The following is a 288358-nucleotide window of genomic DNA, read 5'->3' on the forward strand; positions in this document are numbered from 1 at the left end:
TGGCTCACTTTTTAAAATTGAAATCTACAACTCCTGTTTACTGAAGGAGAAAAAAAAATTGTGTAGGCTCTGTTTCACCTCTTTTCCTTATTTTAGAAAGTCAGCAGGGGATTGCAGCCGTGAGCTGGAGAGTTTGGAGAAGGAGCTCCAGACTGGACAGGATACCCAGACGTAGCCGTCCAATTTTGGCAAACCATTATGTCTCTAGCCTGCAGTCTTTCCATCTGCAAAGTGGTGATAACGTACATGCCCCTTCCTGATTCACAAGGATGTTGTGAGATTAAAACCATGCCCATGGGGGCAGCCAGGTGGCGTAATGGATAAAGCACCAGCCCTGGAATCAGGAGGACCTGAATTCAACTCTGGCCTCAGACATTTGACACTTACTAGCTGTATGACCCTAGGCTAGTCACTTAACCCTCATTGCCCTGCAAAAAACAAAACAAAACAAAAACTATGACCAAGCCTTCATAGAAAGAAGATATTTGGGGCAGCTAGGTGGCGCAGTGGATAGAGCACTGGCCCTGGAGTCAGGAGGACCTGAGTTCAAATCCAGCCTCAGACACTTAACACTTACTAGCTGTGTGACCCTGGGCAAGTCACATAACCCCAATTGCCTCACTAAAAAAAAAAAAAGAGAGAGAGAAGATATTTGCTTTGGGAAAATGAATGTGCCATTTAAGTATAAGCTATCATTTTCATAGGCCTTCCTTAGCCCTCTGCAGTTTGCAAATGGCTTTCCATGCAAGGAAGAGGAGGTAGATGCTGCCATGTTATCTATATTTTACAGATGAGAAAACTGAGGCTTAGAGCAATTTATACATGATTATATTGCTCATGAGTAATGAAGGTAGAATCCCTAACATATGGTCCCTGGTTCATCCCACTAGTCCACGCTGCTTTTCTACTATTACCATTAACAACAGTGTCCCCAGTCAGCTCTGCCCTTGGCATGTAGCTGTACAGTGGGATGAGCTCACATAGTCTGTGTTAATGACATTCTGGCTAGCCCCACCATATGTCCAAGAGGACTTCCTTAAGGTTAGTTCTGTAGGAGACCAAGTGGTGGTCACCTATGACAGTGGTGGCAAAAGTCAAATAGAAACAGGGACCACTAATCATACAAAACCACATATGATCATTACCCAGATTCTCTTGTATTTGTATTTGTTTTATTAATTTATTAATTTAAAAAATTAAATTAATTTTAAAATTTATTTTCTTAATTTATTTGTTTTGTTACTTCTCAACTACTTGGGGGTGGGGGGGCAGGGCAATGAGGGTTAAGTTACTTGCCCAGGGTCACAGAGCTAGTAAGTGTCAAGTGTCTGAGATAAAATTTGAACTTAGGTTCTCCTGAATTCAGGGCCAGTGCTTTCTCCACTGTGCCACCTAGCTGCCCCCTTCTCAACTACTTTTTAAGATGGTTTGGGCACATGGCCTGCAGGCCAAGAATTTGACACCTCTGACCTACAGCCCTTTCTCCCAGACCTGCTTTTGAGGGTATTGTTTCTCTCCTCAAAAATAGAGAAACAGGATGGTTTAGTAAGAAGAGCACTGGATATGGCTTTAGCATCTGAGTTTAAGTCTTGGCTCTGCTGCTTTGTGAGCCCAAGAAAATGATTTCACATCTCTGGGTTTGTCATCTGCAAAGTGTTAGGATTGCCTAAGAACTGTGAACCTATGCATGTTTTCCATAATTTGAGTTACTGCTGTGGCGAATGAATAAGTGAGGGTTTTATATCTCATCACAAACCTGGTTGTTGAATTAATTGACAATTTCAGTGGCCTTTGGTGTATTACCTAACCTGTGAAGGACCATCAGATTGAATTGAATTAAGAACATGTCTTAATCCGGGCATCTGGGTGATACAGTGGATAAAGCACCCGCCCTGGAGTCAGGAGGACCTGAGTTCAAATTTGGCCTTAGACATTTGACACTTACTAGCTATTTGACCCTGGGCAAGTCACTTAACCCTTACTGCCCCGCAAATAATAAAGAAATAAGTGGATTAAAAAGAGAGAGAGAGAGAGAGAGAGAGAACATATCTTATTCCTTGATGGGGCATACCTATTTTTCTTTCTAACAGATCCTTGCAAACTGATACTTTGGGGAATGTTCCCTAACACTAAGATTGGACATCCCTCACTAAATAGAAAATGATCAAGACTCTCCACTCTCCTCTTCCTCTTGCACAAATTCCCCATGACATCAAAGAACTCTGGGTATAGGAGAAACATGGGAATGAAGTGGAAGTTAAGTACACAGCTCTTAAGGAGAACTGTGCCTAGATAATCCAGAGCTTGTAGTTCTGAGTTCCATCTAATACTTAGCCCCTCATCCTTTCTCCTTAGTCCTCACTCCCAAGGTGGAAATTAAAATTATCTTTACTGGCCATTGGAAGGTTCAAAAAAATCTTTGTATTCCTGTTAATAATCAACTTTCCTTGAAGCTGTTTTATGCTTTTATTCCCCACATCCTAGCCATACAAATGATATTCCTTCACTCCAAGAGAAAAAAAAAATCACACAACTTCAGAATGCCGTGCTCAGAACTTCTACTAGTGGCATTGTAAAGAGCCACATAAAGAGATGTATACCCAGACTGCTGATGTCTATTCCATTTTAAACATTTTGGATGATCACTGTGAACTTCTCAAGGCTATACTTGCCACTATAGAAAACACAACAAAATGAAAAATATGCTTTCATTTTTTATAAATCTAGAATCCTGGGGTTTGAAGAGTTCAGAGAAAACTTTTTCATTGAACTTTTAAATGCATGGGTAATTTATCATACAGTGGACTTTAAATAAAGTATATAAATTGAGACCACAGCCCCCATCATCCTATCACTGATTAAATTTTACATGTGTTAATGAGAAAGAGATAACTAATTCTTTGTTAAGATGGCATTAGGGAACATGTTGATTTGTTTCATTTGATTGTATTTGTTGCAAGAGAAAGTGGAGGGTGTGACAGTAGAAAAGGAAAAAAGCATCAATAAAATATTTAAATTCTTTACTCTCCTAAGGCTGATGACTTGTCTAGTAGATGAATCATCGCTTATGCTCTTTTGCATTATTATGCAGAAGTACAACATCTGGACTGAAAAGATGCTTTTTCCTTACTCATTTACCAGGTAATGATCAATCACAGATTTAGTTCTCACTCTGTGTAGATAACACCATGCTAGGCTACGCTGCACTGAGCATTCACCTAAAGGTTCTCAACCATTGCCACATACCCAAAATGAAATTACCCAGAGATCAAGTCTATTGGCCTGGAAAAAAAAATGTTCCTTTATTTGCTCCTAGCTACAAAACAGAATCAGTTTGCTGCTAATATTTTGGTCAGATTGGGATGTTGTTTTGTTTTGTTTTGTTTTTTTTACTTGTAGTTTGTATCTGGCATTTTTGAAAAGATGTTTTTCTCTTTAGGCAAAAGTGCTTTTTTCTTTTTCAAAGTTTATTTTGGTGGAAACAGCGAGGGAGAATAAAGTTCAGAAGCACAATGTAGCTCAATCTATTGTTCTGTTCCCTTAGTTGTGTTTTAAAACTTGCCAATAAGGGAGGGTCTCTGTATTTTAATAATTCACATGCAGCTAATTTTTAGATTATTGATTGAATAAGTTTTTCCTAGTGTGATTTTTAATGTTAAACTTTGTGGGAAAAAATGCAAGCAAGTATGTAACAGGAAACATCCTTAAATCTCATTTTTGACTGTGTACACACAAGCCCATTTATGTAAATTCTCATTTTTGTTCTGTGTGTGTGTGTGTGTGTGTGTGTGTGTGTGTGTGAATAACTGTATCAGTGTCTGCTTTCCAGAAAATTGGATTTGTATATGCAGTTAATAAACATTCAGTTTTAACAATAGCATTTCCTATTTCTGTTCGGGGACTGGTTTCTGTTTGTTTCTTCAGTTGGATTATCTTTTTTTCCCATTTATATTTTTTATTAGGTACTAATTCTAATGTATGTGTCATTACCTCATGGGATTTAGAAGTGTACTTGCCAAATGTCAGAGTTGATGAGTGATCTCCCCAAGTTCTCTTTCACCTTCCTGTTACTTAGCCAGTCTCTTCCAGTAGAAAAAGGGTATGTGTATGTCTCGATGATTGGCTTTTTTCAACCCCAGACTATTTAAAAATGAATTTTTTGGTGATTTTTTTATTATTAAAAATTTCCCTGGTATCTTTCCTTTCTACCCCTCTCAGAGAGCCATACATATAACAAATAACATTTGTGTAGAAAAAGAAGAGGAAAAAATGTTCAAAGGTGATCAGTACTTCCAAAAAAGTCTGGAAAAATGAGCAGCACCCTTGCAAACCTCCTGCCTCTACGCAGGCTTAAGGTGGAGGTGGATATTCTTACATCTCTTCTTTGGAGTCATACTGTTCTTTGTAATTTTGCAACATTTCAGGAATTTGCAACACTTTTGATTTTTTTATGGTCCTTCTTTCTGTTTACCCTGTGGGTAGTCATTGTGGATGTTGTTTTCTTGACTTGCCTCACTTCACTCAGCATCACTTTATGTAAATCTTGCCATGCTTCTCATATTCATGATCAAATGTCTCATTTGATCGTCACAACCACCCTGAGAAGTTGGTGCTATTATCTCCATTTTACAGTTGAGAAAACTGAGGCCAGCAGAGGTTAAGTGACTTGCCCAGGGTCATATAGCTAGGAAGTGTCTGAGGTCACATTTGAGCTCAAGTCTTCCTGATTCAGGCCTAGTGCTCCATTTACTGTGCCACCTAGTTGCCTCTGGCGAATATTATGCCACAGTAATTAATAGTCCTGAAGTCAGGAAGACTCATCTTCCTGAGTTCAAATCCAACCTCAGGTACTTACTATCTCTGTGAGCCTGGGCAAGTCACTTAACCCTGTTTGCCTCAGTTTCCTCATCTGTAAAATGAGCCGGAGAAGGAAATGGCAAAGCACTGTAGTATCTCTGCCAAGAAAACCCCAAATGGGGTCATGAAGAGTCAGACATGACTGAAACGACTGAACAACAAGAAAATTAATATTCCTTCCATTTACATTCCAGTTTGTTTAGCTATTCTCAGATGATGAGTTTTTCCCACAGAATTTAAATTTATTTCATGTAACCTCATGGTACCTTGAATTAATTCAATTCTAAAGGCTCTGAGGCCAAGAACCATCTATTCTCATGGGGAATAAGAGGAGAGGGTCTTGTTTTATTCATTTCTTTCTTCCCCACATATATTACTGGATGCACTTTTTACAATTATTTTTTAACTTGTCCTGTGATTTCATTGGTTTAGGCCACTCCCTGGTGAGGAAATCCCCTGTCAGTACAGCTCCACCACATGCTCATGATCTTAGTTGCCTGGAGTCTTGAGGGTAAATGATTTATACAAGTTACTGTGTCAGAGATAGGATTGGAATCCAGCTCTTTCTGATTTTGTTGTTGGTGCTTTATCCACTGTCATACTGCCTTTTGTACATTTAAAAATAATATTTTCAAAACTTAGTTATGGAATTCTTTAAATTATTTTTAAGCAGGATAAATTTGACTGTTATATTATTCCAAATATAGATTTTTTTTTTTTTACTCCTGGTCTGAGCTTAGCCTGATTCAGATTAGTTCTCTTATAGTTTATATTCAATATTAGAATGAAATGAGATACCTGTTTGTCATTCAGCAGTTTTTTTGTAGTTATTCAGTCATGTGCTACTCTTTGTGACCCCATTTGGGGATTTCTTAGCAGAGGTACTGGAGTAGTTTGCTATTTCCTTTAGCTCATTTTACAGATTAGGAAAATAAGGCAAACAGGGTTAAGTGACTTGCCCAGGCTCACACAGCTAGTAAGTTTCTGAGGCTAAATTGGAACTCAGGTCTTCCTGATCAGGCCCAGCACTCCATCCACCTTGCCTCCTGGCTGTCCACATTTCATACTCAGATGACCAGAAGGTGGCATCAATCAGTCAGAAAGCATTTATTAAACACTTGCTACATGCCAGGCACTATGCTAAGTACTGGATATCAACACCCTGAGCTAATTAAGTCTTTATGATGTGGTTTCAATACTTCTTAAGGGAAAATTAGCCTAACTTGCATGGGGCTGAGGTAGATGGGGTGTGTGTATGGTATATCTTCCAGCACAAACCCCAAAATGAGAATTGTAAGGAAGAAACTTAGCTTTGCATTGAAAAATGATGGCCCCAATTTACTGTATAAGACAAATTTTGGGGAGAAACATTTTTCCTGAATGTAAACATAAAACTGTTGCCATTCAAAGATACAAAGCATCATAACAAAATAGAGAACGCAGAAAAGTGAGGAAATACAGAAAGACACACTTGGCCTGAGGAGGCTAACACCAAGGAGGCCTCTTCTTCGTGTGTATATATATATGTGTGTGTGTGTGTGTGTGTGTGTGTGTGTGTGTGTGTATTTTGTGAGGGGCAATGAGGGTTAAGTGACTTGCCCAGGGTCACACAGCTAGTTAAGTGTCAAGTGTCTGAGGTCAGATTTGAACTTGGGTCCTCCTGAATCCAGGGCCAGTGCTTTATCCACTGTGCCACCTAGCTGCCCCCAGGAGGCCTCTTCTAATTGCCCTTTGCCACTTACTCTTTCAAAGCTTGAAAATCCCACTTTTTGAGGGGAGACCACCTCCCCTGTCAACATTTCTGTACTGTGACATTGAGCTCTGCGTCGCCCAGGGAAGCAAGTCCTCAAATGGGAAGGGAAGTGTGAACAACAGGGGAAATCATGAAAATGCTTTGGAGGGGGAGGAGCTGCTCTCCATAACCTATCGGCCCCCCACTTTCTAGCCTCATCATCGAATAGAAAGGAAAATTTGATAAGAGTTTAAAGTGAGATCCTTATCTCTAGGACCTCGGGGTAAGTATGCAGCTGTAGTCTGTGCCTCTCCTAATTGATAGAACCAGAAATAGGGGATGTCCAGCCACAGACCCTTCCAGCCTGTGTGTAAGTGGATGGGGTGGCTGTTACTACTGCCTCTGCTCCTTCTGGGCTGACCAGGAAGGCTTAAACTGTCATACTAAAATGTCTACTCGGACACTGTGGTAGTTCTCTGGAGCTGGTGTCAGATCCTGTTGGTTGTAGTTTGTTGTAGCACCACAGAATCGGACGGGACCGCACTGGTTATGCAGTCTGTCCTGTACAGCTTACCCAATAAGTGGTCAGCCAGCCTATGCTTGAAGGCCTCCAGAGAGGAGGAAACCCACTACTTCCCAGAGTAGCCTATACTAGCCCTCTTGGGTAGCTTTGATTTTTAGCAAGTTTATCCTTAAGTTTTTAATCTGCCTTTCTGCAGCTTTACCTGTTCCTTTTAGTTCTGGCCTTTGCCAAACTGAGCATAATCTGATCTCTCTTCCACATAACAGACCTTCAGCTTAAGTTATTAAAAACACATGCAATGGGGGCGGGGGGGGGGGCAGCTAGGTGGTGTAGTGGATAAAGCACCGGCCCTGGATTCAAGAGGACCTGAATTCAAATCCAACCTCAGAGACTTTACACTAGCTGCATGACCTTGGGCATGTCACTTAACCCTCGTTGTCCCACACACACACACACAAAAGCAACACATGCATACCATGCGCAAGGCACTGAGTTAGGAGACAGGACACAAACAAAATCATCCTTTTTCTCAGGGAGCTGATATCCTCCTGGAGTGACACCACATGTATACTGGTAAGTACATGCAAAGTTTATTATTTCAGGAGGAGGGGCAAATACCTGGGCAGGAGTGGGGTGAGGGCTGGAACCCAAAAAGGCTTCCTGGAGTAGGCGGCCCATTAAGTACTCTTGAAGAAAGCTGGCTCTTTTCAGGGGCAATTGCAAGAAAGGCTCGTGCTCCTCTCTGAAGGATAGCCTGTGCCATGGTGGACTTGCAGCTAGCACTCCAGTTTGGACCAAAGTGTGTGAAGGGGATTAAACATGGCACAGCTGGGAAAGGTCAGTGGCAGCCATATGACAAAGCCAGGTGGAACTTTGTATTTTATCCAATAGAAAACAGGGAACCACCGGTTTCTTTTGGGTAGAAGAAAGAGTCACATCTGTTTACTTGAATACAACTATCATGTGCCAGAAGTCATAGCTTCTCTGGGATAAACATTTCCAGTGCCTTTGGCGATTCCTCATGTGGCTCTTCTCTCTGGATAGTCTCTAGTTTATCCAAGGCTTTTTAAAAATGTGGTATCAGGGCAGCTAGATGGCGCAGTGGATAGAGCACCGGCCCTGGGTTCAGGAGTACCTGAGTTCAAATCCGACCTCAGACACTTAACACTTACTAGCTGTGTGACCCTGGGCAAGTCACTTAACCCTCCTCGCCCCACCAAAAAAAAAAAAAAATGTTAGCATGATGGGCTCTTGCCCAAGGATGGAGTGCACTTAATAAGGGACATCTGATGCTCAGCCAGGGCCAGTGTTTTCAACCAGATTTATGCTCTTCTTCCTACTGCTTTAACTTTTTACTTTTTTAGATTTATCTTTCAACAAACTGGACAGCAGACCAGGGCACAGAGGATGGTTTGGGTTTTTTGTTTGTTTTTTGCGGGGCAATGAGGTTTAAGTGACTTGCCCAGGGCCACACAGGAGGATGGTTTCTTAAATGAATTCTATCAGAGGAAAGAATGTCATTAAAGCTATTAATTTTTTTTAGTGTAACAATGAAAATCTATAGAAGGATTTCTCACTCTTGATGCCATAATCTTAAAAGGGTTTTTGAAGAGTTTACAAACGTAATCCATAATGCATTGTTCTTGTGACATACAACTAATAAAGGAGCTCAACCCTAACTATATTGCCAGGTAACTTTGCTTTAACACTCATTTATCAGCTCTCTGGTATTTTCAATTTTAATATATTTCCATGAATTATTTCTGGTTGTTATTATTTTTTTTTTTTTTGCGGAACACTGAGAGTTAAGTGACCTTGCCCAGGTTCACACAGTTAGTGTCAAGGTTAAGATAGAGTTAAGGATTTGCAGTTTCTTCTGGTGCTTATGTCAGTCTTGAAACCTTATGACCAACCTAGCTCCTACAAAAGAGGTACTGGTATAGTCACAACATACATTGCAAAAAATCTTTCAAATTTCAGCGTAATCAGAAGAGATTCCATGGCTTAATTAGTTGGAGAAACATTGATGGGGGTTTCTAATGATTCCCAGTTAAGTATAAGAAAAGTTTAGTTGCCTTGATGCACTTATAAGTTTGAGGGATGAAATCTGATATAACATGTAAAGCACTTTGCAAATCACTGTTATTATTAATGGGGGGGAAGGAGGTAGACTATGAAATCACTGTCCAGAAATGTTAGGATTTAATGACATTTGATTTGCCCTAAAAGATCAATGCTGTGATGCTTTGACTGTGATACTTCACTGCCAGAGCTTGGACTGACCTGGTAACCTCAGTCACATCTCTCATAATTATGTTGGTTAGCTGGACACTTAAACATTTTACCTTCTATTATTTTCAGCACTGGAAGAATCTCATTTTCTTAAAGATGCTTAAAGATTTGAATCAAATAGTATAGTACTATTAGTAGCAACTGGTGGAGAAAGCTGAACCTACTAAGTTATGCCATAAATGTTTTTTGTTTTAACCTCCATTTTAGAAATCCATGCTTTTATTTATTAGCATCCTGAACAGTGTGAATAGCTTTTCTCCTAGTTTGGGTATGATAAAGGAATTTATTCCCCATGGAGAAAGTTTCATAGATGTAGTTATAAAACCCTAAGTCTTTTAAGTAATCTGGTCTCTCTTACCACCAGCCATTTCTAAACAACACCTTATCTGTCATATCTACCAAAGCCTTGGTAGACCTTCAGATGTATAAGAATAAATAGGGGTTACATGAGAAAAAGAGTTTTATTAAGATGAATACATATATTTGATACTGTTATTTCAGAAATGGTCTAGTACAATGTCAATGCATGAAATAAATAACATTTTCCCACAAATAATCCTGGGACATGTTCACATTCAGGGGGGAGGGTGCTTCCTAGGCTCCGTCCACCAAGGCAACATCGACATAGAGGTATTTAATAACCCTTTGTCACATCATTGCTTTTTATACAGCTGGGTTGTTTTAGCCTTTAGTACATGCAAAACTCCCAACTGTGAGTGTGGGCTGTCATAACAGACACATTGGCAAATTGATTCTTCCTCAATTACAGCTGGACTTGCAACTAAGATTTTTGTAAGAGAACCCCAGAATTCACTCTCCTACGTGTTAGGTTCAGTATGTACTCCCTACCACCCCAGAGTACTTATCCAAAATCCCAAGTCTTAACTTTCCAAAGATTCTTAATTGTCAGTGAAACTGTAGGATAAATGGCATGAGGAAAAAAGTTCCTGACATGTCATTCTACTTCCTATTCATAGAGAAATTCTCACTTTGACTGTTCTATCCTTGACTAACCTACAGACGATTACACAGTGGGAATAGGGTGGTTAGGTTTCCCCAGTGCCTGACCACTCACCTAGTACGTTTTTGATTCCCAAGATGAAATAGGTGGCTAAGTTGGCTACCCCAGGAAGATGGACTTAAAAAATAATTTGGCAGGGAGGTGAAGAGGAGGAGAATCAGATGATGCTGAAGAAGGGAGTTGGAGCAACTAAAAGAGTGTGGCAAAGAAGGGAAAAAACCCCCAACAGGAGAGAGGGCTCATTGTCCAGTGAACCTTCCCTAGACTCTTATTATCTTCAAACCTTTTAGTAATGCCTTTATCATTCATCTTGGAAATAAGAATTCCAGATCATCCCATGAAAGATCCAACCACAACTTGTTGGTCAGCAGCCAGTTGTCATCTTTCTTAAAACATAGAAATGAACATCAACAGTAACAGAGAGATCTGCTAACTGGCTCTTGGTTCCATGACCATTCGTTATATTTGCACATGCATTATAGCTTATTGATCCACTATTATAATCTCAGGTATATCCCAAAATACCCTACCTTGTTTTTTGTTTTGTTTTTGGTGAGGCAATTGTGGTTAAGTGACTTGCCCAGGGTCACACAGCTAGTAAGTGTTAAGTGTCTGAGGCTAGATTTGAACTCAGGTCCTCCTGACTCCAGGGCTGGTGCTCTATCTGCTGCGCCACCTAGCTGCCCCCCCCCAACCTTGTTTTTTTATTTATCTCTTTGCTTTTTTGTATCCTCCAGTAGGGGTGAGCAAAAGGGCAGGGGACTATTTTTCACACCTGTTTTTCTGTCCCCAGAGCTCAGCACCGTGCCTTACACATGGTAAGCACTTAATAAATGCTTATTGAATTAATTTGAATTCTAGCTTTACCTGCCTACCGAGGGGTCAGCATTATGAGTTCAGGCTGCTGAAGCAGCACGTGCTCCATCTGATCCTGAATGATTTTTAATTGGCAATTTTTCTGAAAAGCAGATGTGGAATCGGGGACATGTGTTTTCAATTATAGTCTCATTATTGCTCTCCCATTCACCAACAAAATAAAGCAATTAAGGATATTCTGTTCATATGAATATTAGGAGGAGGGAGCAGGGAGACGATGCTGGCCTGTTTTTCTCATCTGCCTGCTCTAATGACATTTTCTCTCTCGTGCGCACACTCTGGTAGTTTAACTGCTGTATTTGTGCTTTTATTAACACAAGGCAGGTCCACTTCTTTCCAGATAGTACAGCAGAGAGTTATTTAATACAATGCCCTTACAATAAAGGCATGCTTGAGGCTATAAAGTGGTTTTCATATATAATCAGCCCAACCCTCCAGCCTAAATCTCTCTCAAAAAAATAAATAAATAAAAATACTGACTTAGGACCACCCCAACAGCTTGTACTCAGTGTGGGTAATGGGGTGAAAACAGAACAATGATTAAGTCAACTTGATTTCATACAATTAAATCCCAATATAAGTAGGTGTTGGCAGGGATGAACTTACTTTGTTACTTTTTCCCTTTTCCCCTGTTGCTGATGAAGGCCACATTCAGTCACAGAATCATAGGGGAAGGGGGATCCCTGAGGTTATCTAATGTAACTCATCCAATATCTTAACAAAAATCCCTACAACATAACCAGCAAGTGGGCATCCGTCCTTTGTTTGACTACTTCCAATGAGGAGTATCCTAAAGCAACCCATTTCCCTTCTGGATAACTAATTGTTAGAAAGTTTTTTCTTTTATCAAGACAAAATTGTTCTCATGAAATAATCTATTATTTGCAGCTTTTTGAGATGCTTTTTAATGACTCTCTCAGTCTGAAAGTGTAGAAAATCATGTAGGAAATGGAAACTGCATCAAGATCTAAAGCAGATATACTTTTTCCCTCCCTGAACTGTGACATTCTAAGTTTCCAACCAACAAGATTTAAATTCCATCTCCCTTCCCACTAATCTATTATTTGCAGCTTTTTGAGATGCTTTTTAATGACTCTCTCAGTCTGAAAGTGTAGAAAATCATGTAGGAAATGGAAACTGCATCAAGATCTAAAGCAGATATACTTTTTCCCTCCCTGAACTGTGACATTCTAAGTTTCCAACCAACAAGATTTAAATTCCATCTCCCTTCCCACTCCTCTCTATTCATTGATATCTTGCTTTGTTTATACTATTAATCAGGCCTCAAAAATAATTTAGGGGCACATAAAAATATCAGTGTGGTTGGGGGCAGGGAGAATGTTGCTTCTCTCTGGGGCCTGGAAATCCTCAGATGGGGTAATGCCTTAGTCTGCCTTTGGCCTTACAATCAAATCTAATATGTGCTACCATAGACAACATATTGCCAAGTTAAAAAAAAAAAAAGAAAGAAAGAAAGTCTGCTTTACACTGCTTGCTTTTATTTAACTTGAAAAAGCTATACTTCTGAAGATGGCGCCTATAATCACGTGTTAAGCTTTATGGGCTATTTTATATAAAGCCTTAAAACACTGTTGTAGCAACTTTGTATAGAGCTCCTTTTAATAACGGAAAACCAACTGTGAAGCACAAATTGTATATACCTTACAGCTTAATGTTATCCTTCTTCCTATTAATAACCACCCTAAGTAGTGATTTTTGGTATCAAAATTCCCAACCAATAAGTCTTTAAAATGTGGAACTATATACTCAGCACAATGTAGGAAGAGTTATATGTGCTAGATAGAATTCCTGTTCCTATTTTAACAAGAGTTAGTTTTTTGTTCTAACCTCCTCTGAACTATGATGGACAAACTTATCTCTGTCTCCTATTGTACAAGAAGATTTTGCTTTTGAAAACAAAAAAAATGTTGGGGGAAGTTTCAACTCATTGTTTTTGTGGCAACTTAGTATTTCCTCTCACTTGAAAACAGCTTAACTATCTGTCCTTGGAGGAATAACTGAAGGTAATTCCATTTTTGATGGATCCAAACACAGAGTTCTTCGAATTTTCCATTCCAAGCTCTCGGCTGAAGATTGTGTCTTGGTCACTCTCAAATTCAGACTCTGATACCATCAGACTGGAGTTCTGGTCTATGCTCCGGTGTTTAATTCCTGAGGATGAGCAAACAAAAGAATCAGGACAGAAATTCTGTACTTTACCCTTGGTTCTCTATTTGTCATTTCAGGTAAAGAAACTTTCGGTACATTCTTTAGGTTAAAAATAAATACTATAATACTAATATTACTATGTAATACTAACATAACATATTACTATATGTTAATGTATAATTAATATATAATACTGGGCAGCTAGATGACCCAGTGGATAGAGTTCTAGGCCTGGAGTCAGGAAGACTCATCTTTGTGAGTTCAAATCTGGTTTCAGACACTTACTAGCTGTGTGACCCTGGACAAGTCACTTAACCCTTTTTGTCTCAGTTCTTCATCTGTAAAAATGAGCTGAACTACAGTATCTTTGCCAAGAAAATTGCAAATGGGGTCACGAAGAGTTGGACGTGAATGAAAGGCCCGAACAACAACAATATATAATACATACTATTTAAATTACACATTTCATTCAGACTTTATATACATTGTAAAATGAGATTGGACAAAGTGATTTCTAATTTCCTATTAACCTTTAAAATCTTATGATTCTATTGTACAACAGGGTTCTTCAGGGTGAAATTTTGTGTAGATAAAGCTGGATAAGTTGGCTATAAGCAGGCTGTAGGAGGCTTTGTATGCCTGGCTAGGAAGTTTGGATTTTAACCTGTGAGCAGCAGGGAGCAGCTACTGAAGATCTGGTGATCCGTGTTGTGTAGGGGAAGGAAAAAACGAAAGTGGGAGAGCCTACAGTCAAAGAGATCAGTTAAGAAACTATTGTAGTAGCTCAGGTGTGAGGTGATAAGATGGAACTAGGGGGGTACTAGTAGGAAAGAAGCAGATGCTGGAGACATTGTGAAGAAAGGATGGACTTGGTGATAGGGTGTGGGAGTCAAGGGAGAAGAGTCATAAATGACTACTCTTGAGATTGGATGGATGAAAAAAAGAAACATTTATTAAGCTCCTGCTGTGTGTAAAGCACTATGCCAAGTGCTAGGGATACAGTCAGAAAATCACTTAAATGGGGATAGCAAATGGGGAGGGTTCACATGCAAAGTGGTGCTTCCTTTAAAAGTAGGGAGGCTAGTTTTGGGAAAAGGTAGAATAAAGCAGAGTGATATATATGAGGAAATGTTCTGAGTATTTGAACAAAGATGCTACATAAATCCAAGGTAGCACCAATATCTTTTGTCCTCCCAGGACTTCAGCCATGATTGCACACAGCTGCAATAATTAATTCTGTTGTGAATCAAGAGTTGTCAGTTTGGAAAAGTCATACTGTTGTACTCCTCTGGATGGGAACTCAGGTAGCATCACAGAATCAGAACTCATTTATTAAATGCTGCTTGAATTAGTACCCAGTAGTCAAAAAGATACTAAAAGTATACTTTCTCATCATCAGTCTGTCTCCAAAGCATAGGTGTCTCCCAAGGCTCAGCCCTAGGCCTTGTCTTCTCTCTCTTACAGTCTCTCCCTTAATGATCATAGCAGATGCTATGGGTTTAATTAGCATGTCCATTAGGCTACCTAGTTAGCCCTACCCTCTTTTGAGCTCCCTTCCCACATCAACAACTGCATACTGGGACATTTCCCAAACTACATCATGTCCTAAACAGAACTCTCTCCACCCCTAACCTAACCCTGCTTCTCCAGACTTCCCTATTTCTCTTGCAGGTACCACCATCTTTCTAGTCACCCATGTTCACAATCCTGGGTTTGTAACTTGACTCTATCCTCTTTCTTGTCCCTCATATGCACTTTGTTGCCAAGTTTGTGATTCTACTTTCAAAACAGCCTTTTGACATCTTTTTTCTCTACTCACATGGGCATTATCTTAGGCCCTTTTCACCCCTCTCCTGGACCATCGCAATAAGCTTCTAATTGGTGTCACTTTGTTCCAGATTTTCCTTTCTCCAATTCATCTTCCACATTACTGCAAAAATAATTTTCTCCTATGAGATATAATTCTGTGCCATTCTCTTGCTCAAAAAATCTTCACTGGCTCCCTATTACCTCTAAAATAATATATAGACTACTGAGTCTGGCGTTTAAAGTACTGCATAATTTCCCTGCAACTTTTCTAGACTTAATTATTTTATTCATATTATATTATCATATTAATCATATACATTCCACATTTAGCCAAATTGGCCTATTAAAAGTGCCCTAAAGTCAATGTTCCTTCTCTTGTCTCTGTATCTTCTCACAGCATGACACCTAAATCTCTCTACAGTTTTCCCTTATAGATTATTTTATGTTATTCCCCTTAAATATGTTCCAGCCAAGCTGGTTTATTAGCTATTTCAGGAACTTGGGGTTCCATCTCTCCTCTCTATGCCTTTGCCCAGGCTGTCCCTCATGCCTGGAATGCACTCCTTCCTCTCTTCTGCCTCTTAGAATCTGGCTTTCTTCAACTCAGATGCCACCTCCTACCAAAGGCTTTCTTGACCAAAACACACACACACACACACATACCCATACACCCCTCAACTGTTTATGTATTCTCCCTCCTCAAATTAACTTGTATTTACTTATCTGAATATACATGTGCCTCCATGGAATATAATTTCCTTGAGAACAAGGATAATTGTAACCCCAATGCTTAGCACATTGTTCGTGCAGAATTTTGAATCATTTTTAAGGCAGGCATGGGATGATTTTAAAGTAGAAGTAAGCTGCCCGGGCTTAAATGCATTATGCACAAACCCATCTTGGAAAAGTCCCTGCTTCTGTATTTATATGAACAATAGCTACTGAAAATGAGTTAGTATGGTTTTTGAAGTGCATTTGTTAATTCTAAAGCATTCATATGATTCATAGAATTTAATATAATTCTCTCAATTTTACAAAATAGGAAACAGAGGTTCATGAAGTACCCAAAGTAACATAGTAAACAGTTGGGATTTGAACCCAGGGCTTCTGGCTTCAAGTCATGAGAGACATGGAAGAAAATGCTTTCAGAAATAGATTGGAGTGCACCAGAACATTACATTTCTTTGTACTTATTCATCAGGTCCCAAATCCAGGGAAAATAAGTGTTTTGAGATATATCTGCTTTTGTAGTTAAGTGTTAATGCAAAATAGTTTTCCTTTTCTTATTTTTTGTTTATACATATAGTGTATTCTGTGATACACCATATAGTGAAGACCCCCCAAAATAGTTTTAGTATTTCTTTTCCCCAAATATTCTTATAGTTCTTCATCAACTTTTAATTAAATTTTATAAGATATGGCTTTCCTTTACTCCATCAGTCCTGAATAATGTCGACTGTTATTCTCTCCAGATGTCCAAAGGGGCATGATCCTGGCAGTGTTACACAATGAGCCTTTGATAGAACTGACATCAAACCGAGTCTCCTGACAAGGATCTGTTGCCCTCAAATTCACCCATGATAACTCTGAGACAAATGTCTGAATTAAATCATGTATTAATAGTATGAAATCATCTTGTTAAATGCCTTACCAAATTTTGGTCTTAGCTCCAGTCTTTCTTGATCATCGATATTATCCAGGATGGTATATTTTGTTTTTTTTCTTATTTTAGTCCTTTTCTGTCTGAAATGAAAAAATAGTAAGCACAAATCAAATTCTCAGAAAGGTAAACTCTCTAAGGTAATAAAGATGCACAAAAATATGTGGCTAGACCTAAAGGAGATGTTTTACCTTTAAAATGTAAATGAACCTTTGGGTAGGCCTCAGTGGAAGGACAGGATTCCACAGGCTGGGCCAAAGGCATGAAGACACGCTTACCTTGACACCCTAGATGACCCTCCTACTTTTTGACTTAAAGGAACAGAAAACCTAGAAAGTAGAAGCAGAGGAGCTGCCACCATGAGGAATGTTTAGGGGGTCAGCAGTAGCCAGGACCCCTGATGATAGGGCAGTGAAGCAGAGGTTGCATGACCTCTGTTGGGGTAGGACCTGTGTGCTGCTAGGATCTGGGCTGGAGAAAACCCTGCATTTCCCTTCCTCTTTCCCTCTCTCTCCAGTATGCTTTCTTTAAACCTGTTGTTTCCCTTGGGGCCTGGTGGACACCCACCCTAGTGTATTTAAAGGTTTATTTTGTTTCTGAAACCTGAAAATGTGTAAAGCTGTTGATTAACTAAATAGATAAACTGTGTTGTAATTGCTTGACTGCAGTGTGTATGGGGTGAGGAGAAAGAGGTGAGATGATTTGTGATGTGGCTGTCAGAGTGAGATTTCTCACTGGAGGCTCAAAGTCTCTTAGAAAATTATTGATTTCTTTTTAACAACTTCCCAGTGCACAAAGAATATATTCACCAGGGTTTCTCTGGGCTTTAAAACTAGTCAGGCTCGGAGCAAGAAGCTAACTGGCTGGGTAAGGCCTGGCCATGCTGCCTGGTTTAAAAGGAAACCATTCTCACAGAGGGGAGCAGAACTGAGGGAATGGTGAGAGATAGAGTGAGAGAAACAGAGTTCTGGGGACCAGCATGCCAATTGTATGAATTAGGAAAGTTCTGTAAAGTTGGAAGTTATTTAATTTTTGTTTTTGTATCCACAGAACCTATCATGATGTCACTTAAGCAAAGTTTGCTCACTTGCCAACTGGCCCAGTTCAAAAGAGAACATTTAGGAATGTTTAATAGCAAATATCATTAACTTCATTAATTTGCTTGACTTAATAACAATAATGACAAAAACAAGAGCCTGGCCAAATAAAACTACCATTGTCTTAAGTTTTCAAGTCACAAATCTGGCAAAAGAATAGTATTAAAAACATAGGAATAAGTGAATCTGCCTTTAGCATCCATCGAAATCCAAAAGCAAACATTTTATGTAATGAGGACAAACCAGAGGCCTTTCCAGTAACATCAGGGGTAAAACAAGGATCTTTATTATCACCACAACTATTTGATTTAGTGCTAGAAATGTTATGTATATAGCAAGAAAAAGAAGTTGAGAGAATAAACAGTCAAAGAAGAAAAAAATTATCAATTTTTGTACAAGATTTAACCTTGGGAGATGTAGCTTGTCTATAAGGGAGTTGGGACTAATATCTTTACACCACCAAGCTATCCTTCAAGGATGTCTGGTTTACTGTCTAAAGAAGTATGGACCTTTATCTCTGGCTTTGCAGGCAGACTCAAACAGTGAAAACTTAGTCAAAGGAGGAAGAGGACTAGCCCCTTGTTATCAACTTCCAACCAATCATATTGTTCCCCATGCTTCAGCTATATAACCAATCATGTTGCCCTCAACCCCATGATGTCACCTACCCCATTCTGTTCTCTGTTCTCTTTTCCCAGAACCTAACAAAGGGGATCTTATCCTTTTGTTTAGGGTCTTTAGCTGGAAACTGATGTAGCCATTGACCCATCAGATTACTGGCCCCAGTAATAAAATAGCATCTTGTCCAGAGAAGCATGTCTCAATTTACCTTTTTGTTAAATTTCACTCATAACCGAAAAAAAAAATGTCTCTAAAGACTTTCATCAATAAAAGAGAATAAATCAATGAATTGGGTATTCAACCAAAAACAAACCTAGAAAACCAACAAGTTAAAAAAACCCAAATTAAGTACTAAAATAGAAATCTTGAAATCAAAGAGGAGATTGAAACAACTGAAAGCAAAAAAAAAAATATTAAAACTAGGAGCTGTTTTTTAAAGTAATAAGAAGTCAACCAATAGACAATTTGTTTAAAAGAAAAGAAAAAGCAAATTAGCAGTATCAAAAAGTAAAAACAATTCATAACAAAGAATAAATGAAGTCGTTATAAACATTTACCTAATTACATGCCAATAAATCCAACAACCTAAATGAAATGGATGAAAATTTAGAAAAATATAAAATATCTAGATGAACAGAACAAGAAATAAGTCAAATAGCACAATCTTAGAACAAATTGCAGAAACCATAATTGAACTCCAAAAGGAAAGAAACAAACACAGGACCAGATAGATTCATAAGCAAATTCTATCAAGCATTCAAAAACTGATTAATTGTATTGCACAAATTGTTTGCAAAAATAGCAAAAAGAAAAACCCTACCAAATTCCTTGATACCTAAACCAGGGAGAGACAAAACAGAGAAAGAAAATTATAGACCAAAACTCCTGATGAAGACTGAGGAAAAAAATTAAGTAAAATATTTTAAAAGAGCAACATATCACAAAGATTATGGAATATGGCCAGGATAGATTTATACCAATAATTTAGGGTTGGTTAGGGAGTATTAGTAAACTATAAGCAAAAATTATATGACTATATTAATAGATGAAGTAAAAGCTTTAGACAAAATACATGACCCTTTTCTGTTAAAACACACACACTAGGAAACCTGAGAATAAATAACCCTTTTTAAAATATGTATAGTATATATCTAAAATTAATGTAGATAAACTAGAGGCCTTTCCAGTACAATAAGGGGTGAAGGAAGATTGTCCATTGTCACCATTACTATTTAACATAATCCTAGATTTAAATAACAATAAGAAAAAGAAATTGACACAAAGAAACTAAATTATGGCTTTTTGAAGATGATATGATGGTATACTTAACCCTAGAAGTCAACTAAAAATTTAATTGAAACAATAAATTAAGCAAAATTGTAAGAGATAAAATTTATTGTCATTGTTTTGTTGATTAGTCATGTCTGACTCTTCATGACCCCATTTGGGTTTTTTTTTGACAAAGACATTTGAGTAGTTTGCCATTTCCTTCTCCAGTTCATTTACAGATAAGGAAACTGACACAAAGCGGGTTAAGTGACTTGGCAGAGTTACACAGCTAGTATGTGGATGAAGCTGGATTCAAATTTAGGTCTTCCTAACTCCAGGCCCAGTGCTTTATTCACTGTGCCACCTAGCTGCCCTGGAGAAAATAGTGTGTTGTAGTAATCCTTGAAATCATTTTCATTTTCTTCTGTTTGTTGTCCTCTTTCCATTTTTTTCACCCTGAAGATGGCAGAGAGAAGGCAGGAAGTTGCCTGGCCTCTCCCAAATTTCCCTCTGAAACAACAGTACTTTAAGCCTCTAAACAGATATTGGAGCTACAGAACCTACAAAAGACAGAGTGAAACCATCTTCTAGATTAAGGTAAACTAGAAGGACTTCAGGAAAGGTCTGTCTCACCTAGGTAAAAGGGGAACGCAGCTCAGTGCAGATGGTGTCTGGGCAAGTCAGCAAAAGGCTCTTAGCCACAGCATAGATCAGCAGCTGAAGACCCTTGGTCTTAGCTCAGCAAGCTAGTGGCACAGCAGGCCAGTTGTAAGGCCCCCAGCCTCAGCTCAGAAGGCAATCTGCCAACTGGGGTATCCACTACCCAATAGGCACAATTAGGATGGGCCAACCCAGTGTAGTGAGCAAGCTGCAAGCTGCTGAGACCTCAGAGTAGAAAGCCAATGACTGAGCCCCTGACCTCCAGCAAAAGAAACTTGGGAAAGTTTGCCCTGTATCTCAGGAGCAGAGCTCAACTTTAAAAGGCCCAAAATAGGCCAAAATATGAATAAGAAATAGAAAAGAACCCTCACCATAGAAAGTTACTATGGTGACAAGGACCACCAAAAACTCAGAAAAGGTCAACAATGTCAATATGCCTATATGTGAAGCCTTAAAAGGTCCCAAGACCAAAAAGCCCTCTTGGAAAAGCTCAAAAAAGATTTTACTTTTTTTGGGGGGGGGTGGGCAATGAGGGTTAAGTGACTTGTCCAGGGTCACACAGCTAGTGTCAAGTGTCTGAGGCTGGATTTGAACTCAGGTCCTCCTGAATCCAGGACCAGTGCTTTATCCACTGCGCCACCTAGCTGCCCCCATCAAAAAGGATTTTACAAACCAAATAAGAGAGGTAGAAGAAAAATTGGGAAATGAGAGTTATAGCTTGGAAAAAGAAAATAACACCTTAAAAATACAATTGGGCAAATAAAGAAGGAGGTGCAAAAGTTTACTGGGGAAAATAATTCCTTAAGAATCAGAATTGGGGGGCAGCTAGATGGTGCAGTGGATAGAGCACCGGCCCTGGATTCAGGAGGACCTGAGTTCAAATCCAGCCTCAGACCCTTGACACTTACTAGCTGTGTGGCCCTGGGCAAGTCACTTAATCCCAATTGCCTCACCAAAAACTAACAAACAAACAAAAAGAATCAGAACTGGGCAGGTGGAAGCTAATGACTCAATAAGTCATCAGGAAGAAGTAAAGCAAAATCAAAAGAATGTAAAAGTAGCAGAAAATGTGAAATACCTCTTCAGAAAAATAACAGACCTACAAAATAGATCCAGGAAGGACAATTTAAAAATTATTGGACTACCTAAGCGCCATGAACAAAAAAGAAAGCCTGGACAGCATATTTCAGGAAATTATCAAGAATTTCCCCAAAGTCTTAGAACCAGAGGGGGAAAAAAGTTGCCATTTTTTTTTGCCCTTAAATACCCTAGGAATGATTTTGCTTAATTGAATCTTATTCCAAGGTTTCTTTAAAGTGGATTTACCCTCTACTGCTCACCTCTGTTTTCTGAAAGAATACTACTCAAAACTTTTCATCATTCTTTGAAAGATTTTACATATGAATTTTATTCAAAACCAGTTACTTTTAGTTGTCATTGTGGTAAAAAGCCAGAAGTACGCAAATATTTTCTGACTCAATGTCCAGATTGGAGGAGCTTAACAGCTGATAGACTTAAGGAACTTGCAAATTATGTCTTTGACTCACGTGAGGAAGGTCCAGATCTCCCTAAACAGAGCATTCTGGCACCAGCGATTCCTAGTCAGCCATGTGAACACCAGAACAAGGGCACTAAGGTGTGTTGTTCCTGTCAGCCATGCGAACACCGGAACAAGGACACTAAGGTGTGTTGTTACTGTCGTAAGAAGGGGCATGAATTGAGGGAATGTAATGGAATTTATTAATTTGATCATTGACAATGCTATGCTAAGGTTTAGTAAAAATGCAGCAATTCAAACAGTTAAAGAAGAGAATCCAGTTTTTTCCATACCAGAATCCAGACCAGAGTCCAGAATCCAGTTTTCCAGACCAGAATCCAGTTTCCTCCTGATGACATCTTACCACTTCAAGAAGACAAGAGAACTCAGAGACTTTATATGAACTGTTTTGTTTTGTTAGTTTTTACTATCTCCTTTCTGTTATAATATACACTATCTGTAACATGTACTCTCTGCAGAGGCTCTCCCTTTGCAAGACTAATGTCAATGCGTCGGTTCATGAGGACAAAAAAAACCTCCCCTCTGGACAAAACTTTTCTCTCTTCCTTTTCTATATTGTTGTTCACATATTATTAGTTAGCAATAGTTATTATATTCTTTTTACTGTTCCGTCAAGGAAATATTTTGTTTCTTGAGGAACAAAAGGGGGGAATGTGGTAAAAAGTTTTAACAGTCGGTTAGCAATAATGGAGAGACGCCAGTTTTTTTAAGGACCACCCTTTCGGGGAGGAGACCAATGGTATGAGCTACACATGCCAGACTGCCTGCTGAGCACTCGACTTCCAGGGTGCGAGCTTAAAAGGCAAGGAGAGAATGGAAGTGGGATCTCTTTCCTGCTCTGCTGGTCTCCTGACTGCGCTGCACAGACAGACACTGACTGGAGTGCGACTCGGCCCAGCTCGTGGTTAGCAGCATGCGCTTGACTCGGTCTCTCTCTCTCCCCAAAGGTGGCCTTGGGCTTTTGGTGAGTTTTATATGGAATATAGACTAAGCTTAGACTTAAGACGATTTGCTCTGTATTTCTACTTTCCCATCCCTCTAATCAACATCACCTGGTAACTACCACACAATAAAGCTCTAACTAGAAAACCAGAAGCTTCTTCCATTTTCTAGTCTGGGAGATAAAATAAGGGAAAGGTTAAAGAGGGGAGATTTATGATCCAATATCCAATTTTAAATCTCACACCATCTCTCCTCTGCCTAGTAAATAAAGTTAGATGTTTGATGAATCCTATACATTATGCTTTTCTTAATAGAGCCCAAGATTGCATTAGCTTTTTGGAATGCCATATTATACTGATGACTCATAATGAGCTTCCAGTCACCTAAAGGCCCCATTTAAGAAACCTCTGTCCAGCCACACTTCTCCCATCATTATACCTGTGAAGTAGATTTTTTAACTCAAAGATCAGATTTCACATTTGCAATTCTTAAATTTCATCTTACTAGATTCATCAACACATTTTAACCTGACAAGAATTTTTTGGATGCTGAATCTGTCAACTAGAATGTTAGCTATGTATCACTTGCAGATTTGATAAACATGCCATCTATGTTTTCATCTTAGTCACTAATACAAATCTCTTCTCATCTCTTCCTCTCAGAATCTTTATCTCTTTCAAGTCTTAACTCACCTTAAGTCACCTTCTCCTTGAAGACCTCCCTGATCTACTCAGCCAAAAATAATCTCTCATTGTTCAAATATTCCTAGAGCACCTTATCTGGATCTTGACTCCATCACACACTCCTCATATTATAGTAATTTTTATACATGTTACATCCCTTCTACCTCCAGGTACAACATAAGCACCTGGGGGCAAGGATTATATCATTTTAAAAAAATCTTTATATACCCAATGCCTTGTACCAAGTAGGTGCTTAAATAAATTCTTGTTAGGGGCTAACGAAAGTTCCCCTTTCACTGTTTGAGCAAAGCTCACAGACAGGGCCCCCCCTTCCAGAAAATATGTGCTGATTCTTAGTTAGCCCTTGATAAGAGGGCTGTAAACCACAATGATCCTTTCTGGATGCAGATGCATTTGCATAGCCGCCAAGGAAACTTCAAAGGACAGAAACATACTCCTCATCATAGATAAGGCCAACATGGCCCAAGGTCTATGAACCAATCCCCTCATCCTGTTCTTTTGGTGCGAACTTCACACAAAGACATTCCTTTTGCTCACCTCAAGTATAAATATGTCATATTGTCTGAATAAACTTTGCCTTTTGCCTCCACCTGAGTGCATGGGGCCCTTCCAATCCCATCCTATGTCTCTGTGTCTTTTTTCCTTAACATCTTACCTATAGCAGTACCGAACCTGTTCTAGCAGCCCCCCCATCCAAAACTGTTAAATTCTTATTAAATTCAGTTTGTTGAATTGAATAACATTTTGTCAATCTGTCCATTCATTCAACCACCATTTGTCATTCATCTACCGTGACTGTGCTAGACATTGAGGATATACAAAATTAATTAAGACAAGGTCTCTCTCTGCTCTCAATAGAGTATATGTAGACTGTGTATTTAAACATATAATTATTTGCATACCTGCTTCATTTCCCCTACTGGGTTATAAGCTCCTTGATAGGAGGGACTCTACATTTTTCACCTTTTCAGCTCCAGAATTTAGTCCATAATAGGCATCTAATAAACGCTCATTGAGGTAATCAATGAACAGTAAGGAATTGGGAAGATAGTTCTAGGATAAGAAATATGATTAATCAATAGGTTTAACTGACACTAGTCATTCTTTTCCTAAGCATACACACCAACTGAACTGCCCTATGTGGCTCTTCCCATGTTTTGAGGAATTATTTTCCAAACACACAACAAAACCATGCTAAATGGATGCTAAACAGGAACAAAGAGCACTTTCACATCATGTTGCTTCCTACAGTAAAAACAAAACACTAACTTCGTCACTTTCTCATCAACTTGTATAACATAAAGCCGTAGCATTTTCAGAACAATCCAGATCATGGCAACCATATCAGCAGGTGTTTCTGGGATCCAGTTCAGGGAACACTTGACCTGTGGCTGAGTGACTGTTCTGATCTTCTTTTACCGGCCTTTCCTTTCAGAAAGTGTGAGAGCCTAGTCATAGTCTAGGTCGAGATTATTTAGTGGTATGATATAGACTGGCACCACACTTGTTGTACTGCCACCTTTGTAGCAGCATAATTTCAAAAAAAAAAATTTCTTTAAGGTAAAGCCCTTCATTTTGGCCACATACGTCTGGCACAAGCACTTATGCTGTCTCATATGGAGAAATGCCTTACACTCTCTGTTCTCAGGGGCATTCAGAGTCATCCTGTGATGGTTTGATCTCCTCACAATAGGCCTGACAAAGAATTCTGAAATTAGCCTGCTGTCATGACAACCTCAGGAGCTTTTCAGGGGCCCCCTTCAGAAAACAGGACACAAGGTAAAACAGTAGGCATGATTTTTCCCTTGGCTCAGTGATCTCTCTTAAAACTTTACCTTTATTGAAAGGAATAAAGGTAAGTCATAATTCAATCAGAAATATTAAAAATCATCAAAATCTTCAACCCATCATGATTTCTAGCATCCTACCCTGAAGAATGCCTTAGTTTAGCAAAGCCCTAAAGAACACCAAGAAGTGGGAGATTTCAGGGGAGGAGGGGGGACAAAAAATAAGAGAAAATAGGATTTGATCTAGAACAAAAGTTTTTATCTTTTTTTGTGTCATGGACCTATTTGGAAGTCTGGTGAAGTTTATGGACTTCTCAGAATAATGTTTTTAAATACACAAAAGAAACCAATTATATTGAAATCAGAATGTTTTTAAAAGCATAACTTCAGGGGCAGCTAGGTGGCGCAGTGAATAAAGCACTGGATAAAGCACTGGCCCTGGATTCAGGAGGACCTGAGTTCAAATTTCACCTCAGATACTTGATGCTTACTAGCTGTGTGACCCTGGGCAAGTGACTTAACCCTTATTGCCCCACCAAAAACCAAACAAACAAACTTCATTTTCCCCAAGTTAAAAACTCCCAATACAGAGTAGCTTAGCAAGCCTCATGTAAGGTGTGAGGCCTTTATAAAAGACAGTTTTATATGGGGGCGGGGTGTTAATTTATTAAGACACCTCAAGGGAGTAGTTTATAAAGTATTTTATCATGTCTCTTTTATCAAGCAGTTCAATGCTTTATAAAATCTAAGCAGAAGACTATAGGGGCTGTTATCTCACATTCAATATGTCTTTTGTTAAAAATAAATATGTTGGGGGGCAGCTAGGTGGCGCAGTGGATAAAGCACCAGCCTTGGATTCAGGAGAACCTGAGTTCAAATCCGACCTCAGACACGACATTTACTAGCTATGTGACCCTGGGCAAGTCACAACCCCCATTGCCCTGCAAAAAAAATTAGATAAATAGATAGATAGATAGGTAAACAAACAAATAAATAAATAAATATGGCAGGGCAGCTAGGTGGTGTAGTAGATAAAGCACCAGCCCTGGATTCAGGAGAACCTGAGTTCAAATTCAGCCACAGACATTTGACATTTACTAGCTGTGTGACCCTGGGCAAGTCACTTAACTCTCATTGCCCCACAAAAAATAAATTGAATGAATGAATGAATATGCCAACCAGGTACCTTTTGCAGCAGCAGATACAGAGCCAAGTGAAACCCACCACTATCACGATCAGAGTAAAAGCCAGCAGGGTCACGTAGAATATACTCCATTCTGAAAACCAAAAAAACCAAAATGCTATTTCACACTGAATAAATATTGTTAAGGCTCTACAAGCAGAGATTTATGCTGTTAATTCCACCTGCCTGCCTAACAGAACCAAGAGAGGTGGGTGGCAAGTCTGAGGAGAGCTGAAGGTCACACAATTAAAATTGAAGCTGTGCTTCCATATGTTGAGGATTCTTGTGCCAAGCAGAACAGAGGACACCAGAATGACTGCAATTCAGCCATGACTCCAGAAGGGCCCTGCCTCTGCTGATAGGTTGTCCATCCAGGTATCTCACAGAGAACACTTGTTCAAAAGGCATAAGAAAGTCCAAAATTGCCTCGTCTGGAACATTTATGAAGTCCTTGAAGTCCTAAGGAAACTCCTGGGTCTAGCTGAAAGAAAAATGTGGCCATCCTGTAGGTCTGTCTGTGGCATGGTGCACTTAACACTGAGTCAGGCAACAGATTAGAATCTACCTGATTCCCATTCCTTCCACATCTGTGCATGGAGTAAGCTCCAGGCAAAAAGAAACTATATAGGGGAACCAAAACACAACCTGCCTGTACTGCTTGGGAGATGGATGAATTCAACTCACCTTTCTCTCCAGTCTTAATATTTTCAACAGGGTCATGGAGGAATATAATTTGAAATTTAAAAATTTAAAATTTAAAATTGTCATTTCCTTCCTTTATCGTGTCTCCTCTAGTTCTGTGGTGTGCTGGTAAACAACAAGCACTCCAAAAATGCAGTCACACTTTTAGGTTTAATCTGCCTTATTAACAACATTTTATGCTATCACCTTCTTTTGTCTACAATTATTCTACAATAAGTAGAATAATAAATTAGACCCTAATTTGTATCTTGACTATTCCCAAGGTATAAATAAATGCTAATCTGAAAATTAAACAATCAGCTCTGTGGGTCAGTTTGAGCTAGCTCCTACATTATGCCCATCTCTTTATCTGATCCCCATATGGACTTTCCAAGGCATATATCTGCCCAACTCCTTTTAAGATCATTTCAGAAAGAAAGAAAGAAAGAAAGAAAGAAAGAAAGAAAGAAAGAAAGAAAGAAAGAAAGAAAGAAAGAAAGAAAGAAAGAAAGAAAGAAAGAAAGAAAGAAAGAAAGAAAGAAAGAAAGAAAGAAAGAAAGAAAGAAAGAAAGAAAGAAAGAAAGAAAGAAAGAAAGAAAGAAAGAAAGAAAGAAAGAAAGAAAGAAAGAAAGAAAGAAAGAAAGAAAGAAAGAAAGAAAGAAAGGAAAAGAAAAGAAAGAAAGAAAGTTCCCTAGACCACTGGACTGCTCTGCTGCTACCAGCTTCATACCACCCTTGGTGTGGACTGACTTCTCTTCTTACTCTGATGTCAACATGGAACTCAGCTGAGATCAGTCTGTCAGACTGGCATGTTGGTCCATCTAAACCCTGGAAATGGGTCTCTTCTGAAATCACCTATGTAAATGAGCCACCCATAAAACCAAAAGAATTTATAGCATGGAAATAACAACTTTTCTGCCAAAGTAAATAACTGACCATTAGCAAAAATGACAACAGCTAGGTGGCACAGTGGATATAGCGCTGGTCCTGGAGCCAGGAAGACCTGAGTCCAAATTTGGCACCAGACACTAACTGTATGACCCTGAGCATGTCACTTAACCCTTTTTGCCTTAGTTTGTTTCCTCATCTGTAAAATGATCTGGAGAAGGAAATGACAAACCACCCCAGTATCTTTGCCAAGAAAACCTCAAATGGGGTCATGTAGAATCAGACACAACTGAAATTACTAACAACAAAGTAGATGTGAGGAAAGGGAAAAGACTCAACATTTCACAAAATCCCAAAATTTTAGTGTTGGAAGGGACTTTAATCCAACCCATTACATACCCCCACCCCCACCCCCATAAAAGAACTTGAAGCAGTGCTCTTTTCAGCCTATTTTCTGCCTCTGATTAACTCTGAGTAGTAGGGCCTCACTTAGGGTGACAGCTCTGGCTGGTGTTAAAGCCTTATGGCTGACAGACATATATGATCAACTAAAGGAATATGACTATCTTTCTGCACTCCCCTTCGCCCAAACCTTCACATTGTCCTTCAGCGACTTCTCTTCTGGTTCCAAGGCTACAGAATAGGAGATAACGGACTAAGATACTGGGTTCTGGAAAAATTCCAAAGCAGAATCAGCTTGGGGGAGGTTGTGGGCAGGGTTAGTGATGGCCTTGGGCATTTGGGTTTTTCCATTTAGAGCCTAGAAGCAATTCTGTTTGAGGTCCCAGTGCCCCAAGCCCTGGGGAACAACATCGGATGAAGAAATGGTGCCAGGACATCTGTCAGCAGTGGCAAGATGTAAGTGAGCTCTATGTTTTGGAGCCAAAGCAGGGCCCGGGAAGTACTTTTCAAACCACTGTGGGTTGTTAGAAAGTTCTAACTGGCTGAATTCACAGGCTGGTTTTCTCAATTAGCTTCAGGCTGGGAAAAAGAGCTGAGTTCATTTGCAAATCCAGAAGACGATTTCCCAGCAGGAAACCAGAACTATCTTGGCAAAGCTCCTCCATCTGAACTTACCACAGTTGCTTTCTCCATCACTGAAGTAGCGATGGATCAAGTTTTCCATCCACAACTGGTAGCAGATGCAGCGCTTGGTAATGGGATCGCAGTGACCATGGCCAGAACATTTCAAATGGCAAACTGGGAGCAGAATGGGAGAGGTAGTAGTTACCACAGGAGAGATGGATCTGGAGTTCCTCGGGGGCAAAAGACCTCATAGTTTACTTTTTTTGCAGCAGTCCCTAAATATTCAATCATTTGATATTCTTCTGGTATATGTCCTGTGATGCTGGAGGTATGCCCTCAACTCTCAAGTATCTCCACTACTAGCAATCAGTTAATAATCACTAAGCAACTACTATGCCCAAGGCACTCTGCTAGGTGCAGTTTATACAAAGCCAAAAAAGGAGCTTACATTCCATCAGGCAGAGAAAGGTTGCTGAACATTACCACTGAAAAGCTCACACACTGGTTTACGTATCAGGAAAAAAATGAAATTGTAAAATCAATATCATATTATCAAAATTGTACGTCCAGTACCAAGTGCTATCTTTACATCATGAGTATTATATTCAAAGGACAAAGTGGTCCGAGGAATGTTACTTGTGCTAGGGATTGGCAAGGACATTTATTGATACAAACACCAGCATATCTGGAGATACATATATCAGTAGAAGGTAACTTCCTTGAATGCAGGAACAGTTTGATTTGTTACTTCCTCCACCTATAGCATATTGCCCACAAACATAGTACTTAATAAATGTTTGCTGAATTGATTTAAACTAAATCCAAGTCAATTTTTTGCCCAGAAAGGGATCAGGTGAGGGTACTTATGATTTTAAAACATGCAAGCGGTGGGGCAGCTGGGTGGCACAGTGGATACTTTACTTTAAATGATCCATGAATAAATAGTGTCTGTGGTTGAAAAGTCTGACACCACAAGGAGAAAAAAGATGTTCAGATAGGAGACCTACCTTCTGTGTCGACTCGCAGAACCTTAAAAAGTAAGAAGTCTGCTTTTTCCTTTAAGAGCTGAGCATGCAAAGTCCGGGCCACCTCGACAGCCTGGATGACTCTGAGAGGCTGCCCATTCTGCACATAGAATATGATCACAGTGCTTCGGAGAAGACAAGGAGAAAGACATTATCACTGTCAAACAAGTAGTCTTGTCCCTTGAACTTACTGATAGGCTTTAAAAGTTGGAGTTTTAAAACTTTGCTGTTTTGCAGACCATATCCCCTCCCATTCAGTACCCAAGTGAATTTACATGAACAAAGCAACTGAAAAATTCAGCACACATTTTATTTAAAAACAGTTACATATGGAAAGGTAGTACACTGATGCACTGTTGGCGGAGCTGTGAATTAGTATAGCTATTCTGGAAAGAAGTTTGGAATTATGCAAATGTTCGTAACCTTTAGCCCAGAGATTCTACTGTTATATTTACACACACACACACACACACACACACACACACAGAGTGTGTGTGTGTGACAGATCAATCCCAAAGAGGTCATTGACAAAAAAGAAAGGCATATACATGAAGAAATAAAAACAAAGTAGATACCTGTTGATTGGGGAATAAACTATAATGCCTGAATGTAATGGAATATTACTCTGCTGTAAAAAACAATGGCCTAAAGAATACAGAGAAGTATGGAAAGACATGAACTGATGAAAGAAAAGTAAGATGAGCAAAGACTATAGAACTATACACAATGATTATACTATGGTAAGGAACAACAACCACAAAAACAATTTAAAAAATGAATGTTGCAAAATAGAAGGAACAATCTTGAACCCAAAGAAGATGTGAAAATAGTCAAGAGATATGAGAAAACACTTCACCCCCTGAAAAGGAGTAGGGGTAGGCAGATGAATGGAAAAGTTTATGGATATAAGACATGCATGTGTTGTCAGATTTTTTTCATTGTATTTCTCAATTTTGCTAGTTTTTTTTCCTCTTCCTCTTGATTTGCTTTCTAAAACAAAATTCTTTATTATAAGGGATCCTCACAGGGAGTGGGGAAAAGAAGGATACGGGAAATGTCAATGATGTAAAAGCAAAAGATATCAATGAAAATTTGTTTTAAAATAATTAAAGAATCATTTATCTAACAATCTCAGCTATCTAGAATGCTGTCCAAAAATAGGAAGAAGCTTTCAAAGGTCTCTGAGCTATTAAACCAGATGTGAAAAAAGTCACTGTACTTGTAACAAGATACTGATGATACTGTTATTGCGCTTACTTTTTTATTCATCAAAGAGCCCTTTGGGGGCTATTTATTCTTTTTTAATAATACCATTTTTTTTTGTAGGGCAACAGGGGTTAAGTGACTTGCCCAGGGTCACACAGCTAGTAAGCGTCAATTGTCTGAGGCCAGATTTGAACTCAGATCCTCCTGAATCCAAGGCCAGTACTTTACCCACTGCACCATCTAGCTGCCCCCATATTCTTTTTAGCAATACCATTCTAACATGTTTGGGTGGGGGGGGGGTGACACATACAAATAGGCCTATGGGAGATAAGATGAAGCAGGTTGGAACGAGAAGAGAACTTGATGGAGGTAGTAAGTAGTGACAGCCAACAGACTGATTAGGAAAAAAGAAGAATGAATAACAGTGATTAGAAAGAAGAATTCTATATAGGATAACACTTTTGGAGAGAATTGAGTGTGAGGGAAAAGGAGGATAGACTCCAAGGGCAGTAATCTAGGAAACAATTTTTAAAGCCAGTATTTCTGATAAAGGCCTCATTTCTAAAATATAGAGGGAACTAAATCAAATTTATAAAAATATAAGTCATTCCCCAATTGAGAAATGGTCAAAGAATATGAACAGGCAGTTTTCTGATGAAGAAATCAAAGGTATCTATTGCCATGTGAAAAAATGTTCTACATCACTATTTATTAGAGAAATGCAAATTAAAACAACTCTGAGGTACCACCTCACACCTATCAGATTGGCTAATATGACAAAAAAAGGAAAATAATAAATGTTGGAGAAGCTGTAGAAAAATTGGAACATTAATGCATTGTTGGTGGACCTGTGAACTGATCCAACCATTCTGGAGAGCAATTTGGAATTATGCCTATCAGAATGTTCATACCCTTTGACCCAGTGGTACCACTGCTAGGTCTGTATCCCAAAGAGATCACAGAAGAGGGAAAAGGACCCATGCGTGCAAAAATATTTATAGCAGTTCTCTTTGTGGTATCAACAAATTAGAAATCATGGGAATGCCCATCAATTGGGAAATAACTAAACAAGTTGTGGTATACGAATTTAATGGAATACTATTGTGCTGTAAGAAACAATGAGCAGGAGGATTTCAGAGAAACCTGGAAGGACTTACATGGACTGATGCTGACTGAGAGGAACAGAACCAGGAGAACATTGTACATAGTAACATCAACATAGTGTGATGAACAACTGTGATAGACTTGGCTCTTCTCAGCAGTGCAATGATCCAAAACAATTTCAAAGAACTCATGATAGAAAATGTTCTCAACATCCAGAAAAAAGAACTGTGGATTATGAATGCAGATTGAACCATACAGTTTCTACTTTTTGGGTGTTTTTCCCCCTTCTTTTTTGAGGTTTTTCCCTTGTGCTCTGACTCTTCTTTTACAATATGACTAATGCAGAAATATATTTAATGTGATTGTACATATATAACCTATATCAGATTGCTTTCCATCTTGGGGAGGAGGGAGAAAAAATTGACACTAAAAATCCTATGAAAACAACTGTTGAAAACTATCCTTATATGTAACTGGAAAAATAATAAAATACTTTTATTAAAAAATATTTTGTCATTTAAACATTCCTACGTATGGAAAATTCAGAATGTGGATGAGCACTTCCTGAGATATTACTCAATGTAAATAGAAGTAATAGTAATAAAAAATAAGAAGAATAGAGAAAGGCCACTGAAAATGACAATGAAAAGATTACTCATGGGCTGATGTCAGAAAATATTTAATTTGTATAATAGAAAATTTATATATTTAAAAGTTTTATTTCTATATAGAACCTAGAATAGAATCAAAAGTCCCTCCCAGAGTGCCATCTACATGAACTCAGCCAAAAATATGTGGACAAAGAAGTATCAAACATATAACCAAAAACCGCAGATTTGTTTGTGGCAATGTATGAATTTATGGTGGCCATTCAGCATCAGGCCATTGTTATCCTTATGTGGTCTAGAATTAGTGATCCATGTAGATCATGGAAGGAAACTTTGGAACCTGCACAACACTGCATTGTGATAGATTATTATCATACTATTAACCAATTATTAAATTGGGATCCAGGCTTTTCTCCTCTTTCCTCATTAAGACCCAGATCTTGTTGAAGTCACTCTTTGAAGGATGTGACTGATTGATGAAATTATTTTTAGCCCTCAAGGAACATGCTCTTAGATCTTGAGCAGGATTCCACCCCACTAGGAGACCTAACTTCTGTTTAGAGTATAAACAGAATCTAGTCTGGGTAAATCCTTACCCTGGGGAAAGGAATCCCTATCCTTGTACCCCTCCATCAGAGTTTAGGGTGACCCAGCTCATGAAGGAGAAAGCCAACCAGAGTGGTCTGCATAGAGATGGATTCTACCATCCAGATTGCTGAAGAAAGCTAGTCTCACAATCAAGTCATGTTCCCAGCAGGAGGAGCTGAAGATTTATAGCCCACTCTTTCATTAAATATCTACCAATCAGGGTTGATTTTCACTTGTCAAAGGAATTCTCTTTCAGAAAGATTATTTAAGATTTTGGAATCTCCATTGGGTATCTTTGGTTACCAAGAGAAACCACTGACCATCAATTTATTGAATGCCAGCTAGCCTAATTAATAAATGATTATTAATTACCCAGAAACTCTGTCTCTTAGGGTTTTTCATTCATCATAGTTACATGCAGCAATTATTTAGCACCTTTTGTATACCTAGCTAGACATGACCTAGTGCCTAGAATTATACAGCAAAAAGGTCATTCTCTTTCATGATCTGACAGATGACAAATCCCCAAACTACAAATGCAGACCTCAAAATATACTAAAGAACTGAATTAATAAATGGCAAAGGAACTGGATCATTATCACACTAATATGGTACCCACATCCTCCCAGATAAAAACACTAATACATAAAAATTGAAGAAAAATATTTTAAATGTTGTTATGCCAGATATTCATAATCTCCAAGTTACATGGAGGGAAAAGATTTCTAAATGCACAAAGGTGCTTTCAAACAAATGAGAGAATCTTTTAAAATCATGCATTAACAGGATAAGGTACATACTATCCTTCCTCTCCATCTGCTTCTAGAGTTGTACCAGAGATGCTTTTAATGAGCCTAAAGAGGATGAACTTACATCCTAATGATTTTATTCAACTACAAAAGGCAGGTATTTTAGCCACCTTTGCAATAGTCTATAGGAGATTAAATATGAAATCACAGCAGGAAAATGACTTGTCTCCAAATCATTTCTATTGAAACCACATCAAAAAAGGTAAGAAAAATGAGATGATGATAATAACAATCCAAATTCTTATATCATTTTGAGTCATATAACCTACTATTAGAGTTATAAGGGAGATTATCTTATCTAAAATTCATCTTCAAGACTGAGTGTGGTTTGGAGCCTGAATGAATTGACTCATAATTTTCCCAACAGAACCTGTCCCTCCTGTCAGATTTGTTAAATGTATCATTGCTTCCAGTCTCACCCAGGATCCAAACCTCAGAGTTATCTTTCACTTTTCCCTCTTCTCTTCATTGCAGGCATCTCATGAAGTGCCAGATTCCGTCAGATCTGTCTCTGTAATGTCTTTCATACCTCTCTCCTTATTGCTAATCACATTGCCACAATCTTGGCCTTCATCATCATTCACCTACACTATTAGGAGGACTTCATAACTGGGCTCCACGCCTCGAGTCAGCCCCTCCCTCTCTTGAATCCATCTTTCATGTAGCTACAAAATTAATCTCCCTAATCTAGCATTATTGTACATTATTTTCCTTCAAGAATTCCACATCCCCCCAAAATAAATAAATAAATGAAATTTTTAAAGACATAAATAATTTGTTAAAAAAAATTCCACATTCCAAACAAAATGGAATACTATCTTCCCTGATTCCAAACCCTGCTTCCAAGACTCTGTGCATTCATTCAGGTTGTCGTTGTTGTTCATCCTTTGTTCTCAAAAAGGACCATGACATCAGGGTGATTTCATGACTTGCAGTGAATTTAAGTGAGGGAGGGCTGTGCAAAGTCATCAATCCCACTCTCTCCTCCAGAGCCATCTGGGTCCGGTGGCAAGATAGCTACCAGGACAACTAGAGATGGCCCTGAATGTTTAAGGCAACTGGGGTTAAGTGACTTGCCCAGGGTCACACAACTAGTAAGTGTCTGACATGAGATTTGAACTCAGGTCCTCTTGACTCCAGGGCCAGTGTTCTATCCACTGTGCCAACTCCATTCAGGTTGTACTCCGTACCCAGACCAATCACACTTCTCCTATCTCTTCCTCTATTGAAATGTTTCTTTTCTTTTCAAGGCCAAGTTTCTCCAAAAAGTCTATCCTGTTGGGGCAGCTAGGTGGCACAGTGGAAAAAACACAGACCTTGGATTCAGGAAAACCTGAGTTCAATTCTGCCCTCAGATACTTGACACTTACTAGCTGTGTGACCCTGGGCAAGTCACTTAATCCTCACCACCCCACAAAAAAACAAAAACAAAAAACTATCCTGTTATGCCCTCTGTCTTGTTTGTTTATATGCTTGTTCACTTCTCCACTGGATTATAAATAGAGGGTAGAGATTATATCATTTTTCATCTTTGTATCTCCAGCAGTTAGTACAACATTTTATACATAGAACTTTGGATTTGACACCAAAGGATCTGAATTCAAATCTTGGCCCCATCACTTACCACATGACTCCATACAAGTCCCTTCACTTCCCTGGGGCTCAGTATCCTCATCTTTAAAATGAGAGGGTAGGACCAGGTGGCCAGATGATACAAAAAAGGTTAAGAGCCCTTTCCCTAAAGAAATATCCATGAAGCTTCATGCCAGGGCACCATGTGGGCACCATGGAGGTTGGCCAGGCACCCTGTGCAGGTGCCTACCTCGGGATGCCACTTCATACCTGATATCAGAATGAGCCTGGATCTTCTGTATCTTGATATCAGAGTCCAGTACATTGAGCAGCACTGCCAGCTGCCTCACAAGCATGTCCTTCTGCAGCTCAGTCAGTTGTCCAACTTCCACCTGCAATATTAGCTCTACTAGGCCTGTCTTTTTAGGGTCTGGGAAAAGAAAAGGCATAGAATTTCCATTTGGAAAATGTATAGGTATATTTGGGAAAATGTGGATACTTCAGGTGTAGCAGAAGTTTGGAATCTGTTGCATGCATGTTGTGGAGTGAGGACTCAAAGAAACAAGGTCTTCACCCTCTCTTCCCCACTGATCCCTCTTATTCCTGCGATTTTGACCATCAAAAGCACTGCTTATGAATCCTTTCTATTATGGTTCTATATCAGAACATAATACATAAATCCACTTGAATCCACCCCAAAGGCCCATTAGATTTCTGCCTTACGGCCTCTGACCCAGCACATAGTCCTTGTGCTTTTCCAGAGGAGAAACAGTGATTTGACTCGCTTAGCAGCTCTGCCTAATGACTTGGCATTGTGAGAACATGCTGGTCTACTTAAGAAGGTCATGCAACCTGGCCTTTAGTTCTTTAAAAGGAATGAAACATAAACTGCACTGTATCATTCTGATAAGCACTTATACAGCTACATCCATTTGTAATCAGCTTTCTATTTCACTGTGGTCTCCCATTGCTTCTGAGCAGTAATATAAAAAAAAAGAGGGAAACTACTTTCTTGCTGTCAGGGAAGGGCATTCTTGAGTAGGGCTGCTAAAATGCTGTAGAACTCAGGCTATTTTCCCTTAACAGCTTTGTTAAAAAGGAGAACCCTTCCCAACTGATAAGAGATCAAAGGAAATGAATAAGCAATTTTCAGAGGAAATACGAGCTATCAACAAAATCATATTAAAAAGTACTCCAAAACAATAATAACTAGAGAAATGCAAATTGAAGCAACTCTGAAATTCTACCTCACACCCATTTGATTAGCAAAGATGACCCCACAAAATAACCAACATTGGAGTAGCCGGAGGAAAACAAGCACATTAATGCATTGTTGGTGGAACTGAGTTGGTATAGTCATTCTGGAAAGCAATTTGGGATTATGCTCCCAAAGTCACTAAACTGCACACCCTTTGACCTGACAATACCACTACCAGGCCTACACTGCAAAGAGATCAGAGAAAAGGGAAAAGAATACATATGGACAAAAATGGAAGCCCATAAATTGGAGGATGGCTGAACAAATGATGTTATATGAGATTAAAGGTTCATTTTTGAGACATAAGAAATGATGAAAGAAAAGAATCTGGGAAAATCTTGTATGAACTGATACAAAGTGAAGTGAGAAGTAGGAAAACTATCAATACAATAACAAAAATGGACAAACAACTTTGAAATACTTAGGAACTGTGATCAACACAATGACAAATCACAATTCCAGAGGACTGGAGATGAAACATGATGGCCACCTCCAGATAGCAAAGTAATGGACTCAGAGTGTAAAATGAAGTGTGTGAGTGTGTGTTTATGTGTGTGTGAGTGTGTATGTGAGAGAGACAGAGAGACGGGGGGGGGGGCAGAAAGAGAGGGAGAAAGAGAAGTAGAGAGAGACAGAAAGAGGGGGAGGGGGCATAAAGAGAGGGAGAAAGAGAAGTAGAGAGAGACAGAAAGAGGGGGAGGGGGGCTAAGGTGGGAATTTGTTTTGCTTGATTATACATATTTATAATAGGTTTTGTTTTTCTTGTTTTCTCAATGGGTGGGTGGTGGAGGTGTGAGAGATAGAGTTTAGAACCTAAAATAAAATAAAATTGAATTTTTTAAAAAGAACTCTTATGAGTGCATTAACCAACCACAATTCCAGAATACCCATGATGAAAAATGCTGCCCACCTCCTGACAGAGAAGTGATATTCTCAAGCTGAAGAATGACTTCATTTTTTTTTTCTTTTTCGGTGGGGCAGTGAGGGTTAAGTGACTTGCCCAGGTTCACACAGCTAGTACATGTCAAATGTCTGAGGCCGATTTTGAACTCAGGTCCTTCTGAATCCAGGGCCGGTGCTTTATCCACTGCGCCACCTAGCTGCCCCCAATGACTTCATTTTTATATGGTGAGTGGGAAATTTTTTTTTTTTTTTTGCTTAGGTATATTTCTTACAAGGGTTTTGTTTCTCTTTTTTCCCAATGGTGGAGGTGAGAAGAGAAAATAAATGAAAAGGAGAACCCACTCTTTCAAAACTAGTAATTTCCCAATTAGAAATTGCTAACAGAGGCAGTATCAACCCTAGGAGTCGGGAAGACCTGGGTTCATGGCCTGCCAATAACAAACACTCTCATACCCTTAGACAAGACTTAACCTCTCAATGCTCCAGGCAACTTTCTAAGACTATACAGAGCAAGTTGTAGGCCTACATTGTTGGTGGAAGTTCCCTCACAAATGAAATCACAAATCCAGACCAAAACAACAACAAAATTGGTTGCTAAATTGGAAATAAACCCAAAGGTGGAGCACATAAATTATAAATGAACATAATGGACCCCAAAGAAACAGGCAACTTCAGGGTGGTGGTCATACCAGGCCTCACTTCCACTGTAGCAGTGTCAATGTCAGAGTCTCCTTGGAGGTCTGTGACTTTCAAATGGAAAGTATAGATTCCTTCCACTAGATTGATGAGCTGCAGAGATGCACTGTGGTCAGAGCTGTGGATTACATCCTAAAAAAACACATGAAATTCAGTGTATTATTTATTAATAGTAATTCCTGACTAATTAGGGTCTCCTTATCAAGGCTTTGGCTCCTCATCCTTTCCTATACTACTTTCATGTTCAAAGGGCCACTCTTTTTAAAGAAATATCTGGGTCCTTATTTCTTTTCTTTTTTTTTTTTTTTTTTGGTGAGGCAATTGGGGTTAAGTGACTTGCCCAGGGTCACACAGCTAGTAAGTGTCAAGTGTCTGAGGCTGGATTTGAACTTAGGTCCTCCTGAACCCAAGGCCAGTGCTCTATCCACTGCACCACCTAGCTGCCCCATAGGTCTTTATTTCTAATATGATTCTAGAGGCCTCTCCTGGAATCAAATGTGCAGAGACACTCTTCTCTGTCAGGCATTAAAGGTCCTGAGGAGTGAGGATAGAATCCCAGTGGCACCCTAGCAGGCAAGCAGACACAATAACCATAGCAGCTTACATTTGGAAAGCATTTTCCTTATGAATGCTTTTGCTTAAAGAAAGAACTACCTTCTCAAAGGTCACACAGTTGGCAAGGGTTGGAGCCAAGGCTTGTACCCAGGTCTTTTGATTGCAAGATCAGTGCTCAGTTAGCTTTTGCTCTCAAATAGAAAGTACCCATTTGTAAGGAGCCAGTCACATTACATTCAGAAGCAAATAGGCACCCCATTGAGCATGAGTTCAGCAACCCTTTGAAAGGTTTAAAGAACTAAACAAATGCATAGCATCATTATTCAAAAACCCTTTACTATTATAATCCTCCTTTAAGTAACATTCAGAGGACTTAACTATGAGTCTCTCAAGCCCCAAGTTGGAACAAAAGTCATGATCTAATTAAATCTAAAGCCCCAGAGATGGGATCTCTCATAGAATGGGTTTGTTCAACTGAGAGGCAAAAGACCTATATTCTAATGCTGGCCTTGCCTATGACTGACACTTCAGACAAATTGTTCCCTCCCATCTGGGAAAACAGAATGATAATTCCTTTTTTATTTGTCTTTTCAAGTAGGATGTGATGATAAATAGACAACACACACACACACACACCCTAGGAGTTCAATCAATCAATCAATATTTATTAAGTACTTACTATGTTTTAGGTACTGTGCTAAGCAGTAGGGATACAAAAAAGGGGTAAAAAAAACCCACCTCATTCTCAAAGAGTTCACAATCTAATGGATGACGAGTTAGAAAAATTGAAGAGCATGATGCCAATTTTATATCCTCTGCCTGGGCTGCAAAGTTAGCATTCTGAAGTTCCTACATCACGCAAAGTCTTGCCAGGGAAGAAAGAAAGGCAGGATTCCAATGTTTTTAAATTAGGAGTGGTGAGAAAAATATCTCCCTCTAAAGTCTGCTAAAACAGCAGGATGTAGCTCCTACCATGCTGAAAAGGCTTCAGGTGTGATTCCAATGCTGAACTGCATCAGTCAGCTGAAGACCAGCCTAGCAAAGGTTCATCCACCTGGAAGTGTAACTAGGAATTTTTGTATCTGAAGCAAAAAGCAAAAAAGTTGCTCTTAGTGACAGCAGTGGGGGAAAAGGAGAAGACAGATCCTGAGCCCTTGCATGAGGTTGGGAACAGAGATCACTCCTTTGGATCATCCAGCAATTTATAGTCGACTATAATCCAAGCAATAAACATTTATTAAGTGTCTAATATGTGTAAGGTACTCTGTAGTAAGGTACTCTTCTAGGCCCTGGGAAAATGGTCCTTCCCCTCAAAGAACTTACCACTTTAAAATCAGCCTTGACTCTTCCTCATCCCTCACCTGATATATCTGATGAACTGCCAAGTCTTGAAGATTGTTTCCACAACATCTCTCACATCTTTACCCTTCTAATCCAGATCATTGCCACTTTTCACTGGGAATAGGGAAGTAAACTACTAATTGAAGTCCCAGCTTCCAGTCTCTCATCTCTGCTTTCTGTTCAAAAAATGTCCCTAAAGTCTGAGTCTGACCATGTGATCCTCCTGCTCAAGAATCTTTGATGGTGGGGCAGCTAGGTGGCACAGTAGATAAAGCACAGGCCCTAGATTCAGGAGGATCTGAGTTCAAGTCTGTCCTCAGACACTTGACACTAGCTGTGTGACCCTAGGCAAGTCACTTAACCCCCATTGCCCCACCAAAAAAAAAAAAAAAGAATCTTTGATGGTCATATTTGGTCCATGTTTACAACATGTAAACAGAATATTTTGTTGTTGTTGTCATTGTTTAGTCATTTTTCAGTTGTATCTGACTCTTCATGATCCCATTTGGGGTTTTCTTGGCAGAGATACTGGAGTGGTTTGCCATTTCCTTCTCCAGCTCATTTTATAGGTGAGAAAACTGAGGCAAATATGGTTAAAGTGACTTGCCCAGGGCAACATAGCTAGTAAGTCTTTGAGGTTGAATTTGAACTCGGGATGATGAGTCTTCCCGATTTCAGGCTATTTTTCTATCCATATGTAAATATATAACACACACACACACACACACACACACACACACACTATAGAAAGAGCACCAATCCAATGACCAGGGGCTTATGAGATGAGCCTTGAAGGAAGCTAAATATTACAAGAGATTAAAGTTGGGGAGAAACCACCTATTCAAGGCCATGGAATGTCAAGTGTGGGAAAAAGCAATTAGGCCAATTTGGTATAGAACATAAAGTGCATGAAGGAGAATATTGTGAAATAACACCTCCCTGGAACTATTGCCAGAGGGCTATAAAATTGTGCATAACCTTTGACCAAGCACTATTAGGTCCATATCCCAAAGAGATTTTTTAAAAAGGGGGGGGGGGGAGAAGGACCTATTTGTACAAAAAAAAATTTATAACAGCTCTTTTTTTTTTTGGTGAGGCAATTGGAGTTAAGCCCAGGGTCACACAGCTAGTAAGCATCAAGTGTCCTCCTGACTACAGGGCCAGTGCTTTATCCACTGCTCCATTTAGCTTCCCCAACAGCTCTTTTTATGGCAGCAAAGAATTAAAAATTGAGGGAATGTTCATCAATTGAGGAATGATTGAAGGAAAAATTCCAAAGGACCTATGATGAAAAATACTATCCACCTTAAGAGAGAAAATTGATGAACTCAGTACAGATTGAAGAAGGAGTAAGAGAAGGAAAAGGAGAGGAAGAAGAATGGCCTTGAGGCACTGAGAGTTTCAATGACTTGGCCAGTGGTCAGAATTTATCAATAAATGGATCGTTGAGAATACCAACAATATGTATCAACAGCAAAACTATAGAAATTCCATAGGCACTATAATTATTAGAAATAGTAGAATTTTTGCATGGTGTTTTGCATGATCATACATGTATAACCTAGATCGGATTGTTTGCCGCCTCAGGAAGGGGAGAGGGGAAGGAGGGAAGGAGGGGTAGAGATTGGAACAGAAAAATATAAATAAAAATATTTAACCTGAAAAAAAAATAGTAAAATTATGCTCCATTAAAAAAAAAGAAATAACACCTCAACTCCCTCAGTCATCTCTCTGATTGAAAATTGTGAAGGTGGAGTACTAAACTCCTCCCCCAACCTCAATTTATATTTGGCTGGAATCTGAGCTTCCCAGGTCACTCTCCACTTTCCATCAGCAGCTCTGCTTAGTTTCAACTCCATGGAACATCATGGCCCCATGCCAGGCACTCTCCTTTTCATTTTCATTTTCATTTTCTGTGTTGTCTTCCCCCATTAGATTGTAAATTCCTTGAGGATAGGGACTGTCTTTCTTTTTCCTATTCGCATCCCTAGCACTTAGCACACTTGCCTGGTAGACAGTTAATAAATGTTTATTGACTGAATTGAATGCACCTAGAAAGCTTGTGAGGGGCTTTAAATGCCAAGCTTATTCAGAGAAACCATAAAATTTAAGTGAATTAATGCAGTGTAATGATTGGAATGATGCCACCTACTGGAGACTTGCTGTGGGAAAGCTCCACCATGAGGAAAATGCCTCAGGGGCATTGTGGCTTTTCCTTGGCGTCAGGAAATGATGTTTGCTCATGGGTGCTGTCTATCAAGGCTACCAGCCAATCAACTTGAGGAGCCTCCTATTTTCTGGGAGGAGACAGGAAGGAGGAAAGGGAGCCTGCGCGGAGAGCACTTGGGCTTTTGGGTTCCTGACTTGGTGGTGGCGGCAGAGGACTTCACAGGAAATTTGAGGAAAGATAGGAATGCCAGACTGTTGGAATTCTGTTCTCAATCTTTTTCTTTCTATTTTCCAATAAACCCTTAAAAACCTAAACTCGTTTTATCAGTGATTTTAGTCAGTTTCCCCCAGAACTGGGAGAACAGATTAGAATCCACATTTAGAATCTTAAATTACACAGCAGAATGAAGTAAGCAAAACCAGGAAATAATATGTAATGACTATAACAATGCCAGTCAAAATAGCAATAAAAGCAAAACTAAATGTTGGGTAATGATAATAACCATTCTCTGCCCCGGAGAAGAGATGAAGAATTATATACCTCTCTCCTTTTGTTGGAGAGCTACGGACTTATGGATATGGAACACTGCATATGATGTCAGATGCAGGTAATGTGTTGGCTGATTTGGCTTTACTATTATTTTTTCATTGTTGCAAGAGAAGGCTTAGTGGTCATGGTAGAGAAGGGGAGGGGCATAATAATAATAATTAACACACATAGCACATAAGGTTTGCAAAGCAATATATATGTGTGTGTCTGTGTCTCTGTGTACGTGGCTATATATGTGTATATACATTTTACACATGAGGAAGCTGAAGCTAAGAGAGTTTAAGTAACTTTCCCAAGACCATACAGCTGTTAAGTGGCTGAAGGAAGACTTAAATTTAGGTATTCCTGACTCCAAATCTAACACTCTCTCCAGTAGGTCACCAAAACAGAAAGCATAAATAACTTTGTTCTAAATGCTAAGCTTAAGAGCTTTATTTTAATCCATGGGGCAATATAAAGCCACTAAAGATTCTTGAGCAGGAGAGTCACACGGTCAGATCCAGACTCTAGGGAAATTATTTTGACAGATTGAGGAGAAAAGAGACTGGAAGCTGGGAATCCAATCAGCAGTTTACTTCAATAGTCCTGATGAGAGGTGACAATGTCATGAACCAGAGTGGTGGCCATTTTGTGGTGAGAATGGGATAGATGAAGACCCAGGCCAAGCCAACACAGATCTAGCCCCAGGCTGGCCATTCAGACCCAGGTCACACAGACACAGATCCAGCCCCAGGCAGGTAGTGCCAGAGAAATTTACCCCCTGAGCCTCTGAATTGGCTGCAGCACCAGCATCTTCTGGAACTAAGCTCATGGTCTGGTGAGAGGGTCAAGCATATGGTCAGCAGGGGAGATAACAGGGGTCTCTGTTACAGCTGAGGCAGAATTTGGTTGCCCTACCCCATCTGAGAACCAGGAAGCAATCTTGAGTGGTGACTGCCCAGGTTGGGGGGAGAGGCTGCAGGCTTGATGGAGCTAGCAACCACAGCAAACAAAATTTTGTTGCCTAGTTGAATAGCAAGTAGGCTTGGAGTTATTTACAGACCAGAACACAGGCCAAGTGAGTAAAGAACCTGCTCTTCCTTAAATCGTACCACCTTGGACCTTCTGAAGCCTGGGACAGTGCATCCTGGAAGCAGTGCCCCACTTTAAGAAGGAGTTAAAACTCAATAAATAGGCAGGCAAGATGAGCAGACAGAAAGATGAAGACCATATAAAGTTTCTTTAATGACAGGGAAGATCAAGGTGTACCCTCAGAAGAAGATAGCAACATCAGGGCTACTACATCCAAAGCTTCCAAGAAAAATATGAATTGGTCTCAGGCCATAGAAGTGCTCAAAAAGGATTTTAAAGTTAAAGTAAGAGTGGTAGAGGAGGGGCAGCTAGGTGGCGCAGTGGATAGAGCACCAGCCCTGGATTCAGGAGTACCTGAGTTCAAATCCAACCTCAGACACTTAACACTTACTAGCTGTGTGACCCTGGGCAAGTCACTTAACCCCAATTGCCTCACTAAAAAAACAACAACAAAAAACCAAAGAGTGGTAGAGGAAAAAATGAGAATGATGCAGGAAAGTCATGAGAGAAAAAAAGTCAACAGCTTGAAAAGCCAAATGGAAAAGCTCTCTGAAGAAAATAATTGCCTAAGATGGCGGAGGAAAGGCAGTGAGCTCCCAAACTCATGACATGATCGCTCCAAAAAACATCCAAATAAGGTCATAGAAAAATGCCCAAAGCAGCAAAACTCACAGAAGAATGTGCTGAAATCATCTTCTAACCAAGAATGGCTTAGAAGGTCAGAAGGAGGGAGCTGCTGTGCTGATGCAGGAGTCAGGCCCAACCCCACAGTCACCCTGACACAGATCCAGTCTCAGGAAGTCCTCACCAGAGAAGGAGACCCCCAGAGCTGCTGAATCAGCTAAAGCACCAGTGTCATCTGGAACTAAGCTCACAGTCTGGTGAGTGGGCTGAGCCCTGGGCAGGGGAGAGACTACAGGGGTCTATGCTGGTGCTAAGGCAGAATTTGGATTTTACACCCCTACTGAGAACCAGGTGGTAGGCTTGAGTAGAAGTGGCCCAAGTTGGGGAGGGGCACAGGCTCGTCAGAGCTAACAACCACAACACACAAAGCTGGTTGATTGGCAAGTTGGTCTGGGGTCATCTAGGACCAGGAAACAGGCCGGGAGAGGGAAGAACCTGATTCTCTTTAAATCATACCACCTGGGACTTCTTAAGCTTGGGATACTGCAGCCTGGAAACAGTGCCCCACTTTAAGGAGTTAAAAGTCTAGTAAAAGAAAGGCAAGATGAGCCGACAGAGAAAGGTGAGGACCATAGAAAGTTTCTTCAGCAACAAGGAAGACCAAGGGGCACCCTCAGAGCAAGATGTCAACATCAGGGCCCCTATATTTAAAGCTTCCAAGAAAAATACGAATTGGTCTCAGGCCATAGAGGTGCTCAAAAAGGACTTTGAAGATAAAATTAGAGAGGTAGAGGAAAAAATGGAAAGAGAAATGAGGATGATGCAGGAAAGACAGGAGAAAAAAGTCAACAGCTTGAAAAGTCAAATGGAAAAGGAGGTACAAAAGCTCTCTGATGAAAATAATTGCCTAAGAATTAGGATTGAACAAGTGGAAGCCAATGACTTTATGAGAAACCAAGACACAATAAAGCAAATCCAAATGAGTAAAAAAATAGAGGGCAATGTGAAATATCTTCTGGGAAAAACTGCCAAACTGGAAAATAGGTCCAGGAGAGGTCATCTGAAAATTATTGGTCTACCTGAAAACCATGATCAAGGAAAGAGCTTAGACACCATCTTCCAAGATATTCTCAGGGAAAATTGCCCTGAAATTCTAGAAGAAGAAGCTAAAATAGAAATTGAAAGAATCCACTGATCACCTCCAGAAGGAGATCCCCAAAAGAAAACTCCTAGGAATATTATAGCCAAATTCCAGAGCTCCCAGGTCAAGGAGAAAATATTACAAGCTGCCAAAAAGAAAGAATTCAAGTACTGTGGAGCCCCAGTCAGGTTAGCACAATATCTAGCAACTTCTACATTAAAGGACTGGAGGGCATGGAATATGATATTCCAAAGGGCAAAGGAAATGGGATTACAACCAAGAATCACCTACCCAGCAAAACTCAGCATTATCTTTCAGCAGAAAAAATGGGACTTTAATGAAAAAGAAGACTTTCAGATATTTGTGATGAAAAGTCCTGAACTGAATGGCAAATTTGACTTTCAAATACAAGACCCTAGAGAACCATAAAAAAAAAAAAATTGGAGCTGGGGGACATACCTGGGGTCATACTGTGGGCAACTGTCTTGTGTCTGAGGCCAGGTTTTGGCTGGGATGCCCCTGGGTCCAGGAGTGATGATTTGTCCACTGTGTCACTTAGCTAGATGATAACATCTTTAGAGTTAAATTGAGGGGTGAAGGGAATTCATTGGGGGAGGGGGAAGGGCAGAAGCGAAATCCTACATGAAAGTAACAGGGAAAGACTTATGGAGTGGGGGAAGAGATGGGAGAGGAGCAGGGCAGTAAATGAATTTTACACTCTTCAGAAAAGGCTCAAAGATCTTAAACTCATCAGAGCTGCCTCAAGGAGGGACTAATAGACACACCCCAACTGGGTGGAATAATCGATTTAATCTGGGCAGTAAATGAGCCTAACACTCATTAAAATTGGCTCAAAGACCTCAATCTCATTAGAATTGGCTCAAGGAAGGACTAATGTACACACTGAATTGGATAGAGTAATCTCTATAACCCTGCAGGAAAATAGGAGGGAAAGGGGATAAAGAGAGAGGGGCAAAAGAAGGAAGGGCAGAGTGGGGGAGGGGACAGACAGAAGCAAATCCCTTTTGAAGAGTGATAGGATGAAAGAAGATGGATCATAGAATAAATATCATGGGGAAGGGAATAGGATGGAAGGGAAACAGTTAACAATAGTAATCATGAAAAAGAGAAAAGGGGGGAAAATTGTACAAAAAATATTTATAGCAACTCTTGGTGGAGGCTAAGAATTGAGAATCAAGGGAATGTCCATCAATTGAGGAATGATGGAAAAGGCTGTGTTATATGATTGTAGTGGAATGGACTTGTGCTACAGGAAATGACAAACAGAATGATCCTCGAAAAACCTTGAAAGACTAATGAACATTGATGTACGGTGAAGTGAGCAGAGCTGAGAGGACATTGTGCGTAGTGACAGCACAATGAGTAATTGTGAATGACTTAGCTACTCTCAGCAGTACAATGATCCAGGACAATCCCAAGGAACTAATGAGGAAGCATACTATGCATCCCTATAGAAAGAACTGATAAAAAGAACACTTGTGGATTGTACATATATAACCTGATTGTGATCTTGTGGAGGGGGGAGGAAAGGGAGGGAGGGAGGGAGAAAAATTTGGAACTCTAAATCTTGAATAAATGTTTGTTGAAAATAATTGCCTAAGAATTAGGATTGAACAAATGAAAACAAGTGACTTTATGAGAAACCAAGACACAATAAAGCAAATCCAAATGAATAAAAAAAAATAGAAGGCAATATGAAATATCTCCTTGGAAAAACAGCTGACCTGGAAAATAGATCCAGGAGAATAGGATGCATGAGAGATGTTATGAAATGTTATGAAAACAAAATCTTCAGGAAGATTGTGGATTATCTGCCATAATTTCAGGCAAAGAAGGAAGAGTCAAAGATGACTTTTTGTGACTTTGTGAGCCTCAGTGACTATGAGGGAAGTTCCCTCAAAAGAAATAATTTAAAATAATTGTTCTTGCTAACTGTGTGCTAATTAGGCCATGCAAGGCCAATCCAGATGTCAGGCATGAGAGTGGACAAAATCCTTTGCTCACCACCCTTTTCTCCAATCTACTACCACCATTCCTATGTACCTACAGGCTAGACCATAGCCATCTATCTCTCTATATTCATACTGATGCTGGATGAATCCAAGCCCTAGAAAGGGGCTGGCAAATGATTGAGACCCTCCACTATGACATAAAGGCAGGGGGACCAGGAGAAAATTGGCTGATCTGACAAAGGTCAAATAGAGGAGAACCTAAGCAGACTTACCCTGCTCCCCAACACGTGTGATAGTTTTGGGGACAGGAAGAGAGTAAAAAGTCTTGGGCAATAGGGTATGCCCCTATTGTCCATAACAAGCACAGTATCTATCACTTGTTCCAAGTGATCTGGAAGCAAAAGAGAAGGCTCTAGGACCTCTAGGCAAGAAGGATAGTAGTTTGTAGAATACCAAGGATCCACAGGTATGCTGGCCCTAAATTCCCACTGTGGCTGGGAGGGAGGCCAGCATGCAGAGTGGCAGAACTTGCTAGAGGCCACTGCTTTGAGTGCCCCACACTTTCCCTACTTTACCACGCCCAGATACCCAGATGCCCAGTGTTGGAGGCAGTGTATAGCTAAAGGAAGAAGAAATGTCTTGTCATGACTTCCCCAGACCCTAGTGGAGGAGCAGAGCTTAGTGTGTTATCTGTCCTACCCTTTCCCCTTCACCTTCCTAAGGATGACTCCCAACTTCTTGGCCTGTGCCTATGGGGTCAAGTTGGTACCATCCAACATTATGCTGTGCTTAAGGAGGAGTCCTATGTACCCCAATATGGTCATAGCTTTCTGTGATCACCAAACTACTGGCCACCAAGTAAAAACTTCTCCTTTTTCATCATTAGTAACTTGTGAAACCATCTACTAAGGTATAGAAAGTTGTGATCTGTATCCATGGGAGGAATACTCACAGTGACAGAATCCTAGGTCTTTTGAGGCAATAACTCACATATAGCACTTAGTTTAATAAGCACTCATAACATTCCTGGGAAGTCGGTGGCATAATATTAGATCTTCATTCTACTAATGAGGAATTTTAGGCTCAGAAAGATTAAACTTCTTGCCCAATGTCAGATCCAGTATTCAAATTCAAATCTTCTGATTCTAATGGCAATGCTATTTCTATTATACATCATCTCTCTCTTTAACTTAACAATCCTTCCACCTGCATTTGCCAGGCTATTCATGTTCAATACGTCTGGCTGCCCTCACGGCAGCAAATTCACAAAGACTCTGCCATGCCAAGCATTTCATTTGTCATTTGTCAAAGGATGACCCAAATACTTACTCCAGCTGCTGGACTTTGACCATCCCGGATCCACAGATAAGATATGATCCCTTGGTCATCGGTAGACCTTGAACCATCCAGAGTAATGGAGTTATTGGGAAGAATAAGAACATGTCTGCCACCGGCCCGGGCTCTAGGAGGACTGTTGTTTTCTAAGCCACGTGGAATAAAATAGAAGCAAAAAAGTTTTTTATTCAAAACACTGTGATGGAAATGATGACCATCTAGTGCATATTGAAAATCCATGGTTAGTTTATATTTCAGTTCTGTAAATATAAAATGTACAAAAGCTATACAGTGTACAAGAATCCCCTCTGTGACCTATCAAGTGGTTACCCAGTCTCCACAGAAGACCTTCAGCAATAAGGAGCCCACTACTTCTTTGGCCAGCTGATTCCACCTTTGGACAGCTCCTTATTTGGAAGCTAAGCCTTCCATTAGTAAAATACTAGATGATGGTGGTAGTGGTAATGATGATGATAGCTAGCATTTATATTGTACCTACCCAGTGCTAAGCACCTTACAAATATTATCTCATCTAAACCTCACAACAACCCTGAGAGAGAGGTGTTCTTATTATCCACATTTTTTACAGTTGAGGAAACTGAGCCTAGCAGATATGAATTGACTTGCCCAGGCTCACAAAGATAGTAGATGTCTGGTCTTCCTGATTCCTGGCTGAGCACTCTATCCACTCCACCACCTAGCTACCTAAATCTGTCTCTCTGTAATCCTGCTCCACTGCCTTAGCTTCAGCTATCCAAAGACAATGATTACATTACATTACACTGCAGTTGAGTTTTCTCTTTTCTAAGCTAACTATATCCAAGTCCAGCAGGCATTTTTTTCCTGGCTTTGTCCTCCTGTTCCCTCACTTTGTTTGTTGCCCTCCTAAAATAAGGTGTACAGAATGAGCAGTAAATTCTGATAAACACTTCACTTGCCTGTCTTTGTATCCCCACTGCTTAGCACAGTGCCTAGAACATAGTAGGTGCTTAATAAATGCTTATTGACTGACTCACTGACTGACTGTCAGTAAGCCCCTGTGAAAATGGGAATTTGGACTCCAAAATGTGTGTCAGAGGAGGGGTAAAGGGAAAACTGCTTAGAGAAAAGAGACAGAATGAATGCTAAGGAAGAGCAGGGATACAGCAAATCCCCCTGATCCCTAGAAGTTTGGATATTAAAATACTGAGGAAAAGGAGAATGGGGCTAATTTCTTCCTCAGAATGAATTGACTTTGAACTGTACCCCAGAAGAGTTCCTATATGCAGCTTTTTTTTTTTGGGTGTGGCAAATGGGGTTAAGTGACTTGCCCAGGGTCACACAGCTAGTAACTCAGATCTTCCTGACTTCAGGGCCAGTGCTCTATCCACTGTGCCACCTAGATGCCCCATGTCCTTCTTTTTAAAAAAAAAGATCATATATCTGTGTGACTTTAGGCAAAGCATTCAGCCTCCCTAGGACTCAGTTCTCTCATCTATAAAATGACAGACTCAGGATAATCTCTGAGGTCCCTTCCAGTTCTAGATTAATGATCCTATGTCCGTTATTCCACCAATGTCTTCCTATAACAAGCAAGTAAACACCAAGTTCCCTGTGAACTGAAGGCCTGAAACTTAGTTTTTTTTGGTTTGGACTTTTTTTCTTCAAATTCCCTTGGAAGCATAAGAATTAGATGGAGAAGGGGGCAGCTGGGTGGTGCAGTGGATAAAGCACTGGCCCTGGATTCAGGAGGACCTGATTTCAAATCCGTCCTCAGATACTTGACACTTAGTAGCTGTGTGACCCTGAGCAAGTCACTTAACCCTCATTGCCCTACAAAAACAAACAAACAAACAAAGAATTTTGCACCTCCCACCTCCCATGTGACAGCACAACATGTAGGGTCAAAGGTGTAAAAGCACCTCGGCTTACCCTCCCTGACAGCCACGGAGAGGGTGGCCACGCTGCTCAAGCCCTGGCGGTCTTTCACCGTCAATCGGAAGTGGTAGGTGCCAACCTGCAGTCCAGTGACTGTGGCTACAGCTTTGTCAATGTTTTCCATCTCCACAGCACTTGGACCACTGGAAGAAAACAGCAAGAGTTGAGAGGGGTGGAAATAACCAGGTGGGTCTTTGATTCTTCCAGGCATTATCATCTATGTGCTTTTTAACAATCCTATTCTTCAATGGGAATCCACATTAGCTGGAGAATGCATCATGGGCTTAGACTGAAAGGAATACAGTGGCTTGAATTCTACATTGCAAGATTCCTTATTCATAAGGACCTTTTTTCAGGCTCTTTTGGATTCCTAGGAATAAGGTGCATAAAACTGATCTGCCCTTTGAATAATGAGACACATACTATTCCTGAATTCTCATCTAAAAAAAATATAAGAAAATTAGGGAGAATACTATAAGATGTAGAGTCAGACATCCTGGGTACAAGTCCTGGCTTTGCCACTCTGTGATCTTGGGTAAGCCACTTCAAAACCCTTTGAGCCTCAGTCTCCTCTTCTATAAAGGGGAGAGGGCATTGGATTAAATGATCTCAAAAGTTCCCCTTTGCGCTTTCAAATTCTACAGTTCTCTCTTTTTAAGTTGAGGTTAGAATGGTATCAGTCTGTACAGTGTGTTATACCAAACACCAAGAAGAACTTCAATTTATCCTCTCTACCAGCAGTTTTTGGAGGCAGCAGCTAGGTGGTTTGGTGGTTAGAGTGCAGCACCTTGAGTCAGGAAGACCTGAGTTCAAATCCAGCCTCAGACACACTAACTATGCGACCCCGCCGGGCAAGTCACTTAAACTCTGTCTAATCCACTGGAGAAGGAAATAGTAAACCACTCCAGTATCTTTGTCAAGAAAATCTCATGGACAGTATTGATGTATTATGGACCGTGGGGTCACAAAGAACCAGACACAAGTGAACAACAACAACCAGCAACTGAGTGGCCTATAGCCCAATGAGCTTATGACCCGTAGCTCACCCTATAGAGTAGCTGGGGGCAAGCATGGATAAGATAAAGAACTCCACAATGAAGTTTCCCTCTCTCCCAGTCTTGGAACAAAGAGATATGGGTTCAAATCCTAATTGAAAATTATTTATTAATTGGGTGACTGTGAGCAAGTCACTGAATCTCACTGGGCCTCAGCCACTTTCTGTGTAAAATGGGGATAACATACTTTGTACTTTCTTGGTTTGTAACAAAGAATCACATTGCAAAATTTTCAGGTGAGTTGTTGTTATTATGAAATAATAGCAACTGGACCCATGATTTCTTTTTTCCTTTTTTTTTTTTTTTTGTGGGGCAATGAGGGTTAAGTGATTTGCCCAGGGTCACACAGCTAGTAAGTGTCAAGTGTCTGAGGCCGGATTTGAACTCAGGTCCTCCTGAATCCAAGGCTGGTGTTTTATCCACTGTGCCACCTAGCTGCCCCCTAGACCCATGATTTCTACTAGCATTGTGAATTCCCAATATAGAAACTCTCTCTCCTAAAGCAGTTTAGCATACCTTGTCTGCAACTTATAAACAGAAAGAACTGCCTAGAACCTTGACAGGTCTAGTCATATAGCCAGTATGGGTCAGAGGTGGGACTTTGACCCAGGTTTTCCTGGATCTGAAATCAATTCAGTGGTTATCACACCATGTTCCTCCTTGTGCCTGGAATCATAAGTGAATTACATAGGCTTCAATGGTATGCTACAACAAACCACAGTACATTTCATATTGCCCAATACGTTTGAGGGTCCCCCTGTTCTTTAACTTGCCCAATAGATGCCTTTCTTCCCTTTCTCTCTATTCTGATCAGATGTATGCCTCACCAAGGCTTACCTCTCACTTAATCCTCTCTATCAGAACTTCCCTATATTTTTTTCTTTTTCTTTTTCTTTTTTTCTTTTAATTTTTGGGAGGCAATTGGTGTTAAGTGACTTGCCCAGAGTCACACAGCTAGTAAGTATCTGAAATGGGATTTGAACTCAGTTCCTCAGTGCTCTATTTACCTAGCTGCTCCTTTTCCCTCTAATTTTCATCCACATTCTGTGACTCCACCAGCATCTCCTCCTCCCCTTAATTCCTCAGCTTGGGCTGAATTAAGGAGTGAAATATGTTGCTGCTGAGTGAAGCTATAACTAGGATGAGGCAGCTAGTGCTAGTACCTAGAGATGCTGAAGTTTAGAGGGAACCAACAGCACTCCCCTTGGGTAGAAATTTTGAGGTCTCCCAGGGCATGCTTCTTCCTGCAAAGTGGTTACACCCCAGGTGACCTACCTTGCCCCTTCCCCCCTTTCCCTTTCCCTTTTCCTTTTTTCCACTAGGCACAAAATGTCTTGCTTGTGACCCTGGCAATTTTTAGTGCATTTAAAATGTGCTACCTGATATTTTCCCAGTGATAGAAAATGATGCCTTGGTCATCAGTGCTTCTACTTCCATCAAGGACCATGCTTTCCACTGGGAAGATCAGCTCTTTGTCTGGGCCAGCCACAGCTACTGGGGGACTGTTGTTTTCTAAAATAACAAAACCAGAATGTGAAAATAAACACTTTAAAAATTATGTTTCCAATGTTCAGGTTCCTTTTTAAAATGTCTGAACTCATTCTTATCAATTCACAAAGTAATTGGACCCTCAGAACCACCAGGAAACAGTTTCCTGTGAAAAATGACAAAGACCCATTGATCACAATCAACATTATTAAATGTCTAGTATGAGCCAGACACTGTGCCAAATGCTGAGGATGTAAAAGGAAGAAAAAGAAAGTCCCTGCCCTCCAGGGGTTTATAATTTAATGGGAGAGACAACATACAAACAAATATGTAAAAGCAAGCTGTATGCAGGATAAGCAGGAAATAATTAACAGAGGGAAGATATTAGAATTAAGAGAGTTTGGGGAATTTTGTTGTTCAGTCGTTTCAGTCATGTCCAACTCTTATGACCCCATTTGTGGTTTTCTTGGCAAAGATAATGGAGCAGTTTGCTATTTCCTTCTCCAGCTCATTTTACAGGTAAGGAAATTGAGGCAAAGAGAGTCAAGTAACTTGCTCAGCCAGGGTCACACAACTTGTATCTGAGGCTGGGTTTGAACTCAGGAAGATGAGCCTGATTCCAAGCCCAGCATTCTATCTAGGGAAGGTTTCCAGTAGAAGATGAGATCTTAGCTGGGACTTAAAGGAAGCTAGGGAAGTCAGTACACAAAGTGGAAGAGGGAGAGCTCGAGAAAATGCCCAGAGTTGAGAGAGAGAGATGGAGTGTTATGTTTTGTCAGAAGGCCAGGGTCACTGGATCAAAAAGTAGATGTGAGGAGGCTGGAAAGGTAGGAGGGAGATAGGTTATGAACATCCTATAAGGATGGAAAATTATATGAATTGTCCAAAAAGGTTTCTGTATTGGATGTTTGACTAAATTGGTTACCTTTATCTACCTTTATCATTAGGAAGATGTGTGACCCTGGGCAAGTCACTTAACCCTCATTGCCCCACCCCCCCCAAAAAAAAGAAAAAAAAAAGAGTAGAGGTAGTGACTCAATGAAGAGTCAAAAGTCATTTTTGAATTTATATAAATGTTTAAAGTTTAATTTAAATTATTTAAATTATATAAAAATTTAAATTTTCAAATGATTTTAAAATAAATGAATAGGGGCAGCTAGGTGGCGCAGTGGATAGAGCACCAGCCCTGGAGTCAGGAGTACCTGAGTTCAAATCTGTCCTCAGACACTTAACACTTACTAGCTGTGTAACCTTGGGCAAGTCACTTAACCCCAATTGCCTCACTAGAAAAACAAAACAAAAAATAAACAAAAAATAAAAAATAAATGAATAAAAGTTCCTAGTGTCCTTCTGAGGGGCCTGCTGTGATTTCTGCACAACCATAACCAAGATCTAAGCAAGATGCCCAGCTGTTGCTTGTAGGTCAAGAATATTTGCAGTAGTTTTCAGATGACAGATGACATCTGCTACAAACATTTGGTACTATGTAGATTACTGAAATGGCCCACACTAGCAACCAAACACATTATACAAAATATGTTTTCACCAAGTAAGTACTAGAGGGTTCAACTGGTCATCAGGTGAACTAGTGAGTACTGAACTGCAGTGGGACTGTGTCCTTTTCTGTCTGGAAATGGTTGGCAGATGTTAATTTTTCTATATCTTAGTTTTTATCTATAAAATTAGAATTGTCTTTTCCTTTGGATTCACCAAGAAAACAGGAGTGTAAGTAAGAACTCTGTGTTTATAGCATAGATCCCCTTTCTCTCCTAGAAGAAAAAGTTACAGATGCCGTTTAAGTCGACAAAGCACTTAGAGCATTACAAGATGAGGCATTCAAGAAATACAGGGATAACTCACATACAGTTGACATTGGTTAGAGTCCTGGACTTGGAGTCAGGCAGATCTACATTCAAATCAAACTTCAACTACTCAATATAACAGATGTGTGACTGAGGAAGTCACTAAACCTCTGTAAAAATGAGGATAACCCAGCAATACCACTACTAGGTCTATATCCCAAAGAGATCATAAAAAAGGGAAAAGGGACCCACATGTACAAAAATATTTATATCTGCTCTTTTTGTGGTGGCAAGGAATTGGAATTTGAGGGGATGCCCATCAATTGGGGAATAGTTAAAGAAGTTGTGGTATATGAATATAATGGAATACTATTGTATTCTGTATGGGCCAAATTTAGTATGGGAAGAAAATCACAATTAATTCCTTACAAAACGATGAGCAGATGGATGTCAGAAAAACCTGAAAAGAATTACATGAATTGATGCTGAGTGAAATGAGCAGAACCAAGAAAACATTGTACACAGTATCAATAACACTGTGTGATGATCAACTATGATAGACTTAACTCTTCTCAGCAATACAAAGATCCAAGACAATGCCAAAAGACTCATGATGAAAAATGCTCTCCACATTCAGAAAAAGAACTATGGAGTCTGAATGCAGATTGAAGCATACTATTTTCACTTTTGTTGTTGCTTTTTTTGTCATTGTTTATTCTTTCTTGTGTTTTTTCCTTTTGTTCTGATTCTTCTCTTACAAGATAACTGATGTGGAAATATATTTAACATGATTGTAATGTATAATCTATATCAGATTGTTTGCTAGCTTTGAGAGGGTGGGAGAAAAACGTGGAACTCAAAAAAATCTTTATATGTAATTAGAAACAAATTTAATAAAATTAAAAAATAAATTTTAAAAATGAGAATAATATCATCTACCTCCCAGAGTTGTTATGAGGATAAAGATAATCTTTGTATTCATATTCAGAGAGACAGAAACCTAGGGTCAAGGTCAGATATAATCACAGACTGAGACACAAAGAGAGATATGTAGATACAGAAATGAACTGAGAATGAGAAATGGAAAAAACAAAAAAAACAGAAATGCAGACTTTCCACTGGGAAAGGGTTATCACACTGAGATAGAAAATATGGAAGACCAAAAATAAATAAATGAATGAATGAATAAATAAAGATTAAAAATAAAAAGAAATAAGGAGAGAAACAAAAGATGGAAGACCGAAATAATATTTATAAAGTGCTTTGCAAAACTCAAAGTACTATGTAAACACTAGCTGCTGCTGCTGTTATCATTATGGCACTCATATTTTCTTCTTTCCAAAGAGTAGCAAGGGCAAGAATGAGGGAGCTTTATTTCTACAGGCATGTTAGTTGGATGCTTTCTTAGGACATCAGGTGGCACAGACAGTTTCCTCCAGCAGTAGGCCATTCATTAAAAAATACCAAAGGTACAATTATCCTACAGAATATTGGACAAGTTCTCAGCTGACCTTGGGGGTCAAGGATGGAGGAGGAAGGACAATTCCAAATATCAGTAGGGTGACAGTTCTCAGGAACTACTTACAAACAGGAAACTAAATTATAAAGTCAATCTACTTCCACCTGGATACAAGACATAGAGACCCTTCTAAAAAGTGCTTATGTCACTGAAGCAGAAGAGCAAAATATATGTGTCCATGTCAAAGGATTCTAGATTTTGAGCCAGAAGAGATCTAAAGGCCATCCAATCAAACCTCTGTGAGAAAATAATGGGTTTTGGAACACCCAAAGGCCCCAGCTCAAGGGAATTGATTTGGATTGATTGGATTGACTGACTCTGCTGATTGACTCACTTGAAGTTGACTTGATTGAAACCACAGCCACCTGAGATGCTGGATATCAGGGGGTGTAGACTCTGACCTCAACACAGGACCACCCTCAAGTCCAGTGAACCAATGGATTTGCATGATGCTAGCCAATGAGCTTGAAGCAGTGTGTATGGACCACCTCTCCTCAGGACTCAGAGGGAGCCTCCACTCTCGGTTCGTCTCTCTAACAGGCTCATGGAGGAGCACGTGAGGAAGAACCAAGACAGGCTGGGAACTCTAGGCTAGATAGGCCTTGTCTTAACTTTCTGACCCAGGTGTTCTCTTTTTACCATACTTTAATAAATGCTTAATGCCTAAAACTGGCGCTAAAGAGTCTAATTTATAAGTAGCAAATGTATTAGAAACCCCAGCTAATTTTCCCTAAGCTTGGGACAAAAATAAGGCGACCACATTTAAAATTTTAAATGTCATACCTCTTCATTTTATATGTGAAATATGACACTAGAGTGACCTTGAAGATGACTGTCATGTTTCATCGCAAGGCTTAGAAATTAAAACTATAATGGGACTCTGCCCCTAAAAGCAAGATTCCTTTTAATTCAGGCCCCAAAGTCGGCTGCCTCAATTCACTGCCAACTCAGGGGTTTAGGATGAATTCCTCTCTGCCCAGAATCAACAGGCCCAAGATACTTCCATTCTCACATACCAGGCTGGACAATCACAGTGACCTCAGCAGTGGATTGCTGTCTGGATGAATCTGTGATCATCAGCTGAAATGTATAATCTCCTTCCTGCATTGCAGACAACTGGAGGTATGGCGTCCTCACTCCCTGGGTGTTTGACAATTAAAAAAAAAGAAAGAAAAGACAAATATGGGATTATAGAAAATATGCATAGGGGACCTAATGAGAAAATGTGACATTATGCAAAACTGACAGACTTAATAAAGATATTTTGCTCAAGCAAGGAATGCTTGTATGTGTTCAGGGAACTGGGGATGAAAATCCAAAGCAGCAGAAATTTTTAGAAGCAGCATTTTATTCATTTGAGCTAAAATAATTAAAATGTCCATCTTCAGCTTATTAGATATTTATCTCTTCTGTTGATAATATCACCAATTACTTCTTCCATCTAAATGCCAGATTATTATGAAATATTTACATTATCTGAATGTTTAACTCCCATTACAATTTCTTTATTTCCCTTAATAATAACTAACATTTATATAATGTTTTAAGTTCTGCATGGTGCTTTTCATATATTATCTCTTTTAATTCTCACAGCAATATAAAGCATGTGCTATTATTATTGCCCTTTTATAGATGAAGAAACTGAGGTGGAGAGAAGCTAAGTGACTTGACCAGGGTCACACATCTAGTAAGTGTCTAAGGCAGGTCATCCTGAACTGCCTTGAGTTTGCCCTGCAAATAGTTCTTTCTTGAAAACAAAACCAAGATGTTTATAGAGTATAGATATTTGCAGCTAACTTTAAAGATCATCCAGTACAATTTCCTCATTTTATAGATCAAGAAACTGAGGTCAAAAAAGGGATGGTGACTTGCCCAGGGTCACAAAACTGGTTAGTGGTAATTCTGGCATCTGAAATTGAAACCTAGATCTCCAAGTCTAGTACTCTTTCCACTGTAATATTTTATTTCCTCTTAATTTCTTGGTTAATATCTCAGTCATGTCCATACTTCCTTCTTTCTCTACATCTGAATTTTAGTCCTTGAATGTCTACATTTCTCAGTCTGTTTCTCCATCTGTCATTGGGTCTCAGAGGTTCCTTGTTTCTATACATATGTTTCTGTGTTTGTGATTGCATCTGACCTTGACTCTTGGTCTCTATCTTTCTGAATCTGTGTAACCTCTCTGAACCTCAGTTCCCTCCTCTGTAAAATTGGATGGTTCAACTAGATGATCTGTAACATTCTATAATTCAATAAAATATTCTTCCTTGATGCTCACTTCAACGCTTGAACAGACCCACCATCTCTCCAACAGTACAGATCACTACCTAGCCGTATTACCTTCTCTTCCCATATAACTCTTGGCCATATCCTCCTGTGAATATTCCACAGGAATTCTACCTAATGTGCTGGGTTCTTATCTGTAGATAGTCTACCATTATGAATGTTCATGTGCATGAACTGTCCCTCCCTCAGTATTGCTACACGCCCCGCTCTTCCAGTCATGCATCTCTCCAATGACATTTTTATCTACTCCTAAAGATTTTTCATTAGTAATGTACTACAACCTGTTCAACCTCATCATGCAGATCTCCACTGTCATTTAAAGGGCCATTCATTTTACTTCTTCAGAGACTGTTGCATTACATGATTCAATAATCCCAATTTAGAGTCTGTTTCTAATGTCTGTCCAAGATAAATGCACTGACAAACCAGCTCTATGAGTTGTCCATACAACTGCATAGAATAGTCTGCTCAATAGAGGTGTTTTGTTTTGTTTTGCGGGGCAATGAGGGTTAAGTAACTTGCCCAGGGTCACATAGCTAGTAATCAAGTGTCTGAGGCCAGATTTGAACTCAAGTCCTCCTGAATCCAGGGCTGGTGCTTTATCCACTGTGCCATCTAGCTGCCCCCTCAATAGTTATTTTTTCTCCATTTTAAGTCATTGCTGATCTCATTTTGGAGGCTCTGCATGATATCAGAGCTTGACACAATTGGCACAATCTCATCCACTAAGACAAGCATCTGGAGGACCTCCCTATTTCTAAGGAATGCAGTAATAGCAAATACCTTAGACAGGCTCCTTGTTTTAAACCTCACTTGAGGTTAATAATCAAAGGTTGTTGAACAGTTATATTTAGTACACTTGATTTTAACATATGGACATCTTGTTGTGGTGGCATTTTGTCCTACAAAATAAAATGTTTTTTTTAATAGTCAAAAATCAATATACACAGGGCAATCTTATATTCTCCATAACTGTGTTCCATCAGAGATGGTAGATCAGGGGAAGAGATGAGGAGCTAGAACAGACTTCAGAGGACATATGGTCTAAAACCTTCTTTTTACAAATGAGCAAACAGAGGCCAAAAAGGCTAAGGGATGATTGTCTAAGGTCATAGACATAGAAACTAGGATTTGAATCCAAATTCTCTGCCTCCCAACTCATTCTACTATGCTAGGATGTGGATTATTATACAATATCATTTTCACAATCATACTTGTTCCCTTTGTATTCCTTTACTGAGGATACTCTTTTTTTTTTTTTTTTTAGTGAGGCAATTGGGGTTAAGTGACTTGCCGAGGGTCACACAGCTAGTAAGTGTTAAGTGTCTGAGGCCAGATTTGAACTCAGGTTCTCCTGACTCCAGGACCGGTGCTCTATCCACTGCGCCACCTAGCTGCCCCTACTGAGGATACTCTTAACATGGACATAAAATATTCTCAGATTTTTAAGAGATAGGAAAATTGGCATATAAATCATTTTTGATAATCTCTAAGAGGCCTTTTCAACAGTAATAACATCCGTGATTTTTTTTCTAAGCTCTTGATAGTCTCCCTTCTTTCAAATAGCTTCAACTTGATACCTCAATACTCTCAAGGTTGTGTCACCTCCAGCATGGTCCCTCTCTGTGCATAGAGCGAATAGGCCCAGTCCAACTGCTCTTCCCATCTATGTTGGCTGAAGATCCAGGTACAACTCCTTCACTGAACATTCTTCAGCACTCAAGACGCCTCAGGCCAAACTGAAGAAGATGAGCAATAGAGCAACAGCTCTCCCAAAGAGGCTCAGTCTAAAAGGGTAGAAGAGGTCTACCAGGGCCTAAAGAATGGACTTGGGTCAGTCACCCTAATGAACTGGGTGGTTTCTTCCTCTCTCTCTCTGTCCCCTCCCTCCCTTCTTTCTTTCCTATAGAGTTTAGATCCTAGAACAGCACACAGTTCGAGAAAGCTCATCTCACAAAGCAGTCTCAAAATGAGGAAGGCTATGGGTGGCTATTCTACTCCTGTATAGAACCAAGGTAAGACCTAAAAATGTTCCAAACTATTCCTTAAAACTTAAAAAAGATGAGGTTTTCATGCCATGTCACAAATTCATGATACTGAAGTGACAAGGTACAGGGAGTGGAAAGTGGGCTTAATTTCAAGTCTGAGGACGCAGATTTGAATCCTAGCTGTGCTGCTTTCTTCTTATTGTAACCCTTGGGCAAGGGCAAGTCACTTCACTTCTCCAGACTCAGTTTCCTAGTCTGTAAAAACAGTGTGTTGGATCAGATGACTTTCGGGTCCCATCCAGCTCTAAATGCCACAGTCTCAAGCTCCCAAGTGCTATTCCTACTTCTAAGAGCACACTGGGGACTGTGAAGTCAAAATTTGTATGTGAGGGTCCCAATGGTGGGACCACAGAATCTCAGAGTTGGAAGGGACTCCAGAGGCCACTTATTCCAACCTGTGCCTGAATAACAATCCCATCTGCAACACATCTGACAAGTGGTCATTCAGCTTCTGCTTGAGGAGAAAACCATCACTTTTTTTTTTTTTGGTGAGGCAATTGGGATTAAGTGACTTGCCCAGGGTCACACAGCTAGTAAGTGTTAAGTGTCTGAGGCTGGATTTGAATTCAGGTCCTCCTGACTCCAGGGCCAATGCTGTATCCACTGCGCCACCTAGTTTCCCCGAAAACCATAACTTCTTGAGGCAAACCATTCAACTTTGGCTCGCTCTGATTGTTTAGAAGGTTTTTTTGTTGTTTTTTTTTCTTGCATCAAGGCTCTTTACCACATATCCACTAATTCTATTTATTTACCCTGAAGCCAAGCAGTTCAAAACCCTTCTTCTACATGACAACCCTTCAAAAAATTGAAGACAACTATTAGGTACCTTCCTAGTACTTCCTAGACTTCCTAGAAGTCTTTTCTTCTCCCTAGTTCCAGCCAATTACCATATGACACGAACTCATCATCCTTCACCATCCTAGAAATGCTTCTTTGCAGTCTCCAGTTTATCAATAGCCTTCCTCAAGTGTGGTGTCCAAAATTGACCATTCTCAAGGTTTCTGAAGAACTTTGGGATCAATTGTGAGACATAGGAAACACTAGCCCAGGACCACCCAGCATGCCATGCCCGCATTGAAGAAGGTGCTATACTATAGGAGCAAAGCAGAATTGCAGTAGCTCAAAAGAAAAGCGAGATGTGCACATTTAGAGACCTCTCTACTCCAAATGTTCATATGGGATATTTATGCCCGACCTGTGGTAGAACCTTCTGAGCTTGTATTGGTCTGATCAGCCACAGTCAGACACACTGTACCTCGATCTCAACATAGTGATGTCATTTTGGTCCTCTTTGAGGACAAAGAACAACAACCAAGTACCAAGTTCAAAACTGTGCATGATATTCCAAATGACTCAGGCACTTTGCTTATCTTAATCTTATCTTAGACTAGTCTAAGATCACAATAACTTTTTCAATTAAAATATCAAATTGTTAACTGTTAACTAATTCTGAACTCCATATAGCTCTAGCCCTACTTCTTGCTTTTTACCTTAAGTTCCCCTATATACATTGTCTTCCCCTGTTAGAAGATAAACTTTTTCAGGGCAGGGACTATCTTGCTCACTTAAATTTATATCGCCATTGTTTAACACAGTGACTATCACTTAGTAAGTGCCTAATAAATGCTTTTTCATTCATTTATTCACTCATGAGGCAGATGAGGCTAAAATCCTATACATTCATAACCCTAGCAGTGCCTCTTTCAACAACTCTAATGTATCAGAATAAAGACATTTCTGAACTCATCATGCTACACCCCAAAACATAATCCAGATTCAACTGATGAAAGACAAAGGCAAATTCTTCCAAAACCCATAAAGAATTTACCTGCATGGCTACTACTTTACTTTTACTGTGCTGGCTCAGAGACCACTCATAGCTGACAATCTGGTGGTCATCGCTGCTCCGGTTTCCATTGAGGGTGATGAAATTTTGTGGTAAAGTTATCACCTGGTTTGGTCCTGCATTGGCAAGAGGTGGATGGTCCACAGGCTTGTTAACTATTAGTAAGGCAGTGGTAGAGTTGGCAGCTCCATCTGAATCTATTACTGTTAACCTATGGAAAGGAGAATGGGGGGAAGGTGAGAGGGAGAGAGGGGGAGGAAAGGAAGGAGGGAGAGATGAAGGGAAGGATAGAAGGAGAGAGGGGAAGGAGGGAGGAGAGGAAAAAGGGAGAAAGGCAGAGAGAGAAAATCCATTACATTGTTGTTAGGAGAACCTCCTGGCTTACCAAATTTTAAGCTTAGATGCCTTGTAGTTTATAGCTTTCAGAGTTAGACTATCTAGCAGATAACGGTTAGAGATATATGGAGGTAAAAGAAGTAAGGAGTTTGAAGATGGGATTAAGGGGGAGGGGGGAAGCCTGAAGATATTTTGAAGGTAAAGAAGTACTTTCCATAGGGTTGAAGAAGAGGTGATTAATCTTAAAAATGGAAAAGGTGTTTCTGAAAGATAAAGAGCTGTCAAACAGTCTTTTATTTAAATAATAATACTTTTTGGACCTGTGTTCTAGATCTCGGCAGATTGAGAAATAAATATTTGCATCAAAAATAACAGAGGGAGGTGGCAGCTAGGTGGCGCAGTGGATAAAGCACCAGCCCTGGATTCAGGAGGACCTGAGTTCAAATCCAGCCTCGGACACTTGACACTAGCTGTGTGACCCTGGGCAAGTCACTTAACCCTCATTGCCCCACAAACGATAATAATAATAATAATAATAGGCACTCAATAGGCCCTTGCTTGACAACTGACTACTATAGAACAAAATAGCATTTCATTTCCAACATATCACCATTGTAAAAATAGCAGGCTGTATATGTCTTCACATGCTACTCTATGCAAAGAGAATTAATATCACAGATCTAGAGTTTGGAGGAAACATAGAGGTAAACTATTATAAACTTCTCTTTTGTGTGTTTTTTAATTTTATTTAAAATTTTTTCCAATTACATTTAAAGTTTTTTTTGAGTTCCAAATTTTTCTCCCACCCTCCCTTCCCTCCCCCATCCTGAGGCCAGTAAGCCTGACATAGGCTACATACCTTACAATCATGTTAAACTTATTTCCACATTAGTCATTTTGTAAGAGGAGGATCAAAACAAAAAGAAAAAAAACATATAAGAAAGAATAAATAAGAACAATAACAAAACAACAACAAAAGTGAAAATAGTATGCTTCAATCTGAATTCAGATTCTACAGTTCTTTCTCTAGATGTGGAGAGCATTTTCCACCATAAGTCTTTTGGCATTTGCTAAAAAGAGTTAAGTCTATCACAATTGGTCATCACACAATGTTGTTGATACCATGTACAATGTTCTCTCAGTTCTGCTCATTTCACTCAGCATCAATTCATGTAAGTCTTTCCAGGTTTTTCTGAAATCCATCTGCTTATCATTTCTTACAGCACAATAGCATTCCATTACATTAATATACCACAACTTGTTCAGCTATTCCCCAATTGATGGGCATCCTCTCAATCTCCAATTCTTTGCTACCACAAAAAAGCAGCTCTAAATATTTTTGTACATATGGGTCCTTTTCCCTTTTTTATGATGTCTTTGGGATATAGACCTAATAGTGGTATTGTTGAGTCAGAAGGTTTGCACAGGGGCAGCTAGGTGGCGCAGTTGATAAAGCACTGGCCCTGGATTCAGGAGGACTTGAGTTCAAATCTGGACTCAGACACTTGACACTTACTACCTGTGTGACTTTGGGCAAGTCACTCAACCCTCATTGCCCCGCCCAAAAAAAAAAAAAAGGTTTGCAGTTTTAAAGACTTTTGGGCATGATTCCAAATGGCTCTCCTGAATGGTTGGATCAATTCACAGCTCCACCAACAATGCATTAGTGTTCCAATTTTTCCACATGTTCAACATTTATCATTTTCCCTTTTTTGTCATATTAGACAATCTTGTAGGTGTGAGGTGGTACCTAAGAGTAGAGGTTTTGGTTGTTTGTTTTGGTTTTTTGGTGAGGCAATTGGGGTTAAGTGACTTGCCCAGGGTCACACAGCTAGTAAGTGTTAAGCGTCTGAGGCTGGATTTGAAGTCAAGTCCTCCTGACTCCAGGGCCAGTGCTCTATCCACTGTGCCACCTAGCTGCCCCTAAGAGTAGTTTTAATTTGCCTTCCTTTAATCAGTAGTGATTGAGAACATTTTTTTCACATGGCTGTAGATTGCTTTAATTTCTTCATCTGAAAACTTTTTGTAACTGGGGAATGACTTGTATTCTGTTATGTTTGATTCAGTTCTCTATATATTTTAGAAATTAGGCCTTTATCAGAAGCACTGTCTGTAAATATTGTTTCCCAAAGGATAGCTAGGTGCGTAGTGGATAAAGCACCAACCCTGGATTCAGGAGGACCTGAGTTCAAATCCAGCCTCCGACACTTGACACATACTAGCTATGTGACCCTGGGCAAGTCACTTAACTCTCATTGCCCTGTCCAAAAAAAAAAGTTTCATAGCTTTCTGCTTTCTAATTTTGCTTGCATTGGTTTTGTTTGTGCAAAACCTTTTTAATTAAAGTAGTCAAAATGATCCACTTTGCATTTTACAATGTTCTCTATCTCATCTTTGGTCATAAATTCCTCCCCCCTCCATAGATCTGACAAGTAAACTATTCCTTCCTTTTGTAATTTGCCTATGGTATCACCCTTTATGTCTAGATCTTGTAACTATTTTGACTTTACTTTGGTGTACAGTGTAAGATGTTGGTCCATGCCTAGTTTCTACCATACTGTTTTCCAGTTTTCCCAGCAGTCTTTGTCACATAGTGAGTTCTTATCATAGAGGCTAGAGTCTTTGGGTTTATGTGCTGTGTTTTGTGTGCCTAACCTATTCCACTGATTCACCTCTTTATTTCTTAGCCAGCATCAAATACTTTTTTCATGGTTGCTGCCTTTTTTTTTTTTTTTTTTGCAGAAATAAATGGGTTTTATTGGGGCTGACTTCAGGGCCACAGGTGATGCCTTCCCTGCCCAGCTGGGGAGGCCTGTTGGGTGTCACTGCCCCTGGATACTGGGGTGGTACGTGTGTCAGGGCTTCCGAATGCATATCACGTCCAGGCCCGACTGGTCGGCAAGCTTCTGGATCAGCGTGGCAATCTCCTCGACCGTCTTATTACCGACAGCTACCTTCTGTACGGAGCCATTACAGATATTGCGCCACCAGCTGGGCGCGTGGCATTTCTTCGCAGTCACATAGACTAAAAGCTTTCTCTGGGGGGGCAGCTAGGTGGCCCAGTGGATAAACACTGGCCCTGGATTCTGGAGTACCTGAGTTCAAATTTGACCTCAGACACTTGACACTTACTAGCTGTGTGACCCTGGGCAAGTCACTTAACCCTCATTGTCACACTTAAAAAAAAAAAAAGCTTCCTCTGTATCTATCGAGATAATCATGTGATTTTGGTTAGTTTTGTTTTTTATGTGGTCGATTATGTTGATAGTTTTCCTAATATTGAACCAGTCCTGCATTCCTGCTATAAATCCCACCTGGTCACAGTGTATTATCCTGGTGACAAATTGCTGTAATCTCTTTGCTAATATTCTATTTAGGATTTTTGCATCAATATTCATTAGGGAGGCCTATAAATAAACTTCTCTTTTGAATTCAATGAAGAAGTGAAGCCTAGAGATATTAAGAGACTCGTCCAAGGTTACACAGGTAGTATCAGGGCTAGGAATCCAAGCCAAATCCTCTAAACCTACTGCTCTTTCTACTACATCATATGCCCATACAACAAAGCTTTTCTGCTCTATCAATCATTTACCATATATTACAACATTACTGAAGGAAAATAGTATAAAAGGACATCTTGACAACAGAATGAAAACAATAAACTGAGGTTTATGTGTTCCATGTGTGGGTCCACATCTCTTTCAGGAAGTTAATAAGTGAGCTTTAGGAGTTTCATGTGAAAACTGGTTAGGACTACAGAAACAAATATCATCTGGGAAGGCATAATGAAGCAGGTGATACATTATTTCAGAATACATTAGATCAAAAGGTCTTACTGTAAACTGGGGCTCAAGCCTAGGTGTTTACATGAGACTCATCATTGGTGGAGAGAATAATTACTCAATGCTCTGTGCCTGTGTGAGGGGAAGAGTTGATAAGGGCTTGGGAGAGGAGTCCTTTTTCTGGCTTCTTGCTTTGAGAAAGGACACATGCTGTTCCAGGTTCTCTTTAGGGAGAGGCCCCTGGTGGTCCGGGAGAAAGACTCTGGGAAGAAGTCAACATGTAAAGGTACCAATGCCTTGAGGATGTCCCTATTTCTAGGTTGCTACACTAATGACTTTAATGAATTTTCCCCTTGGGTAATATTGAATATTCTCTCACTGAGCTGAGATATCACTCCCAGAGGGAAAGTTCATTCACTTGGTTTATTGTTTGGTATTTTCTCATCTCTCTAATTTCTGTTTGTGGTCAGCTTGATTAAATGGGTTTATTTGCTCTTAGATAGATAGATAGATAGATAGATAGATAGATAGATAGATAGATAGATAGATAGATAGATAGATAGATATAGATAATGGACTTTGTGTAACTAGATTTGGTAGAATGAAGCCTTTAGATATTGCTTAGGGTACTCCTTGGTTGAGAAATAGAAACCAAAAAAAGCAACTTGAACCTAAAAAAAATTATACATATATAAAGTGTGTGTATGTATGTATGTATGTATGTGTGCTTCTATACACATTGTGTATGTGTATAAATAGCTGTGTGCATATATATGTGTATGTGTATACATACATACATGCACACATTGTATTGTGTATGTGTATATATACATATACATACACATACACATATACATATACATACATACATACATACATACATACATACATACATATATATATATATATATATATGTGTGTCCCTCTGTGAGGAGAAGGGTGGTTGAGAGTCAAAGATCAGTGCTTCCCTGTCAGCCACATTCAAACACATGTGTATATACACATAACCTATATGGGTAAATCAAATACCCTACCATAGTAGCATTGACCTAGAGCTAGAGAGGATGTCAGAGACCATTTCTTCCAATTCTCTCATTTTAGAGTTGAGAAAAATGAGGCTTGGCAAGGTGAAGTGATTTGCCCAAGGAAACACAGGTAGTAAGTAGCAGAGGCAGGATATAAAATTGGCCTTCTGACCAATATACTATCTCCACACCTGTAAGCCCTCTTCCAGATCGTGCCTCCTCAGGAGTTGGGTAGAAAAAGGTGGGACCCTAGGAAAGGATGAGGGAAGAGAGTCCCAGATCAGCAAAAAGAAGGGATCACAGGGCCACAGATTTAGAGCCAGAAGGACCTTTCCCACACTATCTCCAGTTGTTGTTTGTCCTTCATTCCCAAAGAGGACCAATGACAACATGAGGGGGATGTCTTGACTTGTGCTTGCTGTGCTGAGAGGGAGAAGAGACAGTTCCCTTCCCAACATAGTGCACCCACTGTTACCCTGTCTCTTCCAGGGGCCAGCTATATCACTGTCTCAGTCTCCTCTCCTCCCTCCAACTCAAATGAATTTGTCCCAGGTGCTAGAATTTCTAATTATGGCTCTAGGCAGAGGCTATTGCTACAGGTCCATAGAATTTCAGGCTTAGGGCTCAGGTTCAAACTCTGGGCCTAACTAATAGACATTAAAACATGCACAATAATTGTCAGTGGCCATCACACTGTTTTCTAGACGGTCTGAGAGTTGTCAAAAAGTTTCCAAAACCATCCATTCAGTCACTGACAGTATCACAAATACACTTTACAAAAGCCTCCAGGAGGGGCAGCTAGATGGTGCAGCGGATAGAGCACCGGTCCTGGAGTCAGGAGTACCTGAATTCAAATCTGGCCTCAGACATTTAACACTTACTAGCTGTGTGACCCTGGGCAAGTCACTTAACCCCAATTTCCTCGCTTAAAAAAAAAAGCCTCTAGGGGCAGCTAGGTGGCGCAGTGGAAAGAGCACCGGCCCTGGAGTCAGGAGGATCTGAGTTCAAATCCGGCCTCAGACACTTAACACTTACTAGCTGTGTGACCCTGGGCAAGTGGCTTAACCCCAATTGCCTTACTAAAAAAAAAAAAAAAAAAAGCCTCCAGGAACAAATACAAAGTGCTCCATTTGGCATTCAGAGCCCTTTATAGCCTGGTCTCGCACCTCTCCAGTCTACTTACGTCTTACTCCCAACAAGTACTCTTCAATCACCAGTCTGCTGGCTGTTCCACAAACAAGACGCTTCATATCTCTACTCAGAGCATTTTCTCTGGCTGTCCTACATAATTGGACTGTTCTCCCTCCTCTGTTCTGAATACTGACCTCCCTTGTTCCTTTAAAGCTCAACTAAAATCAGATCTTTTTACAGGAAGCTTTCCCAAACCCTCTTAATTCTAGTGTCTTCTATGTTCATTATTCCCTATTTTTCCTGTTTATAGTTTGGACATAATTGTTTGTTGTTTCCCCCATTAGATTGTGACCTCCTCAAAAACAGGGACTATCTTTAGCTTCTTTTTGTATCCCTAAGCTTAGCACAGTGTCTGGCACTGTGCTTAATTAATGTTGATCAAACTGTGAATGTCTTAGTTATTCTCAGTGATCCAAGACAATTCCAAAGGACTCATGATGGAAAATGCTATCCACCTCCAGAGAAAGAACTGACAGAGTCTGAATACAGATCAAAGCATAATATTTTTTCACTTTCTTTATTCTTTTTTCATGGTTCTTTTTTTGTTGTTCACTGTTTTCTTTCACAATATGACTAATACAGAAGTATATTTTGCATGATTGCACATGTATAACCTATATCAAATTGCTTACCAGGAGGGAAGAGAGAGAGGGAGAGAATTTGTCACTCAAAAATTTTTTAATTTTAAAATTATTTTTACATGTAATTAGGAAAAATAAAATATTATTCAAAAAAATAAAAATAAATGTTGATCAACTGATTGAAAAGCTTATGTTCAAATGATACTTTTGCTGACAATGGCCTGAAAGGAAACTGAACTTAAACAGAGAACTGGGGTTGACATAGACATTTATAAAATTAAGTCAATAAGATGGGGCCAGTACTCTACCTAAGAATCTAAGAACTAGGATCACTGACACATTTCTAAGACAATTGGTTATTCCTTTTTTATCTCTAAATAAGTTGTAATATTGTTTATGGAATGAGTAGATGAATTCTGACGAGAGTTAGAAACGGTTAAGTTTACAGAATAAGAAGAAGGCCACCTCCCAAGATTTCATCATCAAAATGTAAAAATTTCCAAGAAAAAAATATTAATATAAAAAAGGTATGGAATGGAGGTTATGAATCTTGCCATCTGTATCACTGTTGAGGAAGTACTATAGTCCTATAAGACTAGAAGCTCCCTGAGGGCAGGGACTATGTCACTATTGACTTAGTATTCCCACGGCATTTAGCATGGTGCCTTGCACAGAGGCACTTAAGGAATTGATTCATAGGTTATGAATAGAAATTTTCAAACTCAAGTATGAAAGATACCTAAAACTAACCATTTAAGACAAATTAATTTGTTAAGGGTAGGTAGGGAAGAGCCTGGACCCTGTCCTCCATGAGTAGACACAGTGAGGTTATTACTATAAAGACTAGAGGAAAGGAAGAGGAACTAGAGGAAAGGAAAGAGGAGGAAAGGGGGGTGGGGGGAGGGAGGGAGAGAGAAAGTCACCACCTGATCACTTCTGGGGTGGTTATTTTTTTATACAAAAATTTTTATTCATTTTAAATGTTTTAAGCTGTTTCAGATTTGGGGAGGGGTCTTTAAAAAGAAAACCAAATTAAAACCACTTCCATGTCCACTATTTTTTTCTTATGAAATTTGTATGATGCTGGTAGGTCATATCATAGCTCTGCTATAACATCCACCTTAATTTTCCATTCATCTGCTTTCTTTTGACTGTGTTCTTGGATTGAAGATTTATGTAAGGAATATATTGCTACTCTTGTCACTTGTAAAGCAATCTTCATAAATGACATATCTATATCTTTATTATGCTTGGTCCCAAAAGACTTGGACATTGTATCAGATAAAGAATACACATTGCACTTCCTTTTAAAACTCTCATTATTTTTTGCTAGCTAGTTACTAAACTCAGTTGTTTCTATATGATTAAGAGACTGCAAGTGCTTTCAGTGCCCTATACATTTTAGTACCCTTAAGTAAGGTCCCAGTAATCTTTCCCTAGTTACAGACACTGATGCACTGATCCCTTTGGTGGAAACTTTTGTTCTGAACTCTACCAAGTATAGCTACTGGCCACCAGCCCAAATACCCCTAGGTTTTTGGGTCTTGTCCCCAAACAGACTCTTCACCCCAGCCTTGTCACTCCTATGTAGCAGTTGCTATATCCCAGACCAAAGGCCCCTACAGCCACAGGGCCCACCACCAGGTTAAAGGTCACAGCTGCCATTGTCAGCCTTCAGCCCAAGGCTGAGGCTTCTACAATAGGAGCATGTAGCCAGGAATCTCCTGTCATGTCCACACCTGCTATTACTGCCACCTCTGAATAGAAGAGCAAATGGGATTAGAGGGACAAAAATTTACAAAGGCTTATTCACTTATATTCAGAGAACCGGGCACAGAAAAGCAGTGACCTCTATTACCACTAAGGTCCTGGGAGGGAAGAGGAAAAAAGAAAAGGAATAGAAAGCAGTGGCAAGTAGGAAATAAGACAATCACCCATGAGAGAGGCAACATAAAAAGTAGGCATTCCTGGGTTTGCAGTAATGACTGCAATTTATCTTCACCTCTTCCCAGAATAAAGCAAGGTCTGGCAATCCCCTGTGAATACCCTTTTAATTACAGGAATGAATTCTCTAATTGACTTCTGAGTCAATGAGACCTAATCACCTTATACCCCTTCATTTAAAATCTTTCATTATAAAAGGCAAGATCCAAAAAGAACCTTTTAAAAAAACAATTAAAAAGTTATCCCAGAGAAATAGATGAATATATCAGAAAAAATATATACAGCAAAGAAATATTGCAACATAAAATATCCAAAAAATGAAACTTCTACAGAAATACATGATCAAACATTTTTAGAATTGATGCAAAAAAAATCAAAGGATAAAATAAATGAGAATAAATGAAATGAAGAAAATAAAAGAATACTAATTCAGTTTTTAAGCATAAGGAAAAGATAAATTAAATGAAAAATTACACAGAAGAAATAAACCATCATTAAAAGTAACAAATAAGGGGGGGGCAGCTAGGTGGCACAGTGGATAAAGCACCAGTCCTGGATTCAGGAGTACCTGAGTTCAAATCCAGCCTCAGACACTTGACACTTACTAGCTGTGTGACCCTGGGCAAGTCACTTAACCCCCATTGCCCCGCAAAAATAAATTAAAAAAAAAAAAAAAAGAAATAAGGGCAGCTAGGTGGTGCAGTAGATAAAACACTGGCCCTGGATTCAGGAGGACCTGAGTTCAAATCCAGCCTCAGACACTTGACACTTACTAGCTATGCGACCCTGGGCAAGTCACTTAACCCTCATTGCCACCCCCCGCCCCCCAAAATGAACAAATAACAGAAGTTTATAGTTCAGAGAAGATCAGCAAGTAATAAAAATAAAGTCAAAGACAAGCTCCGAACAGAACAGAACCTTAAAAGCTACTTAGGCAGCTGGGTGACTCAGTGGATAGAGGTCTGGGCCTGGAGTCAGGAAGAAATGAGTTCAAATCTAGCCTCAAACACTCACTAGCTGTATGACCCTGGGTAAGTCAATAACCCTGTTTGTTTTGATTTTCTCACCTATAAAATGAGCTGAATGGAGAAGGAAATTGAAAAACACTATCCAGTAACTTTGCCAAGAAAACTCAATATGGCAACACAAAGAGTCAGACACAACTGAACAATGGTTATGTAGTATGTGGAAGTAAAAGATGTGGAACTCAGAAAAAAAATTCAAGCCCTAGATAAACTAGAATTTCAGAGGGAACTGAAAAAGAAACAGCACTAAAAACTGAAGAACTCATTAGAAACAACTTCCCAAAGGAGACAATAAAAGAGACCATTCTACAAGTGAAAAGAATTCACAGAATCCATACCAATGTAGAGAAATGCTAACTGCAAGTACCCAAAGGATAAAATTATTATATTTTAAACTGACAAAGCAGAGGAAATTCTGAGCAAAAATAAGGGAAAAAAATTATACCTATTAAAATATCCTCATAGTTCTCAAAATGGAAAAGGTGACAAAGCTGGACAAATACACACAAAAGTCTTAAAGGCACAGGATTAAATCATCAAATTAAACATCATGTAAATTTGAGAATTTAATTTGACATCAAAAGAATATTTTTCTTTTTCTTTCTTTCTTTCTTTCTTTCTTTTTTTTTTGTAGGGCAATGAGGGTTAAGTGACTTGCCCAGGGTCACACAGCTAGTAAGTGTTAAGTGTCTGAGGCTGGGTTTGAACTCAGGTCCTCCTGAATCCAGGGCCAGTGCATTATCTACACTGCGCCACCTAGCTGCCCCCTAAAAGAATATTTTTCAAAGACCAACTATAACCCAAAGAATGCATCAACTCAAAACCAAAATTTCAAATATCCTAAATGCAGTAGGCAAAGAACCCCAGATCAGCTATATGATAAACTCTATACCAAAAAAAAAAAAAGAAGAAATGAAAAGAAACAAACGAAGAAAATGTTTGTGATATATGTATGCATAAAAACTGAGACAAATGAAAAGCCTGGGAGTGACAGAGTTTCTGGGTAATTAATAATCAATTTATTAATTATACTAGCAAATAATAAATTGATGATCAGTGGTCTCTCAGTAACCAAAGACAAAACCATAGAGATCCCTGAATGCTTAAATACCTTTGGAAAAGGAGGTGCACCTGACAGGTGAAAAATCAACCCTACTTGGTGAATAATTAATAAGGGGGTGGACATATTAGTGAGGAGGTGAGCTAAAAGTCTAACTACTCCTGCTGAGAATGTGACTTGATCATGAGACTTGATCATGAGACTCAGCTGCCTACAGCTATCTGGACAAAAGAATCCATCTCCCACCCAGACCACTCCCATTGAACAATGTGGGGTTTCAAGGGTATAAACTTAATGATTTAGGGGTGGAATTTATGTAGATTAGATTCTTTTTACACTTTCATCAGAAGTAAATTCTCTGAACCTGGAAGGACTTCCATGAACTGATGAGTGAGATGAGCAGAACCAGAAGAACATTGTACACAGTATCATCAACACTGTGTGTTGATCAACTGTGATGGACTAGATTCTTCTCACCAATGCAATGGTACAGGAAAGTTCCATGGGACTCATGATGGAAGGGAATCTCCAAATCCAGGGGAAAAAAACAAACTGTGGAGTATAGATACTGATTGAACCATACTATTTCTTTTGTTTTAGGTGCTGTTGTTTTTCTATTTTGAGGTTTTTTTTCCTCATTGCTCTGATTCTTCTCTTATAACATGTCTAATGCAGGAAAAAAAAAAGAAGTAAATTCTCTGGAGGCAGCTAGGTGGGGCAATGGATAGCACCAGCCCTGGAGTCAGGAGGACCTGAGTTCAAATCTGGCTTCAGACACTTAACACTTACTAGCTGTGTGACCTTGGGCAAGTCACTTAACCCCCATTGCCTCACCAAAAAAAAAAGAAGAAGAAGAAATAAATTCTCCTAGTTAGGTTCAGTCCAGCCCAAGACTGAGGAGAGAGTTCAAGGATTAGGCCAATCTGATCATCAACCCTGTCCTTCAGAGACTGACTGACTGACCTACAAGGACTGGTCCTTGAATGAGGAAATAGAAAGGAAAAAAAAAACCTCAGTTCTAATGGTTATTAATGTAATAGAAAAATAATCATTTCTCTCAAAACTGACTATCAGAAATATATAGGAGCAGATAAAAATTTTCAAGGGCAATACCTAGCGAGTAAATAAATTATAATAGTTTTTTCTGCCTTAATCCTTGGTTACTTCACAAGATTCATGAACTTCCTGAACTCCCATGACTTGCTTATTTCTACTCTTCCTCAGCTCCTTATAAACATGTTCACACTTGCAATCTCAGAGTGAACCAAAACTATTCCACCTCCAACATCCTCAACTGTGAAGTTCTTCTCTTTGATTACATGGCCTTCCTTTCACTTCTCCCACTGCCTAACTACTTCTAAACCCATTCTTTATCCCTATTGCTATACCGTGTTCTTTCTGTTCTTCCCTGTTTTCCCAATCCATCATCCTTATTCTGGCTTCACTTTTTTGAATCTATAGTTAGCCCTTCCAATAAGATATCATCCTCTGCCTTTGAGTACCTTGCTGCCTTGCAATATCACTGTTTTCACCCCACTCAAAGCCACAATCATGGGTGGCCCCACCATATACTTTCTCCATGTCTACTACTAAGCAACAAAAAATTGAAAGATAAAATCGTGAAACAGGGACAAATAAAGTTCAGGCGATGTAACCAAGGCTGACCCTTTACTGTTGCACAGCAATCCTTCTGGTTATCTGATTCCCTATCATGATCCTCATAGCTATTTTTCTTTCCTCAAACCCTTAAATTGACCCCAACCTCCTTACTAGACATCTGACATCACATGTCAGCTACCTCATCTTCCATCATTCACTTTTGGCAACTATGTGGAAGATGAACTGGAATGAGGAGAGACTTGAGGTACATAGACCCATTTGAAGGCTATTGCTATAATCCAGGTGAGAGATAACGAAAGCCAGAACTAGGGTGGTGGCTATCAGGGTGAAGAGAAGGGGGAGTTATGAAGGTATAGAAATAAGATCTAGGGGGCAGCTAGGTGGTGCAGTGGATAAAGCACCAGCCCTGGATTCAGGAGGACTTGAGTTCAAATCTGGATTCAGACACTTGACACTTACTAGCTGTGTGACCCTGAGCAAGTCACTTAACCCCCATTGCCCTGCAAAAACAAATAAATAAATAGATAGATAGATAAATAAGATCTGGCATCTGATATAGGATAAGTGGGACGAGTGAGAGTAAGGAATCAAAAATCACACTAAGGTTGTGAATCTGGGTAACTAGGAAGTTGGTACTACCCTCTAGAGAGTAATGGGGAAGTACAAAAGAGGAGAGGGTTTAGGGGAGGGGGCAGCTAGATGGTACCATAGTGTATAGAGTGCTGGACCTAGAGTCCAAAAAGCTCATTTTCCTGAGTTCAAATCTGGCCTCAGACATACACTAGCTGTGTGACCCTGTTTGCCTCAGTTTCCTCATCTCTAAAATGAGCTGGAGAAATGACAAACCACTCCAGTATTTTTGCCAAGAAAACCCCAAATGGAGTCACAAAGAGTTGGACATTAAACAACAAAAATAGTAATAAGTTCTATCCTGCATTTGAGGTGCTTATGGGACACCCAATTCAAGATGTCTAATAAGCAGGTGGTGATGTGGGACTGGACTCCAGGAAAAAATCAGGACAGATCTGAAAATCATCTGCACAGACATGATAATGGAGCCCATTGGAGCTGCTAAGATAGCATAGAGGGAAAAGAGAAGAAGGTCCAGGAAAAAGTCTTAGGGAATACCCACAATTATCAGGTGACATATGGATGAAGATCCAATAAAGAAGACCGAGAAGGAGCAGCCCATGTGGTATAATTGGGGAGATAATCTCAGAGGGAAGGCATTAGCAGTGGGGAATGGGGGAAGAAAGACTGGAAAAATGGACTGGACTGGAAAAAGAACTGGACAACCTTTTGCAGAAGGTAGGATCTGAGCGGAGTCTTGAAGCAATTTAGGGAAACTAGGAATTGGAGGGCACAAAGGAAAACATTTCATGTATGGGGGACAACCAAAGAAGAAATGACAGAGACTGTCTTTTATTACTTACTCGAACCTTTTTCAACAGTAGACAAAGAGAAGCTAAGCAGGTGGCTATAGGGAATAAGCTAGGGTTGGGGTTTGGATTTGGGGGCCTCCGGTTCTTCATCTGTAAAATGGGGGACTTGGCCCTTCAGACCCATTTCAGATTTAAATCTGAAATTTAAATTTAAATCAGATTTAAATGGTATAATAATTCCTTTCCATTGTCTACAAATATGCTAAGGTCTTCCCTAGCCTCAAAAAACCCAAACAAACAAACAAGCAAAAAAAACCCTTTCTGTTGACCCTACCATCTCCCAACCCAACCTATTGTCTACTACATTCACTTTGAACTGTATTTTCCTGTTAAATTTTTAGAAAGTCATGCCTATTCAACCCTCCTCTTCCCTGAAAAAATAGCTTTTGTTTCCAATTTCCCCATTTTTGTTGAGGATACCACTATTGTTACAGGCCCTTACACTGAAAACCTTGAAGTTGCCTTGGATCCATCCATCTCTCGATCTCTCGATCTCTCGATCGATCTCTCTCTTTCTCTCTCTCTCTCTCTCTCTCTACTTCATGTCAATTCTACCTGCAAAATCACTCTCAAAACTATCCTCTCCTCCTTACTAACATCTCCATCACTCTACTTCAGGTCTGCCATGACTCTCTCCCTTATGTTTTTGTGTAGTAAGGACAGATAGATTAGATATAGATATATATTTTATAGAACCTCATGGCTCTGCTCTCTCCCCTCTCCAGTCCATCCTTCATACAACTGCCACAATTGCCTCACAATTTTCCTAACGCACAGGTCTTTGCCACTTCTCTACTCAAAACCCCTCAGATCCTTGCCTACAGCCTAACTTCTTAAACTGTGGATTGCAACCCAGTATTGTAACTGAATGTGAGGGTCGCGAAAAATTTGGCAACAGTAAAAGGTTATGTATACCTATTTCATATACCTATATACCTGGAGTTGAGTAAAAATTTCTCAGGCTAAAAGGGGTCACAAGTAGAAAAGGTTTAAGAAGCCCTGGTCTACAGGATAAAATACTAACTCCTTAACCTGCCATTTAAAGGCCTTAAAAATGCTATTCCAAACCACCTTTTCCAGACTTATTTCACACTACTTCCCTTTAAGTACTCTGTTTTATAGTCAACCTTCACTGTTTTTCTTAAACTTAGCATTTGAGTTCCTCCATCTCTAGAATATATTCCCTTCATTTCTAACTGTTAAAAGCTTTCTGTTTCTATAAAGTAAAGTACAGGCACCAACACCTTGCATGAAACATCTCCCCAGTAAACTTGATTTCTCTCTCCTTAAAATTTCTACAATATTTTTCCTGATCTCTCCTTTGTTCTTATCACTTCCTTCTACCTTGTATTATGTTTAACTATGTAAATGTTGTCTCCCTCTACTAAGTGCCTTGACATTAGGGAATATTTGTTGTTTTCTGTTATTGTATCTCCAGGGCATTGTACATAATGGTATATGCTTAATAAACATTTTTGATCAATGAATTAATAAGCATTTATTAAGTGCCTACTTATGTCAGGCACTATGGTAGGTGCTGGGGATGTGAGCAAAGAATAAAACAATACTCACTCCCAATGAGCTTAAATGAATATTAAATGAAATATTCAAACAAAAGCAACAACTTATAAATTTGAACCATTCTCCCAGATACCCAGGTTCACCACCTTAGTGCTATCTTGGACTCCTTACTTTCTTTCTTTCTTGCCACTCATATAATTTGTTGTCAAGTCCTGACCTGGCAACATCTTTAACATCTCATATGTCTCCATTCTTGCCACTGTCCTGTACCCCACCCTAATCACCTCATGCCCTGACTTATTAAAATAGCCTTCTGGTTGGTCTTCCTACCTCAAGTCTTCACATTCCAATCCATTCTCCACTCAGCTGTCAAATTGATTTTCCTAAACTGCAGACTGGCCACATCACCCGGCTATCCAATAAACTCCAGTTTATTGAACTCCCTACCACCTTCAGGAAAAATATTAAATTCTCCATTTCATGCTCAAAGCCCTTTATAACCTGGTGTCCTTTCCAGTCGTCTTATACCTTAACTCTCTCCGTCATAGTCTTTGGTCCAGTAATACTGGCCTCCTTGCTGCTCATCTCATAAAACAGTCCATCTCCTGACCCAAGGCATTTTCTCCGTCTCCCATGCCTGGAATTCTCTCCTTCCTTAGATTCTCCTCTCTTAGATTCATTGACTTCTTTCAAGTCCCTGCCTAAAATCCCACCTTCTACAAGAAACCTTTCCCAATCCTCCTTAATGGTCATACTTCCTTCTGTTGATTATTTGAATGTTTTTTTGTTTGTTTTTGCATGTGTCCTCCCCACTAGATATGAATTCCTTGAAAGCAAGAAGTGTCTTTTGCCTTTCTTTGTAACCCCAATGCTTAGCACAGTGCCTAGCACATATTAAATGCTTATTAAGTGGTTGTTGACTTCTTGATTTGACTTGCTAAAGGTAAATTATAGTCACTTGAAAAAATGTTCAACCTCATCAACAACCAAAGAAATGCAAACCTGAAAAACTTTGAATTATCCCCTCATACCTTTTAAATTGGAAAAAAAGTTATGTGGATAATTATGTGAAAAAGATGTAATGTGAATGTTGACATACTTATGCAAAAGCAAGCACAATCGTGTACTAAATATAGAACTGCAAATTGGTAGAATCTTTTGGGAAAATAGTCTTGTTATTTGCTATAAACACTATTAAAATATTCATTGCCTTTGACCCAATAACGATATTGGAAATATATTATCTGCATATTCAAGATGACAAAAAACTAGTTGTTAAAAGTGGCTTTTAAGGGGCAGCTAGGTGGCGCAGAGGATAAAACACCAGCCCTGGAGTCAGGAGTACCTGAGTTCAAATCCGGCCTCAGACACTTAACACTAACTAGCTGTGTGACCCTGGGCAAGTCACTTAACCCCAATTGCCTCACTAAAAAAAAAAAAAGAAGAAAGGACATCTTGGGGAATCTGAACACCCAGCTGGGGCTGGGGTTTGTATTCCGCAGCAGCAGCCTGACCTCCCAGAAAGCCCAGGGCAATCTGTGCTCCCCCACCCTAAGCATTGCCTCTTTCCCTACATCATTTGACCACCCCACTCCCTGGCAACTTTTTTTTCTCAATAAAGGTTTTGGTTTGGTTATAAATAGAAAACAAACAAAGAAAAACCAGCCAATCACAGCAGTGCCACATGATAAAAATTGAATTGAGTTGAAGTGAATTGGGTATAAAGGTCTGGCATATTTTTGAAGACCTCTCCCCACCAATCAATCATTGTTCCACATGGCCTTCTTTAGTGCAGGTTATGAGGATGGGAAACAGCTTGAAACTCAAATGTAACAAAAAATAAAATAAAATATTTTTAAAATAAAAAAAGTGGCTTTTAATAGTAGCATCACTTAAAGGGAAAAGGACCTATTTGTACAAAAATATTTATAGCTAGTCTTTTTGTGATAGCTAAGTATTAGAAATTGAGGAAATGCCCATCAGTTGGGAACTGGCTAAATAAGCTGTGGTATGATTGTGATGGAATATTATTGTGCTATAAGAAATCACAAGCAGGAAGATTTCAGAAAAACCTGGAAACACTTACATGAACTGATGCAAAGTGAAGTGATCCAAACCAGAAGAAAGTACACAGTAATACCAATATTGTACAATGAAGAATGGTGAATGACCTAGCTATTCTCAGCAATACAATGATTCAAGATAATACCAAAGGACTCATGATGAAACATGCTATCCGCCTCCAGAGAAAGAAAGATATTGTCTGAACACAGACTAAAGCATACTTTCTTTCTTTTTTGAGACTGCTTGTACAAAATGACTAATATGGAAATGTTTAACATCATTGTACATGTATAACCTATATTGAATTGTTACCATCTCAGAGAAGGTAGAGAGGTAGAGAAGGTAGAGATGGGGAGAGGGAGAGGGAGACAGAGTTTTGAACTTACAATTTTTTTTAAATGTAAGAAATTGTTTTAACATGTAATTGGGGGAAAATACTATTTTAAAATAGTAGCATCATTTGTAATTAAGAAAAACTGAAAATTATTAGTCAAATTTGGGAGAATGACTTGAATAATGGTTGGTATATTAATGTCATAAAATACTATAAAAGAATCAAGTATGAAGAATATAAACTGGAAAAACATATGACTGATAGTAATATATATTTATATGTATACATACTTATATATACATATATTATATATCATGTATGGTAGTAATACATATAAATATATTTCTGTATTATTTATACATGAATATATTATGGATGATAATGATATACATAAATATATATAATTACTATCATAGCCACATAAATTTTTCCAGTTCACTTTATGGTCTTCATACAGAATTGTATATATAATTAATAATATCATAGTATTCTATGATGTTAATATACCAATTATATATTTATGTATAATAATTATATACAACTATATGATTCTATGTGTATATATTGTATATACATCATATATGTGATATGTACACATATTATATGAGATATATACACATATATTACATAATATATAATATCTTTATCTTGGGGGATCTAAGTTCCCTTGCCTTTGCTTTTTCTTCTCTTTTCTAGAAATTACTATAATCTTCCTTTCTTTGTGCTTATACATATAGGAATCCCTATCTCCCCTAATCCCTTTCTACCCAACCCCACCTCACACCCCCAAGCCCTGGAATCTTCCTGTAACATCAGAGATGGGAAACCAATCACAAGTACCTTCATAAGACCTTGACCCCTCCCTATAAAAATCATAAGCTTTGATGGCATCATCAAGCTTTCCTGCTTCAAAATCATTAAGGACTCTGGCAGAGATGATTTTTGCTTTTATATCTGTGTCCCCAGCACTTAGCACAGTGCTTACCACATATTAAGAATTTTAAAAGATGTACTAGGAGGCAGCTAGGTGGTGCAGTAGATAAAGCACCAGCCCTGGATTCAGGAGGACCTGATTTCAAATCTGGCCTCAGACACTTGACACTTACTAGCTGTGTGACGCTGGACAAGTCACTTAACCCTCAATGCCCTGAAAAAAATAAAATAAAATAAAAAACAAAAAGATGTACTATCTTTGATACATCCATTCCAACCCTTTCCCTTACTAGCTGTGTGACCCTGAGCAAGTCACTCTATCTCTCTGAGCCTCAATTTTTTCATCTGTAAAATAAGGGAGCCAGATGAAATGGTCTTTAAGGTCCCTTCCATCACTAGATCTATGATCCCATGTACAAATATAAATGGATGAAGAAAAATGAAAGTCTCTACCCTCAATGAACTTACATTCTAATGGGACCAAAACAAGAGGAAGAGAGGGGTTAACAATGGCTCGCCGATAGTGACTGTCTATACTTCATTCATTATATATGTTATTTTCACATAAGTTGTTAGCACGTTGTCTCCTCCCTTAGATTGTGAGCCCCTTGACAGCAGGAGCTGTTTTGCCTTTCTTTATATTCTTAGTGCTTATTATAGTAACTGGCACATAGCAGATGCTTCTTGATTCAAGGAAGGCTACATCAAGTTCCTGGCATGGTCATCATGAGGTAGGAGGGGTGTATGATTTAATGAATTAATCAAATTGCCCCACCCCCAATTGCCTAGGTGATAAAATTCTGAGTCATAAAGGAGATACCTGAGTGCTTAATGATTTCTGCAGCAAGGAAAGCCAAGAGTCATAACTTTCATAGGGGGGGGTCAAATAGTCATCAAGTCCAATACCATATCTGGGAAGTAGTGGATTTCCCCTCACCAGAGGCCTCTAAGCAGGGTCTAGACAACTACTTATCAGTGTTATAGGCTTGAATCCTGTTTAGGATTGAACTAGATGACTTCTGAGGTCCTTTTCTTCTCTGAGATTCTCTGGTTCTGGGAAAATATCCACAATATCTCTATTATCTACCCCTGATTGAAAACCTGCTTTGAGGCTGAACCCCTAGTATCCCTAACCTCCTGAGAGGTTTTAAGTTACTGCTGCTGTTTATTTATATTTGTTCATTCGTGCTTTTGAGTTTCTTATGTTTGTGCAGAAGATTGATTTATTTTATAGACCAGGTCTCCTCAACCAATCTGAACACACCTGCCATGAAACATTACCCTCTGTTTATCCAAGGCTTTTAAGGAATTTTCTATTTAACCTAAAGCCTGTGCTTGATTTGATTCAATTAAGTTGTGTTCTTACCTCATTAAGATATTGGAGTATAGCATTTTATCACCTCCTTCAAGTGGGGTGGGGCAATTTCACTGATTCATTAAATCATACACCCCTCCTACCTTATAATAAAATAAAATAAAGTTTCTTAAGCTAGAACTGTACAGTCCAATCAATACTAACTGAGTAAATCTAAAACAGTCTCAAGAACCATTCTGCAGGAGTGCAAAGGTCAAGAAAAAGCCAGATAAATTTTTTATGCTACCCTATAAATCAATATAACTCTGCTTTACTCTGGCTCTAAAGAAATGACCTTGTTCAAATGAACCCAACAGAACAATACCAGGACAACAATGTATTCGATCCAGTTTGTCTAAACCTTTTGTCTCCTAATGAATGCACATTCAATGACTATGAATTGATGATGATTGTGATGGTGGTAGTGGTGGAGTTGGTAGTGGTGATGGGGATGTTTAAAGATCTTCCATAACCCTTAAAGAAAACCAAAATTAATGAAATATTTTGTCACAGTTGGTTTTGGGGAGGAGAAAAAGGCTATTCAAAACAATTTAACCAAAAGCCAACTAATAATCAAAATAAGGGTACTATAAAGAAAAACCTAAGAAAGAAAAGGAGCCCACATACCTGAAAGTATAATTGCCAGGAACAAGATTAGATAAATGCAAGACTGGGGAGTCAGCTGATGCCTTCTGTTCTCTTAAGGGTCCTTTAATTTCTTCCCAGTGGTAGCTCACGATTTTAGCGTCATCTGTACTGTCTAAATAAAAGATTTTTGAAAATCAGAACCAGCATGAAAAGAAAGAATGAGAGAGGCAGGTATTATTAGTCAGAATGTCCCAGTTAAAAATCTAGGTTCTGTCATTCAGTGGTTTGACCTAGAAAAAAAAAACACATCTAATCTCTCGAGGCCTCAGTTTCTTCATCTGTAAAATGAGGCACTTGGCCTAGATAACCTGTAAGGTCCCTTTCAAATCTAAATCTTACGATCCCATAATTAAGACAAGATCAGTTATTTCTAATGCATCTTTCCAGGTATTTGGGGATGCATGTGTTGGGGTAGTTGGTGGCAGAATAGATAGAATGTTATACTTGGAGTCAGGAACACTTCTTGAGGAAGTCACAACTTCTTAATGCCACCATTTCCTCATCTGTAAAATGGAGATCATAAAAGTAACTACCTCGAAGGGTTATTGTAAGGGTCAAATGATAGAATATGTGTAAAATATTTTGCAAACCTTAAAGTGCTTATAAATGCTAGTTATTATTACATATGGATATATTTCTTCATTTGAGGATATACAATTATCTGAACATCAACTCAAGGATCTAATATTTCATTAGTGGAGGGATTCTCCCCATTGCTGTGGATGAAAACCCTCGGCACATTAGCTGGTGGTCTTCATTAGTTGCTGTGGCAGAAAAAAGTAGGTCATTGCCTGGTGGCCAATATTCTGGAAATGAGCCTCACCACAGGCTCATCCATCCAAGTCTGACCCTTGGAAGACAGGAATGTTGCCAGGTCTGTACTGTCATAGTTTGTGAGGACCTACTGGTATTCTCTTCTGTTTGAAGAAGCCTTTAAGAACTTAAGTTCACCTTCATGCCATATGAGAGGGAACACAGTGAAGTGGAGAAGTTGTTGGACTCAGAGTTAGAGGACTTGGGTTCAAATCTGAATTCTGCTATTTACAACTAGTGACCTTGGCAAACTGATGAACCTGTTTGGGCCTCAGTTTTCTCATCTGTAAAATAAGAGGATTGGACCAGATGGCCTCTGAGGCCCCTTTCAGCCCATGATCTCAGGAGGTACTAGAGTAGGGCTCTAGTAGAAGTCCGAAGTGCTAACTTTTTGTCCTCACCCCATACACATATCTGCAGAATTATGAGTAGTAGTCTTTGCCCTAGCTTTCCTTCAGATGTGTGTGTGTGAGAGAGAGAGAGTCAGAGCACGAGAGTGAATGAGTGAGAGAGAGAGAGAGAGAGAGAGAGAGAGAGAGAGAGAGAGAGAGAGAGAAAATCAGCCACATACCAGACCAGGAGCCAAAAGGCCTGGCTTTAATTCCGGCTCTAGAACATACTTTGTGTCTTTAGCCAAAAAGAACCTATCTGGAATTTGATTTTCTCATTTATAAAATGATATTGCTGAACTTGATTATTTTAAAGATCTATTCAGTTCCAGGATAGTATAGTGTCAAGAGCTCTAAATTTGGCAGAATAGGTAGAATGTGGGGCCCGGAGTCAGGAAGCCCTTAGTTAAAATTCTACTTCAGACACTAGCTATGTAACCCTGGCCAAATCTGCCTCGGTTTATTCATCTGTGAAATGGGAATAATAATAATAATAATGATAATAGCACCTACCTCAAGACTGTTATGGGGACCAAATTACAAACTATGTGTTAAGCGATTTGTAAAGTTAAAGCATTGTTAGTCATCATCATCATTACCTTTGTTAAATCATAGCTCTGCTATTTACAGACTATGTGGCCCTGAAAAAAATTGAAACCTCTCTGGGTCTTGGTTTCCACATTTTGCAAAGTGAGGAAGTTGGATGAGGTGATGCCTAGAGTCCCTTGCAGTCTCAATTTCCATTCCACTCTGAGTTCCAATTACAAACATCAAGTGCTATTTTTCTCATTTAAATATTCTCAATAAATATTCTTAATCAACACATTCTTTTTTTTTTTTTTGGTGAGGCAATTGGGGTTACGTGACTTGCCCAGGGTCACACAGCCAGTAAGTGTTAAGTGTCTGAGGCCAGATCTGAACTTAGGTACTTCTGAATCCAGGGCCCATGCTCCATCCACTGTGCTACCTAGCTGCCCAACACATTCTTATTATTCTGTTAAAGAAAGAGAATCGTCAACACCTCTACATACTCAAATTAAATGCCCAGCCCCTATAAATTTGGCTTCCATTGTTTCTGAGGCCAGTTCAAAATATATGGAAAGCATTAATGGCTGAATTGCACATTTATCCTGCTGGGTGGTTTAATGGGTAATAATCTTCTCCAAACAAATTAAGGAAACTATGCCTCACTAAGCTTACCAGCTACAGCAAAAGCTTTTTGATCAAATAGACATAAAATGCTAACACAGGTTGTAAGCTGAGCTTGTTTAATGAAGCCATGGAGACAACACATGCTCAATTGATCCTCATTTGTCTGCTCAGCCTCCTTAGAGCCCCTTTTGGTCTTACTCCAACACTTGGGAGGCAATCTGAATTCACACAGCATTAAAAGACTATGCCAGGGCAGCTAGGTGGCGCAGTGGATAGAGCACCGGCTCTGAAGTCAGGAGTACCTGAGTTCAGATCCGGCCTCAGACACTTAAGACTTACTAGCTGTGTGACCCTGGGCAAATCACTTAACCCCAATTGCCTTACTTTAAAAAAAAAAAAAAGACTATGCCACAAAAATGAATTTTGAAGACAATTCACTCCAATCTAGTAAGTACCTACTATGCTAATAGACACTATGCTGGAAAATGAAGATACAAAAACAAAGCTAAAAGATTCATTGCCCACAAGGAACTTACTTTCTACTGAACAACATTGCTAAGTTTTCTCACATTCATTCTCCAAATGTTAAATTAAAAAACACCAGGAAAGATAATTTAGAATTATTTTCCCTCCAAAACAAAGATTTGAACCAAAATTTCCTGGTAGATTAAAAAAATTATTTAAATGGAGTAAAACTAAGCCCCAAACAAAACAGGGAAAACATAAAACATAAAATTGGAAGAGAAAAGCCCAAGTCCCTTCCAGTTCTAAACCCCATGTTCCAGTGGAAAATGTCTCACCATTCAAATATCCATTAAATTAGCACACAAGCACTATTGTGCTTAAGAAATGACCCACATACAATAATTCTAGCACTCATAGCATGCAAACTAAAAGATGATCCGATACTTACGACTGCCATCAATGAAGGTCGAAGTAGTGGGCAAGGAAATCTCCTGTACTTGGGGAGAAGCAACTGCTACTGGGGCCTGATTGGTTCTCGCTGTTTTGTGGCCAAGAAAAGAAAGAAGGAGACCAGATTAAGTGCAAGCTGAATGTATGCTGTTCATTATCGAAAAAATACAATAAAAAAATTTACCTTCCCACCTGGGGAAGGTCTGTTTGAAATCTTAGGACCTTCCTGTGAAGCTCAGAAGCACTTTCTATATAGTATTCCCTTCTTTTTCCCAACTCAACACTGGTCAAAGTCTTCTGATGCCCAAGTCCTTAGCCACTGATCATGGCGGTGCTTGGTACTACCATAGGAAATCAGGGGTCTTGGGTTCTAGATCCAGCTCAGGAGTTTCCTGGCTAGGTCCCCTGTGTCACAGGAGGTGAAAACAAGAACTTCATAGTTATTTTTATTCAGGGCCATTTTAAAAGTATAGCCTTACTCTGCCTTTTTAAGACAGCTAGGTGGTATGGTGGATAGAGTGCTAGACTTGGAATTAGGAAGACCTGAATTCAAATCCTCCCTCAGACATTTCCTTAGTGAGTGACTCTGGGCAAGTCACTTAACCTCACCCAGTCTCAGTTTCCTCATCTGTAAAATGGGGAAGGGCAATAATAGCACCTATTTCACAGGGTTGTTGTGAGGATTAAATGAGATATAACTTAACTACTTATATAAGTTCTGACTGTTTTTATAATTACTTCATTTACTATGTGTAAAGGCTATAAGGTAGAGGAGAGAAGGTAAGGATAGATTGGGACAAGTTTCCTCTGCCCTCTCTGCTGCTCACCTGGAAGTAGCTTAGAAAGTCACCCTATAGGGAAGAATGGGGAAATAATAAAGAATGGAGGTAAAGGGTAAAATCAATGCAAGAAGTAGGAAGCAAAGATACTTGATAGTTTAGTCAAAAGTTTGGATGGCCACTTACTACAAATATTACCCAAGTGCCAGCAAAGTAGCAGATGATGGAGAGAATCTAGAAAAAAAACACATTTTTGCCACACTGCTATCTTAGAGCCAAAGGACAAACTCCACCAGAAAGAAAAATGAATATATTACCAAGTCATTCAGATTCACAGAAATGATCAGTGAGCTTGAAACAAATCAAAAAGAAGCCTCACTAAATGGACCACTTACCCAGATTTTCTTAAACTGGCTTACCTGGCTTAACAGTGACATTTACAAATCCTTCTCCAAAAGCATTTTCACCAGAAACAGTCACTTTGAAGCAATAGAGGCCTATAGACAACTGCAACACACAGGAAAAACCCCTAGTTACACAAACAAGTCTTGAGAGACAGAATGATCATCACCTAGAAAAGTCACAAATCTTACCTCCCTGAAGGCATGGGTCAAATGCCTCAATCACCTTCTCAAAGATGGAACATGAGAAAGGACTCATTGAAAAGTCTATCTAATGGGGCAGCTAGCTGGTGCAGTAGATAAAGCACTGGCCCTGGATTCAGGAGGACCTGAGTTCAAATCCGGCCTCAGACACTAGACATTTAGTAGCTGTGTGACCCTGGGCAAGTCACTTAACCCTCATTGCCCTGCCAAAAATAAAATAAGTTAATTAAAAATTTAAAAAATAATTTAAAAAATCAATTCAGTCCCAGAAACTCACCAGAGCCCTAAAGGAGATAGAATATTCCAGGAGCCCTTACAAAAATCCAACAAAGCTCTAGGACATTTGAACAGGTAAAGAAAAAAATCTGTCTATAAACATCCTACTAGTTTTGATGTTCAAGTTAGTTACTGTCATAAAAGATGAATGAATGAATGAACATTTATAGTTGTGGTAAAATTATTTGTGATAAAATTATTATTGCAGTTTTGGGCTGACTCATTCAGGAGGGGCCATACCTGGCCCACCCTGAAGTTACATATGCTGCTGAGGTCAGAAGGAGAACTCTCCATAGGCAATTTTTGAAGGATCTCCCCTTTTGGAGGAGGAAGATTGAATGCTCCCTGAGGGGAGGCTGAGGGAATTCCAGAACACTAGCTCTCTCTCTGGTTTTCTCTCCATGGCAGACTTTCCAGGTGTTGGTGAGTTAATTACGGAAAACGCTAAATTCCTTTGAATTAGCTTAATTGGAAACGATCTGGGGATTGCATAGGCTAAGTTTAGAGTTAAGAGTATTTATCTGTATTTCTTTTTTCCTATTTCCTTATCTTTTATTTTATTAGTTTGACCTTTGTTGTCTAATTAATTCCCAAGTAATAAAATCTGATCCTTCTATGAATTAAAGCTGTAAGACTCCTTTCTTATTGGCCTGGGAGAAATATCTAAAAAGGGCAGTTCAGAGGGGAGGGTGAACCTAAAAGTTCCCTCATATTTCTGGGATCCCAATCTTTAGGCAAGTCACCCAATTAATGCTCCGTATATCAAATTTTGGCCCTCACATAGTGTATTTAATATGTGTCTGGCACTATCCTAAGGGATGGAGGTATAAATACAAAAAGTGAGATTTTCTCTGCCCTCAAGAAATTTACATCCTGGGAGAAATAACACAAATAGAGGAGGGGGGGGGGCAAAGAAGAAGCATGAAAGCAATTTAATTCATAATCACCAAATAGAGACTTAAAAAAAAATGGTTCCCTGTTTGTGGGAGAGGTTGATGCTCACCTCCATATCCTCTAGTCTGTTTGGTACTTACATACATTCTAGGATAATACAGAATTTGTTGTTCAGTAGTTTCAGTTGTGTCTGAGTCTTCGTGACCCCATTTGAGGTTTTCTTGGCAAAGACACTGAAGTCGTTCACCAATTCCTTCTCTAGCTCATTTTACAGATGAGGAAACTTAGGCAAAAAAAGGGTTAAGTGACTTGTCCAGAGTCACACAGCTAGTAAGTGTCTGAGGCCAGATTTGAACTCAGGAAGATGAGTCTTCCTGACTGCAGGCCCAGCATTCTATCCACTTCACCAACCTAGTTGTCCCATATAATGGGATTAATAGATTGTAATTTCTCGCCAAACTCAAGAAATGAACCTGATAGAGAGGCAGGGATACAAGCTCCCAGAATCTAGTTAGCTCAGTTCATGGGCAAACAGCTAGAAAAAGTAGACACTAGGCAGGAATGCTCTGTAACCTGACTTCAAATTGGAGGTAACAACTAGATTTAACTAGAGACAGTACTGCTAGGTGGCACAAGGGATAAAGTGCCAGGCCTGAAATCTGGAAGATTACTCTTCCTGAGTTCAACTTAGCCTCAGACACTTACTAGCTGTGTTATCCTGGGCAAGTCACTTAATCTTGTTTGCCTCAGTTTCCTCATCTGTAAAATGAGCTGGAGAAGGAAATGGCAAACCACTCCAGTATCTCTTCCAAGAAAACCCCAAATGGGGTCACAAAGAGTCAGACACAACTGGACAACAGCACCAACAGCTAGAGTCAACCAAAGAATCAGGGTTTCAGAGTAGCAATACTGAAGGAAATCAGTAACAGTGTCATTTGGTTGTTGTGGTTTTTTTTTATAAATTACAACAATGCTATATACACACTCAGAGAGAGAACTGATGAACTCAGAGTACAGAGTGAAGCATTTTTTTTAAACTTGATTTTTCTTGTTTTTTTGGCAGCATGTCTAGTATGGAAATATGTTATATATAACTTCACAAGTATAATAGGTATCATATTGCTTACCTTCTCAATGAGTGGGGGAGAGGCTGGAGGGAGGGAGAAAATTTGGAGACTCAAAATTTTAAAAAATGAATGTTACCAGAAAATCTAATCTAATTAATTAATTAATTAAAATCTACAACAGCCAAAGCTCCAAAAAGAGACTTTTTTAAAGATCTCGAGAACCCAGCTGATTGTTAGTGAGAGAAACAATTGTGAATAACTAATGATTTGGGAAGATCTAGGAATTCCCCCTTTTTCTACAGTCCTCATTTCAAAGTTTAGTTTCTTAAAGGACATTACAGAGAATGAGACTGGATTAACTTTCTTAACAAATCTTGTTCAGACCACACACAGGCAGGGAAGCCCATTGTATTCTACTAAGGTTTGGGTAAAGATAAATCCTTTGAATAAATTGCCCAAGGCTGGGGGTAACTTAGAAATAAATGTCATAATCAAAGTTCATTAGAATAGGTGGAGCCCTCATTGTGATATTCAGTCTTTCATTAATTGTTAACCAATTGGAATTGATTGCCTCCTTGGGAACACCCTTCTACAGAAGGCTTATATGACCCTGATTGTCTTTGGCATTCCCGAGTGCCACTAACCTTTTATTAAAATGTGATCATTATTAATCAAATGACTAATTAAAGAGTAGAACATGATTAGGCCACACCCTACTTACCTGAGAGAGGTTAAGAGTTTGCATGTATTTTTGTTCAATTTCACCTTGATAGTCCACAGGGTGCCTTATCAAACTCCATTCATAGTTGTAACTTGTTTCTAAAATGGAAAAAAGAAAAAGTCATACTGAAGAGCTGTTAGCTTTTCTTTGCGTGACAATTCATACAGACATTAGGCAAAAGGGTAATAACACTGACCTCAAGCCAAAAGGCCTGATATTGATTATGACCTTGATGTACGGTGGAATTTGGGGTCCAATTGATTGTGAGTCGTCCCAAAAGAATTACAAGACTCAGTGACTCAGTTTCTTAAGTTTTATTGCAATACTGTGGGTGACCACAGGGAGAGAACCAGAATAGTGGAAAGGTATCTCTCAAATAAGGAAAGGAAAGACAGTTATTTTATACTATGGATAAATTGATTATCAGTCTCATTATAATATTCTCCACCTAGGGGTGTTACAAGGGAGGGCTTACCCTAATTTGGACTTCCTGGGGGTCCTAAGCCAACCCCCAAGGCAGGTACCTTTTTCAGTGGAGGTGTGTTTTGGGGGTTTACATGTCATAAGGTGAATCTGGGGACAAATTTGGCCTTTTCTGCGCATGTCTCTTTCTGATTCACATGGCTAGTTTCAAAATATAATCATTTTTCATTAGAATTTCTATAGGTTGTCTTTTTCCTTAATTGTTATTTTGACCTGACCCACTCTGGTCCGTTATGGATGTTGATCACTATGGGTATGAGAACCTAACATAAGTTATCCATTAACTGGGATCTGACTCCCTTTTAGAGCTAATATCTGTACTAGAGCTTGGGTCTTAGGTTTTTCTATTAACCCTTTTTTTCCTGCTACCTCAAATCTTTGAGTTCATTTCAGAACAAGAATGTAAAAAAAAAAAAAAGGATGATCTAAGTCATTCCATCTGATTTACTAGAAAGCTTCAAATAGCTTCACATTAGGTTAGCTACTAAATACATTACAAAGCATTTTCCTTCACCATTTTTTTGTGTTATGGACCTGTCTGGTGGCCTGGTAAAATCTGTGGTTCCCTGCTCAGGATCAAATGAAATACAGGGTATTATAAAGAAACCAATTATATTGAAATACAGTTTTTAAGATATTTTGAAAAACTAAGTTCCCAGACCCCAAGAAAAGAATCTTTGCATCTGCATATGTGAGCAGGTGTGTGCACACACACCCATCCCCCAAAACAGTATCATCTTTCTTTGCTGCTACAGGTTTAAGTGATAATTCAAGATCTCTCCACCTCCCCGAAATGGGAGACAACATGACCCAAGATACAGGTCCTGCTGACATCCCCAGCTCACAGAGATCTGAACCAGTTATGACCTTGCCCTTAGTACAGGGTTAGTTTGCTCACTTTTCCATTTTTTTTTCCTACAAAAAAATAATATATAACTAATCTCTGGCTCCACCAGCTGAACTAATCCTCAAGATTCTTCCTGTACTATTGTCAGCTGAGTGAGAGAGACTGGGCTTTGAAGGGGTTTTGAAGACATAAAAAGGTGAGGGTAGGGTTATGTGCAACAGCTGGAGCTCTCCCTGGTGCTGGAACTGTAGGGAACAGCTGAATGATTTGAAAGTTAATTGCCTCAGAACTCCCACCAAGGTATTTGAGATAGGAAGGGAACTACTGTATCAGACAGAGACCAGTACAAGGATGGGGAGAGAGATAAGAGATTGAGGTCCTGCTGAAAGGTGCAGGCTGGAAGAGGATGGCAAAGCACCAGGACATCATAAGGTACAGGCACAATGGTCCCACTCTGGGAAAGAAGCACCCTGGCACCCTGGGCCAAAGCCCTAATTACACACCTAAGTGAGGTTGTTCTCAGGTATTTGTATTGGTACTGAATTGAGGCAGCTGCTATCCAAAGAGCCCACACAAAACGTGCACAGAACTGGAAGAATTAATGGTGACAAAGATTTGTTTCAGATCCTGTGTGTGTGTGTGTGTGTGTGTGTGTGTGTGTGTGTGTGTGTGTGTGTGTGTGTGTGCGCGCGCGCGCGCGGCAATTGACTTAAGTGACTTGCCCAGAGTCACACAGCTAGTAAGTGTTAAGGGTCCGAGGCCAAATTTGAACTCAGGTCCTCCTGAATCCAGGGCCAGTGCTCTATCCACTGCACCACCTAGCCGCCCCTCAGATCCATTTTAAAGCTATCTTTCTAACTTGGACTGAACTAATTCCCAGTTCCTCATTCCTAAAGAAGGGGTATCTGACACAGCCAGTGGGACCAGGACCTCTATGTTTATAATAGTGAGCCCCTACAGCCACCATACCCGGGTACTCTAGATCCCTTGTAACGATTGGAATGACACCACCTGCTGCAGACTTACTGTAGAAAAGCTCCACCATGAGGTGAAGGTCTCTGAAGGCAAGACCATGCGTCTTTTCTTTGGCGTCAGGAAATGACATTTGCTTGTGGGAAGAAGCGGGGAGCCTGTCGCTCTGACTCTCTCTCTTTCCTGTGGACTCTGGTGGAGAGTGGAGCGAGAAATGTGCTCTCCCTTTAATAGATAGATGAATGTAGGCCTTTCTCTCTCTCTTTACCAAATTCTTATTCTCCTTAATAAATGTTTAAAAGTCTAACTCTTGCTAAAGCTTATAATTTATTGGCGACCACTCATTAGATATTTTAGACAGTATAGCTAGAATTTTAGCCTTAACACCCTCTTTCCTTCATCCTACATTCTAGACCACAAGAAGGGTTCTTCCAGAGTATTCAGTTACAACAGAAAAAGATAGGTCCAGATTGGTGGGAATAATGACAAATCCCCTAAAGTAGTCACAGGCAGCTAGGTGGTGTAGTGAATAGATTGCTGGGCCTGGAATCAAGATGACTATCTTCCCCAGTTCAAATCTGCCATCAGACAGTGCATGCAAGTTACTTAACCCTGTTTGCCTCAGTTTCCCCATCTGTAAAATGAGCTGGAGAAGGAAATGGCAAACCACTCCAGTATCTTTGTCAAGAAAACCCCAAATAGGGTCACAGAGTTGGACACAACTAAACAACAACAAAAGTGGTCAAATGTATCAGAATTCACACTATTAAAAGTTATAAATGTGTAAAATATGGTCATTGGTTTCAGCTCACTGGAAATATGCAATGCAAATTCTAATAATTCGACCACTTCAGAAGATTCATTATTCCCACCAATCAGGACCTAGCTGTATGTACCTTATCATCATCATCACCCACATTTACATCACTATTTAAGTTTTACAAACCTCACAGCCCTGAGAGGTAGACAGCACAGGATTGACACCCTTCTTACACCCTACTCTCCCCCATGTACTCTGATCCAGGAACCGTAAGCCTCCTTGCTGTTCCTCACACAAAACACCCCACGAATTATCTCTAGCTGTCCCCTCTGCTTAGAATGCTCTCTCTGCCTTCTGGCTAAAACTTCACCTTCTACAAGAAACCTTTTCCAATCTCCCTTAATGCTGGGGCCTTCCCTCCATTGATTATCTCCAACTGATCCAATATAGAGCTTGTTTGTACACAATTGTTTGCATGTGGCTTCCTTCATTAAACTGTGAGCTCTTTGAGAAGAGCAGGGGCTGGTTTTGTTTTTTGGGGTTGGTTTTGCCTTTCTTTGTATCTCCAGGACTTAGCACAGAGGTTAAGTATCTTGCCCGGAGTCACATAGCTAGGAAGTGTCTGAAGCCAGATTTGAACTCAAAAAGATGAGCCTGGGGCAGCTAGGAGGTGCAGTGGATAGAGCACAGGCCCTGGAGTCAGGAGGACCTGAGTTCAAATCTGACCTCAAGACATTTAACACTTACTAGCTGTGTGACCCTGGGCAAGTCACTTAACCCCAATTGCCTTACCAAACCCTGCCCCCCCCAACACACACACAAGATGAGGCTGATTTCAGGCCTAGTGCTCTATCCACAGCAATATAAACATCAGCTATTATTATTAACCATTAGTTAATTGCCATCTCCTTTTTCCAGGGGAGAAAATGCACCTACGTGACTCAAGTGAAGACATATAAATCTTTTCCACATATATCTCTAAAAAGGGGCAAAAAACCCACTACCTCTTTCTATTTTTTCATCACAATCTTAGCTTAAGGGCTTGAACAAAATTGCTGTCTTGGCTTGTGAAATTTTACAAATCTTACAACATACCAATAAAAGGGGAAAAAATGAACTTGAGTATTAAACTGAATGAAAAATACTCAAATTTCCTTAAAAACCAATATGTTCGGGGCGGCTAGGTGGCGCAGTGGATAAAGCACCGGCCCTGGATTCAGGAGTTCCTGAGTTCAAATCCGGCCTCAGACACTTGACACTTACTAGCTGTGTGACCTTGGGCAAGTCACTTAACCCCCACTGCCCCGCAAAAAAAAAAAAAAAAACCAATATGTTCCACAGAACTCACAGATGGACCAACCTGTTGGCCCATCATAACAGAAGTGTGAGTAAGATAATAGAATTAGTGCTCAGACAAAGCATTTTCTATTCTCTTGTGTGAAGTGATCCGGGAAATTCCAGGCCACTCCTTCTACTTTATGGATTCTGCAAACTCCCATTTAATCCTTCTGTCTCATTCTACTACTTCCCCTCACCTCCCACACCTTCTTCCCTTCCCCCTTCCTGTGTATGGTGGATTATCACAGTGCAATAGTAATGCATAGACTAGAGAAAGAGGCAATTAGGTGGCACTGGGCCTAGAATCAGGAAAACCTGGGTTCAAATCCAGTCTCAGACACTTACTAGCTCTGCGACCCTGAGCAAATCCTTTAACTCTGTTTGTCTCAGTTCCTCACCTGTAAAAATGGCTGGAAAAGGAAATGGCAAAGCAACTCCAGCATCTTTTACAAGAAAACCCCTGATTGGGTCACGGAAAGTCGGGTACAACTGAAAAACAACTTAACTTGTTCTCTGGAGAAGCCCTAAAGGCAAAGAAATGAATTCTCCTTAAGCAGTCTTGATACATTCTAAATGAAACACTGAAGGAAAACATGTACATGTCTGCTTATACAGATTCAGAGCATATGTTTATATGCTTACATGGGAATATAGTTCCTTAATGTAGTTCTTTTCCCAAAAGCAATTTTTTCTTTTCAGAACCAAAATAAATCAAATTTGTAAGTGGAGGAAAAAGAAGTCTTGAATTAAGATAAGAAGGTTGCAAGCCTGAGGCCCCTGAGTCAACCTTGTCTGAATAAATGGATGTGCAATAAGGAAACTTACAGAAAAGGTTCTTTTACTTTCAGAAGGAAAGGGAGAGGTAGTCAAGAGGTAGTGAGGTCTGGTCATGAGACCCAACCTTGGCAATCCCAGCCGAGAAACCCATTCATACAGGTTTTTTTTTTCTATTTCTTTCTTTTTTTTTTTTTTTTTTTGGTGGGGCAATGAGGGTTAAGTGACTTGCCCAGGGTCACACAGCTGTCAAGTGTCTGAGGCTGGATTTGAACTTGGGTCCTCCTCCTGAATCCAAGGCCAGTGCTTTATCCACTGAGCCACCTAGCTGCCCCTCATACAGGTTTTTACCCTTCATAAGCTAATTTACCACAAATCCCAATTAGGACATTAGGACTGAGATCCAGCTCAAGCTAGGTTTGTTTACAAGATATGGGTGGGGGGCCTAGGGTAGGGTTTCAGCTCAACCTAATCAAGAGTAAATACTGGAATGCAAATATTACTAGAATTCTAACATTACTAGGATTATTTGGAGGGAGGAGCAGGTAATAGGTTAATATTATTTGATATTAACTACATTAGGTCAGCCTTCGAAACGAATAGAGATCCCCACAATCCCAGTTCACTGAGAAGCAGCCTGTCCCATTTATCCCTGCTCACCCTTCCCCCCCCACAAATGGTTTAGGGAGGGGTCTGCAAACAGGAAGAACATCCAGCTCACCTGAAGGGGGTGCTGGCACAACAAAGGCCTTCAGTTCAATGTCATTCTGGGGTAAAGTGATCAGTACGTTGTCTCCAGCATACACCTCCAGTTCTTTGACTATAAGAATATGTGAACAGCACATTAAAAATCACCCAGTGTTCAGCACAGTATATAGAGTAGTAGGCACATAACAGGTGCTTAATACTTGTTTATTGACCAAAGGATTGGCCCAAAGAAAATCAGGCTATAATCATTTAAACATGTAAACACACATTTATTTCTCCATTCACGTCAATTATGATAGTTATTATTTTACTTTTGTATCATAAAAGTATTTTATTATTTTCCAGTTACATGTAAAGATAGTTTTCAGCAATTGTTTTTGTAACATTTTTAGTTCCAAATTTTTCTCCCTCTCCCCTCCCCAGGACAGAAAACAATTTAATATAGGTTATATATGTACAATAATATTAAACAAACAAAAAACAAAACAATAATATTAAACATATTTCTGAATTAGTCATCTTGTGAAAGAAAAATTAGAACAAAAGGGAAAAACCTCAAAAAAGAAAAAACAACAAAAAAGTAGAAACAGTATGGTTCAATCTGAATTCAGATTCCACAGTTGTTTTTTTTCTGGATGTGGAGAACATTTTCCATCATGAGTTCTTTGGAATTGTCTTAGATCATCGCACTACTGAGAACAGCTAAGTCTATCACAGTTGATCATCATACAATGTTGCTGTTACTGTGTACAATGTTCTCCTGGTTCTGCTGACTTCACTCAGCATCAGTCCACTTAAGTCTTTCCAGGTTTTTTCTGAAATCTGCCTGCTCATCATTTCTTATAGCACAATATTATTCCATTACATTCATATACCACAACTTGTTCAGCCATTCCCCAATTGATGAGCATTCCCTTGATTTTTAATTCTTTGCTACCACAAAGAGAGCTGCTATAAATATTTTTATACATGTGGGTCCTTTCCCCTTTTTTTTAAATCTCTTTGGGACATAGACCTAGCAGTGGTATTATTGGATCAAAAGGTATGCACAGCTTGATAGCCCTTTGGAAATAGTTCCAAATTGCTCTCCAGAATGGTTGGATCAGTTCACAACTCTACCAGCAATGTATCAGTATTCCAATTTTTCCATATCTTCTCCAACATTTATCGTTTTCCTTTTTTGTGATATTAGCCAATATGATAGGTGTGAGGTAGTACCTCAGAGTTGTTTTAATTTGCATTTCTCTAATCAGTAATGATTAGAGCATTTTTTTCATATGGCATAATGATAGGAACGATGTGTCCTCCTCAGAAGGCAGGATACATTATTGAAATCCTGGAGGCTTCTCCCCTGCCCCCATTTCCACCATTCCTTCCTTTTTCCTGTTGAGTTAGCAGTTAACCAGTAGGGCATGTTTCTCTCAGATAAGAACAAACTACGTAATTCAAGCCATAAAAGGCTTATTCCCACTCTCCAAAATTTCCCTTCCTTTTCCCTGTTGAGTCAACAGAGGTTTTCTAAAGTTAGAGAACAAAGGATTGTAAAATCTCAGGGTGTAGTTGTCCCATGAAGTGGGGGCAGCAGTGGCACAACATCTGGGAGGATGGGGTTGGGAGGGACCCTGTGTTAGATCTAGGATAAAAACAAGGGGGACTTCACTGGGACAAGTTGCAGCACTCCTTTTGGGGTGTTTGTCTATTCTTACAAGATAGAGAATAAATGGCCTTCCTTCTTTGCACCAGACTGGGAGTCGTGCCTCAGTTTACCCATTTCTCAAATGTATTATTTTGCTTTTTAATGAAGGGTACATATATCACTGAAACATAAAAGTTTTTCCTGTATGCTTCTCAAACTCCAAAGTGACAGGAACTTAGTGACTTCAAATAAAACAACTTGAATGAGCAATTCAGAGAATCTGCTTCTAATCCTGCCTTGTTGCCTGAGCTCAGGCAACTTGTTTCACCTCTCTAGGCCTCAGTTTCCTCATCTATAAAGTGAGGTGGTAGCACTAAATGACCTCCGAGAGCCTGACCGAGTGGACGAAGTGAGAGACAATGTAGGGAAGACTGAGCTTTGAGTCTCACCTCAGATTCTCACTCTTGGGCAAGTCTTCTCCAAGCCTCAGGGTTAAATTCAATTACCTCTAAGATCTCTTCCTGGTCTAAATCTATGGTTCTATGATCCTTCTGTTCTATAATACCATGTCCCCTAAACAGAATTAAGGGAAGGATTAGATATTTAGAACTCCAGTTTACCAGTGCACTTAAACAGACTCAGTGGCTAGAGCACTGAGCCTGGGGGAAGGACTGAGTTCAAATCTGACCTCAAACACTTACTAACTGTGTGACTCTGGGCAAGTCACTTAACCCTATTTGCCTCAGTTTCCTTATCTGTAAAATGAGCTGGAGAAGGAAATGACAAAGTACTCTACTATCCTCGCCCCCCCCCAAAAACCCAAATGGGGTCACAAAGAGATGCATAGGACTGAAAAACAACAACTAAATAGATGAGGCATTGCAAATTCAAGGCCTTGAGTTTCTCCTACCACCAGATTTTCTACTACTTCTATAAGTGCCATATAGAAGGCTCATTGCAACTGTGTGTATTCCTGTGTCATTAGTCAAACACCATTCAAATTTGCTGAGAGTGAGTGACCTTGTGAATCTTTGATAATGGTTTTCCTCTTGGAAAGTTTCCAAAACAAAACCCAGTCAAACTCAATGCAAAAAAAAAAAAAAGGCTATTCTAGCCAGAGTAACAAAAACTGCCTCATCACCCAATGCAGAGCTAGATCAACACTTAAGCAATACTTGTTCACCTTCTCTGTAACCAGGATACTGTTGATTCATTCAAGCAATGTTCCATTTGGCAGGACTGGTTTATCCTTAGTTTCACTAGTAAAATTTAAGTGGGATCAAGACAGCATGAGAAGAGAAGCATGTAGCAGTCCAGAGAGCCTTGCTGCTTAGAGGAGAAGGGATTAGACACTGGTCCAAGAAGCAGCTGAACCCTTAATGAGTGCAGCCCTTTATATGCTTTCCAAAGACCCAACTGACAGTTGCCTCTCAAGGGGAACACCTAGCTGCCTTCATTGTTAACTATTTATTTTTGTTTTTTTGTTTTTTGGGTGAGGCAATTGGGGTTAAGTGACTTGCCTAGGGTCACACAGCTGCTAGTAATTGTTAAGTGTCTGAGGCTGGATTTGAACTCAGGTCCTCCTGACTCCAGGGCTGGTGCTCTGTCCACTGCGCCATCTAGCTGCTCTTAACTATTTATTTATAGCATTGACACTTTAGAGAATGAAGGGGGATAGCTAGGTGGTGCAGTGGATAGAGCACCAGCCCTGGATTCAGGAGGACCTGAGTTCAAATCCAGCCTCAGACACTTAACAATTACTAGCTGTGACCCTAGGTAAGTCACTTAACCCCAATTTCCTCACACACACACACACAAAAAAAAAAAACAACCAAAAAGAGAATGAAGGAAGACACCTTAGATATCAAGCCCCAGGCACTAATTTTATAGATGGAGAAAAGAAGGCTCATAAAAATTAAGTGACTTGCCCAAGTGGAAGTTCTTGTTAAGCAGTACTAGGACCCATGCTTTCTCATTTCTCTAGGGCTCTTCTAATTGGATTATAACCCCCTCTCTTCATTATTAGCCTTCCTACTGAAATTCAAGAATAAGCAAGGTCAGAGAGGATTCCCAAATTTCACAATTTATCAAAATGCATCCAGAATATGGCCCATGATAGTCATGGCCTTCAGTGTTTCTTTTCCAGTCTTTTTTTTTTTTTAAGTTACCTGTGCTTGGAGCAATAGAAGGAGATGTGAGTTGCTCAGTTAAGATGGACTGAGAAGGGCCAGTGTCAGTAGGAAACACTTCAATCCCATGATCTGAGTTGTGCTGGGTTACTGTTAGAATTGGGCTTTTCTCCATGGTGGTTGGAGTGAACTCCAGGTTGGCTGAAGGAGGATTATGGGAAGGCATTAGAACCTATGAGATCAATTATAGGGATAAATTATTATGAATAAACCAGTTGAACATAAGTACACATCAACAATGGCACCTACCTTTTATGTAAAATGGCTTCACTTAACCATTCTGTAAAACGTGCTCACTCAAACATGAGTTTCAAAGACTGGAACCTTAAATTGTGTCTTTCAATAACAATAACTGCCATTTATATACTGCTTTAAGGTTTACAAAATTTTTCCTTGTAACAACTCTGTGAAGTAGATAGTGCGAGTATTATTGCTTCTATTTTACAGATGACGAAACTGAGGCTTAGAGAAAGGTTAAGTGAGTAAAATTTAGTTTGGATTTTTTTGGGGGGTGGGGCAATGAGGGTTAAGTGACTTGCCCAGGGTCACACAGCTAGTAAGTGTCAAGTGTCTGAGGTCAGATTTGAACTCACGTCCTCCTGAATCCAGGGCCGGCGGTGCTCTATCCACTGCGTCACCTAGCTGTCCAGTAGTAAATTTTAGAGTAGAGGTTTACATTCAGTTCTTTTGACCCCAAGTCCAACTCTTTCCACAATGCCATGTTGCTCAATTGCTACTAATTTAAAATACAATACAGAAGTATATTGCATGGATGGTGTCATAAATGGTGGGTAAAGAGGGAGTCTTCACAAAAAAGAGAAAAAGCACAATTTTGATGACCCCTGGAGTTACCAATATGACAATAGTTGAAAATTATGCAAATGATTTAGGAGTGGCCCAAAAAGACCCCCCTTTGGTATACAGTCTCTTTTCCCATCATAATATGCAAACTGCATCCCAAAATGCTTCTACAGAATTAAATGAAAAAAATTTAAAACTCAAGGAGGACATTAAGCATGATAACCAAGCAGGAAAAAAATAGTATGGTGCTAAATAGATGTGTGCTCTACTTGGAAGACTGGGAGACCTAGATCAGTTTACTCCTCTGATCCTCAACAGCTATGAATGAATGTAGGGAACTCCATAAGACTTTATTTGCTAAATTATACGTGGTATCAATGCAGCTGCGTTCAGGGAATTTCCACCATGTATGTCAAGAAGAAAAGGTATTGTAATATTATAAAATGGAGGAGGTGGGAAGAAGCCTTTTGAGTTTCATCATCCAGACTGTTTAAAAGTGGGTAAAATGGTGAATCAAAGTAGGTTGAGGAAGTCACTAAAGAGAAATAAGTTCAAGGGAGACATTAGAATTGCATAAAAACATGGTTACTTTTCTGATGCTGGAAAAAAATAAGACATTGCTGAACATTCTAAAATTTGGGAACTAGAGACTCAGCACCATCTTCCATTAATATTTGCCAAGTAACTTCCCAAAAACACCACCTCACTCCCAAGGCTATTTGGTAAGGCCACCCTGTAGGTAAGTCCAGTGCTCCAGGCAAAAAAAAAAATCAAAAGAGGGACAGCTAGGTGGCGGCAGTGGATTAGAGCACCAGCCCTGGAGTCAGGAGTACCTGAGTTCAAATCCAGCCTCAGACACTTAACACTTACTAGCTGTGTGACCCTGGGCAAGTCACTTACCCCCAATGCCCTCACCAAAAAAAAAAAGGGGCAGCTAGGTGGCACAGTGGATAGAAGTACCAGCCCTGGAGTCAGGAGTACCTGAGTTCAAATCCAGCCTCAGACACTTAACACTTACTAGCTATATGACAAGTCACTTAACCCCAATTGTCTCACTAAAAAAAAGAAAAAAAGAAAAAGAAAGAAAGAAAAGAAAACCACAGTAAGGAAATTTCACATAGTGGATGTTTTCCCATTAATCCTAGCAGTTTCTTGGCTTGTCCATCATAATCTAGCTTGACTATAGTCATATCCATGCTCTGGCCTTAGAGTCAGAAAAACCTGGGTCTTGAATCCTTCCTCCAAAAATTACTGGCTGTGTGACCTTGGGTAGATTATTTCATCTCTCTGACCCTCTATTTCCTCATTTGTAAAATGGGAATTATATATATATATATATATATATGTGTGTGTGTGTGTGTGTGTGTGTATCTGCTATCTCACATGGTTGTGAAGATCAAATGACATAATGTATGTAAATCATTTCATAAACATTAATATATAAATTATATATAATATATAAATTGATATATAACTACAATATATTATATGTTCAAATTTAACAAGTATAAACATACATTTGTGTATATCTTTAGTGTGGCTACATATGTTTGTGTGTATATGTGTGCACATGAAGTATATGCATGTGAATATATATATATTTATATATGTAAACATATACATCATGTAAAATCAGTAAGTTGGGGGGGACAAAAATTAAAATTGGGCACTGGACCTAAAAAAAATTTGACTTGGTTTTGGAAGGACGACAAGTTTAAAGGATTAATTAAAGTAAATGTACTAGGAACAAATGTGGAATCAGGAATCAGGACAAGCCCATTCTGGGAAAGAGGTGGGCATTGGTCATCTGAGTGGGGCCCATTTTACATTCTGCATGATGAACTCATTTTTATGTGGCCTGTGGCAATTTTTCTTGAAATCTAATACTATCAGGAAAGAGCATGAAGGAAGAAAGTACAGGCAGACTTAAATGAGTCAGGCAGAGGGAGGAAAACAGATTCAAAAGGGAAATATACAACTAAGAACATGCACCATGTAAATGAAGCCAACATTCAGTGGTAACACAATTTAGGTTAAATAAAACAACTATGTCCATACCCCCACAAACTTAAAACATACAATTCTTTCTTCTAATGAAGATAGTTGGAGGGGGAATTGATCTAATCCAACTCCTTATTTTGGCAAAAGAGTTACTCAAAAAAACTGAAATGTTTTGTTCAAATGGACACTGTCAGAGAGTGTCAGGATTCAAAACCCAGGTCCCTTGAACTCAAATCTCTGACTTTGGAGTCCCATTCTTTCACTCTTTTGTATTTCTTTGCTTAACTGGTTTGGGGGAATATACTTTATGGTTTTCTTGTATTTTCTTTACATTTATTTTCTTCATTAAAACTATTTATCCCTTAAAAAAAAGAAAATTATCTACAAAGTTGAAATAAAGGATGAAGATAACCAGAGGTTAAGCACCTTGCCCAGTGTCACAAAGCTAGGAAGGGACTGAGAGGGAACTAAAACCCATGTTTCTGACCTGCCTAAGATAGTGGCATGCTGTGGGCCTTTTCAAGGAAGAAATTTTATCTGAATAGGCAAGTTACACGTGGATTTAAGTCGTGATTTTCCAGTGACCAATACAACATCACAAAAGAGGTTACTGATCAGTTAGCAGGATGAAAGTTTAACAAGATTCTATCTTCATAAAAATGACTAGACAACTATTTCTCTCATATGCATGGCCCTGGTCATGCAAGAAAAAAAATGTTCCAAATTTCTCTTGCTTTCAGTTTCCTGATACAAAGGATATCTGTGTTAAATCTCCACTTGAAAACTTCTCTGCAGAAAATGGCCTTTATCAAATCACAAATACTCTGGATTACATTTTTCCCTAGAAGCCTAATACAATGCCTTGTATTTGTATCTTTAGGACTTTGAATAGGGAGATAAGAAAGGAAGAAAATCAGCATTAACCATTTCATTCTAGCCTTGCACTTAAGCAGAAGACACTGGTATTTTTAATACAGGAATTTCCCTGGCAAATCAGGTCAGCATCAAGGAAAATTGTTAATATATAGTCCCTCAGGAGCTGGTAAGTCAAATAGTATTCTAGACAAATTTGACCTGAAATTGTCCTATCCAGACAGACTGAAAGGAACAAGTATTTATTAGTATCAAAGAAGGTCCATTTAGTTTAATATAACCCTTCCCATTTGGCTTGAGTTTTGTGGGTAGCGAGTTTATGGAATGGTTTCTGAATGTATTGCTGTAGGCAAATGTCCGTGTTCTCTCAGTCAAATAAATAATGTGGAATTGAGAAGCTTTATCATCTGGCATGGGGGAAGATGTGGCAATGTCAACACCATAAGCAGAAAGTTTTTGTCAGTCATTATACAGGAAATTGGTGGATATCTGATGGCTTGGTTATTTTAAAAAGCTAAAGATGTAATCTAATATCCATATTTTTATCTTATTGACAATTATAAGCAAAATCCTTGTGAATTTTTTCTAACCTTGGTTTATCTTCTTCCCACTTCTATTTACTTGTAAGATATCTTCCTTTCTTATCCTTCCAAATTGTATTCTGGGAGACTAAGACCTGTTTTCTCTTTCTCTTTTGCCCCCCCCCCCAACACTTAAATACATTTCATTCTTAAGCTCGACATCCTAATTTTATTTTCACTACATACTGTCTCCAAAATCTTAAGCATGTGTGCATATAAACATAATAACAGCTGACATTTTTATGTAACACTTAAATATTGCCCAGGCACTGTGCTAAGGTGCTTTAAAATTATCTCATTTGATCCTCACAACAAACCTGCTATGATTGCTCCCATTTTACAGGATGAGGAAACTGAGACAAACTGAGGTTGTGACTTACTTGGTGGTACACAGTTAGTCAATGTGTAAAGATAGATTTGGGGGCAAGCTATGGTGGCACAGTGGATAGAGCACCGACCCTGGATTCAGGAGGACTGAGTTCAAATCCAGCCTCAGACACTTGACATGTATAGCTGGGTGACCTTGGGCAAGTCACTAACCCAATGTGCCTCACAAAAAAACAAAAACAAAAACAAAACAAAACAAAAAAAACAAGATAGATTTGAACTCAGGTCTTCCTGACTCCAGGCCTGGTGATCTAATCACTGTGCCACCTAGCTGACCCTAATGTACAAAGGTGTGTATGGTGTGAATTATGTGTATCTTATGTATGGTGTGTATGTTCACATATATATACTTTATACATATATGCATATTTGTTTTCTTGATTAAAAATAATTTATCCATTAAAAATAGAAAATTAATTACAAAGCTGAAATAAAGGATGAAGCAGTGGCTAAGTGCCTTGCCCAGTGTCACAAAGCTAGTAAATGATATATGTTTGTGTGTGTGTGTGCGTGTGCGTGTGCGTGTGCGTGTGTGTACTCATCGCCTCCATATTAATTCTTCTCAAACAATGTGTCTTAGAAGATATTAAGTACAGCTTTAGATCTGAAGTCAGGAAGATTCACTTTGATTCTTACCTCAGATACTTAATAACTATCTCGTCCTGGGCAAATTACCCTTTCTGGGCCTCCAATTTCCTCCCCAGTAAAATGAGGGGCATGGATTTGATGATGTGTGAGTAGGGTTTTTTCTAGCGCTACACCTATGGTCCTATAAATGTACTCCTTCTATCCCATTTCTCTCATTTTTCAGCTCCTTCTCATTCTGACACTCGATTTTCCGACCTGCTCTGCCTATCTGATATCTCTACTCTCTTCTGCTTTGTCATTAGCAATTTCCTGTTTCTATCACATTGCTCCCCTGGTGGGTAACCTGGCTCCTTTCTTTGGCTCCACTCCTAATTCTTTCACTAATGTTTCCTAACTACCAGGGATTAAAAAAAAATTTCTTTTTAAGAATGTTTACATAGACATGAGTAACAATCAAATGGTCACCTCAGGTGGACACAAAGTTCTGCTGATTTCTAGAACAGTTTCTGGAGGAAAGAAAGATAGCAGAAAATATTCCAAGTTTGCCATTTCTCCAATGTGTTTGCTGCTAAAGAAAACAATGAGAAGTGAATACAAGCTCAAGCTTTTAGGGCTGTACCTTCTCCCATTTTAAGTGGCAGCCTTCCAGACTGCCCCCAAAATAATCTTGCCAGTACTTCTTTAACTGTGCCTACCAACTGCTTCAAGTTGATGGAGGATGATACAGTAGAAAAATTACAATCTGAGGGCCTGTGCTTGAGCATCAGCTCTGATACTTACCACCAATGTGACCTTGGGCAAGTCACAACTTTGATGAGTTTCAGAATTTCCTCATCTGTAAAATGAGATTGGATTTCAAACTGCATTCCCTTTCAGCTTTAGATACAGTAATAATGCTAATATTTACATAGTGCCTACTAATACCTGGTATGGTGCTTAGCAAGTACTTTATAATTATTATCTCATTTGATCCTCACAACAACCCTGGGAGGCAGGAACTATTATTATTTCTCCATTTTACAGTTAAGGAAACTGGGGTAAACAAAGATCAAGTAACTTATCCAGGGTCACACAGCTAGTAAGTATCTGAGGTTGGATTTGAACTCCAGACTCCAGTCCCAACATGCTATCCATCGTACTAGCTAGTATCACTTTGCTCAGATCTGGAGTCCTGCAAAGTTCAAATTTACCTTCCCTACTCTTCCTTCAAGTCTACATCTTTTCTTTACATCTGCCCCTGTCTTCTCTTTCCCACTGAGCCCATCTTCTTTTACCTTTTCTTCTTTCAACTTTTGTTCATAAATCTGGGGCTTCTTCCACTGTCCCTTTCCACCAGGGAGCATTCCCTTTTAGCAGCAATTCCTCTGTTCATGTGACAGGCACAGCTGACTGAACTTTGGGGAAAAGATGCACAATAGTTTATATTCTGTGCACCACCTTTGCTTAAAGATGCAGAAAACATGAACTGTTTAGCATTCTTGGCACACAGTGTTTGCTAAGTGCTTGTCAGAAAGGAAAGATTTACCCATATTTATAAGGGAACACTGCATAAAATGTGTACTCTACATTAGCATCTCTCAGACCAGGCAACTGCAATCATTTCAAAAGGTCATAGGTGAGTTTCCTGGTCCTTTAGTTCTTCATTATGTTAAGTCTTAGCAACTCCTTGGATGTAAACCCCTGTAGTGCCTACAGGCAGGCAGGCAACCTGACTGAGAGATTAAGAACTGACCTGGCTCTCTACAAAACCCTGGTATCTCCTCAGACACTGCCTCAGGGACCTCTGTGGAGAGCTGATGCATCACTACAAACTTAACTCAATTGTGGGGGCAGAAGAGCTATTTGTTATCTTAAATAGTGTATTCTTAATAGGAAGGGAGGGAGGAAGGGACAATAGAAGGAAGGGAAGGAAAGGAAGAAAAGAAGGGAGAGAAAGAAAGGAGGGAAGAAAGGAAAGAAAGGAAGGAAGGAAAGAAAGGAAGAAGGGGAAAGAGGGAAGAAAGGAAATGAAAAAAGGAAGAAATGGATGTAAGGAAAGAAGGAAGAAAGGGAAGGAGGGAAGAAGGGAGGGAGGAAGGAAGGGAGGAAGGAAGGAAGGGAGGGAGGGAGGAAAGGAGGGAGGGAGGGAAGAAAGGGAGGAAGGGAGGGAAGAAGTCAGGATGTTCGGTTTCCTCTTAGGCTATGCTGCAGTCATCTTTCTTCTAGACAACTAAGAACAGGTGAATCACAAAGCTACTGATGTAAAACCTACTTCGCACCTCTGATCTTTAAACAGCATTCTGGGGCCTAAATGACTACCAAGTCAGACTCATTCTGCCTGTTGTGGCCCCTGCCCCTACAAACCCTGGCACTGGGGTACATTCTGTGCATCCTGAGTGACTGAAAACACTGACCCCACAACACTCACCAGCTTTTTTTGACACTTACCTCCTCTTCTCCAGAGCTGTTGCTAGCCTGCCCAGGAGGCTGAAAGGCTTCCTCCTTTTCCTGTGCCTTTCCAGACAATGGGATCTTCTCCAGGGATGTTGACAATCTTCCCTCAGCAAAGCGATCCAGGAGAGTGGCCCACTCTGACTCATTTCCCCTTGCCAGGTGATCTAGCTTGGCGTTCCTATTCTCTTTCTCTGCCAGAGAGTGGTCGTTTCCCACAGAGGAATTGAAGAGACCTTCATTGCTTGGCAGCAGTCCCCAGTCTGTGTAGTCCATACCACCCTTTGGCACCTGCTTGCCACTGGACTGGAAGGAGTCCTGTTCCATCTCCCTGTAGTCATCTGTGTACTCGGGTAGCTCCTCTAAGCTAGGGCCCTTCCCCAAGAAGGGTAGGTCTCTTAGTCTGCCGCCCTCCTCCCAGGGGCCTCCTGAAATCGCCACAGGATGACCCCTGTTAGGCATCATCTGTCCATATCCCAGTAAGGAGGGCGGCCTCCGAGCTGGCCGCAGCACAAACGTAAGGTAGGACTTCACGGGGTCTATTGTCTTGGGCTCACAGCTGTCCTGGTGCTGGCAGTTCACAACATAGCACCGACCTTCAACCAACCAGGCCAAGTCACAGCTGGGCAAATCACAGCAGGCGGCTGTACAGGCAGCCAGAGAACTGGCCTCAGGAACCCGCAGGATTTTGGTGGTTTCCAGGTTCGGGGAAATAACTGCATTTGAGTAGGTTCCTCCATCCCTGCACTGCTCACAAAGGTAACCTGTAAACAAGGTAGGCTGATGTTAGGCGTCACTCTACCTACATCCTGTAGCAAAGCAAACCAGCAAACAAGACTGGGAGGGAGAAACATTTTCTTCAAGAGGAAAAGGAATAAGTATTTATTAAGTGCCTACTATGTGCCAGGCACTGTGCCAAGCTGAAGTTGTGTAGTGGGACGCAGGATCCCAAGAAACCCAAAGACCCTAATCCTCAAGGAGTCCTTAAACTTTCCCAAGGGAAAAACAGCTTTCTGCCTCTCACCTCAGGAATGCAGTGTGACTGAGTACAAAGACCTTGGTCTGCAAGGATATATATATATATATATATTTGCACCGCAAAAATAAATAAACTAACAAACAAATAAAATATATACATATATATGTTTGTATGTATATATATATATATATATATATTTTTTTTTTTGCAGGGCAATTGGAGTTAAGTGACTTGCCCAGGGTCACACAGCTAATAAGTGTTAAGTGTCTGAGGCCACATTTGAACTCAGGTCTTCCTAAATCCAGGGTTGGGGCTTTAACCACTGCACCACTAGCTGCCCCTGGTCTGCAAGGATATATTGATATGGATGTTGCTATTCAAACTTCAGGCACTCCCTTCCCAGTTGTTTTGCTCCTCCCAATTGCTTTAAAATACATTCCCAGAGGCAGCTAGGTGGCACAGTGGATAGAGTACCGGCCCTGGAGTCAGGAGTACCTAAGTTCAAATCCAGCCTCAGACACTTAACACTTAACTAGCTGTGTGACCCTGGGCAAGTCACTTAACCCCAATTGCCTCACTAAAAACAACTGGGAAGGGAGTGCCTGAAGTTTGAATGTGACCCTGGGCAAGTCACTTAACTCCAATTGCCCTGCAAAAAAAAAAAAGAAGAAGGTATTGTTCTCAGAAACTAGACTGTGAACTCAACTTGAGAACACCTTCAAAGACAATGGATTTGGATGACACCAACCAATCACCTTGAAGCAGTGTGTAAGGACCGTCTCTGTTCCAGATCTATAAAAAAGCTTCCACAAACAGCTTGAGGGAGAGTTCCTGATTAAGACAGGCTCCTTGAGGAGTTCCTGATTAAAGGAGTTCCTGTGGAGGAGGACTTCAGGAAAAACCCAACCAAGCTGGAACTCTAGGCTAGGTAGGACTTCTTTTTCATAACCTTCTGAACTCTTTGTAAATATCTGTATGCTCTAATAAATGTTTAATGCCCAAAGACTGGTACTGAAGCCTTTTAATTTTTGGCGACCACAATTAAGATTTTAAACATCACAGTTTTGGGACCACGAAGGGATAGCCAGGTGTGATTACAATCCAATTAACTTGAAGTAGGCTTAATCAGCAGTCAATTACTCTCACTTGATTCAATCAGTCTTGATTAATCTCCAGGTGGGTCTTTGAGTATCTGCTAAATCCCATTATTTCATCACACAGGTCAGTGTTAAATCAGTGCATGTGTTCAGAAATATGTGTGTCTACTGTTTAAATACTGATGTGTACTTATGGGATTCATTTGGTTTGAGAAAAGTATTTTGCCCTTTGGGGGTAGTATTTATTCATAGATGCCAGAACTCCTTTACTATATCTGGAGGTCAAATTTCCTTCTGTTCTTAATGTTTTCATTTTTTATTTATCTGTATCTGTTCAAGATTTTTGAGTTTTCTTCTTCGTGAGATCTTTGGTAATTTTGGCCTTTCAACCTTCACTTACCCTCTTATTTTCCCCTATTGCTTGCTTTCTGACTTAATTCCCTCTGATGGTGGTTTCCTTATGGGCTGAATCTCAAAGAATCTCAGCCTCCTCCCACACTGAGCAATTAATTCACTGTTTACCAGCCTAGGTCTCTGCCATAAGTGACTTGTGGGGGTAGGAATAGAAGTGGTCCCAGCTGGATGCTGAGCTCTTTCCCTCAGGCTTAGTGGCATATACACTGCATCCAGTCCTGCTCCCTCATTTCTCTCTCTAGGTGAGGCAATCAAGATTAAGTCACTTGCCCGGGGGTCACACAGCTAGCAAATGTCAAGTGTCTGAGGCGGAATTTTAACTCAGATCCTCCTGAATCCAGGGCTGATACTCTATCCACTGTACCACCTAGCTGTCCCTTGTTCCTCAGTTCTCTGACCAAGGACTGGTAGTTCAGGGCATTGCTGAACTGGTGCTATGGGGTTGATTTCTATATTTTGGTTCTCCAGTGCTCTGGGAGGAGAGTGTGGTGTAGCACTGATCTCTAGACCCAAGTTCTGCCCCTTTCCCTCTGTTTTTCCACTGTCCTGCAGAGATCATTTGCTGCCTAGAATGTTGTCTCTATTTTTATGGTGAAATAAAGAAACCATGTACTTACATCCAGAGAATTATTTATTTAGCAGTGCATGCTGTTGCAGAAATAAACCAGGGGGCCAGCTAGGTAAAGCACCGATCCTGGATTCAGGAGTACCTGAGTTCAAATCCAGCCTCAGACACTTGACACTTACTAGCTTTGTGACCCTAGGCAAGTCATTTAACCCCCACTGCCCCACAAAAACAAACAAACAAAAAAACAAACAAACAGAAATAAACCAGAACACCTAAAAGTTGCACCATCATTTACTTCAACATTGTTGAGGTGCTTATTATGTGCAAAAACATATAAAACAATGGAAAACAACACTTGGTGAGACAGAGGATCCTACATAATGTGAGAACATGGAAACACAACACACCATTTCTTATTCTAAAAGAAAAATCAGAATTGTGAGAGCAGAATTTATGCCCTGCACAGTCAAATTAATGGACAAAATAGAGAAACTGGAACCTACAATGGCAAGTTTCACCAAAGAGGCAAAAAAGAGAACAATAAATCTGGAATGCAAATACACAGAAGAGAAGGACAATCTAGGAGAAGAGAAGCAAAAAAAAAAGTAATAAAAGAAAATACACTTACTATGCAAGCAAAACATGCTAATTTTGAAGATAGGATATGTGGAAACAACCTAAAGATCATAGGTCTCCCAGAAGAATATGATAAGACCAAAAACTTGAATACCAAAAATAAAGATATAATAGAGGAGAACTGCCCAAAACTTCTGAACACAGAAAATGAAATATCATTTGAAAGAATTTACAGATCACCTTCAGGAGGAGAAAAAACCAACAACCATACCAACAAAGGAAGAAACAACAACAAAACAACCCAAGGTTCCATACTACAAGACACATGGTTAAATTTAATAATTCAATTCAGAAACAAGTTTTGCAAGCAATCAGGAGAATGACCTTCAAATAAGAAGGAAAGGAAATTCAAATAACACAAAACTATTCTGCACCCACTAGAAAACTCAGGAGAGAATGGAATAATATGTTCCAAAGAGCAATCAAACTCAGAATGCAACCTCCCTACCTAGAAAATCTGAGCTTAAGCATAAATGAAAAAAAGATGGAGGCACTTGAAATATTCTTAGAACTTTCTCTTGACATGAAAAAATAGGAACAGAAAAGAAAAAAGTACTGTACCAATTCATTCCTAAAAATATTAATTGTAAGCATTTAGGTAGTATCTAGTACCATTTAATATGGGCCATGTTGATAATTATCTAGCATATCTATCAGTGTAAGAAATTTGGACTCAAAATTGAAAATAATCTATAGGGCAAGATAGCATTTACCTAATCAATGGAACTTCTTTCTGAAATCATTGTGTGTGTGTGTGTGTGTGTGTGTGTGTGTTTTCAGAAAAACACTTCTCATCACAAATGCTTTGTTTTGATTGACTATGTGTGTAATGGGTTTTATTTTTCTTGTGTTTTCAATGGTTGAGCTGTTTTCAGAAGGTTGGGGTGGGAGGTTAAGAAGGTCGATTTTGGCTGATTCAAACATATATGGAGTGCAAATACACAGAAGTTATGTATTTTATATGTTATATATGCATACATATATAAATAGTATGTATATCTGTATATCTACACTTATTTATATTGCTTTGTGTGTATATTTATATATAATATTCACAAAGAAATCTAGTTTTATTTACAAGTACATATACATATATATAAGAAAAGTGTGCTTTTTGTGGATATATATGTATAAACACACAAAAGCATACATACATATATACACACACAAAGAAAAATACAAACACACACACACACAAACAGAAAATTTGGGAACTCTGGTCAACACAATGACCAACCACAGTTCCTGAGCATTCATGCTGAAACATGCTGCCTACCTTCTGACAGAGATAATAGACTCAAACTGGAGATTAAGACAATTTTTTTAGACATGGCCAATTTTGTTTTACTTGACTATACATGTTTGTAACTGGGGTTTTGTTTTTCTTACTTTCTCAATATGGTGGGGAAGAGGAGAGTGGAAGGAAGTAGAAGGGAGAGATGGATGATCTTTGTTTGAAAAGAATATAAAACTTAAATTTTAAAAAATTACTTTTTCTTCTGTGCTCAAGGAGCTTAAGGATGATGTATGGTTCTTGAGAAGTGCATGATTCCTACCTGCAATGGCCCCCAGCAGCAACAATGCAGAACGTACACTTGAATCCATAGTCATTCTGTGCCACAGAGACAACTTGCCTCTTGTCTTTCAACTCCTGACTTTGGAAGAGTACACAGTAGATGGTTTTCTTTAATGTTGTTTAATATACAGTTTTGGCCCCAAATGACTGTAAAGATAAAGAAGAGACAAGAAAGAAATAGAAAGAGTGATTTAATGGAAAAGTCTGTTAAATTCTCTCTCCATTGCCCATATCTATGCAAAAGTTATTTGCTTGGATTACATCTTGGTACAGTCAAAGGAACTTTGGACTTAATTTAAAGACCTGGTTCAAAGCTTTAGTTCAACCAGGACACAGTAAAGCAAATCCAACTAAATTTTAAAAATAGAGGGAGATATGAAATATCTCCTTGGTAAAACAGCTAACCTGTAAAACAGATCCAGGAGAGACAATTTGAAAATCATTGGACTACCTGAAAACCATGACCAAAATAAGAACTTAGAAACCATCCTCCAAGAGATAGTCAGGGAAAATTGCCCTGATATTCTAGAAGAAGGAGGCAAAATAGAAATTGAAAGCATCCACTGATCACTTCCTGAAAGAGATCCCAAAAGGAAAACCTCCAGGAATATTATAGCCAAATTCCAGAGCTCCCAGGTCAAGGAGAAAATATTGCAAGCAGCTAGAAAAAAGGAATTCAAATAATGTGGAGCTCCAATAAGGCTAAAATAAGATCTAGCAGCATCTATATTAAAGGACTGGAGGGCATGGAATATGATATTCCAGAGGGCAAAGGAACAGGGACTACAGCCAAGAATCATGTACCCAGCAAAACTGTGTATAATCTTTCAGAGGAAAAAATGGGACTTCAGTGAAAAAGATGACTTTCAGGCATTTGTGATGAAAAGACCTGAAATGAATAGAAAATTTGACTTTCAATTACAAGACCCTGGAGAAGCATAAAAAGGTAAACAGGAAAAAGACTTCATGAAGGATATTAAAAGATCAAACTGTTTACATTCCTACATGGGAAGATAATACTTCAAACTCATAAGAACTATCTCAGTAAGGAATTCACAGAAAACACAGGCCTGAAATGAACATGAAGGGATGATATCTGTAAAGCATTTATGTTTTATTCCTTGTGGGGTAAACAGGGTGGGGTGTCATGTCTGGGGCTGAATTTGGGCTTGGGGCCTCCTGGGTCCAGGGCTGGTGCTTTGTCCACTGTGCCACCTAACTAACCCATGATGACTTCTTTTTAAAAAGGGTTGAGGTATAGGAGGAATAGACTGGGGGAGGGGAAAGGGAAGAGATGGTCTGGGGAGAGGTAGTTCACATGATGGAAACAAGAAAAAAGCTTATGGAGGGGAGGGGAAGAAGGGGAAGGAGTTGGGGAGTTAGTGAACCTTAATATCATCAGAATTGGCTCAAAGAGGAACTAACATACATACTCAAGTAGGTATAGTAATATATTTTTGCCCTGAGTGAGGGGAGGGACATAAGGACAAGGTGGGGGGAGAGGGGAAGGAAGGAATGGCAGATTGGGGGAGAGAGCAGTAAAAAGCAAAACACTTTCAAGGAAGATGATGTTCTGCATTACTACACAAGTATGATATATTGAATTACTTGATTTCATAGGGAGGGTTGAGGAAGGAGGGAGAAAGAAAAATTTAGAACACAGAATTAGCTCAAAGACCTTAATCTCATCAGAGTGGGCCCAAGGAGGGAATAACATTCACACCCAATTGTGAGGAGTAATCTATTTAACCCTACAGGAAAGTAGGAGGGGAAGAGGATAATGAGGGAAGGGTGAAAAAAGGGAGTACAGAGCAGGGGAAGGAACAGTCAGAAGTAAAACACTTTTGAGGAGAAATAGGTTAAAAGGAGATAGAAAATAGAGTAAATATCATGGGAAGGGAATAGGATGGAGGGAAATAGTTATAATGATTGACTATAATGGCAAAACGCGTGGTATCTATTTTGCTGGGTTATTATGAAGAAAATTCTCTGTCAAGTTTAAGGTACTATATACAGGTTATGATGAACAGGATACTATCAGAAAAACCTGGAAAGACCTACATGAACTGAAGCAGAGTGAAATGTACTGTATACAAAATAATAGCCTAGTGTAAGATGATCTGCTGGGAAGCATGTGGTTATTTTCAGCAAGGCAATGATCCAATATAACCCTGAAAGACTTATGAAAATTGCAACCCATCTACAAAGAAATAACTGACAGTTATCTGAAAACAGATGGAAACACATTTTTTTTTCAATTTTTCCCCTCTCTTTGACAATTCCTTAATCTGAAGTTTTGTTTTTTGACTGTTTTCTCTCTCAACCTAGCTAATGTGGGAATGTTTTCCATGACTACTAATGTATAACTTATTTTGAATTGCTTGAGTTCTTGTGGGTGGGGGGTGGGAAGGGAGGGAGGAAGAGAAGTTGGAACACAAAGTTTTTGTTTCTTTTGTTTTTAGTGAGGCAATTGGGGTTAAGTGACTTGCCCAGGGTCACACAGCTAGTAGGTGTCAAGTGTCTGAGACTGGATTTGAACTCAGGTACTCCTGACTCCAGGGCCGGTGCTTTATCCACTGCACCACCTAGCCGCCCCGGAACACAAAGTTTTTAAAAATTGATGTCAAAATTTGTTTTTACATATATTTTGGAAAATAATATTCTATTCAATTAAAAAAACCAAAAAAAACCAAAAAACAAAAGATACTTCATTCATTTCTATGCTTTTGCACTGGTTGTTCACAACACCTCAAATACAGTCTCCTAACTTCTACCTCTTAGAAACCCTAGTTTCCTTTAAGACTCAGCTAAAGCATAACTTTCCACATAAAGCCTTTCCTAATAGCACCAGCCTCTAGTACCTGTCTTCCCAAATTACTGTGTATGTAATTTGTTTGTATCATGTATGTGATTATTGCCATCCTTCCTCTTGTGAGATTAACTCTTTCAGCTCTGGAACTCCCACTCTGGGCTCCCAGCTGCCCTCATTGTTGAATATCACATGATGAGCATCACAATGTATTATATTTGGCTGACCCCTATCATTCTTCACCTTACACTCTAGTCATCTTGCCATCCATCCTGCCACCAGGTACATCCTCATCTTAGTCCCATTTTCCCTATCACTTAGTCACTAGAATAGTAATTATATCCATATTACCATTACTACTAGAAGAGGACTGTCAATCAACAGTGAGGTATTACTCACCATTCCTATGTCTTTTAAAACCACATCAAGGGGCAGCTAGGTGACACAGTGGATAGAGCACCGGCCCTGGAGTCAGGAGTACCTGAGTTCAAATCCGGCCTCAGACACTTAACACTTACTAGCTGTGTGACCCTGGGCAAGTCACTTAACCCCAATTGCCTCACTAAAACTAAAAAAAAAAAAACAAAAAAACCCCAACAAACCACATCAGCCCTCCAGGCCAACACCATCCTATAAATTTTGTCTCCCATTATTAAAACATGAGTTCTTTGAGGGAAAGAACTAACTTTGGTTTTTGTTTGTATCCCCAGCAGTGCTTTGTAAGTTCTTAAGAGATGTGTCTCTTGATAAAAATGAAAAAATCTTTGAGGGTAGGAACTCTGTTAAATTTGTCTTTGAATCTCCATTGTCTAGAATAGCTCTTGACACATAGTAGATCCTGGATATTCACTGATTTACTTATTGAGAATTGGGGAACACATCCAAATTGACTGGATCACAGATCCATGAATGTTTGAAATATTGGCCTGCTTGGCTTTAACTCACATATTTAGGGCAATTAGGTGGCACAGTGAATAAAGCACTGGCCCTGGAGTCATAAGGACCTGAGTTCAAATCTCACCTTAGACACTTACTAGCTGTAGGACCCTGGACAAGTCACTTAACCCCAATTGCCTTAAACATCCAGGATCATCTCCAATCATCCTGATATATATCTTGCCACTGGACCCAGTTGGCTCTGGAAGATACTTTACATAGCCCTTCCTCACTTAAAAAAATCCAGTGCGGGCAGCTAGGTGGCACAGTGGATAGAGCACCGGCCCTAGATTCAGGAGGACCTGAGTTCAAATCCTGCCTCAGACACGTAACACTAGCTGTGTGACCCTGGGCAAGTCACTTAACTCCAATTGCCTCACCAAAACCAAAACAACAACAACAAAAAAACTAATGTTGAAAACTATCTCTACATATAACTAGAAAATAATAAAATACTTAAAAAAAAGGGGGGGCAGCTAGGTGGCGCAGTGGATAGAGCACCAGTCCTGGAGTCAGGAGTACCTGAGTTCAAATCTGGCCTCAGACACTTAACACTTACTAGCTGTGTGACCTTGGGCAAGTCACTTAACCCCAATTGCCTCACTAAAACAAAAACAAAAACAAAAACAAAACAAAACAAAAAATCAGTGGGAGGCTATACAGGTTATGATGAACAGGATACTATCAGAAAAACCTGGAAAAACCTACATGAACTGAAGCAGAATGAAATGTACTGTATACAAAATAACAGCAATAGTGTAAGATGATCTGCTGGGAAGCATGTGGTTATTTTCAGCAAGGCAATGATCCAATATAACCCTGAAAGACTTAAGAAAATTGCAACCCATCTACAGAGAAAGAACTGATAGTATCTGAAAGCAGATAGAAACACATTAAAAATTTTTTTTTCCTCTTTGACAATTCCTTAATCTGAAGTTTTGTTTTCTTTGACTGTTTTCTCTCACAACCTAGCTAATGTGGGAATGTTTTCCATGACTACTCATGTATAACTTATTTTTAATTGCTTGAGTTCTTGTGGGTGGAGGGTGGGAATGGAGGGAGGAAGAGAAGTTGGAACACAAAGTTTTTAAAAATTGATGTTAAAATTTGTTTCTACATATATTTTGGAAAATAAAATTCTATTTAAAAAAAACAGTGGGAGGGGCAGCTAGGTGGCACAGTGGATAGAGCACCAGCCCTGGAGTCAGGAGGACCTGAGTTCAAATCCGGCCTCAGACATTTAACACTTACTAGCTGTGTGACCCTGGGCAAGTCACTTAACCCCAATTGCCTCACCCCCCCCCAAAAAAATCAGTGGGGGTGGGGCAGGTAGGTAGTGCAGTGAATAAAGCACTGTCCCTGGATTCAGGAGGACCTGAGTTCAAATCTGGCCTCAGACACTTGACACTTACTAGCTGTGTGACCCTGGGCAAGTCACTTAACCCTCATTGCCCCACCAAAAAAAAAAAAAAGGTTGCAAAAAAAAATCAGTGGGAGAGGATGATTGTGGGAATAATTACAATTTCAAATTACTTTGTATTTGTTTTGCTTTTATAGATGTATTCATATTTTCCCCCAATAAAATGAAAAATATCTTTTAAAATGGGATTTCATTTTTGTCTTTATATCACCAATGCTTAGCATAGAGTATGGACTATGGAAGGCACCCAATTGATGCATGTTCATTGAATGAATGAATGAAGCATTAATTGGACTTTGTATATTTGGTGAGGGGTGGGGAAAGTCAGCATGGGGTGCCAGAGAAGGGGAGATAGGCATTTATAAAACAGAGAAATAACTACATTCTGATTGTTGTTATTTGTCCTTCATTCTTAAAGAGGACCATGTCATTGGGAGGTGATGTCATGACTTGCAGTGAATTGGATTTAAGTGAGGGAGGGTTGTACAAAGTCACCAACCTCATTCTCCTCCAGAGCCATCTGGATTCAGTGGCAAGACATACATCAGGATGACTGGAGATGGTTCTGGATGTTTTGAGGCAATTGGGGTTAAGTGACTTGCCTAGGATCACACAGTTAGTAAGTGTCTGAGGTCAGATTTTAACTCAAGTCCTCCCAACTTCAGGGCCACTGCTCTATCCACTGTTCCACCTGGCTGCCCCACTATATTCTGATAAACTGAGAGAAACAAACCAGATAATTCATGGAAATGATTTTTGACTGTGACTTTACATGGTAATTAAAAAAACTGTTTAGGGCCCATTTGACTAGGTATTAGGAAATCTGAGTTCTGGTCCTAATTCTGTGATTAACTGTGATTTATCTCTTATTACTTTGTTTATATTTTGTATTTTTTCCATCTGTGTACCTGCTGAATCCCCACATTCATCGCCATCCCCAGTAAAATGAAGGTAAGTTGGAAAAAAACCCACACTATTATAATGATCTAGTAAATACAGCTAGTCATATGCTTCTTCTGTTTGGAGCTACATATATTTTTGAGTTATGTTTTTCACAACCATTTGCCAAACCAAGAATCAAAATAAAATTAACGGGGGCAGCTAGTTGGCACAGTGGATAGAGCACCAGCCCTGGATTCAGGAGGGCCTGAGTTCAAATCTGACCTCAGACACTTGACACTTACTAGCTATGCGACCCTAGGCAAGTCACTTAACCCTCACTGCCCCACAAAAAAAATAATTAAAATAAAATAAACTTAGAATCATGTATATTAACATGATATATAAATATAAATACATTGGGAAGTCATATGAAAAGTTTTCTTTTTTTAAATATAAACAATTTGAGGGGGGCAGCTAGGTGGCACAGTGGATAAAGCACTGGCCCTAGATTCAGGAGTTCCTGAGTTCAAATCTGGCCTCAGACACTTGACACTTCCTAGCTGTGTGACCCTGGGCAAGTCACTTAACCCTCATTGCCATGCAATGGGGGCAGGATTTTTGTCCCCCATCTTAGCAACAGAATTATTTACATTGTAGAGTCTAATTGGTAAGGTCATCTGTCACTAGTAAGCACATAGCAAAACCGTAAATCACAAAATCTTGAGATTGGGAAGGAACTTCAGGAATCATCCAGGTCAATAAATACCAACACCATAATTCCTTCATAACATGTTCCCCAAGTTTATCAATTATATCTAATGCTGACTTTCATACTGACAAGGGGTCATCCAACTTCTGTTCGAAGATTCCTAAGGAAAGGTAATCCACTGCCTATAGAGGCAATCCATTTGACTTTTGAATAGCTCTTGTTGTTAGGTAATTTCTTTTTTTTTTTTTTTTTTTTTTTTTTTTTGCGGGGCAATGGGGGTTAAGTGACTTGCCCAGGGTCACACAGCTAGTAAGAGTCAAGTGTCTGAGGCCGGATTTGAACTCAGGAACTCCTGAATCCAGGGCCGGTGCTTTAACCACTGCGCCATCTAGCTGCCCCCAAGAATTTTTTTAAAAAAAAAAGTGTATTATAGGAGGGCAGTCTTTTTGTGTCTGGGTTGGATTAGAAGAATGCTAAGGTCTCTTCCAACTCTCAAATTCTATGATTCTGTCATAATGAGAATCAAATATAACAGAAAAAATAGTTTAGTAATCCTAGGCCAAATAAATAAGCTCTATTTGAGGACCTGAGGTTACTGGGGGTAAGACTGAATTTGGTCCTTAGAATTAACAGTAAGAGGAAGTGGGGATAGAATAATCATATAGAGATTCCCCACCCCCCCAAGGGTATTTTACTAACTGCTTACCATTTCAACATTGGCTTTATCAATATTTCCTGGTTCTTAGAAAAGTGACCAAAGTCAGTAGACATCTTTTGGATAGAGTTAACACTCAGATGGATGTGCACAGTCATTGATTACATCCCTCTGGTTGGTCTTTATATTATGCATACTTATTTTTCTTGTTTTCTTTTCCTGTACTCATGTATTCATCTTTCAATACCTGTATTTGCAACTGATTTTTTTTTAATGCGACCAGTTACCCATAATCCTTTCCTTCACAAAGAAGCATGACTCAGGATTAAATCCTCACTCAGCTTGGTTGACAATTCATGCCAGTTCTCTCTCTGCAAAGATCTTTTGTCAATACCTGGGCAGTACAATATTTATTTACATGAACTTTTAATATAATTAGGAAAAAATTAATAGTAAGGGAAGGAAGAAAAGCAAACACTATCATGAAAATAAAAACTGAAAGAAGAAAAAAAAAGATATCTTATGGTCATTTTGAAAGACATTTTCCCCCCAAATGGGAGTCAGATTCAGCTGTTAAGTGAAGCTCTCTTCACTTGGTTAAAAGTACTGTTGAAATAACTAATCTACAAAACCATGATTTGGGATAAAGAAAAGTGGTCACCAAAGTGTGAAATAACTAATGGCAAGGTAATAGCAAAAACAAAACAAAACCAAAAAACTGGGGGCAGCTAGGTGGGAGAGTGGAAAAAGCACTGGCCCTGGATTCAGGAGGACCTGAGTTCAAATCTGGCCTTAGACACTTGACACTTACTAGCTGTAGGACCCTGGACAAGTTACTTAACCCTCATTGCCCTGAAAAAAACAAAACAAAACAAAACAAACAAAACCAAAAACATATATAGGTAGCACTTCAAGGAATAGAAAGCATTTTCTGTCCCTCATTTGGTTTCCTCAGAAGAGGATGGAGTGATGAAAAAATGGTCTCCATCTCCAGAGAGAGAACCAATGAACAACAAGTACAGATTGAAGCACACATTTCAAACTTTCTTTACTTTTGTTGTTTTGTGTGTGTGTGTGTTTTCTTCTGCAACATGACTAATATGGAAATATGTTTTGCATGACTTCATATGTATAATTGATATATTGCTGGCCTTCTAAAGAGAGAGAATTTGGAACTCAAAATTTTTAAAAATGAATGGTGGGGGCAGCTAGGTGGTACAGTGGTTAGAGCACCGGCCCTGGAGTCAGGAGTACCTGAGTTCAAATCCGGCCTCAGACACTTGACATTTACTAGCTGTGTGACCCTGGGCATGTCACTTAACCCCAATTTCCTCACTTAAAAAAAATGAATGTTAAAACATTTTTATTTTTATTGGGAAATATTTAACAAAATAAATATTTTTAAAAGAAGAGGATGGAGGAAAAGACAAAAACCAGTGAGTTCATGCTATCCTGGTTCCTAGAATACCTTCTCCTTCCAAGCTCACCTGAACTCCTCCTGCAAGAATCAGTTCAAATGCCCACTCCCTCAATTAAGCCTCCTTGATCCTTCCAGTCATGAGTGATCTTCCCTTTTCAGGAACTTAGTAACATTATTCAGTTCTCAAGTTCTATTTTTTTTTTACTACTTATTTCTTAGTTTTTCATATCTCTATCCTGTACCCAACTTTCCTAATCAGTAAAATGAGGAGATTGGACTAGCAGGCTAGTCTAAACTCTAAATCCAACTCTAAATCAATGATCCTAAAAGCTCAAATGGAATGTTGCTTTCATTAATATTTATGTTTCCTCTAAAGATTCAAGTTATCCATACACCAAAGTAAAGTCAAAATGGATACAAGATGGGGGCAGCTAGGTGGCACAATGGATAAGGCACTAGCCTTGGATTCAGGAGGACCTGAGTTCAAACCCAGCCTCAGACACTTACTAGCTGTGTGACCCTGGGCAAGTCACTTAAACCCCATTGCCCTGCAAAAAAAAAAAATGGATACAAGATAAGGGATACAAAATGGATGACAAGATAAAGGGATACAAGATAAGACATAAAGGTTGATACATAGGTATATTAGAAAAAGAAGGAACAGTTTACTTGTCAGGGGAAAAATTTATGACCAAAGATCAGATAGAGAACATTATAAAATGCAGAATGGATCATTTTGACTACATTAAATTAAAAAGGGGTTGCACAAACAAAACCAATGCAAACAAGAGTAGAAGGAAAGCAAAAAGCTGGGAAACAATTTTTACAGACAGTGTTTCCAATAAAGGCCCCATATCCAAAATATATAGAGAACTGAATCAAATATATAAGAATACAAGTCATTCCCCAATTGAGAAATGGTCAAAGGATATGAACAGGCAGTTTTTCAGATGATGAAATTAAAGCTATCTACAGCCATATGAAAAAATGTTCTTGATCACTACTGATTAGAGAAATGCAAATTAAAACTCTGAGGTACCACCTCACACCTATCCAATTGGCTAATATTACAAAAAAGGAGAATTATAAATGTTGGAAAAGATGTGAGAAAATTGGAACACTAATGCACTGTTGGTGGAGCTGTGAATTGATCCAACCATTCTGGAGAACAATTTGGAACCATGCCCAAAAGACTTTAAAGCTGGGGCAACTAGGTGGTACAGCAGATAGAGCACCAGTACTAAAGTCAGGAGGACCTGAATTCAAATCCGACCTCAGACACTTGACACTAGCTGTGTGACCCTGGGCAAGTCACTTAACCCCAATTGCCTCACCAAAAAAAAAAAGAAAAAGAAAAAAAAAAAGACTTTAAAACTGTATATTCCCTTTGACCCAGAAATACCACTACTTGGTCTGTATCCCAAAGAGATCATGGAAAAGGGAAAAGGGCCCATATGTACAAAAATATTTATAGCTGCTCTTTTTGTGGTAGCAAAGAATTGGAAATTGAGAGGATGCCCATCAATTGGGGAATGGCTGAACAAATTGTGGTGTATGAATGTAATGGAATACTATTGTGCTATAAGAAATGATAAGCAGATGGCTGTCAGAAAAACCTGGAAAAACTTACATGAATTGATGCTGAGTGAAATGAGCAGAACCAAGAGAACATTGTGCACAGTATCAACAACATTTAGTGATGATCAACTGTGATGGACTTGGCTCTTCCCAGCAATGCAATGATTCAAGACAATGCCAAAAGATTTATGGTGGAAAATGCTCTCCATATTTAGAAAAAGAATTATAAAGTCCTAATGAAGACTGAAGCATACTATTTCACTTTTGTTCTTACTTTTGTGTTATTGTTCTTGTTATTTTTTCTTGTGTTTTTTTCTTTCCTTTTGTTATGATTAATGTGGAAATATATTTAATATAATTGTAATGTTGGGGCAGCTAGGTGGTGCAGTGGATAGAGCACCGGCCCTGGAGTCAGGAGTACCTGAGTTCAAATCCGGCCTCAGACACTTAACACTTACTAGCTGTGTGACCTTGGGCAAGTCACTTAACCCCAATTGCCTCACTAAAAATATCTATCTCACATTTTTTTGGTGACCTCTTTTACTCTGTGTCTCCTTCATAATCCCTTGCTGTAATATGTGGCAACCTGTTCAAGCTCACCATGCTTATCTCCATTGCTCTTTGGTTAATCTTCAATTTTAGTTCTTCAGAGTGTAGTGTGTCCCATGACTCACAGTCATACAACAGCATCAGAAGGTGGCCAGTATTAAAAAAAAAAAATGGGGAGGGCAGCTAGGTGGCACAGTGGATAGAGCATCGGCCCTGGATTCAGGAGGACATGAGTTCAAATCTGGCCTCAGACACTTGACATTTACTAGCTGTGTGACCCTGGGCAAGTCACTTAACCCTCACTGCCCTGCCAAAAAAAAAATAGGCCTTTATTTCAAGGAGAAACTTGGGATCATGAAAAATAACCTTGCCATTTTCCAAGGCGATGGAGTCCAGTCTCCTCCTGCTGCTGTCTCAACAGTATGACCATTGTAGTGTTTGTCCAATATATTTATACTGATGGACAAATACTTTAGATTGTCTGTCCAATTGCATTGTTGTTGTTGTTGAGTCATTTCAGTCATGTCTGACTCTTTGTGACCCCATATGGGGTTTTCTTGGCAGAGATACTGGAATAGTTTGCCATTTCCTTCTTCAGCTCACTTTACAGATGAGGAAACAGAGGTAAACAGGGTTAAGTGACTTGCCCATGGTAACACAACTATTAAGTGTGTGAGGTCAAATTTTTTTGAACTCAGGAAGATGAGTGTTCATGACTTCAGGCCTGGTACTCTATCCACTGTGCCACTTAGCAGTCTGTCCAATTGCTACTAGTATCATTATTCCCTGCTTTACAGTGACAAGTTAAGTGATTTGTCCAAAGTCATTGAACAAGTTAGTGGAAGAGAATCTGAAACAATGTAGGATAAAGCATTTTGTCAAGTTCAAGGGGAAAAACAACAAATGTACATAACCACTACAATAATTTGAAGGGGGGAAGCTAGGTGGTGCAGTGGATAGAGCACCAGCCTGGAGTCAGGAGTAACATGAGTTCAAATCTGGCCTCAGACACTTAACACTTATATCTGTGTGACCCTGGGCAAGTCACTAACCCCAATTGCCTCACTAACAAAGCAAACAACAAAACACCACTAATATGAAGGAAAAGATCACTAAAGAAGGCTAAACTGAAAAAATCAACAGTGGTCTTAGTGAATAGATAATGAAACATGCCTTCCTCCTCTAGGGGTGGTGTAACGATTGGAATAAACGCCACCTGCTGGATACTTACTGTAGAAGAGTTCTGCCCATGAAGCGAAGGTCTTTGAGGGCAAGACCCAGGCATCAGAAGTGACGTGGACGAGTGGGAGGCGGAAGGAAGCGACTGGCGCTCGGTCTGGGGCTCTTTCCTTTGGACGCTGGCGGAGAAGGGAGCTAGAAATGTGCTCTCCCTTTAATAGAAGGAATCTAGGCCTTTCTCTCTCTCTTTACCCAAATTCTTATTCTCCTTAATAAATGCTTAAAAGTCTAACTCTTGCTAAAGCTAGTAATTGATTGACGACCACTCATTAGATATTTTTAGACAGGACTAGCTAGAATTTTAGCCCTTAACAGATGGCTGACCACGAAGAGGAAAGCTAAACCTCAGTCTTCTGATCTTCTGGTTGGGTAAGAAATTTCCCCTACCCTAACCTTTTAAATCTTAAGTACTGCTGAATTGCCAGGTGTTTTCCCTTTAAATTTTTTCGAATGGACCTTTTAAACTCCCTAATTACCCTATTTTTGATTTTAGTCTGTTTAACCAGACAAATGGGAGATAAGATCATGTTAATGCTTTGTTTTTGTGGATTTTCTATTTTTCTTTTTCTTTTTGTTAAAAGAGCCAGCAACTTACTCACACAAGGAAATATCTCTCCCTCTCCCAACCATGCTTTTTCAGAGAAACCTGTAGAGATTCCCGCAGCTTTTCCCAGTTCTAACAGTAATTGTTGCTCTAATTTTGCATGCCTGGAGGCAATGACCCACCCTCTAGAAGCTTTTAATCCCCTAGCACCTGGAGGCAAAGTGGGGGAAGAGGAATCCAGGCCTGAGTTCAAAATCAAGTCTGATTCAAATTGCTCTGGTCCCTCCCCTCCTCTCCAGACCCCACCCTCTACTCCTCCTATGGCCAAGCCATAGCTTCCCCTGCCTGGGAAGTCCAGAGATCTGATGTGCATTGCTCAACTTTTTCTACCTGCATTTGCAGCTTCAGGCTCAGCCCTTCCCCGGCCTGGCTGTGCTTTTGAGACAATCTTAGAAAACTCTTTAAATTCCAGATATGCTCGTTTTGTTCATAATTTTGCTAACCTGCTTTTGTCTTTAATTAGTAATCTTATAAAGCATTTGTATGGTGAAAAGCCCGACAGACAATATAGAGGGGTTAAAGAAGAAAAACTTAAGCTGAATAAGAATGACAATCAACATAGTTCAAGACTCCTGCTTCTTTTGCCATGGAAGGGTATATATTTTACAGAAATGTAGAAGTAAGCAGCAAGGTATTGATATGAGTATTGGGGATTTTAGATACCGGAATCAAAAGTGTTCTGAATTCACTCAGAGTAATAGTATCAGTTCAGAGGTTACATAGGATTTCTGTGCTATTAAATATACATTTTGAAATTAATGGTATGGGTTTATTTTATAGAGATTTAATGCTTTTGAGATTGGTCATACTTAGTTTTTAAAACAAGGAGAATATTTGTAAAAGCTTTTTATAGTCATGTGATCAAGTTTATATTTTATAGTACTCTTATTAATATTAAGTTCATGCTCATTTAGATTTCCTTAGTTTGGATTCACTGTCTTTTATTGTTCCACATGTATTTTCTTCCTATTCATTCATCTATCTAATTTTGGAAACATGGTTTTGATTTCATAATACAATGTTAATTCTAGAAGTATTGTGCTCCCATATTCTGAGTTGTTTGTTTTTGTTATTTTTTTCTCAACTGATTATTTGATCAAACTCTTTAAAGCATTTCCCTGGCAAATTGTTTGCCATGGCAAGTGTAAATTGATTCTAGAAGTATTATTTTTGATAAGCATATTCCAAAAAAAAAAAAAAAGAGAGGAACATTTGTAAAAGTTGTCTTTGAGACTGTGTTGTGCTTTAACTTGTATTCCAAATATGTTCTGATTTTTCACAAAAGTAATTGTATACTAAGTAAAAAAAGGGGTATTATTTGAAATTGTTGCATAATTATATATTGTGTTCTGAGTCAAGATGTATTCACATTTTTTGGCAATCATTTATTAGCCTCAATTTTTAAATCCAATGAGACTTGGATTATGGGAACTTATCATTTAAGACATTAATTGCCTTTATTCTGAGTTATCAGATGCCAGTTGGCCAAGATGCCATCCAATCACAAGAGGAATACATGCAAGAGCAGACACTGAACTGTCACATGAGGGGAGAAATGCATGAAGTCAAGGTATGGCCGAGGGAACAGCTTTTGACTAATGTTGAGGTTGGATTCTCTTGGTTTAATATTTTATTTTATTTTTCCCCACAATATTGTACATATGGCTGGAAGTATTCATCCCACCCATCTCACTCCTACACCTGGCTTCTATGCTCCCTCCTATATGCCTGATGCCATGGACATCTCAATCCCATGCATCTGATTAAGTCTGACTCAGTTTCCTCCAATATGTTCGGTGGCATGGACATATATTCCATCCACCTATTTTAAGCCTGGCATACTGCATGGACAGTACATATTGCTCAAGTGTGGGAATGCTCATATCCCATCATTTCTCTGTTCTTTTATGGTAACCCCCATAATTTATCTCAGGTGTCCATGATAAATAACAGTGTTGAATTTGGCCTTGACACCTGTTACCAATTATATTAGATTTTCTAATTTCTCATAATGGCATGAGGATAATTAGGGCAGATATGCAAAAAGTGATGAAACAAAGATAAAAATTATTTTTAAAAATTATATCACAGCAATTGTCTTCTCAATTACTCTCCATAAGGGGGGACTATAATAATAATGTAATTTTAAAGAATGGTTCAATTTTGTTTTATTGTATGTTTCACGTGTTAACAACTAAGATTCTGTATTCCCTTAGACATGTTTTTGAGAACTTTCATTGTTTGATTTGATTATTGACAAAGCTATTTAAAGTTGTATTAAGCTCAATTTTGTAGGAAATTTCCTGGCTGATTACCAGTATCCACACATCAACCCCTGAAAAGACTTCCATTCCACGACTACACCTAGAGGACATCTGAGAAAAGACTTTCAGAGACTTTAAATGAACAGTTTTGATTTGTTGTTTTTGTTGTTTTTTTTTTTCTCTTTCTGTTATAATATACACCATATTAACATGTATTCTCTGCAGAGGCCCTCCCTTTGCAAGACTAATGTCAAAGCGTCGGTTCATGAGGACAAAAAATCACCCCTCTGGACAAAACTTTCCTCTCTTCCTTTTCTATATTGTTGTTCACATATTATTAGTTAGCAATAGTTATCATATTGTTTTTTACTGTTCCGTCAAGGAAACATTTTGTTTCTTGAGGAACAACAGGGGGGGACTGTAACGATTGGAATAACGCCACCTGCTGGATACTTACTGTAGAAGAGTTCTGCCCATGAAGCGAAGGTCTTTGAGGGCAAGACCAGGCATCAGGAAGTGACGTGGACGAGTGGGAGGAGGAAGGAAGAGACTGGCGCTCGATCTGGGGCTCTTTCCTTTGGACGCTGGCGGAGAAGGGAGCTAGAAATGTGCTCTCCCTTTAATAGATAGGAATCTAGGCCTTTCTCTCTCTCTTTACCAAATTCTTATTCTCCTTAATAAATGCTTAAAAGTCTAACTCTTGCTAAAGCTTGTAATTGATTGGCGACCACTCATTAGATATTTTAGACAGACTAGCTAGAATTTTTAGCCCTTAACAGTGGGGATGGGCAAAGGGAAGTGGCAAGGGAGAGAGAATCGACTAAAGTTGGCATTGTATACTTTGTCAAATATGGTTGTCTCTGGATTGTTTGAGGAGTTATTTTTTTCCTAAACTTTTTTTTTCTTTTTTTACTGGGGAGAGTTCAATTGGGATAGAAGGTGGGAGGATGATATTTCTACAAATGACCGATGGAAAATTAAAAGATATAAACAAAACACTTTTTAAAAACAATTGAAATGATGAATAAAAACTAAAACAAAAAAATTTAAGCAGATTAAATTCTGAAATGTAAGCTGGAAAAAAAAAAAAGAAACGTAAGCTGATTTTTCAAAAACTGCTATCTTTCTATGACCAAGATGAACAATTTGTTTTTCTGACCCTAAATTTAAGACTGCATGACCAAAAAGTTGTCATTGCCTGGCTTTTGTTAGTATGGCCCAGATCTGTAGTCTCATTTTATTTCTGGGCTTTTGTATTCAATGGGTCCCATTTCATATGGACAGAATTTCCATGCTACTCGGAAAGTCAATTATTTTTCAGAGCCAGTTGACAGCTTTCATCTCAGCTGGGGTCAAAAGTACGAAACAAAATCCCCTCTTTGGCAGCCAGAATCCCATGTTTTTAGCTTGATGCTTCCTAACCACCTTGGGTCTTGGGAAATTCTGGCCAGAATTATCCAGCAGAGACCTGGACAAGTGACTACCTCTCGGGGAAAACTACATGACTCGCATTTCTCTCTGTCTTTGTTTATTCCTTTTCATTTTCACTCATTTTTTTTCTTCTTTGACAGTCATTGCCATTCAGTGTCACCAGCAAATGGAGGTTAGAAGAACAGAAAATACACTGAAACTCCTCCATGGCACTTGGTCCAAGGCCACAAGAAGTAAATGCCAGTTGTACAGATTTTGTTTTTCCAGTTGTAGGAACCAATGTCAGTTTCTGGAATGCACAGTGACGGGGCCTCAGAAAGGGGTATCAAAAGTTTGACTTTGGGGGCAGTTAGGTGGTACAGTGGATAAAGCACTGGCCCTGGATTAAGGAAGACCTGAGTTCAAATCCGGTCTCAGATACTTGACACTTACTAGCTGTGTGACCCTGGGCCAGTTACTTACCCTCATTGCCCTGAAAAAAAAAGAAAAAAAGAAAAAAAAAAGAGGTCTTGAAAAGCCTAGCTCCCAGTCGCTGTACTCCTTTAAAAAAAAAAAAAGAGAAAAAAGCTTGACTTTGTCACTGCTGCCTGGCCTGGAATGTGGACTCACTGGGAGGGCAACAGGGAAAAAGACAGTGCCAAGGCTTTGTATTTAAGGAAAAGCATTCAACCTGAAAGCAACTGAATACTGTATATCTTTGGTGAGGGGCTATCTCCTTGTTGAATCTTGGTCATAGCTCTTTGTTAGTGCACTTATTCTCCTGGCATTTGCCCTAAGGACTGCAACTTGAAGTCAGAACTATGGGTTGGTGCTTCTATTCAGCAATCAGTATCCTCCAAAAAAAGGATAGAGAGAGTGCAAAGGGAACAAACAAAAAGGAGAGAGTATATGCTTAGGCTCCTCCAGAGACCCAAAATCCCTTCATCTTTCCTCCAACGCCACCTTTTGAAACCTATCCTTAAGTACTTGGCTCAGCAGAACCAGGAGAACACGTATCATCACACAGTGATGATAATGTAAAGAAAACAACTCAGAAAAATGTAAGAACTCTGATCAATGGAATGACCAATCACAGCTCTAGAAGACTGATAAACCATGTTTCCCATCGCTTGACCAAAAAGTGGTGAACTAGAGATATAGAATGAGACATAAATTTTCAAACGTGGCCAACTTGGCGAATCATTTTGCTTGATTCTATTTCATTACAAGGGAGGGCTTCTATTGGGAAAGTTGTAGGGGAAATAGGTGGGTTGTGATCCTGATAAGACAAAAAGAAAGTAAAAGCATCAATGATATACTACAAAACACATAGAAGAAAAGAGAAGGAAGTTCAGATGGGTATACAGACAAGTAGGGAAGTATTGCTACTATCATGCTAAATTTAACCTAAGCTTTAAAAAATATATATTTCATACTCTCACATACAATTTTTTCTATTCTTTGTACATACTTGCTGATGTTTGTTAAGTTCATATTAAGAAAAAAATTTAAATATTAACCTTAAATGCTACCTCCTCCATGAAGTCTTCCCTAATCTTTCCATTTATAAGTGATCTTTCTCCCTTAGCACTGTTTATGGCTCTCCATAAGTCTATGGCCTATTTCACATTAGTTATTTCTGTGTGTATCTTATTATCCCCACATTCCAGTCCAATTGGTCCCAGATTTTTATAAAGATAAGGGAAAATGTACTAGACAATATTGATTCTTGGAAAGTTTCATGACCTAGCTTCCTGGACAGAGGAGACGGAACTGATAGGCAGTATCAGACTTATGATTGCCTCTCTAGCAACTCCAATTTCTAGAGCTCTGAGACTCAGCCTTCTGGTGAGAAGAGGAGTTCCTGGGCGACACTAGGAGACTGTATATAAGTCTATGAAATATTCTGTACATTTAAAAAAAAACAGATATATTAAATATAACATGGTAGTAACAATATTTCCCTGCTTTCTGTATGCTCATCTGAATTTCCTTTTATTTTCTTCTGTGTGTTTTGTAGTGTTTGTCTTTTTTCGGAGAGAGGAAGCTCATGCCTATAGCCTTGCAGGCAGAAGAGCAACAAAGCAATGGGAAAATATGTGAAAATGAATGAGCACGACTCTGTTCTCTGCTATTACCATGAATTAATCAAACTGTGAGTTTGATGGGGGGGGGCGCAGTTTATTTTCTAGCAACCCCAAGTCAGTTTTCCTTGGGGGAGGGGGGAAAGGAAATAACTTCAAGCCCTTATGATAGATAGTACCAAGAGACTGTGGGACTATATGTTTCCCTGGGGTGAAAGTGGGACTAAATGGAATGCCCAGGGTTGGGGGTGGGGATGGGGAGAGGGGTGCCTCCTTAGCAACCTCCAGTTTGTTGCACTTCCCTTCAGAGGGTAGTGCAAACCACAGGAATGTGATGTCTAGGAATCCCCCCCCTCCTCTGTCTAGGCACTGGGCCCAAGTACACTCTACAGACTCCTAATTCCATGCTCCTTCCAAGTCTTACTCCAATGTTACTTTCCGATGTTTACTCCAATTGCAAAGTGGAGGTTTTCAAAAGTTATGCCAGTGGAATGTGAGTTCTGGCAGTTCATACTCTTCTGAAAAAGTCTTTTAGTCAAATTCTGGCAACTACCTAGGGTTACTTTCTTTAGACCAGACTAACCTTATGAAGAGACTTGTCATCAGTAGGCTGTCCACTCAATGATCAAATTTTTTGGCCATAACATCCATGAAGCAAAGAAAAATACAAAGTGGTTCTCTTTCCTGGTTGGGTCACTCCTGAAATAATGTTGGCAGAGTGGTAAACAAGGTGGTTTCAAAGAATCATAATTTTTCCCTAAGACAAGAAAGGAAATTTGAGAGCTTAGAGATGAAAGGGCTGATGGATCAATATCTAGGAAAGAAAGTAGTGATCACAAAGAGCCATTATGGTTTCATCAAAAAGAGGTTATACGGTGGCAGCTAGGTGGCACAGTGGATAAGGCACTGGCCCTGGATTCAGAAGAACCTGAATTCAAATCTGACCTCAGACACTTGACACTTACTAGCTGTGTGACCCTGGGCAAGTCACTTAACCCTTATTGCTCCGCAAAAAAAAAAAAAAAAAAGGAAGTTATGCCAGACTAACCTTATGTCCAGGCTTCTTACACATTTCTCCTTTCCACATAGTCTATGGTCAAGCCCTACTGGCCGACTTGCTGTCCCTCAGGTACCACATTCCATGTCCCACCTTCATTCCTTTGTAGAAACTGTCTGCCAACTATGCCTGGAATGTGCACGCTCATGCACACGCGCTCGCTCTCTCTCTCTATACATAGATAGATAGATAGATAGATAGATAGATAGATAGATAGATAGATAGATAGATAGATAGATAGATAGATATAGATATAGATGTATTTATTTCCACCTCTTAGAATCCCTAGCATCCTTGAAAATTCAGTTCAAGTCTCACTTCTTCTGTGAGGCATATCTTGATATTTCCCAGTTGCTAGTCACCCTCTTTAAAAAAAAAAAAATTAAAGTTTTGAGTTCCAAATTCAATCCCTTCTTTCCTCCCTCCCTTTCCCCTTCCCTGAGATGGTAAGCAATCAGATATAGGTTATACATGTAATCACCCTCTTTTAAAAATTACATTATATTTATTTGATGTGTATTTTGTATTTACTCATCTGTGCTCATGTTGTTTCCTCCTGAAGAATGTAAGCTCACTGAAGGCAGACAGTGCCCTCAATGAAAGCACTAGGGTTCCTAGAGATGTGGAAGAGGTAGAGAAGGAAAGGTACTGCAATAAAGAAGAAGAGCACCGAAAGGGAAAAAAAGTAGGAAGAGTCCAAGACAAATTTACATACTTTACACATTTCCACTGATTAGGACTTCTTAAATTTGCTTTGGATCTAAGAGATGTTGCTGTTGTTTGTCCTTAGTTCTTGTTGTTGTTGTTGTTGTTGTTGTTGGCGGCAGAGCAATGATGGTTAAGTGACTTGCCCAGGGTCACACAGCTAGTAAGTGTAAAGTGTCTAAGGCCAAATTTGAACTCAGATCCTCCTGAATCCAAGGCCAGTGCTTTATCCACTGTGCCACCTAGCTGCACCACTTGTCCTTAGTTCTTGAAGAGGACCATGACATCAGGAGGTGATGTCATGACTTGTACTGAATTGGATTTAAGTGAGGGAGGGCTGTGCAAGGTCACCAACCTCACTCTCTCCTCCAGAGTCATCTGGGTCCAGTGGCAAGACAGATATCAGGACGACTGGAGATGGCCCCAGATGTTTAAGGCAATTGAGGTTAAGGGACTTGCCCAGGGTCACACAGCTAGTAAGTGTCTGAAGTGAAATTTGAACTCAGGTTCTCCTGACTCCAGGGCTAGTGCTTTACTCCCTGTGCCACCTAGCTGCCCCATCTAAGAGACAGTCCCCAAGTTTAAGATCTAGATTTATTTTTCACCTTCCAAACAAGCAGTGTAAAAGAGAGACTAAAGAAACATGTTGGCATAGAGCATGAGTTCTCAACCTCAAATTATGACCATAGGAAGTTTACAGAAAGCCCTTTAGGAATGATGTTGAAGTGTTTTTGTATCCAAACAAAATATAGCATCTCAAAATTGTAATAGATATAACATAAAAAACAAACAATATAAAATTAATATCAATTAAAATAAAGGAAAAATAAAAATTATATTCATCTAAAATGAAAGTAGAGCACAGGAAAACCTGGTTTAGCTGTATTTCATGTGCAAAAGAGGTAGGGATTTTAGTTGGCTTCAAGTTCAATGACTCATTGGGGTGGAGTGACTGACCAAAAAAACCTAAAGTAATAGTAGCCTTCAATAATAGAAATATATTGTCTAAACAAAGGACATGATGTATTAAATTATCAAAGCCACATTTTAAGGTAAACATGGGAATGCCGATGATAGTGAGAGATCTGTAAACCATGCCATAGGTCCAATGGTTGAAGGAATTAAGAGTGTTTTTGCTGGGAAAAGAAGAACCTTGGACTAGGGAGAAAGCAGAATTATCCTCAAATATTTAAAGAGGTGGGGGCCCCTAGGTGGTGAAGTGGATAAAGCACTGGCCCTGGATTCAGGAGTACCTGAGTTCGAAGCCAGCCTCAGACACTTGACACTTACTAGCTGTGTGACCCTGGGCAAGTCACTTAACCCTCGTTGCCTCGCAAAAAACCAAACAAACAAACAAAACTTGAAGAGGTAATGTGAAAAAAGGAATAGATTTTTCTCAATAGCTCCAAAGTGGAAAAATGAGTAACAGTGGATGAAAGTGTCATATCCCTTTTGGGTTACTCTCTGGAGGGTGTCAATTATACAATACCTCAAGGGATACCCTGTGGGTTAAAACTATAGTTCACAGTCAGCCAGTAGACACAATTAGCTCAAAGCTATGGCATTTACTGAGATGATATAGTAAAGTAGCATTTATTAATCACCTACTATGCTCCAGGCACTGTGTTAAGCTCTGGATAGTAAGAATAGTAACTAAAAAATATTACCCTTCCTCATTAACCTGAGGTGCATCCTCCCAAAAAGAGGCCCAAAGGCTGTGGAAAGAATGGAAATATAAGAAATATGGGGCAACTCGTGCCACCCATACTGGAGGGGCTCAGAATTCTTTTTCTCATGGAGTCTTCCTGTACTCTACTGAGTGAAAGTATGAGTTCTCCCCTGAAAATTTTCTTAATCAAGAGACTGCCACTGTGTCTGGAGAGACAGATTGGATACAATTGGAGAATATGTGTCTCTGCTCTATAGTGGGCTTCTTCCTGAATTCTCCCAAACTGATAAACTCTCAAACCCTGGATGGAGTATCTCCTATTGGTCAAGGAGCTCTGTTGCTAGTTGCCACAATCAATGTGGGAAGAGGAAACATAAATCCCACCCCTCACCCCCACCTCCATACAACCACAAAGCTGTTCCCAGCATGGACTGATTCAAATTCAATCTCAAACTGTTTGCCTTTTAAGGTCACCTGAGGACATCTCATATTTTGCCCAACTAGTGACCAGGCTCCCTTTCAAATTCAATCAAGGTATTTTTTTCATGCTTCAGTAAAGGGACCACCACTGTATAGCCACATATTTACAGTTAATAACCTTTGTCAATCAGTCTTTTTACTTTCTGTGATTAGATTCTGGTCCCTCTAGACTGGGGAGTTGGACCAATTCCCTGAGAAAAGAGTAGATTTTTATTCAGTAAAAAAGAACTTAATAATACTTATGTGCTATATTTTAAGAGAATGAGCTCACCATCACTGAAACTGTTCAAGGGTAAGTTTGGATAACTATCTGTCAGGGATACTGAGAAAGGGATATCTCTATTTCATAGAAATATCCCTCTACTTCATATAATTGCACATGTATAATCTATATCTTATTAGTTACCACATCAGGGAGGGGGCAGGGGAGAGAAGGAAGGAGGGATAGAATCTGGAACTCAAAACTTTAAATCAAAATATTTTTTTTAAAAGATGTTTATGCTAGATGACTTCCAAGGTGGCTTCCAACTCTATGATTCTTTAATTAACACAATTCATCAAGAGAAACATCAGAGTTTCTGATAGCCTAAAATGAAAAACATGAATTTTTAAAAATGCATATGATTTTTTAAAACTTTTTTTACCAACTGGCAGTATATTTAATGTCAACATGAAAACAAGGAGAAAATTGTGGGAAGAGGAAGGTCAAGAAAAATTAAAAATACTAAAGAGGTCTTCATCACCTCATATTTGTCTAAGCAGATTATCTGTGAAGTAAGATGTCTTTAGCTGTCATCCCAAAGATAACCTGAATGAGGAACCCATTTGTAATAATGACCATTCACCTTCTGATGCTCTAAGACTATTCAATGAAGGGACACAAATACCAGAATAACAGATGAGTGTGTTTGTGGCAGGGATATTCACCAGCAGAGTTCTTTAAAAATAAAAAAAAAATCACAACTTGAATCCTTTAGCCTGCCAAAGAGAAAACTGTTTAAAATATAGTTCAATGAACAGGGTAATGGTTCTGTTGAAAATCTAAGCAAACTTAATTACTGTCCAGTTTTATAGCCACTAAAATATAAATCTTGTAAGTGAATGTATAACAGAGCCCCTGAAAATATAATGAAATACTAATTCCCATATCAGTATGAACTCAGCATTTCATCAGTACACTATTAAGACATCTAAGTACTTCTGACATTATTCAATAAAAAAATATCATTGTGCCTCACTTTAAAAAAAAACCTCAATGTTCCCAAATCCAAGCTTATAAACAGTCAAATTAATCAGAATTTTTCTTTCCATTAAGCAAGGAACACACATGTTAAACATAACCTAAATCCTAATATTGGAAGAGGGACTGTGAGGAAATGTGATGCTTTAAAAAAAATTTCCACCAGATTCTGACTTCATTTCTATTCTTCTTTTTAAAAGAGATTTTATTGTTTTAATCAACCAAAATCTACCTTCTCATCTGCCCACCCCAAACCCTGAGAACACAAGAAAAATGAAACCCATTAGATAGTCAATCAAAACAAATTTCTGGGGCAGCTAGGTGGCGCAGTGGATAGAGCACCAGTCCTGGAGTCAGGAGTGCCCGAGTTCAAATCCGGCCTCAGACACTTAACACTTACTAGCTGTGTGACCCTGGGCAAGTCACTTAACCCCAATTGCCTCACTAAAAAAATAAAACAAATTAAAAAAAAAACAAATTTCTACATTAGTACAGTCCAAAAAAAAAAAAGTCTGTTTTATTCTGCATTCTGAGCCCTTCACCTCTCTATCAGGAAGCCTCATTAGTTCTCTGGAATCATGGTGCTGATAGCACAATGGCATTCCATTATATTTATATAACATAACTTGTTCAACCATTCTCCAATCAATGGGTACCCCATCAGATTCCCATTCTTTGGAACCTGAAAAGAAACTACACATATCTTTGTACACTGGAACCTCACTCTCATCTGAACTGATCAGTTCAGATGAGAGTGAGGTTCCAGTGTTAGCTGTTCCCCCACCTCCTCCTATTTGTATAGATGTCTACTTGCACACCCTGATTATGTGAGGTAATTTCCCCTTAACCTTCCTTTCCCTCACTTTCCATCCTTTTTTATGTGAAATCAGACCATGACAGAACCACTCCTTGGCCTTGTCTATGACCACTGATGATGATGGCTACCATCACCTCCCTGTATTTGAACATAAGAAGTTGATCCTTGTTTAGTCCTTTATTGTTCACTCGTGTTTACCCTTTCATGTTTTTCTTCGTCACTAGCCTCTATTTGGTTCATTATAATTTTATAGAAGTCTGTCTCTTGAGCAACACTTGGCACATCTTGTGTCATTCCCCTGTTAATTTCCTACCCAGTGCTTTCTTCCACAGTTTTCATTTCTTTTCATTTATAAAAAACATTTTTAAACTCTTGCTTTGTCTCTTTCAAGAGTTCTACTTGAATTTGTGAATAAGCTGCATTTCTCCTGTCCTATAGATATTTTGGAGTAATTTCTCTTCTGGGTTTGTATCTTGCGCTTCCCTGACACCAGAATAGCTCCTTATGGGGAGATTCTTTTTTTTGTTTGTTCATTCTTCCAGCATACTTCCAGACTTCAAACTTAATGCAAGGGACAGCTCTGTTGCACTTCTGGAGGGGAAGTCTGGTCTGGTGCCATTGCTGCTTTCTTGGGGTACTGAGTGCTGTTATTCCAGGATCTCAAAGACAGCAAGCTTTTGGTGCTCCAAAAGTGATCTCATCCAGGGAAAAGTTTGATGGCTGTCCCCTGGTCTGCAAGTTCCTGACCTGAGTTTGAGTCTGAGGAAAAGGAGGCTGCTGCTGGATTCAGTTCCTATCAGCCAACTGGAAAACTCTTTTGGCTCAGAGCAACAGAGTTGTAAGCTTCCCTTTGGTCTAGAATTCATGACCTAGTTATTCCTCTGAAGGCTGGGCTAGATTCTGGAACTGAGACCCTGTCCTGTGCCTGGAGACTGAGCCACACATTGCTGCTGGCTTCTGAACTTCCTCCTTTCTTGATACTCATCCAGGGTCTCCTTACCTGGGGACACTACCCCCTGTGCACAGGTCCCTTTCTCAGTCCACCCTGGATCTGTGGCCTGGAATTAGATACTGACTTCATTTATTTGGACTTTCAGTATGTTAGGAAGAGCATCTTCCTGGATAGAGCACCAGTCAGAGCACCGGTCCTGGATTCAGGAGTACCTGAGTTCAAATCCGGCCTCAGACACTTAACACTTACTAGCTGTGTGACCCTGGGCAAGTCACTTAACCCCAATTGCCCCTCAAAAAACAAAAAACAAAAAAGGGAAGAGTATCTTTCAAATTTCTCCAACCAGTCTGAAGATTTCCAAGTTTCTGGTCCATAGATTCTTTAAAGGCTGAGGCCATGTCTAGAAATTCCCATAACAGAACTCTGGCATATTTCAGGTGCTCAGTATAGCATATGTTTGCTAAATCAGCAGATAATATTTGTCCTCCTGTGTTCTCCAGGCCCCAGTGTGCTTGGCCAGACCCATGGCCACCGTCCTGGAGCTAGTTTAGATTAATATCTTCTCTGCCCCATCCCTCAAAGCTCTCTCACATGCCAGCCATGTCACCTGAAACTTAGTCACCTGGAAGGACTTGCATTATTATACCTGTACTCACTGGAGTATCTTGTTACCGATTAGCGTATAACTCTCTGCTAGTAAATGAAACCATCAGACAGCCAGAAAAAATGCTATTCCTCAGGAGCCAGGTGAATCCTAATGGGTTGGAGACCATTGAGTCAGCAGAGGAAGCAGGGTTCTAGAGGTTTCATTCCTGGCATAGCTAACCCTTATTTGTGAAGAGCACCAATACCAGACTTCTAACATAACTTCCATTTAGCAATAGAAGCATCATATGCTCTGCCTATCTTGCTATGAGACCATTTTGCATCCCCCAACTCATAATAGGTACCTGGATAAAAGGTGATTGATTGTATGACCCTGTGTCACCCAATCAGTAGCAACTAGGGCCCAGTAAGAGGTAAGTAAATGATTTTCAAAGCAACATATTGAATGGCTGTCACCCCTTGGTGCCTGCTGAAGGCTCCCCCAAGCCTAGCTCTTATTGATAGAGACCTTCAGAGACATGGGTTTTGGGTTTTTTTGTTTTTTGTTTGTTTGTTTATTTGTTTCAGTGCAATGAGCATTAAGTGACTTGCCCAGGTTCACACAGCTAGCTAGTGTCAAGTGTCTGAGTACGGAACTTTTTTTTTTAAACATGGGTTTTGAAAGGTCATAAGAAAAAAAAAAAGGAAAAAAAAAGAAAGGTCATAAGGGAAAAGACTACTAGACAGCCCACTTTACATTTTTCAGGGCTGTAGCCTACTTGAGATACATTAACTTGTGAATGACTCAGTAAATGGGGACCATTAGTATGTCCAGGTGGGGAATATGGATTTTCCAAAATCTAAGGAGCCCAAAAAGTTCTCGGGCTTCCTTTTTACATTATGGGGAACCAAGTGTTATTAACTTGTTCCAAACTGTGCCCGCAATCCTCTGGGCTTTCCCCCTTCACTGTATTCTATTTACTGAGCTAGCTGAACCTTGAATTCTCTTAGGGTTGATTTTCTTTCTACCCCTTCTCTCCCATATAAGCCACTATCTAATCTACTGCCTCTGTCACCGTGTCTTCATCTGGCCTGGTCAACATTATGTTACCAATGGAGTGCAGGTGTACCAATACCCCCAGGAAGGGAGGCCTCTTTCAGTTCTCTGGCCACCATAATATGTCAATATGTAGGACAGTTCAGCTAGCCCTGGGGAAGGACAGTGCTTCAATAACAATCTATTCTTTCTCCCTCTCCCTCTCCCCCCTCCTCCCCTTTCTCTCTCTCTTAGCAACTCTATTGCTAGCTCCCCTAGAAAAACAGTCTTTTGTAAACAAAACAAAACAAAACAAAACAAAAAACAGTCAAGCAAAACAATTCCCCACATTGGTCAGTTCCAAAAATGCATATCTCATTAAATACCTTGAATTCATCACCTGTCAGGAGGTGGGCAGCATGCTTTCTCATACTGATATATATATAACATTGTTCCTATGGAGCTAAATAACTCCCTGCCACTGTGTATTTAAAGGTACCAATTAACATTGCAAGTCAGGGTATGCCCATCATTTATTCTTCTTTTCTTTTATTCCTCCCTCACTGACTATGCAGGGTGCCCCAAAAGTCTTAGTATAGTTCTAAGTTATAAAACTTGGAATATTAATACTGGGGACACCCTGTATATATGTATGCCACTACCTTGCAGTGAGCCTTTGGCAATTCATGTGAATATGACATTTCTAACATAGCCTTCTATCAAGGGGAGAATAGAATTTGTTCTCCTCTGCTAAACCAGTGGGTCCCATAAGAACCTATTTGGCTCCTGAGTTTATCTGATGGTTCCACTAACTACCAGAGAGTTATACACAACTGGACTTCAATAGCCACTAATCTGGTAATAGAAGATACTCTAGTGGCAGCCATAATAATAATAGCTGACATTTACATGTTGCTTTCACATTTTCAAAGCACTTTATATACAACATTTTTTCTGGTCCTCATAACAACCGTTTAACGTGGATACTCTGGATATTATTCCCTCCATCTTAAGATATGGAAAATTAGGCTCAGAGATATTGGTTTATCTGTGGTCACACAGCTAGTAAATGTCAGAGGAAGGATTTGAACCTAGGCTTCTCAGACTCTAAGCCCAGATCTTTCTCCACTTCCCCCATCCACCCCAGCACTCTTTCTACTATACTCCATTGCAAGTATGATCATTTTTATTTTACTTGTAGAGAAACTGAGGCTCTGAAAGGAAAAGTGACTTACCCTAAATCACACAGCTAGCTAGGACATGGAACAGTCAAGACCTGAACCCCAGTCTTTTGAACACAAATCCAGGACTCTTCCTACTATACCTGACTATCTCTCATACAGAGTTGGTGATCTGCACTGGTGAAATCACAGAACCTTATAGTAGGTAATCAAGAGCTAGGGATATATTCTAGAGATACAGAGAAGAGAAAGCTCATAGTGGGTCAGGGTAAATAAGAAATGCTTCATGGAAAAGAAGGAATTGACCTGAAGGAAGTGCTAAGCATTCTGTTGGTGGGTAGAGAAGGAAAGAAGAGACCGTTCCAAATTTTTTTGCAGGGGAAGGGGGGCAGTAGAAAATGGAGGGCAATTAGGAGAACAGCCTCGGCAATCAATTGCATGTGCCTAGCATTGTTTTAGGTGCTAAGGATCAGCTCCTGCCCCTCAAGGAGCTTCCATTCTTTCGGGAGAAACAATATGTTGAATAAGTCCAAGCAAAATAAATTCAAGATAATTTGGAGATGAAGGGAACTAACAGCTAGGAAGGCAAAAAGAGATTCATGTAAAAGTAGTAACAGTAAAATATTAAGGTTGGATGGGCAAGGGGTGTGTGCGTATGTGTGTCCAAAGTGCAGAGGAGGTAGTTTATGCACAAGGTCAAGAAATCTGTATTTAATCCATCTGAGTAACAAAGTCCCCAGAGGTTCTCATCAAAGGAGTGACATAAGAAAAGCAGTGTTCTGTGAAGATTAATTGACTAGTGGTATGCCTGATTAGAGGGGGCAGGGAGAGTAGCACTGAAGAATCAATTAGGTAACTAGCACAATAATGTAGACAAGGGGTGATGAGGGATTAAACCTATGCAGTGGCAGTGGAAATGGACAGAAAAGAATGAATTTGTGAGTCATTTTGGAAAAAACGTGACAGTACACTTTGGACTACACATTGAAATGAAGGCAAGGAGAGAGTCAACTGAAAATTTTCAGCCTGCTAATTGCAAACTGCATACCTCCATTAGCTTAAAAACTCAAGGATAGGGGCAGCTAGGTGATGCAGTGGATAGAGCACTGGCCCTGGATTCAGGAGTACCTGAGTTCAAATCCCGCCTCAGACAATTGACACTTACTAGCTGTGTGACCCTGGGCAAGTCACTTAACCCCAAATGCCTCACAAAAAACCCCAAAACAAATAAAAACTCAAGGATAATGACAATAATAATTAATAATAACTCACATCTTTGTAGCTCTTTAAAATGTCCTAAGCATTTTCCTCACAATAACACTGTCAAGTGGACAGTACAAACATTATTAGCATTTTATAGAGAAGGGGCAATTATTTAATGTATCAGCATCCCAGTCTCAATACTGTAAAATATCAGGATTATTTACTACTGAAGATATTGCTTCCACATTAGGAAGGAAATTGCTGAAAAATGAAACCTTGCATGTATACCCTAGGTCTTCAAATAGACTGCCTGATTCTGGGAAATGCTTAGCTTTCCATCATCTCAGCACTTTCATTTCTCCATAGACTCACTTCAAACTCCCCCAATCTAAATAGTTAACTGACTCTTGGCTGAATAGATGCTTTGTTCTTTGCTATATACAGTTCTAAGGTTGAGCCCAGAAATAGATGTTAAGGGTTGGAAGGCTGTCACAGAGACAACCCCTGCAAAATGTTGTAAACTTAGACTCAGCAAGCTATATATATCAAGCTTCTTTGGATGGTTGAGGGGAAAGGGGAGCGATACATGCAGATGTTAATAAATATGAATTTTTGTTCAGCAAAAATGTTTACAACCAATAATAATGAGACTTGAAAGTAGCAAGGGATTCATGAACTTTGCATCTCTTTACATTATATTCCTGATTTCTGATCAATAGTCAGAGATCTCACCTAAAATGAGAACTTTCTGACATTAGGTAAGGGAATTATTGTTGGCTTACCAGGAATGGGACAAAAGAAGGGAGGGAAAGAATACTGAATTGGTATACGGATCCTACTGATGATAAAGGAATAAATGCATCATCTTTGAAAATGTACTAAATCTTTCCACTGAGTTGGCTGGGAAAAAAACTACAGAGCATGGTTTATCTTGAAGAGGTTGCCTTCACATTCAGAACCAATCTCTGGGATTCAGCAGATAAAGATCATGTACTACATACACGGATTCTGAATATTTAGCATCCTAAGGAAGATATGAAAATGTTTCAGAACTGTTCTTCCCACAGTTTCTCTTCATGTCCCAGGAGTTAGACAAAAGACATTCTCTCTTTTCCAATACTAATGCATGTCCTGAGAGACCACCCACAGTCCACTGTCCTCAAGCCACTGTCCTTCATACTTTCTTTTCTGTTGACTGGAGGTAGCCATTAAAGGGAAAGGCAAATTGTGGTTTGCAACATACACTTTCTGAAGAGCTTTCCTTGAAGGCCTTTTAGATACTCAATACTCTGAAAACAGGATATAAGCTATTGTGGGCAGGGATTGTTTTGTTTTAGTTTTTGCATTTCCAGCACCCCGGACAGTTCCCCAGCACCAAACAGTCATTTAATGCTAGTTAAATTGAATTGTCATTTTATACATTTCAAAAGCAATAATGGTTGTTATTGCCACTGTAATCATCTTCATCATGAGCACAGATATTCTCTAAAAGAAATTAAGAATGAAAAAATCCCCTCAAATGGAGGTTCTATAAATTTGCAATTTCTCAATGAAAATCAATAAAGGAATAGAAATTGTGTGAGAAATTTCAGGAGGTTTAAATTCTTTACAAATGAAGACAACTCCAAGCCCCCCATAGAGGGAGAAAGATCCAAAACCACCATCAGCCCCTCAACACTGAAAGGAAGAATGATGGAGAAAAAGTCCCTAACCTCTTTAACGTTCCCATTCCTCTTTGCCCCTGTTCCCTACCTTTTCTAGGAGCTTTGAACAAATCACAGAGCACAGCATTTCCGTCTTGGAAGTGACTTCCAGTTTATCAAGGTCCTTCCTAAAATGTGCCCCCAGTAATGGGAATAGAACAGGACAGAGTACAAGGAGACCATCACCTCTTTATTGTTAGCCTCTATACCTGTCAATGTCACCTGAATCACTGAGCTTGCTTGGTTGCCATATCACACTATTAACAACTTCTAGTGGGGAAGAAAGGAAATAGGAATTTAAATAGCACCTATTAAGTACCAGGCACTGTGCTAAGTATTTTACAACAATTTCATTTGATCCCCACAAAAACCCAGGAAGTTAGCTAATTGTTAATAGCCATATGGGGACATCAAGGTGGTGCAGTGGATTTAATGCTGGGCCCGAAGTCAGGTAGATTCAAATTCTTGAGTTTAAATCTGGCCTCAGACACTTAAAAGCTATGTGACCTTGGGTAAGTCATATAATTTTGTTTGCTTCAGTTCCTTATCTGTAAAATGAGCTAGTAAAGGAAATGGCAAATGATTCCAGTATCTTTGCCAAGAAAATCCTAAATGGAGTCAGTCATTTTACAGTTGAAGAAACTGAGTCAAACAGAGGTTAAGTGATTTGCTTCAGGGTGCTTGGGTGCCTGGGGCAATAAGATGTGACCTTTTTTGGAATAATCATGTTCTAGCCTCTTAAGGTGGTATGCTTAGAGAATCATAAAGAATCAACTAAAAAAACGACTTGAAACAATTAACAACTTTAGCAAAGTTGCAGGGTATAAAATAAAGCCACATAAATCATCAGCATTTTTACATATGGCCAATAAAGCATAGCAGCAAGAGATAAAAAGAGAAACTCCATTTAAAATAACTATAGGGGGCAGCTAGGTGGCACAGTGGATAAAGCACCAATCCTGGATTCAGGAGGACCTGAGTTCAAATCTGGCCTCAGACACTTGATACTTACTAGCTGTGTGACCCTGGGCAAGTCACTTAACTCTCAATGCCCCCCACAAAAAAAATAATAAAATAAAATAACTGTAGACAATAGAAAAAATTTGGGAGTCTACCTGCCAAGGGAAACCAAGGAACTATATGAACACAATTACAAAACACTTTTCACACAAATAAAACCAGATCTAAACAAATGAACAATATCAATTACTGTGCTAATATAATAAAAATGACAATTCTACCTAAATTAATTTACTTATTCAATGCCATACCAAACTACCAAAAAATTATTTCATAGAGCTAGAAAAAATAATAACAAGATTCGTCTGGGAAAACAAAGATCAAGAATATCAAGGGAATTAATGAAAAAATACAAAGGAGGGTGGCCTAGCTATACCAGATCTAAAACTATATTATAAAGCAGCAACCATCAAAACTATTTGGTACTAGTTAAGAAATAGAGTGGTGGATCAGTGGAATAGGTTAGGCACATGTAAAGAATTAATTGTTATTTGAGGTTTTTATGCCTCAGCAAGCACTGGCCTGGAGCTCCGCAAACTGCACAGTGCTCCACCCACTGGTTGTAGCCATTGCCAGGGCTCTGGCACCTCACCTCATCACCACTCGCCTGGGCCTGGCAAAATTATAATGATTGGAAGCCTAGTGAGGGCAGTCATGTGACTGTCAGAGCGGCCATCCCATTGGCTGGGACTGTGTGGGATGTTTCTAGGTTGGGGGGGGGGAGAATTGGGCATTGTAGGTGGAAGCTGGAGAGCAAGGGCATTCTGCTGCGTATTTTCAGTTGATTCCTGGGTGGTGGTATTTTTCAGGTATTATAATTTCCCTTTCCCCATTTTTATTTCCTTTCCCTTGATCCTACTGATCCTGTTTGTGTTTGTTTTTTTAAGTTCGTTCTTGTTAAAATAAATCTTGTTCTGTTTTGAGGGAGGCTGCTGGTTTCCTTCCTTGCCCCAATATTGCGGCGAGCCGCTTAGCTAGCACTCCCCAATTAAAAATTGGTCCCCCCACACACAAAACATAGAAGTAAATTAATATAGCAATATCCTGTTTGAGAAACCCAAAGATTCTAGCCTCCAGGATAAGAACTCACTATTTGACTGATACTTTCTAGGAAACTAAAGGAGTAAAAGTGTTCTTGACCCCAGAGTGAAGTTCTGTGAGGTCAGAGATCTAGAGAAACACAACACAACAGATAGGCTTCATTTGGTGTCAAGTTTGAGCTATATTCAGGGAGAACTGTGTCTCCTGCCAATAGAGAAATTCTTGGCCCCCTTCTGTGATGGGGATCACCACAAAGAAGCTCTGAAAAAAGGTTACTGACAAAGGGAAATAATGCCAATGTCATCTGTAGGGAACTGTGTAGAGCTGCATGAGAAGCACCTTGGGAACAATGCCCAGAACCATCACCAGCAATTTTAGCACTTGGTGAAGATACCATAAAAAGGACATTGGTACAATCAGCATGAAAAATGCACTCAAATTAACTGTTTAAAGACAAATTCAGTTGATCAGGGATAGCAGGGAGGTTGAGGACAAAAGATGAGAGATTTCTTGAAGAGATTTCAAACCTTGGGGCATTGCTCCAAAGGGGAAGGCAGAGACTCAGAGGAACAAGACCACTGAGATAGCAGCTGGGATGGTGAGCAGGAGTGGGGGGAAGAAAGAAAGGTGGGAACAGACTAGAGAGAAGCTTCCCTGTGAGATAGCCAACAGAAAGAAGTACCATAAAAGCAGCTTTCTATTTTACCTAATCACTCATTAAATCACTACCTAGACACCAAGCCCACTTCTTTATACCTGCTGAAGGAATAGAAGCATTGGCAGTTCCCTCTAAATTGCAACACTCAGGGACAAATTCTCAGTTGCCCTGCCCTAGGTATAGGTCTGGCAGTGCTTAAACAACTTCAGGAGTAGCTCCATGATGAACGTGGAAAGGCAAGAAGACCTACCTAATGCATGACTCTAAGTGGGTGAAGCTATGCAGTTGTCTATAGAATAGTTGATTTTTTTTTTTTTGCAAGTACTGTTCTCCGAAGCTCTATTCTGTGTTCTACTTGTTTTCTTTGACCTATAAAATAAAACTTTTCAGGGATGACAACAAGAAAGGTCTCATATACACCAATATTGCTTTTTTGGTAGTAACAAAGATCTTGAAATGAAGTAGATGCTCATGGATTATATAACGGCTAAAAAAAAAAGATGTGTACGTGTTATATGTTATGAATGTGACGGAATATTATTGTGCTATAAGAAAAAATGAATGTAAAGAGTACAAAGAAGTGTGGGAAGATTCATATGAATTGATGCAAAGTAAATCAAGCAGAAACAGAAAAACTTGAGGACTAAAACGTAAATAGAAAGAACAAAAAAAAATTCAGAACTGAATGGTGTGAAATTATGACCAAGCCCTGCTCCCACAAAAAACTAGAAGAAGTTACCTCTTCCCCCTTTTTTTTTTAACAGAGGTAAAGGACCATGACTGTGGATCACTGTATATGTAAAATGTATTGTTTCATTTTGCTGAACTGTTTTCCTTTTCTCTTTTTTTCCTTGCTCTTTTAGATTAGTAGAAACTGAAGTAGGGAAAAGGAAGGAGAGAATTTAGAACTCAACTTTTAAAAATAAGTGTTAAAATTTTTACATATAATTGGAAAAAATTAAAAATAAAAGATACAGAAATATGACAGAAGTTATCAAGGAAATTTTTTAAAAATTAAAAATAAAGAAAATATTTTATTTTGAATTTTATTAACTCAATGCTTGAGAAAGCTAGCTTACACTTAGAGAGGGGAAAAATTGAAACTGAAAACATTCAAGATGGTTGAACAATATCATATGAAGAATAACTGAAGGAGCTAGGTGTTTAGTTTGGAGGGGGGAAAAAGACTAAAGGGATGAGAACCCATGCATGATAGCTATCTTCAAAAATCCAAAAGATTATCAAGAGAAAGAAGAATGAGATATTCTAGATAGTTCCAGAAGGCTGAACCAGATACAAAAGGTAGAGTACCAGGAAGTCTTTTTGGGCTTATTAACAATTGTGGCTGTTTAAAAATAGAATATACCTACTTACTTGTGAGATAGAATTCTCTGTAAGGGAATTCATTTGAATAGTGTCCAATTCTGATCAATCAGATGCTGCTTGAATGATATAGAAAAGACTACTAAAAGAGAGGGATGGTTGAATATGGTATCAAACTCAAATAGAAACTGGGGCCATTAACCTGTACATAAAGATCCCTAACGGCTGCATATTGACTAAGGAAACCACATATTAACATTATCAAGGTTTTATTGTATTTTAATTTATTTTGTTAAATATTTCCCAATTATATTTTAATCCAGATCAGGCTATACTTGGAAGCGTTACAGGCCAAAATGCTGCCAAATTACACCATATTTGAACCCTGTCAACCAAGGGACCTGTAAAGTCCATTTTTACTTGATTTTATGATCTTATTTACCAATAATTAGCCCAAGCAACATAAATGTAAGAGATACCTTAAATAATTCCTTTGCTAATTGTTCTTCCCTTCTCTGGACTATAACCAGGGACATGTGCATAAACATTCATATGTATATAGTTATTTTTTACACTGAAGCAAAACTTTTATTATCTAGCAACCAGTAATCTATCCAAGGAAACAGATCTAAGTTAGTTTAAGGTTCCTACAAATTAGAAAATTCCATGATTTTAAATTTCTAGTGCAATGACAAACACGGAAGTCGAAGAACAAGACTTAAAAAGCTCACAATATTGGGAACATGCCTCACTTTCTTTTAGAGGAAGGGCTCAAAAGGAAAGTAGCTGAATATAACAAGTAGGGTGAGTGGTCACTGATTCTGAAATAGCAGAAAATGTTTTGAATACTGCTGAAAAGTTGGAGTACACTGGTCATCATAATAATTAATAATAGTAGCTAGCATTTATATGCAGTACTTTAAAGCTGATAAGTTGCTTTACAAATATTATCTCATTTTATCCTAGAAACAGCCCTCAGAAGTAGGTGATATCATCTGTCCCATGTTACAGGTGAGGATACTGAGGCAGAGAGCAGTCAAGTGACTTGCCCAGGGCCATGTAGCTAATAAGTATCTAAGGCCTGATTTGAATTCAGGTCTTCCTGATCCTGTTTAATGCTTTATCCACTGTGTCACTTAGCTACCTATTACCTGACATTTACATTATATTTAAAGATTACAAAGCACTTTGCATATATTTTCTCATTTGATCCTTGCATATATGCAATGGGTCACACAGTCAGAAGCGGGACTTGAACCCAGATCAATTCTTACTATACCATGCTGCCTCTCACATTAAAGTGAGATAAACACAGTGAAGATGGTTTTTATTGAAAGACAATTAAGGGGGTCAGCTAGGTGTTGAAGTGGATAAAGCACTGGCCTTGGATTCAGGAGGACCTGAGTTCAAATCTGGCCTCAGACACTTGACACTTACTAGCTGTGTGACCCTGGGTAAGTCACTTAGCTCCCATTGCCCTGCCAAAAAGAAAGAAAGAAAGAAAGAAAGAAAGAAAGAAAGAAAGAAAGAAAGAAAGAAAGAAAGAAAGAAAGAAAGAAAGAAAGAAAGAAAGAAAGAAAGAAAGAAAGAGAAAGAAAGAAAGACAATTAAGTAGGAATCGACCTATTTCTATAACAGTATTGTCTTAATTAAATAGGTAATGGTCAAATTTACCAGCTACTATACATATTTTTCCCATACATGGGCAAAGACAAGGAAGTGAATTTTTAAAAACTTAGAATTTCCCAGCAAGGCAACCTTATCCCTTTGCAAGATACTATTGGGAGGAAAGGATGGAGGAAGGAAAGGAGGTGAAACCTACCCACACATTACTTAATCTAGCTATAAATTAAATCCCAGAGACAGGCTATGTCCTGTACTATTTTAAAAGCTCCCAATAGAAGATCATTCAAACGACCCTGGGCAAGTCACTTAACCTCTGTTGCCCCGCCAAAAAAAAAAAATCATTCAAAGTCAAAAAATATCAATAAATTCCACCATTTTTACTCTTACCTGGGGAAGAAATCACCATCTACTGTGTATTCATAAAAATAAAGCCTATTTTAGAGTACAGACTTTTTAAAAAAAAAAAGGTTTTAAACAGGTTGTTCAGGTTAATCTCCTTCCCTTAGCAAGGATCCTCTCCTGTTTTCAATGTAATTGTTATTATATTTAGTGAATGTGTCTGTATTAATTAACATGCTGGGAACCAACCAATTTACACATTTTAAGGTAACATGCTATCATGAACATGTGAGAACAAGCTATGGGCACAATTAAATGATTCTGGTGGTGTCAGGGAAAGTATACTTCAATTAAACACACAAACTTTATATTTAAATAAATTTAAATTGCATATTTCCCTTTGATTTGGTTGAAACATAACAAATAGTGTAAATCATGAATATTTAGATAACAAGCTCATCTTGTTTAAGTTCACATGCAATTATGGATGTCATTTCAGATATTTTAAATTCTAATGGGAATAAACAAAATTGTACCCATTGTCACAGAAGTAAAGTATGCTCACTTTCATAGTTAGGAGTTTGGCAATGATGAATGTTTAAAATAGCTTTCACCCCAGGAAGCCCTAGCATGCTGTATTTGCATGCTCCTTTTTCTAAATGCATATGTGAAATCTCCTCAGTTTTAATTTGAATTGATACTTTCAGTGTGCTTAGCTTCTTTAAAACAAAACACAATTTTAAAATAATAATCACTAAGAATAGTTGTGGGTTCTCTGTGTGCATCTCCAGTACCTCCTCTGGCTCCGGTCTTCTATACAACAGGTTGTAAATATTTTCAACAATTAGGAATTCCAGACTCAAAGCAATAAAGATCTAGTAGTAAATGCCTGTCCCTTTAACAACAACAAAACCCTGTTGTTCTTGTTTGTATATATGAATATATGTGTTGATAGAGGTTTGTATATCTGAATGTCTTTTGGCAAAGGTTGCTATTTTTATTAAAATACACGTATTTGAAAATACGTATTTGGTGGCTTCAAATACTTTTATATGGATCATACTATAACCTTCCTATTCTTGTTCATAAATTTTTATTCTTCACAAAACGACCACATTGTACAACCATCCAGTGGTTATAAAATGAACGGATGATAATTACACATGAATACTCGTACCATAATTTTCCTTCCTTACCATTAAGAGAATTACAAACTCACAGAAAGAATGGTGACGTTCCCTTTTCAGATTAATGTCCTAGTTAGTTTATGAAATTCAAAGGGAAAGCAATAAAAATCTTAAAAAATCCCTAATAATCTACAACCTGGGCTAAACTAGAGGGAATACGATGTAGTTAATAGATGACGAAGTGATGCTTCGATTCCATCGGTGTGGAAGCTTCTTACACCAATGTAGATCACAAGAGACTTCCTGACTTCTCAGCCAGTGTGACATGATGAGGGAGAGTAAAACAAGGAAAAAGCATTTCAAATAAAAAACCAAAGTCTAGAGAAAATTAATTCCATGAGGTTGGGCAAGCCAGCTGAGAGCTCTTTCCATTTCCCGGGCTCCACCCCACTCCCAAACAATTATTCTCTCTGCAGCAATCAGCGCTTCCACTCCGAGTCGATAGCTGCGAAACCCATAGCACCTGCTTCCATCTCCTCCTAAGCTTACACTCCATTTAGCTGTTCTGCCTTTCTTTGGAATAGCCCTTCACCGTCAGTGCCCCGCGTTTTCATTACTTCGTCAGCACTTACTGGGGGATTCAGATACCGTACCTGGACATCGGCTGGGCTCAGACAGAAGATACTCTTTCTTGTCGGACCCCCAGGCCTGGAAGCGTCATTCATCTCCTCATCTGCTCCTTTCCTTCCCTGTCATCATTTCCCTATAAAAATTCGAAGGAGTTAGCAACCCATTAATCAGCACGAAGCGCTTCTTTCCTCTTCCCAGTCGCCGTTCCCTCCCCTCCACAGGAGCCGTTGCTGTTAAAGCAGCCTTGGGTCTCCGCCGTAGTTTTCCTGCTGTGCTGGTGCTGAGACGGCGGCGGTGACTCTCTTTACCTCGGGCAGGGGGAGCAGGAGCAGCCGCGACAGCGGCGGCGGCAGCTGCAGCAGGGGCACCGCCCCGCCTCCCCCACGCCGGCCACACTAGCTTGGACAACTGGGGGGAGCTCCGTCGTGGTGGAAGATAGAGTCCGCACCCGAACCCCTTAGCCCGGGAAGCTTTGGCAGGTGCCGACCTGCGCGCGCGTGATGCAGCCTGGACCATTGTTACCAAGACAACGCGCACGCCGCGTCTCTCCCTCCCTCCCTCCCCCCAAGTAGACACACACCCAATCGTAAATGCAGTCTCAAACCCCAGGGGAACGGCCACAAAACACCTAAAGGTGCGTGATCTTAACGCGCGCGCGCGCGCGCACACACACACACACACACACACACACACACACACACACACACACACACACGCAACTACTACCATCTCCAGCTCTGGTCGAAATCATGAACCATCAAGTCAATACTATCATTGATCTGGAAAAGGCGCTTCTGATGAAAAATGCTATCCATGGTACAGATTGAAGTACACGTCTCACTTCATTTTTCTTGCTGTTTTGGGTGTGGTGTGGTTAATATGGAAATGTTTTGTCTGATTTCACATATATAATTGATAAATTGTTTTCCTTGGGTGGGGGGGGCGGGGGCTACAGGGAGAGAGAATTTGGAATGCAAAAAATTTGTTTTCAATTGTTAAAAAATAAATCTAAGCTCCTTGAGGACAGGGACCGCTATCTTATTTTTGGCATCTAATGAGCACTTCAGTGCATTTTCATTAATTCATACCCATGCAAAATACATCTATCTAAAACAAACACAACCATCCTAAAAATGGAAGCACACAAACATACAAGATATTGTGGGGAAGGGGAGGAGTACCTGCTTGGTTGTGAGTGAAGAAGTGTGTAGGGAGGCAGGGGATTAGATGGGAGGCTGAAGAGAAAACTGGCATCCTCCCCTGCCTCCCTAGTTATGTTCATCCTTGTTCTGCACCTGTCTCATCTGCTCCCATACTATGGGGGTGATTGGGGGCACACCACAAGACATTAGGGGATAAAAGAAGGATCTAAGGTTGTGTGATTTGCCAACAAGACTGGGAGCAAAAGATACCAGTGTAGAGGAAAGAGCACTGGATTTAGAAGAAAATGACCTGGGTTTGAATTCCACCTCTGACCTCAGGCAAATTACTTTCAGTCTAGGACTTTCATAATTTATAAGATGGGGATGTCTCCCTGACGCCTATCAGTTGTATGATCTCGGGCAAGTCACTTAACCTCTCTCAGACTCAGTTTCCTCATCTATTCGATGGGAATATTAAAAACACCTTTCTTAGGGTTCTTGTGAGGTTCAAATGTGATAATGTGTGCAAAGCAATTTGCACATTTTAAAGCCCTCTGTAAATGCTAGCTACTACCACTTGGGATGAAATTATTTCTAAAATGGATTGCATACTTTCTTAAATATGGATACCTAACTTACAATATGATTTAAGCCTTACTGAAGTAGTCCTTTCTTCCCACCCCCAATGTAAGCTCCTCAAGGGCAGGGTATCTCACTTGTTTTGGTACAACCATTGTCCAGCACAGCGCCTTGTACATGATAGGTACTTAATAAGTATTTACTGAATTCAATTTTTCTTACTCAAGGTAATCATTATGAATAGACAGGTCTGTACATACCTTTCTTCCCCCGGAAGTCAGCTTTTCATTGTTTCTTCTGCTGTCATTGTGCCTCCCTGTAAGAGTTCACCTCCGCCTGTCCCTTTCTGGTTTGCTGCTTCTCAATTTCCTGGCCTGTGGAACTATGTTATATTGTTATGAAATGAATCCTGAATCAAATTCAAATTACTTTTAAATTCACTTCTCCCTCTCCCCCCACCTCCAAATGTTTTTGGAAGCTGGGCAAAATTCCAGATGAGGGCTTTTGAACACACCTTTAAGATTGAACTGAGCTGGGGCAGCTAGGTGGCGCAGTGGATAGAGCACAGGCCCTGGAGTCAGGAGTACCTGGGTTCAAATCTGGCCTCAGACACTTAACACTTACTAGCTGTGTGACCCTGGGCAAGTCACTTAACCCCAATTGCCTCACTAAAAAAAAAAAAAAAAGATTGAACTGAGCCCTCAGGGATCATTTCTAAGATATGTGCTGCCTCATCTGGTTTTATTTCCCTAACAAATAAAGGACCAGTGGGGATGGGGAACATGAAGGGGGTTGGGGGGGAGACTTGCTTATCTGAAATGTATCTACAACTAGCATGAGATGATTTAAGTGACAGTATATAAAGCTGGAATAATAGCACCAGGGCTGTCTCAGCTTGAAACCTCAGTTCTGGATGGGAGGGAAAGGGGAAGACCTAGATACCCTCCCTAGCCCAAGCACTTGTTTTGTAGTCAATTAGTGATTGCTATAGAGGCAGATAGATGGCTCAGTGCATAGAGTCAGGAAGTCAGAAGTCAGGATGACTGGAGTTCAAATCAGACCTCAGATACTTAATAGTTGTATGACCCTGAGCAAGTCACTTAGCTCTGTTTGCCTCAGTTTCCTCCTCTGTAAAATGGCAAACTACTTTAGTATCTTTGCTAAGAAAACCATAAACAGTATGGTCCATGGAATCACAAAGAGCTGGACACAACTGAACAACCATGACACTGATTGCTGTAGGATTCACACAGGGTCTCCAACAAATCAACCATATGTTAAGGTTAAGAGTGAGTAAAGCTCAAAAAAAAGACCAAGGAAACAAGTTTGGCTTTAATGTGAAGGTTCTGTTAGAACTCAATTCAACAAATATTTATTAAGAGCTACAAAGTTCAGTATAAGGTATTTGGGGAAACAGACCAAAAAAGAAAAGATCTTTGTCCTTGAACTTCTTTTCTTTTTTTTTTTCTTCATTTATTTAGAATTTTATTTTCCCCCAATTTCATCCAAAAACAATTTTAACATCCTTTTTAAAAACTTTGTGCTCCAAATTCTCTTACCCCCCCCCAAGAAGGCAAGCTATACAACATGTCATACATGTGTAGTCATGCAAAACATTTCCATATTAATCAGGTTGTGAAGGAAAACAGACAATAAAAACTCAAGAAAAATAAATGAAAAAAAACCTTAAAAAAACAGAAAAATAAACTTTAAAAATTATGCTTCAATCTGTATTCAGACACCATCTGTTCTTTCTCTGGAGATGGACTGCATTTTTCATCATGTCCTTCAGAGTTGTCTTGGATCATTGTATTGCTGAGAATAGCAACATCATTACTTTGTATACAGTACATTTCACTTTGCATTAGCTCATGTAAGTCTTTCCAGGTTTTTCTGAGAGCATCCTGCTTGAGCTTATTTTCTACTCAGGGGGAGGGGGGATACCACTTGTAAATAAGAAAATACAAGTTAATTCTAGGAAGGAAAGAGCCGATTGCTGGGATCTAGAAAAGCTTTCTGGAGGTGTCATGGGAGCTAATTCCCAAAAGAAGCTGAGGAAGGATCTTAGGAGGTGGAAGTGAGGGAGGACTTTCCAGGAATGGAGAAGGACCTGTTCAAAGGAATGGAGAAGGGTGATCTGAGGTGAAATATTAATTAGTTCTTCCAGGAACAAGTAATAGGCCAGTTTGGCTGCGTATGAAGAGGATCTCTGGAAAAGTAAGTAGATTGTGGTAAGCTTCAAGTGCCAGGATGAGAATTTTTCTTTTTTTGTAAAGGTAATAGCCCCTGACCAGCTGTGGCACTCAGAAAGTTTTCCCTTACATTTATTTTCCCTTACTGTTGAGGTTTGGGGATTTTCCCTACAGAGTTTTCTCTCTGGCCTCTGAATAAGTGGGGTGCCACTCTACTACTGTAGTCAGTATTACATGGAATTAAGGTGTACTCTTTTTTTTGTTTGTTTTTGTTTTTTGCAGGGCAATGAGGGTTAAGTGAGTTGCCCAGGGTCACACAGCTAGTTGTGTCAAGTGTCTGAGGCTGGATTTGAACTCAGGTCCTCCTGAATCCAAGGCCAGTGCTTTATCCACTGCGCCACCTAGCTGCCCCATGGTATACTCTTTTAAGAACATTCCTCTCCCAGCTATGCAGTTGACTTCTTTCTGGACTTGAAAAACCATGCCTCAGTTACTATCTCATCTCATCCTACACCTTTATTCAGTACTTAGGACTTCCTCTACCTGGAATATACAACTACTCCTGTGGCCTTTTCACCCTGGAATATTCTTGTACCATGCTGCCCCATTTCTCCTTTCGGTGAGTTCCTACAGAGAGTCTATAGTCTGGCCTTGTTCCAACCCCTGTTTCAGGCTTCTTTCCAGACTTCAACACCATGCCCCATGCCAGGTAGCCTCCCCCATCTCACCTGCCTTTTCATGTGTTGTCCTCCTTTATTAGAATGCAAGCTGGGGGGGGGGGGGCAGCTAGGTGGTGCAGTGGATAGAGCACCAGCCCTGGATTCAGGAGGACCTGAGTTCAAATCCTGCCTCAGACACTTAACACTTACTAGCTGTGTGACCCTGGGCAAGTCACTTAACCCCAATTGCCTCACCAAAAAAAAAGAAAAAAAAAGAATGCAAGCTGGGGCAGCTAGGTGGCACAGTGGATAAAGCACCAGCCCTGGATTCAGGAAGACCTGAGTTCAAATCCTGCCTCAGACACTTGACACCTTGACACTCACTAGCTGTGTGACCTCAGGCAAGTCACTTAACCCTCACTGCCCCACCAAAAAAAAAAAATGCAAGATACTTGAAGGCAGGAACTATCTTGCTTTTTGCTTGTATTCACATCTCCAGCACTTAGCTGGAGCTTAGCACATAGTAGATGCTCAATAAATTCTTGTTTCCTACTTCCTTTTGTATGGAGCAAACTGCCTCAGTTTACCCAAATAACTCGAGGAGACCACCAAGTCAAGAAGAGACAGATTTATTACATTCCCATAGGAATGGGCAAGCTCAATACCTGAGCCGCGCTAGCTAATACATGCCTTGACCTTTTATAGGAATGTTGGTCAGAGGGGAAGTCCCCATGCACACTAGGGCAAGCTCACAATCTAAAATCCAATCCTGTCTCACCCAGGGTGCATTTAGCTTGTGATCAATGTATGAAGACATGCATACGTGTTCCAGGAACAAGGGGGAAAAGGGGAGGGGGAACAAGGTCAAACCAAAGGAAGAGGAAACAGGGCAGTGACAGTCAGATGTTTCAGATCTCACAGTTCCCACTGACTCCCCTCTCCCGGCCCCTGTCTCTAAAGATATTCAACCTGAATAACAAGAAGAGTCACTCAGGTGTTTTAGCATTGTTTTGTAGTCGTATTAATTCTAGAAGGATGACAGGGTTAAAATTTATCTTCGGCTATGTTGGGAAGAAAAGAATAATCCATTGTTGCAACCCCAGGGCCAAGGGGATTCTGCTCTGAGAAAAAGAGACATGTCACTTAACATCTGGTCTCAACTTAATTGCTGCATCCTGTGCTGAGCCCCGTCTTTTCTTCTTGAGTCCCGAGTATTGAATTGGTGAGCTAACTCCCTGACCCACTCAACAGGGACTGGGATTCTGACACATGATGGATTGCAGACAAAACTAATATGTAGCTGACAAGTGGGGAGACTGAGCAGAAGTAAAAATACTGTTAATTGGCAATAAAATTTAAAGGAGACAGTGAGAATTTGATAAGCAATAAACTTCTAAACGAACTATACTGGGACAGGGCTGGGTACCTTCCAGACCCCATTCTCAGAGTTTAATCTGACTCAAATCCATAATCATATCATATACTTTCTTCCCCTTTCCTTTAAGACCTGCTCCCATAGAAAGGAGAGCTGTTACTGGAGGAAAAAAATCTTTGCTGGAATTTTCTCTGGTAAAGGTCTCATTCTAAGATATTTAAGGAACTGATACAAATGTAGATGATTGGGATTGGAAGAGATGATTATTTCTCTTACAATAATAACCAATTATTAAATTAGAACTAATTTTTTTCCACTTCCTCATTCAGAAATCAGACCCTGTAGATTACTAAGGCAGTCTTTGAAGTGCAAGGCTGATAATAAGACAGAAAACTCAGCTCTAGGGGCAACTAGGTGGTATAATGGATAGAGCACCAGTCCTGTAGTCAAGAGGACCTGAGTTCAAATCCAGCCTCAGACACTTGACACTTACTAGCTGTGTGACCTTGGGCAAGTCACTTAACCCCAAGTGCCTCACCAAAAAAACAAAACTCAGCTCTGTTCAAAAGGTAAGGAAATTTTAGTTTAGATGAATTGGTGGATTCCAGCTCATTGTGTTTTACTCAGGTCTGAGGGAAAAGTGGATTCTCCCTTTTGTTTAGATTACCCTAGACAGTGTAATATGGGTATAGATAAATCTCTTTGATGACTGAATAATCAGGGTCCCATCTCCCAGATCCCCATTAGAATAAACCCACCTCTCATTATAACATTCATTTTCTCATTACTTGTTTTTTTTTTTTTTTTGGTTAGGCAATTGGGGTTAAGTGACTTGCCCAGGGTCACACAGCCAGTAAGTGTTAAGTGTCTGAGGCCGGATTTGAACTCAGGTACTCCTGACTCCAGGGCCGGTGCTCCATCCACTGCGCCATCTAGCTGCCCCTCTCATTACTTGTTAACCAGAGTTGATTGCCCTGCTCAGGAACACCTACCCTTCCAAGGGCATAGAAGTGTTTAATGGATTCCATGACGGGTCTTTGGAATTTGAGAGTGCCAGTGACCCATTTATTATTGCTAGCATGATGAATAAAATGAATAGTTACCCAGAAACTATGTCTCTCAAACTTTTTATATGCCAAAGACAAATAAATGGTGAAAAGGATACAAACAGCCTATTTTCAATTTGTTTTTTTTCTAGCTTTTTTAGTTGTATGCCCAATTCACTGATCTCCTCTTTCTCTATCTATCTATCTATCTATCTATCTATCTATCTATCTATCTATCTATCTATCTATCTATCTATCTGTCTATCTGTAGGACAATGAGGGTTAAGTGACTTGGTCACACAGCTAGTAAGTGTCAAGTGTCTGAGGCTGGATTTGAACTCAGGTCCTCCTGAATCCAGGGCCAGTGCTTTATCCACTGCACCACCTAGCTGCCCCAAAAGACCATTTTCAAAGGAAGAAATCAAAGCTATATCAACAACCATATTTTTTTAAATGCTCTAAATCATAAATAATCAGATAAATGCAAATTCAAGCATATCTTAGGTGCTACCTTAAACCCATCGGATTGGCAAAGACAACAAAAGAAGAAAATAAAAAATACTGGGGAATGGGGCAGGGGGGAGGGGGGAGAAGCAAACTAATGCACTGTTGGTGGAACTGTGAATTGGTACAACCATTCTGAAAAGTAATTTGGAATTATGCCCAAAAGATAACTAAACCGTACATATACTTTGACCTGGTAATACTACTTTAAGGCATACAACCCAAAGGGATCAAAGGAAAAAAAAGGAAAAGGAGCTATATGTACAAAAATATTTATTGCAGCTCTTTTCATGGTAGCAAAAAAAAACCTGGAAATGAATGATTTATGAATGTAATAGCATAGTATTGCACCATAAGAAATTATGAAAAGGGGCCAGGTAGGTGGCGCAGTGAATAGAGCACTGGCTCTGGATTCGGGAGGACCTGAGTTCAAATCCGGCCTCAGACACTTGACACTTACTAGCTGTGTGACCCTGGGCAAGTCACTTAACCCCAATTACCTCACCAAAAAAAAAAGAAATGATGAAAAGGACAGTTTCAGGGGAAACTGGAAATCTACGTATTGATACACTGAAGAAAGAACTATGAAAACAGTTTATACAATGACATTATAAAACAACAATGTCAAAAGACTTGAGAATTCTTGAGCATTGCAATGACCAGGCTCGATGAGAGAAGGTTAAAAATGAAGCATGCTACTACCTACTTCTTGCAAGAGGTCATGGACATAAAATGTAGAGACACTTTTAGACATGACCAACACAAGAATGTTTCATTTGACAAAGAGTATTTGTCTTGAGGGTTTTAATTTTTTTAATACTTCAATCTGGGAGGGTGGGATGAGTAGGAAAAAAAAGAAATGCTTGTTAATTTGGGGGGGATGAGATGGGAAGGAAATAAAAACTGAAGGAAATTGTTATGGGCCTAGCGTAACTAGTTTTCTGGGGTAAATCAAAAGAACCTTCTCCTTGAAACTAAACCAAAGGACAGACACACCTAACCAGTCTCCCCCACCCCTTGGGGAGAGGGGATTGGGTGTGGCTGCTGCCTTTGTGGGGTGAGGAGCAGAGAGATGGCTTGAGAGATCCAGGGCAAATCCTCACCCAACTTCCCCCAGCCACCATCAGTGGGGGACAGTCCTCCCCCAATAGGGGAACTTTCCACAGTCAGACGATCACCTCATCGGACCACCATCAGACCTCTATAAATGTATCTATCTGCCTGTCTCCTGCTTGAGGAGATAGGTATTTCAGAGCCATGCCTCTGTGCTATGTCTTCTCCCCATGAGAAGAAGTCCAAGGATTTCTCTCTTGGTTTCCTTGCCCTAGCACCTAAATAAACTATTATTTTATTCTAATTGGATTTGTGTGCAAAAGGGTGTAATTCTTTAAAGAGGAATTCCTAAGAACCCCTACCCCAAACCCCTATTTCCCCATAACAGAGATTTAAAAAATACTGACCCTTAGGGGCAGCTAGGTGGCGCAGTGGATAGAGCACCAGCCCTGGAGTCAGCAGGACCTGAGTTCAAATCCTGCCTCAGACACTTGACGCTGTGTGACCCTGGGCAAGTCACTTAACCCCAATTGCCTCAACAACAACAAAAAAATACTGGCCCTAGAGGACCTCCAAGGTTCCAACTCTGATTCTATAACATTGGTTTACTGATTGGGAACCCATGATCTAGACACAGAACAAATAAGGATAAAGATCTCTCCATCTATAAAATGGGGATAATAATAGGTTGTTGTGAGGATCCATAAGAATATTATAACTTGGGGCAGCTAGGTGGCGCAGTGGATAGAGCACCAGCCCTGGAGTCAGTAGTACCTGAGTTCAAATCCAGCCTCAGACACTTAACACTTACTAGCTGTGTGACCCTGGGCAAGTCACTTAACCCCAATTGCCTCACTAAAAAAAAAAAAAAAAAAGAATATTATAATTTACTGGGGCCCTAATCTGTGGACTTTTGACTGGCTGGCTATCTGACTGCTATTAATTTCCTAAGCCAATCTGTTAGGGCCATTTAAAATTTTCCACACTTGCTCCTCTCAAATTGATAAGCAAATGCCTCTTTTATTTAATAATAATCAAAGCTGGGTTTATTTCTAAAAATAAATGTAAGAGATAAGGGTAAAGAAATGCAAAGACCTGACTGCTTTCTTTCCTGCAGCTGTTTGTGCTTCCTCTTTGCCATCTAACTTCCCACTCTGTATGTAGCCTCAGTTGCCTTAGTGAACCCCCTTTTCTATACTGTTGCAAAGAACCCCCCAAGCGCTTCTTCTTTCACCAACCTCTCTGAAAAGCTCCTAACTCCGTACTCTCCTTCCTCTGTCTGTCAGTCTCTCTCGCTTTCTCCATCCTCCTCTTGTGAACCCCCAGCGTCTCTTTTTATTAACCTGCTCTCACACCCCAGGGCTGGCCGAGCCCCGTGCCACAGCCACCTGGAGCTGGGGGCTGGGCAAAGCAAATTCCAGCGACCCTCAGGTTTTTTCATGCACATCTCTGCTGTGCGCATGGGCTGTACCATGCCACGCCCAGGACCTGGGGTTTTTCCTGTGCCCAGCTTAGCCCGGCTCAGAGGCTCCCTACAGCTGAAACAGAGGGAAGGGCACCAGCCCATCTTACACAGAGAAAAACCCTGAGGGCCTAAGGCTTTTTAATCTCAGCCCAAAGACAGGGTCCCCAAATCACAATAAATTCCCACAAATCCAATGAGATAATATATGTAAAGTACTTTGTAAACCTTAAAAGCACTATAAATTTGTTATAATTCTTTAAATAATTGGTCTAGGGACAGCTATTTAGTATAATGGATAGAGCACTGGCCCTAGAAGTAAAGGAACTGGCCCTGAAGTCAGGAGGACCTGAGTTCAAACCCAGCCTCAGATACTAGCTATGTGACCCTGGGCAAGTCACTTAATCCCAACTGTTTCCTCCCTCCCCCCAGAGCTGTTCCACAAATAGATGGCCCCAAAGTAGAATGACCTTGTAACTGCCTATAGAATTTTTTTTCCTTTCCTTTTTTTTTTTTTGGTGGGTCAATGAGGGTTAAGTGACTTGCCCAGGGTCATACAGCTGGTAAGTGTCAAGTGTCTGAGGTCGGATTTGAACTCAGGTTCTTCTGAATCCAGGGCTGGTGCTTTATCCACTGCACCACCTAGCTGCCCCTGCCTGTAGAATTATAAATGTTCCTAAAGGCAAACAAAGCAGACCTTAAATGAGCAACTGCAGTGCTACCTAAATAGCAAGACAAGAGTCAATCTTTTTAGCTACCAAAGATTTCTTCAGCTCTTCCCAGATGATTTTGCAAATTCCTGACATACGGTTAAACTCAGAGAGTCATGATTTCTAAGGCCTCATCTGAAAGACACTGTGAAATTAATATAACCTTAAATAATTTGCTTCATAACAAAAACCCAACTCAGTCACCCAACTAACAAATAAAATAAAAAGCATCTGACCATAATTAATAGTCATGGTGGGGATAAAGTGGAGTATTGACATGTACTTTGCTTTTTGCTGAAGAGTATTAGACAAAATGAAGAAAACGAGACAATCTGAAATCCATTTAAGTGCAACATTTATTAAGAACTTACCATATGAGATATTTTACATGATTGCATATGTATAACCTATATCAGATTGCTTGCCATCTCAGGAAGGGAGGAGGGGAGTAAGGGAGGGGATAGAATTTGTAACTCAAGGGGCAGCTATGTGGTGCAGTGGACAGAGCACTGCCCTTGGAGTCAGGAGTACCTGAGTTCAAATCCAGCCTCGGACACTTGACACTTACTAGCTGTGTGACCCTGGGCAAGTCACTATAACCCCAATTGCCACACACACACACACACACACACACACACACACACACACACACGAATTTGTAATTCAAAACTTTAAAAAACAACATACGGAGAAAAAAAATATTAAAGTGTTAAAATTTTTAAAAAGAACTTACCATATATAGAGCACTATGATGTGCTAAGAAGCACAAAGTTTATATAAAAGATAATCTCTGACTTCTTGGAATTTACTGGGAGAAAACAATCTATCTTGGGGCTTCTTAAACTTGTTCCATTCGCCACCCCATGTATATACATATATAAAACAGGTATACATAACTTTTTACTATTGCCAAATTTTTCAGGACCCCCACATTTAGTTACAAGTTTAAGAAGCTAGGGTCTAATTGATTTCTTGTTATCAATGGATAGAGTGCTGGACCTGGAGTGAGGATGATCTTAATTTAAATCTAGCTTTAGACACTTACTTGCTGTGTGACTAGAGACATTTAACCCCTCTGCCTCAGGTTCCTCAACTGCAATATGGGGGTCTTAACACTTCACTCCCAAGGTTGTTATGAGGATGAAACAAGATGATATTGAACAACTGAGAATTAATTCCTAAAAATATGGTGGCTGATGTCCAAATCGTGAAAGACAAAATTATAGCCTTCCATCTTTCTCCTCTTCTCCCTCTGTTCCAAGCACCTCTTCTGAATCCCCTTCCCACAAGGCTTTGTTCTCCACGTGATGTCCACTAGTTCCCAGGAAGGTGTTAGCTAACCCTCCCACCTTGGAACAAGAATGCTCCCCAGCTCTATAGCTGCTGGGTTACAACTTCTTCTCCTGTAGAATAAGAATGAGAGGGTATTTGTACTGGCCAGGAGTTGTGTGAGAGAGTGCTTTGTAAAACTCAGTGCTGCATAGATGTGTGATGATGGTGGTGGTGGTGGTGGAGGTGAATTTTGTCTGGACCTGGAATTCTACCAGAGCTCCTGGTGAGCAAAATCTCCTTAGATGCAAACCAGCAACTATTCTACAACTTAGTCTTAAGAGTAACCAAGGCAACGAGAGGGTGACTTGTCTCATTTCACACAAGGCCAGTACATTTCAGAGGCTGGACATGAATCTAGGTTGTCCTGACTTAAGGGGGTGGGCCCTTCCTTCTATCCACTACACTATGCTCTCATTATTATTGCCTACATCTAAATAAAGGCCAAAAATTATTGAGTTCATTCAAGTAATTAATTTCTAATGGTAGAATGTCAAACAGGCGGTAGAGATGGTCAACACCTATTGACCAATCAATAAAGACCTACTGGGGGGTGAGGGGGGGGTACGGCTAGGTAGTGCAGTCGATAAATCACCGGCCCTGGATTCAGGAGGACCTGAATTCAAATCCGGCCTCAGACACTTGACACTTACTAGCTGTGTGACCCTGGGGAAGTCACTTAACCCCCATTGCCCCGCAAAAAAATAAATAAATAAAAATAAAGACCTACTGGGGGGGGGGGGTGCAGCTAAGTGGCACAGTGGACAGAACACCAGCCCTGGATTCAGGAGGACCTGAGTTCAAATCCGACCTCAGACACTTAACACTTACTAGCTGTGTGACCCTGGGCAAGTCACTTAACCCCAACTGCCTCACCAAAAAAAAAAAAAAAGACCTACTCATAAACTAGCACTATTTCAAAACAGTTTACAATTCTACAGTATCAAGGCCAATCTTGTCTTTCACCTCTGCTCTGCCTGCTGTCCCCCTCCTCTTACGGCTTATGACACTGGGCATGATGACCACACTGGCTCTCTTCCACAATTTCCTTCTCCTTTTAGTCCTTCCTTAGGACCTTGGTCCTAGCCTTTAGACAAAACTGGTATACTATGAGGAAACAAACAATAAAAAAAATGACATGGAGTCTTGAAATGACTTACTTGGAAGTCACTCAGTAAATCAGTTTTGGAGGCAGAAATAGAATTCTTTTCTTCTCAAAGTCTAAGTTGAGAATGAAAGAAAATAATTAAAACAGTCGAGAAATGCAGGTATTATAATTGGTATCTTTAATGCATCTGAACTTCCTCTCAAATAGCTTAAAACATGTCAAAGTTGACTCAGCCCCATGCTAACCCAGTAAGGTATTATTTTGGCTTAGAAGATGGGAGACATGGTAAAATTAGATGATTTGCTTATTAATTTATTCTCCACTCTGCATCAGAGAAAATGAGAAGATCTAACATTTCTAGCTCTGTGCTGTGTATCCAGCAAAAAAAAAAAATAGTTTCTTCAGTTACATTTAGGCAGAGCAGTTAGGTAAACATGAGTATCTAGCAAAACTTCCACAGATTCACATCAACAAGCATTTAAGTCAAAGAACCTAAGGCAGAAGCTTCTCTACACATGCCATAGGTTGGATTCTACTTCTTTAATTATAAGGGAAGGGGGGAAGCTAGGTGTGGAAGTGGATAAAGCACTGGTCTGGGATTCAGGAGGACCTGAGTTCTAATCCAGCATCAGACACTCAACACTTACTAGCTGTGTGACCCTGGGCAAGTCACTTAACCCTCACTGCCCTGCAAAAAATAAAAAATAATTAAAGGGGAAGGTATATGAAGGAGAATGAAAACATGATTATCCAAAACATGTTGTTCAGAAATAGTTTCATTTTTAGGATCTACCTGAATACAACCTTCTTTTCTTTGTGTTTGTTGCAGAGTCAAATAATGGGAGAGAAAAATAGCTTGACTCAAAAGTAGACAGCAATAGTAGTTCTTTTATATTCTTTAATTAAAAATACAATTTGAGTAAAAATACAAGGTAGTTTTCTCATGGACTTTACCAGATATATCTTACATTTCATGACTTATTGTTAAATGACTAGGACCAATCACATTATCCAGTTTTCCAATACGATTATTCACATTAAACTATTATTAACACATTTGCATTTTCCTTCCACATTGTCCCTACAGAGGACATACAATGATTTGTAAATTCCATTTGCCTTTTACTATTACTCATTATTTATTTTGTTACCTTAAACAGAGAGAATGAAAACAAATGCAGCTCATTTCTCATCATCAGTTACTCATGTTATCCTTCTTCTAGTTGTCTAGGTTAAGGAAGTGGCTAAGATAAAGATGAAGGACAAGGAAAGCCATAGTCCCATGACCAAGAAGCTAGAGACTAAGCAAACAAAGCCTTCATTTCATCCAGACCAACCAAATAGACTGGAGGAAAAGGCCACCTCAAAAGCTCTTCTGCTTAAGAGGTACAGTTCTTGGAGGTGGGGAGAGAAGGACTTTTGAAAAATCTGTGGGATGAATCTACAAGAAATAATAATAGAGAAGTGAAAATCCAGCTTCTTAGTTGATATTCAACACATTTTTCCAAAGAGGCTCACAACATCATCAAAAAATCTTGGTGGGGGGCGGAGCCAAGATGGCTGAGGAGAGGCTGTGACTCCCACAAGCTCCAAAAGACCTTGGCAAGAAATCTGAGAGAAAACTGTACAATATACTTACGAATATACACATCTGAAAAATATTCACAGTATTATATCAAACCCACATAGAAGACCCCAGTGATCACTAGGGAATCTACCACACTCCAGTTTTTCTAACCCTATTAGGTCCAAACTTCGTGGAACAATGTTACAACCATCTGCTGCAGGTCTGAAAAATATTCGATCAAACCGTAGTTTACAAGTGGCTTCTATTGCCAAATTAGTGTTGGCTTGTGTATCCCAAGTATAACGGCAATGCTCAGGTTTGCCCAAAAACTCCCAAACATCCAAAATTTTTTCTGGTAAGCCACCTGATTTAGAAACCTAAAAGAGAAGGGGAAACCTTTCATCAAATTTTTTGTAGTCTTAAAAAAATAAAACTGCTTACTTTGCTTAGATGCAACATTTAATATAGAAACAGTTAAACCACGTGTTGAATGAACCCATACAAAATCCTTACTCATACTAGCTGTGTGACCCTGGGCAAGTCACTTAACCCCAATTGTCTCACCAATTAAAAAAAAATCCTTACTTAATATAACAATAACTGCTACACAACCACAGGAAAAAGCACAAATAAATAGCTAGATTGAAAAAAGGGTAAACAACTTGGTGTTTTGTGAACTTTTCCTCCATTCCCTTCATTATAGGGCAGGGATTCTTTGTTGTTTTTTATTTTTAAATTTTTATTTTTAGAGATTGGTATCTCCCTATCTTGCTCAAGCTGAAAAATCCAGCAATCACTTGTGGGCCTGACCCCAACGTTGATCAGCATGGAAGCTTTGACCTACTCCATTTCTGACCTAGGGCTTATCAAATTGGTGCTGGCCTTAGTGTAGACACCCAATCAGCTTAGGAGACTCCAGCTCAGAACTCCCAAACTTAAGCGATCCACTAGTCACAGCTTCCCCTAACAGCAGGGATTACAGGAGTGTACCGCCAAGGGTTCTTGACCTGGAGACCATGAACATGCTTAAAATTTTTTTTTTATAATTGTGTTTCAAAATAATAGGTTTCCTTTGTAATTCTAAGTATTTTATTTTATGGTCTAGAATGAAAAAGGCAAATCTTCAACCATAACTTAAATAATAGTTCAACAGGTATATATTTCAAGCATGTTCCAGTTCCAGTTCTCTTCCCTCTATAATCCTGCAGTTTTTCTAGGACTTATTGTATTTAATTCTCAAGGATTTAAAAAGCAATTAACAGGCATATATTACATGCCTATTATATTGAAGGTACTATACTAGATACTTGGGATACAAAAATAAGAACCAAACGAGCCCTGCCTTCCATTTCATTAGAGAAGACAACACATATGCCTCTAAATAAGTCCAAAATAAATCCAAGACAATTTGAGAAGTCAAACATTAGCAGCTGAGAGAATCAGGAAGATGCTGGCACTTGAGCTGAGCTTTGAAGCAAACTAGGAAGAGCTCAACAAGTCATGTGAACGTCAATAAAGAGGACTGCTCTAATGAGAACTTATCATTTATACCATTTATAAGGAGACTGAGCACTTTGTTTACAACACACTTTCTTTATTACAGCCCTGATTAATATTCACATCTTACAGATAAGGAAACTGACATTTAAAGAGGTCACACCACTAGTCTAGCTGTGGTCCTAATTTGAACCCAGGTCTCATTCAACTTCCAGTCAAGCACTCATGCCACCACTCTACACTATGCTATATCACATCCAAGGACCACCAGGAGTTCCAGAAAAGGTTTGGTCTTAAATAATCTTAGATATGTGAGCTAAGGTATAAGGCTATTAGGACTGGAGATGAAAATCATTAGTTTTATTTAGAGAGGTATATGAGTACAGAAGGGAAATTTAATTTTATTTAGAATATCCTTTTGTAGTAGAGCAGAAGTAAATAAATACTCATATTTCAACTCACTATCACTCTGATGTAAACTACAAAGCAGGAAGTAAAAAGGAAACCCAAGTCTAACCCTATAATATTTATGGGGTCGCCATCTTATGCCAAGCATAGCACAGAATATACAAAAGAGGAACAGAAGACAGTCCTATTCTCTACAGAGTTTATATTTTAAAAACAGGTCTTCCAGGGGTGGCTAGGTGGCGCAGTGGATAAAGTACCAGCCCTGGATTCAGGAGTTGCTAAGTTCAAATCCGGCCTCAGACACTTGACACTTACTAGCTGTGTGACCCTGGGCAAGTCACTTAACCCCCATTGCCCCGCAAAAACAAAAACAAAAACAAAAACAAAACAGGTCTTCCTGTTGCAGATATTTCTCACTTACATGGTGCCTACTTGGATGCTTCTCCGGCAATTCTTTTTTTTTTTTTTGGGGGGGGGGGGAGGCGCAGTCTATCATCCCAGAAGTTAAGTGGTCAAACAACTACATGTCTGAGAAAGGATTGATAGTTCTGACACCAAGTCTAATATTCTGCCCACTAGGACGGGGCTTCTTAAAATTTGTCCACTTCTAACCCCTTTTTGCTAGAAAAACTTTTATTCAGCCCTGGGCATAGAGGTACATAAAATTTTACTGTTGTCAACTTTTTCGCAATACCCACAATCAGTTACACAGCCCCATGTGGAGTCTGAGACCCACAGTTTACTTAAGAAGCTTTGCACCAGGACACACGACCACACCAAGATTTCCTCCACTATTCAAGCCCAAACTTGTTCCTTATATCAGGTATTGTTGGTATAACTTCTTGTGGTACTTCATCATCAACTCTCAGATCATTACCAAGTTCATGTTGTTTCTCTAACAAGATTACAATGTCTTCTTCATGAGCAAAGATCATGTCTTATATTTTCATATGTACCCCCATAACTATAAGGGTACTTGGCATATGGCACACAACTCAGTAAATAACTGCAGAATTAGACTGATATATGTACTCATATGTGCATATAACAGATCAATTAAAGACTTGTGCTTGATAGGATGGGTCAATTATCAAATGATCATTGGAAAGAAGCAAGAAAGATGGGGCAGCTAGGTGACACAGTAGATAGAGCACCAGCCCTGAATTCAGGAGGACCTGAGTTCAGATTCAGCCTCAGACACTTGACACTTACTAGCTGTGTGACCCTGGGCAAGTCACTTAACCCCAATTGCCCCCCCCCAAGAAACAAAAAAAAGAAACAGCAACAAGGGTCCTCTCAAGTAGAAGGTAAGCTCTTTCAGGGCAAGGGCTGACTTGCCTCTCTGTTGTATGTGTATACCCAGTGCTTTAGCACAGTTCCTGGCTCACAGGAGGAGCTAAACAAATACTTGCCGATTGATTCCCATAAAAAAAGTTTCCTAACAAGTGGAGCTACTTCAAAGTAGAATGGGATTTCTTAGGAAGAAGTCCTTCATTTGGAGCTCTTCTCAAAGTCTGGATAACCACTTTGTCAAGTAGGCTCCAGAGGGGATTATTTTTCAGTTATAGGCTGAACTAGAAGACCACCAAGGTGCCTTACAACTCTGAAATTCTGTTATCACATAAGAGAAAAAAGAAAAACAAAACAACTAGTTTACCACATGAAACACTGAAATGATACACTGTAACTCACTTCATGGTCCCTTAAATTTGTATCTCCTCCAAATATAACTGTAACCGACTCTGGGATCTCTTGCATTTTCTTTAACATCATTTTTAGTTGATTCATCCGTTCCCGAGCATGGTTTCTGGTGCTCTCGAAGTGTGAGTTCAAAAGGCAAAGCTCATTACCACATATAGTCACCTGAAACAGAATAACCCCAGAGTTAAATTGCAGTCTGCCCATTTTAATATCCAATGCTAAACTTTAATCAGAGAAGGTCTAGAGATTAGTCAAAAGTTCACTAAATCATCAAATCAGTAATACTATCAACAAGTAAGGAACAGCATCAGCAAAGGTAAGAAGACATGAAAATGTAAGGGTCTAAAAAAGGAGATGGTGATTATAATAGAATGTTGGGGGTAGACGCCATATGATAAGGGGGTGTGAAGAGAGAGTAACAACAAAGTGGAGTGGACAACTTTCTTAAGAAGTCTGACTATAAAAGGGAGGAGATAAGAGATGGAATGGCAGGTAGCTAGATGAATTCCACCCCTTTATCTTTTATTTGTTTATGGTTTTTTTTGGCAGAGCAATGAGGGTTAAGTGACTTACCCAGGGTCACACAGCTAGTGTCACATGTCTGAGGTCAAATTTGAACTCAGGTCCTCCTGAATTCAGGGCCGGTGCTTTATCCGCTGCACCACCTAGCTGCTTACCACCCCCCTTTATCTTTTAAAACCAAACTTGAAAAATTACAAAATCTAGGAACTAGCTATCAACACCCTTGACAAGAGGTCATGCAGACTCCAACTGCAGAAACCCAATGAGGGAAAACACAATTTCCCAAAGTAATCCATTCCACTTTTAGGCAGAGCTAGTTGTTAGAAGATGTTCCCCTCTATCAAGTCTGTATCTCTTAGTTCTATTCTCTGGGGCCAAGAAGAAAGTTCTCATGTCCCCAGCTTTTCTTCTCTATAATATCGGTTCCTTTTCATGCATGGGGCATTACCTCCAGGTCTTTCACCACAATGGATGCCTCTTCTGTACATGGCTCCAAATATAGGGGTATCTTTCCTAAAATGTGGCAGTCAGACCTGAACTCCAGGTATGATCTGACCAGGGCAAGGTACAGAAGAACTATTATCCTTCTTATTCTGGCATTATAGCTCTTTTTGTTTTTGCTTTTTTGGTGGGGCAATGAGGGCTAAGTGACTTGTCCAGGGTCACACAGCTAGTAAATGTCAAGTGTCTGAGGTTGAACTTGAACTCAGGTCCTCCTGAATCCAGGGCCAGTGCTTTACCCACTGCACCACCTAGCTGCCCCCCATCATAGCTTTTTTAATGTAGCTCAAGGTACATACTCATAACAAGCACAGATACCAATAAAACCATCAGATCTTTTCTTCCACTTTAGTTCTTTTCCAATGAAAAGTAGGCTCTTACAATGCCCCTGTGCACACCCCCTTTAGTCCTTGTAAAGTGATGTCAAGTCAATAAACATTTATTAACTGCTTACTATTTGTGTTGTGTTAAGCACTGGACAAAGAAAGGCAGGAACAAGGACACTGTTCTCAAAGTGTTCACATTCTAATAGGAAAGACAACAATGAGTTACCTATGTAAATACAAAATAGATACAGAAAGGTAATCTCAGAAGAAATGCACTGAAGGATGAAGGGGAGGGAAGGGAACAATAATGGGAAAAGAAAAGATCTACAGAAGGTGGGATTTGATTTGAGTCTTGAAACAAAGCAGGGAAGCTATGAATAGGTGTCAAAGAATTCAAGGCTTGGGGGATTGCAAGTGTCAATGTATGCAGTATTATTATGTTCAAGGATCAGCCCATAAGCCAATGTAGCTGGAACAAAGAGTATGTAGAAGGGAAAAAAGTATTAAGATTGCAAAGGCTAGGTGGTACCGTGAATAAAACACCAGCCCTGGATTCAGGAGGACCTGAGTTCAAATCCAGCCTAAGACATTGATCCTGGAGGTAAGAGGGAGCCACTGAAGTTCACTGAATTAGGGGGCGACATGGTCAGATGTTCACTGAAAAATCATTTTGGCAGCTGAGTAGAAGATAGATTGGGCAGGGAGGGATTTGAGGCAGGGAGACCAATCAAAAGACTATTGAAATAATACATGTGGTGATTAAGGCATGGTGTCTATATGAATAAAAGGAACACATGATGGAGATGAGAAGGTTTAAAGGACAAGATCTGACAAACCTAGATATGAAGGATGAGTGTGAGTAAGGACTCAAGGATGACAAGAAAACTGTAAGCCAGGGTGACTGGGAGAACAGTGGCACCCTAGGTAACAGAATAGCTAGGAAGGGCCCAGGGGGTACATTGGTAATATAACGAGATGTGAAATGTGTTTTGCTTGATTATACGCATTTATATAAGGATTTCTTTTTTCCTTTTTCTTTTCCACAATGGAAGAGATGGGAGGGAAAGAAAACCAACTTTTGACAACTGAAAGAAAAAAAAAAAGATGTTGCGTCCTGTTTTGGACATGCTGAGTTTGAGATGCCTAAATGTTTTCCAATCTGAGATGACCAAAACACAGTTGATAATGCAGGACTGTAGCTCAGGAGAAGTTAGGACTGAATAGATAGATCTGAGAATCATGTTCATAGAGATGAACCCATGGGAGCTAATGAAATTACCAAGTGAGACAGTATAAAGGGTAAAGAGAAAAAGATTCAACAAGAGAACACTGTACACAGTAATGGCAACATTGTGTGATGGACTTAGCTCTTCTCAGCAATACAATGATCCAAGACAATTCCAAAAGATTCATGATGAAAAATGTTCTACACATCCAGAAAAAGAATGTTGGAATCTGAATGCAGATTGAAGCATACTATTTTCACTTTTGTTGTTTTGTTTCTTCTTTCTTGTGGTTTTCCCCTTTTGTTCTGATTCTTCTCTCACAACATGATTAATGTAGAAATATATTTAACATGGTTGTAATGTATAATCTATATCAGATTACTCCTTTGAGAGGGGGGAAGGAAGGGAAGGAGGGAAAAAAATTTGGAAATCAAAATCTTACAAAAATGAATGTTGAAAACATCTTTATATGTAACTGGGGAAAAATTTTTTTTAAATGCAAACAAAAAAAGAGAGGGAGAAAGGCTCAGCTCAAAACCTTGGCGGATACCACAGTTAGTGGCCATGTCACAGATGGAGCTCCCACAAACAACAAGGAAAACCAGGAAAGAGCAATGTCAAGAAATCTTAAAGAGAAAGGCAGCTAGGTGGCATAGTGGGTAGAGTACTGGGACTGGAGCCAAGGAAGACCTGAGTTCAAATCTGGCTTCAGACACTTACTAGCTGTGTGACCCTGAGCAAGTCACTTAACCCTGTTTGCCTCAGTTTCTCATTGGTAAAATGATCTGGAGAAGAAAATGGCAAACCACTCTAGTATCTCTGCCAAGAAAACCCCACATGGGGTCACCTAAGAGTCAGACACAACTGAAACTACTGAACAACAACAACATCCAGTAGAAATGGGTGACTGATAGTACCAATTACAGCATATGAGTCAGGAAGAATAACTGTTGTTAAGTCATTTTTTCAATGGGGTTTTCTTGGCAGAGATATTGGAATGGTTTGCCCTTTCCTTCTCCAGCTCATTTTACAGTTGGAAGAAACTGGTGCAAACAGTGTTAAGTGACTTTCCCAGGGTCACACAGCTAGTGAGTGTGTGAAGCCAGATTTGAACTCAGGTCTTCCTTGGCTTGAGGCCCAGTGGATAAATAATGACTAAAAAGACTGAGAAAAGTCATTAGATTTGGCAATTAAGATCACTGATAACTTTAGAGAGAGCAATTTCAAGTGAATGACTGAGGTTGGAAGTAATAGTACAAATGGTTTAGAAGAGAGTGAGTGGAAAGGAAGTGGACACAACTATTTCAGGCAGCTTTCTCAAACAATTTAGCCCAGAAGAGGAGGAGAGATCCTGGACAATAGCTAAGAGGAATGATTAGACCAAAAGAAGGTCAATTTAAGGACTAGGGAAACATGGGTGTATCATTGGCAGCAAAAATGGAGCCAGCAGATGTGGAGAGACTGAAATGAGGGAGAAGGTAGGGAAGAAAGTAGAGGCAAGATGCTGGAGAAAACAGAAGGAGCTGGGATCAAGAGTGCATGTAGAGGGATTGGCAAGAAGGGCCAGTACTTGAAGAAGAAAACACTTCGACTGGGGAAGTGGATGGAGCCAACTCAAAACATACTTCCAGAAAGTCTTCCCTAATGCTCGTACTAAGTGCCTTTCCCTCTTGGAATTCACATAGCACATCTTTCTTATATATCCGCATGCACTGCTATATATTACAGCCATTTGTATTTGATCATATGCCCCTAAAGGACTGTAAGCTCCATGAAGACAGAAACCAGGATTTTTTCTAAATTTTGTTATCTCCTAAGCACCTACTGCTAAGTAAGCTCCTTGTAAATAGTGATGTAACAATTGGAATGACACCACCTGCTGGAGACTTACTGTAGAAGAGCTCCGCCCATGAGGTAAAGGTCTTTAAGGGCAAGAACATGTGTCTTTTCTTTGGCATCAGGAAGTGACGTTTGCTAGTGGGAGGAAGAATGAAGAGCCTCGTGCTCTGACTGGGGTTCTCTTGCCTTTGGACTCTGGTGGAGAGCGGAGCTAGAAATGTGTTCTCCCTTTAATAGATAGATGAATGTAGGCCTTTCTCTCTCTCTTTACCAAATTCTTATTCTCCTTAATAAATGCTTACAAGTCTAACTCTTGCTAAAGCTTATAATTTATTGGCGACCACTCATTAGATATTTTAGACAGACTAGCTACAATTTTAGCTTTAACAGTGAATATACCTTACACTCATTAGATTTAACAAACATTGATCTTACTGCACTTGCTGGGTACAGGACACTGTGCAATGAATGAGAGGTGTGCTATGTGGGATCCAAGTGAGAAAGGTCTTTGCTTCTGAGAAAAAGTGCCGTTTTTATTGGCTTCATGCAATGCCTTCAGGAAAGCCACAAAAGCTATGCTTGCCAATATCTATCATCCTCAACTGCCCTCTCCCTCAGATATTTTCTTCTCCAATTATTGTCATTAATTGATGTTAATTTACCATTTAATATTAAGGTACCAGCTACTTAGGGACCTAGCAACAATTATTTCAGGAAGCAAACATAAGATTTAAATTAAATCCATTTATCTCAGGAGAAATATGCCTTCAAGCACAGTTTATTTTCTGATGTAACATTCATCTGCATTTGTTTGCAAAGTTCATGAACATTTAAAGGAAACTTTTTTAAAGAGAAAGGCAAACTTTTATCAAAACAGAGGGCTATGAAATTACAAAAATGAGGGTAATTTTTTCAGAAGTTCACTTACATGCACACACAAAAGGTTTCTCATCATTTGCGTAGTTGGAAAAGGTATAATTTCATGGCTTATTAACTTCACTCTTGACTTCTTCAACATTACTACGGTGAAATAGCCATCTTCATTACCTTAAAATGGTTTTTGAAAATGAAAATTCCATTCCATGAATAGGTCATTTAGAGCAGTGGTGTCAAATTTAAATCGATACGGGAGCCACTAATCTATATAGGTTCACATACTGACTTGATTTTAAAATGTAATGTCAATATGTATAACAGGTACCATATTTGTCTTTTTAATGGTGGGATGGGTAGAGGAGGGAGGAAATTTAGATCTGAGAATAAATGAAAAAAGGTATCTGTGATTTATTGTATTTTTTTGTTAAATGTTTCCCAATTATATTTTTTTAAGCATTTTATTTTATTTGAAGGGCAATGACGGTTAAGTGACTTGCCCAGGGTCACACAGCTAGTAAGTGTCAAGTGTCTGTGCCCAGATTTGAACTCAGGGCCAGTGCTTTTATTCACTGTACCACCTCACCACCTTGTTGCCCCCTCAAAATTATATTTTAATCTGAATCAGCTGCACTTGGGAGTGTTGGTGTTTGAAACCTCTGATGTAGGATTACTAAAGAATAGAATTAAGAGCTAGAAAAGATTTCAAGAAAACTTTGAATCCAACCTATCTTCATCTTATGTCCTCTATCACACATTATACAAAGAGTAGTTATAAATGTTCAGAGATCCTTTTAAGAAAAGCACTGCCTGTTAGTGCAACAATGATCTATTTCAAAGATAAATTTAATTCAGAGATGAAGTTGTTTTGATCTCAAATCTCTAAAGTTAGCACTGAAAAATGACACCCCAGAAACTAATTTACCTAAAAAAGAATTTGCCACTGCTGATCCCATTCTAAGAATTAGATAACACTAATTTTCTTCTCGGCCACTATATAGCTAACATCAACGATTAAAATATTTTAACTAAGGAAAGAAACAATTTTCCAATTAAGAAGGGAGAGAAAGATGTTTTTAAAGAGGTGGCTATTTTGAAAATCACTTTTAGCCAATAAATTAAATTATTGGAAAGGTGTTACCTGATATTGTTGTGTAACTGGTTGCCTTTTTCTTTAGGTAGCTGTAGTATGGTGGAATCACTTCTTGAAGAAATACCACATCTGGAGTGTACCTGATTTTAAAAAATGAGCTTGTTCTAAGACTAATAACAAACATAAGATTTCACTAGAACAAACTCAAGGAAATGAGACCAGAGCTTACTACTCCATAACTGAGAAAAACACAAGCTGCCACTTTACCAGAATTCCAAAAATGAAAACAAATTGGTTAGCAATTTACTATACTATCTGTTGGCTACTGAAGGATACTCATGGACAGAAAAGACAGCATGGACTATTTATTTTGCTAATATTGGAAAAACAGGGTTATATCAACACACATGAAAGTTTGAAATTAGCAAAGAATCAATTCTGCCTTTCCTACCATCTAAGTATTCCAACTTAAATAAAATGCAACTTTTAAAAGTACAGTTCTCGGGGCAGCTAGGTGGCACAGTGGATAGAGCACCAGCCCTGAAGTCAGGAGTACCTGAGTTCAAATCCGGCCTCAGACACTTAACACTTACTAGCTGTGTGACCCTGGGCAAGTCACTTAACCCCAATTGCCTCACTAAAAAAAAAAAAAAAGTACAGTTCTCTTCCAAATCTTTTACCTTTTTAGCTGTCTAGCCTGTATTCTCAAAAATGATCGTGCAATTACTTTTGCTGAAATTAAGTTAGGATTAAAAACTCTCCAATAACATATTCAATAAATAAATAAACAGTAAGAGGTATTGCCATCTTAAATCCAGTTAGAGATGTTGACTTCAAAAATATGTCCAGGGGCAGCTAGGTGGCGCAGTGGATAAAGCACTGGCCCTGAAGTCAGGAGGACCTGAGTTCAAATCTAACCTCAGACACTTAACACTTACTAGCTGTGTGACCCTAGGCAAGTCACTTAACCCCAATTGCCTCACCAAAAAACAAAACAAAAAACAAACAAAAAGTTAAAAAAAAATTTCCAAATGTAATTTCCTATAAATGAATATAGCATTCTTTCCTTGGGAAATTTTGTTGTCCTAAGCTATGGTATTTTGATATTAACTTGTCAGAACACTTAACACCTACCCCTTTGCAAAGATGTTCTCATGAGTACTACTGTTCTTTCTAGAATTACACTTTTGCTTAAAAGTACAAAATTTAATTATTTGACTATGGCCTAGAAATACAAAAAGTGAGGCAGTTAAGTGGAAAGAATATTCATTCTTCTGGGCATCAGATTTCAGTTCTGGCTTTCCCCCTAACTTAATGCACTTAATCTAAGAGGTCTCAATTATTCATCTGTAAAATGAGGATAATTATAAATGCCCTACCTACCTTACAGTTATAAGAAAAGATGTGAAAACACTTTGAAATATTAAGTTGTTATGCAAATGTAAAGGACCGCCATACTTACAAAGCTAAATATTCACATACGCCTTTAGCCCTATCTTGCAAATTGTGTATATCCAATCCATCAATATTCCATGTAATTAAAGAAAATGTACTGTCGTCTTCTTTCTGGACACAATTCTCTATGTTGACACCAGTATTGGTGACATTAATTGCTGGTTCATTTGTCAGGTCAACACTAGCAAGAATAGAAAGAAAAATAATTTTATAAATGATGTATAATTTAAGAAGTTTTAAAAGCTTTTATTGCCTTTATTTTGCAAAGTAACACAGCAAAGTACAAAGGACTTAAGGCATCTGTCTGAAGACATACAATATACTCAGATGACTTAAGAAAAAAGTAAATAATTTAAACTATATTCTTTAAATCAGTGGTTCTTAACCTTTGGCGGTCTAGTGAAGCCTATGGACCTCACCTTAAGTCTGTTTATCTTAAAAATTCGTAAGTGAAGGAAATGCTGCATTTCAATTAGAAGTAAAAATAAAGATTTGATATTTTCCCCCCATCCATGTCCACAAGACCCCTCAGGGGCTCATGAAAGACAGATTAAAAAGCCCTTCTCTATATATTTGTCCACTTATGCTGGGTAGACTGTCATCTGAATATCCTTTGGTGGCATATTTAAACTCATTAAACTCTTGAGATTTTCATTCTAACCCAAAGTTTCCTTTCTTGTCCAGCGAAGTTATCAGCTGTTTTAATTTTTCTTCATCAAGTCTACTGGAGAAAATGAAACAGATAGTTCAAGATGCATTATCAAATGAATGTTTGTCTTCCATTAGAAAAAGTATTAAGAAATAACTTGGGGGCAGCTAGGTGGTGCAGTGGATAGAGCACCAGCCCTGGATTCAGGAGGACCTGAGTTCAAATCCGGCCTCAGACACTTAACACTTACTAGCTGTGTGACTCTGGGCAAGTCACTTAACCCTCATTGCCCTGCCATTGAAAAAAAGAAGAAAAGAAATAACTAACTTGGCCCCACCAGATTTTTGTTATTTTCACATATTAACAATATAATTACTATATTGTTCACGGCTTTCAAAGATGAACATAAGAATGATTCACTAGCTTTGCTTGTATGTTGGACTTAAAAGATTAAAGAGCAATGAGCATTCATGAAACCTGGTGATTGAAAAAGTAATGGAGATAAAATACCCAGCAAGTTACCTTATCTGAGCAAGTGCTCCTCAAATCCTTCAAATGCCATTTCCTCCAAGAACTGATTTCATCTACTCAGGTAGCAAACAATCTTTACTTCCTCAGACTCACATACCACTTTGTAGCATTCTTTTTTGTTTTGTTTTGTTTTTGTTTTTTAGTGAGGCAATTGGGGTTAAGTGACTTGCCCAGGGTCACACAGCTAGTAAGTGTTAAATGTCTGAGGCTGGATTTGAACTCAGGTACTCCTGACTCCAGGGCCTGTGATCTATCCACTGCGCCACCTAGCTGCCCCTGTAGCATTCTTATGTACCCGTCCGGTTCTATTTTCTATTGTAGATGTTTATTGTATGAGTCATATCTCCCAACTAGGCTTTGAACTCCTTAAGGGGACATGCCTAGGCTAGTTAATCTTTGTATTTCACACTATTCTCTCTCTCTCTCTCAGGGAAGTAGACAATGCCCTAACAGATGCTTAGCAAACGTTTGCATCATTTTTATTCAAAGATGTCATGTCAACTCTATTTTCAAAGCTTTATTTTTCCTGTTTCCTATGTGCCCCTGAAGGATTCGTGATTACCAAGTCAAAGGGTTTTTTCCTGATTTAGTAATAGACTTGGCATCAGGAAAACCTCAGTTATAATTCAGTCTCAGACATTTATTAGTTGTATATTACAGGGCAAAGAAAACAAACATCCCAGGGTTTCGGTTTCTTCCACTAGGTTTCAGCTTCTTCCTCAGTAAAATGGGAATGATAATAGCACCTACCTCAAAGAGCTGTATTGAGGATCAAAAGAGATCACTTATCTAAAGCACAAGGAAAACTTTAAAGCACTATTTAAAGTGTTTTGTTATTCCTCCCGAAACTTTAGTACTTTCCATACGTGGCCTCTAATCCTTGAAAAGAATCAATCAACAAGCATTTATTAAGCTTTTACAATGTGCTAGAAGGGTATGCAGAGGGTGAGGGCAGGGCATACAAAGAAAGGACAAAACAAAAACAGGTGTTGCCCTCAAAGGGCTCCCCATGAATATTGTTCATCTGAGCCTAGAGGTTTGACCTCATTAAAGGCTTCTAAATACTTTCTTCCAATCTCTACACTTGGCTTAAATTTTTTTGTTTGTTTGTTTGTTTTTTAGTGAGGCAATTGGAGTTAAGTGACTTGCCCAGGGTCACACAGCTAGTAAGTGTCAAGTGTCTGAGGCCGGATTTGAACTCAGGTACTCCTGACTCCAGGGCCGGTGCTCTATCCAGTGCGCCATCTAGCTGCCCCAAAGGGCTCCCATTCTTAAAGGAGGAAACACCATTTAAAAAAAATTGTACAATACGTATAAGTGTGTATGTATATAGTGTAAATGAAAGGTAAGGTCGGAGAGAAGGTACTACAGAGGGCAAAGGAAGGGGTGAGCCTTGAAAAGTCCCTTGCAGAAGGTGGGATATGAGTTAACTCTTGAAAGGAGTCAGAAAGCCTCAAGGCAGAGACAAGGAAGAGTATTCCAGGCATGAGGGTCAGCCAGTGAAAAGGAACACTGTGAGGAGATGAAATGTTGTGAGGAACCACAAGACCAGTTTTGCTGAATCCTGAGTATGAAGAGGAAAGTCTGAGACTAAAAAGGTGGGAAGCAGACAAGTTGTGAAGGGCTGGCAGAAAGTTTTAAAAGCCAGGCAGAGGGCAGCTAGGTGGCGCAGTTGATAAAGCACCAGCCCTGGATTCAGGAGGACCTGAGTTCAAATCTGGTCTCAGACACTTCAAACTTACTAGCTGTGTGACCCTGGGCAAGTCACTTAACCCTCATTGCCCCGCAAAAAAAAAAAAAAAAAAAAAGCCAGGCAGAGGGTTTTCTATTTGATCTGGAGGTATCAGGGAACCACTGAAGTTTATTGGGTAAAGAGTTGACACTGTCAGATTCGTGCTAAAGGAAGATGATTTTTGTCAGTGTGGAATATGGACTGGGATTTGGGGCAAGGAGACCAATCTGAAGGCTACAGCAACCATCCAGGAATTAAAGGATAAGAGTGAAATAGGATATGTAAACCTAGGAAGCCATCTAGTCCAGGAGTGGCTGTGCAAGTATAAAACAGGAGTCACACACTACAACAGAGTTTGTGAAGATAGAAATAACAAGACTTGGCAACAGTTTGAATATGAAAAGTTTGTTTATCATGGACTGGAATCTAGAGGAGCAGACTTGAACCTTGGTTCAAATTCCACTTCTTTCATTTACAGATAGATCTATGTGTCCCCAAGTTAGCTACGTGTGTTTTTAACTCTCTAGAGTTCAAGCTCCTCATTTATAAAATGAAGAGAATGGAGTAGAGCCGAGTTTTAAACCCTTCCTAGATGAGGAACCTCTTTGAAAGTCTATTGAAACCTGTAAATCCCTCCTCACAATGTTTTGTTGCCTACCTTCATGACTGAAGGAAATGTTAAGTTTCTGCTGGTTTAGGAAATAAGAATGTAATCCTCCCCCACCCCCACCCCCCATTCAAGTTCCCTGGACCCTCTGAAATCTGACATGGCCCCACGTTAAGAATCCTTGCATTAGGTTTCCAAAACTCCTTCCGGATCGAAATTCAAGATCTATGAATATCTGCCAATGCCCTGCCTCAGAGACTAGTTTCAATTCCTCCTGTGTAGCTAACTATATATAGATCTACACATACAAACATATATAACGTGTATGCATATATACACATCCGTGTGTACTATAGTCATTCAGTAGTTATGATTCTGTGATTCCGAACGGGGTTTTCTTAGGAAAGATACTAAAGCAGATTAACTTTAGTGGTTTAAATAAATTGAGGTTAAGTGACCTGCCCCGGGGGCACACAGGTAATTGAGTCTTAGGTTGAATTTGAACTCAGGTCTTCTGGAATCTAGGCACAGTGAATCCGTCAATTGTACCACCTGGATGCCTCCCTGTGCATATACACACACACATATGCAGGTGCACATGCATGTATACGTATGTATATGCCTACGTGTGCACATACACATGTAATGCACATACAGAATACACATAATCTTGTCCGTACATCGCTGCTGGCAAGGAGCAGGGGCTGATTTTCATCTTCCTTTCTTTGCACCTGCAGTCCTTTCGCGCAGTGCCGGAGCAGCTTAGTAAATATTTAGCTGGCAGACTCGATGGAGAGACATGAGTTCGGACACAGCCGTGACCCTGGGTCTCGTTTCTGGGGGTCCCCCTCCCCTGGCCCTGCTCACTCACCAGACCCCCGCGACGGGAGCGGGGGCAGGCGGGGGCGTCCTCGGCCTGGCGTCCATAGCTCCCTCGTCCACGGCCGACTCGAAGTAGGAATTGAGGGCCCTCTGAAAAGCAAAGGCACAGGGATGGAGGTGGCCGCGCGCAGTCGCCCACAGCCGGGGCCCCGGAGAGGGGAGCGCAGGCTTACTTCCATCTGCCACTCGTTCTCCGCCAGGTAGCACTGAGCCACGCCGCAGCTCCGGCCCGTAATCGCCGCGAACTCGGAGCACAGTCGCTGACGTTCCTGTACCACGCACTCTTCCGGCTTCCCCGACGCCGCCACGGAGCCGTCCACCACCTCCATAGCTCCGAAGACACCAGGTAAGGGTAGAGTATCTCCGGGCCACCAGCATCCAGACTGAGGCTCCACTTCCTCCTCCGCCCCCTCTGCGCAGGCGCGCTGCGTCGCACTAACATCCCGGCTGGGAAACCGCACCCTCTTCGCTCTTCTTCCAACCCCTCCCTTGCGCTCTTGTAAGAGGCGAAAGGGGGCGAGCTCTGGGCGGGGCTGGCCAGGTCTAGGCGTGTTGGAAGGAAGTAGGCGTGGGGTTGTAGAGGATCCCCAGGAGGCTCATAGGGCACCGCCGGATTTCGGAACGCGAATGCTGAAGTCTGTGAAGGCAGCCGGAAGAAAAGGGGAGCACTAGGCAAAACCTTTATCTGCCCGGGCGACTGACTTTTGGAGTCAGTTTGGAGGTCGGCGTGGGAGAGTTGTAGTTCTATGCCGGCTGCTGTCCCCACGGTCATTCGGGCAATTTTTTTATTTGGTTCGTCTGTTCCGTTTTACGCCTACACGGAGCTAAGTCGTTTGACAGCAGTTCGCGATGAGTCCCCAGGGTCTTCAGAAGATGCAGCAGGTGATGAAGTTCTTCGCGGAGTCGCCGGGCTTTGATAGAGTTTTAGAAAAGGTATTGGAAGCCTGCCGCGGGCTCATGGCCCAAGCGGAGCGCGTGCACGCGGGAGCGGGAGTGGGCATGCTGGGGCTGGAGGGGGCGCAGGTCCCCGCACGTTTTGTCCCCCTTGAGAGCTGCAGGGTTCTTGACCTCCCTTACCATAGAGCGTGGTCTTATCAGGCCCGAAAGCTTGTCCGTAACCAGGTTACTTTTAGCTTTTATACCTCCTCATCACCCTCCAGCCCCCACATTCTAATGAATCCCTTTACCTTCAGGAATGTCTTCTCCACCTAATGAAGTCGCGTTTTCAACATTGTCATGCGTGGTAGAAAGGTGACCCTGGTGCCTCTGAGACCGTGTCTGCCAAACTGGAAGGGCTTCAGGTGTAGACCTGTCAAGGCCAGTGCAGTGTCTTTGTTGTTTGATGACCCACGGGGAAGTACAAGGAGGCTTCTAAGCAGTCATCTGCTGATGAAATTTGGGGACCTACAATAAATCATCTGCTAAAGCATGGGAAATGTTGCATCCGCGTGAGTGGCAGGGAATTCCTACACTCTGTTCCATGACTTAGCCAGACATGACTTAGCACATCGTAGAAGCCTGGGAAACCTTGGTACATTCTAGAAATCACTGTGCAAAATGTTAGTGGCTTTGAGTCAAGGAAGACTTGAATTTGAATCCTTCCTCTTAATTCCAGTTCTGTGACCATGAGCAAATCACTTTCTGAACGGAATTTTAGGCCGTGTAAGGGTGATGAAGGGATAGAAGGGTTAGTGATCTCAGGAAAAAGAATAGGGTTAAAAGTTGTAATATAGGGAAGGGTGGAAACTGTGGTCAACAGTTTGACCATTAAAAGAATTTCATTGTTCATTAACATGGAAATGGAACATTTTGGGGTGATGACAAGATCAAAAAACATGCTGAACCTGTTTGCTCAACTCCACAATTCACTCAAGTGAATGAAGATGTGTAAATCATTTTGCAAAGCTAAATATGATATGAATTTTGATTTTCATTTTAAATTTGAGTACTTGGGAAGAAAAGAGGCACTGGTCTTCTAAAGCAGGGTATGGAGGCCCACCCCTTTCACTCTGACTTTTGGAAACTTCCCTTCATCTTAAGCCTCTTCCTTTCTCCCTCCCATCTTCTTATTCACTGAGCCCTAATTGCTTCCTGATACTATTTCCCTGTCACCCTTCCAGTACTGACCATGCTTTCTTTCATGTTCCCCAATTTTCTGGCCAAGATGGGGGGAGTAAAAATATTCTTTGTTCCCCATTGCCATTTCCAGACTCTTTTCCATCATTGTTAATCAACTTATTTGAATTTCATGATATCCAAATTTATCACTCAATCCATTCCACTCCCCTTCTCTTAGGTCAGTCTTCCTCTTTTCTCAAGGAGTTAAATATCTGGCTTACAATCTTTCTCTTTACTCCAACTCCTGTTTCCATACTAGAGAACTTAATATTTTTTTGAGGCAATGTTAAGAGATACTCAGGGTCACAGAGCTAGTAGGTGTCTGAATCCTGATTTGAATTTAGATCCTCTTGACTTCAGGACTACTGCTTTATCCACCGTGCCACCTCTAGCTGCCCCCCAGAATAAATATTAATGCTGTCCCTCAATCACTAGCTTCCTAGATTCTCAATCTACTCAGTTCACATGACCTGTTTTTCTACTCCACCCCAAATATACCCACACAGAGATGAACATACCCTTGATTTTGTTGCCACTCACAAACGTTCCATTTCCATGTTCGTGAACAATTAAATTATTTTAACTGGTCAGAGTTTGACCCTCTTTGATCAAAGTTTCTACCTTTCCCTATGATTTACAGCCTTTAACCCTGTTCTTTTTCCTTATTGAGAACTCTAATCCCTCTACCCCTCAGTACTTCTCCAGGCCATCACTCCTATACTGGCTAAAATATTGCCCCTTCCAAATCTTGACCCTTTGGTGAACCAGTTCAATTCTATGCAATACTCTTCACTAATGTTCGTATCATCTCATATATATCTCCTTTTCTTGACTGATAGAACCACAAGTCTATTTCAAGCCGTCATCACCTCTCAACTGTATTATTGAGTAGTTTTTCAATTAATCTCCCTATTTCAAGTCTCTCCCCACTTTAACTCATCCTCCACTTAGTTGCCAAAGTAATTTTCCCAAAGTGAAGATCTGACCATTTCATGCCAGTTTCTTTGGTTCATGTCTTCCTCTCCTGGCTGGAAATTGCCAAAACTGTTAACAATGAAATAATGAAATGATTTATTAAGCAATTCGTGACATTTGCAGAACAAACTGGAACCAAGCCATAAACCCTTATCATTGGTTTCTACCCAGTTAATATATGATTTAAAGGGAATAAAAAACAGGATGAAGTGATTTATGACTCCAAGTTTCTTATTGGTGGAGGATATTGGGAGACAATCAAGTGAGGGATAGAGGGGTATTCTTGTGGTTAATGACAGTGTGGAATGGAAGTAAATTTGTGACTTAAAATCAGGTGATTTACAAGCAACTGAAACTTAGCTTCACCAAATGGTGGTTAAAAAGCAAAATGGGTTGAAAGTGGTTGGCAGGGCTGCAGTCAGTTAGGTTGGGGGCAGCCCCCAGGCGTCTCAGCTTCCCCTGGCTCTGAAACACCTCCACAGGAGGAGATGGGGGCTGAGGCTCGCCCATGCGAGGGTCTGGCCATACGGCTCCTGATCGCCCAGGGCCCCAGGGCTTGGCTCCAGCCACCCGGGCAAGCGACTTCCACCACTGCTCTGGCTACTGGGCTGCAGCCTCCTGGCCTCTGAGGCCCTTGCCAGTTACTCAGAGGATCAGTGCAGCTGGAGAGGGAGTGGCTTGTCCCAGGAGAGGAACAGCATGGAGCAGCTATCCCTGCATTGTGCTGAGGGTTCCCTGGAGTGGCTGTACCCAGCAGGTGCCCTTCGTCTTACCTCCTCGCCCAGGCTGCCCCTAGGCAGTGCTGGAGCTGGCCAGAGTCCCAGGCATATCACAGCCTACATCACGTTCTCTGGCCCCTGGGGCGGGCAGGGGGCAAGAGATGAACTCCTGATGTTGCTGTTGGCTGAGGCCCAGGGGCCACCAAGAGGCTGGTGTGTCAGCTGGCAGCCACAGGAGATGGTAGCACTGTTCATTCAGTCTACCCCACACTGAGACATCAATTGAGGAGTAGCAGCCTTCCACTATGAACTTCGAGGGGGTTGGCACCTGTACCTTCCCTTGTTCACCCACAACCTTAGCATGGAATGGACCTGTCGCCCTTGCAGTGATGCTGAGGTTCTCATGGCTGTGTATACCAGTGATTTTGTGGTTCGAGGGATGATCTACGGAGTCACTCATGACCAGGAGCTACAGGAGGCAGTGATCAGCGTCAGCACTTCTTGCATCCATGGGCAGAAGTTCCCATTATTCCAGCCAGCTGAGTCCTCCAGCCAAGTATCAGGTACCATCGGCACCCTTTTGCTCAGTGGCATCAGGGCTGACCCTGGCATCTTCCTCTTCACTGACTGGAGCCATTTTGGGGAGGCCTAGCTGGGCTGTGCTCCCCAATACCAGGATTTCCGCCACATGGATGAGGCAGCCCAGGCTGCTCACCATAACCCTTGTGAGATGGCCCTAGATTAAGGCTCTCTGAGGTTGGGGAGAAGGCAAAGAAAGGACCCCACTTATCCTCTGATCACTGCTAAGAAGCTATCAGTACCCAGGAATGTTGCCTTCTTGAGCCATCTGTCCAGAGATGCTATAAGAAGGAATTGCTTTGATTGTGGCTTTTGTTTTAGGAGTCAGCAAGGTTTAACAACCAGCACATTCCTATGCATCCTGGTTGAAAGGTATTCCAAGGGCAGTGTGAATGATGCCAGTCTTGGGAGATGTCCAGTAGGCACATTCTAGGTGATTAATTTGGGGGTGGGGTTAGCCTTGGGTGGGAAAAGTCAGTCTTTTCCTTGGGAGATAAGGAATCACTACATGTGTAGACCTCCCCCACCACTACCACCACCACCAAGGGGACTACTACCAGTGGGTAGATGCTACCTATCCTGCAGATCTTGCAGATCAGAGAGGTCTAAGAGGGGAACAATAAACTGGCCCATCACCCTAACTTCCCCTTTCCAGGTAGAGAACTGCTTCCAGAGCCCGGGATACCCCAGCTTGGTGGGCATCTCACCTTGGAAGTGACTTAATGGATTGGCTCAGGAAGGGCATGGATGGGAGGCAGAATTATGGAGAAGAGGCCTTGGGTGCACTACAGTTATCCTGTACTGTTATATACTGACAGTGGTATTTGGGGGGAACTAAACTCTGCCAAGTGAAAAAAAAATGGAATTACTTGTGCTATTTTTAATATTACACCCCTACTTATTAAAAGTGGCTTTATATTACCTTCCAGAATAAAATATAATGTCCTTTGTTTAAAGTGCTTCATGATCTGGCCTCTTATTTTTCCAGTGTTACACAGTGCTCTCCTCCCCTCCAGGTACTCTTCATTCCAGGTATATTGATCTACTTATCATCCTTTGACCACAGTACTATATCCATGGTCTCCATGCCTGTGGACTGACTGCTCACCTTACTCAACCTTCACCTCTTAGAATCCCTGGCTTCATTCAAGATTGATCAAATCCCACCTTCTGCAGGCAGGTCTTTCATTGTCCTCTCAGCAGCTTAGAAAATAATATCTATTCTGTATCTATTTTGTATATACGAAATTTACACGTAGGAAGATTCTCCTCCACACCCAAAGCAATGTAGATTCACTGCTGTGTTGAACATTCTAATCATACAGAGTTGCCTGGAGTATTAAGAGACTAAGTAACTCAACCAATGTAACAGAACAAGTATGTATCAGAGATTCAATATAAGTTCATAACAGCTGAATTTTATAAAGAAATAAACACAGTCCCTGAAGGACTGTGTTTGAACTAGATAACAGGAGTCCTGTAAACAGGAGTTTCTGTAAGATTTGATGGCTATTAGAATATAGACTTGATTTCATTCATGATATCTGAGAGAAAGACGTAATGACTAAAAAGTTAATGTCTCAAATTTCTTATGACTACCTCTATGACCCAAATTGAGATAGTTTGTTATCTAAGAATTTAGGCAAGATAGCCTTGAATTTAAGACATTTAGGGGTACACATTAGTGTAGAATGGGTAAGCTTTGAGCCAGAAATGGTAGAACAAATACTTTGCTTTGGGTATCCTGGCATGCAAGGCAACAGGAGATAACTTAAAGGTGGGGTAAGAGTTTTGTCCTTCTGTTCAGGCAGTGAAGGATAGCTAAACAAATACTAAAAAATGTGCAACGTGCAAATCATAAATGTGTGCATTATATAGGACAAAAAGTGAAAATATATTTGCCTCTTTAGACAGAGCCAGGGAGAAATTTATTTTTTTTTCTACTCAACTCAGAATTTGCAAAAAGAAAGTTGCACAAATAAAAACCTCAATTTGAATTTGCTCTAATGGGATTTCTGATTTGGTATTGTGCCACTGAAAATAATTACCATAGACACAAGCTTTGGATAAGCTTATATTAATTTATCAATATTATATCAGTAAGGGATTGACCACCTATGTCCCTATGGTCCCAGGCCACATGGTAGAGGAGGCAGAGAGCTTCAGCATGCCAGTTAGCACTAGCAGAAAAGCCCCCCAAAAACACATGGTCCCCCAGAGAGACAGCATGTGGTCCCAGAGAGCCCACATGGTTACCTGTCCAGGTTTTTTATCCCTTTTGGGTAAGAGTCGGGTCATTATACATACATCAAACAAATCTAATTGGTTAGCATTATTCAACTCTAATTGGTTGACACAACTTGAAGGTGGGCTATATTATAATGAAGTCCAAAGATTACATCTGAGAAAGGAATTCAGGACCCCCAGTCAAGCTGATTAGGGCAAAGTCCAATCATCGAGGTGCGGTTTAATTAGTAAGTCTTTGGGCTATCTAGATGAAAGAATCTATCTCTACCCAAAACTCCTTTTGTAAGCTTAGGGTCTAGTGGGTTTCACCTAGATGAGATTTGATGAAATCTCTCAAGGAAAACTGACCTTTTGAGTGGAGGGGGAGGGAAAACTAAGAAAGTGATCTCTGGGTCCCCCAATATTTTGATTGTTAATAATTATTTTCTCCCAGTATCATATCAATATTGATTGATTGCCCATGTGCAAAACACTATCCCAAGTTCTTTAAGAGATACAAAGAGAGACGACATAGAGTCTTACCCTCAAGGTTGTTTTTTATTGGTACCAAGTGATAGTTTTGAGTTGGAGGACCTGAGTAGGCCTGGCATAGCTCATAAACTCCTGTGGATTTAGTCATTATCTATGCCAGTGACTCACACATCTATATATCCAACCCTAATCTCAGTCCTGCATCTCCAGTTGCCTATTGGACATTTCAAACTGGATGACTCAAGATGCCTCAAACTCAGCATGTCCAAAACCAAATTCATCTTTCCCCACCAAACTCACCCCTTTTTTCAGACTTTCCTATTTCTAGCAAAAATACCACCATCCTGTCTGCTACCTAGATTCATAACCTCAGCATCATCCTTGTTGCTATATTAGAGAAAACCAAATGAAATCAACCAAGGGAAATATTAATTTACAATGTCTTTGCTGGTCCTTTAGTAGCTGCTCTTTTCCAATCCAATAGTTCTAGTAGAATACTACTATTTTACATGTCTTACAGTTTACAAAGCATTTTTACATCCATTATCATTTAAATTGTAAGTTACATAATTTGTTTTTGCAAATGATCCAATAAGGTGTATTGCTTTATTTGAAATCTAAAGGACAGCTGACAGCTTGTAGTCCTATTTTTTGCTCAGATGGAGGCAGATAGGCAAAAAACTTTAAATAAAATACTGGATATGTAAACCTTCCCTCTGTCTGTTTTAAAGGCTACCAAATTATTCTTATGCTGCTTTTCATTTTCTCCTTTGTATTTGGGGAAATGACCCAAAGTTTAAAAATGCTATTTAGAGGAGTACCTGTAATAGATGAAGTAAAGCGATCAAAGCTTTTGATTTTCTTTTTATTGAAGTTGAGAGAGGAGCTTTCAAAGAGATAAGTGAAAAGGGGTTCTTTCTTCACCCAAGACTAGGGTATTGTTTTGAATTATTCAATAGGTTCTAATACTTTAATTTGTATTTTATGGTGGGCGGAGCCAAGATGGACTCAGGAAGCTGCCTGAGCTCTCCCAAGTTTCCCTCAGAAACATTAAATCGAGCCTCTAAACGGATTCTGGAGCTACAGAACCTACAAAAAAACAGAGACACACAATCTTCGAAATAGAGATAATTTAGAAGACTTCAGGAAAGGTCTGTTTCAATTGGGCAAAAAGAGGAGCAAAGTGAAGCTCCAAGGGGGTCTGGGCAAGTCACCAGGAGGCTCTTGGCCATAGCACAGATCAGCAGCTGAGGCCTCTTGGTCCTGACTCAGGAGGCTGGTGGTGCAGCAGGCCAGTTGTGAGACATCCGCACCCCCAAGCCCTGGCTGAGAGGGCAAACTGCTCACTAGAGAACTACCCACTGGACAGGTACAACTAGGCCAAACCATTCCAGAAAAGGGAGTAAGCCCAGAGTAGTGAGGAATCCACAAGCCCCAGGAGTCAGAGCAGAAAGCCAGTGATCAGGCCCCTAACCCCTAGCACAAGAAGCTTGCAACAGTGGCCTAGGAGCAGATCTTAACTTTAAAAATCACAAAATAGGCTAAAATATGAGTAAGAAACAGAAAAGGACCCTTACCATTAAGAGCTTATGGTGACAGGGAAGACCAAAATAAACTCAGATGAAGACAGCACTATCAAAATGCCTACATGTGAAGCCTCAAAGGGGAAGATGAATTGGCTTCAAGACCAAAAAGCCTTCTTGGAAGAGCTCAAAAAAGATATTAAAAATCAAATAAGAGGGGCAGCTAGGTGGCACAGTGGATAGAGCACTGGCCCTGGAGTCAGGAGTACCTGAGTTCAAATCCAGCCTCAGACACTTGACACTGGGCTGTGTGACCCTGGGCAAGTCACTTAACCCCAATTGCCTCACCAAAAAAAAAAAAAAAATCAAATAAGAGAGGTTAGAAAAAAATGGGAAAAGAAATGAAAGTTACACAAGAAAACTATGAAAAAAAGAGTCAGCAGCTTGGAAAAGGAAGCACAAAAAAATTGAAGAAAATAATCCCTTAAAAAATACAATTGGGGGCAGCTAGGTGGCGCAGTGGATAGAGCACTGGCCCTGGAGTCAGGAGGACCTGAGTTCAAATCTGGACTCAGATACTTGACACTTACTAGCTGTGTGACCCTGGACAAGTCACTTAACCCTCATTGCCCCACCCCACCCCCCCTAAAAAAATACAGTTGGCCAAATGGGGAAAAAAATCCACTGAAGAAATTGACTCCTTCAAAAGTAAAATTGGCCAAATGGAAAAGGAGGTACAAAAGCTTACTGAAGAAAATAATGCCTTAAAAACTAGAATTGGACAGATGGAAGCTAATGACTCCATTGAAACACCAGGAATCAGTCAAACAAAATCAAAAGAACGAAAAGATAGAAAATGTGAAATACCTCATCAGAAAGACCTGGAAAATAAATCCAGAAAAGATAATTTAAGGATTATTGGATTACCTGAAAGCCATGATCAAAAAAAAAAAAAGAATCTAGACACCATATTACAGGAAATTATCAAGAACTGCCCTAATATCCTAGAACCAGAGGATAAAATAGTTATTGAAAGATCTATCAATTACCACCTGAAAGAGGAAAACTCCAAGGAATATTATAGTCAAATTCCAGAATTATCAGGTGAAAATACTGCAACCAAAAATAAACAATTTAAATATTGTGGAACCACAGTCAGGATTACACAGGACCTGGCAGCTTCAACATTAAAGGATCAGAGGGTCTGGATGATGATATTCTGGAAGGCAAAGGAGCCCGGAATGCAACCAAGAATCAGCTACCCAGCAAAATTGAGCATTATCTTTCAGGGGGGGAAAATGGAGATTCAATTAAATAGGGGACTTTCAAGCTTTCCTGATGAAAAGTCCAGAACTGAACAGAAAACTTGATCTTCAAATACAAGACTCAAGAGAAGTATAAAAAGGTAAACAGAAAAAAAAAGGTTATTCAATAAGGTTAAACTGTTTACATTCCTACACAGGAAGATAATACTTGTAACTCTCGAGAACTGTTTCTCTATTTGGGCAGATAGGAGTATACATAGAGGGTATAAGTATAAATTGACTTTGATGTAATGATAATTTAAAATTAAGGGATAAAAAAAGGAGTAAAGGGGAGGTAATATGGGATAAATTACATCACATCAAGAGGCACAAAAAAACTATTACAATAAAGGGAAAGAAGGGAGGGGTGAGCATTGTTTCAATCTTACTCTCATCAGATTTGGCTCAGAGAGGAAATAACACATACACTCATTTGGTTAAAGAAATTTAACTTACCCTATAGGGAAGTAGAAGGGAAAGGGGAAAGGGGGGAGGGGCACTGTGAGAAAGGAGGCCAGAGGCAGGAGAGGAGAAAGAAAAGGGAAGGGGGCTGATAAAGGGCAGGCAGAATGAGGGAGGCAGTGGTCAGAATTTGTATTTCATGGTTGGGAAATACTGCATTTTCCCATATGGTTTTGTGCATTTACTTGTATATAAACTATCTTCTTGCAGCCAATGGAATTCCTGTATATTCTTTTTATTTGGAATAATTTTTTTTAAAAAACCTTTTGGTCCCCATTTTACTTCCCTTTTACATTTTGCTCACATTTTAAAAAAATTATAACTTCAACTCATCAGCTTTGTCTCCCTTGATGTCCCATTTCTTAAGATATTCAGAAATATGTCTACCTTCTCTTCTTCCCTTCTCCAGTTACAACTGAGGGTTTTAAACAATATTCCATTTTCTTATAGTTTAAAAAAAACAACCAATTTTTTTCTTATTCCTGTAAATCTTGTCATCCCAACCAGGTTGTAAACTCCTCAGGGTAAGGAATACTGTGACAACACATATAGGCACAATGCCTGGACACAAAGTAAGTGGTTTAACTGAGGATTTGTTGATTGACAGGCTGAGTTGGCAGCCTAGAAGTAGAAAGAAATGCTCATAAAAGTTATCAATATGTCCCCCCCCCAAAAAAAATAAAAAGTTATCAATATATAAATGGGACAGCTAGGTGGTGCAGTGGATGGAGCACTGGCCCTGAAGTCAGGAGGACCTGAGTTTAAGTCCAGCCTTAGACACTTGACACTTACTAGCTGTGTGACCCTGGACAAGTCACTTAACTCTAATTGCCTCACCAAAATAAAAAACAAAAAACCATGGATGATGATTGTGTCACATTGAAAATGCTGAAAATGGGTGTATCTGCAAAGCTCTCCAACAATGGCTAAATATTTTATAGGTTTTAGTGTGAGGACACTATGATTAAGACGATTTCATTCATCTGCATAATGAACATGTATACTATAGCAACGATAACTTTTGTTTACTGCTTTAGTACAATACAAGAAATATCTTTGCATTTAACACAATTGTATTAGAATACCATTTTCTGTTGAGATTATTTTGCTTTATGTTATCTTTGCTTTTTTATTCCTTAAGATGAAATTTTTAAAAAAATCAATGATTTGGGGCAGCTAGGTGGCACAGTGGTTAGAGCACCAGCCTTGGAGTGAGGAGTACCTAAATTTAAATCCGGCCTCAGACACTTAACACTTACTAGCTGTGTGACCTTGGGCAAGTCACTTAACCCCAATTGCCTCACTAAAAAAAAAAATCAATGATTAAAAATTTATGCAATATTTGGGGATGAAATTTGATGCCTCATTCAATTTTAGATTCATGCAGAACTACATCCTAATCATTTGTATGGCTTGCTATTTAATCTGATAAAACTATATACTGATTTAATGTTTATCTTTCCTCTACATTTAGCTTACTGTTCTTTCCACAAGTCCTGGAAAAGTGGTTTGTGAAATGAAAGTTGGAGAAGAACATACCAATAGGATGGGCACTCTACATGGTGGTTTAACAGCAACTCTGGTAGATGTTGTATCTACAATTGCTTTGATAAATACAGAGAGGGGAAAACCTGGAGTCAGTGTGGACATGAACATAACGTATGTACCTAACATTTTAAATGTTGAGATAAAAGCTGAGATAAAAGGGCTAGTAAGATAAAAACAAGTTTAAGAGGCAACCAGCTTTATAAATTTCTAGATACGAATATGGCTTTAGCTCTAACAGCTACCCTGCACCCAAAACCAGACCTTTACCCCCTAATTTTTACATTGCTAATGGAGAAAATGGTAAGGCTGCTCACAAATTCCTAACCGATAATAGATTTAAAATGTAGCCTTATTTTCTTTCCATAAGGATAACTTGTACTACTATTTACAACTAAGTATAGATAAATTCCACAACATACAGTGTTATGATTATCTAAGTAAATATGAGGCATTACCTCAAAATAAAATCCCAAAGGAAAAAGAATTATGTTGGAAGTATCTAAGTATACACTAGAAAATTACTAGTCATGGTATAAGCCCCCTAGTAATGTAAAGTAAGGAAAGCCACAGGAAGAAAGAAAAGATAGAAATTACTTAGCTTCTTAGTTTCTTAGTGTCCTTTCCTGAGCCTCTGAAAACATGCCATGTAGACATTCTACAAGACCCATTTGAAGAGTTGTGGAAGAGGTCCAGATGTCATACTTTGCCAAATGTGTTGAGATGGTATTCAGGTCAGTCTGTTTGCCAAATGGTAAACATACAAGCTAGAACTAAATTGTCCTTTTCCATAAAAAAGTACATTATAGCAAAAATGAACTATATGAGCATCAGAAAGATGCCGGTGGTCTGAGCATCAGAAAAGGATGGATGTACCATCAGCCCTCTTTCACACTCACCAGTAAAGATAGGAAGACTAATTCTTTTAAATTGTTGACTAAGGTTACAAACACACAATAGGTCAATGTTCAAGTTAGTGCCCTTTTTTTATGTTTCACAAAGCTGAGAAGAAGTTTTTCTTGATTAATAACCTATTTTATTCCATCTGAGCAAAAAATGGAATTACTTGCTAACATTTCTTCCTTAGACCTCAAAGTTCCTGACGTACTAAGTCTGTCACTTTCCCCTCATGAGAAATAAAAATCACAATTCTGAAACCACCTTGAAAATTTCTTGGCATAGCTTCTTTCTTTGAAAGTATTTATTTTTTTTTAAAGAGTATTTATAGCCAAAGACATCAGCAGAGCAACCCCCCTGTGGTATCTGCCAAGCTGATTTACCTGAAGGAATCCTGGGGTAGACTGAGTAAATTTTTCAAGCATTGCTTGTATTTGAAAGTCATTTCAATGAACAACAAATTCAAATGGGCCACTGTGGGAGGGTTGTAAATCTTGGTATGAACTGGTAAATGAGACTAGTAAAAGGGACTTTCAGGGCAGCTAGGTGGCGCAGTGGATAGAGCACCAGCCCTGGATTCAGGAGGACCTGAGTTCAAATCCAACCTCAGACACTTGACACTTACTGGCAAATCACTTAACCCTCATTGACCTGCAAACAAAAAAAAGAAGGGACTTTCATGGTATATGGTGGTTTGTATTCTACTTTTAGAATAAATTTATTCTTTAAGTAGGTTCTACAAAATTAAAATTGTCATAATATATCACAGTTAAGTTTTTGACTGGTAAAATGCGTTTTAAGTGTCTGCCATGTACCTGGCACAAATCTTTTACTAGGTCACAAATGTGGGTTATCAAAGCAACAAGAGGAAGTTCTCTCTATTATTACCTATTGGCCCTCTAATTTCCCAAATGGACTAGAAGTGAATAAGCCCAGTCAGAACCCAGAAATTTGTAGATATCTCAAATTGAGAAACAGAAAAAATTAGGGAAAGCATTCAAAACTTAGTTCTAATTAACCATGTAATTAGTATTTTCAGTCAATATTTTAAAAATAGCCTTTGTACGTGGTCCATTACATAAGAAATGAATTTTTTCTTTACTTCATCCTAGAGCCTCTTCAGCTTAATGTTCTTGTTCACATGTTGGCAAGGAAACAAAAGTAGCTTTTGAAGTAGAGATTCCATAGTGGAATCCATGGATCCCTGTAGGCATCTAGGACCCTTCAGGGAGTTTGAGGTTAAAAAAAACCCAAAATTCATCTTAATACTGACTTTTTTAATATAACCCACAAAAAAACACATTTCTTTGGGGTTCCCAATTATTATTTTTTTTTTTGCAGGGCAGTTGAGGTTAAGTGACTTGCCCAGAGTCACACAGCTAGTAAGTGTTAAGTGTCTGAGGCCAGATTTGAACTCAGGTCCTCCTGACTCCAGGGCTGGTGCTCTATCCACTGCACCACCTAGCTGCCCCAACCCAATTATTTTTAAGAGTCTAAAGGGGTCCCAGTAACAAAAAAAGTTTAAGAAATACTGCATATGGGTTAGAAAGATAATGCTACGGGGATCAGAAGTAAACTTAGGTTGCTGATATAAAAATGCTTTCTTAAAGTTTTCTTCAGGCAGATATATCTTAAAATGCACTTACATGGAATAAGAAGTCAAACCTTTACAAATGTAAAGAATAGGCCAAGATTTGCTCTAGTATCCCCAGTATTTATGGAAATACTATCAGAGGCAGCACCAAACAGTTGAAAACATCATTTGTAGTTGGAGGACATAGGTTCAAATCTTGGTTCCATTTCCAGTGTTCCAGTCCACTTTTGGGCAAAGTCACTTAATTTCTTGCAACCCTAGTTCATCGTCTGTAAAATGAGGGGTTTCCTAGATGACCTCTAAGGTCCTTGCCTGCTCTACATCTGTTTTAGTATGAACATTGGATAGCAATTGTACTATATCTATGCCTTTAATCAATCTCTGTCCATTAATTATGTCCCTTATGTTCTCGTTCAAGGTACCTGTCCCCTGCTAAGATAGGAGAAGAAATATTGATTGCTGCTCACATACTGAAGCAAGGAAAAACTCTTGCCTTTGCCAGTGTGGACCTGACAAACAAGACCACAGGAAAACTGGTAGCTCAAGGCAGACACACAAAACACCTAGGAAACTAAAAGTCTAACTTCTTTAAAGCTGTTCAAGAAACAACTGATAATGATTTCATTGTATTTCTGTTTAAACAAGTAACTTTTAAGTTTAACTTTGAAAATAAATTCTTTTAGTTGAAATTCTGTGAAAGCTACTCAAAAGCAAAGACCATGTATCTAAAGTTGAACCAGTACCTCCAGCAGAGAATACACTGGTGGGGTGCCATAAAATGGAGCTTAGTTTTAAACAAACGTATGTAAGCGTTTAGTTCTAAAACCTCTCAAGCTTATAGGACTCAAAAAAAAATACAAATAGCTTTAATGGAAGATAAAAATTGCAAGTGTGCCAGGCATAGGATACCATTAAAAAATGGATTTCACAGGCAGCTAGGATAGAGCACGGGCCCTGGAGTCAGGAGGACCTGAGTTCAATCTGGCCTCAGACACTTGACACTAACTAGCTGTGTGACCCTAGGCAAGTCACTTAACTCCTATTGCCACACCAAAAAAAAAAAAAAAAGGGATTTCACACCTTATGTAGAATGCCTCAAGGGCATCAAGTCAAAAATGCCTTTCACTGATAGTAGCTAGGTTGTTATAAAACCCTATCTCCCAGGGGCAGCTAGGTGGCGCAGTGGATAAAGCACTGGCCTTGGATTCAGGAAGACCTGAGTTCAAATTTGGCCTCAGACACTTGACACTAGCTGTGTGACCCTCAGCAAGTCACTTAATCCTCATTGCCCTACAAAAAAACAAAAAACCCTATCTCCCTCAGCATATACAGGAAAAGCAGATTTTTGAGTTTTGTCCCCATAGCCTACTATCGACTTCTCCATTAAATCTATATGTTGGGAATTACATAAATGTCTCCTTAACAGTACCAACTAGCAAGTTCAAAAATCTCATTCCTACAATAAATTAAACCTTGTTACAGGTAGTTCTTAAGGAAATGTGACTATTTGAGCTTCAACTTAAATTCATTAACTGACAAAGGAATCCTATACTTTTGGAATCAATACTTTTGTTAGGGTGCCTAGTCAAGACAGGCTCTCTAAAGCCTTTAATACTAGATTTATGAATTGCTTTCCTACTTTAGCAGAAAAGCAGCTATTTGAATATATAGCAAAATTTAGTTACAATCATTCTTATTTCACTTTAAATGTGAAACTTAGAAAATACTGTGTCTAAAATGAGATGTTAATAGTTGAGATAACAGAGTTATGTTCATTATGGCCAGCATCACAAATTTTCTCAGGCTGAAAAGATGGAGTTTTAGCCTTGGAGTAAGAAAAATCCAAGTTCAAATCTGTTTCATGTGCTAAGTGTATCATACTGGACAAATCATTTTAACTTGTCAGCCTACTTCTCATCTGTAATAGCATTTTCCTCAGTGTTGTGAGGACCCAGTCATTTTTATAAAGCATCATATAAATAACAGTAAAAGAGAAAATTCATCTAAGCCTATAGTGTGGAAATTGAGAGGAACCGGGACTGGCCTGATTTCAATGGTGAAGAGAACTTTCAGTGAGCAAACATCTATCAATAGTGATTTGCAAGTTCAGTCTTAGAAAGCTGCAAGGAAACTGAGAAGTCCAGTGACTTGCCCAGTCATATACAGCCAGTATAAATCAGAAACCAAGACTTAAACCCAACTATTCATGGCTTTTATGGGAGCTTTCAAGCCAGCCTGCCTCTCAAACTATTGGCCATAACCAACCCACTGTGTTTCACATGAATACAAAGTCAGGTAGCTTTCACCTATTTTATTTAGATCTCTTTTTTCCAATTCCAAACAAAAGCTAAATATAAATTTAAAACAGGTAAGCACTAGTTTTTACCCCAAGGGAGCAGGCTTATACAGATTTACTCCAATAAAGTACTTAACCCTTAAGCAAAGCCTTCTTCATTAAAAACAAAAACAGAAACAAAATAACAACAAAAAAAACAGAAAAAAAAACCCTATACAGTAGTCTTCCTTAGGTTCATTGCACAATCTTAACAAAATATGTTCTGTCAGAACCAACTTTGACACTCCAAAAACACTATTTTACAATTTAAGATCACAACTGTTTTATAATTTCTACTTAAAAAAAAAAAACCTTACTGGGTTTTTATGACATTTTAGAAACCAGTATTTCCTGCACAATTTACCAGCTTTTTTAAAAAAAGTGTCATCTCTTCAAGAAAACAAAAATTCTATCACGTATGGTTTTTGCAGCTATAAATATATTTTGTCTTCGTTTTAACAGCTGCTTTAAGCTACTTCAGACTCCAGGTCTGCTTTAATGTGTATAACTTTATCCACTCAGCAGAATACCCTTTTTACACAGCAACTTGGGGAAAGAGATCTGAAAAAGACACATTGAAATGCTAGGAAATGAAACATGACCCAGCAAAAATAAGAGGCAAAAATGCCTACAATGAATGAGATTCTTTTTTCATGTGAGATTTCTTTCCCCACTACTATTGTAGCAACCATTTCTGTTCATTAGAATGAATTGGACAGTGGTCTAGAACTGATTACAGCAAGCTAAGGCTGCTTTTTAAAAAAAATGTATATACCTGTTACATTCACTTCTCACCCTCTGAATACTGATGACAAAATGTTGGGGAGGCATAACCAGCACAAATGGGAAGACCATCACAAATGAATTTCACCTTGTGCTTTCAGATACATTTAAGCATTTCAGTGTACAACAGTCCTTTCATTTCACATTTTAGTAAGATGCTGATGCAATGCAGAAATATGCAAAGCATCTTCTTTCACAAGGTCCATGCAGAAGACATCTTTTTTTTTTAAGTTCCGAGATACAAATGATAAAAGAAAGATCCAGGATGAAGAAGTTTCACAATGTATAGTGTTCTGTGCATGAGTCCATTTTCTTCTAAACTCTGAAAGAATAAAATGGTAAGAAAACAAGAAAAAAATCGCTGCTGCATTCTGTGATCTTTCCCATTTTGCTGGCCAGTACTCTATTCTGGCATATAAGGGCGGAGGTGATCCTCAATGGTGCCAACCGCCCAGTGGGTGAGCTGTTCCTGTGGCAGGTACAGGCAGATGCTGCATAACTTGAAGATTGTAGCTTTGTTTTTTGGAGTCTGGAAAAGAAAGAAATGGTTTTTTATTTGTTTTGCTTTTTTTTTAATGGAGTTCAAACTCCTCATGGTATAAGAAAAACATGTAAATCAGATTTGTTAAATCTGTGTAGTGCTGACCTTGACACCAAAGAAGTTACTATTTTGTCCTGGCCTTAAATTACTATCTAGTCCAAAGGATGGAACCCACAACAGCTTGGCTTCCAACCTCATCATTCCACAGAAACTGTTCTCACCAAAGTTATTAATGATCTCTTAATTGCTTAATCTAATTATTTTTTCTTAATCCTCAGATGAAGTAGCATTTGCTTCAGGGGCAGCTAGGTGGTACAGTGGATAAAGTACTGCCCCTGGACTCAGGAGGACCTGAATTCAAATCTGGCCCTAGACACTTGACATTTACTAGCTGTGTGACCCTGGGCTAGTCACTTAACCCTCATTGCCTTCCCCCCCAAAAAACAAACCAAAAAATCATCCTCATTCATGAAGCAGCATTTGCTTCATCCTCTTCTCCTAGATACTCTTATCTCTGGATTTTCTTGATATTGGTTTGTCCTGGTTCTCCTATTTATCTGACTGGGCAGCTAAGTGGTACAGTGGATAGAGCACTAGCCCTAGAGTCAGGAGGACCCAAGTTCAAATCCAGCCTCAGACACTCTGACAATACTAGCTGCGTGACCCTGGGCAAGTCACTGAACCCGACTGCCTCAAACGTGAAGGGCCATCTCCAATAGTCCTGATGAATATCTTGCCACTAGACTTAGATGGCTCTGTAGGAAAGAGTGAGGGAGGTGACTTTGCACAGCCCTCCCTCACTTAAATCCAATTCACTGCAAGTCAAGACATCAGCTTCTTGGGGGAGGGGAGAGAAAGGAAGAGACCAGGACACAATTTATCTGACTGCTGCTCCTTCAATCTGCTTTGATGAATCTTCATCTACTTCACACTCCTTAACTAAGGCTGTTGTTGGCCTTCTTTTTTCACCCCATACTAATACTAATAACACAGATGGGTTCCCTAATCTATATACCAGCTCCAGTCTCTCTTGAATTACAGTCCCATGTCACAGCCTTTTGAGGTCCTACTCATCATGTCCAAAACAAAACTCATTCCCCTTCTCTTAAAACCCTCCTCTCTTTAAAACTTCCCTCTTACTGATATGAAGATACTACCCTCCTCCTAGTCATCTAGGCTCTCAGCTTCAGTGTCATTCCCATTCTTTCTCATATACATCTCCTTTTCTCTTATCTTTCTCACCTGGACTACTACAATACCATTTTCATCGGTCTCTCTGCTTCAAGTATCTCCCCACTCCAGCCCATCTCTTATAGAGCTCCCAAAGTGATTTTCCTAAAGTGTAACTATGACCACATGTCCCTATTACCTCCAGGAGCAAATATAAAATAATGTTCTGTTAGCATTTAAAGCTTTTTCTAAGTTCTGGTACCTCCCTACTATTCTACTTCTCTTACACTTTATTTACTCCCCTCCATGAACTCTACTATAGCCACACTGGCCTATTTACTGTCTATCTCACAACACTTACTTTGTACCTGTTATCCCCTATACATGGAATGTTCTTTCTCCTCACTTCCACGACTTAGCTTCCCTAGCCTTCTTCAAGACTCAGTTCAAATTCTACCTTCTTTCTACAGGAGGCTTTTCCAGGTTTTCCCTGCAAGTCCCTTTTCCTCCTAGATTACTTCCCATCTACTCAGTAGATAACTATATTGGTAACTATTTACATGCTGGGTCCCCCATTAAAATGTGAACTCCTTGAGGGCAAGGGCAATTATTTCTGTCTTTCTCTGCATCCCTTGTGGTTAGCTTAGTGATGGCATATAGCGCCTGACATAAAGGCACTTAATAAAGACTGGTTTACTGAATAATATCTATAAAACAAAAAAATTTACACAGCAACAAAATGAGGTTACTAGAAATCAAAACTAGAGGACTTTCAATTATGAAATGGCTACTGGAGAATAATTTTAGAATTAATTACGAACAGTAAAAACGGATAAACATTAGTCAATATGAAGGCTCTAGAAATGAAATGATTTGGATAGACAAAAAAAATGACAACAATGCAACTTACCAAATGTTAGGACTTGAAAAGTTTCTACTCTAAATTTTCAAAAACTAGGGGCAACTAGGTTGCTTAATGGTAACAAGATATTACTTTCGGGGGCAGCTAGGTGGCGCAGTGGATAAAGCACTGGCCTTGGATTTAGGAGGATCTGAGTTCAAATCCAGCTCAGACACTTGACACTTAACTAGCTGTGTGACCCTGGGCAAGTCACTTAACCCTCATTGCCCCGCAAAAATAAAAAACAAAAAACAACAAAAAAAAGATATTACTTTCAGGGCCAGCTTTCAGAATCAGCTGTTATTTACCTGCAAGTGCTGTCTGTCAATGAAGAGAAACACTGACTGGTTAGGATTGTTGACAACAATTCCAGTCTTGTCCTTTCGGCTCAGTACATGCAGAAACTGTTTTTCGTAGTCACCGTGATAAAATTCAAACTTGGCCTATATGACAAGGATATTGTTGTAAAACCATAATCATACATTACAGTCCATTTTAATGGTAAACAGTTATAAATAAGGTGCCTAAAAAAAAGCGGGGTTAAGAAAATCATCTGATAAATCAAACAAAAAAGTGTTTTAAAAAAGGTACTATAACATAGCAGAAAGCAACACTATATTTGGGTCAGAGGGCCTGGGATAAAATTCTGGCTCTACTAAACAAAGTTTTAAAGTCAAAAGGAAATTGAGATACAATCTGGTCCAAGCTGTGCTTATTCCAAAGTGAAGGCTAGATGAAATGTGTTAAGACAGAACATACACCTCCCAAAGCATTCCATTCTTGAATAGGAAATCTACCCTTTTATCACAACCAAGCATCCCTTTCCAAAGCTTTGTGTTGCCTAGAAATTAAATAAGCATACCATCTATATTTCAACCATGTCATTCATAATTGTTGAGTGTATAAAACCAAGCAAGGATAGGTCCTTAAGAGTACTTCAGTAAATACGTTCTCTCAAAGTGACATCGAGCTATTTAATTTATTTTGGATTCCACTTTGGATCTAGTCATTCAACCAATCCCAAATTTACCCAAATGTACTACCTTCTAGTTCACATCTATTCCTATCCACAAAGTTAACATGAATGATTTTATCAAATGCTTTGCTGAGACCTAGGTAACAAAGGCTAATTTAGATACTTAAAGCTTAAATTCATGCTTAAAACATTTATATATCAAGTTAAAGGAAATTAGGAATTTGGGGCATGGATTCCTAATATGAAAGACTGAGTTAATACTACACATCTTTTATTCCCTTTTTAAGGCTGGTTTTTAGGTTCAAACTTGAGAACCTGAACTCCAGTTCTGGTTATTTAAGTGGGAAAGTCATTTTCTAACTCTGGGCTTCACTTTCTTCAATGAGAGGGCTAAAGTAAATATCAAATATACTTTTCAAGCTCTAACTCCAAATCCACTACCCTAATACAATCACATTTTATACTGTCATTACATTGCTATAGCTTCAGTGTTGAATGTGTATGTATATGGACAGACAGAAAAAAGCTGTTTCTTCAAGTTAAAAAAAACCTACCTCATTCCATGTTCGATCTCAAATTAAAAATATCAAATCTTGCAGTCATTCCTCTTGTAAAGTACTGGAGTTTAAAAATATACAATGGGCCAAAAGCCATGAAGGGGTTTCAATATTTAATAACGTCTTTATTTTTTGTTTTGAATTTATAATACCATAGCATCATATACAGTATATATATGAAATCAATTTATATTATGTATTAAAAAAATTCAAATCTCATAAAAGGTGAAAAATTTCAAAAAAAATTTAAGTTATTAAGATGCAGCTAGGTGGTACAGTGGATAAAGCATGCGCCCTGGATTCAGGAGGACCTGAGTTCAAATCTGGCCTCAGACACTTGACACTGTGTGACCCTGGGCAAGTCACTTAACTCACATTGCCCCACCAAACAACAAAAAAAAACATCATGACTTTTGGCCCACCCTGTATAATAAAGAAAATTGGCCATGTTCTATTGAATTCTGGAATTAAAGGTTGAAGCAATATATATACTGGGGCACTACATGTGCCAAGCCTAATTTTTCAAATGCTGCTGTGTTGTATCTCAATGAAAGTCTCAAATTTTTAACATCATCTCAAAAGATTTTGAAATTGAGTCTACTTTTCTTTCTGTAACCTATATATCAATAAACCATCAATATTTAAATTTCCTTCACCCCCTGTATTAAAATACATACTTTAAATCACCTTACTAAATTTAAGGTTATTCAAATCTGCCAAAAATAAATCATGATGTCAGCAATTATCTATGGAACTCTCAAGATGACAATTTAGTTGTTTTTTTTTTCATCTTTGTCTAAGCTGCTGAACCAAGCTGATTAATCCCTTTGAGTGTTAAACTTCCCCAGCAGCCCATAAAATTCAATCTTAGTCAGGGCAGCTAGGTGGCGCAGTGGATAGAGCACCGGCCCTGGAGTCAGGAAGACCTGAGTTTAAATCTGGCTTCAGACCCTTGACACTCACTAGCTATGTGACCCTGGGCAAGTCACTTAACCCCAATTGCCTCACAAAAACAAACAAACAAAAAAATTAAATCTTAGTCTGTTTATTGGATATCCTTGTTTCATCACCCATCTAACATCTTATCAGTGACAACTTCAATGTACCAGTCTCTCTTATACTGTAAGCTTGTTCTGAGAATTACATTTCATTTGTAATTATTCTTTCTATTAACAAGCACCCATATTTTCTGAACCCCCCTTTTTAGGTCCAACATTCTCATATTTAGATAAGCACTGCTCCCTCCAGAAAGGGCCTACAAATAATCCAATCTCCTCAGACATGAGTAGGTACTTTTCAGACAAATATTTCTATCAATGACAACTACAGTAATATGTATCAGCAACTGGTCACTGTCCTCTGCCTAAAGAAGACCTATTTTTTTTTTCTTCTTCAAGGAAAAAAGTTGTTCCCTATTCTCCTTCATCTATGAAGACGTATTTATGACAAATCAGACACTATTTCCTATCTCAGGCTTTTCTTTTAAAATTTTCAAATATTGTACTCCCTTTCTAAATGTTATTACTTTATCCCACAAAGCTGTTCCTAATTTACACAAAGCATTACTCAATCCAAAAAATATTTTACTGTTTAATCAAGGCACTTGTACTTTATTGTTTCAAAGAATTTTAGAAATAAAAATACCTGAACAGGCCTGAAGGGCTCATCAGATCCTTTCCACCTAGAAAACAGGAGACAGACAATCTTCTCAATATCATTCCGTGGCCAAAGAATGAAATCCATCTCCTGAGTACAGCCAATTACATCCTATACAAAAGATGGAAAACATTAAGTTGTCACTTTTGTTAAAACATATAGGTTTGGGGCAGCTAGGTGGCGCAGTGGATAGAGCACCGGCCCTGGAGTCAGGAAGACCTGAGTTCAGATCCGGCCTCAGACCCTTGACACTTACTAGCTGTGTGACCCTGGGCAAGTCACTTAACCCCAACTGCCTCACCAAAAAAAAAAAAAAAAAGAACATATAGGTTTATAAATTTTAAAAGTTAGTAAGGCTATATATTAATGTAAGAGTTCACATACTAATGCCACTTATGTTTTACCACAAAACCTATAGGCAAGTCAGGTAATTTAGTATCTGAGCATACCCACACTGTGTCTGAACACAGTAGTAGTCTATCTCTATTCAAGAGTATGGAGGCAAGCAACTTTCTCTAAATCACATCTATAGCTATCTTCTCCAGATTAGACTTTCAGTGTTATCACTTTTACTCCATTTACTATTTAATGTGACTTAAACATAAGTTTAATAACATGTCAGGCAGTTTGGTGGCACAGAATGCTGGGCCTGGAGTCAGAAGGACCCAAATTCAAATCTAACCTCAGACACTTACTGGCTAGGTGACCCTGGGCAAGTCACTTAACTCTGTTTGCCCTAGTTCCTCATCTGTAAAAAGACCTGAAGAAATGACAAATCACTCTAATTAATATCTTTGCCAAGAAAACCCCAAATGGGATCATGGAAGAGTCAGACAGAACTGGCAGCAATAAATGTATTAAGTACTATTTACAGAACATTTTATGAGGCACTGGGAGAAAGTAAAAAATTTATACACAAAACAATAAAGTTTAGTCCAGTATTTCTAAATCATAACCTAGCTCAAGGTTCCTGATGAACATAGGCGATCTGTGGTTTCTAATATGAACTGCCCCTTTAGAGTTAGTCAACTAGCAACAATTTATTAAGTACCTACTGTGTGCCAGGTACAGTGCTATTTTGTAACTAAGCTTTCATTTCAGAATTCTACATGCACAACGGTATCCTTCTTCCACTCCTTATCAACAAAGCCTAGCCTGAGTGCTAGTTCATGTTTCAAAGCTACAAAGCATCACCAGACAAATATTAGTGTTAAAGAACATAGCCTTTGTTTCCAGAAGTTAATATCCTAATGGGGTCACAAAGAGTCAGACATGACTGGAAGGACTGAAAAGCTTGATTATGGATCTAAATTTAACACCCACTTATAGTGGTTTTTTTCCTATGAAAAAGAGGCAATTAGTACAACAGAAACCAGAAAGAGACAGGTTCAAGTTCTATCTTAGATACACACTAATTTTATGTCTCTAGACAAGTGACTTTATCTTAAGAGACTTTACTAGAGCTCACTGGGTGGTTAAGTTACAGAGAGAATCCCAACCTGCACCGGTTGAGGGAGCTCTCCTTGCTCCCTACACTAATGAAATCACATATCCATCCTCTGTCCTTCTCCCCTTGCCCCCACCTCCCTCCCATCCCTAATTCAACCCTGTTTCCTCCTCTTCAATTCTTGGCCAAATTCATTATCTATTTGAAGTCGGTCAAAACATAGATTAACAATCTGGACTGCTCATTCAATGGCACATCAGGTTTCACTAAATGTTCTCTGAAGAATTAAAGTTGTAATTTATCCAAAGGACGATAGAAAGCTACATAGTAAACCAGCACATACTACCACACAATTACAGAGAAAAGGTAGAAAAATGTATGAGAAAAGGTAGAAAAATGTACAAGAGGTGGGTAGGGCCTGCAGTAAAAGCAAGGAATAAATGAACAAACCAAGTATCTGACTGATATACATTCAATGTCAAGAGAAAGAGGACCTGAGTTCAAATCTGGCCTTGGACACCTGACACTTACTTTGTGACTCTGGGCAAATCACTTAACCCTCACTGCCCTGCCCCACCCCCCAAAAAAGAGAAAGACTTCCCAAGAGTAAAAAAAATTTTTAAAGCAGAGAACTAAAATAAAAAAAAGTGGTGCCTTAGACTGTCTTTTAGACAACTGAAGAATGGCAAATTAATGTATGGGGAATATAATAAAATACTGTCTCACTGTAAAAGTGATGATTTTAGAAAATCCCAAGCAGTACAAACTCTGAGTGAATAGAAAGAACCAGGAGAACAATTTACACGTGGCCAATAATACTGCAAAGAAAATTTTCAAATGACACTCATTATTGCAATTACTAACCATGTCTCCAGGACTCATGATAAAACATGAAAGAGAGGTGATGAACACAAGGTACAGGAGACAAACATTTTTTTCCCCCAAACATGGCTACTATGTGGATTTGTTTTGCTTGATTATGCTTATTGTTACAAGGGTGGTTCTTTCTTAATTTGGAACTGGAAGTGGGGAGAGTTGGCAACAGTAATACCAAAAATAAGGAACCACTGAAATTTTTTTAAGAATGCAAAGAAAAAGGAAGCACAAACAGAACAGCTTTGAAAATAACTGAATTTATTATGCTTTTAAAAGTATACATTAGCTCTTTCGCCAAGACCTCATGGGGAGCAGAGCTAGAAATGGTGGCTCCCTGAGAAAGATAGATGTAGTCATCTAGGCCTCTTTCTCTCTTCACCAAATTCTTATGCTCCTTAATAAATGCTTAAAAGTCTAAAAAAATTTTTTTAAAAAGTATACATTATATTGACTAATGCAAAAATATGTTTAATGTGATTGTACATATATAACCTATATCAGATTGTTTTCTGTCTTGGGAAGGGGTGAGGGAAGGGAAGGAGAAAAATTTGAAACTCAAAATCTAATAAACAAATGTTAAAGTATGCATTATGAAATGACAACAGTTCCATATGGAACCTCTGTGTTCTGCTGTGTGTATGTTATTTCTGATGTTTAAATTAAAAATAAAAATCCAATTATAAAAAGGACTGATTAAAAAAAAAATTTTTTTAAGGTGAGCAGGAAGGAAAGGCTCCCAGTACACCAAGTGGCTCTTCTTCAGGCAATTTTATGGGAAGGTTGTCAACAAGGTATGGACAAGAGTTACAAATAATGAATGAGAAAGCATTTATCAGTTTCAGTAGGTACTATTCAGAAGGACTATTAAAGACTTATTTCATACCCAGCCACAATCTTAATGGGAATAGAGACTCTTTCTCCCAATCCAGATAAACCATCAATACTTTATAAATTTTTACATGTGCTGAAGAGTTAAAAAGTTTGAAAAAGACTGAGTCCCCAGATCATTATTTTTTTTGCCCTGAAAAGAAGGTAAGCTCTTTACCCATCCATCAAAAAACTCTTGTGAGTATAAAGTTTTTATTTATTTGGGGATAGAGAGCAGTTTCCAGAACTGACTTTATCCATTGGTACACCAAAAATGGAAACTCTTCACTGATAAAGATCAGTAACTTCCAGTTACAGAGTTGCTCTGGGGCACCAAATCGAGTTAAAGTGGGTTAAGGATCTCAAAGCTAATACTATCAGAGACAGTACTTGAAACCAAGTGTCTGGACTCTTAAGACCTTGCCCTCTATCCACTACATAAGGGGGCCCTTTCTTTTTATTATAGGAACATAATACTGTAAGTGGATTTTCAATTTAGAACCTAAGGTCTTGTGTGCATGACTGACATCTAAATTAAAAACCAATGAAGGGGGCAGCTGGGTGGTGCAGTGGATAGAGCACTGGCCCTGGAGTCAGGAGTACCTGAGTTCAAATGCGGCCTCAGACACTTAACACATACTAGCTGTGTGACCCTGGGCAAGTCACTTAACTCCAATTGCCTCACTAAAAAAAAATAATAATAATACAAAAACAAAAAACAATGAGGACTTTAAAACTAGTAAGTATACTAGTTACAAAAGGAGGCTGAACACACAAGATTCATGCTTATAGGGGGAGAAAAAGGGAAAAAAAGGCATCTTAGATTTTGGTATACTACCATAGTCTTTGCACTTATAAAATATATTAGTCAACTGATAAATGCAATGTAAGTGATTTCCCAAAAGTAGTATTTGCACAAATATGAAACTGGTTCACTCTAAATACAAAATATATTTGGCTATCTACATGCATAGAATGGCAACTGCAGACACTGGACAGGGAAAAACCCACCTCTCTCCAAGTTTAGAAAGCTATCTAAGAACTAGCAGACAATAATGCCCCAAGGGCAAATAGAAATTAAAAATTAAAACTCACTTGCTTTTAATTGACCACTAACAAGGTTTACCACAGCTTAAGTTGGCCCAATGAGAGTTGTGAAATAACCTGAATTTCAAGTTATACTAAATACTCAAAAGTTGATTCAAGGTCAATCTGTCAGTTTGCTCTTAAGAGTTATGATATAATGATGTTTATTGCAAAAAATTCATAGCCAAAGTAGCTATTTCCATTTTAAAATATTTTTATTTTAATCAAATTACCTCTAAAACTACCCATCAAGACAAGCACAAGGAAAAAAATAAGGCTCTCACCCTTCGCATGGACTGGTAGCGGGGAGCATGGAGCTGTACTACATCCTTCTGCAAAAGTTCTATGGAACTTTCCAAGGAATAGCTGGAATCTCGCACACCTTTCAGAATATTTTCTTCATAATTGTTCGTCATGACTGGTATCACTTCAGACACTTCAAAAAGTGCTGATTTTTTCTTCTAAAAAATAAACATTTTTATATTAAAGTTTTCAGCTACACCTGATTAGATAACTGCCAGTTAAAATTTTAGTGTGATGCACAACCTTCCTAAAACAGCAACATTCTTAGATTGTTTGCAAAAGAAAATGACTTTTAAGAAAAACCATTAACAGATTTTATTTTTCCTCAGTTAACTTTAGTCCCTAACATTTCTCCATTTTCACTAAAATAAGCTCACATTACTAGCAAGACAAGAGTTTGGCTCCTTCAAAGTAAATAGAATTTAACTTGATCTTAAAATTTCAAATCTAAACCCCATCTATAAATAGGAAAATAAGACTCATATAAGCATATAACTTTTACTATTTAGCAAAGAGCTCAGTTTTGGTCTTTCCTCTTAAACATATAAGTGTCAACATTTTTAGACAGCAAGTACCAACGAAAACTCAACTTCTGAAGTGTAGCACATTTAAGAACTACAATATTTAAAAATATTTATTTTTTAAAAAGAATTACAATATTATTTCAAGAGCTAAGATGCCATGTCCCCAAGGAAATTATTTACCATGACAGTCATAGCAATTGCCTAGACATTTCAGTGACAGGTTAAGCCCAGATAAGATTTCCAACACAGGGGTCAAAGTTAATCCATTACTGGAAGAGTTTGAGCCATCTTCTAGGTAAAAATACAAATTCAAGGTCTAATAATTTAGCTTCTAGGTTGTACTCAGTCTCAATTTCATTCCTAATTTATCTCATAACATAACAGCTATTGCTGAAATCATCCAAGAGAAAGGTTCAATACCACTTCTGTATTTCACTACTGGAGGTGGTGATGGAAGTCAACAACACCTATGTTGGAACAATTTTGAGGCTAGAACTTCAAAACAAAGGGGTGTCTAATATTCACTGTTCTGGAACCTGTTGTATATATAGTATCTAATCTTCCTGGATCAAGAACCCTTTTTTTGTTTTTCTGTTTTTTTTGGTTGAGGAGTAAGGGGGGAATAGGAACCCAAATCTTATTTTACCAATAGGATCACAGTCTACAAACAAATCGAAGAAAACATAAATACACTGTCACACATGACATTCGACAAATATTAAAAGTGCCTATGTTCACAGCATTGTTACTGAGGATAAAGCTTTCCATATAATGTTTTTAAAATTCAACAGTGGCTGTTTACTTAAGATGCAACTTCATTCAATTTAAACAAAAATACTTAAAACCAAATCATAATGTATTTAAACTTCAGAATATTCGCTATTCCAAAACTTTTATTGCCCAACCCTAGAAGTTGGCCATAAAAACACGTTTGTCTTCCTTTTTTTCCGTCCTTCAAAAATTGGTTTTTCTATACAAAATTTTTGTCTGCCCTTTTCAGCAAACTCCTCATAAATGAGGTTAGTATCTTACTTAAGCATAATTGACATTTATAAAGCACCTTAACGTCTGCAAATAATTTTTCTCACAAGAACCCTGGTAGGCAGTAAAAGTATTCTTAAGTCTAATGTCAATCCTTGCCTCAAAAATTTTCAGAGGTATAGCTTCTTGAGTAAAATTCATATTTCTCTTTCCCTTCCTCTTTAAAAGTTTTCTGAGTAAAAACTTAATATTAACCAGTTGTGATACTACTTGTTTCTCTGGAGCAATGGCTATCTTGAAATATTTCCTTTCTTATAGTAAGTCGGGGATCAGTCACTCGGAACCTTCTCATAAAGTAGGTGCCATTGGCTTTTGTAAAGCAATGTTTTGGTGCCAATTAGTCCCTTCAAATAATTCTACCTCTAATTCACGTTACTTTTAAACCTGATATTCAATAATTTACATATGACTATATGTAAACTTACAAGCAATGCTTTCCAATAATGCTACAAGTTCTATAGCACAAAACTGATTTACAAGTGAATAAATCTCTCCTTCCCCCAAACCAAAGTACATGTGTACCATTCACGTTCATAGGTTACACATACCTTGGACCTGAGAAACACATATCAGGGGAAATGTTAGTTTTAAACAATTTTCTTCAATATTAGTATGCACACGTGTTACAGCCCAAGCGTTCATGGAAGAAAAGTTTTAAGAGTTTTAATTTACCTTCTCCTTGAATACAAAGGCAATATACATCTTGAAGTCAAACTGGTCAGCTAGAGATTCTTTTTTCTTTCTAAGCTGAGCACGAAGTCTGTTCAGAGCTTGTTTCTTCCGGGAGTTTGGGTCCCCCATTTTGTAAAATACAGGTGGTACTAAAGCCTTTGGAAATTGTCGCTAAACTATGGGCACTTTTTCTTAAGACTCAAGTACAACAGAAACAAGTCGTTTATTCCTGCTAATATGACTGAATAGCTAAAACAGCTGTAACCCAAAAAATGCACCCCAGGCAATTATTAGGAGACTATCATATTAGAGGGCTAACAAAAAAAAAATTGACATCCAATCGTATCTTGGACAGTAAGATTTTTGGAATGGATAGGTATAGGGAAGGAGAAAAGGGTGGAAAGAGAGGAAAAAGTTTGAATCAAAAATTTTGAACACACATTTATGGGAAACAACTTAATTGCCAAAATAAAGGGGGAGGGGGAAAAATAAAATTAGAAGCCTTTCATCAAGATTTAGGTGTACAATAAAACGCAGCTAACACCAGCCCAATCCGTTAAATCCATCTGGTGGGGTTAGTTTGGTTTTTTGGCCCGTTTAAAAAGGAAGAGGATCAGAAGGGTAAAGGGGGAACTAATCCCCCCCCTTTTTTTTTTCCAAGGGTAAGTGAATGAAACTGAAATATCCAATTGGGTTTTACCCAGCCAGACCCATGGCTGTGGTAGCTAATTATGGTTAGTATTTCAGATTTCACTATTGCTATGTATCGCCAGTGCTTGTTATTGATTACACTTGGTGGAGAGCAAAGAGGAAAGTGCGAAATCGGTAGAAAAGGAAGAGAGGTACAGGATTTCCCTGCAATAAACTACAGTGTACACCGGGGGCGGGCAGCTGTTACCCAAAGGAGCCAACAGAAAAAACAGCGGAGTCATTACCGACTTCCCCATCACCCACATTTTCACCCTCAGGCGGCTGCAGCTGCTGCCAAGGAGGTTCATGATGGCAGGAGGAAAGGGGATAGAGAAATACCGTTTAATTACTATTCCCGCTCTGTGGTGAGATCTGATTTAAGTCCGGGATCCAGATTTCCCCCAGCCCGGTGAAGAGTGCGCTACATTCCCCCAGGGTTCCTTACTGAACTTGACCCTCTCACTTGCAGCCCCTGCTCACTCTGGGTGGAGAGGAGTGCGATTTAGCTGTGGGTGAGCATGGCAGGGTAGGTTGGCTCTCCCGTCCCAGGCAATGGCCAGGGCCACCACCTGCCCTCTACCCCGCCCCCACCCCCTTTTCCTCAGCGACTCACTCGCACCACGGGAAATTTAGAGTCACTCGGGGTTTCGTTCATCTCATCGTGGAAGCGATTCCAGCCCCCAGCCCCCAGTAGGGGTGGATGGAAAAAAAAGAAAAGTTAACAATTAAGAAAATAAAAGTTGTTATAAAAAAACTTAACAAAAAGGACCCTCCCCCACCCCCCTTTTTAAAAAAATCCCGCTTTTCACTTAGTTTTCCCTCATGTTGGGCAGATCATGTTCCCAAGTATTGGTTTAGGGTTCAGGGAAGGTTGGGAAAGGATTTTCTTTTATTGTTTTTGTTCTTTTAGGAAAACAAAAACAGATGAGGGCTGGGGGCAGGCTTGGGCAGTTTGGCTGGGCTGGGCTGGGCTCCCCTTCCCTCTGTGTCCCCACAGACACCGGGACTCACTGACCGACTCTCTCTTTTCTCTCTCGGGTGGGATGGGCTCGGGCTTTCTTAGCCGCAGCCTGCGGGCGGAGCGGTGGCGGCGGCGGCGGAAGAGGCGGCGGCGGCGGGGGCGCTGCTAGCAGCACGGGCAGGAGCCATGTCAAGAGAAAACCACCAGCCAACTGAGCCCCTCCATCCCTGCTGCAGTGCGCACTGTGACCGGGCCGCCCGCGCTGCTGCCGCCGCTCAGCCCCCACCTGGGACCCATAGTCTAGCTCGGCACCCCGGGCGGCAGCTGAGGAGGAGGCGGTGGCTGCGACTGGGGAGTAGGCAAGAAGAAAAGAGAAGGAAGACAAGAGGGAAGAGGAGGAGAGAGGGGGGTGGGAATGGCGCTGGCGGTGGGGGAGGGGAGGGGAGGGGACCCTGCGCTAAGAGGTCCGTCAGCCGAGTGAGCCCCAAGAATTAAGTTATTCCCGTCCGGGCATCGGCTCTTTGCTTCTCTCTTCCCCTCTACGAGCGGGCTCCGGGCTCTCAGGAAAAGAAGGACGAGGTTGATGAGGATGGGGGAGTTTAAAAAAAAAAAAAAAAAGGCTGAAGCAGCAGCGGGTGGTAGACGTCGACGGTGGCACAGCCTCGGTTTTGCTTTTTTTTTTTCCCACCCCCACCGGTGGTTGCGGAAGCGGCGGCGGCGACAAGCGCCTCCCGGGCCGGGGCAGTAACGCGTTTGAGGGAAGAAGAGAGGAGAACAAACAACTTAAAATGGCAGCGACGGCCGCTGCGTCACCCGCCCCTCCGCGGTGCCGCCCCAAGGCCACCGCGGCTGCGCGTCCCGCCGGTCTGTACCACTATCGCCAGAGTAAAGGGGGAGGAAGACAAGGATGAAGTAAGATATTTGGGATAAGAAAATGATAAGGAGAAAGTGAAAACAGAGAAAATAAATATATCTTAATAAAATGAAGACATCATGGTAAAACAAGCTTCTATCATGAGTTAATGACCTAGTAGATGAAGAAATTCATTTAAAATATCACCCCCTTCCATTATGGTTCCTCCAAAGGGCGTGAAGGGTCTCCCTGTCACTCCCTCTGCTCCCCCTCGAAGAGGTCGCGTGTAGCTTCCAGTGTCCTCCCCCTAGTGACGTCAGAACACCCCTAGTTTCTCCCCACCCCCACCCCCCACGAAGCACCCGGATGGAACTGTAGAGGACGGCTGGGGGAGGGGAAAGAAAGTAATCGGGACTAGGCTTGGCAGCTGAAATAGGAAGTCTGACTGGGAGGAGAGGGGGCCGGCTGTAGGCTTGGGGACATTCCCTCCCTCTCCCCTCAGAAGGTTTCAGTTCCAAACAGATAATCACTGCTCCCACCCCACTCAGGGGATCTACCGCGGAGGTGGGGGGACTGGAGGGAAGCGTATTGTAACCATATTCCAAGTTCAATTCCATCACTCATCTTCCAGGGAAACTGCTCCAACCCAAACTGCCCACAGATCTTCATTCCCTTTGCCCCGAAGGGGCTAAACCCTGCGGGAAGAGCGCGGGATTGGGAGCCGGGAGCGGGTTTCCTATTAGGGTTCTCCTACTTACTACCTGCCTTAGGGCAAGTCACTCTCAGAGCCCCAAATGCCTTAATGGGAAGGGTCGGACTAGGAGGCCCAGAGGTGGGGGAAGGAGGAGCGTGGGACGAAGGACGTCCTAGGTCCCTCCCTAGTCCCAAACCTGTGGTCTTCTTTCCTCACCGCCCTTCTGCCCCGGGCTAAAGTTCTGTGGCGCGCTTGAAACTAGCCCCCAAATCTCACTTTCCCAGGTAAATTGTGGCGGTTTAATTCGGGGAGGAGCCCTTCCACCGTTTTTGTTTGTTTTCCTCTTATCGCATCTCATCTCTCCGTAAATTCTGTGGCGTCTTCCCTACTAGTTTTGAAAAAGATCTTGACCTTTCACTCTTCTGTAACTTTGCGTGGGGTGGGGAGGTGGGGGGGGGTGTGGAGAGAGAGAATGTAGTTTTAGGGGATTTTAGCCCACGGAAGTTCAATGAAGCTCCTATTGTGGAGAAACCAGTGTTGTCTTGACTCTTACGTAAAGGCACTGAAATGACAACGCTAACTAGAAGCCTGAACAGACAGGGGTTAATACACAAAACTACCAGCCGCTAGAAAGACTCTTCTGCAGCCCCTGACATAAATCAAAACGTTAAACTTTTACAGGTATAGCCGTTTTAACTTTAATCCATCCTATCAGCCAGTACCTTTGGTAAGGATTTTATGATCCCGCCCCACCCCCAATGTACATAGTTTGTTCTTCTTTTATAGACGTAATTGTATTCTAATTTGTGTTATAGTTATATGAGTGCATATAGCCTATCTCCTTTTTACCAGCTCTTAAACTCTTCCAGGGCTGTGACCTGTGTCATTATTTTTGTATCTTTCCCAGCACCTAGCAATTTTGTTCAATTTAACAGGAGTGGAGTCAGCCCTGATACAGTGGAAAATGGGCTGTATTTGGAATCAAAAGCACCTTAATTTGAATAGGAGGCCACCTAGCCACCTGTGTGACCTTGGGCAAAACCACTTTCCCCCATCTGGATTTCAGCTTCCTCATCTGTGTGGGGTCTGGACTAAATGGCCTCTAAGATCCTTAATCAGCTCTACATCTATGATCTTTTTTTTTTTTTTAGTGAGGCAATTGGGGTTAAGTGACTTGCCCAGGGTCACAGCTAGTAAGTGTTAAGTGTCTGAGGCCGAATTTGAACTCAGGTACTCCTGACTCCAGGGCCGGTGCTCTATCCACTGCGCCACCTAGCTGCCCATCTATGATCTTTTTAAAAAATTATTTTCATCCTTGATCTGTTGATCTATAACCTACCTACTGGGGAAAAGGTATTGTGCTAGCCTTCAGTGATACAAAAATAAAAAATAACATAATCCTTACCTTCAGGGATTTACAACTTGAGAAAGAAGAATCTAAATTGTCTCTGAGGTTTTAAATCAGAATGATTAAGGAGCTCTAGACCAGACATAGGGTAATTGGAATAGGCTAGTATACAGAAGAAATAAGAAAAAGGGGACACAGAAGCCAAGTGGGTGGGGTGGGGAGAGTTGTCAGGAAGAACAAGATGAGGGGCAGCAGGATAAAAGGTAACAGTGGATAGAGCACTGGTCCTGGAGTCAGGAGGACCTGAGTTCAAATCCACCTTCAGATACTAGTTGTGTGACCCTGGGCACAAAGGATTACCTCAAAAAAAAAAAAAAGGACCAGATGATCAATATCAGTAGTTTCAAATGCTGTAGCAACTTGTCAAGGAGGATTAAAGTTGAGAAAACATTAAAGTTCCTGATTTGAGGCAGTATCCTGTAGGGCCAGAGAGAGCCAGTCTCACTGTTCAGATCTGGGTTTAAGGTCTGTCTGACACATACACATGCTGGCTGAGTAGCCCATAAACCACTTAATCTCTCAGGATCCCAGTCTGAGTAGTTGTATGTCCCTTCCTCATTATGAGTTCCCAATAGCAATTAAGTCACATGTTCAGTCTTAAAAAAAAGGTATTGGTTACATTGGATAAAGCAGTTTCATCAAAAAGGTGGGGACAGAAGCCAGACTCTGCAGAGAATTAAGAAATAAATGGATAGTGAGGAAATAGGGGCAGCTGGTAGAGACTGCTTTCCAAGAAATACACTGCCATAATTTGAGGAGGCACCATTGTCAAGGGAGAAAATTGTTTTTAGGATGGTGAGGTTTGCAAACTTGCAAGTGTTTGTAAGCAGAAGAAAAGGAACTACTAGAGGGGAAGAAAGTGATGATGAGAGAGAGAATTATAATAGAATTATTTCCCAAGGAGACAGATAAAATGGGATGAAAGGCAGAGTGGGAGGGATTAGCCTTAGCAGAGAAAACCATCTCATCCTCTAAAACCAGAAAAAGTCACACTGCAGTGTGCTGTACATAATAGGTATTTCATAAATGTTTGTTGAATATACTGTTGCCTACAATCTGCAGAAATTAATTCTGTCTTTTTTAGTATCCACCACTAATTTGAAATAAATAGAATCTTTCATAGAGTATGTTTTACTATCTTGTAAACACAAACTGATAGTGTTGACACATTGCTGTTCTAGGTAACAACAAAAGATCAGCAGGACTATTTCAGTGCATGGAGAAAATCCAAAAGACAATCTTAACACATGATTCATTTGAGCACTGATTCATGTCTCCCTGAGTTGTCCTTGATTTAAGCCTGTGATTTCACTATTGAAAGAATTCTTGCATTATTACTATAGAGAAGGAAGCTATATTGATCTCTAAAAAAAAACCCCACAACCAGCAATACAGTGGATAGTTCAAAAATTCAATCCAACAAACAGTAAACATGTACTATACATGTACAATATGTACTAGGCACAAGGTATACAAAAGTTAGAGAAGACATAAATTCCTGTAGTCGAGGGTCTTGAAATCTAGAAGGGAACTAGGGGCAGCTACATGACACAGAGGATAGAGTGCCTGGCCTGGAGTCAGGAAGATCTGACTGAATTCAAATCTGACCCCAGACACTTGCTGAGTGACTCTGGGCAAGTTACTCAACCCTGTTTGCCTCAGTTTCCTCATATGTAAATTGAGCCGGAGAAGAAATTGGCAAGCCACACCAGTATCTTTGCCAAGAAAACCCCAAATGGGGTCACAAAGAGTAGGACACAACTGAAATGACTAAACACCAACAAATCTAGAAGGGAAGATAAGACAAACAATAAACATCATAATGCCATATAATATTATAAATGTGTGGGAGAAGTTTAAACAAAATAGTATAAGAAGATTACACTTATTGGGTGAGAAGTGGGAGGTGGGATATGAAGAGATGGCGTCTGACTTCAACATTGAAGAAAGAAAATAATTTTAAGAGGAATAATTGGGGGGACAGGAGTAGGGAATGGGACTCTTACAGGCATGGCAGTGGGAAAGGTTAGGACAAGATGAAGGAAAATGAATCTGAGGTTTCTAGGCTGGGGTAACTTAGAAAATAGATGTTTAAAAGGAAAGGCAAGTTATGGGGGAGAAGATGATGAATTCAGGTTTAGAAATGTTATGTTTATGGTGGCAACATGACATTGGTTGTCTAAAATAGTTTTAGAAAGACATTTATTAAGTCATTTGGTAGAGGAGAAAAAGGTTGAAAGGAGGTGTGGCTCCCTCTAGTCCAGACCCTGGAAGGTTTACATTATATAGAATTAAATTTAAATTTTTTTTTTTTGGTGAGGCCATTGGGGTTAGGTGACTTGCCCAGGGTCACACAGCTAGTAATTGTTGAGTGTCTGATGCCAGATTTGAACTCAGATCCTCCTGACTCCAGGGCCAGTGCTCTATCCACTGCGCCACCTAGCTGCCCCCATTATATAGAATTTAGACAAGGGTAGGGGAACAAGAACCACAGAACCACAACTTGGTTGCAGGAGAGTAACTTGAAAGCAAGTACATTGAGAAAGATATGAATAATTGTAAATGTTGAATAAAAATTTGATTGAAACCAAAAGACAACAGGAAGCTCACTGGATAGAGTGCTAGGCCTGGAGTCAAGAAGACCTGTGGTCAAATTTGCCCTCTTACTAGCTTTTGACACTTACTGGCTGTTTAACTCTGAGTAAGTTACTTAACTTTTGTTTGCCTTAATCCACTGAAGAAGGAAATGGAAGACTACTCCAGTATCTTTGCCAAGAAAACCCAATGGACAATATTGGTGTGCTATATGGTCCATTGGGTCATGAAGAGTTGAACACCATGACTGAATGACTGAATAACAAAAGAAAAAGGAACCCAAACATAAGCTTGGGTGGATCCAAAACAAGACCTGGTGTGAGTACCCAAAACACGAATGCTTTGGGTAGATCCAGGACCTAAAGGAACTCATGCAATATTCTGGATGTGAACAAACTTTAATCACATAAATTTAGATTTAAACAGTATAATAATTGTCCCCAAACAATTGTGTCATGGGGGAAATGATTGGTGTGGGGGTCATTAGATATTCCTCTTTAAAGAATTACACCCTCTAGCATACAAATCCAATTAGAATAAAATAATATTTTATTTGGGAATTAGAGAAAGAATATCATGAGAGGAGTCTCAAGGGGAGATAGTTCCAGAGACATGGTTCTCTGAGATATCTATTTCTCCAAACAGGAGAAAGGCAAAAGCTTTTGTAGAGGATGAATGATGGAGGGAGAGATGGGGTGATCATCTGAATGTGGAAAGTTCCCTTTGGGGGTAAGGGAGACTGTAATGAAGGGTGGTGGTCCTGGAGTTATTTCGGTCCTGAGCCTGTGCCACTTATCTCCCTTCTTTAGGTGTCTGTCCTATGGTTTAGCTTCTCAAGGACAGCCACCACAGACCCATGTCCCCTAGCCTAGATGGCCAATTCAAACCTCAATAGTCCCAACCCCATAACAATTTTCTTTACAACATCTAAATAGGGGGGCAGCTAGGTGGCAAAGTGGATAGAGTACTGGCCCTGGATTCAGGAGTATCTGAGTTCAAATCCGGCCTCAGACACTTGACACTTACTTGCTGTGTGACCCTGGGCAAGTCACTTAACCCTCATTGCCCCGCAAAAACAAAACAAAACAAAACATCTAAATAGAAAACTCTATTTTGAGATGTAGGACTGGGTTCAAAGGAAATAGTTTTAAGAATCATTCACATGTAGGTGACAAAGAAAGATATTTGAATGGATAAGACCCTCAAGCAAAAGAATATCCAAAAGAGGTGATGGCCTAAGGGACATTCATATTTAAGTTTCTGGAGTAATGAAGAATGAAAGGAAGAATGAAAAGTAGCTGTCAGATAGTAGTCAAATTGAGAATTTAGTGTTACAGAACTGAAGAGAAGAAAGAATATTGAGAGGGAGGGATATTTAACAATAAGTAAGTGCTAAATGCTACAGAAAGGTCAAGGAGAAAGATAACCAATACTAGTCCTTTGGATTTAGCAATTGGGAGTTCATTAGCTCATCATCTCTATAGATATGAATAAATTTCACTGCATTTTGTTTTAAATTACGTATTCAAAGTTTGCAATGTGGTAAAAAGTTTTAACAGTCGGTTAGATAATGGAGAGACGCCAGTTTTTTTTAGGACCACCCTTTTGGGGAGGAGACCAACAGCATGAGCTACGCACACCAGTCCGCCTGTGACGCACACCAGATTGCCTGCTGAGCACTTGACTTCCGGGGTGCGAGCTTAGGCAAGGAGAGAACGGAAGTGGGGCCTTTTTTCCTGCTCCGCTGGTCTCCTGGCTGCGCTGCACAGACAGACTCGGACTGGAGTTTGACTCGGCCCGGCTCTCCGTTAACAGCACGCGCTTGACTCGGTCTCTCTCCCCAAAGGTGGCCTTCGGCTTTTGGTGAGTTTTATACGGAATATGGACTAAGCCTAGACTTAAGACGATTTGTATTGTATTTCTACTTTCCTATCCTTCTAATCAACATCACCTTGTGACTACCATACAATAAAAGCTCTATCTAGAAAACCAGAAGCTTCTTCCATTTACTTGTCTGGGAGATAAATTAAGGGAAAGGTTAAGTAGGGTAGATTTATGATCTAATATCCAATTTTAATCTCACAGCCATAATAGTAGGCAGAGACACTTTCCCAGACACACAAAAAAATCTCCCCCACAAACTGTTATGAGTGCCGAAAGTCCACCTTTCCTTCTAATCTCAAAGGCTTTTTGTACTTCAAGAACTCCCTATAAAAAGATCATGCCTTTAAATTATAGTCAACTAATAACTTATAGGGATCAGTCGATAAGCATTTATTAAGTACCTACACAATGGCGAGGACTGCTAAGCATTAGAGATTTAAAAAAAAAAGAGCAAAAGTCAGTCTCTGTCCTCCAGGACTTTTTTTGGTTTTCCTTTTCAAAGAAGACTAATGATATCTCCAGTGAATTGGATTTAAGTGAGGCAGAGTTGCTCAAAATCATCAGCCTCACTCTCTTCCAGAGGCATCAAAGTCCAGTGGCAAGACAAAAGTCAGGAGGACTGACAAGGGCCTGGGATGCAGTTGATGACCTTGGTGTCTTTGATGTCTGACCAAGCTCCAAGCGCTCCCCAGAGCCTGCTTCAGCTACCTTCATGGTACATTGGAACAAATTGTTCTTATCATATGCTTTGGGGCAGACATCCCCTTAACTCACTGATGGGTTTCGGGCCTTTTGGTTACCCTCAACCTGGTTTAGCCCATCTGCCAAGATGTTTTTAGCAGGATGTGGCTGCTGCACATGCTATAGCTTCTGGGAGCTACAGGTAAGAGCTGGGTGACTGGTTGGACACTACAGGTGAATAAGCAGCACTGAAAAGGATTCAACAAGTCCACACACCAAAGGTGTTAGTCCTTCCTTAACACCTCATCCAGCCCTCCTGGAGCTCATAATCTAAAGGAGGAGATAACATGTAAACAAGTACAAAACAGCTATTTAATAGATAAATAGAAAATAATTGACAGAGGGAAGGCCCTAGAATTAAGAGGGATTGGGAAAGGTTTCCTGTAGAAGGTGGGATTTTAGCTGAACATGAAGGAAGACAGGGAAGAAGACAGAGAGGAGGAGGGAGAGATGTCAGGCATGCAGAAAATGCCAGGACTCAAGAGATGAAGTGTCTTATTCAGGTAACTGGATGAAAGCATTTTGGAGGAGGGTGGAGAGAGCTATGTAGGGTGTAAGAAGATTGAAAAGGTACAAACAAGGAGGAGGTAGAAGGCTAGGTTATAAAGGCCTTTATAACCCAAACAGAGGATTTGTGTTTGATCCTGAAGGTGACAGGGAGCTCTGGAGTTTACTGAGTCAGAGGTTAACATGGTAGAACCCTCTCTTTTTTTCCCCTTTTTTTCTTTTTGGCAGGGTGATGAGGGTTGAGTGACTTGCCCAGGGTCATACAGCTAGTAAGTGTCAAGTGTCTGAGGCCGGATTTGAACTCAGGTCCTCCTCAAACCAAGCCAGTGCTTTACCGACTGGGCCACCTAGCTGCCCCCTAGAAATTTCTCTTAAGGAAAATCACTCTGGTGGCTGAATGAAGGATGGATTGTCGGTGGAGAAACTTGTGTAGGGAGACCAAGTGATAGGCTATTGTTATAGACCACACATTGATGTAGGAGGCAAAAAGGGGTTAATAGAAAAACCTAAGATCCAAGCTTTAATTCAGAAATTAGCTCTAAAAGAGAGTTAGACCCCAGTTAATGGGTAACTTATGCTAGGTTATTGTACCCACAGTGATCAGTACAAGTCAGGTCAAATAACAATGATAAAATGGCAAGGGTATAGAAATTCTAATGAAAAATGGAGATATTTTGAAACTAGTCATGGGAAACAGAGACGTGTAGAAAAGACCAAAATTGTTCCCAGATTCACCTTATGACATGTAAACCCCAAGAACATACCTCCACTGAAAAAGGTACCCACCTCGGGGGTTGGCTTAGGACCCCAGGAACTCCAAATTAGGATAAGCCCTCCCCTGAAACACCCCAAGGTGGAGAATATTATAATGAGAAGGACAGGCCCTCCCCTGTACCTCCCCAAGGTGGAGATCATTAAAATGAGACTGATAATCAATTTATCCATACTATAAATATAACTGTCTTTCCTTTCCTTATTGGAGAGATACCTTTTCACTATTCTGGTTCTCTCCCTGTGATCACTCACAGTATTTTTTTTTGTTTTGTTTTGTTTTGTTTTGTTTTTAGTGAGGCAATTGGGGTTAAGTGACTTGCCCAGAGTCACACAGCTAGTAAGTGTTAAGTGTCTGAGGCCGGATTTGAACTCAGGTACTCCTGACTTCAGGGCTGGTCCTCTATCCACTGCGCCACCTAGCTGCCCCGATCACTCACAGTATTGCAATAAAACTTGGGAAACTGAGTCACTGAGTCTTGTAATTCTTTTGGGACAATCAATTTGTCATGGGGTGCAGAGCACCACAGAAGTTCTCTGGGGCACATCAAGGAATCTTCTCCTTGAGAAACTAAACCAGAGGATAGATACCCTAGAGAGATAAGTGGAACCAGTTTGGACTGAGCTAGTTTTGGGCCCTCCACCCTTCATTCTGGTCTCCCTTACCCCTAGGGAGATAAATTTGGGTGTGGCTTCGGCCTTTGAGTCCTGAAGAAAGATCTGTAGCCACCCCTCACCTGATTCCTCCAGTCACTGCCAGTGGGGGATGGTCCTCCCTCACTAAAGGAACTTTCCACAGGCAGATGGTCCACCCCCATCAGTCCTCTATAAAAGTACCTGCCAGTCTCCTGCTTAAGGAGATTGGTACCTCTGAGCCACGTGCTTTGTGCCTATCTCCCCCATGAGAACTCTAAGGATTTCTTTCATGGTTTCCCTTCCCCCCCCTCCCCTTCCTTTGCCCCTAAATAAACTACCACCTTATTCTAACTGCTTTTGTGTGCAAGAGGGTGTAATTCTTTAAAGGGGAATTCCTAAGAACCCCAACCCCATACCCCATTTACTACCATTACACATTTTTTTTTAGAGAGGCAATTGGGGTTAAGTGACTTACCCAGGGTCACACAGCTAGTAAGTGTTAAGTGTCTGAGGCTGGTGCTCTATCCACTGCGCCACCTAGCTGCCCCCCCCATTACAAATTTGACCCTAATTCTAGCCCACATCAACATGAGGAGAAAAAGGCCTGCACCAGGGTGGTATAGCAGTATCATAATAGAAGTTTATTGTAAAGATGTTGCAAAGGTAAAGTTGACAGGTCTTGGCAACAGATTAGATATGGAAAGTTAAGTGATAGAGGAGTTGAGGATGACACCTAAACTGAGAGCCTGGGGACTGTATTATCTTTAATAATAGGGAAGGTTAGGGGCAGCTAGGTGGCACAGTTGATAGAGCACTGGCCCTGGAGTCAGGAGTACCTGAGTTCAAATCCAGCCTCAGACACTTAACACTTACTAGCTGTGTGACCCTGGGCAAGTCACTTAACCCCAATTGCCTCACTAAAAAAAAAAAATAAAAGGGAAGTTTGGAAAAGAGCAGGAAAACTGATCAGTTCTGTTTTGGACAAACTATATTGAGTTAAAGATGTCTACTGGACATCCAATTTGAGATGTGTGAAAGACAGTTGGAGATATGAGACTGGATTAGAGTTTAACTACCCTTCAGAAATAGGACATGAGCCAGGTAGCTGGTGAGAAATAGGGAGGGAGGAGAACAAGATAGGAGATATGGGAAGGTGGGCAAAGCAAAACTTCTCTACTCCACAATTTTTCCAGAAAGCAGGCTTCCTCAACCATATGACTACTTATTTTTCCAGCTTTATACGATATACTTCTTTCCACATTCTATGATCTAGCTAAACAAGGCTTTTCTCTATCACCTATGGCATGCTGTCTCTGGTCTCTGAGCCTTTGTGCTGGCCATCTCCCCTTCTTCCAGAGTACATTCCCTGCTTTCTTCTGCCTCACAGAATCCCTCTTCCTTGATGACTATAAAAGGCTAATTGTTTTTAGCTGGGTGTGTCTGATTACATCTCGGGGGAGAAATGGGGTAGGGAGGAGAAGGTAGAGAAAATACCTTCTCTCTAGGGAAATAATAGGAAAGGCCTGGGAAGGATTCAGTTCTGTTCCTAACAGGTAGGAAGAATAGAAAGGATCTAATGCTAGTTAGCTAACTTTACCCTCCACAATAACACCCACCCTGGTGACACATTCACTTTGGGGTTAAAGCTTTAACTTTGGTGCAAGGCTTTTTCTTTCTTTCTTTTTTTTGTTTGGTTTTTTACTTTTTTTTGGAAACATGGCTAATATGGAAATATGCTTTTCATGATTTCACATGTATAATTGATATCCTATTGCGTTTTCTCAATGGATGGGGGAGGGGCTAGAGGAAGGGAGAGAATTTGAAACTCAATTTAAAAAAAATTAATGTTAAAAATAATTTTTTAAAAAGCATGGGTACAAGCCAGCATGGTTTAGTAGATAGGACACTAGGCTTAGAGTCAGGAAGACCCGGATTCAAATCCTCACTCAGACATTTACTATACTGTGACCCTGGACAAGTTATTTAACCTCTCTGTGTTTCAGTTTCCTCATATGTGAAATAAGGTGATTGGATTCAATGGGAGTCTAGAGCTCTTCTGGTTCTAAATCCTTGATCCTATTGATGTAGGAGGCAAAAAGGGGTTAATAGAAAAACCTAAGGTCCAAGCTCTAATTCAGATATTAGCTCTAAAAGGGATTCAGACCCCAGTTAATAGATAACTTACAAGTCAGGATGCTAGGTTATGTCCCCACAGTGATCAGTACCCATAATGGGAACATAAAGGGGCAGGTCATATAACAATGATAAAATGACAGGCTATAGAAACTCAAACTAAGAATAAATGAAAAATGAAGAAATTTTGAAACTAAGCATGGGAACCAAAAAGAGACATGCAGAAAAGGCCAAATTTGTCCCCAGATTCACCTTATGACTTGTAAACCCCCAAAACACACCTCCACTGAAAAAGGTACCCACCTTGGGGGTTGGCTTAGGATCCCAGGAACTCCAAATTAGGATAAGCCCTCCCCTGTACCTCCCTAACGTGAAGATTATTATAATGAGACTGATAATCAATTTATCCATACTATAAATATAACTTTCTATCTTTCCTTATTCAAGAGGTACCTTTCCACTATTCTGGTTTGTTCCCTGTGTTCAATCACAGTATTGCAATAAAACTTGAGAAACTGAGTCACTGAGTCTTGTAATTCTTTTGGGACGCCTCATGATCAATTTGATCACCCTAATTCCATCCCACATCACTATGATGCCTTCAACTGCTAGTACACCCTCCACCTAACTACTTTGTATTTATTATTTTTATATTTATTCTCTATGTAGCTATAGATTCAACTGTTGGCTCCCCCAATAAAACATAAGCTCCTTGAAAGTTTGTTGCTGATCAGTCGTATCTGATTCTTTGTAACCCCATGGACCATAGCAGGCCAGGCCCTTCTATCCTCCATACTCTCTCTCCAAGTCTGTCCAAGTTCATGTTCATTGTTTCCGTGACACTATCCATCTGATCCTCTGATATTCTCTTTTCCTTTTGTTTTCAAGCTTCCCCAATATCAGAGTCTTTTCTTTTCTTTTTTTTTTTTTTAGTGAGGCAATTGGGGTTAAGACTTGCCCAGGGTCACACAGCTAGTAAGTGTTAAGTGTCTGAGGCCGGATTTGAACTCAGGTACTCCTGACTCCAGGGCCGGTGCTCTATCCACTGCGCCACCTAGCTGCCCCTCAGAGTCTTTTCTAATGAGTCCAAAATATTTAATCTTCAGCTTCAGTATTTGAGCTTCCAGTGAATAGCCTGAGCTAATCTCTTTAAGTATTCAAACTGTTGACTTTTTTATGACCTTCCTGCATCACTCTCATTTCTTTTTCCATTTTTTCTTCTACCTCTCTTACTTTATCTTTAAAGTCCTTTTTGAGCACTTCCATGGCCTGAGACCAATTCATATTTTTCTTGGAAGCTTTGGATGTAGGAGCTTTGACTTTGTTATCTTCTTCTGAGGGAGTATTTTTTTTTGTTGTTTTTCTTTTTTGTTTTTTTGTTTTGAGGGAGTATTTTAATCTACCTTGCCACTAAAGAAACTTTCAATGGTCTGCTTTCAATGGTCTGCTTTCTCTGCCTTCTCATCCTGTCCACCTATTTCTTGGCTTTTAACTCCTTAAAGTGGAGTGCTGCTTCTAAGATGCACTGTCACAAGCTACAGGGGGTCCCAGGTGGTACAATTTAGGTTCTTTCTCAGCCTGCCTGGCCTGTAAGTAACCACAGGCCTGCTTGTTCTTTAACGTGGAATCTGAAATCTGATTCTCTATGGTCGAAAGCTAGGCATGCTTGTGCCCCTCCCCCACTGGGCCACTGCCACTCAAGTCTGCTTCCTGAGTAACACCACAGGGCTCCCACCTCTGCTCCAGCAGAAACCCCCTACTATTTCTCCCTAACCAACCACTGGACCCCCTCACTGGTCTGTGAGCTGAGTTTCAGAAGAAGTGGCTGATGCTGAAGATTATGAGGCTCTGGAGGCACAGCCTGCCTGGGACTGGATCTGCACTGCACACTGAGCTCCTCTTTCACCCCTATAGCAGATAATTTCTGCCACTTATTTAAGCTGTCTTTGGCTGGAAAATAGTCTCACTGTGTTCTTTTGTGGGTTTTGCTGGTCTAGAAGTTGTCTTATGTCATTTTTTTGGGAGGTATGTGGACAGATTTGTAGGGAGCTCAGAGAGTCACAGCCTTTCCTCCACATCTTGGCTCTGCCCCCAAATTTCTTTTTCTTTTTTCTTTTTTTTTGCAAGGGGCAATGGGGGTTAAGTGACTTGCCCAGGGTCACACAGCTAGTAAGTGTAAAGTGTCTGAGGCCGGACCTGAACTCAGGTCCTCCTGAATCCAGGGCCAGGGCTTTATCCACTGTGCCACCTAGCTGCCCCGCCAGTTTCTTTAATTATTGACTGATTTGATTTGAAAGTACAAGGAAGGGGCAGTTAGGTGGCACAGTGGATAGAGCCCTGGCCCTTGAGTCAGGAGTACTTGAGTTCAAATCTGGCCTCAGACACTTAACACTTACTAGCTGTGTGACCCTCGGCAAGTCACTTAACCCCAATTGCCTCACTAAAAAAAATAAAAATAAAAATAAAAAGTACAAGGAACTCTCAAAAGTCTTCTCCAGCAACACAATTTTAATGCCTCATTTCTGATGTCCAACTCTCACAGCCATGCATTGTTACTGGAAAAACCATAGCTTTAACTATACATATCTTTGTTGGCAAGGTGATATCTCTGTTTTTTAGTATGTTGTCCAGATTTGCCATAGCTTTCCAGGGAAATAATCATCTCTGTCATACCCAAGTACTCAGTAATCACACAGTGGGGGGTTGGGGTGGCAATCTCTAAGCATGCTCCATGGATAGCCCTCATTATACAAGACAGGGCTTTCTGGGTGTGTGTGTGGCGGGGAATGTTTGGAAATAAATGTGATGAGAAAGCAAAAAGCATCAATAAAACCTGTTAACAAAAGAAACCTGCCCCTCATAAAAACAGAAACATTGTGAAGCACAGTTATCTAGATAAGAACCCATTTTATTTCTGCTCAACAAGATGGACATGCATGCATGGGGGAATCAAGAGAGACACCCCTGAATTAACTCAGAGAAGGGGATATTTAAGCAGTAGGGTCAGAGTTTTAAATGGTACAGTTAATATGTATGGCCCCGTTTTTTCCTGGTAAACAGAGATGTTTGTACAATCAAGAACCTACCACCAGTGCAGATAACAACAAACACTTGTGCTCCTCATTCCATTCACTATCTGACAATTCAAGCCTCAAGCATAAAGAGTAAGATAAAGGCAAGGGGAGAGTCTCTGTAGAAAAGCTTCAGAGGGTCTATTCCAGGCCACTGCAATGGACTGTTGGTATGTTAACCAAGTCCTTATACAGTCTTCTGGTTAGCTGGATAACTGTGATGCTCAAGTAAATTAGGGTGTCCCTAATTTTTTTTCTACAAACCTTAAAAATAGTATTATTGTGGGAATGCAATGGGACCCCAAGAAACCTAAAGATTCCAACCCCCAAGGAATCCTTACATTTCCCCAAGAGAAAAACATCTCTGCCTCCCAACTAAGGATTAAGGTGGACCCTGGTAAGATGATAAGCAATACCTAGGTCTGCTAGATGATAATGCAAGATATGGATGGGTGTTGCATATCTTAGTGATTTATAATTTTCTCCCCTTTGTTTTGGAAACCTACAAAAGATTAGGTCTCTTCTGACTCAAGTGTCCCCTGGCCATATATATTTTCTCTCCTAATAAAACTCTTTATTTTACAAGATTCCTGATGAGCCTCCAATTCTTTGGGTGAGCTACCCCCCCAATCCAGATTGCAAGTCCCCCTAACAGTATGAAATGAAAAAACATTTTATTGAAGCCAATACCTGATTTTTATTAAACCTAATCTGTAAAGTTCCTAATTGTGAGTGATTCTGATGTTATATCATTTATGTTTAATGTTATTTAGCCATGCTTTGCTTTAATTTCAGCTCTGGGAAAATAAGCCTGTGTTTATTTTCAGGTTGTTGGTTTAATATTTATTGAGGGCTTATGATAAGCTAGTGGTTCCACTGAATGTTTAAAAACTTGACTTTTACTGGAGGCAGACATTTCCCTCTCTCTGGGGCAGAGCTAAATAACCTATTGAACCTAATAGAGTTGCTAGTACTGTTCTACCACTCCTCACTGTAAGAAGTGCTCTTATCTTTTCGTCTTCTCTGTTATTTCTTATGTTTTTCTTTTCCTCTCCTTATTCACCTGCTCTTTCTTCCTTTCCTCCTCTTCATCCTCTTTTTCTGCTTTTCTTCTTCTCATCCTTCTCTCACTCTACCACCCCTCATGCCTCAACCTCTCTCTTTTCCTTTCCTCTCCCTTCCCCCTTCTTCCTTATGCTTTCAGTCTACCAGTGCAACTGTGGGCATTATTTAAATCTACCAATTACTCTCAGAATCTAGGGTTAAAGATCTTGCTGATTTCCATCCGAAAGAATTTGGCCAATGTCATTTGATTTTATTCATTACCTCTAGTCTCCAAACTTACAGAAGTAATAAAATATCAGTAAATTGTATAGTTTTTCTTGACCTACATTCTCATTAATAATAATAGCCAACAGATTTTTTTTGGTGTCACATGACAAACAAGATGGAGGACTATACATTTCCTCTAATCCCTGTGACCTTTCAAACCTCCAAAATTAGATATTGTGCAAAGAAGAGAACTCAACTTCAGCTATCTCCATGGTCTAGGATGTGAGGAATCCAAAGAAGGTTTTAAAAAAACACATGTGTGAACTGACAGCTACTTTGAGCTGATCCAGCAACCTCTCCTCTACCTCACGTGCAAGACTGCACTAGCTCACCCAAGTACCTAACACATAGTTTGCAACTCTGTGTGTGTGTGTGTGTGTGTGTGTGTGTGTGTGTGTGTGTAAGGGGAGGGGTATGGTACTTCACTCAGCCTAAAGGGAAATAGCTCAGCAGTCCACCCCAAACCAAAAGTCACTTGGGGCAGAAACCTAGGCTAGAATAATGAAATTGAAGCTAAGATGCTTTGGGATCCAGCCCCAAAGGAAGCTAATAACAGAGGAGGGGGAATCAGAAAGTGAGCAATAGGAGAAAAATTAAGAGAAAAAAACACACCACAAATTAACAAAGATGTCAGGAAGAAAAACACATGAAGGCCTTGAACCTAAACAGATAAATCAATAAGGAAAACATTAAGAATGGAAAGAAATATAACCTCCAGATCTAGTGAACAAGTTCAGATATCTATGAATAAATACTGCAAAACAAAGGAAAATGGTCCAACACTTAATGAGGCAGAGGACTCTGTGGAATGTAAGGACAACATGGAACCATAACATACTGTTCTTGAATAGTTCAAAAGAGAAATAAGAATTGCAAGAGCAGAATTTATGGCCTGCACAGCAAAAATAATGGGCAGAACAGAAAAACTGGAAACTGCAATGGCAAATCTCACCAAAGAAACAAAAGAGAAAACTAACTATTGGTGCTGGAAATACATAGAAGTGAAGAACAATCTAGGAGAAGCAAAAAACAACAGTAAAAGAAAATATGCTCACTATGTAAATAAAACATACTGATCTTGAAGAAAGGATATGTAAAGACAACCTAAAGATCATAGGTCTCTCAGAAGAATATGATAAAACAAAAACCCTGAACACCAGAATGCAAGAAATAATAGAAGAGAATTACCCAGAACTTATAAACACAGAAAATGAAATACCATTTGAAAGAATTCATAGATTGCCTCCAGAAAACCCCCAAGGCTGTAGACTCCAAGACATATAGCTATTAAATTTAACAATTAAAGTCAGAAACAGTAAGTTCTGCTAGTGATCAGAAGAAAGGCTTTCAAATACAAATGAAAGGAAATTCAGATAACACAAGACTATTCAGTACTCCAGAAAACTCCAGAGGAAATGGAATATTGTATTCCAATTAACAGTGCAACTCAGGATTTAAACAATGGTGACCTACTCTGTAACTCCAAATGAGTATAAAAGAAAAAAGATGGATGTTCAATAAGAAAGTGACATTTGAAACATTCTTAGAAAGAAAACAAGAGGGCAGCTAGGTGGCGCAGTAGATAGAGCACTGGTCTTGGATTCAGGAGGACCTGAGTTCAAATCCAGCCTCAGACACTTGACACTTACTAACTGTGTGACCCTGGGCAAGTCACTTAATCCTCATTGCCCCGCCAAATATTAAAAGAAAGAAAGAAAGAAAGAAAGAAAACAAGAACCTGAGATATTATTTGTTTCTTGAACACCCCCAACAACAAAAATTCAGGAAGTGTGAATAAATGCAAGTACAGCAGTAGCAACAGAGTGACAGCATTAAGAGACTTCTTTCTAAATTTATGCAAGGTGACAGGTGAAGGCAGAAGTCTGGTGGAGAAAACAGTGAAGAGGAGGGCCTAAGCATTACTGACAGAAGCTGACAACTAGCCTATAGGTGAATCAATGTTTTGTTTTGTTTTGTTTTTGATGGGACTAAAGTACAAAATGGGAGGGTATTGAAGATGGGAGATGGGGGGCAAGGAGATAGAGAGAAATGTGTGATTTCCTGGGTCAAAATTGAGGCTAGCAATAAGGGGAAGGTGACCCTGTGGGCACAGGAAGAGAAGAAGCTGCTGAGCAGTGAGTGTAGAAGAGCAAAGAATTAAAAAAGGTGGAGGGAATTGGAAATCCTGAAAATCAAAGGAGAGATTAATAAAATTGAAAATAAGAAAACCATTTAATTAATAAACAAAACTAGAAGCTTGTTTTATGAATAAACCATTGGTTAATTTGACCCCAAAAAGAAAGAAGAAAATCAAATTACTAGTATCAAAAATGAAAGGGGTAAACTCACCATCAATGAAGAGGAAATTAAGACAATTATTAGGAACTATTTTGCCCAATTAAATACCAATAAATTTGACAATCTAAATGAAATGAATAACTGTCTACCAAAATATAAATTACCCAGATTAACAGAAGAAATAACCCAATTTTAGAAAAAGAAATTGAACAAGCCATCAATGAACTTCCTAAGAAAAAGTCCCCAGGACCAGATGGATTCACAAGTAAATTTTGCCAAACATTTAAAGAACAATTAATCCCAATACTATATAAATTATTTGAAAAAATAAGTGAAGAAGGAGTCCTACCAAATTCCTTTTATGTGAGAAATATGGTGCTGATACCCAAATCAGGAAGAGCCAAAACAGAGAAAGAAAACTATGCCAATCTTGCTAATGAATATTGATGCAAAATTTTTATTTTATTTTAAGGTAAAAGTATTTTATTATTTTCCAGTTACATGTAAGGATAGTTTTCAATATTTGTTCTCATAGGATTTGGGGGGAGGGGTGTGAGGCAATTGGGGTTAAGTGATTTGCCCAGGGTCACACAGCTAGTGAGTGTCAAGAGTCTGAGGCCAGATTTGAACTCCGGTTCTCCTGAATCCAGGGCCGGTGCTTTATCCACTGAGCCACCTAGCTGACCCTTCATAGGATTTTTAGTTCCAAATTTTTCTCCCACCCTCCTTTCCCTTCTCCCTCCCCAAGATGGAAAGCAATCTGATATAGGTTATATATATACAATCACATTAAACATATTTCTGCATTATTCATATTGTGAAAGAATCAGAACATAAGGGACAAACAAAAAAAAGAAGGAAAAAAAACAGCCAAAAAGTAGAAACAGTATGGTTCAATCTGCATTCAGAACCCGCAGTTCTTTTGTTCTGGATGTGGAGAACATTTTCTATGATGAGTTCTTTGAAATTGTTTTGGATCATTGCACTGCTGAGAAGAGCAAAGTCTATCACAGTTGATCATCACACAATATTGTTATTATTGTGTATAATGTTCTCCTGGTCCTGCTCCTTTCACTCGATGTCAGTTCATGTAAGTCCTTCCAGGTTTCTCTGAAATCCTCCTGCTCATCTTTTCTTTCTTTTTTTAATCATAAAAGCATTTTGTTATTTTCTAGTTACTTGTAGAGATGGTTTTCAACATTTGTTTTTATAAGATTTCTAGTTACAAATTTTTCTCCCTCCCTTCTTTTCCTCCCCCCTCTCCAAGACAGAAAGCAATCTAATAGAGGTTATATATGTACAAATATATCAAACATATTTCTGCATTAGTCATGCTGTAAAAGAAAAATCAGAACAAAAGGGAAAAACCTCAAAAAAGAAAAACAAAAAAAGTAGAAACAGTATGGTTCAATCTGCATCTAGATTCCACAGTTCTTTTTTTCTGGATTTGGAAAGCAATTTCCATCATGAGTCCTTTGGAATTATCTTGGACCACTGTATTATTGAGAAGAGTCAAGTCCATCACAGTTGATCAACACACAATGTTGTTGATACTGTGTACAATGTTCTCCTGGTTCTGTTCATCTCACTCAGCATTAGTTCATATAAGTCCTTCCAGGTTTCTCTGAAATCCACCTGCTCATCATTTCTCACAGCACAATAGTATTCCATTACATTCATATACCACAACTTGTTTAGTCATTCCCCAATTGATGGGCATTTCCTCGATTTCCAATTCTTTGATGCAAAAATTGTAAATAAAATATTAGCAAAAAGATTACAGTAATACGCTTTTTGTGGGTTGTCAGGGAGTGAGGCAGCAGCACCATGAAGGCCTCGGCCACCCTGAGAGAGTATAAGGTAGTTGGATGACACCTGCCTACTTCCAGGAGTCCAGTGCCACCTCTTTATTGGATGCGGATCTTTGCTCTAATCATGTTGTAGCAAATTCCTGGTTCTGGTACTTTGTTTCTCAACTGAAAAAGATGAAGAAGTCTTCTGGAGAAATTGTATACTGTGGACAGGTCTTTGAAAAGACCCCTCTTCAGGTGAAAACCTTTGGCATCTAGCTGCACTATGATTCCAGGAGTGGGACCCACAATATGTACAGGGAGTACGGGGACCTGACCACTGTTGGTGCTATCACTCAGTGTTACCAAGATATGGGAGCCCATCACTGTGCCCAAGCCCACTCCATCCAAATTATGAAAGTGAAAGAAATTCCTGCCAGCAAGTCATTCCCCAATTGATAAATGATAAAGGATATGAACAAGCAGTTTTTAGACAAAGAAATCAAAGCTATCTATGATCATATAAAAAATGCTCTAGATCACTATTGATCAGAGAAATGAAAATTAAAACAACTCTGAAGTATCACTTCATAACTATCAGAGTGACAAATATAACAAAAATGGAAAATATTGGATGTTGATGAGGATTTGGGAAAGCTGGGACACTAATCCACTGTTGGTAGAGTTGTGAAAAGATCCAACTATTCTGGAGAACAGTTTGGAGCCCAAAGGGCTATAGAACTGTGGGTACCCTTTGATACAGCAATACCACTTCTAGGTTTATATTCCAAAGATATCCCCCAAAAGAGAAAAATACCTATTTGTACAAAAATATTTATAGGAGCTCTTTGTGGTAGCGAAGAATTGGAAATCAAAGGAATGGCCATCAATTGGGGAATGGCTAAACAAACTGTGGTATATGATGGTGATAGGATATTATTGTGTTATAAAAAGTGACAAGCACCATGATTTCAGAAAGGCCTGGAAATTCTTATATGAACTGATGTATAGTGAAGTGAGCAGAACCAAGAGAACATAGTACAGAGAGACAGCAATATTGTTTGATGAAGAACTGTGAAAGACTTAACTATTCTCAACAATACAATGATGAAACATACTATCCACCTCCAAAGAAAGAACTGATATTGATGGCACACAGACTGAAGAATGCCATTTTTCACTTTCTTTCATTTTTTTCTTTTATTCAAATTTTCATATATAAAATGACTAATATGGTAATGTTTTGCATAATCATACATGTATAACCTGTGATGAGTAAAATTTAATGTGTGGTTGCCTTATTCCTGTCCCAAGGTAGGGAAAACTAGCTATGGTTTACTTATAAATTAGAAGCTTTAGCACCAGTTTTGGGCATTAAGCATTTATTAGTAAAAAGAGAACACCTGGGTCAGAAAGCCAAGAAAAAGGCTATCTAGCCTAGCACCTTCAAGTTCTCCACCACCAGCCTGTTCAAGAAACAAACTGAGAGAGGAAGCTCCCTCTGAGTCCCAAGGAGAAGTGGTCCTTCCACCTTGCTTCAAGCTAATTGCATCACCCAAATCCATTGGTTCACTGGACTTGAGGGTGGTCCCGTGTTGAGGTCAGAGTCCACAGCTTCTGAGAACAACACCCTCTTGAGTGCCAGGCAGGTATGATTTCTTTTTTTTTTTTTTTTTTTTTTGCGGGGCAATGGGGGTTAAGTGACTTGCCCAGGGTCACACAGCTAGTAAGTGTCAAGTGTCTGAGGCCGGATTTGAACTCAGGTCCTCCTGAATCCAGGGCCAGTGCTTTATCCACTGCACCACCTAGCCGCCCCCTCAGGTATGATTTCAATTGAATTAACTTTAAGTAAGTTAATCAGCAAAGTCAGTCAATCTCAGTCAGTCTAATCAATCCAATCAATCTGGGGCCTTTGGGCTTTGGGCTTTAGTAAAGCGCATTATTTTCTCACAAACTTATATCTAATTGTTTACTGCCTCAGGGAGGGGGAAGGGGAGGGAGGGATAAAAATTGGAACCCCAAACTATAAATAAAAATGTCTATTACTTTAAAAATAAAAAGAAGGCCTATGTCCAACTGGCTCTAGACTATGATGCTTTGGATGTTGCCAACAAAATTGGCAACTGTGTCCAGGGCAGCTAGGTGGTGCAGTGGATTCAGGAGGACCTCATTCAAATCTGACCTCAGACACAACACTTACTACCTGTGTGACTCTGAGCAACTCACTTAACCCTCATTGTCCCTCAAAAAAAAAAAAAAGCAAACTGTCCAGCATACTACTCCACTACAATAAAAAAAATTCCAGTAAAAAAAAAGAAAGAAAAAGAAAAGAAAAAGGTGGAGGGAAAGGAAGGAGGCTTTGCTTTGGTGGTGGGAGGGGTTCCACTGATGAATATTCCTGTGGGTGAAGAGAGATGTTCAATGAAGTGATCTTGCACCATAGGCATGTAGTCTTGGGGATTTGGTGCTTGAAAGTACACTTATCCTATGTCAGGAGAAGAATTGGAGCTCCAGGGGGAAATTGGCATTTGGTAGTGGGATGTCATAGACCCCAAAAGGATATTCTGAAGTGGAAAAAGTCACCAGAAGGAGGGCACAAAGAAGTGGTGGGTTGCATAAGAGACACATGATGAGGTGTGGGGAGTGGGGGTAAGAAAGGGCAGAGGCCTACCACAGAGCAGTGTCTTCTCTGACATCTGCAAGAATTGACTTTGATTTTTTTTTTTGGTGAGGCAATTGGGGTTAAGTGACTTGCCCAGGGTCACACAGCTAGTAAGTGTCAAGTGTCTGATGCCAGATTTGAACTCAGGTCCTCCTGACTCCAGGGCCGGTACTCTATCCACTGTACCACCTAGCTGCCCCAAAAATTGACTTTGTTCTGGGAGTGAGGCAAAATGGAAAAGGGACATTTTCAGTGAAAGCTCTACAAAACAATAGCAGAAATTTGCCAGAGGAAATAACCCAGAATGGCTACCTTGGAAATTTTCATTACATGAGGAATACAAAGAATACAGACTATATAATTATGAACCAGAAGATGAGGGTCTAGAGTAGAGAAAGAGGGGGTGGTTAATGAAGATAGTGAGATAAATCCTTTATGGATTGGGCACAAAAAATGAAATTTAAAAAACTAGTGAGCAGGAGTAGTTGAAGGGGGAATCTATTTGACAGGGGTAGGGGTGGGAAAGTGGGGGGGAGGTAGGAATATATAATCAGATAAAAATAGAAAAGAAAAAGTAACTAATAAGCAAAACACCAAAGGGAAAGGGGTAATAAATGAAAGAGGAAAGAATTAGGGGTAAGAAGAAGAGAGCCATATTGAATTTTAGACTATTCTGATATATTGATGAGTTTTCCTGATTTTTTTCTCTTTCTATTTTTTTCTTAAAAATATTCTTTTTCATATGATGGTTCTCTGGGATGTTGAAGGATATTGGGGAATTTGGGGAGATATAAAAAAGATATTAATAGAAAGTTATTTTTAAAATAAAATATTTTAAAAAGAAGAAGAAGAGAGCCAAAGGGAATAGGGCCACTTTAAAAAAGATTAAACTTACTAGCTGTGTGACTCTGGGCAAGTCACTTAACCCCCATTGCCCCACCCCCCAAAAAGATTAAACTAAATTAACTGAAGGAACATAGTGCTGTGTTTACAGCAGAAGAGGGAAAAAATAATCATAACTTTAAAAGAAAAAAATAATATTAGAAAGAAATGGAAGAAAATATAGACCTAACTCATAACTTTAAATGTGAATGGATTTAAATAATCCAATAAAATGGAAAAAATGAAAGAATAAGAAAACAAAACTATAATCTGTTGCTTACAAGAAATACATTTTTTTAAAAAGACATATACAAAATAAAGCTGAGAGGATTAGAAAAAATTACTGCATATTAAGTGATTGCAAAAAAGCATAATCATGCTTTCTGACAAAGCAAAAACATCAAAAAATTAAAAAGAGATAAACAAGGCCACTATAATTCTGAAAGGAACCATAGATAACAAACAAATATTATTAAAAAACAAAATAATGCCAAACAAAAAACCACAAACAAACAAAAACAAAAAACAAACCCCTTACATGAACTAAGTGCCTTAGTATCTAAATTCAGAAAGGAAACATTACCTGGTTCATAAGAAAACATAGAGAATAACAAAATAGTGACATAATCTAAATGAAAGATAAGCAAAAGGGAAAATATGAAACTGAACAAATTACTGCAGAAACTAAAGTTAAAAGATATATGGCATCTTCTAAATGGGACTGTAAAAGAATATACATATTTCTTAGTATCACATGAAATGTTTATAAAAATTGATCATGTGGGGCAGCTAGATGGCGCAGTGGATAGAGCACCGGCCCTGGAGTCAGGAGTACCTGAGTTCAAATCCGGCCTCAGACACTTAACACTTAACTAGCTGTGTGACCCTAGGCAAGTCACTTAACCCCAATTGCCTCACTAAAAAAAAAAAAAAATGATCATGTACAAGGGCACAGAGATATTTCAAACAAATATAAAAAGGGAGAAATAGTTAATATGTCCTTTACAAATGATAATGCAATAAACAGAGTAATTGGCTTAAGGATGACAAACAAAAGATACATGGAACCCAAATGGAGACTTAACAAGGAAATACTAAATAATGAGCAGTTCACAGAACAAATTATAGAAACAATAATTATATAAAAGAAAGTTTTAATGAAAATGATAAAGATAAGATACCAAAATTTCTGGGTTGCAGTTAAAATAATCCTTAGGGGAAAGATCATATCCTTATAAGTATACATTAACAAAATAGAAAAAGAGAGGTTTAATGAGTTGAATATGTGTTTTTTAAAAAATTAGAAAGCCAACAAATAAATAAGCCTAAACTAAAAGAGGAGATAAAAAATAGAGGAGAAATAAACTAAAAACAAAAGACCCCATAGAAACAATAAATAAAATTAAAATCTGGTTCTTTGAAAAGACTGATAAAATTGATAAACCTTTAGCTAATCAGATTAAAAAGAAAAGGGAAATTAATAAAATAGCAAATGAACAAGAGAATTATAATATATAATGCAGTTATATTTTAACAAAACTGAGAAGTCAAAAGAAATAGAGGAATACATTCCAAAATACAAAATACCTAAACTATTAAAAAAAAAAAGCAGAGAGCTTAAGCCTTTTCCAGAAAAGGAAAGAGATTTAGTTGTTTAAAAAAAAAAAAGCTGCCAAAGAAAAACATCATAGTGCTGATGGATTCATAGAATTCTAGAAAACTTTAAAGAACAATTAGTACCCATGCTTAACAAATATTTCTCAAAAATTAAGAAAAAAGGTACCCTACCACAGTTCTTTTAGAAATCAAATATAGGGGAAGCTAGGTGGTATAGTAGATAAAGCACTGGCCTTGGATTCAGGAGGACCTGACTTCAAATCCGGCCTCAGACACTTGACACGTACTAGCTGTGTGACCCTGGGCAAGTCACTTAACCCCAATTGCCTCACACACAAAAAAAAGAAAGAAAGGAAATCAAATATAGTCCTAATACCTAGACTAGGGAAAGATAAAACACAGAAGGAAAACCATAGGCCAACATTTTTAATAAATATTGACTAAAAAATTTAAACAAAATGCTATCAAACAGCCTACAACAATTTATTCAAGAAATCATTCATTATGATCAAACGATATTTGTACCAGAGATACAAGGATGGTTCCACATTAGGAAAACAATTGACATAATCATATTAAAAACAAAAACATCCAAAATCACACAATCATCTCAATGGATGCAGAAAAAGCATCATTTATACTAAAAACCTTTCAAAGTATAGGCAAAAAAGGACCTTTGTTAAATATCATAAAAAGCATCTATCTAAAACCAAAAAACAAATATAGCCAGTGTAGATATATTAAAAATTTTCCCAATAAATATGGGAGCTAGGTGGTGTAGTGGATAAAATGCAAAGCCTAGAATCAGGAAGACCTCTTCCTGAGTTCAAATCTGGGCTCATATCCATAGTATGACTAGTTGTGTGACCCTGGACAAGTCACTTGACCCTGTTTGCCTTAATTCCTCATCTGTAAAATGAGCTGGAGAAGGAAATGGCAAATCACTCTAGTAACTCTGCCAAGAAAACCCCACACAGGGTCATGGAGAGTTGTATATGACTGAAAAAACTGAACAACAAATGATAGTGAAACAAGGATACCCACTCCCTTCACTATTATTTGATGTGGTTCTGGACATGCTCGCAATAGTGAAAGACAAGAAAAAGAATTTAAAAGCATAAATATAGGAAAGGAGAAGATAAAACTATCCCTATTTGCTGATGGTATGCTAGTATATTTGGCAAATTCTAGGAAATCAGCAAAAATACTAATTGAGGCAAAAGCATCAGCAAAGTTACAGGCTGCAAGATAAACTTAAGAATCAGCTGCATTAGGGCAGCTAGGTGGCACAGTGGATAGAGCATTGGCCCTGGATTCAGAGGACCTGAATTCAAATCCGGCCTCAGAGAATTAACATGTACTAGCTGTGTGACCCTGGACAAGTCACTTAACCCCAATTGCCTCACCAAAAAAAAAAAAAAGATTTAACTGCATTTCTATAAAATAATAACAAAATTCAAGAAGCAATAATGGGGAAATCCCTTTCCAAAAAACTGCAAAATACATAAAATACCTGGGAACTAACCTCTCAAAGCACACAAAAGATTGTTATAGATAAAAATCACAAAATGCTCCTTAATGAAATAAAGAAAAAGTTAGCTAAAGGAACATTCAGTATTCATAGCTAGCCATGCCAATATAATAGAAATGACAATACTACCAAAGTTGATTTATGATTTTAATACTACACCAATCAAATTACCAAGGGGATACTTTATAGAACTCCACAAAATAGTAATAAAATTCATTTGGAAAAATGAAAGACTAGCAAAGGAAATGATGAAAAGAAGTGTTGATGTAGAGGGAATAGCACTTCCAGATTTCAAATTATATTATAAAGGAGTAGCCATCAAAACCATTTGGTATTCAATGTATTGATCAGTTGTTCTGATTGTTTTTTCCTCTTTAAAAATACTATTTATTATATGGGATGTCTCTCTGGCAGGAAGGACATGAGGGAGGGATACTTAGGATAACTATGGTGATCTAAGAAAAAGAAGATATAGATAAAAACATTAAAAATAATAATAGCATTTATATAACACTAAGTTTTGCAAAGTGCTTTACAACTATCATTTCACTTTATTCTCAACCATGCTGGGCAGTAAGGTGATATTTTTTATCCCTCTTTTACAGATGAGGAAACTGAGGCACAGAAAGGTTAAGTCACAGTCACATAGCTTGTAAATCTCCAAGGCTGGATTTGATCTCAGGTCTTCCCTACTCCAGGTTCTGAGATCTATCTATTGTACCATCTAACTTCCTACTTTTCTCTGTAAATATTGCCTAATGTTATTCAAAGATCTTAGGTGTAATTACTACTCTCTTCTTTCACTACAATTCCAAATGCTACTTCTGTTCAATTCAAAGTATGCAAAAAGGCTAAAGAACTACAGAACTTTCTGGTAATGATGATAAAATGGAAAAATATGGCTTGTATCATCAGTAATAGAAGAATACTGTCATATTTGCAACACATAATAAACTCTTTTGGATATTCTGTTCTATTGATTATATTCTGCTCTTACGTGCAAAGAATTTAAGGCAAATTAAAATAATCAGTATGTCAGGATTAAGAAAAATAGAGCTGGGGCGGCTAGGTGGTGCAGTGGATAAAGCACTGGCCCTGGATTCAGGAGTACCTGAGTTCAAATCTGGCCTCAGACACTTGACACTTACTAGCTGTGTGACTCTGAGCAAGTCACTTAACCCCCATTACCCTGCAAAAAAAAAAAAAAGAAAAGAAAAATAGAGCTGAATCAAACATTTTTCAAAGTTCTCTTCTCCTTTCCTTCTAAGAATATACTTGACCCTCCGTCACACAAGAGCTGGGGGAAGGGGAAATGGAGGAGGGGAAAAGCATATGTATGTGAGAAAAGATTATTCCTATCTGTATAAATAAATACTAAGGAGGAAAGTGGGTGCTTTCATTGCTTCTGGTCTGTATTGTTTACATGTAACAGGCATAAAGTATGAACAGATGTTTCCTGACTGGTTCATCTATTTTATGCAAAGTTGGGGGAGGAGGGTGCTACTTCTAGCCATTCATGACTCAGGGACTTGCCTTATGTGATGATGAATTGGATGCTAAGTCATTACTCAGTCAATAATGAAAAGAAGCAACCCTTCCTCCTTTCACTCTTCCCTTTGACTTTGAAGCATGTTGTGTTTTCTAAAGAACTTATTTCTAAAGAATTGGTGCAAAAAACAACCATATAAAAATTATCTAAGGAACTAATAATAAGTGAAATGCAAGCTACAACTACTCATGTTTTACAACGTATTCCAAACTAATAGAAGACAGAAATAATTGATGTTGGAGAAGTTATGGAAGTCAAAATAATACACTGTTGGTGAAATGGTAAATTGATCCAACCGTTCTGCAGAGCAATTTGAAATTATGTGAGAAAGGACACTAATTGTTCATTCTCTTTAACCGTGTAATCCCACTACTGAATATATACTCCAAGGAGTTTAAAGACAGAAAAGTTCTGTATATAGAATATTCATAGGAATATTTTTTGTGAAAGAAAAAAACCTAGAAAGAAGTAGGTGCCTATAAATTGGGGAATGTTTGAACAAATTATAGTATGTGAATGTAATAAAGTATTACTGATGATAAAAGAAAGCAAATGAGATATCCATTGAAACACGGGAAGACGCAACTGATGCAAAATTTTTTTTTTTTAACAATAAAGGAAAAAATTACATATAGAGACACCCAGAATTGAGAGGCTTGTTGAGGCCACATGTACATAAGAAAGACTGGAATTTGGAAGAAAAAGTTGAGGTAAAGGGATAATAGGCCAGCTCCTCCTTTTTTATTGCTTTCCTCTCTCCATTTTGTCATTTCCATGGGAGAATCTTGGGGTAGAAGTTTGAGAAAACCTCAGGACCTTACACTCAGTATGCCTTTATTTGTTTTGTGATGTTGTTGAAAGGTAACTCCCAACAATGATATTGAAGAGGTTCAAGTTATCAATTAAAAAAAAAGAAGAAGAAACTTAAATTTAACAACAGGAAAAAAAAAGAAAAAGGTAATTCCCAACCATGATATTGAAGAGGTTCAGGTTATCAATCCAATTGATGGAAGTTAAAGATTTTCTAACTCCTAATTAGAGAGAAGCTTAGGACAGAAATATTTATTCTAATGAGTATGAGGAAAAGATTCAGAGAAACCCTAAATGTCTGTGGGACTGTTTAGCTGACTGCCTGTTCCATGCTCCAAAAGAAATTAATATGATGATGAAGCATGCTCCCCATCTCCTAATAGAGGGGTGATGGACTCAAGATACCAAATGGGATATACATTTTAGGACATTGCAAACGAAGAATTTGTTTTTGCCTGGCTGTATATTTTTTACAAGGGGTTTGGTTCTCTTTTTCTTCTCATTGGGAAGAGGAAGGAAGAGGGAGATAAAATAGATGCTTGTTATTTGGAAACAGTTGCTTATTGTGAGAAAATGGGTAGTTGTCTCCTCTCAATGGGGATATAACAGTCAATCATATTCCTCCTGACCTGTTTTTAAGACAAAGGTCTCAGATCCCCTCCTCCCCCTTGGGCTACCAAAATCACATGGTTCAAGGAGCCCTGGTCTCAATAAGGTCCACTCCTGAGTTGTGTCCATATAAGGAAGAATAAAGTTCACTCCTGAGTTATGCCCATATAAGGAAGAACTGATTAGGGATGGGAATGCTGTGGTTCGATTAGCTAGTTTTTGCACATATATTGTAACCCTTGGGTAATCGGACGAATGATGAAAAAGGGAAAGGTCCATTCGCATTAGGGACTAGGGTTTAAAATGGCCTTTGAGCCCCCTTTCTTTGCACCCACTAGCTACACACTAGGGTGCCTTCTTCTCAGGGGAAGGAAATAAAAGAACCTTTGTCACATGGCTGCTGAGTTCCTGAGAATTATTGAGAAGAGGATTGTTTTCCCTCACACTTGTTGTTTAGAGTTTAAAAGAAAAAAAAAAAGCTTAACTCCTGGAGTCTAGATTTTCCTTCTAGAGAGAAGAGCTGTATAGAGCTAGGATTCTGGGAACTAACAGATTCATTTTCTGCATTATCCTAAAGAGGAAGGCATCTCTCCATAGCCATTTCTTTTTGCCTGTTTCTTATCTATTTTAATAGCTTAGTGATTGCTAGCCTTTTGAACTGTGATACCCAGCTATTATTTTTTTTAACTTTGCAACAACCCTTCCTTTGGTGTGCCCCTCTTCTCACTGTTGATGGGTATTTGTGGGAGCATACATCCCAGTTTTATGGTAGGAAATGTTCACTGCTACTTTTCTTATTTCATTAAATGCCTTGAAGTAATTATGTCTTCTACCTGAAAAAATTTCAAAAATTGGTGAGGGCTAATAAGCTATGGTTTTGAGTAGATATATACCCACAGAATACCTTGTAATATCCTATCTTAAGATAGCACATGTAGGGGCAGCTAGGTGGCGCAGTGGATAGAGCACCGGCCCTAGAGTCAGAAGTACCTGGGTTCAAATCTGGCCTCAGACACTTGACACTTACTAGCTGTGTGACCCTGGGCAAGTCACTTAACCCCAATTGCCTCACCAAAAAAAAAAAAAAAAGATAGCACATGTAAGTCAAGAAGCCACAAGTCAATATACACAATTACTAAACTAATATAAATGATAACATTAAAATGCAATTTAACTCTGATTAATTGTGATGACCAATAATATTTCTATAGGTCAGCTAGTTGGTTCAGTGAATAGAACACCAGGCCTGGAGTCAGAAAGATTCCTCTTCCTGAGTTCAAATTTGGCCTTGGATGCTTATTAACTGTGACCCTGGGCAAGTCACAACCCTGTTTGCATATTTCCTCATCTGTAAAATTAGCTGAAGAAGTAAATTATAAACCACTCCGTATCTTTGCCAAAAAATTCCACATGAGATCACTAAAAATCGGATACAATTGAAACTACTGAACTACAACAAAATGTTTCTGAATAATGAATGATATAAACATTTCTATAAATATCAAATGTTACATAAACCATCAGAGGTAGTTATATTGTCAGTGAGTCAATATTTATTAACTTTTTATCTTTGTTACAAGGGAGATTAGGTATGAGCCATAACAGGAAAAGACTGTCATTAAAAGCCAAAAGTATTGATAAGACTTTCTAGAAAAAAAAAAGGTAAATACATGTATAGGCACATATACTCTATTCTATCTAAGATTCACCAGGTTTTCTGTAATGTAAGCAAGTTTGACTACAAAGTTCATTGTGCAACCTATATTTTTTTTCCACACTAATTCAACATCTGCTATTGGCAGGGCCTCTTTACCTTTTCCAGTCCTGTTTCTTTGTTTATAGATGCACATCACCCGTTTTCTACTGCCCTCCATTGATGGGCTCACAATATGTTGGTCTTTCTACTTCTATTGATTTCTAGCAAATAACATTTCTCTTGCATTAGTAGAACTTCTTCAGTGAATTTCTGTGGCTTTTTTTCTGCTTGACTGCTACAGGAAGTTTCATATTTAGTTCTTGGTATAATCTCACTGATTCTAGAACATTGGAGATGTCTTGAAGAATCATGGTTGTAGAAATACAACACAAACTCCAATCTTGTACATTATTCAACAGAATAGCAATGATAAATCACATAGCAATACTTTTCATTAGAAGAGCAAAGTAAATAATGAGAGGCAATTCCCCCTAAATAAAACCACATTACTAGTGGGAAAGGAAACATCCTCTGAGCAACTTCTACTTCTGTAGCTTCATTCTAGCTAGAACAGCTCTTATGGTTCAATCTCCCACTGGTGCTCCACTATACCTCTGCAATTCCTGTTACTCTCTCCCTCTGAAGCTGCCATTTGTCACTTCTTCACTGACCTACAGGAGTGTATGGGGTATTAAGGGAAGACTAGTAACTCTGGTGTGAGGGCTTGCAGAGCTCCTTTTTTTGTTTGTTTATATAACTTTATTTATTTGGAATTTTCCCACGTTACATGTATAAAGAAATTTTCACATCGATTTTTAAAACTTTGTGTTCCAAATTCTCTTTCTCCCTCCCTCCTCCTCCCCTTAAGAACTGTGAGAAAGCATGAGGTGACCTTTCTGAGATTTCGAAGGTCAGATTGGCATCAGAAAGTTACCTCTATTCATAGACAGCCTTTAGGTCATGTCAATCAATGGACTTGAATACGACCAGTCAATTAGCTTGGAGCTGTGTGTGGGGACTGCCCCTCTTCCAGTCTGGCAGAGAGCTTTCACTCAAGGAGACTCAGGATCAATTTCTTTGGGGAATAAGCTTGTGGTGGCAGAAAAAGCAGGCCAGCGTAAACAGGTTTCCTATCTTTCTGAACTTCGCTTGTCCTCTCTTGGATAGCTAAGTGAAGGCGGCTTTCCCTCTCTCTCTTTGCTAACCCCTAATATACTTTAATAAATGCTTAAGAGCCTAAACTGTTGCTGAATTTATAAGTAAACCTTAGCTAATTCTCCCCTCACACTGGGGGGGGGGGGGGCGGGGGGGGTAAGGGGCTAAAATTCTAGCTAGTCTGTCTAAAATATCTAATGAGTGGTCGCCAATAAATTATAAGAGTTAGCAAGAGTTAGACTTTTAAGCATTTATTAAGGAGAATAAAAATTTGGTGAAGAGAAAGAGAAAGGCCTAGATTCATCTATCTATTAAAGGAAGAGAGCATTTCTAGCTCCACTCTCCAGCACAGTCCTGACGAAAGTGAGTGAGAGAGCCAGCCCAGCCCCCTCTTCCTCCCACAAGTAAAGGTCACTTCCTGACACCAAAGAAAAGCTGTATGGCCTTGCCCTTGGAGGCCTTCTCCTCATGGTGGAGCTTTCCTACAGTAAGTCTCCAGCAGGTGGTGTCATTCCAACCGTAATACAGGTAAGGACACACACATTGGATTTTAATCATCACAAAACTCAAGCAATTCAATATGTTATACATGTGCAGTCATGCAACACATTTCCACATTAGTCAAGTTGTGAAAGAAAACAGACAAAAAAAATTTAGAAAGAGGAACTAACAAAAAAAATTATTCTTCAATTTGTATTCAGCTACCATCAGTTATTTCTCTATAGATGGGTTGCATTTTTCGTAAGTCCTTCTGACAGCATCCTGCTCGTCATTTCTTACAGCAACAATGCTGTTTCATCTTAATCTCATCTCAGTTTGTTCAGCCTTTCCCCAAGTGATGAGCATCAACCCAATTTTGAATTCAACTTTTTTTTTAATCTCTTTTAGGATACCAACCTAGTAGTGGTATTACTAGGTTGAAGAGTATGCATGGTTTTATAGCATTGCAGATCCCTTTTTAAGGCTGCACATTGTAGGCATTAAAATTAGCCTCAGGCTCCCAGGGCAGAGCTGTCCCTCCCCCTCCGTTTTAGCTGTGGGGGGCCTCTGAGCCTGGGCTAAGCTGCGCCAACGAAAAACCTGGGCATGGTGCAGCCGTTGTGCACAGCAGAGATGTACAGGAAAAACCGGAGGGATGCTGGAGCTTGCTTTGCCCAGCCCCCAGCTCCCCAGCACACGCAGCAGGGGGCTCTGCCACAGCCCAGGGGGCCAGCTCGAGTTTCACCTGAGAGAGGAGGTCAATAAAAAGAGATGCAGGGAGACAGGAAGGGGGCTTTTCAGTGAGGGGGGACGCTAGAAGAAGGTCAGTTGGTACAGAGATGCTAGAGATGCTGGGAGTTTGCAATGGTACAGAGAAAGGGTTTTCAGTTAGATGGTAGAGGAGGATGCTAGAAGAAGGGGGCTTGGGGTTAGAAGACATAGTGAGAGAGAAGTTAAAGAGTAAAAGGGAGAGGACTGAAGGGGAACCAGTCTGAGTAAGGTGTGGCTGCAGGCTACAGCTGCAGCAGCCAGCAGACCCACAGGCGAGAGATGCAGCTCGGGAGTAATAAGCAAAGGCAGCAGCGGCAATGGCAGGAGAAAAAGTTTAAAAGTCAGGTCGTATAACTTTGAATTTCTTTACCCTTATCTCACATTTATTTTTATAAATAAACCCTGGTTTGATTATTAAAGTTAAAAGAGGCATTTGCTTATCAATTTGGGAGAAGCAGTGGGGGAATTTTTAAAGGCCCATCTTATATTTAAAACAATCAGATAGCCAGCCAAAAGTCCTCAGATTAGGCCCAGTTAGTTAAAATATTTTTACATTTGAATGGCACCCCAGATGGGACTTAAGATATAATTTCTCATATAGCCCACAGTTATTAACTTATCCAAATCTGTAAATTTTACAGATTAGGATAAGTTAATTTTTTTTACTCAACATTCACCTGTAGTGTCTACCTGCCATATGACTCTCATGTATGCCCCAAGAAGTTGTAGCATGGGCAGCAGCCACACCTTGGTAAAACCATGTAGGTAGAAAGCTAAACCAGGTTGAGGTCTCAAACACATGGATGAGTTGGGGGATGTTTACTCCAAGCATGTGAAGACTTCCCCAGCAGAATAGGTAGGTGTGAACAGTGTGTGCCAATGGGCCATGAAGTAGAAGGAGGTGTTGCAGAGTGCTTAGAGTTTCTAAAATGCTGAGGCCATCCACTGCTTGTCCTGGAACAACTGATCACCAGTTGTCTTGACTTTTGTCTTGCCACTGGACTTTGATGACTGGAAGAGAGAGTAAAGCTGGTAAATCCAAAGACATCACCCACACCATTTCTACTACTTCCACCTACCTTGAAGTCCTGTGGTGGATGGGCAAATGACAAAGCAGCAGATATGGAGACACAAGTTGCTGTACTCACAAATCTGCACACAGGCAATGCAGGGCATAAGGTTATCTTCTCAATGGACTGAGCAACAGTAGAATTCAATAGCTCGCTAGGTGAATGAGCAACCTTTTTCAGGGACAGTATATTTTCCAGGGAGGTCCACATAGATGATGAGGTTGCTGCATGTATTGCCAGAGCCAGCTCAGTGTTTGGGAGGCTCCAAAAGAAAGTGTGGGAGAGAAAAGGTATTAGACTCCCTGCCAGAATGAATGTCTATGGAGCCGTTGTGCTGACCTTGTGGTTATTATGCTTGTGAAACCTGAACAGTCTGCCAGTGCCATGCCAGTAAATGGAATCTCTTTCATTTGAATTGTTTCAGGAAGATTCTGAAGATCACCTGGGAAGATAAGGTACTGAACACTGAGGTCTTTTCTTAAGCTGAACTGCCAAGCATTCAAACTCTCCTGCAGAGAGTGCAACTCCTTGGAGAGGTTGGCCATGTTGTTCAAATGCCAAACATACATTTACCTAAAAGATGATTTTATGGAGACCTCACACAAGGAAAGTGTTCACATGGAGGTCAGAAGTGATAACAAGGACCCTCTCAAGGTCTCTCTGAAGAACTTTGGAATTGATTGTGAGACATGGGAGGCACTGGCACAATGCCCAGTATGGCAGGCAATCAAAGAAGGGGCTGTGCTCTCTGAGTAAAGCAGAATTGCAGTAGCTTAAAAGAAATGTGAGATGAGAACATTTAGAGATTCCATTCCAAATGTTCATATGGACTATTTGTGCCAGACCTGTGGTAGAGCCTTCTGAGCTCATATTGGTCTGATAAACCACAGTTAGATATACTGTACATTGACCTCAACAGTAGTGATGTCATTTTGGACCCTTTGAGCCCAAAAGACAACAACCAACTGGGCTATTTCTCTGTGAAGCTAGAGCGGTTTTCTGTTTATGAATTCAGTATTTCTTTTTTTTTTTTTTTTACTTTTTTTTTTGTGGGGCAATGAGGGTTAAGTGACTTGCCCAGGGTCACACAGCTAGTAAGTGTCAAGTGTCTGAGGCTGGATTTGAACTCAGGTCCTCCTGAATCCAGGGCTGGTGCTTTATCCACTGCTCCACTTAGCTGCCTCCAGTATTTCTTTTTTATCTAAGAGAGTGTTATCAAGCCTAGAGCAAATTAGCATGTTTTCCCCTCTTTTGTTAGTTGGGCCCACAGCCACACCTGATTTACATACTGAATTGGGCCCTCAGGTTAAGATCTTTCTTTTCCACTCTAATCTTGTATTAAAACAGGAAATCATTCAGGATCCCCAATATTAGGTAGGAGTAAGTATATTTCTTTCAATGCCTATCATGCCTCTGTCAACTTGTCCTAGCAAAATTATTCTGAAGCTGCAACAAGCCTAAAAGAGGCACTTAGTAAAGAGGGGTAAGGTGTGGGGCAAAACTAGTCATTTTTGCCCTGTAATTCACACCCCTACACCCATGTTCCTGTGTCTCTTCAAAATACATGCAAAAGGGGCAGCTAGGTGGCGCAGTGGATAGAGTACCAGCCCTGGAGTCAGGAGGACCTGAGTTCAAATTTGACCTTAGATACTTAACACTTACTAGCTGTGTGACCCTGGGCAAGTCACTTAACCCCAACTGCCTCACCAAAAAACAAAAACAAAAAAGCAAACAAAATACATCCAAAAAAAGATAAGCTGTTATTTATATCTACTTCTTGAAAACAGTGAAACAAAAAAGCAAGTATTTATTCAATACATACAGAGCAAGTCTCTGTTGGGGATATAGAAGATTAAAATAAATGAGCATGGCATTCATGGGTCAGTGTAAGTAGACTAACCCTATTAGAGTGGGAGATGTATATTAAATATTAAAAAATAAATTTAGATCTAGTGAAGTTTTTCACCAAGATGCTAGAAAACACTATGTGATTGAAAACTGGAAAAGCAGCCCATGAAAAAATAGTAGTTAAAGAATCTGAGAAAGGAGGGAATAAGTATAGGAGGATTGGCATCTAGGTGAGAGGGAAGAAGAGGGCTTGAGGGAAGAGAGAAAGGGTGAGGAAAGAGGTGGAGGGAAAGGGAGAGTGAATTACTGCTTTATTTTTATAACTTCCTAAGGCAGAGAGAATTCAATCACAAGTCTCTTTGGACAAATAAATCTGCAGTAATAGCCAAACAGCTAACTGACTGGGGTGGCATTGAGGCAGGCATCTGCCATTGCTATAGTCTTGTTTGAAAGGAAAAACAGATATTTTGCAAGGGCAAAGGACTCACACTGAAGAAGAAGATTTGCTGAGTAGGAGCTTCTGGAAACCTTTTCTTATAAAGGCCTGAAGGTTAAAAGGAAAGAAAAAAGTAAGGCTGCTGAGTCACACTGCAATTCATTTCAGGGAAATTTATAAAGGAACTAGTGATTTGGGTTTCGTTCCATAGGTTAGCTGTAAGGCTAAATAATCAGTTTGAAAGAGTCATTAGAAAAAGTATTTATCCAATGTACTTTCTTAGAGTGAGTCATTAGGTTGTCAGTATGTTCTCTGGGTTATGTGCAGTCTTCTAGAGAATGAGATGGTGAAGAGTCCTCAGAAAGGTGAAATTTCATAAGCTGTTTGAATGGAATAAAGTTTAGTTGGGTATTTCAGACATAATATGGTCAGGCTTGAAGGTTCAAATAAGTGATAAAGTAGATGATCAGAGCTAGAATAAAATTGCCCTAGGAATGAAGTCAACTTTCCCCCACTTACACAAATACTATGTATTCATTAAAACCCAGCTCCGGTATGAAGTTTTCATATTTTTCTAGCTCTACTAAAGAAAATAACAAAGTTTAAAAGCAGTGTGAGAAATAATTATTTGTAATCAATATCTTAGGGAAATTCAGAGGTTTCCACCTTCTTACTAATGCTTGAGTTAACCTTTACCTTCTCTACTGATGAAATTTGGATTTACTCTATTTCACCAAACCACACCCAGGTGGAAACCATTGTGTTCCCACCAGTTTGGGTTGGGTCTACTTTCTTTCTCTGTCTCTTTGAAGAAGATTTGAGTGACTTCAATCACTTATCCCAAGACCTCCTTTCAATATTTAATATATTAATTATTAATATAACCTACTTCCTATCACATCAACCAATTAGATTTGATTACTATCTAAAAGGGTATATAAGCTATGAGTCCACCACCACTTTCATCCTTTGTCTTAGAGAGATGTCCAATAACCATCTTTTTATTAATAACATGCTGCTTTATTAATAAAAATGTTTAAATTACCCAGAAACTATGTCTCTCAAATTTTTAATCATCACAGCAGAGACTAAGAATCTTGTTCTATCAATCAATAAACTAATATTTATTGAATACTCATGAGACATTTTGTTAGGAACTGTGGTTGTGATCTATAGGTCTATGAACATTTTTTGTTGGGGGGGGGGGCAGGCAATGAGGGTTAAGTGACTGACCCAGGGTCACAGAGCTAGTAAGTGTCAAGTGTCTGAGGCCAGATTTGAACTCAGGTCCTCCTGAATCAAGGGCCAGTGCTTTATCCACTGTGCCACCTAGCTGCCTCCCAGTTGTGATCTATAGGAAATGAGAAAATATAACATGAAGCAGTATGATGTATTATAAAGAACTTAGAATTGGAAGATTTCATTTAGAGTCCTTAGCAAAGATCTTTGTTTGACATTAATCCCTCTTCTTCTTCACTAGCAGATTGCCACATCAACTAATGAAACATTTAAATAAATGACATCTACCATGCTAAATAGCATCTACTGATATGTGCAAGACTATGTGCAAAAATCTCTTTTGATCATCATATCAGCTTTAGGAAATAGGTGCTATTATTATCCCCATTTTATAGTTGAGGAAACTGAGACAGGTTAAGTGGCTTGCCTAGTTAAGTGTCTGAGGCTGGATTTGATCCCAGGACTTCCTGGCTTCAGGCCTAATGCACTATAAGCTGTTAAATGACTGCTTTGCGCCAAGTATTGGTCTAGGGGATATAAGAGCTAACAATGAAATAATCCCTACTCACAACAAGCATGCATTCTAATATCATTTATCCCTTCCTTTCCCTCTAATTTTCAGTTATTCCTTTTCTAATGGTTCCTTCCCTAACTGCCTTGAAACATATGCAGATCTGCTATTAAAAACAAAAAACAAAACAAAACCTTCACTAGACTCCATCATCTCCTCAAACTACCATCCTTTATTTCTCTTCCCTTTCTAAGCCAAATTCCTAGAAAAATCTATCTATAACTCCCTGCCTCCAGTTCTCTCTCACTCCTCAAACTTTTGCAATGTCTTTCACTCTCATTATTCAGCTAAAATTGCTCTCTTTTGTAAAGCATAAAATTCTAGCTGTGATGTTTACAATCTAATGTGTGGTCACCTTAAATTAGAAAAGCTTTAGCACCAGTCTTTGGGCATTAAGCATTTATTAAAGTATATTAGGAGTTAGCAGAGAGAGAGAGAGAGAGAGAGAGAGAGACAGAGAGAGAGAGAGAGAGAGAGAGAGAGAGAGAAGAAAAACAGCCTTCATCTAGCTATCTAAGAGAAAAAGACTGTTCCTGCCGCCAACAGCCAGTTCCTGCATGAAAGACCTCACTTCCCTGCGGCTTCTCCCAGAAGCCCCCTGTAAAACAGGAAGCAGGGCCATCCTCACACACAGCTCCAAGCTAGTTGGCTGGTAGCACTGACTGACATGACCCACAGGTGGTAGACACAACTTCTGTACACCAATCCGACCTTCAAAACCCCAGAAAGGTCACCTTATGCTTTCTCCTCAGGGCAGAGCTTCTCTGCAATGTCTTTCTCAGCAGGTTGGTGGCACTGCAATTCTCACACTTCAAAGTAACTAATGATTTCTTAATTGCCAAATCTGATAGTCTTTTTTCAGCATTTGTCCATTTCAACCTATCTATGGCATTTGAAACTGTTGATTATCCTTTCTTCCTGGCTACTGTCCTTCTTTGGGATACAACTCTTTCCTGGTTCTCCTCCTGTCTAACCAATCTTAGTCTCCTTTGCTGGTTCATCACTATATCATGTTCCCTAATTGAAGATGTTCCTTAAGTTTCCCCTGCTCTTCTTTCTCTACATTCTCTATTGATGATTTCATCAACTCCCATGAGTTTAAACATTATCTCCATGCTGATAAATTGCATTTATATATCCAGTCCAGGTGTCTCCCCTGAGTTTCTGTCCCCTATCCCCAAGTGCCTATTTGACATCTCAAACTCAACCTACTCCCAAATGAACTCATTTTCACCTAAATGTACTCCTCTTCCAAACTTCCAAACTTCTGCCAAAAGCATCACCTTTCTTTCATTCTCCCCAGTTCCTAACCAAGGCTTTATCATTGATTCCTTGACCTTCCACATGCCATATATACAAATCAGTTGCCAAAACTTGACATTCTTACTTCCACAACATCTCTCACATTTGACCTTTTCACTTCATTCTCAGTTACTCTTTTAGTTCAGAACCTCATCAGTTTTGCTTAGATTTTTTTTTTTTGTGAGGCAATTGGGGTTAAGTGACTTGCCCAGGGTCACACAGCTAGTAAGTGTTAAGTATCTGAGGCCAGATTTGAACTCAGGTCCTCCTGAATCCAGGGCCAGTACTCTATCCACTGCGCCACCTAGCTGCCCCGCAATGATTTATTTTTAAATTTTTTGTGGGGCAGTGAGGGTTAAGTGACTTGCCCGGGGTCACACAGCTAGTAAGTGTCAAGTGTCCGAGGCCGGCTTTGAACTCAAGTCCTCCTGACTCTAGGGCTGGTGCTTTATCCACTGCACCACCTAGCTGCCCCCCTTTGCTTAGATTCTTGCAACAGCCTTCTCTGACTGCTCTTATTGCCCTCCCCACTTCAGTTCATCCTCAGCACTGCTACAAAGGGATTTTTGTCATAAGTGTACATCTGACCATGTTATTCCTGTACTCAGCTAAACTCCTGTAGCTCCCTATTGCTTCTGGAATAAAATATAAAGTCTCCTGCTAATGTGGGATGGAATTAGGGTCAAATTGATCATGAGTCATCCCATAAGAATTATAAGACTCAGTGACTCAGTTTCCCAAGTTTTATTGCAATACTGTGAGTGACCACAGGGAAAGAACCAAAATAGTGGAAAGGTATCTCTCAAATAAGAAAAGGAAAGACAGTTATATTTACAATATGGATAAATTGATTATCACTCTCATTATAATAATCTCCACCTTAGGGAGGTACAGGGGAGGGCTTATCCTAATTTGGAGTTCCTGGGGTCCTAAGCCAACCTTTGAGGCGGGTACCTTTTTCGGTGGAGGTATGTTTTGGGGGTTTACAAGTCATAAGGTGAATTTGGGGACATATTTGTCCTTTTTTGAACGTCTCTTTCTGGTTCCCATGGCTAGTTTCAAAACATCTTCATTTATCATTTATTTCTAGTTTGGGTTTCTATAGCCTGTCATTTTATCATTGTTTTATGGCCTGCCCTTTTATGTTCCCATTATGGGTATTGATTACTCTGGGTACAAGAACCTAGCATGCTAACTTGTAAGTTATCCATTAATTGGGGTCTGAATCCCTTTTAGAGCTAATATCTGAATTAGAGTTTGGGTCTTAGGTTTTTCTCTTAACCCCTTTTTGCCTCCTACATCACTGTTAAGCTTTTTTTTTTTTTAAGTGAAGCGATTGGGGGGTAAGTGACTTGCCCAGGGTCACACAGCTAATAAGTGTTAAGTGTCTGAAGCCAGATTTGAACTCAGGTACTCCTGACTCCAGGGCTGGTGCTCTATCCACTGTGCCACCTAGCTGCCCACTGCTAAGCTTTTAAAGGTATAGTGGGTTAAGCATAATTTTGTCTTATCCTAGCAAATTATATATTTATATATGTGTATATATATATATATATATATATATATATATATATAAACAGGTATTCATTAATAATAAAACACAATGTTAAATGATTGTGATAATGAAGTATTAAAAGCATACTAGCTGGGGCAGCTGGGTGGCGCAGTGGATAGAGCACCAGCCCTGGATTCAGGAGGACCTGAGTTCGGATCCAGCCTTGGACACTTGACACTTGCTGGCTGTGTGACCCTGGGCAAGTCACTTAACCCCAATTGCCTCACTAAAAAAAAAAAAAGCATACTAGCTGAGATTATGAAGAATATAAAAAAAAAAACCCAAACACCCAACCCCTAAACCTTTCCTTTCTGTAGAAAGCAGATCAGGATCTTAAGGAAGCACCTCCAGGCATATGGAAAAAACTTCTGATTTACTTTCTTCCCCACTAGAAATAGCTTCCTAGTTGGCACTGATGCTTTTTTGTTGATGTATTTCTGGCTGAGTTATCCTGGATGGATGTCGACTCTGGAGGACTTTTTGTTCCACTCTTGGATCTTAGCTATTTCACAGGTGCCATCCAGGATGAAATTACTGTGAGTTACATTTGACAGCCCCTAAGGGTAAACCTGTTATTGGCCTTTACTTGGGTTCAATGAAGTGAAAAGTATTTCTGGAGGTTTTTGACCTATCATGTTGGCTGTGAATGTTTGGAAATTGTCTTCCTTTTTGGTAAAGACGTGTTCATCTTTTTAGAGCTGCTTTAGGGTGATAGACAGTTTTTTATTGATATTGCATGGTTTTCTTCTACAGTCCAAGTCTGTTATTATTCATTTTGTAGTTCTAGAAGTTTCTATTAAAATTGGTATTATATAGCTGTGAGGAAAGAGGGATTGGTCTCCTCTCAATAAGAATAAAATAGTCATCATTCAAATTATACTCCTCTGGGCCTGTTTAAGGAAAAAGGTCTCCTTCTCCTCCCCTTCCCCCCCCCCCCCCCGCCCCAACAAACAAAATCACATGGTTTAGGGAAACCCTGAGCTGGTCCAGATTAGTTCTGCTCCTGAGCTATGTCCATATAAGGGAGGAATTGAAGACTTGTCCCTGTATCACCTCCCCCATTGGCTAAGAACTACTTAGTTCTGATTAGCTAGTTTTTGCATGTAGATTGTAACCCTTGAGTAATCAACCAATGATGAAAAAGGTGAGGGGCCATTTTTGAGTTAGGAATTAGGAGATAAAAGGTCTGCAAACCTCCATTTTTTTGGTCACCCACCAGCTGATCATGGGGTGGCTCATTCTTGTGAGAATGACAATAAATGATCCTTTGACACATCACCACCACTAAGTTCCAGAAATTATTGAGGAGTGATTTTTCCTCACAATAGCTGTTTATTGTTTTATACATATTCTTGTTGACCTTTGGATACCACTAGGTATATTAACATATTCAGTCACAGCTTTCTCTTTTATAGTTTTATGTTCAATGTGTCTTGGCCCAGAGGAGAACAAGGTATTTATTAAATACTGCCTTCATCCATTGTTTCACTTTGACCTCCATATTCAATTTCAAATTCTTCTCTCAGCTTTTCCTTGTCATACATTAAGAATTTTACACCTACTGAATTGAAACAACAGTTTGATACATATGGAGAAACAGTCCATGAAATTGATACTGTTTAATGTGTTTCTTGGTGGAACCAAAGAACCTGATGTCATCCATGTACACCAAATGATTAATAAGATGTTTTGGTCTGACTCTGTCTTTAATTTGGAAGCCACACTTAGTTCTATTTATGAGAAATTATTATGGATTTAAGGCTAGGAAGAATTATAATGGACTTCAATTGTTGTACTGGAAAAAAAAGCTACAATTTATGTGAATTATTTATTTTTTTGGGGGGTGAGGCAATTGGGGTTAAGTGACTTGCCCAAGGTCACACAGCTAGTAAGTGTCTGAGGCTAGATTTGAACTCAGGTATTCCTGAATCCAGGGACGGTGCTTATCCACTGCACCATCTAGCTGCCCCTGAATTATTCTTAACATTATCCTGTTGCTAATGTTATAGGCCTGGGGTACTTCAGAAGTTTTCTGGGGTAAATCAAGGAAGGTTCTCCTTGAAACTAAATCAAAGCACAGACACACCTAAAGAGATAAATAGCACAGGATCTGGAGTTATCTAAATCTAGGACCACCCTTCGTTCTAGTCTCCCCCACCCCTTGAGGAGATAATCTTATCTGCCAAAGTGGATGGAGGGGACAGAACAACTGCCCCTCACCAGACTGCTTCTAACCAACCACCCAATAAGGGAACTTCCCAGTTAGATGTTCACCCCATCTGACCACTATGGTCCTCTATAAAAGTATCTACCTGTCTCCTGCTTGAGGAGAAAGTTATCTCGGAGAACCACGCCTCTGTGCCATGCCTTCTCCCCATGAGAAGTCCAAGGACTTTTCTTAGTTTCCTTTCCAATTAGAATAAAATAATATAAAATATTATTTTATTCTAATTGTATTTGTGTGCAAGAGGGTGTGATTCTTTAAAGAGTAATTCTTAAGAACCCCTACCCCAAACCCCCATCAATTTTCCCCCATAATAGTACTATGTTCTTTATTAAAATCATAAAAGTATTGTATTATTTTCCAGTTACATGTAGAGATAGTTTTCAACATTTGTTTTTATAAGATTTCTAGTTCCAAATTTTTCTCCCTCCCTCCCTCCTCCTGTGAGGGCCAAAATTTGATATATGGAGCATTATTTGGGTGACTCGCCAGAATATTGGGGTCCTGGAACTATGAGGGACCTTTTAAGTTTCCCCTCCCCTCTGGACTGCCCTTTTAGATATTTCTCCCAGGCCAATAAGAAAGGAGCCTTTAAGCATTAATTCACAAAAAGATCAGATTTTATTAATGGGGAATTAATTAAACAACAAAGGTGAAACTAATAAAAATCAAAGATAAGGAAATAGGAAAATAGAAATACAGATAAACACTCTTAACTCTAAACTTAACCTATTTAATCCTCAGACTGTTTCCAATTAAGTTAGTTCAAAGGAATTTAGGGTTTTCCATAATTAACTCACCAACACCTGAACAGTCTACAGTTGCTCACACCACCAAGGAAAATAGCTGCCCAAGACAGAGTGAACACTTGCCACCCCTGCAAGGGCAGAAGACCAAGAGACTTCCTTCCGGAAGAAGTCTAGCATTCCAGAAGAACCCTCCACCTCCCTTCAGGGAGTGTTCAATCTTTCCTCCCCCAAAGGGGAGGTCCTTCAAAAACTGCCTATGGAGAGTTCTCCTTCTGACCTCAGTAGCATATGTAACCTCAGGGTAGGCCAGGTGTGGCTCCTCCCAATTTAGTCAACTAAAAACTACAATATTAATCTTTACCACAAATAATTTTTACCACATTCCCCAAGACAGAAAGCAATCTAATGTAAGTTATATATGTACAATCACATTAAACATATTTCTGTATTAGTCATATTATAAAAAAAGAATCAGAACAAAAGGGGAAAACCTCAAAAAAAAAAAAAAGTAGAGACCATATGGTTCAATCTGCATCCAGATTCCACAGTTCTTTTTTCTGGATCTGGAGAGCATTTTCCATCATGAGTCCTTTGGAATTATCTTGGACCATTGTATTGCTGAGAAGAGTTAAGTCTATCACAGTTGATCATCACACAATGTTGTTGATACTGTGTACAGTGTTCTCCTGGTTCTGCTCATTTCTGGTAGTATGTTCTAAGTAAAGAATAGTTTTCCAGGTTGAACACAAAATAATCCAACATTCCCACTCTACTTGGGAAGATTTTACATATGTATAGAGATGTGGGATGGAATTTGGGGTCAAATTGTTCGTGAGTCATCCCAAAAGAACTACAAGACTTAGTGACTCAGTTTCCCAAGTTTTATTGCAATACTGTGAGTGATCACAGGGAGAGAACCAGAATAGTGGAAAGGTAGTTACCTTTCCACTCTCAAAAGGAAAAGAAAGACAGTTATATTTATAGTATGAATAAATTGAGTATCAGTCTCATTATAATAATCTCCACCTTGGGGTGTTACAGGGGACAGCTTATCCTAATTTGGAGTTCCCGGGGTCCTAAGACAACCCCCAAGGTGGGTACTGTGAGATTTAAAATTGGATATTAGATCATAAATCTCCCCTACTTAACTTTTCCCTTAATTTATTTCCCAGACTAGTAAATGGAAGAAGCTTCTGGTTTTCTAGATAGAGCCTTTATTGTATATAAGGTGTTGTTGATTAGAAGGATAGGAAAATAGAAATACAGTACAAATCGTCTTAAATCTAGGCTTAGTCTATATTCCTTATAAAAACTCACCAAACCGAAAAGGCCACCTTTGGAGTGAGGGAGACCATCTGTGCCGCGCCCCCAGGAGTCCCGCCAAGCAGGCAAAAAGGCCTACTCTCGTTCTCTCCACCCCGGAAGTCAAAAAACCCGGCAGGCAGTCTGACATGCGCAGCAGGCGGACTGTTCATCTCCTCCCCAAAAGGGTGGTCCTTGAAAAACTGGCGTCTTTCAGTTATCCTAACCGACTGTTAAAAACTTTCATATTTTACCACAGTACCTTTTTCAGTGGAGGTATGTTTTGGGGTTTACATGTCATAAGGTGAATCTGGGACAAATTTGGCCTTTTCTGCGTATGTCTCTTTCTGATTCCCATGGCTAGTTTCAAAACATCTCAATTTTTCATTAGAATTTCCATACCTTTGTCATTTCCTTTATTGTCTTCAGGTCTCCATGGCCTACGTCCCCTCTATTTCCATTATGGGTACGGATTTATGTGGGTATGAGAACCTAGCATAAGTTATCCATTAACTGAGGTCTAACTCCCTTTTGGAGCTCATATCTGAATTAAAGCTTGGGTCTTAGATTTTTCTATTAACTCCTTTTTGCCTCCTACATCATACATAAACTAGACTGAATAAAAAATATGCAACAATCAAAAAAGGCAATATGAATGTCATAGTGCTTTGGGGCAGTTTGTTCAATAAATACTATCTCTAACTATCCTTTTTTATCCTCAGCCATAATATTGTTTTCTTATATGTATGTGTGTGTATGGTGTATGTTTTTTATACACACACATATGCAGATTTATTACTACATAGTTACATATACAGTAATATATATATATTTTTTTGGGGGGGGTGAGGCAATTGGGGTTAAGTGACTTGCCCAGGGTCACACAGCTAGTAAGTGTCAAGCGTCTGAGCCCATATTTGAACTCAGGTACTCCTGATTCCAGGGCTGGTGCTCTATCCACTGCGCCACCTAGCTGCCCCATATAGAGTAATATTAAACATATATAACAAAATGTATAGTAGCTATATAAATTCATATAAAGTACATGAATAAATAATCATCTTGGGGCAGCTAGGTGGCACAGTGGATAGAGCACCAGCTATGGATTCAGGAGGACCTGAGTTCAAATCTGGCCTCAGACACTTAACACTTACTAGCTGTGTGACCCTGGGCAAATCACTTAACCCCAATTGCCTCACACCAAAAAAAAACATCACCATCATCATCATCTTCTATTTGAAAGGGTTACTGGTGTTCGCATCTCATAGAGGTAGATATGTTATACTTTTGGGGTTTTTTTAAAAGTATAATCTGGCTTGAATTTGCGAAAAATTTGGTAAAGTTCTTCACTAATATTTCTTGTCCTACTTTGATACATATAAACCAATAATTACGGGTACTATATAGTCATACTACTTTCCAGTTTTTCAGAGGAGCTAATATCTCAGTTACCATTCTTGACAGGACTGTATTTTTAAAAATTAACTACAACTATGTTTTCTAAATTAATTGCTAATGCACCAGTTTTCGCAGTAAGCATATTATTATTTATTAATATTATATATCAGTAAAGGAATGACTGCCTGCTAGAGAAAGCAGGGAGAGAGCTTTAGAACTTAAGCAGAAGAAAAGTCCCAGAAGACCCATGCTGTCTCTCGACAGCAGGGAGTCTCAAGGAGAGTTCAGAAGACCTACCCTGTCCTAAGAGGGAGAGCCAAGGGCACAGAAGTCCAGAGTGTGAGAAGTCTAGCACCAGTCAAGTGAGAGTTTTCCAAGAGTTTTTATCCTCTTTTGATAGAGGCAGGTCATTATACATTGATCAAAGCTAATTGGTTAGCATTAAGATGGGGGTTAGGACACATCGAGGAATTATGGGACTATTAAAGTTTAAACTGGCCAACTAGATATCAGGAGAGACACACCTATGAAATTAGGGGAGATTAAATTCTATAGCAGGAAAGTCAGTTAGGTGGTGTGGGGGTCCTTAGGTATTCCTCTGTATAGAATTACAACTCTCACACAAAGTCCTTTTAGAATAAAATGGTCTTTTATTTAGGTTCTGGAGAAAGTGACCAAGGGGGAAGACTTCCCTCTTGGGGAGGAGATGGCTTGGAGACATCTTTCTCCTCAAATGTGTGATGTTTAAAATCTAAATGTGTGGTCACCTTAAATTAGAAGCTTTAGTACCAATCTTTGGGCAGTAAGCATTTATTAAAGCATACCAGGTATTAGTAAAAGGAGAACACGTGGAGTTCAGAAAGTTAAGAAAAGGCCTATCTAGCCTAGAGTTCCAGCCTGGTCTGGTTCTTCCTCAAGTCCTCCTCTATGAGCCTGCTTCTACCATGAACTCTTCCCAAAAACTGAGTGTGGAAGCTTTTTATAGGTCCGGAGCAGAGGCGGTCCTTATACACTGCTTCAAGCTGATTGGTAGGCATTATCTAAATCCATTGGTTCACTGGACTTGAAGGTGGTCTCGAGTTGTGTTCAAAGTCCTTAGCTTCTGAGAACAATACCTCCTTAAGGGCTGGCCAGGTGTGGTTACAATCTAATTAACTTTACCATCCATGAACAGTTCCATATTTATTTATTTATTTTTGATTTTTGTTTTGTGGGGCAATGAGGGTTAAGTGACTTGCCCAGGGTCACACAGCAACTAAGTGTCAAGTGTCTGAGGTCAGATTTGAACTCAGGTCCTCCTGAATCCAGGGCTGGTGCTCTATCTACTGCACCACCTAGCTGCCCCCCCCCCCCAATTAACTTTAAATAGGCTAATCTGCAAAGTCAATCACTCTCACTTAATTCAATCAGTTTAGATTAATCTCCAGGTAGGGCCTTTGAATATCTGCCAAATCACATTTTCTCACAAATGGAAAAAAGGCAAAAGCTTTTATAGAGGATAGATGGGGTGACCACTTGACAATGGAAAACTCCCTTTGGGGGTTGGGTGGGGAAAGATTCCTGAGAGTCAAGGGGATTTTTCTTTTGGAATGATAGTCCTGACCTCTGTCTCCTAGCTCAGGTAGTAGCCATGGCTAACTGACTTTCCTCTATAGAATTTTATCTCTCCTAATTCCTTAGGTATATCCCTTCTGATACCTAGTTGACCAGTTTAAACCTTAATAGTCGCTTGATTCCTAGATATGTTCTAACCCCCATGTCAGCATCATTCAATTCCATGGGTTGAAATGACTTGAGGGTGGTCTAAATTAAAATGAACTCTACAGAGGATATTAGGGAGAGGACCCTCACTAAAGGTGCCTAAGATAAAGTCCATTATCTATGTGTGGTCCTTCACTGAGCTAGACAAAAGAGTATATCTCCATTTCTTTTGTTCCCTTGGGTTTGTACCAGGTAAGATCTGAACTTCCTGGAGTTGGGGGTAGGGGTGGGGGAGGAGAAAGGACTAAGGAACTGATCTCTGGGTCTTCCAAGAAATCCATTATTAATAATTATTTTATCACAATTGTTTTGGTGTTCATTATATTAACAATATATAAACTTTCTGTTTCTCATTTGATCTAACTTGTATTTTTATTGTGTTGAACTTGGGTTTTTTTGGTTTGTTTTCCTTTTTTTACAGGGCAATGAGGGTTAAGTGACTTGCCCAAGGTCACACAGCGAGTAAGTGTAAAATGTCTCAGGTTGGATTTGAACTCAGGTCCTAGCTGCCATCTACTGTGTTGAACTTGTAACCATATAGATGACTGGAAAATTTTTGTGTCATCCTTCTTTTGGGGGCTTGTTCACCTCTGATTTTTTAATTAATGTCAAATTATTTATTTTGTTCTTCATTGCTGACATTTATATCACCTTAAATTTTTAATTTTTGTTTTCATTTTATGATTCAAAGAATTTTGAACTTCTGACATTTTTTGTTTTCCAGATTCCATTCTACATGTTTCTTTATTGTTGCCCTTAATTGAAACATATAGCATTTAAGTTATTACTATACATACCATCTATATTAGCATAATCTTCTAATGGCTTTTAATACATGTTTACTACCATTATCAATTTACTTCTACTATGGTGATATTTAGTGCATATCTACAGAGATACTCCTTAATACCTTACCTTTCTTTCTATAATTCTTACTTTGGCAATGACCTTTGTATACTGTTTGTTGAGTGCAGGTCCTAAAATGTTCTTGTACTTTCTGTCAAATATTTTTAAATTACTGTTTTAATATAATTGGTCTGCTAGTTAGATTCATCTGATCAAAGACAAAAAGGATTTTTGAAAATTCTGGTCTAAGTATTCCCATTTCCTTTTAAAATAATTTGAGACCTTATTATAATTAATATTGTTATTTAGCAGGGATTTAGAGTCAGCTACTACACATATAGCCTTGTTGGGATTAATCACCACTTTCTCCATCTTCTATTGGTTTATTTCCTTATTCATTTTTATCCTGGGTTCCAGGGAAATCAAGGGTGTATGTTCTGCTTTCCCTCCTACTAATTACTGAAATTGCAACATCTATCTCAATAATCAATTAGTTTTGGGTCTCCACCCCAGGTTATTACGTTATGTATTAGCTATACTAGAGAAGCCTCTTTTCCCATAAGCTCTTGCCCTACCAAACCTCCTAATTTCCCAGGCTTATTCAAAGATGTTATTGGTTATATAACTTATATATTACTTATTAAAATAAAGACAAATAATTATTTCCAATATATTAGCTTTGAGAAAGATCACAGCTAAAATTACTTTTAACCATTACTAGAACTGCTGACCATTGTTTAATTTTGGAAACACAGTCCTACCACTTAGCTCTCTCAGAATGCTAATTAAAGTCTCTTTAAGAGTTCACATCAGGGGCAGCGAGGTGATACAGTGGATAGAGCACTGGCCCTGGGGTCAGGAGGACCTGAGTTCAAATTCGGCCTCAGATACTTAACAATTACTAGCTGTATGACCCTGGGCAAGTCACTTAACCCCAATTGCCTCACCAAAAAAAAAGGGTTCACTTCATAAGAAAACAAGGCATGGGTAGCGCAACTAGACTACACAGTAAATACAAAGGAGAGATGTTATGAAAAATGATTTTAAAAAGCATGGATAGATCAGTCCTAAGGAAGACATTGAATGCTTGAAGAAGAAAAAACCCCAGACATTATTATAGTTTAAAAATATCACTATGAGAGGGCAGCTAGATGGTGCAGTGGATAGAGCACTGGCCCTTGGAGTCAGGAGTACCTGAGTTCAAATCCGACCTCAGGCAGTTAACACTTACTAACTGTGTGACCCTGGGCAAGTCATTTAACCCCAATTGCCTCACTTAAAAAACAAACAAACAACAACAACAAAATATGACTATGAGAATATCAATAAATATGTATCATAAATAGATTAAAAAAATAATTCTCTTCATGTTTCCTTGAAAGATAAAGGTTAAATCAGTTCTCTGAGGAGTTAAGTTCTCCTACTCGTTTCTCTCAGCTCTTTCAGTCTTTCTTTAGCCTTTAAGTTTATCAATTTCTCCAGAAGCAGATTCAATGCTCAATCTCCTTACAGATTCCTCATAAAATAACAACTAAGCTGTCTAATATTACATTGCCTCTTAAAAATACAATCACTGTATTTATAGTCTTCAAGGCTCTTGAAGCTGGTGTTATAATTATTGTCATTATAATTCCAGGGGAGTACAGATTGTGTCTTTATTTCAAACACCATGCTAGTTCAGTGTGGAGAGATTACCAAAAGCTTGCCCACAAAGTCATCAATTCTTTGACCATGGAAACCCAAGAAAGGAAGAAAAACACAAAATGACCCCCCTCTGTCCTACTGGATCCCTTTCCACTTCTATAGTAATTATGGTAAAATATCAGAAATGGGGAAGAAAGTGCTAAAAATCAAATATTTTAGATTATCTTTGAACATTAATTTAACTGATGGTACGATAAATGTGAGATTCTTTGATAATAACTGAATTCATATACTACTGCAGGAAATGAATCATACCAACACCGATACCCTTGCTTTTAAAGGAAACCACAATATACAAAGAAATTGCAGCTAACTGGAAGGATAGCAACCTATTAAGGCTCTTGTAAGGCTTATAAATGCCAACTATAAAACAATTTTTACAGAAAAATAAGAGAAAATGTAAACAGGTATATAGTATACTAATGACAGGGATATGTAAAAAGAATGGCAGTGCAATTCAAATGAATTTTTATGTTAATGGTATACCAAAGGTATACTTTATAGACTTAGGTAAAATGATAGCAAAATTCATTTAGAGAAAATAATAGGTGAAGCATATCAAGGGATATAAGAAAAAAAAGCAAGGAGCAGGGCTTAATGCTAACAGATCTCAAACTATATTACAAAGCCTTAATTAGCTGGTGTTAGATAAAAAAATAGAAAAGTAGATCAATACAACGTGCTAGATAAGTAAGACCTAAAAACAAATGTATATGTCAATCTAATATTATACAAATCTAAACCACAAAGTACTGGACTCATTTGGCAAGAATTGCTGGGAAAACTGGAAAGCAGTATGGGGGGAAAAAGACGTTTAGATCAATATTTTACACCTTATATTACAATATAGTCCAAATAGAGAAAGGATTTCAATATAAAGAGTCCTATTGTAAAAATTAGAAAATAGAAGATTGCTTTCATAATTATAGATAGGAAAAATGTATAATTAGATAAGTGACAGAAGAGTGATAGTGCAGTAAATAGAGCATTGTACTTGAAGTCAAGAAGACGAGTTTAAATATGACCTCAGACACTTTCTAGTTGTGTGACCCTATGTGACTTTGCCTCAGGTTCCTTGTCTGAAAATGAGAATAATAATAACACTTACCTCCTGAGGTTGTTGTGAGGATAAAATGAATATTTATAAAGTGTTTGCAAACTTTAAAGTACTATATAATTGTTATTATCAATATTATTATTCTTATATCAAAAAAGAAAAAAACAAGCAATCTCAATACACGGAATTAAAAGACTTTTAAAAGCAGTATAGATAGTCAAAATCAGAAGAAAAGGTACAATTTGGGAAAAATCTTCAAAATAATATCTGAAGTCTGACATGCAAAATACCATATATAGGAAATTAATAGAAATATAAAAGATTAAGGACCATTTCCCCCATATATAAATGGTCAAAGGACGTCAAATCTTTTTTAAAAAGTCATATAGATGGGGCAGCTAGGTGGTGCAGTGGATAGAGCACCAGCCCTGGATTCAGGAAGACCTGAGTTCAAATCCGACCTCAGACACTTTACACACTTACTAGCTGTGTGACCTTGGGCAAGTTACTTAACCCCAATTGCCTCACCAAAAAAAAAAAAAAGTCATATAGGATATTAAAAATCACCTAAAAAATAATTATCAGAGAAATTAAAATTAAATAAACCTAAGCTATTACCTAAAACCTAGAAGCTAGCAAAGATTCTATAGCAATAAGAAAGCTCACTGTTGGATAAGCTATGGCAAGGCAGACATGCTAATCCATTTTTTTTTTTTTTAGTGAGGCAATTGGGGTTAAGTGACTTGCCCAGGGTCACACAGCTAGTAAGTGTTAAGTGTCCGAGGCCGGATTTGAACTCAGGTACTCCTGACTCCAGGACCGGTGCTCTATCCACTGCGCCACCTAGCCGCCCAATGCTAATCCATTATTGATGTAGCTGTGAAATGGTTCAACCATTCTGGAAAAAAGTTCGGAATTCATGTGAAGTGGGGATAGCACCCCATGCTGCCCCCCCTCCCCCCCATAAAGCATGTGCTGAATTACCCTGGCAACTTCCAAGGACATATTTAAGAAAAGCTACTTAATAGTTCATACCCAGAGATACCACTACTTAGGACCATATCGCAAGACTGTTATCAACAGCAAATGAAAACCCATATGCACAAAACCATTGCCAGAAAGAACAAAAAGCTATAATCAAAGTATATTCCTAATGAATGGGGAATGGCTAAACAAGTTATGTGTAATGGGGGATTAGGCTTGGCCAAGGAGAATCTTTATAAGCATTAACAGCATGCTCTGTAAAACATAATCCCTATGTAGACAGGAGTGTTCATGGGTATTACTTCAGTTCTGCTTACTACATGAAGAAGAAGAACCTTTTATTTGACAGGTTAGCCAGAACTGAGAATGCATTCAAAAGGCACTAACAAGCCAAAGCATTTTCTCTTTCCCATCTGGTTCTGTTTAATAGGGGAACAAGGATTGCTACAACTTGTGGGTATGTGTGTGGGGTGGGGTAGGGGCCTTTGCCCTCTCCCACTTGGAGCCAAAGTTAATCTATGCTCACATGGGCCTTCGGTTGCTGAGAGGTAGGACCAGTGGCCACAGCAGCCCCTATTGCTGCTTCTTTCTCTTTTGCATCTTTTCTTTTCTGCTTTTAAGTGAAGAAATTCTAGACTTTGACTTTAAGAGCTTTGAAAGGTCAGGAGACCTTTGGCTATGTCAAATTTAGAAGTGAATTTGGCAGGGACAAATCCTTTGTAGAGCCTACTCTCCCCAGGGACCAAAAGAGAGAAGATGTGCCATCCTCTTGGGGGTGGGTGGGAATCTTTGTAACTTCTCCTCTTGCTATAACTACTTAGCAGTATCCTTTTGTAAAAACTAATTGATATTATTAACCTGTTAAATGGTACCAGGACACTAGTCTTTGGTGGGCATCAGTGATAAAAAGGAAATGCCAACTCTAACTCACAGTTAATAATGGAGAAAACACAGGAATGACACCTCAAGCTGACAGCAAGAGAAGAACCATCCCTAATTGCTCAGGGTTACCCCTATAACCCACAGTGGATGATGGAACTCCAATTGAGTTTGGAGTCTCACTATATATAGTATATGAATGGAGTAGAACACTTCCCTTCTGTACAGAATGACAATATGAAGAATTCAAGCAACGTGAAAAGACATATGAAGTGATACAGAAGAAAGAAAGGAAAATCACATGTAACAATATAAATAAAGTTGACATGAAGGGGAAGCAAAATTCTGGTCAAATCTAATAGTACATGTTATTGCCAAAGATTAAGGACCCATTCCTTCTTTACATTAATAATAGATCATTTAACTTTTTGTGATGAATTTAATTTTTAAAGGGGTTGGTTTGAGCATTTTTGGGGAAATATCTGCTTGGTAAAAAAAAAGTTTTTTTTCAATGAGGTCATGGCAAGAAGGAGCAGTAGGTGTGAACTGCTTCGCCATTACATCAAAGTCTAGCCACTTCTAATTTGGTGGGCAAGAATCTTTTGCCCCACGGCACTTCATGTACCCAGTCAGTTTAGGGATGGAGAAGCAGCTTAGGATTTTGCCAGAGTAGAAGTGCAGGATATCCAGCAACCATGTTGAATTGTCTTCCTTTCTCTCATTTACCACACATGTAGATACTAAAAAAGCTAAAAGTCCCCGCCTAATAAGATAACACATATGAAAGGTTTTAAGGCAGGAAGGGTCAGAGATAGCTTGTCAAAAGAAAGTGCAGATCCAGAAAATCAGTTACGCTTTTTGAGTTGTGGCTATTAAATAATATAGAGAAGGACTGTAGATTTAGTTTTTGGGGGTTTTTTTTGGTGAGGCAATTGGGGTTAAATGACTTACCTAGGGTCACACAGCTAGTAATTGTTAAGTGTCTGAGGCTGGATTTGAACTCAGGTCCTCCTGAATCCAGGGCTGGTGCTCTATCCACTGGGCCACTTAGCTGCCCCCAAGGACTGTAGATTTGGAAGGGGCCACTTACTAGCTCTGTGACCTTGGACACACATATCTCACAGATTAGAGAGGATCGCATTGTAAATTATAATGAGAAGATCACATTGTAAATTATAAAGTACAATATGAATGTGAATTATTATTATTTTTATTTTACATATGGAAATAGTTGATAGAATATACTGGTTTTTAGGGAACACTGCATGAATAGAGTTCAGGTGATATCTCCCCAGTGATCCTAGCACCTTTGCCCCCATCAATCAGTGTTTATCAGCAAAACCCTGAGCTCTTTTCTGCCTGTAAATCAATATCTGTAGACTTGGGGCTACCTACACCTAGGAGACAGTATACTAAAGGGGATAACACAAATACTCTCTGTCCTAGGATCAAAGCTCACAGCTGTTATCATCTGCTTGTTAGCTTTCTCTGACCTCCTGGATTGTGTAATCTGTCTGTTTAGCGCTTCACTTTCCACCCAGCTGCACTCCATTGGAGTTCTACAACATGTACACAGAAACCTCATCATGAGGAGTCTCATCAACCTGCCTTATCCTGAAAGTTTCATCAGTCCTGGTACTCAAACCTTATTAGTATCCTTTGTCCCCTTGATTGGAAGGCAGAGCAAGGAGCTCCTCTCTAAAACCTTCATTTAAGGAGGCCATCCAACCATCTCTTCATTTCCTCATCCAGCTGTGTTCCTTTGGCCTTCTCCTTCCCTCCTTTTCAGTATGTTGACCTCCCCAATTAGATCATAAACTCATTGAGGGCAGAGACCTCTCCTTTTTTGTATTTGTACCCCCCAACACTTAGCACAGTGCCTGGCACATAACAAGCACTTAATAAAATGTTTCTTGAGTGACTGATGAGAGTTCTGTTTTTCTCTACTTTAGCCAATTTACTTGATCCCAACTTCTTTTCTGCCCAGATCACAAGTACCTACTCAGCTCTGCCTTTCTTAAACTTTATTTCTTGAACATCTGACCTACCTTATTCAACTCTTTTTCTAGTATCTAATTTTTTGCCTGCCTTATACAATTCAATGCAACCAATACTATACCATTCCATCCCATCCTTTATCATATAATTCAGAGGGTATGATCTGGAGAGGTCTGCTCAAGATAAGGTCTTTGTTGAAGATGTCTCTCCCTCACTTCTCCATTGATACCACCTTTAGAATGGTGGATTGAGTGAACACCTGAACCAGACTTGGCATTTAAAGGGGGAGAACAGGCATAGAACTGGAAAAAATGGAGAAAAACATGGCTTAAGAGAAAGAGAGTAGCAAGCCTCTTACTAGCACCAAATAAGATGACCAAAACAGGAGCAAACAGGAGCCAGAGCCAAGGAGTGGCAAGACATGAGTAACAATATGGAGAACAAACCCAAATCTTGCTTTCCACTATTGTCCAAGGGGAGGACATTCAACTCTCACCAGAGAGGGAAGGTGAGTTGCCTTGAATTTTTATGGGCTGTGGGGAAGCAGAGATCTAAGAAGCAGTGGTCAGGAGATGGTCTATTACAGGCCCGGGGAAATTCTGTGCAAATGTTTAGAGAAAGGAGACTCAGCAAAGAAACTGGGCATGTTTAATCTAGACAAGAGAAAACTTAATGGAGACATATTAGCTGTCTTCAAGCACCTGAAGGTCTGTTACGTGTAAGTGAAGTAGGGATGGATTTAATTGATCAAATTGATCATGAGGCATCCCAAAGAATTACAAGACTAAGTGACTCAGTTTCCCAAGTTTTATTAAAATACTGTGAGGCCAAAGGGAGAAGCACACAAAGGAGATAGGTATCTCGAATAGGGAGAAGAAAATGGTTATATTTATAGTGATAAAAGTAGGTTATCTCCTAAGTATCTTAATCTCCTTGTGAGAGGTTCATGGGAGGTCTTATCCTAATTTGGACTTCCTGGGGTCCTAAGACAAGGCCCGAGGTGGGTACCTTTTTCCTTGGAGGTGTGTTTGGGGGGTTTACACGTCATAAGGTGAATCTAAGGATACATTTGGTCTTTTCTGCACATGTTCATAAAGACGTGCTTAGACCTGTCAGACCCAGAGGGTCTCTGTGTTTATATCTCTTTACTTAAGATCTGGTTTGTAGGTATCCTGTAATGTAGGATTATTAATAGCTATTAATGGTTATTGGTCCCTAGTTACTGTCTAAGCTCCTGTTGATAGTATTGGTTGGTAGGGACTTGAATCCTCTTGGTTAAAGTACTGTTAATAAGAACACAAACTTTAGTTTCTCTGTTAACCCTTTTAAGTACTATTGATCTTAGGTTATCCATTAACCCCTTTTAGCTACAGTTGTTAGGTTATCTATTAGCCCCTTTTAGATCTCGGGTCTTAGAGCTCAGTTCTTAGATTTGTCTGTTAACCCTTGTTAGCCTCCTCCATCATAAGGTTTGTTAAGTATGTTCTGCTTGGTCCTAAAGGGCAGTACTAATAGTAAAGGGTGAAAGTTTCATGGAAGCAGAATCAAGTTTGATATCAGGAAGGACATCTTAATAATTAGACTTGTACAAAAGCAGAATGGGTTTTCTCAGGAAGAAGGTAGCATGAGAAATAATTATTAATAACTGATATCTTGGGGAGGTTCAGGGCTTCCCTCTTCCAAAGCCCTGACTTCTAGAGGTCCAGTTTCTCCTTGAAATAAGATTAAGCCGAATCTCTTTATCTTAGTCAGAGTATACCAAGTTTGAAAGGAATCTAGGGTGGGGAAGCTTATTGTGTTCTAGATAGGAAGGCCCGCTCAGTACTGGGAGGGATCACTCAGCCCACCCATTGAAATACAGTCTTTGAACTGATAGCCCAAGGCTGGGGGTGGTCTGGTATAACCCTTCATTTTACTGTAGCCTACCTCCAAATTATGTTAACCAATTAGATTTAATTGCTGTTTGATGAACTACCTACTGTTTCAATCTAAGCTATGAGCCCTGCTGCCATGATAGTCCTTGGTCTGAGATGGCCAAAGACTATCCTTTTATTAATAACTTGCTGGTCTTATTAATAAAATCATTAAATTACCCAGACACTATGTCTCAAAATTTTAATTGTCACAGTAGTTTTTCTTCATTGGGGATCTTCAAGAAAATCCTAGAGGACTATTTGTCAGGTATGTTGTAGAGAGATCTCTTGTTAAATTATGGATTGGGCTTCACAGTTTCAGGAGTCCCTTTGAACTCTGAGATTCTGTGAGGATTACCCAGTACCCAACCCTTTCTCTCTTTCTCTCTCTCTCTCTCTCTCTCTCTCTCTCTCTCTCTCTCTCTCTGCAAGGCAATAAGGGTTAAGTGACTTGCCTAGGGTCACACAGCTAGTAAGTGTCAAGTGTCTGAGGTTGGATTTGAACTCAGGTCCTCCTGAATCCAGGGCTGATGCTTTATCCACTCATCACCTAGCTACCCCCCACCCCTACCCCCAGTACCGACTCTCAAACCCTCCCTCTGCTGTCATCATTCATAAACCTCTGATCCTTTGAGCTTTACTTCATTCCATATTACTTGGTCCAGGTCCTTCATTCCATAATCTATTTGGCCTCTACTCCAAATACCATACTCAATCTGTGGGATTTAAGTATACTGAACTCATACACCTATGCTGCTGAGTATATTTGAAATCAAGCAACTGCACTAACTGGATTCACTACATATTTATGTTGTCTACTCATCAATGAGCCCTTGCTACTACAATGTAAGCCCTTTGTTCTTTTTTTAAATTAATTTTTTTATTAACAAAAATATATATACTTTCTTTTTCTCCCACCTACTGTCTGCCCTGCCTTTCCCCACTAAAGAAAAAGGAAAGCAAAATTCCTACAACAAATTGCATAGTCAAGAAAAACAAATTCCTGCATTGGCCACGTCCCCTCATATAGGTTTCATTCTTCACACTGAGTCTATCACATCTCTTCTAGAAAGGTGGTAAACATGCTTCATTACAACCATCCCCTTTATTCTTCCTTCCTTGACTCCATTGCTCTCCCCATGGATCTTCCAAACCTTTCTACTCAAGCTCTCTGTGCTACCCTCCAGTTCAGCAAAGGACCTTGCCTCCTTCTAGAGAATCAGGTCCATCCAAATGAGTTCTCTTTTCTCCTCTGCTTCCCAGCTCAAAACTCCTCTGAGGAATTCTCTAACATTTCAATTTCCTCAAGTTAGCTTTCCTCCCTTTCTTAGTCAAATTCCTAAAAATGGAAATGAGCACAACCTGTTTCCTTACCTCCCACTCACTTTTTGACTTAATGAAAAATGTCCTATGATCTTACCACTTTATTGCAATTTCTTTTTCAAAGGTTATCAGTGTTCTCCAATTCACTAAACCCTACAGCTTTTTCTCAGTTCTCATCCTTCTTGACTTTTGTGTATTTTTTAGACACTAAAGCCCACCCCATGCACCGTATTATTTTCCTCCCACTAGCAATATTTCTCTCTCCAGGTTATATTCTTCTTCTTCTTTTTTTTGGTGGGGCAATGAGGGTTAAGTGACTTGCCCAGGGTCACACAGCTAGTAAGTGTCAGGTGTCTGAGGCCAAATTTGAATTCAGGTCCTTTCCAGGTTATATTCTTACCTGACTACTCTTGATCAGCCTTTTTTGCTGACTTACCATCTATATCATATCTACTAAGTAGGGGTCTTCCTCAAGGCTCTGTCCTGGGCTTTGGAGTCAAAGGATCTAGGTTCAGATCTTTTCTCTTTATATTACCTCTCCTGGTGATCTCACTCCCAAGGGTACAATTATCATTTCTTCAGACAAGTCACAAATCTCTATTCCTAGCCCTAATCTCTTTCTCTCCAGAACTCCAGCCCTAATGCAACAGCCTCTACTTTACATTCCCCTCTGGATGTCCCATAGTTATTTCAAATTCAATACATAGGGGGCAGCTAGGTGGCGCAGTGGATAGAGCACCGGCCCTGGATTCAGGAGGACCTGAGTTCAAATTTGGCCTCAGACACTTGACACTTACTAGCTGTGTGACCCTGGGCAAGTCACTCAACCCCCATTGCCCTCCAAAAAAAAAAAATTCAATACATACAAATCATAACTAATCACCCTCTCCCATAAGACTAACCCTCCTTCTAAGTTCCCTATTTCTGTTGAGGGTATCACCATCTTCCAAGTCAGTCAGATTTACATCCATGTAGTCATCCTACTTTACCATTCCTTCTACTTATTCCCTTATATCTAATCTTTTTTTTTTTTTTTTTGGCCGGGGCAGTTGGGGTTAAGTGACTTGCCCAGGGTCAAAGCCTCTGAGGCCGGATTTGAACTCACATACTCCAGGGACAGTGTTTTATCCACTGCGCCACCTAGCCGCCCCCTTACATCTAATCTTTTACTAAGTCTTGTCAATTATACCTCCAAAACACCTAAAAATTCTTGTAGTTATAGAAGAAACTTGAGAGAGTATCTGTTTTGTAAGGATAGAAGCAAAAAAGATAATTGTCACAAACGAAATGCCTATCATGATCAAGAAAAAAAATGTATTTGCTATCTACTAATAAGGTTTTCTCACTTCTACTAAAACAGCAAATGTTTGTGGGAGAGAGAATCCACACATAAACGATTTCCTTATTTTAGTTCTCTTTTCATATATGATAGACTTAGTCTCCTAGTATTTATCTTAATTTTTATTGTATTTTCTGTCTCTTTTACTGAGTTTGTTAAAAAGCTTACATTCCTTATTCTTATTTTATTTATTTATATTTGCTGAAGTACCATACTCATCTTTCTTGCCCTTTTTCCGATTTCAGTCAATAAACATTTGTTAAGCAAAGTAGTGCTATCAACTATTCTTTCATATTCTTTTTCTCTTCCTCTTTCCTGTCCCAATCTTGAGATCTGCTTCATTTCACAAGTCTAATTCTGAGTACAGCTGTTTTTCAACTAACAGCTTCAGGCATTTAAGTAATTTGGTAAGTAGAACTTTATTTCTCTTTTGGCTCTCAGAATGTTAGCTCTTAGCTTTCCATCAAGGTAGAGAGAGCCAGTCTTTGATGGGTTGTGATGTGGGGAAAATAAGGTAAGGGGTTTGGGTAGGAAAGGGGTTAGGGGTAAGGGTAGGGGTCCTTAGGAATTCCTCTTTAAAGAATTACACCCTCTTGCACACAAAAGCAATTAGAATAAGATAGTAGTTTATTCAGGGGCAGGGGAAGGGAAGGGAAACCAAGAGAGAAATCATTGGACTTCTCATGGGGAGAAAGGCATGGCACACAGAGCATGGCTCTGAGATACCAATCTTCTTGAGCAGGAGACAGGTAGAGGACTGATGGGGGTGATCATCTGACTGGGGAAAGTTTCCGTAGTGAGGGAGGACCATCCCCCACTGGTGGTGGCTGGAGGAGTTGGGTGAGGGGTGGCTGCAGATCTCTCAAGCCATCTTTCTTCAAAGGCAGTAGCCACACCCAAATTTATCTCCCCTGGGGTGGAGGAGACTGCAATGAAGGGTGGGGGTCCTGGAGCTAGCTCAGTCTGATCTGGTTCCACTTATCTCTTTAGGTGTGTCTGTCTTTTGGATTAGTTTCTCCAGGAGAAGGTTCCTTGATGTGCCCCAGAGAACTTCTAGGGTGCTCTGGCCCATAACAGTTGGGACTAAAAATCAACAATATATACTGAAGGCATCAATCCTCTAGAGCCCAGCTTCTTAAACTGTGGGTCTCCATCCTATGGCTGCTCTAGAGCACTGGTTCTTGTTTCAGAGGAGCAAGGTTCGATTCTCCCCTCTGTCACTTACTACTTAGGTGACCTTGGGCAAGTCACAACAAACCTGAGTCTTAGTTTCCTCATCTATAAAGTAGGGGTTGAAATGAAAGTATCTTCCAGCTTTAGATCTATGATCTTGTAAGTGACAGTTATAATATAGTCAATTACAACTATCTGTCAAATATTTGAGCATGGTGATAGCATAAAGGAAATCCCCAGAAAAATAATCAAATTTCATATTGTTCTATTTCTCCACCTAAATTTTTATTGAAGTTGCTACAATTGTAATATTGTCTAAAATGTGCCTCCATTTCCTTCCTTTATCCACTCCCTACCTAAAATGCTAATTTAAAATGACAATTTAGAGGGTGGTGGTGTGGGCCATGAAATCACACTATGTTGAACATTCTTCCGTCCTTGACTCTGTTGCTCTCCTTAGTGGATCTTCCAAACCTTTCTACTCAAGCTCTCCGTGCTACCCTCCAGTTCAGCAAAGGACCTTGCCTCATTCCTTGAGTGTAAACCTCACTTTAATTTATTTAGAAAACCTAAGGAAAGAAAAGCTCAGGAAGGAAGCCAGGGATCTTTGGCTCATGTACCTTAGTTGAGGATGTTTCTGGTAGCTCTGGGGGTAGGAGGGGTCTGTGTCATCCCTATTTTCAGGACCTTAGCCTGGAGGGCAAGTTTTTGTTTTTGTTTTGTTTTTGTTTTAGTGAGGCAATTGGGGTTAAGTGACTTGCCCAGGGTCACACAGCTAGTAAGTGTTAAGTGTCTGAGGTCAGATTTGAACTCAGGTACTCCTGATTCCAGGGCCGGTGCTCTATCCACTGCGCCACCTAGCTGCCCCTGGAAGGCAAGTTTTAATGCAGTACAATGCTAGGCCACTGCTTCTTAAACTTTTTCCACTCACAACCTCTCTTTGCTAGAGAAATTTTTAGAAGACCCATAGTATTTCTGTATACAAAACAGGAATACATAACCTTTTACTGTTACCAAAATTTTTGGTTCCCACATTCAGTTACAAGACCCCATATGGAGTTTCAACCTACAGTTTAAGAAACGAGGTGCTAGGTGATTTCAGGAGTCATCCCTCTTCACTTTCCCTTTCTTACTTAAGAAATCTCTCCCACCAGGGCAACGCCTTTGTTTTCACAATTCAAAATAAAGAGGAAATGCCTGGCTGAGCTAAAGAGTACTGAAACTCAGGCTAATTTCTGCTAAAAAGTCAACAAGTAGGAAAGGCCAAGACATAGCTTTTACAGTTGAATTTTTGTTGGGTTGGGAGGGGAGGGTGATAGGGAACTAAACAGGAAAAGGGACAACATTGAGGAGAGAAAACGGTGCTAAATAATGGGCCAACTTGGGGTGGTGGTAGTGGTGGAATGTGAACCAAAACAAAGACATCTACAATTTACAATTGTGATTGGGCCAGAAGGTGTTGGCAGGGGCACTTTTGTCCTGGGCAGTTAATTGTTTTTCTGCAGTTTAATTGGAACAATCATTTGGCTTAACAATATTGCACTGCACGACCTGTGGAGATTTTTTCTTTTTCTTTTAAACACTGCCAAATTCATGATAAAAGCACTTCATTCCTATTGGACTTATTTATAAAACATCTCTTTATATGTCTGCAGAAGTAGCCAATAAATATAACCTGTACGGCAGTAGAAAGCTTGCAACGTTTGCTTCTTCTTGCCTTTCTTCTCCTGCACTGGTCTGAGTAGTCTTCCTGCTTCCAAGTCTGTTTACATTTGGGAGTGTAGAGCCATACCCTAGTAACACAAGGGAAGCAAGGGGACAACGTCTTCTACATCCCTAGAACCTATTTTAGGTTTTGGAATTGTAACTGTATGTAGATGGTATTGAAAGGAACTAAAAAACAAACAAATCCCACAGTGCCATCTGATGGAAGAATAAAGGATTGTCTCTAGAAAAAATCATTTTCAAAACAACCTTTCACACAATTTGATCTTATGATTGGGTTATATCTTTTTGAGATTTAAATAAATATCACAACAATACAATCAGAAGCTTATTACTGTAGGGCAAGGAAGAATGATGGGGAAAGTATTAGCAATTCCATTTATTTTATCATGACTTGATATAGTATTTTTTTCATCTTTCCCTTCCCCCCCCATTGAGAGTTAAGTGACTTGTCTAAGGTCACACAGCTAGTAAATGGTGTCAAGTGTCTGAGGCTGAATTTGAACTCAGGTCCTCCTGAATCCAGGGCTGGTGTTTTATCCACTGTGCCACCTAGCTGCCTCTTAATATAGTATTTTTAAAAAAAATTTTGTAAGGAGGCTTGTTTGGTTTTGGGGTTTTTTGTGGGGCAATAAGGGTTAAGTGACTTGCCCAGGGTCACACAGGTAGTAAATGTCAAGCTTCTGAGACTGGACCTGAACCCAGGTCCTCCTGAATCCAGAGCTGGTACTTCATCCACTGCGCTACCTAGCTGCCCCCCCCCCAATATAGTATTAAAGAAAAGGTTTAGTCTATGGCAAAGAAATGCTTATGGAAAAGATGGACCAAAAAAAAGAGAAAAGAAACAAGCATTTATTAAGTGCATACTGTTAAGGACTGTTAAAGAGTCCCCTGAACTTGTCCTTTTGAGTTACTATGTTTTCCAGAAATTCTGAACTCAGAGCATGCAGGAGGCCCTGAATGTGTCAAGGAAGGAGCTGGCCCTGAATGTGTCAAGGAAGGAGCTTCCCCTGAGCTGACATAATTTGTTGTTGCACCCCAAGCTGGACTCTCTGTGTGTCCTTGAGAGGCAAGATAGTTGTCAGCCAGTCTGTGCCAGGCTGGGATAATGCTTGTTCAGCTGGGGTCCTTTGTAGATAAGCAAACCTTTCTTTATAGTCTAGCAGTTCCCAAGGGAAGAGAATGAAGTGGTTGTCACCATCTTGCTCCTCCCATGGGGAGTGGTCTCTTGTCTTTTCCTGTCTTTGCTACACTGTTCCCCCTCCCATGTCACACCCCTTCCTGGAATCCTCTCCTCCCTTTGTCCTGCTCTTATTTTTTGTTTGTTTGGTTTTGTTTTTGTTTTTGTTTTGGTGAGGCAATTGGGGTTAAGTGACTTGACCAGGGTCACACAGCTAGTAAGTGTTAAGTGTCTGAGGCCGGATTTGAACTCAGGTACTCCTGACTCCAGGGCCGGTGCTTATCCACTGCGCCACCTAGCTGCCCCTGTCCTGCTCTTATAAAATTGTAAATTTTGGGGCAGCTAGATGGCACAGTGGGGCAGCTAGATGGTGCAGTGGATAGAGCACTGGCCCTGGATTCAGGAGTACCTGAGTTCAAATCTGGCCTCAGACACTTAACACTTACTAGCTGTGTGACCCTGGGCAAGTCACTTAACCCCAATTGCCTTACTAAAAAAAAATAAATAAATAAAATAAAATTGTAAATTTCTGCAAAATCATCCATGTTCTGATCTGTCAATGGGGCTCAGCATTTTAGATAATTCTCTTGTATTTTAGTTTGACTAGTACAAGGTACATTGCTACCATTACTTTCTATGATCACAGAATTTAGAACAGGAAATTACCTTAGAAATCATATAGTCAGAGGACCATAGGATCATGGACTTTGAGCCAGAAGGGACCTTTGTCGTTGTTGTTCAGACATAGTGATCCTGTGGACCATAGCATGCCAATACTGTCCACCGAGTTTTCTTGACAGATATTTCTTGTCACTTCCTTCTCCAAAGGATTAAGTCAAATGGAGGTTAAATGACTTGCCCAGGGTCACATAGCTAATAAATTTCTGAGGCCAGATTCAAACTCAGCACTTCCTGACTCCAGGTAGTCAGGAAGACCTGAGTTCAGATGCAGCCTCAAAAAAGTCTTAGGTGTGTGGTCTTGGACAAATCAATTAATCTCTGTTTGCCAATGGGGAAGAAAATGGCAAATCATTCTAGTGGTTTCTTTGCTGAGAAAACCCCATGGACAGAGGTCCACAGTGGTACAAAGAGTTGGACAGAGCTGAAATCACTGAACGACAACAACTTTCTGGCTCCAGGCACAGCACTCTATCCACTGAGCCATCTAGCTGCCTCCCCATCTAGGGACCTTTCATTTTACATATAAGAAAACTGATACCCAGAGAAGTTAATGGACTTGTTTAAAGTCACAGATGTAATAACAGAGCTAGGGCTTGAATCTAGATCTTTCAAGTTTCCACGTTCAGTGTACTTTCCAATGTTGTTGTTGTTTATCCTTTGTATTGGAAGGGGATCACTGACATCATGATGTTGGGGTCAAAGTAGTTCAATAAGAGCTGGGCACAAATAGTCTATTTGAACATTTGGAATGGAGATGTCTCTAGATTTGTGCACCTCACGTTTCCTTTGTGATACTTTAATTCTGCTTTGCTCATAGAGCACAGAGTCTTGTGTGATGCAGATATGCCATGCTGGGTGGTCTTGTGCCAGCATATTTCATGTCTCACAATCGATATTAAAATTTTCCAGAGAGACCTTGAGAATATCCTTGTACCACTTCTGATCTTTACATGAGCACTTGTCTTGTTTGAGTTTTCTCTAAAATGGTCTTTTAGGTAAACATTCATTTGACAGTCAGGCTACCTGGCCAGCCCTTCAGAATTGTACTTTCTGAAGTAGAGGTTTGTTTTTGTTTTTGTTTTTTTCTTTTGTGAGTCAACTGAGTTTAAGTGACTTGCCCAGGGTCACACAGCTAGTAAGTGTTAAGTGTCTGAGTCCGGATTTGAACTCAGGTCCTCCTGACTCCAGGGCTGGTGCTCTATCCACTGCACCACCTAGCTGCCCCTCTGCAATAGAGTTTGAATGCTTGGTAGCTCAGCTCCAGAGAGGACCTCAGTGTCTGGTACCTTATCTTGCCAGTAATCTTCAGAATCTTCCTAAGACAATTCAGATGGAAAAGATTCCATTTTCTGGCTTGGTGTTGGTAGACTCCAGGTTTCATAGGCATACAACAATGAAGTCAGCACAATAGCTCTGTAGACCCTCAGTTTGGCAGTGTGTCAAGATAATGGAACTCAGGGGTTCTCCTGGAGATTGATCTAAACTGATTGAATTGGGGAAGAACAACTGACTGCTGACTGGCATACTAGATTGCAAGCACATCTGGCTGGTACTTAAGGGTACTTAATGAATTTGAATGACACTAGCCAATCAGCTTGAAGAACCTCCCATTTCTGGGAGGGGAACATGAAGGAGGAAGCAGACACTGGCAAGAGGCTTCTTCCTCTTTTGGTGCATGGTGGCACTTCAGGAATGGGAGGTTTAGGAAGACTAGGATTGTCATTTTATAGGAAATCTGTTCTCAATCTTTCTCTTTCTTTTATTATCTTTCAATAAACCCTTAAAAAACCTAAACTTGTTTATCGGTGATTTTATTTGTTTTTGGGTTTTTTTTGGTTGGGCAATGAGGGTTAAGTGACTTGCCCAAGATCACACAGCTAGTAAGTGTTAAGTGTCTGAGGCTGGATTTGAACTCAGGTCCTCCTGACTCCAGGGCCAGTGCTCTATCCACTGCTATCCACTGTGCCACCTAGCTGCCCCCCCCCTTTTTTTTTTACAATCCACAAGTGTTCTTTTTATCAGTTCTTTCTATAGGGGTACATAGTAAGCTTCCTCATTAGTTCCTTGGGATTGTCTTGGATCACTGCACTGCTGAGAATAGTTAAGTCATTCACAATTGCTCATTGAACAATACTACTGTCACTAGGCACAGTGTCTTCCCAGCTCTACTTACTTCACTATACATTGATGTTCATTAGTCTTTCCAGGTTTTTGAGGGATCATCTTGTTTGTCATTTCCTATAGCACAAGACCATTCCACTACAATCATATAGCACAGCTTTTTCCATCATTCCTCAATTGAGGGACATTCCCTTGATTCTCAATTCTTAGCCTCCACCAAGAGCTGCTATAAATATTTTTTGCACAATTTTCTCCCTTTTCTCTTTTTCATGATTACTATTGTTAAACTGTTTCCCTTCCATCCTATTCCCTTCCCCATGATATTTTTTTTGGGGGGGAGGCAGGGCAATGAGGGTTAAGTGACTTGCCCAAGGTAACACAGCTAGTAAGTGTCAAGTGTCTGAGGCCAAATTTGAACTCAGGTCCTCCTGAATCCAAGGCTGGTGCTTTATCCACTGTACCACCTAGCTGCCCCCTGAATATACCATTGAAAAATAGAACCTTCACAAACAGTAAGTAAATTAGGAATATTTTAGTGGAGAAAAAAGTTGGTGCCTCTTCAGTTTAAAAAGAATTTAAAGGGTATGGTGACTTATTGTTCCCCATCTCTTTTGAACTGAGAAACATCCATAAATTGAAACTAAAGTAAGATAGGTTTGGCACATAGGAAGAACTTCTTGATTTTAAAGACTGCTAACTACTGAGGTGGCTTTAAAAATGTTGTGGAATCTCCTTCCCTAAGGGTTTTTGCTTGTTCTTTTTTTTAATAGGATATGTGTGTGCATGCGCACACACAATGATTCTATTCAGTTTAATATAGTCTTCCTTTCTTCCTTCCTTCCTTTCTTTCTTTTTTTTTTTTTTGGTGAGGCAATTGGGGTTAAGTGACTTGCCTAGGGTCACACAGCTAGTAAGTGTCAAGTGTCTGAGGCCAGAATTGAACTCAGGTCCTCCTGAATCCAGGGCTAGTGCTTTATCCACTTCGCCATCTAGCTGCCCCTAATATAGTCTTTCTATGGGACAGACATGTTGTCAATTTTTCTATATTGCTTACATTAGGAAAATCATTAATATACAAATATTAATGGAAGTTGATCAATGTGTGGGAGTGGTTTTTAGGAAGATAAGCATGGAAAAGTTAGGATAAAGACATGAGGCTACAAAATTGAACTTTAATGAAATCAAGCTATTGCTTTAAATTAGATTATGTCGCATTGCCACCTAGTGGGATATTTTTTAAAATGTCATTTAGACAAGTTAGCATGAAAGTTCTAATAACTGAAACAGTAGGTAGTTACTGCTAAGGTTACTAGCATATTGAAAACAAATTGAAATGTATCATTTATCAAGCAAGTATCAATGGTCATACAGAGGGAGAACAGGGTTACCCATATCTGACAGGTTCTGGGTTGAGAAAAGGCCCAGGCCTGGCCATAGACTAATGCTCTCTTTTTTTTTTTTTGGTGGGGCAATGGGGGTTAAGTGACTTGCCCAGGGTCACACAGCCAGTAAGTGTCAAGTGTCTGAGGCCGGATTTGAACTCAGGAACTCCTGAATCCAGGGCCGGTGCTTTATCCACTGTGCCACCTAGTCACCCCGACTAATGCTCTCTTAAAGTTGGGAGTGGGGGTGGGGAACTATTTCCTACCCCTCTCAGACAATTTGACCGCCTCCTTTAGTCTCCAAGGTGAAGGAACAGATTTAGATCCAAACTAGCTCTCTCTGCAACCCTCTTAAGAAACTGTGAATTTCTCTCTCCCATCATACCCCCATGGCTTCTCCTGCTTCTCTCCATATCTCTATAATTATGAATTAGTTGCCACTTAGGGGAAAACTGTTCCTTTTACCATCCTTATCTTCTCTTATCTGCAATCCCTATCCCCTTCAACCTGAATCCTCCCTCCCCCATGTTATAATCCAACACTGACCACCTCCTCTGAGGTACTCTCTGGAATTCTGGTTCCATAATACCAAATTTCCCTTTATCCTAGATCTCTTTCTCTCACAATTTCAAACTATTATCCATCACCTAAACATGGCTCTCCTTTGATGACACTGTATCCTTAGCTATCTTCTTCAGTATTGCTTTACCTTCTCACTCCCCATTACACTAGTCCTGGAACACCACATTCCGTTCCCATCCTTCCAGACTCTTCCTCTGCCCCCTTCACTTAGTAATCTTTCCTTTTTTGAAGTCTACACAATACAAATTTCCCACCCAATCGAAATTATGGTAGCTGTAGCATAGTGACCCCAGTCATTCTCCCTCTTTCCTCAAGTAGTTTAGCACTGAGTTCACAACCTTCCTATTTCCCCCAGCTTTTGCCCTCATATTAAGGGATTTTAATATCCATGTAGGTACTCCCTCAAAGTCCCTAACCTTCCATATCCTCAACTTCCTTAAATCCCATGACTTACTCCTTCATTCTGTCTCAGCCACACATAGGGATGGTCACACACTAGACACTGTCATTATCCATAAGTGTTACAGTTTTCTAATTAGGAAAACTCACATTTCAGAAATGAGGCCTTTATCAGAAATGCTGGCTATAAAAACTATTTCCCAGTTTTCTGCCTCCCTTCTAATTTTGGCTACATTGCTTCTGTTTGTACAAAGGCTTTTTAATTCAATGTAATAAAAATCTTCCATCTTGCTTTTCATAATATTCTCTATCTCTTGTTTGGACATAAATTGTTTTCCTCTCCATAGATCTGAGAGGTAAACTATTCCTTCCTCTCCTAATTTACCTATGGTATCACCCTTTATGTATAAATCTTGAACACATTTTGATCTTATTTTTGTATAAGGTTTAAGATGTTGGTCTATGCCTAGTTTCTGCCATACTATCTTCCAGTTTTCCGAGCAGTTTTTGTCAAATACTGAGTTCCTATCCCAGAAGCTGGAGTCTTGGGGTTTATCAAACAGTAAATTACTATAGTCATTTACAACTGTGTCTCCTGTGCCTAACCTATTCCATTGATTCACCACTCTATTTCTTAGCCAGTACCACATGGTTTTGATGACTGCCACTTTATAGTATAGCTTCAAGAAATTTGGTACAGCTTGCCCACTTTCCTGTGCATTTTTTTTCATTAATTCCCTTGATATTCTTGACTTTTTGTTTTCCAGATGAATTTTATTATTTTTTCTAGCTCTATAAAATAATTTTTGGTAGTCTGATTGGTATGGCACTGAATAGGTAAATTAATTTA

At 39.5% G+C, this 288358-nt stretch overlaps 4 protein-coding genes across 9 annotated transcripts; 1 reads left to right on the forward strand and 3 right to left on the reverse strand.

The window, feature by feature from the left end:
• Positions 1–12380: 12380 nt before the first annotated feature.
• KIAA0319 (KIAA0319 ortholog) lies at positions 12381–154710 on the reverse strand. 4 transcript variants are annotated; one of them, XM_043973611.1, is made up of 22 exons: positions 154631–154710; positions 153928–154037; positions 114934–115100; positions 109681–110447; positions 102002–102194; positions 98211–98309; positions 92316–92413; positions 89172–89259; positions 87972–88061; positions 84684–84816; positions 63827–64055; positions 58681–58804; positions 54235–54367; positions 51795–51943; positions 49878–50029; positions 39118–39256; positions 36538–36697; positions 30363–30505; positions 29407–29529; positions 26764–26854; positions 16931–17022; positions 12381–13473 (listed from the first exon to the last, which is right to left on the reverse strand). In XM_043973611.1, the coding sequence occupies exons 3-22, from the start codon at positions 114986–114988 to the stop codon at positions 13298–13300; spliced, it is 3234 nt and encodes a 1077-aa protein (XP_043829546.1). In that variant the 5' UTR covers positions 114989–115100; positions 153928–154037; positions 154631–154710; the 3' UTR covers positions 12381–13297. The 4 variants fall into 4 exon arrangements, with proteins under 4 accessions (XP_043829546.1, XP_043829537.1, XP_043829528.1 ...); XM_043973602.1 differs by lacking the exon at positions 154631–154710 and adding an exon at positions 154213–154394; XM_043973593.1 differs by lacking the exon at positions 154631–154710 and adding an exon at positions 134096–134211 and having other exon boundaries at positions 153928–154394.
• A 13053-nt stretch (positions 154711–167763) lies between these two features.
• Positions 167764–184900, reverse strand: TDP2 (tyrosyl-DNA phosphodiesterase 2). Of its 2 annotated transcripts, XM_043966504.1 has the most exons (8): positions 184646–184900; positions 184462–184562; positions 180733–180795; positions 180079–180252; positions 178665–178756; positions 177579–177697; positions 172228–172398; positions 167764–169007 (listed from the first exon to the last, which is right to left on the reverse strand). In XM_043966504.1, the coding sequence occupies exons 1-8, from the start codon at positions 184799–184801 to the stop codon at positions 168726–168728; spliced, it is 1158 nt and encodes a 385-aa protein (XP_043822439.1). In that variant the 5' UTR covers positions 184802–184900; the 3' UTR covers positions 167764–168725. The 2 variants fall into 2 exon arrangements, with proteins under 2 accessions (XP_043822439.1, XP_043822448.1); XM_043966513.1 differs by lacking the exon at positions 180733–180795 and having other exon boundaries at positions 167768–169007.
• Positions 184901–185056: 156 nt separating this feature from the next.
• ACOT13 (acyl-CoA thioesterase 13) lies at positions 185057–199592 on the forward strand. 2 transcript variants are annotated; one of them, XM_043966551.1, is made up of 4 exons: positions 185057–185405; positions 188672–188847; positions 196345–196529; positions 199325–199592. In XM_043966551.1, exons 2-4 carry the CDS (start codon positions 188794–188796, stop codon positions 199479–199481), a joined length of 396 nt encoding a protein of 131 aa, XP_043822486.1. In that variant the 5' UTR covers positions 185057–185405; positions 188672–188793; the 3' UTR covers positions 199482–199592. The 2 variants fall into 2 exon arrangements, with proteins under 2 accessions (XP_043822486.1, XP_043822477.1); XM_043966542.1 differs by lacking the exon at positions 188672–188847 and having other exon boundaries at positions 185059–185405.
• A 1610-nt stretch (positions 199593–201202) lies between these two features.
• On the reverse strand, positions 201203–217062 carry C1H6orf62 (chromosome 1 C6orf62 homolog). The gene is made up of 5 exons (XM_043966526.1): positions 214642–217062; positions 212386–212562; positions 207814–207936; positions 204945–205079; positions 201203–202553 (listed from the first exon to the last, which is right to left on the reverse strand). The coding sequence occupies exons 1-5, from the start codon at positions 214768–214770 to the stop codon at positions 202428–202430; spliced, it is 690 nt and encodes a 229-aa protein (XP_043822461.1). The 5' UTR covers positions 214771–217062; the 3' UTR covers positions 201203–202427.
• Between the last annotated feature and the right edge of the window lie 71296 nt (positions 217063–288358).

The sequence above is a fragment of the Dromiciops gliroides genome, chromosome 1 (assembly GCF_019393635.1).
Source record: "Dromiciops gliroides isolate mDroGli1 chromosome 1, mDroGli1.pri, whole genome shotgun sequence".
Classification (NCBI taxonomy): Eukaryota; Metazoa; Chordata; class Mammalia; order Microbiotheria; family Microbiotheriidae; genus Dromiciops; species Dromiciops gliroides.

What these genes read in the sequence shown, in the direction of transcription:
- KIAA0319 (XM_043973611.1), bottom strand. Translation starts at nt 114,988, where the DNA reads ATGACTATGGATTCAAGTGTACGTTCTGCATTGTTGCTGCTGGGGGCC. An exon ending in TGTGCCAGCACCCCCTTCAG is followed by an intron (nt 92,414 to 98,210) that starts GTGAGCTGGATG and finishes TTTCCATTTTAG; the next exon opens with AAACAAGTTACAACTATGAA. An exon ending in CAGGCTCATTCTGATATCAG is followed by an intron (nt 30,506 to 36,537) that starts GTATGAAGTGGC and finishes TCTTCTCCGAAG; the next exon opens with CACTGTGATCATATTCTATG.
- ACOT13 (XM_043966542.1), top strand. Translation starts at nt 185,322, where the DNA reads ATGAGTCCCCAGGGTCTTCAGAAGATGCAGCAGGTGATGAAGTTCTTC. An exon ending in TTGATAGAGTTTTAGAAAAG is followed by an intron (nt 185,406 to 196,344) that starts GTATTGGAAGCC and finishes CTCTACATTTAG; the next exon opens with CTTACTGTTCTTTCCACAAG. An exon ending in AGTGTGGACATGAACATAAC is followed by an intron (nt 196,530 to 199,324) that starts GTATGTACCTAA and finishes TTCTCGTTCAAG; the next exon opens with GTACCTGTCCCCTGCTAAGA.
- TDP2 (XM_043966504.1), bottom strand. Translation starts at nt 184,801, where the DNA reads ATGGAGGTGGTGGACGGCTCCGTGGCGGCGTCGGGGAAGCCGGAAGAG. An exon ending in CAGTTACACAACAATATCAG is followed by an intron (nt 177,698 to 178,664) that starts GTAACACCTTTC and finishes AACCATTTTAAG; the next exon opens with GTAATGAAGATGGCTATTTC. An exon ending in CAAATTTAAGGGACCATGAA is followed by an intron (nt 169,008 to 172,227) that starts GTGAGTTACAGT and finishes CTTCTCTTTTAG; the next exon opens with GTTTCTAAATCAGGTGGCTT.
- C1H6orf62 (XM_043966526.1), bottom strand. Translation starts at nt 214,770, where the DNA reads ATGGGGGACCCAAACTCCCGGAAGAAACAAGCTCTGAACAGACTTCGT. An exon ending in GCTACCAGTCCATGCGAAGG is followed by an intron (nt 207,937 to 212,385) that starts GTGAGAGCCTTA and finishes TCTTTTGTATAG; the next exon opens with GATGTAATTGGCTGTACTCA. An exon ending in AGCCCTTCAGGCCTGTTCAG is followed by an intron (nt 205,080 to 207,813) that starts GTATTTTTATTT and finishes CTTGTCATATAG; the next exon opens with GCCAAGTTTGAATTTTATCA.